Source organism: Diorhabda sublineata, chromosome 10, assembly GCF_026230105.1.
Source record: "Diorhabda sublineata isolate icDioSubl1.1 chromosome 10, icDioSubl1.1, whole genome shotgun sequence".
Taxonomy (NCBI): Eukaryota; Metazoa; Arthropoda; class Insecta; order Coleoptera; family Chrysomelidae; genus Diorhabda; species Diorhabda sublineata.
The window spans coordinates 20,269,765-20,484,029 of NC_079483.1; the positions used below are offsets into that span (position 1 = coordinate 20,269,765).

General features: G+C 30.0%; 20 protein-coding genes, 1 long non-coding RNA gene and 1 other non-coding gene across 36 annotated transcripts; 10 read left to right on the forward strand and 12 right to left on the reverse strand.

Moving 5' to 3' along the window:
* Positions 1 to 12,437: 12,437 nt before the first annotated feature.
* LOC130449953 (uncharacterized) lies at positions 12,438 to 14,203 on the forward strand. The gene is made up of 2 exons (XM_056788073.1): positions 12,438 to 12,855; positions 12,915 to 14,203. The coding sequence occupies exons 1-2, from the start codon at positions 12,829 to 12,831 to the stop codon at positions 13,308 to 13,310; spliced, it is 423 nt and encodes a 140-aa protein (XP_056644051.1). The 5' UTR covers positions 12,438 to 12,828; the 3' UTR covers positions 13,311 to 14,203.
* Positions 14,204 to 15,028: 825 nt separating this feature from the next.
* Positions 15,029 to 32,656, reverse strand: LOC130449246 (endoribonuclease Dicer). Its single transcript, XM_056786936.1, has 16 exons — positions 32,307 to 32,656; positions 31,880 to 32,112; positions 31,584 to 31,824; positions 31,235 to 31,522; positions 30,137 to 30,518; positions 29,814 to 30,068; positions 28,135 to 28,413; positions 27,742 to 27,954; positions 25,849 to 26,406; positions 22,837 to 22,992; positions 22,575 to 22,776; positions 19,507 to 19,803; positions 18,739 to 19,437; positions 15,970 to 16,532; positions 15,491 to 15,675; positions 15,029 to 15,433 (listed from the first exon to the last, which is right to left on the reverse strand). The coding sequence occupies exons 1-16, from the start codon at positions 32,459 to 32,461 to the stop codon at positions 15,274 to 15,276; spliced, it is 4,866 nt and encodes a 1,621-aa protein (XP_056642914.1). The 5' UTR covers positions 32,462 to 32,656; the 3' UTR covers positions 15,029 to 15,273.
* A 473-nt stretch (positions 32,657 to 33,129) lies between these two features.
* LOC130449247 (adenylosuccinate synthetase) lies at positions 33,130 to 45,195 on the forward strand. The gene is made up of 8 exons (XM_056786937.1): positions 33,130 to 33,511; positions 33,785 to 33,887; positions 35,765 to 36,050; positions 36,658 to 36,863; positions 39,241 to 39,395; positions 39,474 to 39,725; positions 41,912 to 42,032; positions 42,247 to 45,195. The coding sequence occupies exons 1-8, from the start codon at positions 33,347 to 33,349 to the stop codon at positions 42,300 to 42,302; spliced, it is 1,344 nt and encodes a 447-aa protein (XP_056642915.1). The 5' UTR covers positions 33,130 to 33,346; the 3' UTR covers positions 42,303 to 45,195.
* A 509-nt stretch (positions 45,196 to 45,704) lies between these two features.
* Positions 45,705 to 46,885, reverse strand: LOC130449248 (cytochrome c oxidase subunit 4 isoform 1, mitochondrial-like). The gene is made up of 4 exons (XM_056786938.1): positions 46,782 to 46,885; positions 46,357 to 46,575; positions 46,106 to 46,298; positions 45,705 to 46,044 (listed from the first exon to the last, which is right to left on the reverse strand). Exons 2-4 carry the CDS (start codon positions 46,567 to 46,569, stop codon positions 45,908 to 45,910), a joined length of 543 nt encoding a protein of 180 aa, XP_056642916.1. The 5' UTR covers positions 46,570 to 46,575; positions 46,782 to 46,885; the 3' UTR covers positions 45,705 to 45,907.
* A 773-nt stretch (positions 46,886 to 47,658) lies between these two features.
* Positions 47,659 to 68,130, reverse strand: LOC130449569 (monocarboxylate transporter 4-like). 9 transcript variants are annotated; one of them, XM_056787478.1, is made up of 9 exons: positions 65,169 to 65,683; positions 56,672 to 57,084; positions 55,616 to 55,765; positions 54,949 to 55,192; positions 54,694 to 54,886; positions 49,426 to 49,812; positions 48,400 to 48,621; positions 48,061 to 48,340; positions 47,659 to 47,916 (listed from the first exon to the last, which is right to left on the reverse strand). In XM_056787478.1, exons 2-9 carry the CDS (start codon positions 56,988 to 56,990, stop codon positions 47,768 to 47,770), a joined length of 1,944 nt encoding a protein of 647 aa, XP_056643456.1. In that variant the 5' UTR covers positions 56,991 to 57,084; positions 65,169 to 65,683; the 3' UTR covers positions 47,659 to 47,767. The 9 variants fall into 9 exon arrangements, with proteins under 9 accessions (XP_056643456.1, XP_056643460.1, XP_056643459.1 ...); XM_056787482.1 differs by lacking the exon at positions 65,169 to 65,683 and adding an exon at positions 67,866 to 68,130 and having other exon boundaries at positions 47,660 to 47,916; XM_056787481.1 differs by lacking the exon at positions 65,169 to 65,683 and adding an exon at positions 67,600 to 67,692 and having other exon boundaries at positions 47,660 to 47,916.
* Positions 68,131 to 69,487: 1,357 nt separating this feature from the next.
* On the reverse strand, positions 69,488 to 78,779 carry LOC130449732 (monocarboxylate transporter 12-like). The gene is made up of 6 exons (XM_056787714.1): positions 78,105 to 78,779; positions 74,486 to 74,882; positions 74,292 to 74,427; positions 71,610 to 71,831; positions 69,978 to 70,257; positions 69,488 to 69,784 (listed from the first exon to the last, which is right to left on the reverse strand). The coding sequence occupies exons 1-6, from the start codon at positions 78,379 to 78,381 to the stop codon at positions 69,654 to 69,656; spliced, it is 1,443 nt and encodes a 480-aa protein (XP_056643692.1). The 5' UTR covers positions 78,382 to 78,779; the 3' UTR covers positions 69,488 to 69,653.
* A 1,697-nt stretch (positions 78,780 to 80,476) lies between these two features.
* Positions 80,477 to 98,912, reverse strand: LOC130449215 (monocarboxylate transporter 9-like). The gene is made up of 8 exons (XM_056786895.1): positions 98,571 to 98,912; positions 94,726 to 95,142; positions 92,397 to 92,793; positions 89,601 to 89,808; positions 89,044 to 89,529; positions 83,845 to 84,066; positions 80,735 to 81,014; positions 80,477 to 80,654 (listed from the first exon to the last, which is right to left on the reverse strand). The coding sequence occupies exons 2-8, from the start codon at positions 95,090 to 95,092 to the stop codon at positions 80,524 to 80,526; spliced, it is 2,091 nt and encodes a 696-aa protein (XP_056642873.1). The 5' UTR covers positions 95,093 to 95,142; positions 98,571 to 98,912; the 3' UTR covers positions 80,477 to 80,523.
* Positions 98,913 to 100,035: 1,123 nt separating this feature from the next.
* LOC130449214 (monocarboxylate transporter 12-like) lies at positions 100,036 to 115,443 on the reverse strand. 2 transcript variants are annotated; one of them, XM_056786893.1, is made up of 7 exons: positions 114,995 to 115,443; positions 108,100 to 109,138; positions 106,863 to 107,112; positions 106,600 to 106,803; positions 104,219 to 104,503; positions 102,798 to 103,019; positions 100,036 to 100,600 (listed from the first exon to the last, which is right to left on the reverse strand). In XM_056786893.1, the coding sequence occupies exons 2-7, from the start codon at positions 108,879 to 108,881 to the stop codon at positions 100,067 to 100,069; spliced, it is 2,277 nt and encodes a 758-aa protein (XP_056642871.1). In that variant the 5' UTR covers positions 108,882 to 109,138; positions 114,995 to 115,443; the 3' UTR covers positions 100,036 to 100,066. The 2 variants fall into 2 exon arrangements, with proteins under 2 accessions (XP_056642871.1, XP_056642872.1); XM_056786894.1 differs by lacking the exon at positions 114,995 to 115,443 and adding an exon at positions 110,146 to 110,256 and having other exon boundaries at positions 100,042 to 100,600.
* An 806-nt stretch (positions 115,444 to 116,249) lies between these two features.
* Positions 116,250 to 120,757, reverse strand: LOC130449216 (uncharacterized). Its single transcript, XM_056786896.1, has 6 exons — positions 120,514 to 120,757; positions 120,275 to 120,456; positions 118,805 to 118,981; positions 118,570 to 118,754; positions 116,619 to 117,823; positions 116,250 to 116,454 (listed from the first exon to the last, which is right to left on the reverse strand). Exons 1-6 carry the CDS (start codon positions 120,590 to 120,592, stop codon positions 116,294 to 116,296), a joined length of 1,989 nt encoding a protein of 662 aa, XP_056642874.1. The 5' UTR covers positions 120,593 to 120,757; the 3' UTR covers positions 116,250 to 116,293.
* A 129-nt stretch (positions 120,758 to 120,886) lies between these two features.
* LOC130449213 (monocarboxylate transporter 12-like) lies at positions 120,887 to 134,087 on the reverse strand. Its single transcript, XM_056786892.1, has 7 exons — positions 133,613 to 134,087; positions 132,661 to 133,102; positions 126,645 to 127,586; positions 124,660 to 124,991; positions 124,216 to 124,519; positions 123,875 to 124,157; positions 120,887 to 122,667 (listed from the first exon to the last, which is right to left on the reverse strand). The coding sequence occupies exons 2-7, from the start codon at positions 132,937 to 132,939 to the stop codon at positions 122,480 to 122,482; spliced, it is 2,328 nt and encodes a 775-aa protein (XP_056642870.1). The 5' UTR covers positions 132,940 to 133,102; positions 133,613 to 134,087; the 3' UTR covers positions 120,887 to 122,479.
* A 797-nt stretch (positions 134,088 to 134,884) lies between these two features.
* LOC130449217 (chromatin accessibility complex protein 1) lies at positions 134,885 to 135,686 on the reverse strand. Its single transcript, XM_056786897.1, has one exon. The coding sequence runs from the start codon at positions 135,363 to 135,365 to the stop codon at positions 134,955 to 134,957; it is 411 nt and encodes a 136-aa protein (XP_056642875.1). The 5' UTR covers positions 135,366 to 135,686; the 3' UTR covers positions 134,885 to 134,954.
* Positions 135,687 to 136,845: 1,159 nt separating this feature from the next.
* Positions 136,846 to 145,524, reverse strand: LOC130449218 (integral membrane protein 2B). Of its 2 annotated transcripts, XM_056786899.1 has the most exons (6): positions 145,221 to 145,524; positions 143,413 to 143,654; positions 142,944 to 143,030; positions 141,029 to 141,295; positions 138,096 to 138,241; positions 136,846 to 137,346 (listed from the first exon to the last, which is right to left on the reverse strand). In XM_056786899.1, exons 1-6 carry the CDS (start codon positions 145,305 to 145,307, stop codon positions 137,216 to 137,218), a joined length of 960 nt encoding a protein of 319 aa, XP_056642877.1. In that variant the 5' UTR covers positions 145,308 to 145,524; the 3' UTR covers positions 136,846 to 137,215. The 2 variants fall into 2 exon arrangements, with proteins under 2 accessions (XP_056642877.1, XP_056642878.1); XM_056786900.1 differs by lacking the exon at positions 142,944 to 143,030 and having other exon boundaries at positions 145,221 to 145,448.
* Positions 145,525 to 145,883: 359 nt separating this feature from the next.
* Positions 145,884 to 147,130, forward strand: LOC130449219 (uncharacterized). The gene is made up of 3 exons (XM_056786901.1): positions 145,884 to 146,228; positions 146,280 to 146,636; positions 146,697 to 147,130. The coding sequence occupies exons 1-3, from the start codon at positions 146,157 to 146,159 to the stop codon at positions 147,069 to 147,071; spliced, it is 804 nt and encodes a 267-aa protein (XP_056642879.1). The 5' UTR covers positions 145,884 to 146,156; the 3' UTR covers positions 147,072 to 147,130.
* A 573-nt stretch (positions 147,131 to 147,703) lies between these two features.
* LOC130449220 (cysteine desulfurase, mitochondrial) lies at positions 147,704 to 150,903 on the forward strand. Of its 2 annotated transcripts, XM_056786903.1 has the most exons (6): positions 147,704 to 147,935; positions 147,987 to 148,060; positions 148,116 to 148,370; positions 148,421 to 148,586; positions 149,240 to 149,401; positions 149,459 to 150,903. In XM_056786903.1, exons 1-6 carry the CDS (start codon positions 147,836 to 147,838, stop codon positions 150,040 to 150,042), a joined length of 1,341 nt encoding a protein of 446 aa, XP_056642881.1. In that variant the 5' UTR covers positions 147,704 to 147,835; the 3' UTR covers positions 150,043 to 150,903. The 2 variants fall into 2 exon arrangements, with proteins under 2 accessions (XP_056642881.1, XP_056642880.1); XM_056786902.1 differs by having other exon boundaries at positions 147,741 to 147,935; positions 149,240 to 150,903.
* Positions 150,904 to 151,036: 133 nt separating this feature from the next.
* Positions 151,037 to 152,632, reverse strand: LOC130449221 (uncharacterized). Its single transcript, XM_056786904.1, has 3 exons — positions 152,354 to 152,632; positions 152,013 to 152,257; positions 151,037 to 151,954 (listed from the first exon to the last, which is right to left on the reverse strand). Exons 1-3 carry the CDS (start codon positions 152,531 to 152,533, stop codon positions 151,753 to 151,755), a joined length of 627 nt encoding a protein of 208 aa, XP_056642882.1. The 5' UTR covers positions 152,534 to 152,632; the 3' UTR covers positions 151,037 to 151,752.
* A 68-nt stretch (positions 152,633 to 152,700) lies between these two features.
* Positions 152,701 to 154,464, forward strand: LOC130449222 (activating signal cointegrator 1 complex subunit 1). Its single transcript, XM_056786905.1, has 5 exons — positions 152,701 to 153,037; positions 153,094 to 153,184; positions 153,335 to 153,754; positions 153,853 to 154,028; positions 154,168 to 154,464. The coding sequence occupies exons 1-5, from the start codon at positions 152,899 to 152,901 to the stop codon at positions 154,401 to 154,403; spliced, it is 1,062 nt and encodes a 353-aa protein (XP_056642883.1). The 5' UTR covers positions 152,701 to 152,898; the 3' UTR covers positions 154,404 to 154,464.
* Positions 154,465 to 155,251: 787 nt separating this feature from the next.
* LOC130449224 (uncharacterized) lies at positions 155,252 to 160,757 on the forward strand. Of its 3 annotated transcripts, none has more exons than XM_056786906.1 (6): positions 155,252 to 155,506; positions 157,370 to 157,640; positions 157,920 to 158,004; positions 158,091 to 158,256; positions 158,442 to 158,696; positions 159,350 to 160,757. In XM_056786906.1, exons 1-6 carry the CDS (start codon positions 155,425 to 155,427, stop codon positions 159,928 to 159,930), a joined length of 1,440 nt encoding a protein of 479 aa, XP_056642884.1. In that variant the 5' UTR covers positions 155,252 to 155,424; the 3' UTR covers positions 159,931 to 160,757. The 3 variants fall into 3 exon arrangements, with proteins under 3 accessions (XP_056642884.1, XP_056642885.1, XP_056642886.1); XM_056786907.1 differs by lacking the exon at positions 155,252 to 155,506 and adding an exon at positions 155,759 to 155,895; XM_056786908.1 differs by lacking the exon at positions 155,252 to 155,506 and adding an exon at positions 156,754 to 156,881.
* Positions 160,758 to 162,331: 1,574 nt separating this feature from the next.
* On the reverse strand, positions 162,332 to 173,604 carry LOC130449225 (elongator complex protein 1). The gene is made up of 6 exons (XM_056786909.1): positions 172,942 to 173,604; positions 172,604 to 172,890; positions 168,385 to 170,569; positions 168,094 to 168,328; positions 162,689 to 163,017; positions 162,332 to 162,462 (listed from the first exon to the last, which is right to left on the reverse strand). The coding sequence occupies exons 1-6, from the start codon at positions 173,468 to 173,470 to the stop codon at positions 162,395 to 162,397; spliced, it is 3,633 nt and encodes a 1,210-aa protein (XP_056642887.1). The 5' UTR covers positions 173,471 to 173,604; the 3' UTR covers positions 162,332 to 162,394.
* Positions 173,605 to 174,159: 555 nt separating this feature from the next.
* LOC130449226 (eukaryotic initiation factor 4A-I) lies at positions 174,160 to 183,067 on the forward strand. Of its 2 annotated transcripts, XR_008910429.1 has the most exons (7): positions 174,160 to 174,453; positions 176,555 to 176,814; positions 177,618 to 178,003; positions 178,064 to 178,291; positions 180,173 to 180,396; positions 181,286 to 181,497; positions 182,882 to 183,067. XR_008910429.1 is itself a non-coding variant. In XM_056786911.1 (6 exons), the coding sequence occupies exons 1-6, from the start codon at positions 174,434 to 174,436 to the stop codon at positions 181,428 to 181,430; spliced, it is 1,263 nt and encodes a 420-aa protein (XP_056642889.1). In that variant the 5' UTR covers positions 174,160 to 174,433; the 3' UTR covers positions 181,431 to 183,067. The 2 variants fall into 2 exon arrangements, 1 of the variants encoding a protein (XP_056642889.1); XM_056786911.1 differs by having other exon boundaries at positions 181,286 to 183,067.
* Positions 174,493 to 176,514, forward strand: LOC130449227 (uncharacterized). Its single transcript, XR_008910430.1, has 2 exons — positions 174,493 to 174,944; positions 176,032 to 176,514. It is a non-coding gene; the product is annotated as an uncharacterized LOC130449227 (long non-coding RNA).
* On the forward strand, positions 179,872 to 179,951 carry LOC130450012 (small nucleolar RNA SNORD53/SNORD92). Its single transcript, XR_008910525.1, has one exon. It is a non-coding gene; the product is annotated as a small nucleolar RNA SNORD53/SNORD92 (small nucleolar RNA).
* A 1,889-nt stretch (positions 183,068 to 184,956) lies between the features above and the next one.
* On the forward strand, positions 184,957 to 205,612 carry LOC130449228 (profilin). Its single transcript, XM_056786912.1, has 4 exons — positions 184,957 to 185,258; positions 199,602 to 199,773; positions 204,802 to 204,901; positions 204,999 to 205,612. The coding sequence occupies exons 1-3, from the start codon at positions 185,148 to 185,150 to the stop codon at positions 204,897 to 204,899; spliced, it is 381 nt and encodes a 126-aa protein (XP_056642890.1). The 5' UTR covers positions 184,957 to 185,147; the 3' UTR covers positions 204,900 to 204,901; positions 204,999 to 205,612.
* Positions 205,613 to 214,265: the final 8,653 nt, after the last annotated feature.

Here is a 214,265-nt window from a genome sequence, read left to right on the forward strand (position 1 = left end):
ATTTGTCAAAAAATTTAGATATTTCGATGAATTATGGATTCCAAAAGTTATTTGTTCAAATTTAACGATCATTAGCTGGGAAAACCATAGAACTACGATTTTTTTTTAATTAATTTAAACAATTTTCAAAATTTGTCACGAATTTTTTTGATTTTTCTCAAAATAATTTGTGTAAAACTACATGGATTTACTTTGAAACAGATTGGATCATATTTACATCGTAAAATTTGTAAAACCATCGAACTATACCATAAAATAGAGGATTAATGAAATTCGGTTTATTTTAAAAAAATTTTGCGGTAAATTTTGAAAAATTTGTCAAAAAATTTAGATATTTCGATGAATTATGGATTCCAAAAGTTATTTGTTCAAATTTAACGATCATTAGCTGGGAAAACCATAGAACTACGATTTTTTTTTAATTACTTTAAACAATTTTCAAAATTTGTCACGAATTTTTTTGTTTTTTCTCAAAATAATTTGTGTAAACCCACATGGACTTACTTTGAAAAAGATTGGATCATATTTACATCGTAAAATTTGTAAAACCATCGAACTATACCATAAAATAGAGGATTATTGAAATTCGGTTCATTTTCGAAAAATTTTGCAGTAAATTTTGAAAAAATTGTCAAAAAATTTAGATATTTCGATGAATTATGGATTCCAAAAGTTATTAGTTCAAATTTAACGATCAAAAGCTGGGAAAACCATAGAACTACGATTTTTTTTTTAATTAATTTAAACAATTTTCAAAATTTGTCACGAATTTTTTTGATTTTTCTCAAAATAATTTGTGTAAACCCACATGGACTTACTTTGAAAAAGATTGGATCATATTTACATCGTAAAATTTGTAAAACCATCGAACTATACCATAAAATAGAGGATTAATGAAATTCGGTTTATTTTCAAAAAATTTTGTAGTAAATTTTGAAAAATTTGTCAAAAAATTTAGATATTTCGATGAATTATGGATTCCAAAAGTTATTTGTTCAAATTTAACGATCATTAGCTGGGAAAACCATAGAACTACGATTTTTTTTTAATTAATTTAAACAATTTTCAAAATTTGTCACGAATTTTTTTGATTTTTCTCAAAATAATTTGTGTAAAACTACATGGATTTACTTTGAAACAGATTGGATCATATTTACATCGTAAAATTTGTAAAACCATCGAACTATACCATAAAATAGAGGATTAATGAAATTCGGTTTATTTTAAAAAAATTTTGCGGTAAATTTTGAAAAATTTGTCAAAAAATTTAGATATTTCGATGAATTATGGATTCCAAAAGTTATTTGTTCAAATTTAACGATCATTAGCTGGGAAAACCATAGAACTACGATTTTTTTTTAATTACTTTAAACAATTTTCAAAATTTGTCACGAATTTTTTTGATTTTTCTCAAAATAATTTGTGTAAAACTACATGGATTTACTTTGAAACAGATTGGATCATATTTACATCGTAAAATTTGTAAAACCATCGAACTATACCATAAAATAGAGGATTAATGAAATTCGGTTTATTTTAAAAAAATTTTGCGGTAAATTTTGAAAAATTTGTCAAAAAATTTAGATATTTCGATGAATTATGGATTCCAAAAGTTATTTGTTCAAATTTAACGATCATTAGCTGGGAAAACCATAGAACTACGATTTTTTTTTAATTAATTTAAACAATTTTCAAAATTTGTCACGAATTTTTTTGATTTTTCTCAAAATAATTTGTGTAAAACTACATGGATTTACTTTGAAACAGATTGGATCATATTTACATCGTAAAATTTGTAAAACCATCGAACTATACCATAAAATAGAGGATTAATGAAATTCGGTTTATTTTAAAAAAATTTTGCGGTAAATTTTGAAAAATTTGTCAAAAAATTTAGATATTTCGATGAATTATGGATTCCAAAAGTTATTTGTTCAAATTTAACGATCATTAGCTGGGAAAACCATAGAACTACGATTTTTTTTTAATTACTTTAAACAATTTTCAAAATTTGTCACGAATTTTTTTGTTTTTTCTCAAAATAATTTGTGTAAACCCACATGGACTTACTTTGAAAAAGATTGGATCATATTTACATCGTAAAATTTGTAAAACCATCGAACTATACCATAAAATAGAGGATTATTGAAATTCGGTTCATTTTCGAAAAATTTTGCAGTAAATTTTGAAAAAATTGTCAAAAAATTTAGATATTTCGATGAATTATGGATTCCAAAAGTTATTAGTTCAAATTTAACGATCATTAGCTGGGAAAACCATAGAACTACGATTTTTTTTTTAATTAATTTAAACAATTTTCAAAATTTGTCACGAATTTTTTTGATTTTTCTCAAAATAATTTGTGTAAACCCACATGGACTTACTTTGAAAAAGATTGGATCATATTTACATCGTAAAATTTGTAAAACCATCGAACTATACCATAAAATAGAGGATTAATGAAATTCGGTTTATTTTCAAAAAATTTTGCGGTAAATTTTGAAAAATTTGTCAAAAAATTTAAATATTTCGATGAACTATAGTTTCCAAAGGTTATTTGTTCTAATTTAACGATCAAAAGCTGGGAAAACCATAGAACTACGATTTTTTGAAAAAATCTAAACAATTTCCAAGATTTTTAGAACAATAATCAATCACCCTGTAGAAAAATTACAATTTCAACGGTGCCATCCGGTTCAAAGCGATTCGCCATCGTTTCATCTCTCTCCCACTCATTAATAATCACATAAGGAACGAAATACTCCATCTCTACATCGTCTTCGATTTTGATACCAGATTTCGTTTTACGAGGGTCGTTGCAATTGTACAAACAGTTCAATATTGAAATAAAAACACAATTAGATTAAATATTTTATTATGATAAGCATTTAGATACAAAATAAATATTTAAAAAAATGTTCATTTGCTCCATATTAAGTACATTTTTCGTATATACAAGGGGCGCACGATTACAAATATCAAATATCGTCGTTTTCATTATACGGGCGAACAAAAAAAAATGGTTTTCGATGTAAAATCAAATAAATTCGTTGTTAAATGAAAATTAATTCTATTTTCAAAAAATTCAAATCGTTAATAATACTGAATATTTATCTTTGGTCATTATTATTTTTTTTTAATACAAGTCGGGCACTAAAACGTTGGTGCCACGTTATTTAGGAGCAAATGAACGAAAATAAAAGAAAAATTTATTAATTCGCAGTTTTTTACGTTTATTTTTCCGGATATGTAAAAATCCTGCTTCGTCGCCAATCAAAACGTCCGTTGACAACATTTTTATCAAAAAATATATTCCTAAAGTGAGTTCCTTGTCGATTATTAAACATGACAACACCGCGAATCATAATTCCGCACACGCGCTGTGGTGCAGTATCGATACGACGCCATTTTGATCTCTGCTACGAACTCGCTCTTAAAAATCGCGCAGGACTCGTAGAAAGGAATTTACTTTATGAATATACCTCGTATATTAATTTTTTTAAACAGAAATTACGTTTTTTAATCGAATGAAAAGTCAAAACCTGCGTAGAAAATTTTATAAAAGTAAGGCACTACTCGGAATTTACTAAAATTTATCAAATTTTTATACAACACCCCGTATAATATCTCTCGTAACATAATTTTTACCTACAACAATTGCACCTACATAAAAAAATGAATATCAGTAGAATTTATTTTATAAAACATTTTTTTATTAGAATAAAATAATTTTTTACTATACAGGATGTCCCTTGATGATATCTATACGTTTTTTTTTTCGTAATTGAGAATGAAAAAATTTAAATAAATATACAATTTGAGGTCGCCTGTCAAAATTAAAATAAAAGTATTTTCGACGACACCCTGTACGTTTGTAACATAAAAATAATACTCCCAATCTTGCCTAATATTAATACGCACCGTAATATATATTACCATACAATAATTTCTAATTTAATTAAAAATAAAAAATAAAATAAATAATTTTTGATGAATCGCGTGTTAAGTTCGAGCTAGTACGGTACTGCACTTTGTTTACATCATCGCGCGAACATTCCAAACGACAGTCGTCATGGTAATGTAAACAAACAGTAGAACCGGACTGGCCACAATGTAAAAATTTAAACAAATATCAGAATTCGGTAAAAAAAAATCCTTTGGTATTGTATATTCATCCTTATGAGGATTTGAATGATTTAACATGACAAATTGAAAATTTGAATGATAAAACCGAGCTTTGAATGAGATTTTTTCAATTTGAAATGAGTGATTTGGTGATTATTTTGCATAGAAGTGACAAAAAGTTGATAAAAACAAGTAAATTCGTAATATTTTTGATATATATAACAGAAGCACATATTTTCATCCTTTATATAAGGCGTTGAGTCTACCCTGGGATACAAAAAATGATAAAAATTAAGTTAGATGATGTTTTTTAGCAACCCTGTATAATATAACGATTCTATGGGAAATATACTGTAATATAATACAGTTATTGTCGAAATTGAGTAATTATGGGAAGGAATTGAGTAGTTATGGTAAAAAATTATCGACTTCTATGCAATATACACTAGCCGACCTTAAAACGGGTCGTTGGCGATTAAAAATCTCGTTTGATCACATCTCGTTAACACCAAATATGAAATAAAATTTAAATGCAATTTTTTTTATGTACAACTTATTTTCCTTGTTGCGGAAAATTAACTTAACAATAACACAAATAAATAATTTATATATATATATATATATAAAAAAACGGTTCCTATAACGCTAATTTTTTTGGCAGCTCATTGGCACCAATCTGGTTCCTGCAATTACAAAAATTTTGGTGTCGATTATCAACAATAAACGATTTTTTTGTAAAAAGAAGAAAAAAAATTAATTTTCCCCAAAAAATATCGAATTCCCATGCCTTAAAATTTCGTAAATACTCGATTTACAACATGTGATGACCAAAAAACGTCTCCGCTCGTCTTTTTGTATATTACTTTAAAAACGCCCCAGGTAGAATTCAAATTTTAAAATACCACTGCTCGTTCGCCATAAAAAAATTTTTTTAGGGCTTAATACGTCTCTGTTTTTTTTTATTTGGAAAGAAATTTTCATATAAAAATCGTAGTTTGAGTCTCAACTTTCATTTTCAGTAGCAAATTTTGGTAATCGAATACGGATCTGCTTTAATTATTCGTTCACAACTTTTGTAACGCCCCTGTAATTTTGTTTTAAATTCCAATATTCAAATATTTTGAAAATAAAAACATGTATTTTGCTTCCCCCTGTATTAAATACAAGAAATATTATCGATTGCTTTTTTTATAAGTTTCAATAATCAAAATTAAAAGTTTGTTGGGCATTTTTTTTACATAACTTTGAAAACACCCCCCGTATAACATTATCGTCGCGAATTTTCCATTGTATATGAGGAATACTAATAAAATCGATTTTTTTTCAAAACATTCCACTAATTAACACAAAAAATGCGAATCAAACAGATCAAATACTTTTTATATCATACAGTGTGCGTTAAAAGTTTGGTCAAATTTTTTTTTTCATATATAACTTTATAAATACCCCGTATAATATAATCGTAACAAGATTTTTTTTCATAAATTTCAATAACGATAGAAATAGCTTCGATTGATCAAATGTTTTTGTTTATACAGTATGTGTTAAAAATTAGGTTACACAGATTTCGAAAAAAAAAATATGAATTTTGACTCTCCTTGTATATTAAGAATATAAATAAAATCGATTGTTTCACAACAAATTCCATTAATTATAAAAAAAATTACGTCTCCTACTGATCAAAAACCAGTTATACATCTTTTGGATCATACAGGGTGCCCTAAAAGTTTTGTCGACTTGTTTTTCATATATAACTTCATAAACACCCCGTATAATATAATCGTAGCGAGATTTTTTTAAATAAATTTCAATTATACTGAAAATAGCTTCGATTGATCAAATATCTTCGATTATACAGTGTGGTTTAAAAAAAAATTCGTTACAAAAGTTTCGAAAACAAAAAAAATTTGTATTTTGACTCTCCCTGTATTATATACGAGGAATATAGACTAAATAGCTTGTTTTTTAATAAATTCCATTAATTATCATGCGTTTCTAACTGATCAACAACCAGTTATACATCTTTTGGATCATACAGGGTGCGTTCAAAGTTTTGTCGACTTGTTTTTCATATATAACTTTATAAACACCCCGTATAATATAATCGTAGCGAGATTTTTTTAAATAAATTTCAATTATACTGAAAATAGATTCGATTGATCAAATATCTTCGATTATACAGTGCGGGTTAAAAAAAAATTCGTTACAAAAGTTTCGAAAACAAAAAAAATTTGTATTTTGACTCTCCCTGTATTATATACGAGGAATATAGACTAAAGAGCTTGTTTTTTAATAAATTCCATTAATTATCATGCGTTTCTAACTGATCAACAATCAGTTATACATTTTTGGATCATACAGGGTGCATTAAAAGTTTAGTCGACTTGTTTTTCATATATAACTTTATAAACACCCCGTATAATATAACCGTAGCGAGATTTTTTTAAATAAATTTCAATTATATTGAAAATAGCCTCGATTCATCAAATATCTTCGATTATACAGTGTGGTTAAAAAAAATTCGTTACAAAAGTTTCGAAAACAAAAAAAATTTGTATTTTGACTCTCCCTGTATTATATACGAGGAATATAGACTAAATAGCTTGTTTTTTAATAAATTCCATTAATTATCATGCGTTTCTAACTGATCAACAATCAGTTATACATCTTTTGGATCATACAGGGTGCTTTAAAAGTTTTATCGACTTATTTTTCATATATAACTTTATAAACACCCCGTATAATATAACCGTAGCGAGAATTTTTTAAATAAATTTCAATTATACTGAAAATAGCCTCGATTGATCAAATATCTTCGATTATACAGTATGGGTTAAAAAAATTCGTTACAAAAGTTTCGAAAACAAAAAAAATTTGTATTTTGACTCTCCCTGTATTATATATGAGGAATGTAGACTCAATCACTTGTTTTTAAATAAATTCCATTAATTATCATGCGTCTCCCACTGATCAAAAACCAGTTATACTTCTTTTGGATCATACAGGGTGCCCTAAAAGTTTTGTCGACTTGTTTTTCATATATAACTTTATAAACACCCCGTATAATATAATCGTAGCGAGAATTTTTTAAATAAATTTCAATTATACTGAAAATAGCTTCAATTCATCAAATATCTTCGATTATACAGTGTGGTTTAAAAAAAAATTCGTTACAAAAGTTTCGAAAACAAAAAAAAAATTGTATTTTGACTCTCCCTGTATTATATACGAGGAATATAGACTAAATAGCTTGTTTTTTAATAAATTCCATTAATTATCATGCGTTTCTAACTGATCAACAATCAGTTATACATTTTTGGATCATACAGGGTGCATTAAAAGTTTAGTCGACTTGTTTTTCATATATAACTTTATAAACACCCCGTATAATATAACCGTAGCGAGATTTTTTTAAATAAATTTCAATTATATTGAAAATAGCCTCGATTCATCAAATATCTTCGATTATACAGTGTGGTTAAAAAAAATTCGTTACAAAAGTTTCGAAAACAAAAAAAATTTGTATTTTGACTCTCCCTGTATTATATACGAGGAATATAGACTAAATAGCTTGTTTTTTAATAAATTCCATTAATTATCATGCGTTTCTAACTGATCAACAATCAGTTATACATCTTTTGGATCATACAGGGTGCTTTAAAAGTTTTATCGACTTATTTTTCATATATAACTTTATAAACACCCCGTATAATATAACCGTAGCGAGAATTTTTTAAATAAATTTCAATTATACTGAAAATAGCCTCGATTGATCAAATATCTTCGATTATACAGTATGGGTTAAAAAAATTCGTTACAAAAGTTTCGAAAACAAAAAAAATTTGTATTTTGACTCTCCCTGTATTATATATGAGGAATGTAGACTCAATCACTTGTTTTTAAATAAATTCCATTAATTATCATGCGTCTCCCACTGATCAAAAACCAGTTATACTTCTTTTGGATCATACAGGGTGCCCTAAAAGTTTAGTCGACTTGTTTTTCATATATAACTTTATAAACACCCCGTATAATATAATCGTAGCGAGATTTTTTTAAATAAATTTCAATTATACTGAAAATAGATTCGATCGATCAAATATCTTCGATTATACAGTGCGGGTTAAAAAAATTCGTTACAAAAGTTTCGAAAACAAAAAAAATTTGTATTTTGACTCTCCCTGTATTATATACGAGGAATATAGACTAAATAGCTTGTTTTTTAATAAATTCCATTAATTATCATGCGTTTCTAACTGATCAACAACCAGTTATACATCTTTTGGATCATACAGGGTGCATTAAAAGTTTAGTCGACTTGTTTTTCATATATAACTTTATAAACACCCCGTATAATATAATCGTAGCGAGATTTTTTTAATTAAATTTCAATTATTCTGAAAATAGATTCGATTGATCAAATATCTTCGATTATACAGTGTGGTTTAAAAAAAAATTCGTTACAAAAGTTTCGAAAACAAAAAAAATTTGTATTTTGACTCTCCCTGTATTATATATGAGGAATATAGACTAAATCGCTTGTTTTTTAATAAATTCCATTAATTATCATGCGTTTCTAACTGATCAACAATCAGTTATACATTTTTGGATCATACAGGGTGCATTAAAAGTTTAGTTGACTTGTTTTTCATATATAACTTTATAAACACCCCGTATAATATAATCGTAGCGAGATTTTTTTAAATAAATTTCAATTATACTGAACATAGCCTCGATTCATCAAATATCTTCGATTATACAGTGTGGTTAAAAAAAAATTCGTTACAAAAGTTTCGAAAACAAAAAAAATTTGTATTTTGACTCTCCCTGTATTATATATGAGGAATATAGACTAAATCGCTTGTTTTTTAATAAATTCCATTAATTATCATGCGTTTCTAACTGATCAACAATCAGTTATACATTTTCGGATCATACAGGGTGCATTAAAAGTTTAGTCGACTTGTTTTTCATATATAACTTTATAAACACCCCGTATAATATAATAGTAGCGAGATTTTTTTTCATAAATTTCAATTATACTGAAAATAGATTCGATCGATCAAATATCTTCGATTATACAGTGCGGGTTAAAAAAATTCGTTACAAAAGTTTCGAAAACAAAAAAAATTTGTATTTTGACTCTCCCTGTATTATATACGAGGAATATAGACTAAAGAGCTTGTTTTTTAATAAATTCCATTAATTATCATGCGTTTCTAACTGATCAACAATCAGTTATACATTTTTGGATCATACAGGGTGCATTAAAAGTTTAGTTGACTTGTTTTTCATATATAACTTTATAAACACCCCGTATAATATAACCGTAGCGAGATTTTTTTAAATAAATTTCAATTATATTGAAAATAGCCTCGATTCATCAAATATCTTCGATTATACAGTGTGGTTAAAAAAAATTCGTTACAAAAGTTTCGAAAACAAAAAAAATTTGTATTTTGACTCTCCCTGTATTATATACGAGGAATATAGACTAAATAGCTTGTTTTTTAATAAATTCCATTAATTATCATGTGTTTCTAACTGATCAACAACCAGTTATACATCTTTTGGATCATACAGGGTGCATTAAAAGTTTAGTCGACTTGTTTTTCATATATAACTTTATAAACACCCCGTATAATATAATCGTAGCGAGATTTTTTAATTAAATTTCAATTATACTGAAAATAGATTCGATTGATCAAATATCTTCGATTATACAGTGTGGTTTAAAAAAAAATTCGTTACAAAAGTTTCGAAAACAAAAAAAATTTGTATTTTGACTCTCCCTGTATTATATACGAGGAATATAGACTAAATCGCTTGTTTTTTAAAAAATTCCATTAATTATCATGCGTTTCTAACTGATCAACAATCAGTTATACATCTTTTGGATCATACAGGGTGCATTAAATTTTTATCGACTTGTTTTTCATATATAACTTTATAAATACCCCGTATAATATAATCGTAGCGAGAATTTTTTAAATAAATTTCAATTATACTGAAAATAGCTTCGATTCATCAAATATCTTCGATTATACAGTGTGGTTTAAAAAAAAATTCGTTACAAAAGTTTCGAAAACAAAAAAAAATTGTATTTTGACTCTCCCTGTATTATATACGAGGAATATAGACTCAATCACTTGTTTTTAAATAAATTCCATTAATTATCATGCGTTTCTAACTGATCAACAATCAGTTATACATCTTTTGGATCATACAGGGTGCATTAAAAGTTTTATCGACTTGTTTTTAAAATTAAATCACAACTTTTGTAACACCCCTCGTATAATAACGTGAGACAACTTTCTATCGCATATTTTAAAATGTTATATAAGGAATACCAGATTAGAATATCTTATCAAAACCGCGGGAAAATATATTACATTGTTGTCAATGGTTGGATGAAAAAAAATTTTTTTTATCCAAATCACGACGTTCATTCACAACGTCCTATTTTAAAAAAAAAATTCCAATAGTTAAATATTTTTGATAAAGTCATGATTTGATATGAAATATATGATTGGTATTTATATAAATAGTTAAACGATACACGTTGAATATTTTAATAAAAAAACATTTTATTTTAGAATGAAATGTTGTATTTACCTTATATGGGGTTTCATACCCGCCCTTGCTTTTCATTTGATTCTGTAAGGCTATTAGTTGTTCACCAGGCATTTCAACATCTCTGCTACCAACGTGACCTGTATGTTGAAAATTAGTTGGATACCCTATCATCGATCTACCAAAATAAACAACCATTACCCAACTAATTATACCAGATAAATCAAATATCAAATAATCATAAAAATCCACGAGTTTCATTACGAAAATTACGAAATTCAGTTACCTATCAATATGATGTTTTCGTTTGGGTTGTTGAGGGATACAACAACTAAATAAAGTTACCCGCAATTCGCTTATCGCAGCCATTTCTAAAACGAAAAAAAAAAAAAAACAAATCTCCAAGTTTGGTTATGTTTATATCCCAATAGTTAACATAAATTTTCCGTTTCAATACCCGAAAAATATTAAAGAAATGACGTATACACAATGTAAATCTTCGAGAAAGATAAGATAACGAAGCTTATCAGTTTACAAGATTAGTTTAAACTGATTGTTCGAAATGAATCATCATAGCGATATTGTGACTTAATATTATAAAATAGATACAGTTAAATATAAAATTTCACTTACTTTTTATTTATAGGTATATATGATTAAATCATGTCTCGTTGAATTTAGTTCAACGCGTAAAATGAAACAATTAAATGAAATGTTTAAAAATACATCTTATTGTTCTCTCTGTGTCTAGGCAGTTTTAAGGTTAAGTATGTGGAGAGGGGATAGGGACGGGCGATGATAACATCAGAGATGTCCGAAATGAACGAATAAACGTCAATGTCCGTAAGATAGATGCGCATAAGCGAACGGTGTGAAGTTGCCGCGCTCGATACTACAACACAGAGAAGTACCAAAATATTTTTTAGAAGGATACATACATTTCATATAAATTAATTTATGAAATATAATTAAGTGATGGATTTACGAGAGGAAGAAGAGCAAAATTTTAAAGGCGAAAAAAAGTAATGAAAATGAATTTAGATCAATTCTTATAAAGACAAGCCCTTCATGGAACCCGACCCCTCCTGTGATATCAGCTACAGAACAATGGAAAAAAACACTGGATATGAACAAAAACGATTTTTAGGATAACCTACAGGAGCCGAGACAGGCAAGACAAAAGCACGTTTTTTAGTTTTCTTAATTGATACCGCTCTCGTATAATGGCTTCGCTGTTTATGTACCTACATCTCGTCGAAACTTATATCGAGCCGTAACGGTGTAGGTGGTGAGGTTGTTGTTATTTTTTACTACTTTTTTGATATATTTTGATCTTAAAAAATTAGGATGATTAGATTTTAACCACCATAAATCTGTATTTAAGAAAAAATATTAGATGAACTTTTGTTATTTTTATTCAATTAAAAATTTTAAAAAATAAGAAAACGATATTGAAAATGTATTAAAATGAGTTCTACTTTCTTTGATAACTTTTTTTTTTGAGTTTCTCAAGTTTTAAATCAATTATACATTATTAATTACATTATAAACTTCGAAATGCAAAATGTTTTTCTGGATTTATTGATCCAAATTTCGATTTAATTATTTACATTCTTTTACGTTTTGAAAATTTCTGCTTATTTTCACAAACATTTATATCAAGATATTTACTGTTTGGAAAATAAAATTAGTACTCCACTGGAGCTCGATAATCGGTTATACTCGGATAATCGAGCAGCCATTTTATGCAGCAACTTCACACCGGTTGCGTTGTCATACGTCCAACGAAACAAATTGAATAATTTTAAATGTTTATAACTATTTGCTAATTTAAACATTATCATTAACATTTTGTTAGTTATGAAATATTTTCGTTGCTCAAAAGTTTTTGAAAACGAAGTAGATGTATCAAATCCGTATTTTTATCCTTCTCGGATAAAACTAGAAAATGGATTCCTGCAACGTAATAAATGATGGATGTAATTTCCATTAGAAGTGGACATTTTTATTTGATGATTAATAGCGTCAATTAGGAATTATTTATAAAATAATACTAATATGTCTTAATGACTAATTAATATGGATATATAAACCTAATATTTGGAATGATGTTGAATATTATTTAAAAAAATGTTTCACGTCATCATTTTGCTATTGGTAAGAATAAATTATTTATATTTAGTTACTATATATATTGGAAAATTGTTTATTTATAGGTTCAAATGATAGTTTTTAGTTCTGCTCAAATTTTGAGCGTTGAAAATGCAGACGGATCTTATTCTATTGGTTTATGGAATTCGGAAGGGCAGGGTAGTACTGCCGATGCCGTATTGGGGTTGTTATCGTTGGCTGCAGGATGGACGCCGACGTCGCTTAAATATCCCGATCCTAACGTCGTGTCTATTGTACCAAGTTTAGAATATGTATTGAAATCTATTAGGCAACCGATAGAAGAAGGATTGAAAAATTTACTTTTAATTAAAAATAATAATAAAAATGTTGTGATTTTCGTTTACAGGGTGGTTTTGTTAATTTTGGATTTCTTAAAATATTATATTGGATCGTCTGACGCGACAGTATATAAATGGTTGGAGAAAAAACATTCGAATTAGTATTTTCATGAAAAATAAATTACGAACGTTTTATTAAATTGTGAAAATTGTCTTATTATAATTATTATTTCTAATCAAAAATTTTAGAATTTACAGGTATGTACTTTGATTATTTGTATCTACTACAATTTTTTAAATTATTTCTTATTTAAATGTGAAAAAAATTAATATATGAGAATATTTTCGTAAATTTTTATAAAAAAAATTAATTTATACTACCGTGTAGTGAGAATTTATATATTGGGATTACTTTCAGTTTGAAATCTCAACAAAAACACGCTAATTTGGCGTGTACGTACGTAGTACAATCCATTTATCAAATATACAAATGTACTTCCGGTTTTACTTATAATTAGATTGCTCAACATCGGGTTAGACATTTTGAATTCGATTCGATTATATAAATATAACGTTTTCCATAGAAAAATTGTTTAATTTTACTCGACCTAACCTAAAAAATAAATGTATATACAATTTTTGATAAATCGTAAATAACAATTATTTTTTTGGTATCGGTTATTTCTTTCTTCAAATAAACCCCTATATACGAAAAAAATACCCCCTATTCGTAAAAGGCGGAACCGGAAGACAACTAAAACATCGAGTAAACGAATCCAATCATAGATAAAATCGGAAGTAACAATTTATGACTTAGACAAATGGATTCTACTACTTCGAAATCGCTAAACTGGCCTTTTATATTATTATTTTATATCGGACAAATAAGGTAGTGTAAATAAAAATTCTATTCTAGACTTTTGGAAGGCGTTCCTAAATTCCGTGTAATTGTTGAGTTTGAAAAAAAAACGAATTTCCTGAATACGACTCTGTATTTCTATTAAAATTTTTACTAAATAAAATATGCTATGAAAATAAAATATATATAATCATAATTTGATTTTTTTTTCGTTAAATTTTCTATTTAACAATAAATTATAAAAACAAAATTCAAATTTTCGAATGAATAGACTTATAATAAACTTAACCTAAAATTACTTACCGATCAAAGTATGATTTCGTATCGAAATGAACTATAATTTTACACACCACGCACGCACTCACCATAATTGTTCAAATTTATCACAAAATTCCATAAAAAAACCATTAAATTAATTAAAAATCAATAAAATTCGATAGTTTTTCAAAATGTCCGTTTCTCCATTGGCAACTCTGCGGTAATTACGTTCTATGCATCAAGATCACGGACCGTGAATAAGATAGTTACAAGTTGGAAATACAACGTTGCCGTATTTAAAAATAATTTCACGTCAATATATTTTTTTACATTAATTTTGGTTTCAAATAGAATTTTCTTAAAAAAAAAATTGATTAGATACAATTATATTTGTCGTATATAAGATTTATCGAATTTATTATATTAAAAAGAATGTTTTCAAATTATATTCATAATAAACTAAAACCGGCAAATGCGCACTAATCCTTATTAATCGGAAGTATCTAATTAAAACGTAATGGGCGCCAAATTCGAATCCACCAATGAAATTTGTGTATTTAAAATCGCAGCGCTGTGATTTGGTTAGAATTATAAATGGCGGGTAACAGTGCAAAACGAATATTTAAAACGTAATGGGCGGGGTTTAATTGACGCTAAGTTCAAATTATCACCAATCAATTTCGCGTATTAAAAACGTCGGGAAATGTCGAGGAACGAATGTTTTAGTACAGGGTTGTATTTGAAAAATGTAAACAAATAAAACTATTCATGATTATTTTAAAAAATATTTTATTATATTAAAAAAGAGTTATACTGAAAAAACCGATATAATTTTTTCAAATATAACACAGCCCTCAAAATTTATTATCTAGATAAAAGGCAAAAGAAAAATTTGAATTTTTCAAAAAAATTCCGTTTAAATTTTTTTTTTTTAATATTTGTATATAAAACATTTATTTTTATCGATATAAATAATTTTCTTATTGCGATTAACGAATTAAAAAAATCTTATTTATCTTTTTGGTACAACAATTTTAAAGCTATTTTGGCGGCGGCTTTTTTAGCCATGGTTTTGTTGGTTCCGAACCCGTGTACGAATGTCGGTACGCCGTCCAGCATGAACCTAAGAGGCACCATGCATTTCCGGTTTGTTGTCGGAATCACTTGCCTAAAATACGATCCGCGATAAAAGGGAGGTGGCAGGGGAGGGGAGGGGGAAACTTACCCGAATTTGGGATGGGCTCCGTTCCATTCGAACAATCTCCGGACTACATTTTTGGGAATATTTTGAGAAAATAAATCGATTTCTTTCCACATTATTTTGTAAAATACCCTCCAAACTGTTTTCAAGTCTTTATTGCTATCTAGATATATAGCGCCGGCTATAGCTTCGAATATATCGCCGAGTATCTGGAAAATTTAATCGGGGAGGTTTTTATCACTTAATCGGGGAAATTAACCATTTAAAATCAATTTTTCGCGAAAAACTTTTTCCCCTTCGTCCCAAAGCCGTCCCTGTCCAATAGAATATTTTTTTATTAAAAATTTCAAAACAAAAAAAATCGTTTCGATTATACAGCGCGTGTAAAAAAAACGATCGTAATTTTGTTAAGATAAATATGAAATAAAATCGAAGTAATTTGGACAATAATACAGTGTGCGTTAAAAGTTTTTTCGATAGAAAAAAATCGCAAAAATATTTACCTTCGGGACATCGACGGATTCGGCGAACTGATATTCGTCCTCCTGCAACAAAATCATGATCTCGTCGTCGATGACGTAATTCTTCTGTTCCATAAACAAAACGAAATCGTCGATAAACTTTTGCAATTTGGAATTGATCATCAAAATGTATTTGTGCAACCCCATTCGTACTATCAAACTGGCGAAGGTGTTGTTATTGACCAATGACGATCTGAGATCGGTCAATTTACCGGGATCCAGGTTCCCGCAGGATTCGTATACGAAACAAGTGATTAGAAAATCGAGGACGGCGTCGCCGACGAATTCCAATCTTTCGTACGACAGGGTGGTGCGATTCGGCGTGTACGACGAATGGGTGAACGCTTGCAATAAATACGATTTATTTTTGAATTCGTAACCGATTATTTTTTCGATTTGTTTACGTGTCGGTAAATGTATGAGGAGTTTGCTTTCGATGTCGTCGGTTTCGTTTAATAAAGGTGTCGGGGGCGGTTTTTCTAATAACTTCTCTAAATTTTCGCTTTTAGGTATTACGCCGAACCATTCTAATAATCTCGTTGCACCTAAATGTTGAATAAATTTCATTTTTTTTCGGCCAAAAATGATCAAAATGACATAAAATAAGATTTTGACTCTTTTGATCTTAGTTTACTACGAAAAATTTGATTGATAACCAATTTGAAAAGAAAAAACGTGAAAAAAACAAAAATTTTAGTTGGAAAATGATCAAATAACGTAAAATTTTGACTCTTTTGATCTTAGAATGGCATTCGACACAGTTTACTATGAAAAATTTGATTCAAAACCAATTTGAAAAGAAAAAAAGTGAAAAAACGAAAATTTTAGTTGGAAAATGATCAAATAACGTAAAATTTGGACTTTTTTGATCTTAGAACAGCATTCGACACGGTTTACTATGAAAAATTTGATTTAAAACCAATTTGAAAAGAAAAAAAGTGAAAAAACGAAAATTTTACTTGGAAAATGATAAAATGACGTAAAATTTGGACTCTTTTGATCTTAGAACAGCATTCGACACGGTTTACTATGAAAAATTTGATTTAAAACCAATTTGAAAAGAAAAAAAAGTGAAAAAACGAAAATTTTAGTTGGAAAATGATCAAATAACGTAAAATTTGGACTTTTTTGATCTTAGAACAGCATTCGACACGGTTTACTATGAAAAATTTGATTTAAAACCAATTTGAAAAGAAAAAAAGTGAAAAAATGGAAATTTTAGTTGGAAAATGATCAAATAACGTGAAATTTGGACTTTTTTGATCTTAGAATAGCATTCGACACAGTTTACTATGAAAAATTTGATTTAAAACCAATTTGAAAAGAAAAAAAGTGAAAAAACGAAAATTTTACTTGGAAAATGATAAAATGACGTAAAATTTGGACTCTTTTGATCTTAGAACAGCATTCGACACGGTTTACTATGAAAAATTTGATTTAAAACCAATTTGAAAAGAAAAAAAGTGAAAAAATGGAAATTTTAGTTGGAAAATGATCAAATAACGTGAAATTTGGACTTTTTTGATCTTAGAACAGCATTCGACACGGTTTACTATGAAAAATTTGCAGTTTACTAAAAAAAAATCAGTTTTTAGAGCATATTACAAGAAAAAAAATTAAAAACGAGCATTTAGGTTCAAAAATGATATAGATACATGAAATGATTACTTTATCGATTCTAGTACAGCATTCGACAAAGTTCACCACAACAAATCTAACCGATAGTGAATATAGAAGCAAAAAAAAAGTGAAAAATCGAAAATTTGAGTTGGAAAATGATAAAATAACGTAAAATTTGGACTTTTTCGATTCTAGTATAGCGTTCGACAAAGTTTACCGTAAAAAATCCAACCCATAGACAATTTTAGAGGAAAAAAATGTTGAAAGTCGAAACTTTTGGATAGAAAACGGTATAGACGGACGAAATTATGATTTTTTCGATTCTAGTACAGCATTCGACAAAGTTCGCCACAACAAATCTAACCGATAGTGAATTTAGAAGCAAAAAAAGCAAGAAAACCAAAATTTGAGTTGAAAAATGATAAAATAACGTAAAATTTGGACTTTTTTGATCTTAGAATAGCATTCGACACAGTTTACTATGAAAAATTTGATTTAAAACCAATTTGAAAAGAAAAAAAGTGAAAAAACGAAAATTTTACTTGGAAAATGATAAAATGACGTAAAATTTGGACTTTTTTGATCTTAGAATAGCATTCGACACAGTTTACTATGAAAAATTTGATTTAAAACCTATTTGAAAAGAAAAAAAGTGAAAAAATCGAAAATTTGGGTTCGAAAGTAATAAAAATAACGTAAAATTTGGACTTTTTTGATCTTAGAACAGCATTCGACACATTTTACTATGAAAAATTTGCAGTTTACTAAAAAAAATCAGTTTTTAGAGCATATTACAAGAAAAAAAATTAAAAACGAGCATTTAGGTTCAAAAATGATATAGATACATGAAATGATTACTTTATCGATTCTAGTACAGCATTCGACAAAGTTCGCCACAACAAATCTAACCGATAGTGAATATAGAAGCAAAAAAAAAGTTTAAAATCGAAAATTTGTGTTGGAAAATGGTAAAAATACAAATAGAGGTGCGATCGATTAGGTAAAGCACCGAAAAACAGTTACGACCACGATTCAGACGCCAAAACCGACAATTTACACCTCGATCATAATACGGGGCGAGTCGAAATCAATCTAACAATGTCAAAAACAAAAAACAAAAAATTGGCTCACCTTTCAAACCGCCCGTTTGCAAATAGACCCCCAACAGACTTTCCACCGTATCCGATACAAATTTATCGGCTATAAACTGACTTTTCAAAAATTGCGCCATCGTACGATAATTGCATTCCTCGTTTTCGTTCACGGGACATTCGTCCTCCAATATCTCCGCGACCGTATCCTTGCTCAAACGACCGGAAATCTGTTCGGCTTCCGGTACACGTAAACCGAACAAGGCGCTAACCGACAATTCGCCGTTTTCGATCCTCCTCGACATTTCTTGGGGTATATCGAAACCGGGCGGCATCCATTCGCTCTCCGACGACAATTCGTTGTATTTAATCACCCCGTTCAAATTTTTCTCCGACGCCAGATAAAAGAGGTTCCTGTTGCTGACCAATTTCCCTTTGAGCTGGGTGGCGCGGCCCTCGTCGTAATGCGGAAAACGCAGGTAGACGTAAACGGAAACGATCATTTTCAGATAGGAATCCCCCAAGGTTTCCGACCGTTCCAGATTCACGATCTCGTTGGCCTTGGCCGTCGTCAAGGCTCTGAACATTTCGCACAATTCGGGACCTTTGTCGTTCGGATCGGCGTCGAGTATTTTTATATCCGCCGGAAGGAAATTTTTGTGGTAGGTCAGAGCCAATTGTTTTTCCTTCGATGGCGAATTGTTGTTTTTGTATTCTCGAGAAACGTTCACGGATTGCCCTTAAACATAAAAATAAACGAATAAATAAATACGATAAATCTTAACCAAACTTTTTTTTTCTCTCCCACCTATGAAAGCTTCGTAATGTTCGATGTCCATTATGGATACTTTGAGGTCCCTTTCGATATCTATCGGTTCGTCGATGTTCTTCCACGGGTATTGGCTTTCCAATAATTTTTCGCTGAAATCTTTGTTTATTTGTAATGTCGTTTGGGGTACGGGTACGGCGGAAACGGAAACGTTCATATCCACGGTTGGTAGATCGTCGCCGTGATGGTTGTCGCATTCTACGTGGGGGACGTAACTTAATAGGTATTCGTCTAATTGAAGCGGCATTCTTTGGATTACGGTTTTTCTACCCAAACCTGAACGATTTCCATTAAAATTAATTGGACGTACGCGACAAAAAGTGTCCCAAAACTCTCAAAAACATTAAAAACAGCCCCAAAAGACTAATATTTAATAGAAAAGTGTCCCAAAAGTCTGATAGTTGGTGGAATAGTGACCCAAAAGTTTGATAGTTGTTGAAATAGTGTCCCAAAAGTCTGATAGTTGTTGAAATAGTGACCCAAAAGTTTGATAGTTGTTGAAATAGTGACCCAAAAGTTTGATAGTTGTTGAAATAGTGACCCAAAAGTCTGATAGTTGTTGAAATAGTGTCCCAAAAGTCTGATAGTTGTTGAAATAGTGACCCAAAAGTTTGATAGTTGTTGAAATAGTGACCCAAAAGTTTGATAGTTGTTGAATAGTGTCCCAAAAGTCTGATAATCATTGAAATAGTGTCCCAAAAGTCTGATAGTTGTTGAAATAGTGTCCCAAAAGTCTGATAGTTGTTGAAATAGTGACCCAAAAGTCTGATAGTTGTTGAAATAGTGTCCCAAAAGTTTGATAGTTGTTGAATAGTGTCCCAAAAGTCTGATAATCATTGAAATAGTGTCCCAAAAGTCTGATAGTTGTTGAAATAGTGACCCAAAAGTTTGATAGTTGTTGAAATAGTGTCCCAAAAGTCTGATAGTTGTTGAAATAGTGACCCAAAAGTTTGATAGTTGTTGAAATAGTGTCCCAAAAGTCTGATCGTTGTTGAAATAGTGTCTCAAAAGTTTGATAGTTGTTGAATAGTGTCCCAAAAGTCTGATAATCATTGAAATAGTGTCCCAAAAGTCTGATAGTTGTTGAAATAGTGTCCCAAAAGTTTGATAGTTGTTGAATAGTGTCCCAAAAGTCTGATAATCATTGAAATAGTGTCCCAAAAGTCTGATAGTTGTTGAAATAGTGACCCAAAAGTCTGATAGTTGTTGAAATAGTGTCCCAAAAGTTTGATAGTTGTTGAATAGTGTCCCAAAAGTCTGATAATCATTGAAATAGTGTCCCAAAAGTTTGATAGTTGTTGAATAGTGTCCCAAAAGTCTGATAATCATTGAAATAGTGTCCCAAAAGTTTGATAGTTGTTGAATAGTGTCCCAAAAGTCTGATAATCATTGAAATAATGTCCCAAAAGTCTGATAGTTGTTGAAATAGTGTCCCAAAAGTTTGATAGTTGTTGAATAGTGTCCCAAAAGTCTGATAATCATTGAAATAGTGTCCCAAAAGTCTGATAGTTGTTGAAATAGTGTCCCAAAAGTCTGATAGTTGTTGAAATAGTGTCCCAAAAGTCTGATAGTTGTTGAAATAGTGTCCCAAAAGTCTGATAGTTGTTGAAATAGTGTCCCAAAAGTTTGATAGTTGTTGAATAGTATCCCAAAAGTCTGATAATCATTGAAATAGTGTCCCAAAAGTCTGATAGTTGTTGAAATAGTGTCCCAAAAGTCTGATAATCATTGAAATAGTGTCCCAAAAGTCTGATAGTTGTTGAAATAGTGTCCCAAAAGTCTGATAGTTGTTGAAATAGTGTCCCAAAAGTTTGATAGTTGTTGAATAGTGTCCCAAAAGTCTGATAATCATTGAAATAGTGTCCCAAAAGTCTGATAGTTGTTGAAATAGTGTCCCAAAAGTCTGATAGTTGTTGAAATAGTGTCCCAAAAGTCTGATAGTTGTTGAAATAGTGTCCCAAAAGTCTGATAGTTGTTGAAATAGTGTCCCAAAAGTTTGATAGTTGTTGAATAGTATCCCAAAAGTCTGATAATCATTGAAATAGTGTCCCAAAAGTCTGATAGTTGTTGAAATAGTGTCCCAAAAGTCTGATAATCATTGAAATAGTGTCCCAAAAGTCTGATAGTTGTTGAAATAGTGTCCCAAAAGTTTGATAGTTGTTGAAATAGTGACCCAAAAGTCTGATAATCATTGAAAAATATCCCAAAAGTCTGATAGTTGTTGAAATAGTGACCCAAAAGTCTGATAATCATTGAAAAGTATCACAAAATCTGATAATCATTGGAAAAGTGTCTAGAAAACATAAATAGTTTTAAAAAGTAGATAAATCGATTATAATAATCAAAAAAATGTCTAAAAAATAAATTTAACCTCAAAAAAATCTCTAAAAAATAATTTTAACCTCAAAAAAATGTCTACAAAGTGATTTTAATGTCATAAAAATGTTTAAAAAGTGTTTTTAATCTCAAAAAAGTGTCTAAAACATAATTCTAACCTCAAAAAAATCTCTAAAAAATAATTTTAACCTCAAAAAAATGTCTAAAAAGTGATTTTAACCTCAAAAAAAAATGTCTAAAAAGTGATTTTAACCTTAAAAAAGTGTCTAAAAAACATCAATAGTTTAAAAAAGTTGATAAATCGATTATAAACATCAAAAAAATGTCTAAAAAATAATTTTACCTCAAAAAAATGTCTAAAAAGTGATTTGAACCTCAAAAAAAAGTCCAAAAAGTGATTTTAACCTTAAAAAAGTGATTTTAACTTCAAAAAAGTGTCTAGAAAATATCAATAGTTCAAAAAAATTGATAACTCGATTATAAACATCAAAAAAATGTCTAAAAAATAATTTTGACCTCAAAAAAATGTTTAAAAAGTAATTTTAACCTCAAAAAAAGTGTTTATAAAATAAATTTTAATGATATCCAAAAAGTATTGAACCTAAAAGAAATTGTAACATTTTATAGTAAAGGAAATTACAGCGTTGCCAAGTTTAAAAACATTCCAATTACCAATTTTCAAAATCTCCGTGTACGTCATAGAAACTCACCTGCTTCGGTTGCTATCCGTTGTCTTAGTTCCTCCAATTGGAGGAAAAACGAAATTCTCGTCAATATCGTCGGTAGGAGATTGGCTTGGATCCACAGCGAAGCTGGAAAATCCTGCTTCACCACCAATTCCGCCGGAAGGTACTCCACCATTTCCTCGTACGTCTGTTCGTGTTTCCTTTTTATGGAAATCCTACTTTTCGGCTGAAAAACGACATAAGAGATAAAAAGAGAATTTTGGGAAATTTTCGAATTCTAACTCACTTTGATGAAATTCAGGCTTTTCGTTAACCTTTTCACCAACAATAAGGGCAATTCGGGATTGCGAATTTCTAAATTGTGCCTTAAGCGAAAGTATTCGCCGAAATTTGCGTATTCGTCATTTGGAAATTCGGTAAAGGCGTTTCTGTTGAAACATACCTAAAAGGAAAGAGGATTTTTCGAAATTCATTACCATTCCGTAATGATAATATCGAAATGCACACTCTGTAGCTGTATGAATTTATTCGAAAACGCTTTTCAAATTAAATTCACAATGGCGAACGAAATATTTGTCGAAAAATGTGTCTAGAAAGTTATGGAGCATGTTAAAATTGTGTAAAATATTAAAGTGATAAAATGTGGAGAAAATTATTTTAATCAATTAATTATCAAAAAAGTGTGTGAAAATGATAAAGATTTAAAAAAAGTCGATAAATCTATTAAAATCATCAAAAAATATATATAAAAATAATTGAAAAATTCTAAAAATTCAAAAAATGATATAATTTAAAAAAAAGTCGTAAATGTGTCTAGAAAGTTATGGAGCATGTTAAAATTGTGTCTAGAAAACTATAATGATCAAAAAAGTATCTAGAAAACGATTATAAAGCAAGAATAAGATCCTGAAAGTCATTAAAAAAGTGTCTAGAAAGCTATAATAAAAGAGAGTGATCTATAAATCTGAAAATCACTGAAAAAGTGTCTAAAAGTTATAAAATATATTAAAAACTGTCTAGAAAACAATAAGAAATAGAATAAAAGTTTTTAGGGCGGCTAGAAAGTATCTTGAAAACTACAATGATTGATAAAGGGTCTAGAAAACGTCAATAAACAAAAAAATGGCCAAAAAATGGCCAAAAAATGTGAATAAATCAATTATAATCATAAAAAAGAGACTAGAAAATGGTGAAAATTTAAAAAAATATCAATAAAATCATTAAAATCACCGAAAAAGTATCTGACAAAAAAAATTATTTAAAAAATATCAAAAAATGGTAAAAACCTAGAAAATTATAAAAATTCGAAAAATGTCAATAAATCGTTAATATTTATTAAAAAAAATTATGGGAAAGTGATTTTGAAAAAAAATAAAATAAAAATAAAATCATCAAAACGTGTCTGAAAAATAAAACTATTTCAAAAATATCAACAAATCGAAAAAATTCAAAAAATATTAAAGTGATAAAATGTGGAGAAAATTATTTTAATCAATTAATTATCAAAAAATTGTGTGAAAAATGATAAAATTTTTTAAAAAAGTAGGCAAATCTATTAAAATCATCAGAAAAAATTTTTTAAAAAATTAAAAAGTTATAAAAATTCAATAAATATTATTAAAGTGATAATATCGAGAAAATGATTTTAATCAATTAATTATCAAAAAATTGTGTGAAAAATGATAAAATTTTTTAAAAAAGTAGGCAAATCTATTAAAATCATCAGAAAAAATTTTTTAAAAAATTATAAAAATTCAATAAATATTATTAAAGTGATAATATCGAGAAAATGATTTTAATCAATTAATTATCAAAAAATTGTGTGAAAAATGATAAAATTTTTTAAAAAAGTAGGCAAATCTATTAAAATCATCAGAAAAAATTTTTTAAAAAATTATAAAAATTCAATAAATATTATTAAAGTGATAATATCGAGAAAATGATTTTAATCAATTAATTATCAAAAAATTGTGTGAAAAATGATAAAATTTTTTAAAAAAGTCAATAAATCTATCAAAATCATCAATAAAAAATTTAAAAAAATTAAAAAGTTATAAAAATTCAATAAATATTATTAAAGTGATAATATCGAGAAAATGATTTTAATCAATTAATTATCAAAAAATTGTGTGAAAAATGATAAAATTTTTTAAAAAAGTAGGCAAATCTATTAAAATCATCAGAAAAAATTGTTTAAAAAATTATAAAAATTCAATAAATATTATTAAAGTGATAATATCGAGAAAATGATTTTAATCAATTAATTATCAAAAAATTGTGTGAAAAATGATAAAATTTTTTAAAAAAGTCAATAAATCTATCAAAATCATCAATAAAAAATTTAAAAAAATTAAAAAGTTATAAAAATTCAATAAATATTATTAAAGTGATAATATCGAGAAAATGATTTTAATCAATTAATTATCAAAAAATTGTGTGAAAAATGATAAAATTTTTTAAAAAAGTAGGCAAATCTATTAAAATCATCAGAAAAAATTTTTTAAAAAATTATAAAAATTCAATAAATATTATTAAAGTGATAATATCGAGAAAATGATTTTAATCAATTAATTATCAAAAAATTGTGTGAAAAATGATAAAATTTTTTAAAAAAGTCAATAAATCTATTAAAATCATCAAAAAAAAATTTAAAAAAATTAAAAAGTTATAAAAATTCAATAAATATTATTAAAGTGATATTATCGAGAAAATGATTTTAATCAATTAATTATCAAAAAAGTGTGTGAAAATGATAAAATTTTAAAAAAAATCGATAAATCTATTAAAATCATCAAAAAAAAATTTAAAAAAATTAAAAAGTTATAAAAATTCAATAAATATTATTAAAGTGATATTATCGAGAAAATGATTTTAATCAATTAATTATCAAAAAAGTGTGTGAAAATGATAAAGATTTAAAAAAAGTCGATAAATCTATTAAAATCATCAATAAAAATATAAAAAAATTGAAAAATTCTAGAAATTCAAAAAATGATAAAATTTAAAAAAGTCGATAAATCTATTAAAATGAAAAAAAAAATATAAAAAAATTGAAAAATTCTAGAAATTCAAAAAAAATGATAAAATTTAAAAAAAAATCGATAAATCTATTAAAATCATCAAAAAAAATATAAAAAAATTGAAAAATTCTAAAAATTCAAAAAATGATAAAATTTAAAAAAAAAGTCGAAAAATCTATTAAAATCATCAAAAAAAAATTAAAACATTATAAATATTATTAAAGTGAAAATATCGAGAAAATCGGGAGAAAAAATTAAAAGAAAAAAAACGTACTTACCTCAGTAACAATATAAACAGCAGGATCCCTCCTGTACCAAGGACTAACGATTTTCCTCAAATGACTTTCCAAGTTAACCTCCAATTTCATCTTTTCTTCTACGCTCATTTCCTCGACCGAATTAACCGGCGTTCGCCGCCCCAACAGATCCCAATCGACGCTCCCATTCGTTCTATCGAAAGGCACTAAGAGCATCATTTCCGGATTATCCCCCCGGTCGAAAATGAGAAAACGTTGAAGCACTTTGATCACATCTTCGAATACACGGTAATGGAACGTTACAATATCCTCGAGGTTTTTATCCGTTACGGTAATGGTCGTTTTATTCACTTCCAATGACACGGTTATCGTTCCGGAAGTGACGTAGATCGGAAAATCGCAAATGGTCGGTAAAGGCGAATTGGTTACGACGCCGTAGCACAACGGCGACGTGTACATGTCGAACATGGTGGAAAAATTGACGTCTTCCGTTTTTTTGGTAAACAAAGGGTTTAGTTTGACGGTGTGTACCCATAGGGTGGTATTGGGCAGTATCGGTTTATTTAGTACGGCCGGAAACTGGAAAATTTCGAAATAAAAATGTGGAAATTTAATTTTTTTTAAGGTTTAGACGTTTCGAAGCCGTCCCTGTCCAAAATGGCAGAAATTTTGTTAAAATAAACGTAAAATCGAAAATAATAATTTGGAAAATGAATTTGATTGAGTCTCGAAGCCGCCCCTGTCTAAAATTATTTAGAGATCGAAGTCTTGAAGCCGTCCCTGTCCAAAATGGCAGAAATTTTGTTAAAATAAACGTAAAATCGAAAATAATAATGTGGGAAATGAATTTGATTGAATCTCGAAGCCGCCCCTGTCTAAAATTATTTAGAGATCGAAGTCTTGAAGCCGTCCCTGTCCAAAATGGCAGAAATTTTGTTAAAAACTGAATAAAAACAGTATAAGAAAAATAAAAACATAAAAAAAGGAATAGATTCAACTCTCCAGGCCGCCCCTGTCTAAAATTCTGAAAAGTCAGTTAAATCAAAAAGAAAATTTGGGAAATAAAGTTGGTTGGGTTCTTAAGCCGCCTCTGTCTAAAATTCATGGAATTGAATCGATAGAAACAAAATAAAATAAAAATAGGGAGAATAAATTTCTTCGACTTTTTACTTTTTTTTTGATAAAAATTTTGATATAGATCGAAATATGTCAAAACGTCAATTTCAACCCGTTTTAAAAAAATAATTTTATATCGAAAAAAACCCAAAATCAAAACGATTTTTATAAGTGAAATTTTGAAAATTAAATTTAGATCCCTAAGTCGCCCCTGTCTAAAATGTATTAACTGCAACTAGAAACTAAAAAAAATTGAAACGAGGAAAACAAATTTGTTCAGGTTTCGAAGCCGCCCCTGTCTATAATTTTAGAAAACGAGTTCATTCAAAAAATAATTAAAATATGGTAAATGAATTGGTTCAACTCTCCAGGCCGCCCCTGTCTAAAATTCTGAATATTCAGTTAAAACAAAAAGAAAATTTGGAAAATAAAGTTGGTTGGGTTCTTAAGCCGCCCCTGTCTAAAATACATGGAATTGAATCGATAGAAACAAAAAAAAATAAAAATAAAAATATGGATAATAAATTTCTTCAACTTATAAATAATATTGTGAAAAATAAATTTAGATCCCAAAGTCGCCCCTGTCTAAAATGCATTAACTGCAACTAGAACTTAAAAAAATTAAAAATGGGGAAAAACAAATGTGTTTAGGTTTCGAGGCCGCCCCTGTCCAATATTTTAGAACGTTGAAATTTCATAATATAAATGAGGAGACGACTGAAAAGTTGCCTACATCTACCGATAAATATAAAAATTTGTGTATTGAAAATATAAATCAGTAGAATCAAAATGACTCACCAATTTTTTATGGAGTCTTTTAGTTTTCAAATTTCCCGCCGTGGGATCCTTCTCTTTGGGATAATGACTAAACAAAAAATCGACGTCTTCTTCTTTAACGATATTCTTTTTCGGTAGCAAATGGTCGTCCAATTCGCCGGCTTTATGGAGTTTAATGCACGCCACCATCGCCGCCGCCCTTTTAGCTAATTTCTTATTAACCATCGGCGGTCCCTTAATAATTAATTACAAACAATTTTCGAAATGCCCTATACAATTATCAAAATCAAATTGATTCTTATTTTAAAATTTTATTCGTTGAAATATAAACGATTTTCGACAGATTAATAGATTTAATTGAAACAAAAAAAATTATATTTGTATACGAGGGTTAAACTAAAAGTGGGTACTCACAACTATTTCGTCTAGAATGGGACAAACGACGGGTAGTAATATGACAACGGATATTTTCTGGTCGACCATCCGGAAAAACCAATCAGGGGCGCGAACGGTGTAAATATCCGACGGGAGGCTCATACAGTATTGGCACAATAGAGATATGGCGGACGTCATATTCACTTGGGCGCTGGTGGGGCCGTTCACGTAATAAGGGGGGATTATGTCTTCGTTGTACATGGCGACAATGTCCTTCTCGGAGGGATCTTCCCGTTCCGAATTGGTGCCTATCAAGTACTAGAAGAAAAATATTGCGATGTTATCGGATGTAATTTTCTTCGGAACTAGGAAATTTTTGGGATTTGATTTATTTATTATAAAATTTATGAACGAAGATTGCGATGTTGCCAGTTGGAATTTCTTTCCTCAAAACTGGGAAGATTTGATATATTGAAACATTCCGAAATTACAACTGTTTTTTTTTAGAAATTTCATGAAAAGATCCATAGAAAGATTGCGATGTTGCCAGTTCTAATTTTTTTTAAGAACTAGGGAAATTTGATGATGCGATTTATGAAACATTTACGAAATTACGGTGTTGCCAAAACTAATTTTCTCCATTTGTTTTTTTTTGGATTAATAACAAAATTTTGTGTCCGGAACGTTGCCAAATTTATTGTTTTCCCTAAAATTGTAAAAATTTCAGGATCGGTTATGAGTATATGGACATTAGCGACGTTGCCGAATTTATTCGTTCCCATATCTAGGTAAAATTGAATTGCTGAGAAAATTTCGAGTGTACGATGTCGCCAAGTTTATAATTTTCCTTAGAATTAGAGAAATTCAATGAAAACCTTTAAACAAATATTTCGATTAATCGATGTTGCCAAATTCAAAAAAATTCAAATAACTAAGAAAATTTAATTGTTCACAAAATATCAAGTTCGAAACAAAAATATTTTGATTCGACAATGTTGCCATATTTATTCGTTTTACCGAGTTCTAAGGAAATTTGTCAATTAGCTTCATAGTAAAAATTTCGATTCGGCGATGTTGCCACATTCATCTATTTTTCCCTAAATCTAGGGAAATTCGGTAAAAAACTTTTTGAAAATATCTCGATTCGGCGATGTTGCCACATTCATATATTTTTCCCTAAATCTAGGGAAATTCGGTAAAAAACTTTTTGAAAATATCTCGATTCGGCGATGTTGCCACATTCATATATTTTTCCCTAAATCTAGGGAAATTCGGTAAAAAACTTTTTGAAAATATCTCGATTCGGCGATGTTGCCACATTCATCTATTTTTCCCTAAATCTAGGGAAATTCGATAACAAACTTTTTGAAAATATCTCGATTCGGCGATGTTGCCACATTCATATATTTTTCCCTAAATCTAGGGAAATTCGATAACAAACTTTCTGAAAATATTTCGATTCGGCGATGTTGCCGCATTTATAAATTTTTCCCTAAATCTAGGGAAATTCGGTAAAAAATTTTTTTGAAAATATTTCGATTCGATGTTGTCATATTTATCTATTTTTTCGCAGATCTAGGGAAATTTAGATGACAGATTGCGACGTTGGCACGGCGTAATTGTTTCGAAAACTGTCGGTAAAAATCTAGAAATAACCGGAAACAATACATTAAGAATTTTTTTCGCTTTTTTTGGAGGAGGGGGAAGGGAAAACTTACGTCGTTCAATATTTCTTCGACCTGCCTGAATTCGTTGTACCTTTGTATGAATTTACCTCTATCTTCTTCGCACACCATCATATAATAGAGGCTCTTCATGTGTCTTGCTCGCCCTTTCGATTGGACGTAGGAGCGATAATCTTCAGGGTGATCATATTTGATCACCAAAGTACATTTCGGTATATCGACCCCCTCTTCCAAAACGTTCGACGCCACCAGGACGTTTATCTCTTTGTTCCTGAACCCGTCGAGTACCTGCAAAGACATCAAATCAGATTTCATTTGCCCATCGCCCGCCCCCTCCCCCCCGTCGAATTAAATACCTGTTTGTTCTGTTTGCTGATGTAAAGGGATTCCCTGGTATCGTTGTAAGGGTTGTTGTTGTACCCCACCATGAAATTGGTTTTGATGTGGGCGTAATCGGGATGGTACTCGCTGAGGTCTTTCAGTACGTGGAATATCACTTTGGCGGTGAATCTCCTTTTCGTGAATATTATGCAGCACAGTTCTTCTTTCGATACTTTTTTGTATTCGTCCAATATTTCGAACAGCGATATCAATTTATGCGAACAGAAATTCAGCATCTTGTCCTTTTCATCCGTGCCGGTCATGTGTTTCTTGAACTGTTCCAGGACGTACATGAACGTCGTCTGGACGCAAGTTAATACCGTCAGGAGTTGTAAGTCGTCGCAATGTTTTTTTATCCTGTAAAATTATTTTTAGATAACAGCTATAATTGAAAAAATCTCTGGAGAAAGTCACTGTAATCATTAAAAAAGTATCTTGGGCAAGATAATTACCCAAAAAAGTGTCTGAGAAAGGACAATAGTCTAGGAAGTCATTTTAATGATTCAAAGAAAATCTAGGACATGATAATGGCTAAAAAAGGATCTCGAAACCTACAATAATCAAGGAAACAGTCCAAAAAGTAATTATAGTCTTGAAAAAAGTGTCTAGAACAAGATAATTAAGGAAAAAAGTGTCCATAAAATGAAAATAACTAAAAAAAGTAACAAAAAAAGTGTCCAAAAATGACCATAACTGAAATATGTTCACTAAAATTGTTGATAAAACGAAAACAATTAAAAAAATTTAAAAAAAAAGTGTCCAAAATTGACTATAATTAAAAATTGCTTATTAAAATGGTTTATGAAATGAAAACAACTGAAAAAATCAACAAGAAAGCGTCCAAAATTGACTATAATTGAAATTAGTTCATTGAAAATAATTCTAAAAATGAAAATAACTATAAAAAGTAACAAAAAAGTGTCCAAAAACGACTAAAATTGAAATTACTACTCAAAAGTGTCTATAAAGAGAAAATAACTTAGAAAATCAAATAAAAAGTCATTGAAGAACCATCTAGGTAAAGCCTGAAGACAAAAAATCAAACTTAGCAAGCAACAATAAAATAATTTTACCTTTCTATCTGAATAATGTGAGAAAGACACGCCTTGAGACCTCCATACGGTCCCATCGTTTCAACATGAAATATCAAATCCTGAATCAAATTCCTCAGTTTCTTTTCTCCTTCTTCCAATTTCAATGGTTTCAAACCTTTCAAACATAAAGAAATCGGTATAGGTTCCGATTTTATGTAAGATATAGTATCAATTAATTTCGACAACTCCTCTATTATTATCTTTTCCGTGAAACTTCCCAAATGTTTCCCATAGATTTTCAATTTTTCCATGGGATTAGTCGAATATCTATAAAGAAAAATAACCAAAAAAAAAATGACGAAATTAAGGGGGAATTTATAGTAATTACCCCACGACTGATTTCAGTTCTTCAACTGTAGCTACTTTGCTTTGGTAAGTGGTTTCCAAAGATTTTACTTCTTCTATGACTCTACCAGGTTTACAATTTCCGTTTAATAACGTCGCTGTTAAACCCAAAACTCTCGGTGGTTGATGTAAAGAGTGAAATTGCTTCATCAACTGCCTCATAGAGTGATCGTTCACTCCTCTATGACACTCATCAAAAATTAGCAAATTCACTCGATTTAGATCTGAAAACAACAACCAAAGTTGTTGCCACACCCGATTGTTTTATAAATCACTCACCTATGTAAGAATTGTGAACTAAATTCACTAGAATCTGAGACGTCATTATTATCACTTGGTGTTTATCGTATATTTCGTACCATTTCGTTTTCGGCCAAAAATCTAAATTCATTTCCCCAGTATATCTCCCAACATTGAACCCAGTATGTTTTATAATGTTATCAGCATGTTGATCTACTAAAGCTATCGTATTGACTAATATAATAGTAATTTTCCCTCCTTGACTATAAGACCTATAATCATTCAATATATTCACCATAAATATCTTAAAATGATTTTAGTTCTCATTTAAAACATAATTTATTATCAACAGATCGAAATATAGTTGTCACTTATTGTTATTCAATTAGATTAATTCAAAATAATATTTAAACAATATACAAATGTTTAGAAATTAAAGACATTAAGAAATTAAAACATTACTCACTTTAATAGATCGGCACCCATTTGTTTCAACACTAACAGTGCTATAAACGTTTTACCACTACCCGTGGGTAAAAAAATGATTGTATTCTGTTCCAGACAGATTTTCATAAGTTCTTCTTGGTAATTTCTTGGAATAAATTCTTCCTGATCACTCATTTTTAACACCGGACGATGTAAGACTTGATTAATAATGGAGAATATTGAATCAAAATGATATTTGTGTGAATCCCAAATAGATGTTACACGACATCATTCTTATCTTACTACAACGACATTCTTACTACAAATAAACTACATCTCACAGAACATACATCTTACGATAATGTTCTGTAAACCACATCACGTCGACGTGACTACTTGATGTTAGTTTTGAGTGAATTAAGAAATCGATTTTTTATCGAGTGATACTAAATCGATTACGTCAATAATAAATCACATAATGATTCAATCTATACAATTAATTTAAAAATATATAATTTTCAATAGATTGCGAGGTGATAACCAAATGTAATATATTATATATAAATACTTTTAATAATAAATATATATTTTACTGTAATCGATTCTGATTGGTTTTCTGTCAATTGTCATTTTTCTCTTACTACTAATGGCCTACAATATAGTATAATCGTGAGCTACATGATATCGAAGTTTCAACGGTGTGAATAAAAAATGTAGATAAAAGAGTGTTTATAAAAATAAATTATATCAATTTCATCATTTTCAAAATAGTTTATCATACTTTTTTTGATACACATACGGAATAACAGTACTTTTAATTATATGTCAATATTTTAATGACGTAACTTCTTCTTTTTTATTTCGTCTTCTGCGTCACTTATCCGTATCGTTCACATGATGTGTACTTGAAATTTTAAATGTGTTTCCTATTTTGAAATAGATATGAATTTAATCTGTAGTGTTCATTAGTGTTGTGTCGTGAGCACTGAAGTACGGTAACCGTTAGTGTGGCATTTAGCATATTTCACATCATTATTATATTTATATATCATTTACTCCTAAAAATACTATCCAGTCAATATGTCTAGCACGAAAAACGGCTTAAACGGCTCGCCTAGAAAGAAACCTAGAACTGATACTGAAACTAAGGTTACTGTAGTTCTCGGGGCCCAATGGGGCGATGAAGGAAAAGGAAAAGTAGTGGATATGCTCGCCGAAGACGTAGATGTGGTTTGTCGGTGCCAGGTACGCGAATTTGTTTTCGTATTAATCAATATTATCTATAATTTTTTAATAAGTATTGGATAATATTTAGTTGAATGATATGATATTAAAATTAACGAGGGTTTTTTGTTTAGATTTCCAATACAATCAGGTGTTTTATATTTCATTGTTGATTGCATTATATAACAGTATATAAATGTCGTAAAGTATTTTGAAATTTTATTAAAATATACTGCGTGTTCTAATTTTTTGAGTAATTATTTACGTTTTTGTTGAAATTATTAAAATTTTTAGGGTGGGAATAATGCGGGGCATACTGTAGTCATTGAGGGAGTTGAATATGATTTTCACTTGCTTCCAAGTGGAATTATTCATCCCAATACCAAGTCTATTATAGGTAAGATCATATATTTAATAATTCACAAGGTTTAGGTACAGTTTAAATTAGGAATTTCCTATATAATATTGAAGTTTATATGCTAATTATATCGTTTTTTATCTACAAATTCTTATCACTCATATGTTTCATCATTGTATATAAAAATTGTGGGTAAAACCTGTTTTTATTGTCTGTATAAAATGTTTTATTGACTATTAAGATAGTGTGACATATTTTAATTATTGCTGTCTGTTATTATTCGCCTTTCAGTGGCTTTTACATGTGTTACAATAAAAAAAAATATTAAATTACGACTTTCTAAACAACTTGACTTGAATTTTTTAACTAGTTTTTGAATCATGTGATTTTAAAACAAAACTCGTGCCAAATAATTCGAAAGTTGAGTTATTTCTTTCTAAATACAAAAACAAGTGTAATATTATCGATTTAATTGTATTTATAAACTGGATGTTGAAACCAGTAATTAATATTTAAAAAAAATAACCTAGAAATGGGGAAAATTAGTGATGTGTAAATCTTTTAAAATGTATTCAAGTATAAAAAGTTAATAGTATTGTAACATAGGTTGAAATGTTTGTTTATTTTCATTATTAGTGAAAATATACAACAAGTAATAATTTATTTCCTAATTAATTAACTATTTAATACAAACTGTTTAGGTAATAATTATCGCCTATAACTATAAACATTAATACAAATATCTGCCACGTTGCCAAAGTTAAAATTTTTCTCTATACTCACGGTCAAGGATTGATGAAGTTAGCACAAAAAAATATAATTAACGATTTAGTTTTTGACATTATTATCTTGATATATTAAGAAATGTTTTTTATACGTGGCAATAAACGAAAAAATAAAATAACATATATTTTGGAAAACATAATTATGAATAGGATTTAATATAATGAAACGTGACAACGCTGTAACTTATTCTTTTAATCTTAAGAATGGACCATTCTACAATGACGTCATTGACAGTACGGCCATCTTTGTTCGGTGACTCACAATTTCATTTGGAATATTTCTAATGTAAACATTGGCGAATGATTCATTTTTAAATCCTTAATCTCAACCAAATTTATTCGAAAATGCTTCATTATTGTTTTGTTTTGAATTTTTCGTCACGTGCTGAGTGATATAGCTCATTATTTATCCGAATTCTTCCCCTTTTGATTAACAGAAGAAACCATTTAAATGCACTGTCAGACATCAAAAAAAATGTTTGTTTAGGAACTTTGAAACGGGGACCTTTAATACGCACTGCATAGGGGTCAAAATTGTTTATATAATTTCCATTATATCGGTGTACATTACGTCACCGCTTAAGATCAAATAATACAGAGGGTGATTTCGAATATTAAGGCTTTCTTTATGTATGATTGTAAAATAAACATACTGAATATTATTTGTGAGATATCCCAGGTCCGATTCGTCGAAATAAAGGCAAATAAAAATACGAAAAACAATTGAAACAAAAGATATATACACGTTAACAAAAGAAAATAAAAATTTTATGTGTCATTCAGGCAAAATGGCCGACTTGTCATAATCACGTGTTCTAGAATTGTTTTTATTGTGTTTCTTGCTGTGTTTTTTTGTATTCTACTATGTGATTTTTTAAATCAAAATTTGATTAATTAGGTTGAAAGGTAAGTTTATGTTTTCTAAACCGTCTTATTTGATGAGTGTATGTTGGTGAATTATTGAAATTTTGATAAACAATTGAAATACCTAAATCTACGTGATAGTTTACAAAAAATAAACGATAGAACAAAACTTCGTGTTCGGATATTTTAATTAACCAATTTTTCCAAGTTTAAAATCATTTCCATTGTTAAATAGTTAACAGTTGTAAAAACTATGCGTATTTTTAGGCAATGGCGTCGTCATACATCTACCGGGGATGTTCGATGAGATCGAAAAAAACGAAAAGAAAGGTTTGAAAACGTGGAAAGATCAACTGATTATATCAGATAGAGCTCATCTCGTTTTCGATTTCCATCAACAAGTAGACGGATTGCAGGAACAAGAAAACAACCAGAAAGGTCAAGGTTTAGGTACTACCAAAAAAGGTATCGGACCGACTTATTCTTCCAAAGCCACCAGAAATGGAATCAGAGTTGGGGATCTACTTGGAAACTTTGGACACTTCACTAAAAGGTTAGTGAACAATTTTAATTGTTTATATAAACTTTTATTGTACAAATTTTCTTTTTTTATTTACTTATTATTAGATTTTATATATAAACAAGTTTTTTTGTTAAAAACTAAGTATTATACGAATTTTTTCTAAATAAATTCATGTTGTTAATAAAATTTTGCAACTGCAGCGTGAAAAAATAAGGTTAGAGTAACACGTAGGAAATTTTTTTCATTTGTTTATTAAATATCAGCATTTATAGCCCGCCTGGATACTGCAGAATTATAAACAAACATTACATGTTTCTAAAAAGTGATAAATACAGTTCAATAATGATAAGAAGTCACCGAACTCGTCGATTTATATACGAGGGGCGGTAAAAACATACATTACAACTGTTTTATAGAGAAATTTTGTGGTTCTTTTTAACAACATGGCGGATGGTTGTGACGTCATTCCAAAATGACAATTTAAAGCGAATTGATGACGTTTTTTGACGTTAAACTTATTTATTTTAAGGTTATGTCGCGATTTTTTTTATATTTCCGTGTTTGTTGGTTGATGTATGTGCGAAATTTCGTAAAAATGATCGTAATTGAAGGGAAATATGTTATTTGGAATGTTTAGATTTCACGATTTGGTGAATATGTATCAAAGAATGTTTCCTTCTTTGAAAGTGGATACCGATTCGGAATTGAAGCGGTACAAGGAATACGCCGAAATAATCAGACCTCTCGTTAAAGATACAGTTTCTTATCTGGATAAGGCGGTTAGAAGCGGAAAGAAAATTTTGGTGGAAGGGGCGAACGCGGCCATGTTGGATATCGATTTTGGTAAATAGATATTTTGAAAAATTTATCGATTACGCAACGATATTGATTGTTTTTAACACGTTCACTGCCGAATATATATTGATAATTCGAGAGATTCTAATTTTTTTTTTAAATTACGTCCTAATTGACTTATTTTATTATTTTTTTTGTTCAATTATGCCAAATTTTTTCTCAAATGTAGAGAATTGATATTTTTAATCTATTTTTTAAACAATATTTATGAAAAAGTTTTTGGCTTTTTGTACTTTTTATTAATTTTTTTTTAATAAATTTTAATTTTTTTTTCATAATTAATGTTGAAATAGAAATTACTTATAGAAATAAATGAAAATTTAACGAAATTATTCACATTTTTTACGTTTTTTATTATTTATATTTTCTCATTTTTTTTCTTGTACAGATTTTCTTTATTTTTAATTTATTTTAATAATTATTTTTAAAAACGAATGATACTTATGGAAATTAATGAAAAATAAAGAAAATAATTTTTATTTTTCCGATTTTTCACCTTTTAGATAATTTTCTTGAATAAATGTTGATTATTTATTATTTATTTTCTGAAAAATCGAAGAATTAACTGTAATACTCTAATTTTTAATTTCAATTTTCATTATATTTCAATAAACAGAAATGAATCATTAAAATATACCAAAAATAAGGAAAATTCGTAATAATTTTGCAATTTTTTACTTTTTTGACCATTTTTAATTTTTTTAATTTTATTGGATAATTTTTTTCAATTTTCAATATATTTCAACAAATCATGTGAAATATAAAAATTAAACAATAAAATGAACTAAAAATCAAGGAAATTAATGAAAATTTTTCCATTTTTTATATTTTACATAATTTTTCCACATTTTTTGAATTATTTTTCTTTAATTTTCAATATATTTCGATAAATCACGTTAAATATAAAATTATTCTCTAAAATTGATCAAAAATTGAGGAAATTATTGAAAATTTCCAAATTTTTATATTTAATATGAATTTTATTTATTTTTTAAGTATGTTTTTTTTATTTTGCAATCCAATTTTCAAATCACGTTAAAATAAAAATTGAATTCTAAAATGGACTAAAAATCAAGGAAATTAATAAAAAAAATTTATATTGTAGATAATTTTTTCAAATTTTTTTGAATTATTTTTCTTTAATTTTCAATATATTTCGATAAATCACGTTAAAAATAAATAAAATTATTCTTTAAATTTGATCAAAAATTGAGAAAAACATTTCCAAATTTTTATATTTTATATTAATTTTATTTATTTTTTAAATATATTTTTTTTATTTCCAGTATATTTCAACAAATCACGTTAAAAATAAAAATTGAATTCTAGAATGGACTAAAAATCAAGAAAATTAATGAAAATTTTTTATATTTTGAAACATTTTTAAAATTTTTTTCTAATAAATTTTGTTAATTTTCAATATGTCTCAACGAATCACGTAAAAACTAAAAATTATTCTTCATAATTAACAAACATTGAGAAAATTGATAAAAATTTTGCAATTTTTCACTTTTTTGACCATTTTTATTTTTTTATTTTTATTGAATAAAGTTTTCAATTTTTTATATTTTATATGATTTTTTCATTTTTTTTTTTTTGAATATTTTTATTTTCAATATTTTTCGAAAAATCACGTTAAAAATAAAAATTATTCTCTAAAACTGGTAAAAATTTAAGGAAATTGTTAAAAATTTGTTTTTTAAAATTTTAATCATTTTTTAAAATTTCTTTCGATAAATTATCTTAATTTTTGAACATTTTTCAACAAATCATGTTAAAAATTAAAATTATTCTTTAAAATGGTGTAAATTAAAAAAATTCATCAATTTTTTCCAATTATTCTCTTTTTAGGGAATTTTTATTCATTTTCTTGACTTTTTTTTTATTTTTATAAACATAAATCATCTATTCGTTAGCTTATTTCAATTTTAATAATTTTTTTAACCATTATTTCAAATTAACGTATTTTGTTTTCTATTTATTTCAAAAAATACTATTTGAAAAAAATTTCTAAATAAAAAAATCCAGAAAAACAAAAATAAAATAAAAAAAATTTAAAAAAATCGTTAATAACTGTTAATTAATTAAAACATGAAATTAACCCTCTTGGACAAGTTAAACAACCCCCCGATTTATCCTGTAACAGGCAGTAAACGCGTTAAATATACGAAAAAAATTTTTACCACATAATTAAATACATCAAAATCACAACAACATAAAAAACATCAAATATTTCAAAGAAAAATTCCATTTAACATTATAAAGAGGTTATGTCATTCTTCTTTTCCCTTACAACAAGTCCTTTCGCCATCCAATTGACTAGTCAGTGAATATTCCGAACCGTAAATTATCAAATTCAATTTAGGTACGTACCCATACGTAACGTCGTCAAACTGCAGCGTCGGTGGCGTCTGCACCGGCTTGGGGATATCCCCCCATAGAATAGGAGACGTTATAGGAGTGGTTAAAGCTTACACGACGAGAGTCGGTGACGGACCGTTCCCGACAGAATTACAAGATGTAAGATTATCTCGAATTATGAGTCAAATAATTAACCCCAATTTTTCCTTTCCCCCCTTTGTTTTTCTGTTCCTTTAGGAGATTGGAGATTTGATGCAATCGCGAGGAGGTGAAATCGGCGTAACTACCAAAAGGAAAAGGCGCTGCGGTTGGTTGGACATCGTACTATTACAATATACCAACATGATTAACGGCTATACCGCTTTGTGCCTCACCAAATTGGACATATTGGACAGTTTACCGGAAATAAAATTAGCCGTAGGATATAATTTGAGAGGAAAGAAAATCGAATATTTTCCTTCGACTGCAGCAGATTTAGCCGAAGTCGAGGTAACATTCCAAATATACAATCGAATAATTATTATTAATACAAATTTTCAACTATTCACTGTATAATTCACATTTTCTTTTTCGAAATATTCATTTTCATCACATTAAATGACGTAATTTGACATTTGGTTACTAACCTCACTTCTGCACGTGTATTTATATGACGGGTAAACAGCCGCACGCCTTTTAACGGTTACTTTTTTGATATATCGTTTCTAAAAGAAGCTTATTATAACCGGACATTATAACCACAAGCCTTGTGGTGGTGAAAAAAAGTGCCAGAGCAATGAAATAAACGTACAGAAGTTTCTACAATGTTCTAGAGTTATTACGAAGAGGCAGGAACTCATAGTAGAAAGTTACAAGCCTTGGGGTGGTGAAAAAAAGTGCCAGAGCAATGAAATAAACGTACAGAAGTTTCTACAATGTTCTAGAGTTATTACGAAGAGGCAGGAACTCATAGTAGAAAGTTACAAGCCTTGTGGTGGTGAAAAAAAGTGCCAGAGCAATGAAATAAACGTACAGAAGTTTCTACAATGTTCTAGAGTTATTACGAAGAGGCAGGAACTCATAGTAGAAAGTTACAAGCCTTGTGGTGGTGAAAAAAAGTGCCAGAGCAATGAAATAAACGTACAGAAGTTTCTACAATGTTCTAGAGTTATTACGAAGAGGCAGGAACTCATAGTAGAAAGTTACAAGCCTTGGGGGGGTGAAAAAAAGTGCCAGAGCAATGAAATAAACGTACAGAAGTTTCTACAATGTTCTAGAGTTATTACGAAGAGGCAGGAACTCATAGTAGAAAGTTACAAGCCTTGGGGTGGTGAAAAAAAGTGCCAGAGCAATGAAATGAACGTACAGAAGTTTCTACAATGTTCTAGAGTTATTACGAAGAGGCAGGAACTCATAGTAGAAAGTTACAAGCCTTGTGGTGGTGAAAAAAAGTGCCAGAGCAATGAAATGAACGTACAGAAGTTTCTACAATGTTCTAGAGTTATCACGAAATGGCAGGAACTCATAGTAGAAAGTTACAAGCCTTGGGGTGGTGAAAAAAAGTGCCAGAGCAATGAAATAAACGTACAGAAGTTTCTACAATGTTCTGAGTTATCACGAAGAGGCAGAAACTCATAGTAGAAAGTTACAAGCCATTTGGGGGGTGAAAAAAAGTGCCAGAGCAATGAAATGAACGTACAGAAGTTTCTACAATGTTCTAGAGTTATCACGAAAAGGCAGGAACTGATAGTAGAAAGTTACAAGCCATTTGGGGGGTGAAAAAAAGTGCCAGAGCAATGAAATGAACATACAGAAGTTTCTACAATGTTCTAGAGTTATTACGAAGAGGCAGGAACTCATAGTAGAAAGTTACAAGCCTTGGGGTGGCGAAAAAAAGTGCCAGAGCAATGAAATGAACGTACAGAAGTTTCTACAATGTTCTAGAGTTATTACGAAGAGGCAGGAACTCATAGTAGAAAGTTACAAGCCTTGGGGTGGTGAAAAAAAGTGCCAGAGCAATGAAATGAACGTACAGAAGTTTCTACAATGTTCTAGAGTTATTACGAAGAGGCGGGAACTCATAATAGAAAGTTACAAGCCTTGGGGTGGTGAAAAAAAGTGCCAGAGCAATGAAATGAACGTACAGAAGTTTCTACAATGTTCTAGAGTTATCACGAAGAGGCAGGAACTCATAGTAGAAAGTTACAAGAAATGTGTTGATGATGTTATTGAGGTTTAGAATCAAATTGGAATGTGAAAATTCAGAATTACAACCAGCGGAGAAGAATTGAATGTGTTTACCGGCTTAAGAAGTTTATGAATCAAATTGTGCAACCCTTAAAATTTTATTATATTTAAAACACTTTGATAATCGATACTCGACATTAGATGTCACTTATTTACACCCGGAATACTTGTATATAGTCTTCTAATAATTCTAGAACATTGTAGAAACTTTATAAGGTCTCTAATAGACGATTTCTGTCTAGAAGCTTCCGTACTTTTGTGGCGTGCGGCTGGGTAACCGTCAGACTATAGTTTCCACTGCATTAAATTATTATTGGCACCTCAAGTTGACGTGGCGTGGCGTGTAACTCGAGTTTTTATGAAAATATAAAAGAATTGAGTGAAGTTTGTTGATTATTTTTGTATCGGTATTGTTGGAATATGTGAAAAAATGTTGTAAATATGTTTAGGTTGAATACATATCGATGCCTGGATGGAAGAAGAGTACGGAAGATGTGAGGGAATTTAGTCAGTTACCGGAACAAGCCAAAAATTATGTTAATAAAATAGAGGATTTATTAAATGTTCCAGGTAAATGGATATTACGATTATTTTAACTAATTAATTCATAATATATCAAAAATTAGATTTTTTTTATTTTTTTTGTTAATAAATCGTTTTTATAAAAAAAAATTGATGAAGATTAAATGGGAACTGAAATTTTTTCATCTAAAATCAAGACTATTTATCAAGAAAAATATAAAAAAAATGTATAAAAAATGATTTTTTTCGTATTATTTTACAGTTAAATGGATAGGAGTGGGGAAAAGCAGAGAATCGATTATAACTATTCAGGACTAGTGAATTTGAATTTTAGTCGAATTGTAATTTCTGTATTTTAAGCTTTAAATGTGAATTTTTCATTTAAACACTTCCGCAGTGATTCGGTACTTATTTTAATACCGTCATTTTTACAATTACATTTCAATACTCCTTCATATTTATAAAAAAGAAGAAGAGTGAAGACGTTTTCTTCTCTATCATATATTTTTCAAATTATTGAAAAATACTAATTGAATTTCCAACTTTGATGCCCTATAATTCGTTAAAGTGATGATTTAAATTACTAAAAATGTAATTGGCGACGGTTTTAATAATTTTTTCTATTTATAGGTATTTAACATTTTGCCACATAATCTAATCAAGTATTAAAAAACCAAATATCTTGATTTGTAGTAGAAAAAAATATTATTTTCCCCCTATACGGTCATTTTTCAAAACAATTTCATTAAAAACGTTCAAATTTTAACCCCTATATATCAAAAATAAAATTATTTCTCAAGAACAGTTACAAATTTTACATCCTGTATATTGTGATTTAGAACAAGCTTGTAAATATCTATTTCGATAGTTTTCAATTCGACGCTCTGTATATTGATACAAAATTCTTTTTAACAAATTCCTAAATTTCGATTTTTTTCTTTTTAGTTTTTAAATTGAACACCCGGTATATTATGGATAAAGTAATTATTCTCGTATATTTAAAAAAAATCGTTTTTTTTAACTTAATTATGTTTTTTCAGATTTTTTTCATTTTTTTTTTTTTGAGTGACCCCCTCGCCTATTATATTATGAATAAACAAATTTCTCAACGTTTTTTTATTTAATTGAAAATTTTCAATATTCTAATTTTATTATTAAAAATTATTTAAATTTTTGTAATTTAAAACAAATATATAGAAAAACCTTGTAAATTGGGCCCCCATGAAAAAAATTACCGCACTGATCAAAAAAATAATGAAAAGAGCACAGTATGAAAAATTTTATCTATTTTCAGGTTTTTTCAATTTTTTTTTTTTTTTTTTCGAATGACCCCCTCAACTATTATATTATGAATAAACAAATTTCTCAACGTTTTTTTATTTAATTGAAAATTTTCAATATTCTAATTTTATTATTAAAAATTATTTAAATTTTTGTAATTTGAAACAAATATATAGAAAAACCTTGTAAATTGGGCCCCCATGAAAAAAATTACCACACTGATTTAAAAAATAATGAAAAGAGCACAGTATGAAAAATTTTATCTATTTTCTGATTTTTTTAATTTTTTCTTGAGGACCCCCCCCCCACCTATTATGAATAAATAAATTTCTCATCTTTTTTGAGTTAATTGAAAATTTTCGATATTCCAATTTTATTATTGGTTATTTAAATTTTTGTAATTAAAAACAAATATATAGAAAAAAACCTTTTAAATTTGGCCCCCATGAAAAATAAAAAGTATCACACTGAATCAACAATTCATGAAAAGAACACAATATAAAAATTTTATCTATTTTCTGATTTTTTTCAATTTTTTTTTGAGTGACCCCCTCACCTATTACGAATAAATAAATTTCTCATCTTATTTAAATTAAAAATTTTCAATATTCTAATTTTATCATTGAAAATTAATTAAAATTTTGTAATTTAAAACAAATATATAGAAAAACCTTGTAAATTGGGCCCCCATGAAAAAAATTACCGCACTGATCAAAAAAATAATGAAAAGAGCACAGTATGAAAAATTTTATCTATTTTCTGATTTTTTAAAATTTTTTTTTGAGTGACCCCCCCACCTATTATGAATAAATAAATTTCTCAACGTTTTTTTATTTAATTGAAAATTTTCAATATTCTAATTTTATTATTAAAAATTATTTAAATTTTTGTAATTTAAAACAAATATATAGAAAAACCTTGTAAATTGGGCCCCCATGAAAAAAATAACCGCAGTGATTTAAAAAATAATGAAAAGAGCACAGTATGAAAAATTTTATCTATTTTCAGGTTTTTTCAATTTTTTTTTTTTTCGAATGACCCCCTCAACTATTATATTATGAATAAACAAATTTCTCAACGTTTTTTTATTTAATTGAAAATTTTCAATATTCTAATTTTATTATTAAAAATTATTTAAATTTTTGTAATTTAAAACAAATATATAGAAAAACCTTGTAAATTGGGCCCCCATGAAAAAAATAACCGCACTGATTTAAAAAATAATGAAAAGAGCACAGTATGAAAAATTTTATCTATTTTCAGGTTTTTTCAATTTTTTTTTTTTTTTTTTTCGAATGACCCCCTCAACTATTATATTATGAATAAACAAATTTCTCAACGTTTTTTTATTTAATTGAAAATTTTCAATATTCTAATTTTATTATTAAAAATTATTTAAATTTTTGTAATTTAAAACAAATATATAGAAAAACCTTGTAAATTGGGCCCCCATGAAAAAAATTACCGCACTGATAAAAAAAATAATGAAAAGAGCACAGTATGTATGAAAAATTTTATCTATTTTCTGATTTTTTAAAATTTTTTTTGAGTAACCCCCCCACCTATTATGAATAAATAAATTTCTCATCTTTTTTGAGTTAATTGAAAATTTTCAATATTCTAATTTTATTATTAAAAATTATTTAAATTTTTGTAATTTAAAACAAATATATAGAAAAACGTTTTAAATTGGGCCCCCAAGAAAAATCCAAAAAAACCGCACTGAATAATCAATTCATGAAAAAAGCACAAATTTGCGTTTATTTTCTTTTTTTTTTCAAAATTTTATATACAATATATACCAAACTTGTTAAAACATTGTTTTGTTGATGTGGGAAAAGCTTTCAACAAGCACAACTTGTTAACGCAATAAATATATTCGTTATTATACTGCTTATACATATTTTGAATAAATACCAGTACACCAAAACCGATTTTTATTTCATATATCGAAACCCTACCACTACATTTTGTCCTCTTAAACTAACATCTGATCACCAAGGATTTTCTTATAACAAATGCGGCAACATCGCACGACTTTTTTAGCGAAACAATTTAGAATCGATTCCGAATCAGTTCGTAACGAATTTACAATCGCTGCAATAGGCCTACCATACAGTCAAAAATAACATAACCTAACTTAATATTAAATTACATCAGAGTTCACCATTGCCAGTCTTAAAAAAATCGTGATCCTAAGATCCAGATACCTTTAGACCTAGTATCTCGAAAATTATATACTTTAACAAAAAAAATTCATGAAAATCAGATCTGGATTAGCTCAAACGTTAAGCGCTCATAGTAAATTAGAATAGGGTTGGACTAGCTCGTATGATATATAAATAAGATCAGGGTCGGACTTGTTTAGATGCTTCTACTTATAAAACTTACCTTTCAACAGTTTTATTATTAATTTTAGTAAAAATACGACAAATAAATAACGAAAAATTTATTAATACTCAAGTATGCATCATTTTTCAAAATCAGAGCTTATATGTGGTATCATCATAACATGGTGAGGTTTAAATAAGTTGTAATACAGTTTATAACTAACATTTATTTAAATAAAAAAAAGAAAAGCTAGTGGCTGTCAAACGCTAGCGATCCTTTCACATGTATAGGAATTTCTCCCCAAAAAAAATCTATTTCTTCCAGTCATCCTTCTCGTAGTCCCATTTGGAAGCCAGACCTTGTACAGGGTTGACTTGCAAATCAATCATACGTCTGAATTGTGCTTCCCTATTTTCTTTGTTAAAACTAGCAGGTAGAGGACTGTAAACTGAAAACCAATAAAGCCGATAGAAAAAACAATACTTTTCAACCATTTGTTATAAATTTACCAAAAACTTTATAGAAGTAAAACAACCAGAAAGCTCCGGATAATATGACCAATCCTAAACCAATAACGGATTTCCATTCCCCGGTGGGAGCTTTAAATTCAGCAAAAGTCTGACAAAACGAAGCTCTGTACAAAGCTTTTTTTTCCTCTATGCTCAAATTCTTCCAATCGCCCTTCTCCTTTTCTCTCAAAGCCTGAAATGGAATTAAAACGGCTCACTAATGAAATTCCTGTCCGTATTAAAACTCTTACTAGTATATCAGAGTTTGGTTCCTTCCATCTAATTGCTGGTAAAGGAAAATCTGCTCTGTCGGCGTAACTTGGCTCGCCGTTGAATCCGTAACCCACAATTTCTCTTTTTCCAATTAGAGTTCTAGCGTAGCTGCTCATGGCAGAGGTTTGTCCAACGTTTTTTGGGACATGTCTAATCGCTCTTGCGGTTAAAGCAAGTAAGGCAGTTGCCATATTAATCTCAAAGAACAAGAAATAATATAAACTATGAATTATTACATAAATTGGGTTATACGTCCACTTCACGTTCGTATTACGTAAACAGTTATAGATAAATGTGGTTACTGATTTAGAGCAAATGTTAAGTTAAGGTAATATAATCCGCAAATTAAGTCATAAATAGTATCAGGAAATAATTTTTTATTTAGTATAAAGTAAATACTTACAATTTTCACTTATACACTAGTTACAAAATGGCTTTTAGTTAAAATTACGATCACTTTAAAGATCGAAATTGACAAATGACAGCTTTCAATTAATACGAAATATGGCCTCTTTTTTTATTGGTCTTCATCGATGTTTTTTAGTTATTTTTATGCGATATTTCATATGAATTTAATTTATTTACAATTTCAAATAAACAATGGAGCTGTTTGTTAGAATATTAATAAAAATCGCCTCTTCTTACTATTCTTTTGATTGTTTTACATAGAACTAGAAAAATTTGGAAACTGTCGGTAACTCTCCTTCTACTGATGACAGATCACATACTATAAAATTGTATTTTGTATATTTATGATTTAATTCGAGTACATTTGCAATTTTATATAAACAATGGTGTTTTTTATGAAAATTTACGTTCTTTCTAATCGTTATACATAGAACTAGTATAATTTGGAAAACGTTGGTAACTCGTCTTCTACTGATGACAGGTGACATAATGTATTTTTAGTGTTTACAAAACTATTAAAGAATTGAATCAATAAAGTCTTTTTTATTTATTTTTAAGACTAAAAAATAAAGTATTGAGTGAATAGTGTACTTTTTTAAATGTTTATCGATAAATTCTACAAATTGTCATAACTCATTCGTTGTTTCTTCCATAATTAACTGGTACAGTATAAGCTACAATTTTTTTAAAATTTTTGCAATATTTTAACTTTAATATTAATATTGTTGGTTTACTGCAAATGAAAACTACTAAAAAAACTCAAATAAAATTTCTTTAGTTACATTTGCACAATGTATAGTCGAAAATTTTAAGAATAAAAAGTTTTGGGATAGGACCCGATTAGTTCAGGAAGGAACAATAAAAACAAAAAAATAATACGTAATATGATGTATTTGTAATAAATATACATTAACAGCTTGTAATGGCAAAATATTTTTTCGAAAATAAACGTTTTAACCTATTAAGTAATTTAAAAAAAAACTATTGGTCATTTAAAACAGGTCCGGATCCTATAATTTTTCTATTTTTGGTGAACGGAATGATACCGATCAGGATACCGCTAAATACAATCCATCCAGCTGCCTGATAAAACGATAAATTCCAACTTTTAGTAAGATCAAATAAGAAACCTTGAAAAAAAAAATTATTATTAACCATCAAAACATTGCAATTTCATACTATAGACGTTCCTCTCGTTATTCGGTTGTAATAATCGAAAAATCGAATGATTTTTAGATTTTTTAGATCCAAAAAATCGAGAAATTCATTTATACCTGCCAAGGGGGGTCCACTGAGGTTTCCAATGCCCATGCATAATAATATAAGACCATAAGCCATGGTGAAATCCTCCAAAGGTACCAATTCTCCAAGCAATGACGGTAATAACGAAAAACAGCTAGCGAAAAATAACCCAAATAAGGCACATACGATCAACAATCCAATAAAACTGCCGGAGAACCATATAATGCACGCTACACTTACGCCGCATATTATTATACACGCCGCGTACGTTTTGGCGATGTTTAATTTTTCGCCGGCCCACCCGAGGAAAACCTTCAACAAACAAAACGCAATAAAGAAATGGACTACGGAAGTCGTTAGGGGGAACTTACCATGCCTATGGTATTTGTAAATCCGATTGCGGATAATACTGATGAAGCTTGAGAATCTGTGTAACCGATATTTGTCATGTGTTCGGCTACGTAAAAATAAGGCACTATAAACCATACGTACAAGACGGTAGTGGACAGAGACAACAACAAAAAATGAAGCTCTAAGAATAACGAGAAATTTAACAGACCTTTCATAGGTTTGAAAAACTGTACGTACCATTTCTGAAAACGAAAATTCATCATAAACTATTCCTTATCTTAATAAAAAATAAAACAAAATAAACTTAACCTAACTTGACGATCTATAACCTAAACAAATCTGTTTACTATATTGTGACGTCACAAATTACCTCAGTTTATAGCGTAAATGTAAACAAACGACATAATAATAAATAATGTGGTTTATTTCAAGTAAACCTCACATTATTAAGCGAATAAACTCATGTTTGAAAAAATTTTAAGGAAAATAATAATTTTTGTAAACTTTTGCACTGATATCAACCGTGAGGCCGGTCCTGTTATAATTTATTAATCGTAATTAACTTTTGGCGGATGCGCCGGATTTTTAATTATATTTATTTTTTTGTAAACTGTTTACGATAAGTCGAAGATCCTAGAAATTATCTTCAATTTTTCGAAATTACTTTTAAATACAATAATTTCGAAATATATTGCGATCTTACAAAAAACTGTTACATTTCAAAATACTCGTACAGATTTTTTTCAACATTTAAATTCTATTTTTTTTTTTTTTTTTTCAGTAAAATATTTGAATAAGTTGAAAAACAATTTCCGTAAACAAAAACGCAATTTATTTCCATAAAAATTATTTTTAATGAGTTTTTTACATAAAAATCGAAATATCATTACGAATGATCCTGATTACAACCCTGTCTATATTGAATAGAATCGTTATTGTTGGCCACGCCCCTTCTCGTCCATTATGGCGCGTATTTAAAGTGTACGTTTTTTTGTCACAAAGTGTAGGTTAGTGTAGTGTAATAACCATAGAATTTTTTACGTTACCTCGTTAACAACTGGCGTATCGACGTTGGTATTCCTGAAAGGTTTGTACAAATCCGGACTAGACATTGTCATAATGTCCAAGTAACTGTGCGGTTCGTGTTTAATGGGATTTTGTGGAACGCCGTAAAGTAATCTAGCTTCGTGATCGGATTCGGTTTGACTTTCGATTTCGTCTTCTTCTTCTTCTTCGTCTTCTTCCGGTATAACAAATTCAGTCTTTTTGATTCTCATCGAGAATTTTACCGGTATTCTCGAATTGATTCCGTTTTCGTGTATATGGATGTCTTGATTCGAAGCGGATCTTTTAGAAAAATTCGGGTAATTTTCGAGAATGATTTTATAAAGTTGTTTGTTCTCGCTTAATCTATTTATCACTTCCAATGGCAACTTGAATTAGAATAAAACGTTCATTTAATAGAAATAATCGATTTATCGGAAAAAAAATCGATATTGGATTACGATCGAATCGAAAAGCAACCGCGATTTGTCAGAAAAACTAGAATCGATATTGTTCTATTATTAAATCGAAAAGAGAAAAATCGATTTTTGGAATTTTGACAGGTAGAACACTCATTTCAAAAAATGATAATCGATTATTAATTAGACGTAAACTGGTATAGATATAATCGATTTAGTAGATAATTCATTCGTTAACCGGAATTGATACTTTTCATTATCGAATCGAAAACACAATCGATTTTTGATGTTTTGACAGATGGAACGTTTTTAAAAAATCTCGCGACAAGATCGATCTTTTCGCAAACTGAAATCGATATTTTATAATTATCGAATCGAAAAGAATCGATTGCAAAATTTTATTTCGAAAAATCAATCGATTATTAATTCCCCGTACATTTGAATCAATATAATCGATTGCTTTCAAAACATTATTATCGATTATTAATTTGACGTATATTTTTATCGATATAATCGATTCACTCAACTTCCCGCACATCAAAATCGATCATTTATTATAACGAATCGAAAAGAAACAATCGATTTTTTAATATTGGACAAATGAAATGTTTTTAAAAATACTCGCGATATATTTGAAAAAAATTGTTAATCGATTATTAATTCTCCGCCAATTTTATATCAATATAATCGATTAATTTGAAAAAACGATAATCGATTATTAGTTTTCCGAACATTTGTATCGATTTATCACAAAAAATGATAATCGATTATTAATTCTCCGCCAATTTTATATCAATATAATCGATTAATTTGAAAAAACGATAATCGATTATTAGTTTCCCGAACATTTGTATCGATTTATCACAAAAAATGATAATCGATTATTAATTCTCCGCCAATTTTATATCAATATAATCGATTAATTTGAAAAAACGATAATCGATTATTAGTTTCCCGAACATTTGTATCGATTTATCACAAAAAATGATAATCGATTATTAATTCTCCGCCAATTTTATATCAATATAATCGATTAATTAGAAAAAACGATAATCGATTATTAGTTTCCCGAACATTTGTATCGATTTATCACAAAAAATTACAATCGATTATTAATTCTCCGCCAATTTTATATCAATATAATCGATTAATTTGAAAAAACGATAATCGATTATTAATTTCCCGAACATTTGTATCGATTTATCACAAAAAATGATAATCGATTATTAATTCTCCGCCAATTTTATATCAATATAATCGATTAATTTGAAAAAACGATAATCGATTATTAGTTTCCCCAACATTTGTATCGATTTATTACAAAAAATTACAATCGATTATTAATTCTCCGCCAATTTTATATCAATATAATCGATTAATTTGAAAAAACGATAATCGATTATTAGTTTCCCGAACATTTGTATCGATTTATCACAAAAAATGATAATCGATTATTAATTCTCCGCCAATTTTATATCAATATAATCGATTAATTTGAAAAAACGATAATCGATTATTAGTTTCCCGAACATTTGTATCGATTTATTACAAAAAATTACAATCGATTATTAATTCTCCGCCAATTTTATATCAATATAATCGATTAATTTGAAAAAACGATAATCGATTATTAGTTTCCCGAACATTTGTATCGATTTATCACAAAAAATGATAATCGATTATTAATTCTCCGCCAATTTTATATCAATATAATCGATTAATTTGAAAAAACGATAATCGATTATTAATTTCCCGAACATTTGTATCGATTTATCACAAAAAATGATAATCGATTATTAATTCTCCGCCAATTTTATATCAATATAATCGATTAATTTGAAAAAACGATAATCGATTATTAGTTTCCCCAACATTTGTATCGATTTATTACAAAAAATTACAATCGATTATTAATTCTCCGCCAATTTTATATCAATATAATCGATTAATTTGAAAAAACGATAATCGATTATTAGTTTCCCGAACATTTGTATCGATTTATCACAAAAAATGATAATCGATTATTAATTCTCCGCCAATTTTATATCAATATAATCGATTAATTTGAAAAAACGATAATCGATTATTAGTTTCCCCAACATTTGTATCGATTTATCACAAAAAATGATAATCGATTATTAATTCTCCGCCAATTTTATATCAATATAATCGATTAATTAGAAAAAACGATAATCGATTATTAGTTTCCCGAACATTTGTATCGATTTATCACAAAAAATTACAATCGATTATTAATTCTCCGCCAATTTTATATCAATATAATCGATTAATTTGAAAAAACGATAATCGATTATTAATTTCCCGAACATTTGTATCGATTTATCACAAAAAATGATAATCGATTATTAATTCTCCGCCAATTTTATATCAATATAATCGATTAATTTGAAAAAACGATAATCGATTATTAGTTTCCCCAACATTTGTATCGATTTATTACAAAAAATTACAATCGATTATTAATTCTCCGCCAATTTTATATCAATATAATCGATTAATTTGAAAAAACGATAATCGATTATTAGTTTCCCGAACATTTGTATCGATTTATCACAAAAAATGATAATCGATTATTAATTCTCCGCCAATTTTATATCAATATAATCGATTAATTTGAAAAAACGATAATCGATTATTAGTTTCCCCAACATTTGTATCGATTTATTACAAAAAATTACAATCGATTATTAATTCTCCGCCAATTTTATATCAATATAATCGATTAATTTGAAAAAACGATAATCGATTATTAATTTCCCGAACATTTGTATCGATTTATCACAAAAAATGATAATCGATTATTAATTCTCCGCCAATTTTATATCAATATAATCGATTAATTAGAAAAAACGATAATCGATTATTAGTTTCCCGAACATTTGTATCGATTTATCACAAAAAATTACAATCGATTATTAATTCTCCGCCAATTTTATATCAATATAATCGATTAATTTGAAAAAACGATAATCGATTATTAATTTCCCGAACATTTGTATCGATTTATTACAAAAAATGATAATCGATTATTAATTCTCCGCCAATTTTATATCACTATAATCGATTAATTTGAAAAAACGATAATCGATTATTAATTTCCCGATCATTTGTATCGATTTATCACAAAAAATGATAATCGATTATTAATTCTCCGCCAATTTTATATCAATATAATCGATTAATTTGAAAAAACGATAATCGATTATTAATTTCCCGAACATTTGTATCGATTTATTACAAAAAATTACAATCGATTATTAATTCTCCGCCAATTTTATATCAATATAATCGATTAATTTGAAAAAACGATAATCGATTATTAGTTTCCCCAACATTTGTATCGATTTATTACAAAAAATTACAATCGATTATTAATTCTCCGCCAATTTTATATCAATATAATCGATTAATTTGAAAAAACGATAATCGATTATTAGTTTCCCGAACATTTGTATCGATTTATCACAAAAAATGATAATCGATTATTAATTCTCCGCCAATTTTATATCAATATAATCGATTAATTTGAAAAAACGATAATCGATTATTAGTTTCCCCAACATTTGTATCGATTTATCACAAAAAATGATAATCGATTATTAATTCTCCGCCAATTTTATATCAATATAATCGATTAATTAGAAAAAACGATAATCGATTATTAGTTTCCCGAACATTTGTATCGATTTATCACAAAAAATTACAATCGATTATTAATTCTCCGCCAATTTTATATCAATATAATCGATTAATTTGAAAAAACGATAATCGATTATTAATTTCCCGAACATTTGTATCGATTTATCACAAAAAATGATAATCGATTATTAATTCTCCGCCAATTTTATATCAATATAATCGATTAATTTGAAAAAACGATAATCGATTATTAGTTTCCCCAACATTTGTATCGATTTATTACAAAAAATTACAATCGATTATTAATTCTCCGCCAATTTTATATCAATATAATCGATTAATTTGAAAAAACGATAATCGATTATTAGTTTCCCGAACATTTGTATCGATTTATCACAAAAAATGATAATCGATTATTAATTCTCCGCCAATTTTATATCAATATAATCGATTAATTTGAAAAAACGATAATCGATTATTAGTTTCCCCAACATTTGTATCGATTTATTACAAAAAATTACAATCGATTATTAATTCTCCGCCAATTTTATATCAATATAATCGATTAATTTGAAAAAACGATAATCGATTATTAATTTCCCGAACATTTGTATCGATTTATCACAAAAAATGATAATCGATTATTAATTCTCCGCCAATTTTATATCAATATAATCGATTAATTAGAAAAAACGATAATCGATTATTAGTTTCCCGAACATTTGTATCGATTTATCACAAAAAATTACAATCGATTATTAATTCTCCGCCAATTTTATATCAATATAATCGATTAATTTGAAAAAACGATAATCGATTATTAATTTCCCGAACATTTGTATCGATTTATTACAAAAAATGATAATCGATTATTAATTCTCCGCCAATTTTATATCACTATAATCGATTAATTTGAAAAAACGATAATCGATTATTAATTTCCCGATCATTTGTATCGATTTATCACAAAAAATGATAATCGATTATTAATTCTCCGCCAATTTTATATCAATATAATCGATTAATTTGAAAAAACGATAATCGATTATTAATTTCCCGAACATTTGTAACGATTTATTACAAAAAATGATAATCGATTATTAATTCGTTGTACATTTTTACCGATATAATCCCTCAAACTAGAATCGATCATTTATATCGATTTAATATCGATATAATCGATTCACTCACCTTCTCGTTTTCCTTTACGAAAGTCGGCAGATCGATCGCCGAACGGAATCGATCTTTTTCCGTTAGATCCAACGAGGTACTAACTCGCTGTAAAACCAGTTGCGGATTATCCCTTTTACCTAACATATTATTATCGATGGGAATCTTCGTTCTTTTTTTTGTGGCCTTTCTCGCCGTCTTCTTCACGCGATGTCTATCGATACATAAATATAAATAAGAAAAAAATCGATTCGAACGAAAATTTCAATTACTCACTGATCTTGGATCCATTTCGGATCTCTCATCAATACCCCGCACACGCTCATATTGAGCAAACAACCGCCCAACAACAAAATGGTTCCCCTCCAACCGTATTCGTAGACGCACAACGTGGTTAACGGCGCGAAAGCTACCGTACCGACGCCGGTACCGCTCGCCGCTATCCCCAACGCCACGGCTCTCTTTTTCTCGAACCAAAACGCTATTGAAACCACCGCCGTGACGTACGTCAAAGCTCTACCTAGGAAATTTAAAAAAAAACAATCAAAACTCGAAAAAAAAAAATTCCAACTCCAAACGGACCACCCTGTATAAAATATAAGTTAATTAAATGGCTACATAAAGAGAAACCGCAACTGATTTGTTATATTTGATTTTTAATAAACTCATTATGGACGAGGTGTTGCCGTTAAATAACGAAACTAACGGTAATACAGGAAAAATACGCGTGCGTCAAAATTTGACGACCATCCGCCTAATTAGCCGGATGTCACAACAATATTTGAGTCTATCGAAGCTGTGAAAGGAAAAGAAGAAGATATTTCGTATCGCCAGTCTCGTTATTCAACAGCCACGTCTCGTCGAGAGAGAGAGAGAGAAAAAAATCAGTTGCTGATATAGAAAATCTCTTTGTTTTTCTATAAAAAATCGCAACTTACATTACCTATTCCACCTATTATTCCAAAAGTGACGTACAACATACTCAACGACGAAACGTACGTGCTTAGTACGAATCCGAACGTAGATATCAAACTACCCAATACTGTCATCGATATACAACCGTATCGATCTACCATAGCGCTACCTATGGGACCTAAAACCAAACACAAAACGTATATTCACGTAGAAACGCAACCGCGAAGAATCGGCATCAAATTAATAAATTTTTTTTATGATAAATAAATGTGCCACATCGTTTTTCTCCATCATATTTCAACCGCCCTCGTAAACAAAAAAAAACAAAATATACGTAATACATTTTAAATATAATACGTCGTGGCATTGTGTGTTGCCTAACTAATAGACGTTAGTTCATGCTACGATGTCACTGGCATGGAACAGAATATTCCGACAACTTAGAGTATGTTCTGTGGCGGAACGTATAGTGTTCAGTCCGTGTATATAATTTTCGTTTCAGTCTTCGTCGATCTGTGGTAGAGGTTACAACGTTACATGTTTTACATTGTCTAAATTCGTCGAAATATTTAATAATGGAAATCCATTAGGATTAACACGAAAAATATATTTATGTGTCCGGTTGTTGAATGTTAAAATTAATTTTGAAAGATAATTTCGATTTTTTAATGAAATATTGTAGAATCTAATAGAAAAAAAATGGTACTTTTAATGATAGTGAGTTATAAAATGACGGTGTTGCCATCTTTTTTTTTACAATTTCCGTTCAAATGAAATGTACAAGAAAATTTTTTTATGAAAACAGAAAAATCAGTGGCGTTACGTATTTTTTTTTTTGTTTCATATAAATAATTTATTATAACAAATATTAAATTTACGAATAAAATTAGTGAAATAATTGTTAAAAATTCAATTTTGTATTATACAAATAATACTTATAGTAATAAAAACGAAAAATTTTTATATTCAAATAAATAATTTAAACGTGGCAACACTGGTATATAGTTATACATTCTTTGTTGCGTAACAACTACGTAAGCGGGAAACTGGACCGGAAGTTGTCAAAAACGTATATGAAACTTACCTGCTAGAAGAGGCATCGCTAAAAACAGACTACCGACCCATGACGTCGCCGATTTCGATCCACCGAATTCGTGTAAAAATTCAATATACAAAAGCCCGAACGAAAAACTGATTCCTTCGGATATCCCGTTAAGAAAAAAACACGCCAACACTATAACCCAGCCCCAGCCCCCATCGGGTATTGTCGGTTTAACGTCTTCGATGTATAATTCGATTTGAGACGTTAGAATCGATTCTTTTCCTTGGAACTTGTGAATATCTTGCTGTTCGTGGGAATGTTTTCGTTTACGGCCGGCGGTCGCCGGTGGTGCGTGTGCCATATTAGGATTTTCCAGATAAACGTTTAAATATTTTTATTTCCGTCTGTGTGGCTTCAACTGAAAATCCGTTGATTTCTTCATCAATGACTAGTCACTGCAACAAATAAACGTGTTATCAAAAAAGATAGCGATACACACGGTTCGATAGCTAAGCTCGAAATGTTAACCGTATTGATTTATAACGTCATAAATATCGTTTTTATTGTCATTAAATATAGTTCTGACTAAGAAATTATAAGATATTGTTAATTTTACAAATCGTACCTCAAACTTTTCTCTATAATTAATATTAAAACTTTATTTTATTATTATTATTAAAAATTTATATTGACAGATGTCATACATTCTTTTCATAATCAATCTAAGACCTACGATATTTGATACAAGTCGTAGAACAGTGTTGCCAGATTTGAATTATTTCCTTTATATAAAGGATAGTTAAATAAAATTTGACGTTTTTCATCCGAATTTAAGAAATTTTGGATTATAATTGTATATTTTATAAATTCTTAAATGATTTTGGAAACTAATTTTATTTTTTTTTTTCAAAAAATAAAACAATAAAAGTCAATTTTTTTACTCTACCTTTGACAATTTTGAATGAATCGACATTCTTTTTTCATTTTTAATAAAAATTAAATTTTTTTCGTTAAAATTCCATTGTCTCAATCAACTAAGATGATTTGAAAAGTTTCGAAGGAGTTTTATCATTCGGTTGAAGGAAGATCGTCGAAAAACTTTGGCAACGTTGCTGTAGACGTTAAGTCGCATGATGGTAGAACGGTGTTGCCAGATTTCAATTATTTCCTTTATATGAAAAATGTTTAAACAAAATTTGAGATTTTTAATCCGAATTTGAGGAATTTTGAATTATAATTGTATATTTTATAAATTCTTAAATGATTTTGAGAAGAAATTTTGTTTTTTTTTTTAAAAATAAAACAATAAAAGTCAATTTTTTTACTCTACCTTTGACAATTAATGAACGAATCGACATTCTTTTTTCATTTTTAATAAAAATTAAATTTTTTTCGTAAAAATTCCATTGTCTCAATCAACTAAGATGATTTGAAAAGTTTCGAAGGAGTTTTATCATTCAGTTGAAGGAAGATCGTCGAAAAACTTTGGCAACGTTGCTGTAGAGGTAAGTCGCATGATGGTAGAACGGTGTTGCCAGATTTGATTTATTTCCTTTATATGAAAAATGTTTAAATAAAATTTGACGTTTTTCATCCGAATTTAAGAAATTTTGGATTATAATTGTATATTTTATAAATTCTTGAATGATTTTGAGAACAAATTTTGTTTTTTTTTTCAAAAAATAAAACAATAAAAGTCAATTTTTTTACTCTACCTTTGACAATTAATGAACGAATCGACATTCTTTTTTCATTTTTAATAAAAATTAAATTTTTTTCGTAAAAATTCCATTGTCTCAATCAACTAAGATGATTTGAAAAGTTTCGAAGGAGTTTTATCATTCGGTTGAAGGAAGATCGTCGAAAAACTTTGGCAACGTTGCTGTAGACGTAAGTCGCATGATCGTAGAACGGTGTTGCCAGATTTGAATTATTTCCTTTATATGAAAAATGTTTAAAAATAAAATTTGAGGTTTTTAATCCGAATTTGAGGAATTTTGAATTATAATTGTATATTTTATAAATTCTTGAATGATTTTGGAAACAAATTTTATTTTTTTTTCAAAAAATAAAACAATAAAAGTCAATTTTTTTACTCTACCTTTGACAATTTTGAATGAATCGACATTCTTTTTTCATTTTTAATAAAAATTAAATTTTTTTCGTTAAAATTCTATTGTCTCAATCAACTAATATGATTTGAAAAGTTTCGAAGGAGTTTTATCATTCAGTTGAAGGAAGATCGTCGAAAAACTTTGGCAACGTTGTTGTAGAGGTAAGTCGCATGATTGTAGAACGGTGTTGCCAGATTTGATTTATTTCCTTTATATGAAAAATGTTTAAATAAAATTTAAGGTTTTTCATCCGAATTTGAGGAGTTTTGAATTATAATTATATATTTTATAAATTCTTAAATGATTTTGGAAACAAATTTTATTTTTTTTTTCAAAAAATATAACAATAAAAGTCAATTTTTTCACTCTACCTTTGACAATTACTGAATGAATCGACATTCTTTTTTCATTTTTAATAAAAATTAATTTTTTTCGTTAAAATTCTATTGTCTGAATCAACTAATATGATTTGAAAAGTTTCGAAGGAGTTTTATCATTCAGTTGAAGGAAGATCGACAAAAAACTTTGGCAACGTTGCTGTAGACGTAAGTCGCATGATCGTAGAACGGTGTTGCCAGATTTGAATTATTTCCTTTATATGAAAAATGTTTAAAATGAAATTTGAGGTTTTTAATCCGAATTTGAGGAATTTTGAATTATAATTGTATATTTTAGGAATTCTAACAAAATTTTGGGGACAAATTTTATTTTTTTTTACAATTGGTTGTAAAAATAAAATACAATAAAAGAAAATTTTTTCTACTTTACCGTCGCCAATTAATGAATGAATCGACATCCTTTTTTCATTTTTATTAAAAATTAAATTTTTTTCGTAAAAAGATGGTTTGGAAAGTTTCGAAGAATGTTTATCATTCAGTTGAAGGAACATCGTCAAAAAACTTTGGCAACGTTGCTGTAGAGGTTAGTCGTGTGATCATAGAACAGTGTTGCCATGCCAAATTTGAATTATTTCCTTACTATGAAATATATTGAAATGGTAGTTGAGGAATTTTTAATTATAATTGTATATTTTAAAAATAATTTTTATAATACAATACAATTTTTGCTAATCTACCGTCGTCAATTACGAAAATGGATCATTTTCTATTTTAATTTAAAATTTCGTTCATATTTCAAATCTCTTTTATAAAATTTTCATTATCCCGCACAAAAATCCCTGTTTAAAAGAATTCGAAAGGTTTTTAATCCAATTTAAAGTACATAAAGTTACCAATGATTAAAAATATTTATTGTACATATAAAACGATTTGGCAACATCGTAAATATTATTGAGGTCTAGAGTTTGCTATTGCGACGGCGCCAATTTTATTTCCGAATATAAAGTTTCCCAGACACTTGTTTCTATCGAAAATATTACAGTTAAAACTTTTAATATTAAGAATGGTTCAAAAATTTATATTCAAATAAATTAATAGTATTTGCATTGACGTAATGTTTAAATTTTGTTTTATTATCGAGAAAAATCGATTTATAGTATTTCGGGAATAAATAGAAGATTTGACAACAATGGAATGGAGTATAAATCGTTTCACAACGGCACAGCTGTTTCGAACTCATACAAGACGTCAGACGATCGTTCAATTTTAGTAAAAATGTTGATGTTATAAATCCTCTAAAGTAGATACGAAAATTATGAGTCACAACCGCTTTATACGTTATATTATCAAAGTGATGTAATAATATATATTTTATTAGTTTGGGTATAATCATTAAGAGATTAGAGCTGTAAATATCCCTATAGATTAGTTATCTACGTTCATGGAACATAAATAATCAATTAAGTAGGACAAATAATATTTGCCAATCTATTAAAAGATCAAATTAGTTTACGTTGGAAAGGAAACTTATAAAAACATTCCGAGAAACGAAATAACGTTATAAATATACGGTTTGTAGCACTAAATCCGAATTTTTCTTATTTAGTTTTAGTCAATCAGAATAGATCAAAAATCAAGACAAATTAACAACATAAACACAAACTTTATACGTTCCGTCTTTTTCTACCCACAGTAGACACATTTACGTATGTTGTTTTTCAAGTAACGACATACGTTCCTTTAGATTTAATTTTTTTACTGAATTACATTATTTAAAATCAGATATTTAATGTACTGTATTTGTATTTGAAGCTCCTATAACTTTTATTTTACATTTATTCAAAACAGATCATTAAATTTTGACGATATAACTTTTGTTTACGTTCATATTTATTATGTCTAATAATACATCCGACGGGAAGTTTTTGTATATCACTAGATCTATTATTTCTTATTTAAATTCGATAATTGTCTAAAAAAGAATAAGAAATGTAAAAATATCAACGATGATATGCGTTTAGTACTCAAAATATATACTATGATAAAATATTTTCGTAGACGCCGAAGTAACAGTAGCCATTTTGTTTTCTACTTGCGTATTTCGTAGAATTGAAAAACGTCAATATAAAACGAAATAAAGAGTTTATTTAGTTTTACTTCTAATAAAATCATAGTTTTTCTGTAATAAATTTATAGTTTATTGAAAAATAATTTCCATAATGTCATAATCTAAATAAAATACCTAACGCCATCTATTGAACGTATCTACGATCGTGGTAATCGAATGACAGCTAACAGCAGGAAACTGTACTAACAGAAATAAAGCTACAATTATAGATACATGAAGAATAGAGGTTTCACAAAAACGTGTTAAGTAATTGATTTATCGTGATAATTGTTACTAGATTTTATAAAATAATAGGAAACAATTATGTTAATACGAATATTAATGGATTCTTGCAAATTTGTTTATTACTTTTGACGCTTCCTTTATTACTGCAACGCCATCTTTGTCGTTCGCGTTTTTATACAGATTGCTACGAGGAGTGTACAAAAAATAAAGATCAATAAATTTAACTCTCAGTATATGATATATGAATAGGAATATAAAACTGAAAATGTCGTGGATTATAGACTAATTATTTAACTATTGATGGTTAGTGAAAATATAATAAATATACGATATAAAATGTTTACTTACTTAACATTTTTCTCAACTATGGAAATCGAACAATGAAACAGTTAATTGATAAGTATTATCGAATAACAGTTTCCTTAATAGATATTGAATAATTGTAAACACTTTTTTTTTCATATAACGTGAAATATTTAACAATAAAATTTTTGACGTATTGTTTATTATATAAAATGACGTATGACACAAAAAGTGACGTTTAATGAAAGAAATATTTTTGTAGACCTACCACATAGAAATTTTCAAGTTTTAAAAAATCACACACGTTCCGATTACGTCTAGACTGCATACTATATTTTGTGGCTTCGATTATGATTCGTCTCATTTTAAAAATATAACTTGGCAACGTCTAGCTGTAAATATTTTATGGGTATTATTTGAAGTCTGTGTTTTTACGTATTATGATGTATATAAAAAGATATATAATTTTGAGTAAAAATAGGAGGAGCAGTAATATTTTGATTTAGATTTGTTTATTTTATATCTGGACGTTACAAATAACGTTAAATTAAAAGCATATAAACATTTACATAACCTCAACTGTTCGGTTCTGGTTAATAACAGGATTGTACTAGTTTCATATTAATAATTTATAAATCAAATCAAAACACGTGAATTTCAACTGTAATAATTATAAATATTTATAAAATACAAATTTGAGCTAACATTTATCGCTGGCTAACTATAATTAGAAGCCTTAGCGCTAATTTTCATATTTCACTGATTAAATATTATTTTTATATACGAGGTGAGTCTACGTTAAAATATATTTTCGTTTTTAAAATTTCGATGTTTATATTTTAACTTGTAGATGTTTGAAAACTGTTTTAAACTTAATAATTAATATGATACGTACATACCAAACTACATTCAAGAACGATCAACGGAACGGAATTGACATAATCAATTACGCCAACCACAGAAACATAAATTTAAATATACTACGTTGCCAAATTCACTTATATTTCACAAGCGATTGGAAATTTCCATCGATAATAACGAAATATAATTAATCATATGCTAGGACGCCACATTCATGCTATATCGGATATGACGTCATCAATTATACCGCCCACCCAAATATAAATTGTACGCTACGTTGCCGAGTTTAATTCTTATCCCGATTCGAAATATGATGTCATCAGATAACCAACTTCTGATTAATAAACATTGCTACGTTGCCAAATTCAATTTATTTCAGAATTGATCGGGAATAAATATTACGAACGATTTTTTTTTTTTGATAAGATGTCTCAAAAGTGCAAACGATGAACATTTTTCGAAAAAAATTGTTAATTATGGTTAGGTAGGTATATTTTGTTAATAATATATATATATTGTTTTGGTTAGATCGATAATTTAACACATAAACCTCGTATACATAACTTTCGAAAATTGTTACAATAATAATTATTATTATGAAATATTTATAATGAACAGTATCGAAATTAATGTAAAATTATATCGCTTACCACAAAATGATTAATCGACCTTGAAGAATTCCGAATTTCAATATGAATTTTTATTTACTTACATTGCGGTCTATTCCTAAAGTTCGTGTGATGTATACACAAATAACATTCCGAATACAATTTGCATAATAATAACGTGTTATTTATTCATCTTCTGTTGTCGTTATATTCTTACCAGGGAAAGTCAATACGTTTTAAAATTGAAGTAATTAAAATTATATTAAGTTTGGCAACGTCGTTCGACTACATCCTCCCTGCATCACTTTTTATAGTTCAACGGCCACACCCCCACCGAGACGCCATTGCGACGTCGTCTACTAGACTAGCCAGCCACCATTTGTCGATCAATTCGTACGTACGTACGTAACAAAAAGTTGAAAAAGAAGCATCATAAGAAATCTAAAAGTTTTTTTTATCAAATAATATGATGATTGAGACACTATATACAATTTTGTATTTTCTGTACCGTTATGCATAGTTTTAACAGTATGCCGCCGATGTTTATGTTTGAATAACATAAATTGCTTCGAATTAAATAACAGTGACTACTTTTTATGTAAAATGTGTTGCCTATACGAAACACTGGTTATTAGTAAGCATAGACGTAAGTCTATTCTTCATTCGTTTATACAATTTACAAATTTTGAATTTTATTTAGAAAATTTTGAATATTTGAGTGCTAGATAATAAATATACGATTAAATAATATTCAAATTTATAAAATGGAGTTTCTATGAGTCATACTTTTTAGTATTATTAGTATTTAGTTCAATTATTATTATAATAGTATAAGTTCAGACATACGTTCTAGTTTTGACGTACAGTCATAGATAAAATAATTAATTATGTAAATATGATTTAATATTATTAATTATTATCATTTCGATGCTTTAAATAACTATAAAAATGTATTTACGTATATAAGACTAGTTAATTGAGTGATATTTGTTAGTAAAAATGTGTATTTGTACAGGGTACATCGCTTTTCATTTTTGTAGAATTGAAATAAATTTATCTATTGCATTTTCTTTAGAAGTATCGATTTCTAATGATAATAAAAATGATTAACGTCAATACAAGTTTTAATTAGAGGATAATTATTGTGTAAATAAAGAATAATTAACAATAATAAGCTTGGTTATTTAGAACACGTTAAAAATTTTTTAATTATTTTAAGTACTTACTGAATAATTAACCGAGTCGGTTAAACACGTCCTTTCACTACAAAAGCCCGATACGTTCTCGACTAAATTGAAATATCAAAATAAAAATTTTTTACAATTGATAAAAAAAATAGGAAAAAAAAAAACAATAACGAATTGGGTTAATAGCAAATTGTCCCTGAACCTCAATTTCGTCTGCTGTTATTTTCATCATCATCAAATGTCACTTTCTTAAATTTTCCAATTAATCGTTAATTAAAACCGAGTAATTTTTCCATAAAATTCTTTACAATTAAAACAAGCAGATGTTAAATAGTCAGTGGTCCCGAAACGATTTTAATCCCAAGAACACCGAATATGAAATAGAAGGAATCTACATTTTAATTGAGTAGCTGTGGGTGGTTTTCAATCGCCTTCCAGTAGGTGGCGTGCTAAATTTTCATTTCGTCACTGGCATTGAACTTGAATCGTCTTTGTTAAAAAAACAAAGCAGACTTGACAAAAGCGATTAATATAAATAAATGCGATTTGATTTTTTCAAAAAAATATTCACTAATCGTTTTATTTTTACTCGAGTACATCGTTGATTATTACGAATTGTTTGACAGATATAGTAAAACTACTGTCAGTTTGGTAAATTTAAAATGAAAATAATTATTAGTTGAAAAAAATGTTAATTTTAGATTATCTCTTATCGCCCCTGTAAGATTGATATTTCAAATTATGCGGTGCTAATTAAAACGATTTGAATAAATACCTGATAGTGAATAATTAAAACTGCTCTGTAAAACGCTTCCGAAATGTCACACTGACTTATATACACAATCAAAAAACTTATTTTTATAATTATTATTGCACTGAAATTTTTCTTTTTTTGGTAACCCGAGCACAAATTTCACTGTTGATATAGTATAAAACACTGTGTTGCCGATTGCTATTTTTGTTCGGAAAACCGGCAGCGGTCACTGACTTCAGGTTTATTTAAAGAGAAAAATGGCGACTGGGATAGCTTAGTACATGAAAGAAAAATAATAAATCATTTTTTGTAAGTATATAGTTCGGTTTTATCACTAATACTGATATTTATGTAAAATAATACTATTCATATTTTGCTGCCATGGCCTTTTTATTTAACAAAGAACATCGACGATAAAAAATCTTTGTTTACGTCGTTGAATGTTTTCAACTAAGATAATTATCACTATCTGATTATCGTATACGTTTGAAACGATTGATAATATATCGTGATCCATCATATATTATACATAACTATATTTAATTAAATATTCGGTAAATAATGTGGGAAATATCTTTATTATAACCTCAAAAATGTATGAATTTAAACACGAATCAAATCCCCCTATTACAGGAAACTGTAAAAACAATATTAACTTCCAGATGACAGTAGAGATGGGAAATTGTACTTGTCGATATAAAAATAACAGTTTGGTAACAATTCCATTTAGTAATTTAGTCCAGTCAAATTATAATTTATATGGAGATGCACGGTTTTTTCTTATTTAGCTACCGTGAAAAATATAGGTTATAACTTTTGGCGGATCGGATAACTGTTTATGGATCAAAATTTTTATTTTTTGATAAAAATAATGCTCAAATGGAATTCGATGTATGGGGGAGGTTATAGGAATTGAAAAAACCTTTAAAACTAGAAGTTATTTATAAAGTATAAAGTAATTATTTATACAAAAAACTTTTTTTGAAATTTTTTGAAAAAATCTATTTTACGATTGAAAACAGCTTTTATTGAAAAAGGATGAAAAATATCTTACTGAACAAGAGAAAATATACGACATCCACATATTAATAAATTTTCTCAAAAATCATTTATTTTAACTCGACTAATTATGTATCAGAAGGTAAACTGTTATTTAGACAAAATAACTATTTTAGTAACGCCATCTCTACTTTCGATTGTATACTCAAACACGAATCACTACTCTGTATTACAGGAAACTGCAAAAATTATATCTACTTCCAGCTGTCATTAATGATTCGTGTATAGAGATGGGAAGCTTTTTTTGCAAATTTGAAAATAACAATTTTGAAATTTATTTTCTTTAAACTATAAGTTTGAATGTTTATTATATATTTACACTATAGTTTAAAATAGATGTTTTCGTTTTTGGAAAACAATCTATATATTGTTTAAATATATGGAAAACTAGCATAGGTGTAAATAATAATTCCCATCTCTAAATTCGTTTTTGCTTAAAATTTCTTTCGTCTTTGGTGTGATGTGAGAATAGAAATTGGAAAAAAAATTGTTTCCCACAGACTATACCATAATAAATGATGGGTATACTAATTGATATTAATTAAATTTTAACTGTTTAGTGGAAGATAGTAAAAACAAAATTAACTCTAATTTAAAAACAACAAAACATTGACGTTTTTAATTTTATTTCTTGTTCATCAAAATTATTAGTCTGTTAATTTCTAAGATACAGCGTCATGTACGTAATGAGTGATTATCAGGACCGGATTCACAATAATACTAAAATCTAGCACATATTTGTGATATACATACCGATAAAATTAATTTATGTCAATTTTTAAAAACGCACGATTCACATTATGATTAGTACACCGAAACTCTTCATGATCACCGCATAAAAACTATTTTTAGTTGCATATATACTCGTATTAATTTACTGATTATTGTACCACCACGTCCAGCCAGCGATAGTGGTAGTCGATATTTAAATAATTTACCAAACTTATCTCTTGCAGCTATGTGTTTAATATAAACATAGCAATTGAAATATCATTCTTATCAATTTAATGACAAACATATAGTATGTCACAATTTATTGAATGCTTACTATGGTACAAGTGTACCGGAGAAGTTCCAACTTTACTTCATTTAAAACATCAATAGTAAATAGGTAATGATATAGGTTAATATTTTTTGTTATAATACTCGATTTAAGAAGATGAACAATGTTTTGTTTCGACGCTGCATCAATTTAAAATGGCGTTCCCCTCAAAATTGTATCACGTGACCTCATTTGTCATGAAATTGCACATTTAAATAGTAATGATTTTCGTTATTAATATGCAGTGTGCCATGGATGTTTGACAGTTCCTACTTATAGGTTAATTGAGACCTGTCAATTAGATACCAGAAAATACGTACTAGTATTTAAATTATCTTTTTACATACTTACATATTATAAAAATAGTATCACTATTTATTTTATTTGACTATTTAATTACTGGACATATTGTTAAATGTGTATAACTAGATACTAACCATTGTTAAATGTTTGGTTTTTATATATATATATATAGAGAGAGAGAGAGAGACATTAATTTAATGCGAGCTAATTGTGGCATGCGTAACCATTTTGTTCATAAAAATCGTGTTTAACTCAGTTTATTTTCGAAATTTATTATTCGGAATGTTAAAAATATATGTTTATAATAAACTAACCTTCAACGAAAATTGAAACGAATCTTGCAGGTGTTCGTTGCGAACAAAACATGACGTTCATCGATAGTTCTTGACTACAAGTATCCCACTAATATTATAAAACTAAACAACTTTTAATTGGTTTGATTTTCTTTAGATTTGATGTTTGTTATTTTCACTACATTTTCCGCACACACAACTAACCGAATACGTAAATTTTATAGGTATTTGATTATAATATGAATACAATGAATTTTCGACAGTTTTCTACTAATCATTTTAAAAACATTGCATTGATTTCGTAGAAGCATGGAACGAAAAACACTTGGCGCGCGTTTTTATGAATTTAAGTTATAGTACAGTGAAATAACACTAAATTTTAGATGAATTTACTAAATTTCAATACTTTCAAAAAAAGTTATTAGGCCGGCTTAGAATACTATAAAAATAAAATTAAATAAAAAATATAAAAAAAAACAATCGTAAAGAAAAAAAGTTTTTTTTTCCTTTTCTTCTGTCAAAAATGAAAGGATTGAAGAAAAAGTTTTTGAAAATAATCCATTTTAACTAGAATAAGGAATAAAATCTATTTTCATCCCTTCATTTCCAATAGAAGGGTAAAAAAAGTGAGTCTTCATAAATTTTTAAGAATATTTAATAAATTTGTCCGAATTGCACAAAATTTCCATTTTTTTAGTACTTTTAACTGTTCTAGGGATGAAAGGGTGCGTCTTAGAAATTTTCTAGATGAAGTAGATTTAAAATTTTATGCTCTATAACTTTTATTTGAAACTTTTTCTGATATCTTCAATATAAAACCCAAACATTGTATCTACCGAATTTTCAGTCTTTTTGACTGGGCTAATATTACCATGAAATCAAGTCAAAGATTTGCCTATCTACACCAGCGTTGCCACATGGCACAATTAAATTTACGCAAAAACGTAATAGGTTAGTTAACGGGTCATAAACACAATCAGAATGTAGCAGATTTATTATACGAATGTCACAAGACGGCAACGCTAAGTGATACAACCAATCGTGTTCAATACATTCAATTTTAAAACCTGCCGTATAATAAATAAACTTTGAAATTCTTACTGTAATAAATATGTGTGTTGAGGTAACTTAATTTTTAAAATAAAAAAGTACGTAATACATCGTAATCGATCGAAGTAAGTAATCGTATGAAAGATTTGATCACGGAACGAAATTTTCATGTGACGTTCTAACGTATGTTGATACCAAGGTTGGTAAAGTATAGGTTGCCCGGTAACGTAGTTGTGACGGACGAAAGAAGCACGTAATTTATTGAAAACAATACGAAAAACAAGCTGTGTTTATGTTTTATTTGTACTATTTATGATTTTTTATAAACATGTCATTTATAAAGTATATTTAGAGTATTAAATCGATAAAAATTTATGTTCGGTTTTCAATAGATGACGTCACGCGTAGATCGGACGGAAGTTATACGGCATCCTATCTTCTATCAACCTTGGAGCTGTCCGCCATTGATATGAAGCCGTCAACCGCCATTATAGTTTTAGTTTTTGCTAGTACGTGATGCTTGTTGAGTTTATGTGTATGTAAATCAAATAAATTTGGGAAAAATTGGGGAGTTTATAAATAAAACACATGAAAATATGTGAGTAGTTCTTTTTTTTAATATTATTCATTATAAATTCGAAATAATGTTCATAAATATTGGCATCTAAAGGCATTTATTCCACTCGATCATTTACTGTTTTTAAAAAAACAGTTTTTTAATACTGCTAATGTAAAAAAATTACTTTTTCCTATAATTATTTAATGATTTTGGAAAAATTTTCTATTTTTCGTGAAAGAAATCGTTCCAACGCTAAAACCGGAGACTATCATCCATAATCCCGCCTGGCAAAATGATTGAGACCACGATTTCGATACATCCGATATGTAACCTGAAATAATGATCACCTATATATACGAGGTCAATCCGAAAATTTCCCATTCTTCCAATGAATATGAAAAATTGAATTTCCGTTTAAATATTTGTATCCACCGTGTATGAGGGTTAGAAATTATCCTTAGATGTTCAAAGGGGTGATTTTTTTGGGGGTTTTCACCTTGAATATTGAAGGATGTTTTACTTACCGGCTAGAGGGGGTCCAGTCAGATGTCCTACGCCTTCGCATAACAAGACGAATCCAAAAGCGGTTGTAAATTTTTCTATGGGAACAAGTTCTGCTAGTAGCGATGGCGATAAGGCGAAGCAACTCGAGAAGAAGAATCCGAACGAGGCGCTGCATCCAATTATGAGTATGTAACTGTTGGTGAAAATGATCATGCCCCAAATGCTCATACCGCATAAAATTAATGAGAGGCCGTATATTCTGGATAGATTACAACGGTCGCCTATCCATCCTAACAGTACCTAAAATGGGACTGGTCAAAATCTTTGATAAACTCACGAATATTTCCATAAATTTTTGAAAAATTTCTTTTCTGTGGATTTGAGGAAACTTTTAGGTGATCAAATTTTGAAAAAACATTTTTTTGGGGCTTTCGTTAGGCGAAAAAGGCGAATTTTTGAGAAATTTTGAAAAATCAGAATTATTTTTTGAGACATTAGTCGGATTTCTATAAAATGCCCAAAAGACGTCAAAATTCAGAGAAATTTTTTGAATTCTTTATAAAAAATCCATTTTTTGAGAAAAAGTCAAAACGTAAGCAAGTTTTCAAAAGATTTTTTGAATTTTAAGAAACCAAATTTTTGAGAGGACGCCTAGATTTTCAGGAAAAAGTATCAGACTTTTGAGAATTTTTTCAAAAGAATCCATAGTATTCGAAATTTTAGGGATTTGACCAGACTTTTCAGAAAAATCAAAAACTTTCAAGAAATTCTTTCTACTTTTACGTATATTTTTCATAGAAACAAACCAGAGAATCATTGAAATGTTAAAAATGACTTAAATTTAAAAAAAACATTATCCAGGTGTTCCAGAAAAATCCAGAACTCTGGAAAACTCGATAAATATTGTAAATTTTTAAAAACAATCCATTTTTTGAAAAATTAGTCATGAAAATTGTCAAGTTGTTAATAAATCGAACAAATTTTCCAGGAAAATCCAGAAAATCGTCGGATTATTGGAAACATTCTCAAATTTCTCCCAAAAAATTAGCGAAATTGACGTAATTTTCCATTAAAAATTCAATATTTTAAAAAATCTTTCTTGGCAAATCATTTTTTCCAATAATATGGCTGAAGTTTCGACAAAAAGACTAAACTACGAAACTTTTTCGAAAAAAATCCGGAAACTTACAAATCTGTTAAGAAATATCGCCAAAACTTTCCAGAAAAATAAAGAAAATCATGGAATTGTCGAAAATTACCTCAAAATTTTTCCAAAAAATCAATTTTTTTGTGAAATTGACGTGATTTTTCAATAAAATTCAGAGCGTTATCGAATTTTCGAGTAAATTTTATTGAAAAATACAAATTTCCTTAAATTTTCGAGCAATCGGCCCAATTTTCCTTAAAAATTCGAAAAGCAACAAAATTTTCCAAAAAAAATGTTATAAAAAACCATTTTTCTGTTAGAATTTGCCAAATTTTCGAAAAAAAAAACTGAAACATTCAAATTTTGAGACATTTTTACACCCTAATTATTTTCACCCCCTCCGTATACCCCACACATTAATGATATTTCTAAATAAAATTAGAAAAACAAAAAAAAAGTAAAACAAAATATAATTTAATAATAAATTTTTGGAAATTGTATTTACCATGCCCACGATATTCGCGAATCCAATAACCGACAGTGCCAAGGAGGATTCCTCTTCACTGTACCCATTTTCCAACATGTGATCGACCAGATAAAAGTATGGTATCAAGAACCATGTGCCAGCTAAAAGGACGGCTACGCTCAACAGCAAAAAATGCAATTCCAAAAATAGTGCGAACCTCTTTAAAGGTCTCGTTATACGTAAAAATCCTCGGTACCACGTCTGGAAATCGAAAATACCCCCATTAAATAATCGATTGTTGCAATAAAAAAAAATTAAATCAATCGAATCGAAAAATATCGAGATATATGTAAAAGTTCACGATTCATCATGATTCAAATCATAGTGGTAGTTCAAATGAACGTCTTATTTCATTCATAACCTAATAAACTCCAAAAGTAGTTCAAATTAACTTTTTGTTCCGTTCATAACCCGATAAATGGCAAAAGTAGTTCAAATGAACTCAATTTTTTTTCAAAATAATGATTGTTTAAATGAAATCGTAGTAGTAGTTCAAATGAACGTCTTATTCCATTCAGAATCCTTTTAAACCCAGAAGTAGTTCAAATGAACATTTTGTTCCGTTCATAACCTGATAAATTGCAAAAGTAGTTCAAATGAACGTCCTATTCCATTCAGAATCCTTTTAAACCCAGAAGTAGTTCAAACGAACGCATTTTTTTTCTCATAATAATGATTGTTTAAATAAAATCGTGGTAGTAGTTCAAATGAACGTCTTATTCCATTCAGAATCCTTTTAAACCCAGAAGTAGTTCAAATGAACTTTTTGTTCCGTTCCATAACCCGATAAATGGCAAAAATAGTTCAAATGAACTCATTTTTTTTCAAAATAATGATTGTTTAAATAAAATCGTAGTAGTAGTTCAAATGAACGCCTTATTCCATTCAGAATCCTTTTAAATCCAGAAGTAGTTCAAATGAACATTTTGTTCCGTTCATAACCTGATAAATTGCAAAAGTAGTTCAAATGAACGTCCTATTCCATTCAGAAATCCTTTTAAGTCCAGAAGTAGTTCAAATGAACTTTTTGTTCCGTTCATAATCCAATAACTCCCGGAAGTAGTTCAAACGAACGCATTTTTTTCTCATAATAATGATTGTTTAAATAAAATCGTGGTAGTAGTTCAAATGAACGTCTTATTCCATTCAAAATCCTATTAAGTCCAGAAGTAGTTTAAATGAACTTTTTGTTCCGTTCATAATCCGATAAGTAGCAAAAGTAGTTCAAATGAACTCATATTTTTTTCAAAACAATGATTGTTTGAATAAAATCGTGGTAGTAGTTCAAATGAACGTCTTATTTCATTCAGAATCCTATTAAACCCAGATGTAGTTCAAATGAACATTTTTCACGTTCATAACGCAATAGATTTCAAAAGTAGTTCAAATAAACGTTTTACTCTCTTCATAATCCCAAAAGTAGTTCAAATGCACGTTGATTCTTATCCTGATAATGTTTACGTAATAAAAATCATAGTAGTAGTTCAAATGAACGTTTTCTTCCATTCATAATCCAATAACTCCCAGGAGAGTAGTTCAAACGAAGTCATTTTTTTTCATAATAATGATTGTTTAAATAAAATCGTGGTAGTAGTTCAAATGAACGTCTTATTCCATTCAGAATCCTTTTAAACCCAGAAGTAGTTCAAATGAACTTTTTGTTCCGTTCCATAACCCGATAAATGGCAAAAGTAGTTCAAATGAACGTCCTATTCCATTCAGAATCATTTTAAGTCCAGAAGTAGTACAAATGAACTTTTTGTTCCGTTCATAACCCGATAAATGGAAAAGTAGTTCAAATGCACGTTAATTGTTTTCTGATAATATTTACCTTATAAAAATCACAGTAGTAGTTCAAATGAACATTTTATTCCATTCATAATCCAATAAATTGCACAAGTAGTTCAAATGAACTCATTTTTTTTTCAAAATAATGATTGTTTAAATAAAATCATAGTAGTAGTTCAAATGAACTTTTTGTTCCGTTCATAACCCGATAAATGGCAAAAGTAGTTCAAATGAACTCAATTTTTTTCAAAATAATGATTGTTGAAATGAAATCGTGGTAGTAGTTCAAATGAACATTTTTTACGTCCATAACGCAATAAATTGCAAAAGTAGTTCAAATAAACGTTTTGCTCCCTTCATAACCCCAAAAGTAGTTCAAATGCACGTTGATTCTTATCCTGATAATGTTTACGTAATAAAAATCATAGTAGTAGTTCAAATGAACGTTTTCTTCCATTCATAATCCAATAAAGCCCGGAAGTAGTTCAAACGAACTCAATTTTTTCAATTTTTTTTAAATGAAATCATAGTAGTAGTTCAAATGAACATTTTTTACTTTCATAATCCAATAAAGGTCAAAAGTAGTTCAAATGAACGTTAATCCTTCTTTTTCTTCTTATTATCCAATATAAATCTAGTAGTTCATAAGAATGTTTCGAGTTGAGAAAAGTTTCTCACAAAAAAATTTTTTTCTACCCTTTTTATCACTACAAAATTAAAGTAGTTACGAAATGTTTTAATCCCGCCATTTTTCGAAAATATATTCGAACTAAAATAGATGCAGACGATTTACGCAACGTTGCCGGTTCTAATAATTCCCGAATATTAATTACGACAACACTTATTTTTCAAATAAAACAAATTTCTACTAACTTTCTTCGAATTTTCTACATTATTTTCAATTGGTACATCATTTATCTCTTTGTTCTCTTTATTAGGTAACAATTCTTCTAATTCCTTCGTCTCTAAAACTTTTTCTTTCCGTTTAGAGTCCTTCATTTTCTGTAATCTGAAATAATAATAATGAACCGGACCTGACGCGGTTACAACTAGTATTATCCACTTACTCTTCTTCTACTACCCATTTAGGATCGGTCATTAGGGCACCGCAAACACACATCTGAGCCAAACAACCGCCGAGTATCAAAACCGTCCCTCTCCAACCGTATTCGTATAATAAATAATTGGTGAAAGGGGCGAAAACTATAGTTCCGAAACCTGTACCGCTCGCCGATATACCCAAAGCTACCGATCTCCGTTTTTCAAACCAATAAGTTATTGTAACAACTACGGTTATGTAACAAAGTCCTCTGGCAAGCCCTCCTAATACTCCGAACGTTAAATACAACAAACCTAAATTCTTCGCGTAGGCGCTGAGGGCAAATCCCAAAGCGCATATCGCAGAACCTAAGATAGTCATCTTTTGGCAGCCATATTTATCGACGAGAGTACTACAAACTGGACCTGAAAAAAATGAGATTATTTCAGTATATTTCCCACTATAAAATCAGTCTATTACAATTATTAACACAGCAGCGACATCTTGTAGTATTGCGTCCAACACAAGAATATAAAATACAGATTTCTAGTTTGCAAATTATTATCGGTAATACAGGTACCCATCTGGAAAAATGTAGTTTTCTATATTAAATTTTTTCAATTACCCTGTAGTTCAATATGAGGATATAAATTACAGATTTCTAGTTTGCAAATTATTGTCGGTAATACAGATTTTGTCTAGAAAGATGTAGTTTTCTAGATTTAATTTTATCATCAAACCTGTAGTGACATCTTTTAGTGAAAAGCTTAATATGAGAATATAAATTACAGATTTCTAGTTTGCAAATTTTTGTCGATAATACAGTTTTCGTTCGACGAATAAAGATTTAGTTCTATAGATACCGGTGTTGCCAGCTCGAATTTTTTAAAAGGTGTAGACTCGAAAAGAGAAAATTACTTGAGTACAGACGATCGGCATTTACACTGAAGCGTTAATAATGTAATCAGTCCGATGATTACTGTTATTTTACAATTTTGTACACATTGAAAGAAAATACGTAAATTTTAAAACTAACATTAGTATGTTTGCAGAAAAGTACGTAGATTTACGTATAAACAGTAGTATTGGCAACGCTGTTATATACTGTAAATGGGTACATAAATATATATCGAAAATTCAAAATCAAATTAAATATTTTATTATCTGGTTATATAATAATTGCGAAATTATTTTTATAGTTTATAAATACGTTTAGATCAGATATTTATTAGGGGCTTAATAGTTTTATGGTTATCGCATATGATTAATGAAAACGTGTTGAATTACGTCAAATAAAAATTAAATGCAAATATAAAATTACTACAATAGAAGGTTTTTTATCATACTATGTTGCAAAATTTCGATTAATTTCCCAGCATTATATTTTTTTAATTCTAAACGTTATGATATACAGTGTGTTTTAGTAAAAATATTGGTTATATCTCCCTGTATATATTAGTATGGGAAATAAAACATTCAATCTTTATTACTTTTATTATATCTGCGTAATTTTATTATAACAAACGTCATATTTTACGATTTTTCTTATCGAAATCTTTATTATATTTTCCACTTTTCGATTTTATATAATTTTTTTCAAATATATTAAATCAATTTATTAACTCCACGTGATAAAATGAAAATTACAAACAAGAAATTAATTTTTCATAATATATAAACCCTTTTACAAAATAAAACCTGCACGCCTATGATAAATTTCTCGTTTCGTTTCGGTTTGTTTGAGAATGATTTTTCCAAGTAGAAATGTTGATAACGAAATTCAAACATCTCGACTGGTTATTGTCGAATCATCTAATCTTTACCGCAGATCTTTAAATTAATAAGTAAAAACACTCAAAACTTAATGATAATTGCAATTATCGTAAATATTAACGTACAAAATTTTTTTTATTCAATAAAAATAATAAATATAACCTAAACAGGCCTAAATTTATTTCTTGACCTTGACCTATGTATCTACTAGCATATTTTAATTTTAACCGGATGTATTCGAACGAAAACTACCGAAGAATACCGATCGAATACGTTCATTATCATAAAGTCTAGGAAAGTTTTAGAACAAAAACGATTCTTATCAAATTTAATATGTGTCGTTTGATTCCAGTTAAATCCAGATAAATCCTCTTAGAATAACTAACTTATGTAGTGAAAACTGGCAACATTGGTGTTACCACCCGCCATTTGTTATCTTAAAAATGAAGATTTTTTAATAATTTTCTTTGTTTACATTGTTTGTATCATTAACAAAATAAATGATTAAATATATTTAGGAACAAATCTTTCTTTAGGTGTATTGGTAGGTTTTTTATCATTTTATTTTTTGGTTATGTCATCAGTATTTTATAAATTAATATTCGATAAATTATAGTACTTCACTTTATACTGACGATTTTCTTACTTAAAAAGGAATTAGGTACTTAGTATTGTAATTAAATTAGTTATGATTATTATTCAATTAGTTTTTACGTTTTATGCGAACTACGGCAACATCTAAATTCTGCGTATTCAACACCGATTCACGACGGCCTTGGATGGCTCCATCTCCGAAATATTTCTCACAGTTTTACGTATACTGCCAGAAACATTACACCTGGTAACTACAGCGTTGCCGGTTTTAAATATTCTGTTTTATACATGGATGTAGGCATATTTAAAATCTGAAAATAATGTTTTCATTTTTGGCATTGACACACAAATTTTGTATGGGGATTGTATCGAAAAGTTAAAAGCAAATTTGTGAGGTTACAAATCCGCCATCTTGAAAAAAGGGTAAAACAGTTTTTGCAGAATAACAACCAAACTATCCATCACTCGAAAAAATTGTTAAATTGTTTTTTATAGGAAATTAAATTCTCTACAAATTTGATATCTTGCGTTTTTATCGTAAAATTGAAAATACCAAAGTTATTAATGAATTCTTGATTAAAATAATTTTTTATTTAATAACTTTGTTATTTGTAATATTACGAAAAAAACGCAAGATATCGAATTTGTAGAGAATTTAATTTCACACAAAAAACAACTTGATTCATCTCTGTACGAAAACAACTTTCGAAATCGTCGATAAAAATATGGCAACCGTTCGAAATACGACAATAAAATTCTAATATGTACATAAATATCAATCAGACGGTTGATTGTGCAGACACATGTTTATGCATAACAATGTGTTGCCACATTTTTGTTATTCCCTATATCTTCTTAAGTTTCTGTTATCTTGTTTTGTTTACTGATACAATTGTTAATAAATAGATATCACGCTTATATATAATTTTAATTTCTACCTTTATTTTTTTTTTATATAAAAATATAATAAAGTCAATTCGTCCCGTTCTGGAAACAATTCCGAAATCATCGATATAAACTAAAACCTTGGCAACATTGTAAATATATAAACGAGGTTTTTCTTTTACGATAATCTCGACGATTGTTAGACTTTAGTTAGACTTATTTGATTATTGAACCGTAAGGAACTTTCGATATCGTTTGTCTTTTGAAAATTATCTCATTTCCTTACATATTTTTTAAAAATAACGTAATTACAGATATTTCTAATACAAAATTATGTACTATATTTGTAACGTTGCCGGATTTATTATTGAAATTATTTGAAATAAAAAACTCACCCGATATAAGTGGAAGTGCAACAAACAGACTCCCTACCCACGAAGTGGCAGATTTGGATCCGTTAAATTCATACAAAAATTCAACGAATAAAAGTCCGAAAGCGAAGCTAATTCCTTCAGCAATGGCGTATATTAGAAACGTAGCTAACAGTACAATCCACCCATAACCTCCATCTGGTATAACGGATTTATTTTCATCAGTCTGTTCGTTATTCACATTACTTTCTACGTCATTCAATTTAATTCCGGCACTTTTGTCGATTATCACAGTTTCCATATTTCACTTGACCGAGTTATTAGGGACTAAAATATTTTTATTATCTCACCTCGTATTTATTGCATTTGTCGTTTAGATAAATGATCGCGGATTATTTATTGAAAGAACGATTAAAATCACATGCGGAATTATTACCGAACACAAACCAGCGTTTTACTGGATATTTTAATTTATTCATCACGGTTGTGTATAAATACGACTCGTTCTATACTCGAAGTTTGGTTAAAAAAGAAAGGAAGCACACTTTTTGTGTTTTGTGTTATTTATACAGTAGATCTAAAAAGCGCGCGTTCAAGGTCACAGATAACTTTATAATAATATAATAATAACAATAGTTATTTATTAATATAAATTAAACGTGTAAAAATTTGAATAAAACGTTCAAGTATTATTTGACATTGTATACAGTTACGTCAATACCGTTTGTGATTGGTCTTTAAAATCACGTGGTATCACTGTCTGCATAGCCTAGCGTCTGTACCAGTGTTGCCAATTTGTTTTTAGGAACGTACGTAGGATTAATAAAAAAATTTTGTAAATTCAAAAAAATTGCATATAAATAAATCGTAAATCTACATTTTTTTTTCTAAACGAAATAAAAAAAAGTTAGTCTAGGTTTATTTTGTCGTACAATTTATTAAAAAAAAGAACGTAAACCTGCAAAAGAGTTCGGTGTTATTTTTGAACAAATTTTTGTGAAAAATAAGTCATGTCTGTGATAAGTCTATTTCTAATGTTGGAATTCATCAAATTTTGCAAATTTGTACAAATTGAACTGAAATTAGTGGATTTACAGTAAATAATCGAAAATACGTTTATCTAAGTAGACATGGCAACACAGTCAATTATTTTACGCAGTATACGAAATTAGAATTTAAAACTCTAGATGGCTTTGTTGTAGTAAGTTGGTAAAAATGACGCGGGAATAATTTTATATTGGTAGTTGTTAGTGGTTCCAGTTCTTGTTTTGTATTCATATCCATTGGGTATATAAAGTTATTAATGTGTAATGCTGTGTTTGTTATTATTTGTGCTTGTAATAATAAATTATTTGGTGAAGTTTTGAGTGTAAATATTGTGCGAGTTCATTAATGTGGTGTTTTTATTCCCACGACTTCGTAAATATATAAATCGACTTACAAAATGGCTGCCGGATGTAAACAATACTTACAAGTATTACTCTTTAAAGGTAATTAACCATTATTATTTAATAGTAATATTTGTCGTGATTATATTGATATAAACAGTTTAGTTTAATTTTCACGTGAAGTAAACAAAATTCATACTTTTCAAAAACAAATTATTTTTCGTAATTATATTATGTACTACAATTTGAAATTACTTATTTCATGTAAACTATATTATTATTTTCAAAATTTAATTTGTTTTGTGATTATATACCTTTAATCTCAACTTTAAAATTGATTTTAAGAACTAAATTTTATACTTGATATATAGTGACATCAATTTGTTTCGTATCATAAAAAATAAATTTCACTAGAACTTATAACCAATTAAAAATCAATAATAAATGCTTATTTTTCAATATGATATCAAATTAATCAGATTTAGTGATATTAAATACGTTTATCTATATTAAAACATATCGTACTGAATGTTTGTTAGTTGCGCCATCTTCATTTTTAATTACAAACCGACAATATAATTAAAATCTTATATTACAGGAAACTGTAAATATATTTCTTGAGTAACGCGTGAGACATAGAGATGGGACTTTATACTTGTATTTATGGTTGTTATAAAGTAACAGTTTTTTTCATAAAATTTTGATCGTATTTTAAAGAAGAACAATTTTTTCGACTATATGGTATTATTAAAAAACGTAGCATTGATAGATTACTTGATTTAATAACGTTAAAGTGATTGAATACTCAGTTAGAAACAGTTATTTTTTAACTAGAATTTATATAAACCGAAATTCCCACCTTTATTTATCGAAGTAAATATTTTTTTGTAATCTGGGAAATTGTTTATAAAAATTAAATTTTTATTGGAAATATATAATAATTTTTTCAGTTTCCACTTTTTAAATTATTTTTTTTTTAATTTTTGTGGGTAAATAAAAAGCTATATGTAATTTTCAAACGTATTTATTATATGAAATTTTACTAGTACAAATAGTTATTTTTTTGTGAATAATTTTCTGTTTCGAGTGAAGGGAATCACTCCTACGAGTAGACCAGATATAATTATCCATATACAAGCTTGATAAAACGATTGGTCCCAGGAACCAGTCAAATCGAACACCCATCCTAAAAAAATCAACCGAGTTACGAGGTTAAATCTAAAGTTAAACCCATCGAAAAACAAATGATTGAATTTTTTATTTTACCCGCTAAAGGAGGTCCTAGTAGAGTCCCGATTCCTTGAGATAATAACAGAAGACCATAAGCCATCGTGAAATCATCTAAAGATACTAGTTCCGCTAGCAAAGATGGCGTTAGTGACATTGTACTAGCGAAAAACAAACCGAAAAATCCGCCGCTTACCAGTATCAAAATATAATTTGACGTAACGACAATCATTATCCCTACGCTAGCACCGCATAAAATTAAACATATGGCGTACGTTTTGGCGGTATTTATTCGATTACCAACTATACCAAGTAACACCTAAAAGAAATTTTCGGGATTGGTTAAAACGAAACTATTAGTTTCATAAGTCACCCCGTAACATCGCGTTTATTGTCGACGTCAAATATGTTGACGAAACATAAAAAACGAACGACATTTCTTCTTCTTTTTTTGTGAGAATCTATATATGATAATAAATTCTACAATCAAGTAAATTATGACTGTAAAACTATAAAGGAAGAGACTACGAAGTTATACTCAAAATGACATTTGATTGATGTAATGTATGAATAAGAAGAAGAGCATGAAGTAGAAGTATTGAAATACAAGGGTCGATCTGTAGGTAGTTTGGTTGGTGTAGCGTTGAATGTAGAGTTTGAGGTGGAATTATTCAAATACGAGGGTCAATTTTTAAGATACTTATGAATAAAAAGAGTTTCAAGTGGAATTATTGAAATACGAGGGTCGATCTGTAGGTAAAAGAGTTTGAAGAGGAATTAATCGAATACGAGGGTCGATTTGTAGTTAACGTATGAATAAAAAGAGTCTGAAGTGGAATTATTGAAATACGAGGGTCGATCTGTAGGTAAAAGAGTTTGAAGTAGAATTAATCGAATACGAGGGTCGATTTGTAGTTAACGTATGAATAAAAAGAGTCTGAAGTGGAATTATTGAAATACGAGGGTCGATCTGTAGGTAAAAGAGTTTGAAGTAGAATTAATCGAATACGAGGGTCGATTTGTAGTTAACGTATGAATAAAAAGAGTCTGAAGTGGAATTATTGAAATACGAGGGTCGATCTGTAGGTAAGAGTTTGAAGTGGAATTAATCGAATACGAGGGTCGATTTGTAATTAACGAATGAGTAAGTTGAAGTGGAATTATTGAAATACGAGGGTCGTTGTGTAAGTAGAAGAGTCTGAATCGAAAATATTAGAATACGAGGGTCGATTTGTAGGTAAAAGAGTTTGAAGTGGAATTAATCGAATACGAGGGTCGATTTGTAATTAACGAATGAGTAAGTTGAAGTGGAATTATTGAAATACGAGGGTCATTGCGTAAGTAGAAGAGTCTGAATCGAAAATATTAGAATACGAGGGTCGATTTGTAATTAACGAATGAGTAAGTTGAAGTGGAATTATTGAAATACGAGGGTCGTTGTGTAAGTAGAAGAGTCTGAATCGAAAATATTAGAATACGAGGGTCGATTTGTAGGTAAAAGAGTTTGAAGTGGAATTAATCGAATACGAGGGTCGATTTGTAATTAACGAATGAGTAAGTTGAAGTGGAATTATTGAAATACGAGGGTCGTTGTGTAAGTAGAAGAGTCTGAATCGAAAATATTAGAATACGAATGTCGATTTGTAGGTAAAAGAGTTTGAAGTGGAATTAATCGAATACGAGGGTCGATTTGTAATTAACGAATGAGTAAGTTGAAGTGGAATTATTGAAATACGAGGGTCATTGCGTAAGTAGAAGAGTCTGAATCGAAAATATTAGAATACGAGGGTCGATTTGTAGTTAACGAATGAGTAAGTTGAAGTGGAATTATTGAAATACGAGGGTCGTTGTGTAAGTAGAAGAGTCTGAATCGAAAATATTAGAATACGAGGGTCGATTTGTAGGTAAAAGAGTTTGAAGTGGAATTAATCGAATACGAGGGTCGATTTGTAATTAACGAATGAGTAAGTTGAAGTGAAATTATTGAAATACGAGGGTCGTTGTGTAAGTAGAAGAGTCTGAATCGAAAATATTAGAATACGAATGTCGATTTGTAGGTAAAAGAGTTTGAAGTGGAATTAATCGAATACGAGGGTCGATTTGTAATTAACGAATGAGTAAGTTGAAGTGGAATTATTGAAATACGAGGGTCATTGCGTAAGTAGAAGAGTCTGAATCGAAAATATTAGAATACGAGGGTCGATTTGTAATTAACGAATGAGTAAGTTGAAGTGGAATTATTGAAATACGAGGGTCGTTGTGTAAGTAGAAGAGTCTGAATCGAAAATATTAGAATACGAGGGTCGATTTGTAGGTAAAAGAGTTTGAAGTGGAATTAATCGAATACGAGGGTCGATTTGTAATTAACGAATGAGTAAGTTGAAGTGGAATTATTGAAATACGAGGGTCGTTGTGTAAGTAGAAGAGTCTGAATCGAAAATATTAGAATACGAGGGTCGATTTGTAGGTAAAAGAGTTTGAAGTGGAATTAATCGAATACGAGGGTCGATTTGTAATTAACGAATGAGTAAGTTGAAGTGGAATTATTGAAATACGAGGGTCGTTGTGTAAGTAGAAGAGTCTGAATCGAAAATATTAGAATACGAATGTCGATTTGTAGGTAAAAGAGTTTGAAGTGGAATTAATCGAATACGAGGGTCGATTTGTAATTAACGAATGAGTAAGTTGAAGTGGAATTATTGAAATACGAGGGTCATTGCGTAAGTAGAAGAGTCTGAATCGAAAATATTAGAATACGAGGGTCGATTTGTAGGTAAAAGAGTTTGAAGTGGAATTAATCGAATACGAGGGTCGATTTGTATTTAACGAATGAGTAAGTTGAAGTGAAATTATTGAAATACGAGGGTCGTTGTGTAAGTAGAAGAGTCTTAATCGAAAATATTAGAATACGAGGGTCGATTTGTAGGTAAAAGAGTTTGAAGTGGAATTAATCGAATACGAGGGTCGATTTGTATTTAACGAATGAGTAAGTTGAAGTGAAATTATTGAAATACGAGGGTCGTTGTGTAAGTAGAAGAGTCTTAATCGAAAATATTAGAATACGAGGGTCGATTTGTCGGTAAAAGAGTTCGAAGTGGTATTATTGAAATACGAGGGTAGATTTGAAGGTAATCCGTTGTTATACTTACCATTCCTATGGTGTTGGTGATACCGATGACGGAAATGGCGAAAGCAGCTTCGTTATCTGTATAGTGATGTATCGCCATGTGATCTGCTAAATAATAGTAGGGTACGACGAACCACATGTCGACCATTACCGTCGACAGCGACAGTAGAAGGAAATGTAGGTCCAAGAATAAGGAAAAATTAGTCAAATCTTTTAAAATGTCAATAAATTCGTCATACCAACTCTGAAATACTGTTGAAATAGTCACGGATCAGATATTTAATCTAGCAATTAATGGAAACAGTTCTGTCCGATCAAAAATTTGTTTTCTTTTTAATTTTTTCGAAAATTTAGTCGCTCCTTTGAATATATATATAAAAAAAGAGTGTATACGAGGAGTAATCAAAAAATTTTACGTAAACGACTAATTGTTAAAAAACTTGGGACGGTAATTTGACAGTTACGGTTAAACAAAGAAATCGACAATGAAAATTATGTATATACCAGGTAAAGTCAAGAAGATAACGTACTCTCAGTTCAGCCGAAAATTATTCAATTTATATGTACGAGGGAGATTCTAAAACACATAGAAATGAATTGCGATTTTTTAACGAATTTTGAGAATTAATTTGAAAATTAAAATTATTAAATTATTTCCAAACATTTTGAAATGTCCCTGTAACATTAGTCGATAGAATAAGCTAAATAAGACACGAGAGTCGTATATAGGATGTCCTTTATTTCGCCAATAAACTATTGAATTATGAGGAATGATTGTGTTACGAGGGGTGTTCCACATTTAATCGAATACGATCGCAATTATAAAATTTGATTTTTAAATGAAAATATCCACGATATTTTTTGAAAAATAATCAGAAAATTAGTGAGTTTTTCGTAAATTACGAAAAAAAAATCGTTATTTTGAAGAATTTCGTCACAGCCATATACAGGATGTCTCAAAATTTAGCAGCAAACTAATAAATTATTTATAAAGACTGTATTACGAGGGGAGTTCTAAATTTAATCCAATATAATTACAATACTGGAAATTGAAGTTTTATTAGAAATAAAGCGAATTTATGATATTTTTTTGGAAAATAATCATAAATTTTTTGTAAATTGCAAACAAAATTAAAAATCCTTTAATGAAGTTGTTTTTTTTAAACATTTCGATATGATTACAACAGAATACGCAAAATGAAACCCATTTGTATACAGCATGTCCCAAAATTCAGGAAAAAACTATTGAATTATTTGTAATAACTTTGTTACGAGGGGCGTTCCATATTTAATCGTATTCGATTGCAATTATGAAAATTGATCTTCAAATCAAAATAGAACGAAAAATTATCGAGTTTTTCAAGTTATTTTCAAAAATTTCGAAATGTCCCTGTAACATTCATCTAGAGCACCACCCAAACAAGACACCGATATATATATACAGGATGTCTCATAATTCAGCAGTAAACTATTCAATTACGTGTCACGATTATGCTACGAGGGGCGTTCTCAATTTAATCCCATACGATCGTAATCAAAGAAAAAAAAACTCTGATTATAAATAATTCGAAATTTGGATAATTTTTCGAAAAATAATCACGAAATTATCGATTTTTTTTTTGAAAATCGTCAAAAAAAATCGAAATTTCTATCGAATTATCTAGAGAAATATCCAAATGTCCCCGTAATTGACAAAGAAGACTCCGATATATATACAGGATGTCCCATAATTCAGCAGTAAACTATTCAATTACGTGTCACGATTATGCTACGAGGGGCGTTCTCCATTTAATCCCATACGATCGTAATAAAAGAAAAAAAATAAACTCTGATTATAAATAATTCGAAATTTGGATAATTTTTCGAAAAATAATCACGAAATTATCGATTTTTTAATTGAAAATCGTCAAAAAAAATCGAAATTTCTATCGAATTATTTAGAGAAATATCCAAATGTCCCCGTAATTGACAAAGAAGACTCCGATATATATACAGGATGTCCCATAATTCAGCAGTAAACTATTCAATTACGTGTCACGATTATGCTACGAGGGGCGTTCTCAATTTAATCCCATACGATCGTAATCAAAGAAAAAAAAATTCTGATTATAAATAATTCGAAATATGGATAATTTTTCGAAAAATAATCACGAAATTATCGATTTTTTAATTGAAAATCGTCAAAAAAAATCGAAATTTCTATCGAATTATTTAGAGAAATATCCAAATGTCCCCGTAATTGACAAAGAAGACTCCGATATATATACAGGATGTCCTATAATTCAGCAGTAAACTATTCAATTACGTGTCACGATTATGCTACGAGGGGCGTTCTCCATTTAATCCCATACGATCGTAATCAAAGAAAAAAAATAAACTCTGATTATAAATAATTCGAAATTTGGATAATTTTTCGAAAATAATCACGAAATTATCGATTTTTTAATTGAAAATCGTCAAAAAAAATCGAAATTTCTATCGAATTATTTAGAGAAATATCCAAATGTCCCCGTAATTGACAAAGAAGACTCCGATATATATACAGGATGTCCCATAATTCAGCAGTAAACTATTCAATTACGTGTCACGATTATGCTACGAGGGGCGTTCTCCATTTAATCCCATACGATCGTAATCAAAGAAAAAAAAATTCTGATTATAAATAATTCGAAATTTGGATAATTTTTCGAAAATAATCACGAAATTATCGATTTTTTAATTGAAAATCGTCAAAAAAAATCGAAATTTCTATCGAATTATTTAGAGAAATATCCAAATGTCCCCGTAATTGACAAAGAAGACTCCGATATATATACAGGATGTCCCATAATTCAGCAGTAAACTATTCAATTACGTGTCACGATTATGCTACGAGGGGCGTTCTCAATTTAATCCCATACGATCGTAATCAAAGAAAAAAAATAAACTCTGATTATAAATAATTCGAAATATGGATAATTTTTCGAAAAATAATCACGAAATTATCGATTTTTTAATTGAAAATCGTCAAAAAAAATCGAAATTTCTATCGAATTATTTAGAGAAATATCCAAATGTCCCCGTAATTGACAAAGAAGACTCCGATATATATACAGGATGTCCCATAATTCAGCAGTAAACTATTCAATTACGTGTCACGATTATGCTACGAGGGGCGTTCTCCATTTAATCCTATACGATCGTAATCAAAGAAAAAAAAATTCTGATTATAAATAATTCGAAATTTGGATAATTTTTCGAAAAATAATCACGAAATTATCGATTTTTTTTTTTGAAAATCGTCAAAAAAAATCGAAATTTCTATCGAATTATTTAGAGAAATATCCAAATGTCCCCGTAATTGACAAAGAAGACTCCGATATATATACAGGATGTCCCATAATTCAGCAGTAAACTATTCAATTACGTGTCACGATTATGCTACGAGGGGCGTTCTCAATTTAATCCCATACGATCGTAATCAAAGAAAAAAAAATTCTGATTATAAATAATTCGAAATTTGGATAATTTTTCGAAAAATAATCACGAAATTATCGATTTTTTAATTGAAAATCGTCAAAAAAAATCGAAATTTCTATCGAATTATTTAGAGAAATATCCAAATGTCCCCGTAATTGACAAAGAAGACTCCGATATATATACAGGATGTCCCATAATTCAGCAGTAAACTATTCAATTACGTGTCACGATTATGCTACGAGGGGCGTTCTCCATTTAATCCCATACGATCGTAATCAAAGAAAAAAAATAAACTCTGATTATAAATAATTCGAAATTTGGATAATTTTTCGAAAATAATCACGAAATTATCGATTTTTTAATTGAAAATCGTCAAAAAAAATCGAAATTTCTATCGAATTATTTAGAGAAATATCCAAATGTCCCCGTAATTGACAAAGAAGACTCCGATATATATACAGGATGTCCCATAATTCAGCAGTAAACTATTCAATTACGTGTCACGATTATGCTACGAGGGGCGTTCTCAATTTAATCTCATACGATCGTAATCAAAGAAAAAAAACTCTGATTATAAATAATTCGAAATTTGGATAATTTTTCGAAAAATAATCACGAAATTATCGATTTTTTTTTTTGAAAATCGTCAAAAAAAATCGAAATTTCTATCGAATTATTTAGAGAAATATCCAAATGTCCCCGTAATTGACAAAGAAGACTCCGATATATATACAGGATGTCCCATAATTCAGCAGTAAACTATTCAATTACGTGTCACGATTATGCTACGAGGGGCGTTCTCAATTTAATCTCATACGATCGTAATCAAAGAAAAAAAACTCTGATTATAAATAATTCGAAATTTGGATAATTTTTCGAAAAATAATCACGAAATTATCGATTTTTTTTTTTGAAAATCGTCAAAAAAAATCGAAATTTCTATCGAATTATTTAGAGAAATATCCAAATGTCCCCGTAATTGACAAAGAAGACTCCGATATATATACAGGATGTCCCATAATTCAGCAGTAAACTATTCAATTACGTGTCACGATTATGCTACGAGGGGCGTTCTCAATTTAATCTCATACGATCGTAATCAAAGAAAAAAAACTCTGATTATAAATAATTCGAAATTTGGATAATTTTTCGAAAAATAATCACGAAATTATCGATTTTTTTTTTTGAAAATCGTCAAAAAAAATCGAAATTTCTATCGAATTATTTAGAGAAATATCCAAATGTCCCCGTAATTGACAAAGAAGACTCCGATATATATACAGGATGTCCCATAATTCAGCAGTAAACTATTCAATTACGTGTCACGATTATGCTACGAGGGGCGTTCTCCATTTAATCCCATACGATCGTAATCAAAGAAAAAAAAATTCTGATTATAAATAATTTGAAATTTGGATAATTTTTCGAAAATAATCACGAAATTATCGATTTTTCTGTGGAAATTACCAAAAAATTTTAATAGAAAGTTATATCGAATAATTACGGAATGTCCCTTCAACGTCAAAATATACATGTAGTCCCACAATTCATTAAGCGACTATCGAATTTTGTTTATTATGTTACGAGGGTCGTAACACATTTAGTTCGAGTAGACAGTGATGCGACGAGACGTGAATTAAAAGAAGAAGACAACAACGATAGCTGCGCAAATTGAATAAATTTTCGAAAAAATTTTTATTAAACGCGAACGTGTCGACCATTATTTACTAGTTTTGATTGAAGGTAAAACGATTATCCGTACCTCTTCTTCTCGGAATAAAGTCGCCATTGAATTTTTATAAATGTCCGGACAACTGGAGGCTTTCACTTTGTATTTGTGTATATTCAACATGGCGCCTCTGTACCCAATGGAATTTTTCCGAAATCTCACGTTTTTCAGATACGATTGCGGTTGAATTTGAGTTTTCGCCTTGACGGACAGACTCTTGAGCAAGTTTATCCCTTTATTTTGCGTTTCCTTCGCTTCCGCCATCCCCATCGTCTCCAAATTCGCGTTATTTTCCATTTTTTCTCGGAATTCTCGACGTTTCGTCCAACATTCTTCTTGTTTTTTGATATTCATAGAAAATTTCACCGGCACCCTCGACGTATGCCGATCGGGGGCGTTCAAAATATTCATCCCTTGATCGGAAGAACTCCGACCGGCCAATAAATTCGGATAATTCTGCACTATTATATCGTAAATTTGTTTATTCTCGCTGAGATGTTTCAGTACTTCGAGCGGCACCTTCAACACGACAAAAAAAAAAAAAAAGTCAAAAATCGAGATTATTTTTTGGTTTTTTCTTTTTTCAATACCTTTTCGTTATCTCGAACGAAAGTAGGTAAATCGACGACGGAATTGAATCTATCCTTGTCGGTTAGATCTAATGTTGCGTCGACATCTTGAAGCAGATATTGCGTATCGCCCCCTTCTTCTAACGTTTGTTTGATTTCTTCGAGACACTCTGTATCAATCGATGAAACGCTCCATTTTCTAGCCTTTTTCAATCTTTTTTCCTCTTTTCTACAACACGCACAATCAGCAATCGCGCCTAGGGGAGAGCGGGCAACTTTTTATTTAAAAAAAAAAAAAAAAAACGCCTCCAAGTCCGGTTCTGTTCAATCGATTTTTATAAACTTGACGTTGTTTCGAAGATATTTTGTCCAGAGATACGAAATATGCGAATTCTGATCGATTTAATCAGCTACGTGAACGCTAGAGGGCGTTGTTTCATATATTTTAGATATTGTCGTTATTATCGACAAATTTTAATAAAACCGTAAAAATTTACGTAGATCCCTCGTAAGTTGAATAAATTTACTTTAAAATAGCGAAAACCGCTTGTCGATATCTTTTTCCTGTCTCGAGATATGTTGAGATATATTAAAATGGCGTGGCGTGGAGTGGCGGTGACGTGTTGCTAATTGGGTTTCCGCCTCGATATATTCAATTGAAAATATCTTTTTCCTTTTTCGAGATATGTTGAGATATATGAAAATGGCGTGGCGTGGAGTGGGGTGTGTAGAGGTTTGGAAAAACATATAAACACATATTCGCCCATTCGCATGACGTGTTGCTAGTTGGCTTCTCACCTCGATAGTTTCAATTGAAAATATCTTTTTCCTTTTCCGAGATATGTTGAGATATATTAAAATGGCGTGGCGTGGAGTGGCGGTGACGTGTTGCTAATTGGGTTTTCGCCTCGATATTTTCAATTGAAAATATCTTTTTCCTTTTTCTAGATATGTTGAGATATATGAAAATGGCGTGGCGTGGAGTGGGGTGTGTAGAGGTTTGGAAAAACATATGAACACATATTCGCCCATTCGCATGACGTGTTGCTAGTTGGCTTCTCACCTCGATAATTTCAATTGAAAATATCTTTTTCCTTTTCCGAGATATGTTGAGATATATGAAAATGGCGTGGCGTGGAGTGGGGTGTGTAGAGGTTTGGAAAAACATATGAACACATATTCGCCCATTCGCATGACGTGTTGCTAGTTGGCTTCTCACCTCGATAGTTTCAATTGAAAATATCTTTTTCCTTTTCCGAGATATGTTGAGATATATGAAAATGGCGTGGCGTGGAGTGGCGGTGACGTGTTGCTAATTGGGTTTTCGCCTCGATATATTCAATTGAAAATATCTTTTTCCTTTTTCGAGATATGTTGAGATATATGAAAATGGCGTGGCGTGGAGTGGGGTGTGTAGAGGTTTGGATAAACATATAAACACATATTCGTCCCTTTGCATGACGTGTTGCTAGTTGGGTTTTCACCCCGATATTTTCAATTGAAAATATCTTTTTCCTTTTTCGAGATATGTTGAGATATATTAAAATGGCGTGGCGTGGAGTGGCGGTGACGTGTTGCTAATTGGGTTTCCGCCTCGATATATTCAATTGAAAATATCTTTTTCCTTTTTCGAGATATGTTGAGATATATGAAAATGGCGTGGCGTGGAGTGGGGTGTGTAGAGGTTTGGAAAAACATATGAACACATATTCGCCCATTCCCATGACGTGTTGCTAGTTGGCTTCTCACCTCGATAGTTTCAATTGAAAATATCTTTTTCCTTTTCCGAGATATGTTGAGATATATGAAAATGGCGTGGCGTGGAGTGGCGGTGACGTGTTGCTAATTGGGTTTTCGCCTCGATATTTTCAATTGAAAATATCTTTTTCCTTTTTCGAGATATGTTGAGATATATGAAAATGGCGTGGCGTGGAGTGGGGTGTGTAGAGGTTTGGATAAACATATAAACACATATTCGTCCCTTTGCATGACGTGTTGCTAGTTGGGTTTTCACCCCGATATTTTCAATTGAAATTATCTTTTTCCTTTTTCGAGATATGAAAATGGCGGGATTTTTTTTAAGATATCTCAAAAAAAAAAGATTTTGACGTACAGTTTCCGTTATTTTATTCTGTAATTTTGAACAGAAAATGTTTCGGTGGTTTTTTCGTAGGTTATGGTGAAAACTAGTAGTTCGTCTAGCGACCTAGAATTGCTGCCGCGACTGTCGTTTTGCACGGCAAAAAAAAAATATTAATTATGGTCCATGAAATCAAATAAAAAAAAATCGTTAAAAATACGGCGCTTTTCGAGTCATTCTTCAATACGATAAAACTGACAGTTTTGAATCGTTCCGCGTGGCGTGGCGTGGCGTATGATGGTCTGATTGTGTACAAGGACAATTTAATCAAATGAAAAAAATAAATGAACACATTTTCGACACGTGACGTTAAAAAAAATCACAGTATGTAAAATATTTCAAACAACGCCCTCTAGTATTAAAGTCGCTAATTAAATCGTTCAGAATTTATATATTTTGTATTGATAAAAAAAAGTTCTTTCAATTAACATCAAATTTATAAAAATCGACCAATCAGATCCCGAATTGGAGGTATTTTTACATAATAAAGTTCCCGCTCTACCCTACCTGTTATTTAAAGAGATAGACTAAAACTTGTTGGATAAAAAATGCGTGGACGTTATCGAACAATTCGATTATCGTATAAAAAATTCCATTAAATTTGATGTATTCCAAAAAATTCAATAATCCGTTTTTTTTTTATTCGCCCACCCGGTATAATTCGACGATATACTTACTCTTCTTCTATTATCCAATCGGGGTCTCTCATTAGGGCCCCGCAGACGCACATGTTGGCGAAAAATCCCGCCGTTATCAATAAAGTACCGCGCCAACCGTATTCGGAGAGGAGCCACGTGGCTAAAGGGGAATACAGGGCCGTACCGAATCCGGTACCGCTCGCCGCTAAACCCAAAGCCACGGTTCGTTTTTTTTCGAACCAAAACGCTATTGAAACGACGGCCGTTACGAAACAAAGCGTAAGGCCTAATCCACCTACGACTCCGAACGTTAAATACATCACCCCTATGGTTTGCGCGTAGGAACTTAGAGCCAGACCTGACGTGCAGACGATTCCTCCTGCTATTGTCATCGTCATACATCCGTATTTGTCTACCAGAGCGCTTCCAAGAGGACCTATATGTGGAAAACAAAAATTTTTTTTCGCTATATTGGAAATATGTGTTACGTAAAACCGGCAACAACGCGTTCGGATTATAAAAATATATCTAATATTCCGTAAACTGTTAATTGTAAAACAAATTAAATACAAATAACGATTATATCGAAATTTACTATATCATTCAATAACAATTAAAAAAATATTTATTGCTAATATCTTAAGAATGTTGAACGCCAATCATTCCAGACGGTTTCGGTGTTGCCAGACTTAAAAAGATTCGAAACTAACCTGTGTACATTCAACTTACGATTAAAATGTGAAATATTTCGGTCATATTTTAATTCTGGCAACACTGGATGATTCAGAGTTGATTTAAATGGTTCCGTCAACATATATAAGAATCAAAATTACAAAAAAAAAACATTTATAGTGATAATTTTCGTTATTTGTTTTTTAAAATTTTGAAAATGCACGTAAATAAATATTTTCTATAATGTAAATCTATATATTTATTACTTATGTCAATTTATAGATTTAAGACGCTTTACAAGATGGCTGTCGACTATAAACAATATCGAAATGAATGCAATTAGTATTTTTTTTTTAAATATCAAATCAAACTAATAGATTATTAAATAACGTTTTACAATTTTTATGAAAAATAATTTTTTGAGGTCACGAAACGAAGCGCTGTGAAATAATTAAATTTTCCGTCGTTAATAACATTCAAATTTCCCACCATTTCGTGACTAATCCGAAATTAGTAAGTGATCTGTCATATTTCAACTAATCAACTGATAGCGCGACGTTGCCATATATACTACACGAAAGTTTTCCGTTATAATACGTAATTATCACTAAGTTTGAGTCAGCGAATACAATGTTACGAGGGAAGTGGCAAAAGTACTATAATTGAATTTTCGAAATTTTCGTTAATTAAATAAAGAACAAAATTTATAAAGAAATATTATGGACGAATATAGTAGGGTGAAAAAATCATTTTTAAAAGGAGAAGAGGGTGAAAAAAATAAAGTAGTGAACAAACCACGAAAAAAAAAACTAAATAGAAAAAAGCAGTAGATCGAACGAATCCCATATTCTATGAACAATTTCAGTGTTGCCAGCTTTTTTCTATTTTAAAAAATTCATTATTTAAGGTCGAAAACAGGTCTCGTATTTTGTTTTTTTTTTTAAACTATTTCATTTTAGTTAAAATAAAGTTGTAACCTTGTTTAAATTCGAATAAAAACATTAAATATTTCTTCTGCATTTATTTGTAGGAAATATTCTAAGTCTGGCAACACCGGACGGTTTACAGTTTACTTAAGGTCAACTTTATTATCTATTCATACTAGTAGATGGCTCCGTCTGTATAAATACGAATTAAGGCGATAAAAAACTCGAAGTAAATGATATTTTGAAATTTTTTTTTGCTGAAATTTTGAAAATAAACTTTAAGAAACATTGTACTAAGGTGTAAATTTATTATTTTCGTTAAAATATGGATTTAACACGTTTTGCAAGATAACTGCTGGCTATTTTAATGTTTTTTTTTTTTTAATTTCAACAATATTTTCATTTTCATTTGGGTCATTGGGGGAAAGTGGGAAATAATTTTTTCATATCACTGCTTAAATGGAGATGAAATAATCAAATTTGGAACAATAAAAAATATGATTTAATTTTCCCGCCGTTTCGTAGCGGGACGTGACGATATTAAAACTTTGAATCAACATCTGAGAGCGCGTTGTTGCCACATATATTACAAACGGTTGTTATATAACGTAATTATCGTTCGGAACTAAATAATATGTTACGAGGGAACGTACAAAAGTAATGGAATGATATTATGGAAATTTTTCATTTTAAATCACCAAACGATAAATAAAATGTTATTAACAATTATATATACGGAAAATTAGTGAAAAAAAAATTGAAATATATACCTGCTATTAGTGGTAAAGCCATAAAAAGACTTCCTATCCACGACGTAGCCGATTTAGAAGCGCCGAACTCGATCAAAAACTCCTTATAAAGCAACCCGAATGTAAAACCAACCCCATCCGATAACATATTGATAACGAAACACGCCAAAACTACCAACCAACCCCATCCCCCGTCCGGTATTTTCTGTCCGGTTTTTTCTATAAAAAGACTTATTTCCGAAGACAGAATCGATCCTCTACCTTGAAATTTGTGGTCGATTCTCAGCGTGGAATTGTTGAAGGTTTCGGTGTCCGGTGGAGTTTCTTGTAAACTTTCGACGCTGGGGGCCACTTCGGATATTTTTACTATGGGGGCGGTTACGCTCATTTCGAATGTAATTACTTGGGTAAATGATTAGATTTCATCGAGGTGTGTTACTAAAATTAATTATTATTGGTTTAAATGTTTTATTAGGTCCAATATTAATAATCTTATCTATGTTTATGAATAGATAAATTTGTGTACATTGTATGCGTACTTTATATAACCTAAAAATATTGTTTTGTTCATTTTGAGACGTTTTCTTGGGGTGATTTCCATTTGGTTTCATATAAGGGGTTGTAAATATGATTTTTGAAAACAATTGGCAACGTGGGGTGAATAAATTAGTTCTAAATACCCTGTATTTTGATTTCTTTGAGTGTTGACTCACCCTGTAAGGTTTGGGAGGATTTTTTTTGGGAAATTCAGTATTTATTCAATTTTTTTAATAATAAATTTGGAAAATTTCGTGAAATAATATTATTTATTAATATAATTCTTAATATATATGAAAAAATGGATTTATTGAAAAAAATTTATATTTGAGAAGGGTAGTTATACGTCGTAGTTACCAGTAGGAATAATTTTTTTTGAAAATTTTTGGAATGGAATTTTTCAAAATTTCAAGTGGTCTAATAGTTTTTTTGTAAATATCTCTGTTTTTATTGAATATAAATAAAAAATTATAATGGGGTTTTTTGTAGAGAATTTCATCCTCTACAATTTTTGTTTGAAACATTTTTTTGTAACTTTTTGTCTTTTTGAGATATATCCAAAAAAATGATGTCCTGTATAGTTTTTTCTTCATTTACGACCCCCTAAATAAAAATATGATTTATTAAGAAAATTTATATACGTGAGATTACTTTTTAAATCTCGTAATTTTATGTAGCAACAAAATTTTTTTTGAAAATTTCACTTTTTCTCAAAATTTTCAATAATTTTTCCAAAATTTCAAGTATTTAATTACTATTTTGTAAATATCGCTGTTTCTATTGAAAATAGATAAAAAGTGAATATAAGCAATTTGATAGGAAATTTCATCCTCTACAATTTTTGTTTGAAACATTTTTTCGTATCTTTTTGTCTTTTTGAGATATAATCAAAAAAATGATGTCCGGTATAGTTTGTACTTCATTTTCGACCCCCCCTATAAAAATCAAATTAATAGAAAAATTTTATATCTTAAATCACTTGTTAAATCTTGTAGTTTCAAATATCAATAAAAAATTTCAAGAAAATTTCATTTTTTCATCAAATTTGAATGAATTTTTCAAAATTCCAGTTTTTTGCAAATATCTCTCTTTCTATTCAAAATAAATAAAAAGTGAATATTAGCAATTTGATAGGAAATTTCATCCTCTACAATTTTTGTTTGAAACATTTTTTCGTATCTTTTTGTCTTTTCGAGATATAATCAAAAAAATGATGTCCGGTATAGTTTGTACTTAATTTTCGACCCCCCATATAAAAATTCAAATTAATAAAAAAATTATATATCTTAAATCACTTGTTAAACATTGTAGTTTCAAATATCAATAAAAAATTTCAAGAAAATTTCATTTTTTCATCAAATTTGAATGAATTTTTCAAAATTCCAGTTTTTTGCAAATATCTATCTTACCACTTAAAATAAATAAAAAGTGAATATTAGCAATTTGATAGGAAATTTCATCCTCTACAATTTTTGTTTGAAACATTTTTTCGTATCTTTTTGTCTTTTCGAGATATAATCAAAAAAATGATGTCCGGTATAGTTTGTACTTAATTTTCGACCCCCCATATAAAAATTCAAATTAATAAAAAAATTATATATCTTAAATCACTTGTTAAACATTGTAGTTTCAAATATCAATAAAAAATTTCAAGAAAATTTCATTTTTTCATCAAATTTGAATGAATTTTTCAAAATTCCAGTTTTTTGCAAATATCTATCTTACCACTTAAAATAAATAAAAAGTGAATATTAGCAATTTGATAGGAAATTTCATCCTCTACAATTTTTGTTTGAAAGATTTTTTCGTATCTTTTTGTCTTTTCGAGATATAATCAAAAAAATGATGTCCGGTATAGTTTGTACTTAATTTTCGACCCCCCATATAAAAATTCAAATTAATAAAAAAATTATATATCTTAAATCACTTGTTAAACCTTGTAGTTTCAAATATCAATAAAAAATTTCATGAAAATTCCACTTTTTTATCAATTTTGAATGAATTTTTCAAAATTCCAGTTTTTTGCAAATATCTCTCTTTCTATTCAAAATAAATAAAAAGTGAATATTAGCAATTTGATAGGAAATTTCATCCTCCACAATTTTCGTTCGAAACATTTTTCCATATCTTTTCCTAATTTCGAGATAATTAAAAAAAATCATTTCCTGCGCAATTTTTTCATATTTTCGATTCCGAAATCGAAATACTTTTCGTTAAATCAAATAAAAACAACATTTTAATTACTAAATTTTCCTCAAACAAACTTATCGCGTCTAATTTTAGCCAACCCGACGAAAATGTGTCTCTGGTAAAAAAAACAAACAGCTGTTGTCTCATCACATCTTGAAAATATATTTTTATCTATCTATATATAAAAATTTCATAGTCGTTATCTTCATACTGTATTCGATTACATAAATATCTACTCAGTTGAATTCGTGGAAATAATCTACATTACACTACGAGGGTTATCAAAAAAGAAACATTTCAAAAAACAAACTTCAACTTTGAAGCTCTGTATCTCAGATAATTATACGAATAAAAAAATTAAATTTACACTATATATAGATTGATGCTTTATCTATCGATAAAAAATAAATACTAATACATTCCATGAACGATTTCGTTAGATATAGAAGAAAAAGTTAGACTATGTAATTTTTTTTTTAAATACTTTAATACAACTTTTTTGTTGTGTATTTACGTGTTGTATATTATCCTGCGAGTTTTTTTTATCAAATAAAAGATAATAAAACGATTTGTATCGTACTTTAGTGGGTGAAACAGCACATACAATTGCATCAATTTATCCCAATTACAATTCATCACTAAACCGCATACATTTTAATCAAGTTGCGTTATTTTCTTAATGGAAATGTATTTGTTCAATTACATCACTTAAGAAGTCGATTTAGACTCATTCTACACAATAAATTAGAACCACGTAAATGATCCAGTAATAAAATTAGGTTATGTTAAATTAAATTAGATTATTTCTTTTTTAAAACGTATCGTTTTACATTTATTTGCTACCCTAGGTTAAAACAGGGTATTTGTTTCTTTTATATTTACTAATATTTTGTTTTAAATACTTAATTTCATTTTTTTATGCCGTTTCTAATGAGAATAAACACGATTCAGTCTTTAAAGTGAACCTAACCTAACTTTGTTCATTGAATGGAAACTCGTTAAATTATTTAGTACATTATAAATAATTTTACTATTCTAATAATATTAGTTATATAAATAAATATAATAAAAGGTTTTTTAATCCATTTCCTAATGATATACGTCAATAAAACATAATGTTTAAAGTGAAATATAAATACCTGTATATCAAACACGTTACTATGAACTTCACTAAAAAAACACGTGTCTCAAACTCTACTTTTTAATGACTCTTACAAAGTAATTAAAATGTATTTAATAACTTTTGACTTGAATACTTTAAAACGACTGGAATTACACGTGCTAAATCGACCAACATGTTCGGTATACATTCGATACACAGTTGAAACGGTTTCACGAAATGGAGACAGCTGTTCGATCCGACGTTGCCAGATTTCGACGTATCCCTAAATTTATTTTACAAATTATATGGGGAAACGTCGATAAATTAAGACTTAAGTCACTATTCAAATTGATCATAATTATCTATTTATTAGACTTTAAATTCGATGTTTATAGACGCATACGCAAGTAGGCGTGTCCTATTTTCAAGAAAAAAGAAGAATAATACATAATATGAATTCAGCTACTTCTCATTAATGCAATCTAACGAATTGTCAAATTCAGCTGATAACCATTTTAAAATGGTCGCTGTGGGGGTGATTAGATGATTTTGTTTTGAGTTATTTGTTGGATTTTATACAGGGGCTTCTCATAGTTTATTGATATCCTTAAGTTTTCGTCTTTTATTGTTTACATTCTGGAGTAAAGATGGATTTTTCGTTTCACCTTTACTAGGAGGCTTATTTCAACTTTACCGGATGCAAAAACAACAAACAAAAAAATTTCAAACCGAAAAGTCTACATACGAGAAAGTCTATTATTTACCACACGGCCGTCATTTTGATGTAGACCAGCTGTTTCTTTTTATATTGCCCAGTATGACTTATAACAAGTATCAAGTGAAAAAATTTTCGATTTTGAAATGCGCGTACTTAATATGCAAAATTTCAATCGAAAAGTAATTTTACAAAGAAAAAATAAAAGAAAATTCTATATAATTGATGTTAGAATGAATACAGTGAAAAAAAAATGTATAAAAAAACGAAAAAATTGAAAAAAAAATAACTCAGGCGAGAATCGAACCCGGTGCGCACGATCAACAATCCTAGACGCTACCGCCTCATCCATTTTAGAAACCTTTTGTAGAGAAGTTGAAACGTCAAATTTTCATCTGTCTAAAAAATTATAAAAGAAACAAATTTTAAATCACAAGAGACGTAAAATCATGAATATTTAGAAGCATGAAAAAATACTTCGAAAAAGAATGAAAAAAAAAAGAGATAAAGATACATAACTAATGATTTTTTAATTCGCTAGACATGGTTCAATGTGTCAGTTGTCAATAATTTTCGTCTCACAGTTAAAACCACAGAACTACTTGATCGTAATGGTGGTTGCATACATTCCATTAATAATATAGATATTTGCATATCTAATAGTAACAATATCCGTGGTGATGTATTGTAAACTGCCTATATATAAGGCGAATTATTTTGTTTCGTTCGATATATTTTATATCGTAGATTTTTTTGATGATACGGGGGGGTAACAAATAATACTCGATTTGATTATTTTCATTTATTTATAAAAAAAATTATATAATAGTAACGATTGTGAAATACATAAGAGGTACGAGTAAAATTAAAAATATACCGATTAACAAAATAGTGATCCAAATAACGTCTTTAGAATCCTCGATAACTTTTTCCACCGGTCCTTTTCCCAATATTTTCCTATTTTTCGTGTACGGAATTAGAGCTACCATCAGACCGGATATTATGATCCAAATGGACGATTGGTAAAAAGCTTGTTCCCAACTGTTGGTCACGTCGTACAAATGCCCCGCGTACGGGGGGCCTACCAAAAGTCCGATACCCATACAGAGAAGTTGGAGGCCGTACGCGGTGGTGAACCGATCTAGCGGTACCAATTCAACTATTATTCCTGGAGTGAACGAGTAGGTACTGGCGACGAAAACGCCGAAAAGCGCAGCGCACATTTCGAGCACGATGAAATTGTGCGTGAAAAACATCAAACCGGCGCAAGATACGCCGGTTAAAACCAAGCATATAGCGTAAGTTTTCGTTATGTTCATCCACGGTTGATCTCCTGCCCATCCCAAAGCGATCTGGAATTGGAAAAATAAATCGGAACCGAAAAGGGATTTTGATTCGTTATATATACGGAAAAAATGAAATTCCGGCAACGCTGTTTTATTCGTTTCAATCGAGCATCAACTAGTAGTTGACGGCGGTGTTGCCAGATGTTATTTTCCTTAATCCGATTATGTGACTTCCATAAAATTTTGATTCGTATAATAATTGATTTAGAATAGACAAAATGGCGGAAATTTATGATTTGAATATATAAAAATATGTGTGTATGTGTATATTTTATAGAAATTAATTTATAAAAATTTATAAAACGGAAGAAATGAAGATGAAAATGAAAATTCCGGCAACATTGTTTTATGTATTACATTTGTATTGGGCAGCCATTTATATTTTATAACAGTGTTGCCAGAAGTTTTAATTCTTAACCAGAATATTTAACGTCGAAAATAAAAGATTTATTGAAATTGATTTATAAAATAGGGAAATTATTGATAAAAATCGATATATAAGTCGAAATTTAATATGTTATTATTATTATATTAATATGTTATTTGAAATAAATCCGATCCGAAATTCTATTACTTTATATTTAGGGAAAAAAGTGAAATTCCGGCAACGCTGTTTTATTCGTTTCAATCGAGCATCAACTAGTAGTTGACGGCGGTGTTGCCAGATGTTATTTTCCTTAATCCGATTATGTGACTTCCATAAAATTATGATTCGTATAATAATTGATTAAGAATAGACAAAATGGCGGAAATTTTTGATTTGAATATATAAAAATATGTGTGTATATGTATATTTTATAGAAATTAATTTATAAAACTGATAAAATGTAGATGAAAATCGATATATTAGGCGAAATCAGTAGTACTACAGATGAATCTGTAGCCCTGGCATCAATGGTTGATCATAAAGTTGGTTCTGGCAATCCTAACAAGATCTTTTATTAAAAAAAAAATCGTATCCAGAATAAATTCTGATCCTATGTATTTAGTGAAAAATTAAAATTCCGGCAACATTGTTTTATGTATTACATTTGTATTGGGCAGCCATTTATATTTTATAACAGTGTTGCCAGAAGTTTTAAATCTTAATCAGAATATTTAACGTCGAAAATAAAGGATTTATTGAAATTGATTTATAAAATAGGGAAATTGTTGATAAAAATCGATATAGAAGTCGAAATTTAATATGTTATTATATGATTATATTAATATGTTATTTAAAAAAAAATCCGATCCGAAATAAATTCCGTTCCTTTATATTTAGGGAAAAAGTGAAATTCCGGCAACACTGTTTTATATATTGATACGTTTCAAGGTCGTGAAAATGGATAATTGATAGCAGTGTTGCCAGATGTTTTTCTCTTTATGTGAAGTTTTAAAAATATTTCTACAAGATTGATATAATATGTGAATTAGATAAGACGAAATCGCTTAGGAAATTTTTCATTCAACTACAGAGTTGTATGAAAACATTTATTTATGTAGAAATTAATTTATAATATCTTAAAAATCATACTAACCATCGGTAGAGCTTTTCCTAAAACATACACGAAAATTCCCTTATCTCCCCCAAAAACGAACTACAACAAATTCGGAATCTTTCGTTACACTGAGAAATCGATCGCTACATTTTGAATTTTTTCTTCAATAATTGTAAAAACAAATATGGTTAATAAATATTTCTTAGAAGTGAAAAATTTTTCGTGCTCCTTATATTTCCGTTTATTTACAGAATTTTACATTGAAAATTAGTTTTCGGTTGGATACTTCGATGTAGTGCATTACTTTTCTCAGTGTATATTGGTCTGCGATCGCCAGTTAAACATTAGACGCGCCTGCGGAGTGTCACTTCCCTTTAGTAAGTAGCAGTGTTGTCAGATTTTAAGAATTACCTTTAATATCAATATTTCTAACTAAAAATTTATTTGGAAAAATAAAAATTCGAAACATTTCCGCTATACAAAAAAAATCTTTTGATTTTATATCAATTTTTTTCTTTTCAATAATTTTTTTGTCAAACCATTTTAACTATTTTAAATCATTTTTGTAACTCAACTACAGATAGTCGAATAAGTCTGGCAACACTGGTTAGCAGTTCGTGCTAATTCGATCTATTATGATGTCATTCATTCTTTTATCTTTGTTTATTATATTTTTAAGGAATATTTGTTGTTTTTGAATTATTTTTCGTACGTCTACTTACCATTCCGATGGTATTGGTGATACCTATGTTGGATATAGTAAGAGACGCGTCTTCGTTAGTATATCCGTGCTTTGTCATATGTTCCACCAAATAAAAATACGGCACTATAAACCAAACAAAAAGTGTTATGGTCGACAGGGACAGCAAGAAAAAATGTAGTTCTAAGAACAACGAAAAATCGCATATTCCCTTCACCAAGTCTAGTAGTTCATCGTACCATTTCTATAAAACGTTTCCTGTCAAACTAACAACGAATTTTCTTTATAGTCCGGGAAAATTAGGTCGAGACCTCACAATAATTTTTTTCGAAGAATATAAAACAGTTCGAAATTCAAGGTTTTTACGCTGATATCTTTTTTTATTTTTGATCCTAAAAAAAATTTTGTATCATAACTTTTAAAAAAAAATTTAACCTTCAATTTTTCAAAAATTTGTAATTTGCTTATTATGACAAGTATAATAAATACTAAATTGATTTAATATAAAAATATGGAGGAATTTTTTTTGAAGCAGTTGGTATTTTCAAATTTCAAAAATTCAAAATGGCCGACGCGTAAACTGATTCAATATTCATCCTTGTTTATTTCACGATTAATATCAATTCTGAGATGGAATTTGCTGCAATCGAGTTGTACTTCATCAGGCAATATGAACAATTTTTATAAAAACTGAAAAAAACTCAAAAAAACTGAAAAAATTAATTTTTTTTGATGCCTTGTATCAAACTTGTAGCCTTTCCCTGTAACAGATTTCCTCTCAAAATTGACATTTTCCATGAATTGAACAGCAATTAAAAAAATATTTACACGACCGCCATATTGAATTTTTAAAATTTGAAAATCTGCTTTAACAACATTTTGTGCCAAATAAATAAATTTTGGAAATTCTTAGTTATAAAATTTAATTAAAATTTGATATCTACGAGCAAAAATAAAAAATAGCGTAAAAAACTCAAATTTCTAGTACTTCTGTTAATATCGATCAAACTCATCGAAAATTTCATGAAATTAAAAAATTCGATTAATTAATGTGATTTTCCTAATTTTCCCAGACTATCATAACATCAAAAGTGCTCATCTATTTCCGCTACGGTAACGAAACTATCACTTCAATCATTACTATCATTTCGAATAGAACGTTCCGCTATTGGTTCGTTATTATAAGAGGTTCCTTGAATTTTTAATATTATGCAACCAAACATACAAATCCATACATATCGAGAATTATGCAACCAAGTATACAATTATACAGGGGGGATCCGTTTTATATATTTGAATCAACTAAAATATTCGAGATATGAAACCTCTTATAATAAATAATGTAAAAATATATTTTTTTCTGTTTTTCAATTTCTTTATTAATATATAATAAGCACTTTTGTAAAACCCCAAATTTTTTACTATAATTAATAAAATACTCACTTCGTCGTCACTCTTTTTCAAAGTTAACGTGGACACTCTGTATATATTCGGGCAGCTGGAAGCTTTAAATCGATATTTGTGATTGTTGAATATCGCTCCTCGATGTATTAACGATTGTCTGTGCAATTTTAAATTTTTAAAATAATTTTGTCTTTGCGCTTGATTTAATTGCGCTTTCAATTTCGGTACTGTTGGTACTTTGGACAACCCGCCAAATTTTTTCGATGATTTTTCGATCAATAACGGTTCCTGTGCTTCTACATCCTTCCCGTTTTTCACACTATCCTGTAACAGACGATTTAAGGGTTGCCGCGAAGTAGAACAAGATGGCGGCGGTGTATATGTGTGTATACGAGGTGCATTCAAATAATTGACGTTTGTATTTTTGAAAAAACGTCGTGCAAAGAAGGAAAATAGACGAGGAAGTGTCAAAAATGGCCGATACTACAGGAATATGAAACAAAATGGCGACGTTTGTTGAAATAAACCACAATTTTGAAATTTTTTTTCCAAATTTTATCTACTACGAAGTAGAACAAGATGGCGGCGGTATATATGTGTGTATACGAGGTGCATTCAAATAATTGACGTTTGTATTTTTGAAGAAACGTCGTGCAAAGAAGGAAAATAGACGAGGAAGTGTCAAAAATGGCCGATACTACAGGAATATGAAACAAAATGGCGACGTTTGTTGAAGTAAACCACAACTTTGAAATTTTTTTCCCAAATTTTATCTACTACGAAGTAGAACAAGATGGCGGCGGTGTATATGTGTGTATACGAGGTGCATTCAAATAATTGACGTTTGTATTTTTGAAGAAACGTCGTGCAAAGAAGGAAAATAGACGAGGAAGTGTCAAAAATGGCCGATACTACAGGAATATGAAACAAAATGGCGACGTTTGTTGAAGTAAACCACAACTTTGAAATTTTTTTCCCAAATTTTATCTACTACGAAGTAGAACAAGATGGCGGCGGTGTATATGTGTGTATACGAGGTGCATTCAAATAATTGACGTTTGTATTTTTGAAAAAACGTCGTGCAAAGAAGGAAAATAGACGAGGAAGTGTCAAAAATGGCCGATACTACAGGAATATGAAACAAAATGGCGACGTTTGTTGAAGTAAACCACAACTTTGAAATTTTTTTCCCAAATTTTATCTACTACGAAGTAGAACAAGATGGCGGCGGTGTATATGTGTGTATACGAGGTGCATTCAAATAATTGACGTTTGTATTTTTGAAGAAACGTCGTGCAAAGAAGGAAAATAGACGAGGAAGTGTCAAAAATGGCCGATACTACAGGAATATGAAACAAAATGGCGACGTTTGTTGAAATAAACCACAATTTTGAAATTTTTTTTCCAAATTTTATCTACTACGAAGTAGAACAAGATGGCGGCGGTATATATGTGTGTATACGAGGTGCATTCAAATAATTGACGTTTGTATTTTTGAAGAAACGTCGTGCAAAGAAGGAAAATAGACGAGGAAGTGTCAAAAATGGCCGATACTACAGGAATATGAAACAAAATGGCGACGTTTGTTGAAATAAACCACAATTTTGAAATTTTTTTTCCAAATTTTATCTACTACGAAGTAGAACAAGATGGCGGCGGTATATATGTGTGTATACGAGGTGCATTCAAATAATTGACGTTTGTATTTTTGAAGAAACGTCGTGCAAAGAAGGAAAATAGACGAGGAAGTGTCAAAAATGGCCGATACTACAGGAATATGAAACAAAATGGCGACGTTTGTTGAAATAAACCACAATTTTGAAATTTTTTTTCCAAATTTTATCTACTACGAAGTAGAACAAGATGGCGGCGGTAAATATGTGTGTATACGAGGTGCATTCAAATAATTGACGTTTGTATTTTTGAAAAAACGTCGTGCAAAGAAGGAAAATAGACGAGGAAGTGTCAAAAATGGCCGATACTACAGGAATATGAAACAAAATGGCGACGTTTGTTGAAATAAACCACAATTTTGAAATTTTTTTTCCAAATTTTATCTACTACGAAGTAGAACAAGATGGCGGCGGTAAATATGTGTGTATACGAGGTGCATTCAAATAATTGACGTTGTTCAAATAGAGAAACTGTCAAAAATAACCAATACTACAGAAATATGAAACAAAATGGCGACTTTTGTTGAACTAAACTACAGTTTTATAGTTTTTTTCAAAATTTGAACAATCTCCACGTAAAAATATATCTTTATACAGGTTGTAATAAAAAATAATTCGATATATTAAATTTTTTCATTGTAACGAATATTTTTTCACGTATTTGTATATATACAGGGTTTTTCAAAATGTTTGTACATATATAATGATGGGATTCGATGATGGTTGATTTTTTTTTTAATTACTCACCAGTTTTTTTGCAGTTTTTTCTTCTTTTTTTAACGTCATACACATCGTGATCGGTACTCTCTCAATAAGTGAAGCGTCTTCTGCTAATTTATTTAATCCTTTATCGGACGTACTCCTTGTTAATAATAAACTTGGAAAATTTTCCAATATAACATTATATAACTTTTTATTCGAACTGAGTTGTTCTAATACTTCTATAGGCACCTTAAATTCATTTATTTATCTGATACACACTGTATAATATATAGCGGTCGTCGACTTACTTTCTCATTTTGACGTATATACGTGGGTAGATTCAAAACTGAATTATGATTATTTTTTAGAACTGATTTATCCACGTTATTCGATTCTATGGAAGTTTCTAAGCCTTGTAAAAGATATTCGACGTTTTTTCCACTCTTTAATACGTCTTTCAGTTCGTCTATATCGAGGTTATTCAAAAAATTCGTCGATGACAACGATATCAAACTTGTTTTACTCGATTTACTAGATTTGGATAGTTTCGAGTTTACCCTGTAAGAATTTTGACGTAAGCTTACGAATAAGATTTACTGGAAATAGAATTCCGTTACAAACAGATCATTAAAAATTTTATTTATACGTAGAAATTTTTCAAGTTCCCCCGTAAACTCGTATTTACTGTCAAGGTTAAATATATCGAGTTCTATGGAAATCATAACCCAGACATTTATCATTTCTTTAAAAAGTTTTAATCGATTTGTTAGATATAGATAATTTTGAATTAACCCTGTAAAAAAATTAGGTTTTTATCACAAATTTATGATTATTTTTTTAATACAACCAAAACTTGATAAGTTCCCTATAGTAAAATCGCATTTATTATCAAGGTCAAATATATCGAATTCTATGGAAATTATAAAGAAACGACGCGACTAAAGGAACGTTTTTTCTTCTTCTTTTTTATATTGTTGACAAAGATCAGATAAATTTTAAGTTTATTAAATATTTGTGAATATAAATACACCAACTGAACATAAATTTTGATATTATATTATTTTATCTAATTGCAAATCAAATAATAAATACCAGGAAATTATCTGGAATAGATAATACAAGTCTAGTATTTTGTTTACTATTGAAAATGCTCATAAGTACGAATTTAGCGTATTATATTAAATTTATAGTATCTATCCTGACCACCAGAGTGCTTGTTGATTATAGTATTTTGTTCATTAATGACGAGGTTCATAAGGACGATTTTAGCGTATCTACTTTGACCACTTGAGTGTAATGGCAGATATTTAATGTAGTTATTAATATATTTGAGTAGCAGTCGCTGACAGCAGTCAGCCGGATTATACCGAAGGAGGAGTTTATGCCGAAATTAACATAGGACACGTATTATAAATTTTAGTACATTCTCTGTTACTACGTAATTTTTTTAATAAATTCTAATCTCAATAAACAATCAATTCGAGTTATCTTTATCTTATACTTATGAATTAATCTTCTCGGGATTAAATAAATAGATAAACTTACTTGTTTTGTTCTGTTATCCAATCGGGATCTCTCATCAAAGCTCCACAGACGCACATATTCAAAAATAACCCTCCCAGAATCAAGGTGGTACCTCTCCAACCGAATTCGAAAATAAGCAAATTAGTCAAGGGGGAAAATATGAAAGTTCCCACTCCGGTTCCCGATGCGCTTATACCAACAGCCAAAGTCCTCTTCTTATCGAACCAAAACGCTATCGAAACAACAGCCGTCACGTAGCAAAGCCCCAATCCCAAACCGGCCAGTATGCCAAACGTCAGATACATAATAGAAATAGAATCGGCCCTGCAACTCATAATGAATCCCAGCGCCGCCACTGAACCTCCCACGCACGTCATGATCCGACATCCGTATTTGTCGACCAGAGCGCTCATAATCGGACCGGAAATTAAAGGTACCGCCAAAAACAAACTGCCTATCCAAGACGTGTCCGAACTGGACGCTTTAAATTCAATCAAAAATTCCGGAAATAATAAACCGAATGATAAACTAACCCCGTCGGCTATCATCGATACCAATAAAGAAGAAAATACTACAATCCAACCCCAACCGCCATCGGGTATCTTCGGTTTAACTTCGTCTTCCTCGGAATCGGATTCCGACGAGGAGGATGTCGATGATAGACTGTTAGTTATGAACGTAACTTCCGGTTTTTCGAACGGTTCCGTGAGAACGATTTCTTCGCGTTTTATCGGGCTGGATTCTAGAGATGGAGCCACCGTCGATAAAGTAGCTAAAGGCGCTTCCTTTTTACCACTCTCCATGTTTTCTATTACAATTATTTATAAATCAATTAATCGGTATCGTATATAATATTTTTATTTGATTTATATTTCGCGTCCGGAGGTAAGGATCTTTTCCGATTTGATGGTTTTGGTAGTGACTAAAACAAATTAAATTCCCGTGACCGGTCATCAATAACAGACCGAGTGGTACGATTTTAAGAAAAATGCGGGTTTCTTGTAATTTTTAATTTCAGAAGTTGAGAGGGCTTCGTAGCATTGTCAGTTACGAGGAGAATCTGTAAAGTAAAATTTCAAATAGATAAAATATCATTTTGTACGGGAAACAAAATTATAATTAATTTATTTTCTTGTACAATACTTGGCAACATCGCGCTGTCTAGTAGTCATCGTCTACTTCGATTTAAATAATCGATGTCATGAGATTAGCGCGTGGTTGCCAGTGTTTTCATCATTTCTTGATACTTATTCCATTCAAGTTGGTTATATAGCATTAGTCAGAGGCGTGCGTAATATTTTTAAATATGGTAGCGAATATTTTCTTGAAAAAAATTTTGTTGAATGAATTTGATTAATTAGATATGTATATACAGGGTGATGTTGAGGTTTTAATATGAAGATTTACATTAAAAAATTGGGGTAAATTACAGCTCTATTTTGAGATACAGGGTGTGCAAAACTATTTGGTGATTTATTTGGATGTGATGTAATAAAAACAATGATTTGGTAAATAAAATAAAGTTATAAAATTTCATTTTAAACTTTGTTATTCCAACCCGAAGATTTTCTGTTCAAAATAATTACAATTATTAATGAATAACCCTGTATAGATCCTTAAAAATGTATTAAATTTTTTGGATATTAATTTCGATCCAATTTTAGCGACGTCGATATCCGCCAAATGTTGTATAACGTTTTGCTTTTACTATTTTTAAAAATAAATACGTCAAACGATCAATTTTTTCACGAAAAAATCAATTTATAGAATGAATTTTAACAAACCAAATATTTTACGATGTGTAATTCTAATTGGAACGTAAGTTAACTATTCATCGATACAGAAACCGCCTTTGACACTATGAATAATTGTCATGAATTCTTAAAGGTGTTACAGCTAATAATATATACGTGAAATAACCTCAAATTTGAGAAAGTACTTAGTAGAAGATTAAATTTTAACAAAACAAAAATAATTATTATTATTTTCACGACATCCCCTGTATAGAAATTTTTTATTGGAACAACTAACAACAAATGAATATAGAATAAGATATATGAAACTTACTTAATTTTTTATTACAATAAAAACTACTCGACACTAAACAGGTTTATTCAACGATCACCTTCACTAATTTTGTTTTAAATAAATCTACACACCATCACACATATTTATAAACAACTAGAAAGAATTATGTAATGTCATAATTTCCCGCGTTGTTTATCGATAAAGAAGAAATCTTTATGACCATTATTCGAATATATCCAAGGTTAGTAATGAATAGGTTGACCGATAACTTGTCCGATATATACAGGTGACGTCATCTGTTGTACTATACGATTTTGTCAATTTATTCGAATGTTTTTGAGGATAAATGAAATTTAAATTCAAGGTGTTTCCTTCGAAATTAAATTGTGTGATTTTATTATTATAATGTTTAATTCAAACGTAAACACTGCTTATTCTTCGGAATTGTTGTGACGTAACGGCTTTCATACATGACATCCACGTTATCGGGCAACCTAGTCTTTACCAACCTTGGATGCTATCTAACTGACATTTGATTTCACCAATGAGTCATGTATTATTTTTCGACAATTCACAGCAAAATGGGTCGATATTAAGCACGTAAAATATTTTTATGCAAATATAGCACGCATATAAACGATTCGTCGTCGTGAATTAAATTGGAATAGACTAAAATTAAAATTACCTACCGTTCATTTGACTTGCGACGAAAATAAATCATAAAATATTTTGCGTCACGTATACCGGTCAACAAAATTAGACGCAGTCAAAATAAAGATGCGATCCAAATTTTTTTTTTATATAAATAAACAAAAATTACAATCTTTTTTTCAGCTTAAAATTTTAATGCATAATTGTGTTATATACAACGCGGTTAAATTCTAATGAAGTTGTTTTTACAATCAACCAGGCGCTGTTGTCGGCTTGTGTTAAAAGTAACGAAATCAAAACATTTGGTGATAAATGCATTTTATGTGGGTTCGAATTGGTTTAAAAACAAAATGGAGATACCGGGTGTTTCGTAATAAAATTTATGATGTCAATTTAGATATAACTACGATGTCATTTGTTTGAATTGGTTTTAATAAAATTTATGACTCCTAAATTTTATCTGCAAATTTAATTAAAATGAATGGCGTGGTGTTTTTTCATTCGATCAGAGCAGAGATCTACTAAATCGTACAAAATCGATTATGCAGAGGTAAAAGATCCACGAAAACGCTAAAAATCGATTGAACAGACGTAAAAAATCGATGAATTGGAAAAAATCGATTATGCAGAGGTGTAAAATCGACGAAAAGCTAAAAATCGATTGGGCGGAAATGAAAAATCGATGAAGTCGTACAAAATCGATTATACAGTGGTTAAAGATCGGCAAAAACCGAAAAAATCGATTATGCAGATGTAAAAGATCGACGAAAACGCTAAAAATCGATTGAACAGACGTAAAAAATCGATGAAATCGTAAAAAATCGATTATGCAGAGGTGTAAAATCGACGAAAAGCTAAAAATCGATTGGGCGGAGATGAAAAATCGATGAAGTCGTACAAAATCGATTATACAGAGGTTGAAGATCGGCAAAAAACGAAAAAATCGATTACGCAGATGTAAAAGATCGACGAAAACGCTAAAAATCGATTGTACAAACGTAAAAAATCGATGAAATCGTAAAAAATCGATTATGCGGAGGTGTAAAATCGACGAAAAGCTAAAAATCGATTGGGCGGGGATGAAAAATCGATGAAGTCGTACAAAATCGATTATATAGAGGTTGAAGATCGGCAAAAAACGAAAAAATCGATTATGCAGATGTAAAAGATCGACGAAAACGCTAAAAATCGATTGAACAGACGTAAAAAATCGATGAAATCGTAAAAAATCGATTATGCGGAGGTGTAAAATCGACGAAAAGCTAAAAATCGATTGGGCGGAGATGAAAAATCGATGAAGTCGTACAAAATCGATTATATAGAGGTTGAAGATCGGCAAAAAAACGAAAAAATCGATTACGCAGACGTAAAAGATCGACGAAAACGCTAAAAATCGATTGAACAGACGTAAAAAATCGATGAAATCGTAAAAAATCGATTATGCGGAGGTGTAAAATCGACGAAAAGCTAAAAATCGATTGGGCGGAGATGAAAAATCGATGAAGTCGTACAAAATCGATTATACAGAGGTTGAAGATCGGCAAAAAACGAAAAAATCGATTACGCAGATGTAAAAGATCGACGAAAACGCTAAAAATCGATTGAACAGACGTAAAAAATCGATGAAATCGTAAAAAATCGATTATGCGGAGGTGTAAAATCGACGAAAAGCTAAAAATCGATTGGGCGGGGATGAAAAATCGATGAAGTCGTACAAAATCGATTATATAGAGGTTGAAGATCGGCAAAAAACGAAAAAATCGATTATGCAGATGTAAAAGATCGACGAAAACGCTAAAAATCGATTGAACAGACGTAAAAAATCGATGAAATCGTAAAAAATCGATTATGCGGAGGTGTAAAATCGACGAAAAGCTAAAAATCGATTGGGCGGAGATGAAAAATCGATGAAGTCGTACAAAATCGATTATACAGTGGTTAAAGATCGGCAAAAAACGAAAAAATCGATTACGCAGATGTAAAAGATCGACGAAAACGCTAAAAATCGATTGAATAAACGTAAAAAATCGATGAAATCGTAAAAAATCGATTATGCAGAGGTGTAAAATCGACGAAAAGCTAAAAATCGATTGGGCGGAAATGAAAAATCGATGAAGTCGTACAAAATCGATTATACAGTGGTTAAAGATCGGCAAAAACCGAAAAAATCGATTACGCAGATGTAAAAGATCGACGAAAACGCTAAAAATCGATTGAACAAACGTAAAAAATCGATGAAATCGTAAAAAATCGATTATGCGGAGGTGTAAAATCGACGAAAAGCTAAAAATCGATTGGGCGGAGATGAAAAATCGATGAAGTCGTACAAAATCGATTATACAGAGGTTGAAGATCGGCAAAAAACGAAAAAATCGATTACGCAGATGTAAAAGATCGACGAAAACGCTAAAAATCGATTGAATAAACGTAAAAAATCGATGAAATCGTAAAAAATCGATTATGCAGAGGTGTAAAATCGACGAAAAGCTAAAAATCGATTGGGCGGAAATGAAAAATCGATGAAGTCGTACAAAATCGATTATACAGTGGTTAAAGATCGGCAAAAACCGAAAAAATCGATTACGCAGATGTAAAAGATCGACGAAAACGCTAAAAATCGATTGAACAAACGTAAAAAATCGATGAAATCGTAAAAAATCGATTATGCGGAGGTGTAAAATCGACGAAAAGCTAAAAATCGATTGGGCGGAGATGAAAAATCGATGAAGTCGTACAAAATCGATTATACAGAGGTTGAAGATCGGCAAAAAACGAAAAAATCGATTACGCAGATGTAAAAGATCGACGAAAACGCTAAAAATCGATTGAATAAACGTAAAAAATCGATGAAATCGTAAAAAATCGATTATGCGGAGGTGTAAAATCGACGAAAAGCTAAAAATCGATTGGGCAGAGATGAAAAATCGATGAAGTCGTACAAAATCGATTATATAGAGGTTGAAGATCGGCAAAAAACGAAAAAATCGATTATGCAGATGTAAAAGATCGACGAAAACGCTAAAAATCGATTGAATAAACGTAAAAAATCGATGAAATCGTAAAAAATCGATTATGCGGAGGTGTAAAATCGACGAAAAGCTAAAAATCGATTGGGCGGAGATGAAAAATCGATGAAGTCGTACAAAATCGATTATACAGAGGTTGAAGATCGGCAAAAAACGAAAAAATCGATTACGCAGATGTAAAAGATCGACGAAAACGCTAAAAATCGATTGAACAAACGTAAAAAATCGATGAAATCGTAAAAAATCGATTATGCGGAGGTGTAAAATCGACGAAAAGCTAAAAATCAATTGGGCGGAGATGAAAAATCGATGAAGTCGTACAAAATCGATTATACACAGGCTGAAATTCGGCAAAAAACGCCAAAAATCGATTAAATCGAACAAAAACCATTGAGCAGAGGTTGAAATCGAACTATTCCACTAAATATTTCTGAAAGAATCGCTTTTAGGGAAAAAAGTTTCAGACAAAAAATTAAGATCATAGAAAGCTCTACAAAAAAGATAATATACATTTTTTACCTAAACCTATTATTTTGTCTGCCATAACCAAAAATATATCGGCTGGAGTCAAATTGAGGTTAGATTAGTCAACAGCCAAAAAACTAGATTTGCGTAAAAAATGTATTTAACCTCTCTTGTAGAACTTTTTCTGATCTTCATTTTTTGTCTGAAACTTTTTTCTCTAAAATTTATACTTTCGGAGATATTTATCAAAATAATTACACTTATTTTAATCACAACAAAAATAGACTTTTTAGCAAGATGAACAAATAATTATTTATAGATCACCCTGTAGGATGAAAAGTACCTCAGAGTAGGGAGGATTCCAACCGATATTGTTTCCGAAATTGCAGATAATAAAAATGTTCAAAGAATTCATTTAAAACACTCGTATACCCGATGAATAAATAATTTTTCTTAGTGTATATTGTTCGATTCTGTTATATATGAGAATTTACTTTAAAAATCGAGAAACTATCTAAGGAAAATTGTGTTAAAACTAGTTTTATACATTAGAACAACGGTATACAGGTAGATATAACAACAAATTATTTATTTAGATAATGTATTACATACAAAAGATAAAACCAAAACAAAGCCTAGCAGTAAGTTGTGTTTATAAGCACTGTATTGATTTTTTTATCAAAATAAATTAAAGGTACCTATCACTTTCTCGAATCCATTACGCAATACAGAAAATAAATACTTACGTTTCTTTTTCTTTCTTGTAACAGAAGATACTGTCTGTGAATGTCGTCTAAATACTCAATCACCGATTTTAATCAACGCGAACTGAATTGATTATTTTTAGTTAGTTCATAAACATACGTGTAGCTAGCGTCGCCGTCGATAATTTTATAAACCACCTCTTTCCAAGCTTGTATTTAACTGAACGTCGAAAATTGCACGTCAACCGTTATAACTAACCGGCCAATGGAATCTTCCATTACGTCGTCTTCGTGCATAATACACAAAACAACTAAAAGCACCTGTCTTCTTCGGGCGTGTGTTCGTTTCGCCCACACACGTTTTTTATTACACAAAAATAGATTTAAATATATTTATAGGCAATAATAGTACGTTTAATTGTACTATTCATTTTATTAACGTTAAACCATCAAGCTTTTTACTAAATTCGGTAAACGTTTTCAATGTCATAGAATGTTTTACCAGTGATGTACGTCAAGAGTAAGAATTTTGTTGTAACTGTTATATATTCATTAAATCAATGGAAAAAACAAAAAAATGTGTGATAAGGTGTTATAATTGTAATAAAAAGTGGTATTTTTTAATTTTCTTTATAATATTTTTCAGTTTCTCTTTATATTTTTAATTTTTCCTAAAAAACTTTCAACTAAATACCTGTGAAATGGAACTATGTGATTATCGCACATCATTGCATATTTTGTTAGTGATGTACGACAGGTTACTTTATAACTGTTATCTTTATTACAACAAACGAAAATGTTGGGATGAGGTTGTTTTATTCACAATAAAAAGTGTTGATTTGTAATTTTTTCGATGTTTTCTAACTCCTCTCTATTTAAATTTTTAATACTCTCAGGAATACTTTAGTAAATACCAGTGGTAAGGAACTAGGCGACTATCGCACATCACTACATATACGTCACCTTTTGACAGTGATGTACGTCAGGGGTACCAACTGTGTTGTAACTGTTATCTTTAGTAAAACAATAGGAATGAAGTACAAACAAAAATGAAGCGATAATGTGTTTTATTTGTAAGAAAAGTGATAATTTGTCATTTTGTAGATGTTTTCCAACTTCTCTCTATTTAAATTTTTAATACTCCCAGAAATACTTTTAGTAAATACCAATGGTAAGAAATGAGGTGACTATCGCACATCACTAGATATTCTTTGTGTTTTGTCAGTGATGTGCGTTACAACTTTATTGTAACTGTTATTAAAATAATAGGAATAAATAACGAAAAAAATTGTCGTGATTAAGTATTTTATTTGTAATAAAAATATATGATTTTTAATTTTCTTAATGATGTATTCCGATTCCTTCTTTGAAAGCTCTATTTAAATTTTTAATATTCGCAGCAAAACTTTTAACTAAATACGTGTGGTACGGAACTAATTGACTATCGCACATCACTGCTAATTTTACTTGATCAGAATATTCATTTAAACAAAGAGAAATACCTAAAAACGTCAAAATATAACAATTTTTCAAATTTTTTATTATCAATTTTCATCTTTACACTATACAGGGTGAACTAAAAGTCATCACGAACAAAACGTATTGCGTTAAATGTTCATATTATATACGGGGTGTTAATATTTTACGGTATATTATTAATACTTACACATATTTGCTTGCGTAGGCCTCCAATAAATAACGCTCGACACTTCCTGGCCCCAAATCGTTTTCTGGGTAACATTTGGGTAATTACTAGTAATCTCGGCGACGCTGACTGCGTATTTCCTCGATAAATATTTCAGATAAACGCTTAATACCGTCGGCGGTAAAAGTTGGGTTAAAAATCTAAATTTAGTTTGCAATATCGTCAATAGATGCGACAATCCTTGCGTTTCCAACGAGGCCTTGAACTTTTTCTTGACATCCAACAGGGTTTCGATCTCGTTAGCACCGTCATCGGGATCGGGAATGGCGAGATTCATACATAAAATCCCGCTGACGGCGTTCTCCGATCTAACGTTAGGCCCCGTAGCGAATATGTAATTCGAAGATATATTTCTTATAGTCACCGGTATATCGTTTGGTATGTAATGATCGCTTTTCGAAAAATAATCCGATAAACACGAAGACACCGCCGATAGCATCACTTCCGTTTCGGACGTCCCGGCCCGTCCAGCCACGCCTTTAATTAAGTCCCGTTTCACGGGCTCCGACCACGCGACGGATTTTCTGCCGCACAACGTGAAAGTTTGAAAAGATTCGTCTTGCAAAAGTATATCTTGTATTATAGTTTTGGGGGCCTTGAATAATATCGATCCCATATAAGTGAACTCGCTTAAAGAGGTGAATAATAGGGGTACAAATGCGTACAGAAACCCCACGATACTATCGGGATAAGGGCGACGACCCATAGTTAAACAACAGAGGAAAACTTGACTTTCCCTGTATATAAAAATCGTTATATTGACGGGTATATAACAAATAAAAAATATTATATTCGATATTATATTATTAGGGTTAGAACATTTTAATAGGGACGAAAAAAACGTTTTTAAATTAATTTCCCTTTTTTCGGTTTCTTTTAAAATTGATTTAACTATATATCCGAACCTCGTATAAATATCGTTATTTATCACTCTAAAACCCTTTTTACAATCCCTTATTACCGATACGGAACTGAGTAAACAAAACGAAACGAATTGGGAAAAGGAAGGGGTGTGTTTTAGTAATTCCGGTCGTTCTAAGGGGTCGTTATTAGCTACGAATTCGTTCCAACGATTAGATATTTCTTCAGTTAATCGATCTCTTAATATTAGTATAGCTTCCGGTTTTTTTAAAACCGTTACTAAAGGACTTTTCGATACGTCGGACCTGAAAACGTTATTTAAACGATAATTCGATTTCGAATTTTACCGCGCTAATTGTCGATAAAGTAGATATCATCATTTAACCATAGATATAATAATACTGTCAATTCAACAGAATTCGTTATAATCAAATTGGTGTAGTTATCTTCGTCACATGTTAGAGGTGTGATTTTTAATTTATTAAATCGTAGTACACTAAAAATTTCTTTCTCAAAATGAACACAATTTTTTAATATAAAACAAATATAAGAATCTCATTACTATATTTATATTTATAATACTTTAATTCGATTTCTCGAGACTATTTTCACTTTATGTCAATGATAATCGTTAATCATAAAAATACGTTTTTTTTAAACGCGATATCCCACCTCTAAATAACTGTCTAAAGAAATAGTGTAGTTCTGTTATATAAGAACCGCGATCGGTTATACCGATAGAGTTCGATGTTGTTCGGAGTGATCGAGTCACAGATATATAACTATATTATAGTAAACACGATCAGCTGATGATGGATTATTTTGTTTTATATTGATTTCAAATAATTAATTGAAAATACCAATAAATTTACACATTGAGGAACGAAGTTAAAATAATTCGAAGGTTTAGTTTTCATTTTTTTTACAGAACTGTGATTATTTCGATCTGTAATCAACTGATGGATGATCTACCTGATTAGAACTGATAAGAGTTGTATAATTAACAGTGGTATGTCAAATAGTGTAGTGATTTGAACAAAATCGTACTTACCCTATAGATGGTTTAGTCGGTGGTATTAATGGTAAAAGATCACCGATATTTAACCCCTCCGAAAGCAGAAGATGATGAAGTTTGAATAGAATATAATGTTGATCTTCTGCGGAAGGGATGATCGTAATTTGCCATGGAGGAATGTTTCCGGGTAGGTATTTGGATACAATTTCACTAACGTATTCCTGTAAATAAAGAAAGTTTTAAATTGGGTTTAGTGTAATTTTTAAATTACCTGAATGTTGTAACCTGTAACAGCTCTTCCTTTGTACGTGAATGGCGCAACTGTCAAATGTTGATCTAAATCGAATTTTCTACTTTGCCAGGCGTATGCACCGCATTTGGTAATTAAGCAGTGGCGTAACCGCAAAAATGCCAAATTACCAAATTTGTCCTTTCGACGAATTACTTCCTACAAAAATACTTTTCTAGTATAATTTTAATTATATAAGTTGGTTAACTTGAATATATTACGGCGTTGCCGTACGTAGGGGAAATCTGAGAAACTGGGTAATCATAATAAGTCATACGTAAATTGCGATGTTGCCAAATGTAAGTTTTTCTTACCTTGAACGTAAATTACGATATTGCCAAATACATTTTATTACACGCCTATAGCGGTGTTGCCAAATTAAGATTTCAATTGGGAAATAAAAAATATCATTAAGCCATTGTGAATTGCGGTGTTGTAAGATAGTTATTTTTTCACAAATCTAGGGAAATCGATAATATAATACGAAATCACGTGCAAATTACGCTGTTGCCGAACTAAACTTAAATTTTGATGTCATATCCAATATAAATTGCGGTGTTGTCGAAAATATTTACCTCAGATCTAATGAAATTTCATTACTAATTAAATAGAGCTAGCGGTGTTGTCAGACTTACGTTTTCGTCATAGAAAAATACATACATGTTGCCTAAGATAACTTTTCAACATATCTAAAATATACTGCGGTGTTGCCAAATGTGATTTCCTCCTCAATACCTAACACATTATGCGATGTTGCCAAACTTAATTTTCTCCAAATTTAAAAAAAAATAGGATAATTTTACGAGATTGCCCGTAGAGATTGCGGCGTTGTCATATCTAGTTTTTAAATATGGCACAAAATTGCGGTGGTGCCAATTTAACTTAATAGAGAGATAGTACAAGCGAATAGCGGTGTTGCCAAACGTATTTTTTTCCAATAAACGTGAAAAATTGGGAATTTTACATAGATTCGTATAGAGATTACAGTGTTGCCGAACGTGTTTTTTTTTCTTCTAAAATATATTGCGGTGTTGCCAAATGTGATTTCCTCCGCAATATGTAACACATAATGCGATGTTGACAAATGAGATTTCCTCCGCAATACCTAACACATTATGCGATGTTGCCAAACTTAATTTTCTCCAAATTTAAAAAAAAATAGGATAATTTTACGAGGTTGCCCGTAGAGATTGCGGCGTTGTCATATCTAGTTTTCAAATATGACAAAAAATTGCGGTGTTGCCAATTTAACTTAATAGTGAAATAGTACAAGCGAATAGCGGTGTTGCCAAACGTATTTTTTTCCAATCAACGTGAAAAATTGGGAATTTTAAATAGATTCATATAGAGATAACAGTGTTGCCAAACTTATTTGTCCCCAGAAGCATATATGTGGGTTGAGGTGTTGCCAGACATTTAATTTAATTATAGAAAAAGTAATTTTTTTACTACCTGCATGTGCCTTCGAACTTTTTCGGTTTGGACTGGGCCTTTAACAGTGAGTAATACGCTTATTATTCCCTGGTTTCTGTGCGTGTCCAAAAGGGATCTGACAGTGTCGTACTTGACGAATTCGACATCGGGATGTAACCTTGTTAACAAATTCCACCAAAGCGCCCTATAGATTTTTAAAACTATAAAAAATTTTTTTGTAAAATCGCGTTTTGATTTAAATGTAAATGGACACGTACCCAAAAACGTGAAGCAAACTAAAGGTAACGAAAAAACGATTACCGAAAATAACGAAAGATTTATCAAAAAATCCAACATTTTCACTTCGGTTTCACACAACGACTAATCAATATTTAATGCTTCATTTCGACTAGACTTTGTCTAATTACACCACATTCACCACTATAAATAAATATTACCATTAAATCTTATCGCAATGTTTGACCTATTATCTTCAAGGATGACTGCCTTCGCAGGCTAAACAGCTTTTATATTTTCCCTGTAATATTACGTATCGAAAATGGATAATTTTAAGAAAAAACTTTCGGCTATGATACATGAAAATTACTTATACTTACCTGAAAAGGTAATTTCGGATAAAAAAAAAACAAATAAACTTATTTATCATATTTACTGATAGAACCGAGAAATTTTTACAAGACGAATTTTTATAAATACTTATATTTCTCGGACTATACACCTACACACGCACGGGATTATTTAATTTTTTCAGATTAAAATTAGCGTACCGATTTGGACGTCGTTGCGCCTCATCAGTGTAGGTACATATTTTCCTTAAAGCAATTCACATCCACAGGAAAAATATTTATACGTTTATAAAATAGTATAGTCCGAGAAGTTATTTAATTACAAATTTAATTCAGCACTGTATAAAACACGATCAAAACATCTCTATTTCAAAATAATATTACAATAAATTGAAAATTTAATTGTTGAAAAATTATTAACTTATCCTGAATACGGACCTGTCTATAATAACCTTGAGACTTGAACGTCACTAGTTTTTGTCTCCGTGATTACTAAATCTATTATTGCTGTTTTTATTTAATTTAGTTCTATGGTTCTAAGCTACGTGTCTGTTTATATTACAAAATATATTTTCAACAAAAAAAAGTGTTTCCTGTTTATTGTGTACATATAGTTTGTACCAAGTTTATGTGGCACCTCGTATATTACTGATCGTTATTTACCTATTGAGAATTTTACTATTCTATTGAATCAATATTGAAAAAGATGCTAAAATGTGAGGTTAATAAACCAAATTAAATGTAACATCAAAACTTACATACTTCGAACATATCCTAAGAGAAATATCACACAACTATCGTTAAATTTATATCACTTTTTTTACAAAAAAAAAAAATAACGATAATACTTCCAAAATACGATCTATATTATTGGGATTCTAAAATAAGCGTTGGCACGTAAGGTTTGTTATCGAGAAATCTAGTAACGTTTTTTTTTAATTGATTAAGTCTAGTATTTAAACTTTTTTTATTTATATATAGTATATTTACACCACAAAACTAATAACCTTTCACTTATTATAACGCAAACCGTGAAAAATAATTATTATTTACTCGTCAACCACCATTTTTGTACTAAAACTGTCAATAATAACGCCATAGAAAACAATGAAGTCGAAATTACACGATACAATAATAAACGTTTCCATAATCTGTAACTTATGCGTAGAAAGTCTAAACTTCAATAAAAAAGAAGACGAATGGATTTAATGCAAATAACGAAGTCCGATTTACACTATAAAATATATTTATCTCTAATATATACGTATAAAATCTGATCCTAAATAAAAAATAAGAAAAATACTTGATAATGTGAGACGTAAATATATACGAGGGTAGCAAAATGAATAATGAATATATAAGAAGTGTAAACGAAAGATTAGAATTGGTTTAATAAATACAATAATATACGTATTCCTATTCTATAACTTATGCTTTTAAAGTCTGGTTGATAATAAAAAAGAAGAAAACTCCGACTATATACGAGGTTCGTATGTAAATATACGTTAAGAAAATAGTTTGCTACGAGGGTCACGCAATAAGTTAGAGGTGAATTAAACTGATTATATTTTTGTGGCGTAAAAATACGTCATATTTAAGTTCACTTGAGGTCCTTAATTAAATTCTAACTATATTTGTAACTTTAATTAATAAAATCCTATTTTTTGGGTTTATTTGGATCATCACAATTTACAGGGGGGTTTAACGATTCCTCGTCTTTACATATATACGATTTGTATTTATTCGTTACGGGTATAACAACCAAAAGTAGACCTGAAACGGCAATGAAGAATCCTGCTAAATAGAATGACATGTCGTACGTTCCCGTTATATCGTAGATTCTTCCTATAAAAATCGAATTTTTCGTAAATAATACAAAAATTGACATTTCTTAAGCAAAAATTTTCAACAATATCGAAATATATTGAATTTTCCTTGTATTAATTTCAATTTAAATTACCCCACGTTCCCCTATGCTCCGCCACTGTAATACTGATTGTATTCGTGAATAGTTGACTCACGCGATTAGTCCGGTAAAAATGATATTACAACTTGTATTAATTGATGTTAAAGCGGTATGTAAGTTAAGTGGAATTGTACTATTGGAATAGAAAAAAAAAGAAGAAGAATATAGTTATGCCACTCTCATCTCTATTTATTCATTATCAAAAGCGAAATTCGTCAAATTTTTTCCGAAAAATTAATCTTCGACATAATTTGGCCTCCGCGCAGTCCCGATTCAACACCTATGGACTTTTTCCCATGGAGATATGTCAAGTATAAAATTTACGTTAACAAAACGGTACAATATGTCACGAAATGGCAGCCATTACTCAGTCGAGGCGTCATAAACAATTTTAGTACTTGATTAAATGCTATGAGCGCAACTGTTCACATTTGGGCGATATTTATTTTTAAGAAATAAATTCCAAAGCAATATATTTCAATTTTTTATTCATTTATTTTACGTATTTAAAAAATATCATTTGATAATAAATTTCAACCAATATAGTCGAATTTGACTAGACTATTACACTTGTGTTAACCCAGCGTAAGTTTAATCATGCGCAGATGTTTTCAAGGTTATAGACGTTAAGACAATCGAATATTTCCAAGTATTGTAAATGGTTGGAAGATCATAGAAAAGTGAGGTTAGGCAGTGAATATATATAAATTCTAATTATTATTTATTACACTAATTATTTATAGAAATTAATTGTGTAAAAATCAATTATAATACGTTAGTTTTCGATTGTGTTCTGTTATAGTGTAGTGATAAAAAGAATAATCGTTTCTTCGGATTTTATAAAATGTAAGTAAGACATTTGACAGTTATGTAGTAATAATAGAATTTACGAAACTTTTTCAGTATATTTTTTCGTATTATTTGAATTGTTTTTAATTTGAAATTGATACAAAAAAAAATCGTTATATTATAACCTATAATAATAAAACAATTCAATTTGTTGGGATTAAATGAAAAGCACAGTGGCGGCGTATAACTTTGAGGGGGTACAAAAAATTGTATTTTTTTGAAATTTGTGATACTCACCAGCTATAGGAGGTCCGACCAAATTTGCGACGCCTTGTACCAATAACAGCAAACCATAAGCGTTAGTAAATCTATCTAAAGTAATTAATTCCACTAATATGATGCAAGTTAAGGAATAATTGGCCGCGATGAAAAACCCAAACGCTCCGGAAACGATTAAAAGACATGGATAATTAACGATGATTGGTACAAGAGCTATGACTCCACCGCAAAGGACCATACACGCGGCGTAGATGATGCTCGCGTTCGCCCAACGTCTATCGCCTGCCCAACCGAGAATTATCTACAAAATAAAATTTTTTTTTCGTATACGGGATCGATCGAAAATAACAACGACTTACTTCCCCGAACATATTTATAATACCGATGATAGATATCAATAACGAGGCGTCTTTTTCCGAATATCCGTGTTTTCTGGCATTATCGGTGAGGTATACGTACGGCACGTCGTACCAGGTGTAAAGCAAAAAATTCGATACGGCGAAAATGCAAAATTTCGCATCGGCGAAATAGGAAAAATCGAACATGTCGACGAGAAGATCCCACAGATCCCAAATTCCCGCGTACCACTCCGCTTTTTCTTCGGCAATAGTCGTCATGGAATTCCGGTAAATATCCGGACAAGAACTAGCTCGAAGGCGATATCTGTCGAACAAAAATATTCCGTATACGATATCGTCACGCCATCTCGTATTATAAATACAAATTAACGCGCTGGAACCGCTTTTGGTACGCTAATGCTTATACGAGATGGCGTGGTGAATACAAGATGGCGGAAAAATTACCTTTTTATGTTGAGCATGGCGCCCCTATACGTGACGGACAACCTGTGTATCCTGAGATCTCTCAAATAAGCCGTCGGTATTTTTTTTTGAGGATTATGCGGAACGGGATAAACTTCGTCTTTTTTCGGTAACCACGAGTTTGGTTCTTCGTTAAAACAATCGATGTTAGTGATAGGAGATAATTGGGAATGAGTAGCTGCGTGTTTTGATGATAAAACACCTTCGTGCACCTTTCCGGAATCGCTAAAACTTCGCGACGATACCAAAATATTCGGATAGTTAGTAATTAATACGTTATTTATAGCTTTATTGCGCGCTAGTAGTTCTAATACCTGAAAAATTAGTTTTTTTTTTTATACGCTTATACTATTTTTAAAACCGATTCGTGAATTATATCACCTTAAAGTTGTTTTTATTATGTTAGTATTGATTTTAAGGAATACTAAAGCAGTACGGCAACGTTGCAACTGACAGAATATCGATGGACGACGTCTGCGCGCGGTGTAGTCAATTTTATGTAGATATATTAAATAATTATAATTTTTAATTATAATTACACAATTAAGAAAGACATTTCGTATTATTATTACGATCTTTTATAATTTAAATAAATTCCAATTTGATTGAAATTAATTACGTTTTGCCGTACCAAACGACGAAAATTTCAATAACACTCAAATATTTTATGTTAAGAATATACATCAGATAATAAATCTGGCAACGTCGAAAATATTCCGTTGGATTATGAGATATTTGAATACCAATAGAATTTTAACGAATGAAATAATTCAACAGAATTGTTTTGGATTCGTAGTTTTTGTTTATAGTATGTTTCTAATAAAAAAAACTGAAATGTACGTCTTGTAGTAAAGGATGTCGACTTTTCTAAACGTTTTTTGAAATTATAATTAGACTAACGATAACGTTGCTAGAAGAAAAAAACTTTGTATACTTTGAATCGAGATTTCGGGAGAACTAATGTTTCAACATAACTTACTTTCTACATAAATAAAGAGGATGATAATCGTCACTTTTTAATGAAATTTTATATTTCTAGCTCAAATATTGTAAGAAATATTATTTGTTTTTGAAGAATGACCGAAGTTTTCCGTTTTTTATTATTTTCTCAGGAATCAATCACCTGATTAATACGTTTGATATATCGTTTTGTACCACTTTTTATCTTCTACAAATTATCTAAATGCATTTTTTCGATATCTGGGATAGTTTCAAAAATATGAGCATAAAAATATGAAAAAAACAATTAAATCTCATCTCGACACATTAAAAGCCTATTTTATAAGATTTATTAGGTACTAGTAGAAGTAAAAGTTGTTTATTTCCATCCATTTTCCATTTCCTTTTCATTATTTTCAAATTAATTGACAAAATTGCTTGAAATAAACTTTTAATAATGTCTTAACCTCACATTTACGTAAATAAACCTAACACAAAATTCAGTTACCGCCCATTTAATTATGGCGTTTACAATGTTGCCACGTTGCCATCTTTTTATTTCTCATTTATTTCAATTATGTTTTTACTTCACTTTTATTCAGAATTTACGTTCTTTATCTCAAAAAACGAAGGAATTGAGAATTTTTTCTTGAAAAACCGAGATTTTTTCGTTATTTCCTTTATTCCCTCATGACTTAATTACTTGATTGTAACGATATATCATTTTGTGCATCTTCTGAATAACTACAAATTATATCATCGCGATTTTTTGATAGCTCAATTCGTTTCAAAATTATAAGCATAAAAAATAAAAAATTTTCCATTTTCTGTATTGTTATTTTTGACTTAATTAACTAAAATGCGTAAAATGATCTTTCAGTAATGTTTTAACTTCACATGTACACAAAATTCAGTTACCGCCCATTTAATTATGGCGATTACAACGTTGCCACGTTGCGATCCTAGTATTTCTCAAGTATTTTAAAAAATTTTCAACTTTAAACAATAATAATAAATATAATACTTACTTCCAAAGGTACTTTTTCGCCATTTTTGATATAAGTAGGAAGATGCACTAAAGAACTACTCAATCTTTTATCAGATAAATCGTGATTTTGTTCTTTTTCTTCTGTTATCGTCTGCAACATACTAGCAGTGTTTGAACTGTTACTAATTGGAAAAGAATCTTCTTCTTTCTGTTTACGTTTCAAGTATCGATTTTTTTTCCTTTCGTGAGCCAATCGCTTCTGTTTTTTCGACGTCCAAGGCAAATCTCTCATCAAAGCGCCGCATACAATCAAATTCAAAAACAACCCGGCGAGTATTAGAGTAGTTCCCCTCCAACCGTATTCGTCGAGTAAAAACTGTATTAGAGGAGCGAAAATGAAAGTTCCGATACCGCTACCGCATACGGCTAAACCGGTGGCGAAAGAACGTTTTTTATCGAAATAATAAGCGACAATTACAACCGAAGCGACGTAACACAAACTTAAACCGAAACCGGATATTACACCGAAAGTAATACAGAGCACAACCATCGAATTCGCCATGGAACTTATGACGAAACCTATCGATGCCATCAGGGCGCCGAAGACGGTGACTTTTCGACAACCGTATCGGTCGGTGAGAAAAGAAGCGACCGGTCCTGATAACAGCGGCATGGCCATGAACAAACCTCCGACCCAGGCCGTCGTACCACGATCTTCGCCGAAGTAATTTAGAAATTCAACAAATATGACACCGAAACTGAAAGTTATACCGTCCGCTATTAAATTTACGACGAAGGATGCTAATACTATAACCCAACCCCAACCCCCATCGGGGGGTCTGGTTTCCGATAGATCTTCCGAAGAATCGCTGGAAGACGAAGAAATATCCGAATTTACGCTCGATGATTTTTTTACGGGGGGATTTTGGTGGCGGTTATCGCCGTTGAATTGCACGTGCAGTACCGGCTTTTCATCTTCTTCCTAAAAACGAAATTTTCACGTATAACTGAAATAAAGAATGTACGGGGCTAAACAAAAAGGAAGGTAATAAATTTTGACAAAAATCATGAAATAAATTGTATACGAGGCGAAACAAAAAGGTAGGTGATAAATTAAAAAAAAATCAAGAAATAAATTGAGTACGAGGGGAAACAAAATGAAAGGTAATAAATTTTGAAAAAAATCATGGAATAAATTGTATACGAGGCGAAACAAAATGAAAGTTAATAAATTTTGAAAAAAATCATGGAATAAATTGTATACAAGGCGAAGCAAAATGAAAGGTAATACATTTTGAAAAAAATCATGGAATAAATTGTATACGAGGCGAAACAAAAAGGTAGGTGATAAATTTTGGAAAAAATCATGGAATAAATTGTATACGAGGCGAAACAAAATGAAAGGTAATACATTTTGAAAAAAATCATGGAATAAATTGTATACGAGGCGAAACAAAATGAAAGTTAATAAATTTTGAAAAAAATCATGGAATAAATTGTATACGAGGCGAAACAAAATGAAAGTTAATAAATTTTGAGAAAAATCATGGAATAAATTGTATACGAGGCGAAACAAAAAGGTGGGTGATAAATTTTGGAAAATATCATGGAATAAATTGTATACGAGGCGAAGCAAAATGAAAGGTAATAAATTTTGAAAAAAATCATGGAATAAATTGTATACGAGGCGAAACAAAATGAAAGTTAATAAATTTTGAAAAAAATCATGGAATAAATTGTATACGAGGCGAAACAAAATGAAAGGTAATAAATTTTGAAAAAAATCATGGAATAAATTGTATACGAGGCGAAACAAAATGAAAGGTAATAAATTTTGGAAAAAATGATGGAATAAATTGTATACGAGGCGAAACAAAATGAAAGTTAATAAATTTTGACAAAAATCATGGAATAAATTGTATACGAGGCGAAACAAAATGAAAGGTAATAAATTTTGGAAAAAATCATGGAATAAATTGTATACGAGGCGAAACAAAAAGGTAGGTGATGAATTTTGGAAAAAATCATGGAATAAATTGTATACGAGGCGAAACAAAATGAAAGGTAATACATTTTGAAAAAAATCATGGAATAAATTGTATACGAGGCGAAACAAAATGAAAGTTAATAAATTTTGAAAAAAATCATGGAATAAATTGTATACGAGGCGAAACAAAATGAAAGGTAATAAATTTTGAAAAAAATCATGGAATAAATTGTATACGAGGCGAAACAAAATGAAAGGTAATAAATTTTGGAAAAAATCATGGAATAAATTGTATACGAGGCGAAACAAAATGAAAGTTAATAAATTTTGAAAAAAATCATGGAATAAATTGTATACGAGGCGAAACAAAAAGGTAGGTGATAAATTTTGGAAAAAATCATGGAATAAATTGTATACGAGGCGAAACAAAATGAAAGTTAATAAATTTTGAAAAAAATCATGGAATAAATTGTATACGAGGCGAAACAAAATGAAAGTTAATAAATTTTGAAAAAAATCATGGAATAAATTGTATACGAGGCGAAACAAAATGAAAGGTAATAAATTTTGAAAAAAATCATGGAATAAATTGTATACGAGGCGAAACAAAATGAAAGGTAATAAATTTTGGAAAAAATGATGGAATAAATTGTATACGAGGCGAAACAAAATGAAAGTTAATAAATTTTGACAAAAATCATGGAATAAATTGTATACGAGGCGAAACAAAATGAAAGGTAATAAATTTTGGAAAAAATCATGGAATAAATTGTATACGAGGCGAAACAAAAAGGTAGGTGATGAATTTTGGAAAAAATCATGGAATAAATTGTATACGAGGCGAAACAAAATGAAAGGTAATACATTTTGAAAAAAATCATGGAATAAATTGTATACGAGGCGAAACAAAATGAAAGGTAATAAATTTTGAAAAAAATCATGGAATAAATTGTATACGAGGCGAAACAAAATGAAAGGTAATAAATTTTGGAAAAAATCATGGAATAAATTGTATACGAGGCGAAACAAAATGAAAGTTAATAAATTTTGAAAAAAATCATGGAATAAATTGTATACGAGGCGAAACAAAAAGGTAGGTGATAAGTTTTGGAAAAAATCATGGAATAAATTGTATACGAGGCGAAGCAAAATGAAAGGTAATAAATTTTGAAAAAAATCATGGAATAAATTGTATACGAGGCGAAACAAAATGAAAGTTAATAAATTTTGAAAAAAATCATGGAATAAATTGTATACGAGGCGAAACAAAATGAAAGGTAATAAATTTTGGAAAAAATCATGAAATAAATTGTATACGAGGCGAAACAAAAAGGTAGGTGATAAATTTTGGAAAATATCATGGAATAAATTGTATACGAGGCGAAGCAAAATGAAAGGTAATAAATTTTGAAAAAAATCATGGAATAAATTGTATACGAGGCGAAACAAAATGAAAGTTAATAAATTTTGAAAAAAATCATGGAATAAATTGTATACGAGGCGAAACAAAATGAAAGGTAATAAATTTTGAAAAAAATCATGGAATAAATTGTATACGAGGCGAAACAAAATGAAAGGTAATAAATTTTGGAAAAAATGATGGAATAAATTGTATACGAGGCGAAACAAAATGAAAGTTAATAAATTTTGACAAAAATCATGGAATAAATTGTATACGAGGCGAAACAAAATGAAAGGTAATAAATTTTGGAAAAAATCATGGAATAAATTGTATACGAGGCGAAACAAAAAGGTAGGTGATGAATTTTGGAAAAAATCATGGAATAAATTGTATACGAGGCGAAACAAAATAAAAGGTAATACATTTTGAAAAAAATCATGGAATAAATTGTATACGAGGCGAAACAAAATGAAAGTTAATAAATTTTGAAAAAAATCATGGAATAAATTGTATACGAGGCGAAACAAAATGAAAGGTAATAAATTTTGAAAAAAATCATGGAATAAATTGTATACGAGGCGAAACAAAATGAAAGGTAATAAATTTTGGAAAAAATCATGGAATAAATTGTATACGAGGCGAAACAAAATGAAAGTTAATAAATTTTGAAAAAAATCATGGAATAAATTGTATACGAGGCGAAACAAAAAGGTAGGTGATAAATTTTGGAAAAAATCATGGAATAAATTGTATACGAGGCGAAACAAAATGAAAGTTAATAAATTTTGAAAAAAATCATGGAATAAATTGTATACGAGGCGAAACAAAATGAAAGTTAATAAATTTTGAAAAAAATCATGGAATAAATTGTATACGAGGCGAAACAAAATGAAAGGTAATAAATTTTGAAAAAAATCATGGAATAAATTGTATACGAGGCGAAACAAAATGAAAGGTAATAAATTTTGGAAAAAATGATGGAATAAATTGTATACGAGGCGAAACAAAATGAAAGTTAATAAATTTTGACAAAAATCATGGAATAAATTGTATACGAGGCGAAACAAAATGAAAGGTAATAAATTTTGGAAAAAATCATGGAATAAATTGTATACGAGGCGAAACAAAAAGGTAGGTGATGAATTTTGGAAAAAATCATGGAATAAATTGTATACGAGGCGAAACAAAATGAAAGGTAATACATTTTGAAAAAAATCATGGAATAAATTGTATACGAGGCGAAACAAAATGAAAGGTAATAAATTTTGAAAAAAATCATGGAATAAATTGTATACGAGGCGAAACAAAATGAAAGGTAATAAATTTTGGAAAAAATCATGGAATAAATTGTATACGAGGCGAAACAAAATGAAAGTTAATAAATTTTGAAAAAAATCATGGAATAAATTGTATACGAGGCGAAACAAAAAGGTAGGTGATAAGTTTTGGAAAAAATCATGGAATAAATTGTATACGAGGCGAAGCAAAATGAAAGGTAATAAATTTTGAAAAAAATCATGGAATAAATTGTATACGAGGCGAAACAAAATGAAAGTTAATAAATTTTGAAAAAAATCATGGAATAAATTGTATACGAGGCGAAACAAAATGAAAGGTAATAAATTTTGGAAAAAATCATGAAATAAATTGTATACGAGGCGAAACAAAAAGGTAGGTGATGAATTTTGAAAAAAATCATGAAATAAATTGAGTACGAGGAGAAACAAAAATGTACATATTAAATTTTGAAAAACATAATGAAATAAATTGAGTACGAGGGGAAATAAGAAGTTAGATAATAAATTTTGAAATGAGTTGTGTACGAGGCGAAGCAAAAAAGTACATATCGTAATTTTTTCCACTCTTATAATTTTTCGTTTTCAAGTAAAAGTCTAATGAACAAAAATATGATTTCGACAATGTTATGAATGTGAAATTTTGAGGTTAGGTCACTTCTAATTATGCTCCAAGAACGGTTCAATCGCCTTCTACTTCTCATAATTTGAGATGCCTTCAACAAAATCATAGTGTACTAAATTTTGTATCATTAAGTAAAAAAAAATTAATTTTTAACTAAATTTTTGGCCCTATAATTCATCGGGAATGCAACAGTTCTTATGCAGGACACCCTGTATAGCTGTGTTTACAAAATTGTAAGTGTCAACAACAAAAATATTACTTTTCATATTTGACTAAAAAATCAACCATTTAAACCAAACGATCGATGAAAAACTGTCATTTTTATACAATTTCGATCAAATTTCCAACACATTTATTATAATAAAGTTGAAACAAACTTTAAATCGAAATTCGTTATACCCTATCGCCATCTTTTGTCGAATAGAAAAAGTTCGTAAGTAGTAATCTGTTTTACCCACTAATGTCATTGGCAATAAAGGAGTCAAAACCGTTAATCTACTGTTTCGTTATACCCTAACGCCATCTTTCGTCGTATAGAAAAAGTTCGTATTAATTGTAAAGTAGTTTTCTGTTTCAACCACTAATGTCACTGTCAATATTATAAATCAAAGCCGCCTATTATCTAATATGCTATTATATCCAGTGCCGTACAATAAATATTCGATTAAATATATCTACAAATTGATTGAGGTAGAATTAATATTTTAGTTAACAAAATGGATATTCGAAATTATTCTAAAAACATACCTTTTTACAGTTCAATAATTTTTCTGTAACCATATTATCAGCGCTTATTGGATTAGCATACACATTGTTATTTTTGACTTTCTGTTTTTTGATAACATTCTTTTCGTTGAGCACCAGATCCGGCTTAGTTTTCGTCGGCGAAAATATCGGTACTGCATTATTTAATTTTTCACCGTCGTCATCATCTATACTGACGCCATCTATTGACGGCCGATGTATTTTTTCCAATTTTTTGCGATTCGACACTTTTTTGGTATCGTACGAATTCTGGTCGGCCATTCTTCTAAATCTCTACAAAACTGTCTGCGTAACGACGCAAGGTGTATCATGGATATACGACGTTTCATATGTGAAGTGACTATTGGTCCTTGCCAATTTTTCAAAATTCGAGGCTTAGTTGCCATACGGGGCTGTTACTAACACCTCAAGAAGAAATACTTTACTGAAACAGAAACGTAAATTCGATGCATTCATAAGTAATAAATACTGGCATAAGACAGAACGCGGCGCGTCGGTAACAGAGCCCGTTTTTCATTATTTCGTTCTGAAAAAGCGTCCACGCGACGAACACGTGTTATAACTGTCCGAAACAAGAACATGCCTGGTTTTAATATTTTTCGACAGCGTTGCCAAACTTATAAACGTTACCGGATTTTTGGAGAACGTCGCCTGGCTTATGCCAACTCTGTATTATCGAATATTTAATTGTATATCATCACTAATCGTTATTTTCGGTAGCTAAGTTTTCAATCGCCCCCCGTATAACGTAAATAATAAATCAAATCGCTTATCGATAGTTTTTGATTAGAATTCAAACTTAAATACGTTATCAAATGTACAAAAACAAATGAGTTTGTTAATAAAAACAATATTTTAATTTATAACGAGATTTTTTCGTCGAAAATTTTCCATCGACATGGTTTATAATATAATTCATATCATAAGTACTTACCGAGAACGGAAGTAGAAGTTATCGAATGCTAAAAAACCATCATAATTAACCTAATACCATAAGCGGGAATGGTGTATGTAGCTAAACACTATTTTAATATATCACTTTATAAAAACTTCAACACATCAAAATTTTACGATAAAAATAACCACGAAAAAATATATAAACATTTACTATTAAACAATTGATAAACGAAATACCGAACGCCGCAAGCGAGAAATAAATAATAGAATAAACTTCAAGGGCAGTGTAACCAACAAATCATAACCCAGTTTTCTGCAGTGGATGTAGTAGTAGACGACTGCGCATCTTCTGGATTTTGCGCAGGGTAGGCGTATTGAAATTTCATACAACCCTCTCACTTTCCGTCACATTATTTTTCACACTTAAAGGGATTCTGAACAGTATCGGTTTTTTTTTAACATAATTTCAACCCTCCCTTGTTTATAATTAGTCGTAATTATATTTCTGCTTCTTTTATATATTGCCCTGTCAACCTACCAAACTACTTTCATGACGTCCAAGTATTATTATACAAGGACGGCCTAATTTCATTAACCCCTCACAATTCTTGTGACGTCACAAATAAAATCTTCCATTTTAGTACTTATAATCACATGTTATTCGTTTTATAAAGTGAGATTCACATGAAATGAACCGTATTATTTATTATTAAGTTGATTGTTTATATTTTATTAGTGAGGTAATATTGTGTGACGTCATAAGAAAGTCTGACAGTTTTGTTTATGTAGAACGTAGTATTCTTTGTAGAAATAACTTTGGTGTCTGTATAAAAAAGAAGAAGAGTAAAGAAAAAAATTATCTGCGTGTCGAGAATGTCACTCTAAGCGTACGTTTTGTTATAATAATTATTTTAGGTTATATTTTATAACTCGTTATACTTAAATTCATTCATAGACAAACATTAGTAGACAAATGAAAGTTACTATTAATGATTCAATGTTATTCTTGCTTATGTTGTTATTAAAAAATTCATTTATTTTAGTACCTTGTAAATCCGGTCCTGGTTACAGCAATGTCAATTTTTTTCTTAGTTAATCAAAATTGTTTTCGTTTGGAAGAAATATACGAAACTCACCGTTTGATTTTTATATTGTTCTGACATATTTTGAAGAATTTAAATGAATTACCACAAGAATAAACTAATCTAATAAAAGTTTCGTATTGTGAGGTTATGTTTTTAATTTTACGTGCTTGTATATCTCAAAATAATATCTATTTGTGTTACAAATAAAAAACTGCGAGTAAATTGTTGTTTTTTTATTAAATTAAACTGCACTTATTAATGAAAAATTATTTTATTTACAATAATTAAAAAAATTCAAGCACTAGCACTACTATCGTCGCTTCCCGAGCTGGAGTCTTCCTCGTCATCTGACGAATCACTAGAAGTCGCTTCCTCTTTTTTCACATCATTTTCTATTGCTTCTTTTCTAGCCATTATATTCTTGTACTCTAAAACTGTTATTTTTTTCGGCATGATATCTCTTAGAAAATTATATTTTTCATCGACGTGGACAACTTCTGCGAGGTGTTTGTAATCAAGTTTTTTAGCACGATTCGCATTATTATAACCTTCTAATGCTAGAGTTCTTATAAATAATTCTGTCGCTTTACACATTAATAACGAAGATTCTTTATCTACTGTATCGACATCAGATGAGCTTTTCATGATGGTGTTTATACGAGATACTGGCAAATGTGCCTTTTTCTTTGTACTACCATTTTCCATTACAAAATAGAGTATGGTCTAAGTGTAAGGTTATATTTGAGCTCTCTATTAGATTCAATATGTAATTTCCAAGTAGATGCCGTATAATTTTCAACATCAAATAAATATATTGCGTATTCTTAAATACTTTCAAAACACTAAACAATGTTTATGTTTTTACTTACTTTTGGATGTTTCAAGGAGATTACAAAATTCAATTCACCTCTTTTGTTACAAACAAAACGATTTCGCTTTATAGTAAATTCACTGATTAGCTCTTGTATATATAATTTGATATAATAACAACAAACTAAAACAACCGGGAATTAAACTATATTGAGTTTCTTCTTCTTTTTTAATGTTGTAGTCGTAGAAACATATCTTCTTTTTTAACGACGTAATGTGATACTGGTGCGAATGTAATTCCATTTATATAATATGGAATGTTAGTTTTTATAATGAATTTATTACAGTCCACAACTATTGCTTTACATAAAACAACCTTTAAAAAGTTTTTATTAATATTGAAGATGGAATGTGAAAGTAAATAGAAGTAGTTTGTTTATAATTGTGGTGGAATAGCCACTTTGACGAGACCAGGATTACAGATATTGTTTAATGGGGAAAGAAGAAGATAATAAAATATCTTACACTAAGAAAAAGCAAACTTTTAATATTCGAGCCAGATTGTGTGTAACTAAATATTTTTTTTCAATAATTTTGATAGTAAATTGATACGCAAAGAACTCAACCGCTTCATACCAAGAAACGTTTCATTACATTAATATGGATACAACGTTCTTTAGAAGATACTTTTACTCTCTACATCTAGAAAGAAGTAATCTAGATTTTTAGTCAAATTTTTTTTCGATTTTCAGTCCAAAATGAGATTATCTGAGCAATTCTTGCTTCTTTTTTGTATTAAATGGATACTTCAACAGTTGAACGACTCCGATTATACCAAAAATAGTTTTTGGGAGATTTTATCCTACACTAAGAAAACGCAATCTTCCAGTGTTTTGGACCATTTTTTTGTTTTCAATACGGAATTGAAGAAGAAAAAAACCAAATTAGGAATTGAGAAATTTTCTAAGCAGTTCTTTTCTTTTGTTTTCATAAGTTTCGTATAAAATGGATTCAATAAACAGCTTTCTATAAATTTATGTGAGTAAAAGACAGTTTCAGAAATTAATTTAGTATTCTACACTCAGAAAAAGCAACTTTCTAGTGTTTTAACCAAATTTCATTAGTTTCCAGTATAAAATTGGTATAAAAGAGACCAAACAAAAAAATTGAGGACCACAGATAAATATGAAAAGTAGAAAATTGCCTGCAATATAGTTTTCTGGAAACTTTTTGTATATAGGGAGAGCTTTTGACTAAGTATCACCTTTAGAGATCAAACTTTATTTATTTTTTCATATCTGAAAATCGAAAATTTTCCCAAAAAAAAACAGTTCTTCATATTTTTCTATTCTAATTTGTGGAAATAAATAAAACATACGGTTTTTCAAATTTATTTAAAAAATACACAACAAAAATTATCGATTTATCCAACTGGTATTTTATTTATGATTAACAAATACGGTGCGATTATTTTACACTGAGAAAAAGTGTTTCAATTTACCGCCCTACTTTACAACAATTATAAGAAAAAAATTTCCAAAATAAGCACCAAAACTATGACACGAGTACTTTTTTCAACACATACAAGGACGTCTACGCTATAAAAGAATATATTTTAAAATGATGAAAAGCGAAAAGCAAAAGTGAAATTTTCAACTAGATATTCCAATTTTTTTTATATATATATATATAATATTCAATATAAGATATTCAAATAATCTATATATTTATATATGTAAATGTGTCTAATGCTTATTCAAATTCTCTTCATAAGCACGCACTTCGTTCCAATTTGCAATATCAATTTGGAAAAGACCTTGACCTGCGAATTGAGAGAAAACGGCTTCTTTCTCTTCATCCGCCGATCTCTTAACAACTAAAACAAAAAAATGCGATTTCACACAACAGAATTCTTCTCGGGAAGCTATTTCATAAATAAAAAACAATCCACTTCGTTTCACAACAGTACACAGTACAAGTAAATCGTCATTTAAGTCTTTCTCAATTATTATTAGACATTAATAATTAAAAAAGACTTAAAAACAACACTTATCAAAAAACAAGCATAAAATAACGTCTAGTAGTTAAGTTATTGAAGAAATAACATATTTATATAATGACTACTTGCATCGGGGCGTAAATTTAAGATAAACTTGTATTTACATGTGAAAAATTCAACACTTATGATATATTCTAAACGAGGTACTTACCACAAATAAGTATAGTTACCAGTGAAACTCGAAAAATTTCAAAAAATAACAACAGAATGACGAAAAGTACAAAAACTAGAAAATAAATAACTTAACTTGACGTCTACAATAATGACAGTATTGACATGACAAGCTTAGCACTAAAAGCGCGTTCAACAATATGTTATAAGAATTGTACCAGATCACGGAGAATTAGAAAGTACGTTTAACAACATATGAGAATTAGACTTGAAGAGATAAAGCATCAAAAGCGCGTTCAACAACATAAGAATTGAACATATGAGAATTAGACGCGTTCAAGAACTTAAGAATTGCACTTGACGAGACAAAACATACATTAAACATCATACAGGGTGGTCGGTTATAACAATATCATTGAAAACAAGTCGTTTGTCATTCCAATTGAAATACTTACCGCCTCCGACGTAATTTTCCAATCTATAGATTGGTAAACCATCGCATTCACTCGATATGTACCCTCCGATGCTTTTCGTATCTTTAATGGGGGGAAGTACGACTTTCATGTTTCTTCTGACGATGTCTGTGTTGACTTTGTAATATCTGGTGAATAATAATTCACACATTTCAATATTCATATTTATAATTTTCATTGATAAAGTACCACAAAATCGATAGGGGAATTTGATCGTTTTGATCAATGGATACGTTCTGTATAAGATCTATGGTCTTTGCGAGCGATCATTTTGTCTATGAAAGATTCGTGGAACAAAGCGAGCTGTCAACTTTCAAATCACAAGATGTCTATTTTGCATGGAACTTTTGATTTTAATGCAATTATGCATGTATGTGTTTACCTTCAAATTATTATTATTTTTTGTTAATTTAGACTCGTCTAATATTTTATTTTTATTTCTAATGACATAAAAGTCACGTATCTGTTTGAATATGTAAACATTATTTTTTGTTTGCAAGGTAAAGGTCATATATTAATATTTTTTGTAATTGTATCGAACAAGGGAAATTAGAAAAAGTGAAAAACAAAACAAAAACTTTCATTTTTAGTAAAAAATAAACAAACAAATATCAAATTTCAAACTGAACAATGAAAAATGTACGAGGACGATACCGAAAGTTAATAAGAACTAATCAATTATATGTATATACGAGGGTGATATCGATTTAACTACCTAATATTAACTAAAAATGGTGTATTTATGAGGGTTACACGATAAAAAGTTGTAAAAACTGATCGAATTGTGTATACGAGGGCAATAACGAACATTTTAATATTTATTCAACTACTTAGAGCAAAGAAAAGTGCATTTACGAAGTTTAGACGAGAAAAAGTTGAACTAGGTAGAAAATAATGTGTATACGAGGGTGATATCGATGATTCTACGATTCAAAAAAGTAATTTGAGGTCTATTTACGAGGGTAACACGATAAAAAGTTAATCCAGACCGAAAAAATATGTATACAGGGGTGAAATCAAATATTTTACGATTCAACCAAGTAGTATGCACCAAAAAAGTGAATTTACGAGGGTCATACGATAAAAAAGTTAAAATATACCGCAAAAAATGTATACGAGGGAGAAACCGAATATTTCACGATTCAATCAATTTATCCGAATTAAAGAAGGTGTCTTTACGAGGGTTATACAAAAAAAGTCTGAAATAGATCGAAAAATATTGTAGACGAGAGTGATGACGAAAATTTCATGATTTTAACAACTAATTTGAACGAAATGAGTGTATATACGAGGGTTATACGATAAAAAGTTAAACTAGACCGAGAAAAAAATGTATACGAGGGAGATCTCGGATAAATTCACGATTCAACCAACTAATATGTATTGGAAAAGTGTATTTACGAGGGTTATACGATAAAATGTCAAACTATACCGAGAAAAAAGTGTATACGAGGGAGATATCGGATAAATTCACGATACAACCGACTAATATGTACTGGAAAAGTGTATTTACGAGGGTTATACGATAAAAAAGTTAAAATAGACCGAAAAATATTGTAGGCGAGAGTGATGACGAAAATTTCATGATATTAACAACTAAATTGAACGAAATGGGTGTATATACGAGGGTTATGCGATAAAAAGTTAAACTAGACCGAGAAAGAAATGTATACGAGGGAGATCTCGGATAAATTCACGATTCAACCAACTAATATGTACTGGAAAAGTGTATTTACGGGGGTTATACGATAAAAAGTCAAACTAGACCGAGAAAAAAGTGTATACGAGGAAGATATCGGATAAATTCACGATACAACCGACTAATATGTACTGGAAAAGTGTATTTACGAGGGTTATACGATAAAAAAGTTAAAATAGACCGAAAAATATTGTAGGCGAGAGAGATGACGAAAATTTCATGATATTAACAACTAAATTGAACGAAATGGGTGTATATACGAGGGTTATGCGATAAAAAGTTAAACTAGACCGAGAAAGAAATGTATACGAGGGAGATCTCGGATAAATTCACGATTCAACCAACTAATATGTACTGGAAAAAATTATTTACGAGGGTTATACGATAAAAAGTCAAACTAGACCGAGAAAAAAGTGTATACGAGGGAGATATCGGATAAATTCACGATACAACCGACTAATATGTACTGGAAAAGTGTATTTACGAGGGTTATACGATAAAAAAGTTAAAATAGACCGAAAAATATTGTAGACGAGAGTGATGACGAAAATTTCATGATATTAACAACTAATTTGAACGAAATGGGTGTATATACGAGGGTTATGCGATAAAAAGTTAAACTAGACCGAGAAAGAAATGTATACGAGGGAGATCTCGGATAAATTCACGATTCAACCAACTAATATGTACTGGAAAAGTGTATTTACGGGGGTTATACGATAAAAAGTCAAACTAGACCGAGAAAAAAGTGTATACGAGGAAGATATCGGATAAATTCACGATACAACCGACTAATATGTACTGGAAAAGTGTATTTACGAGGGTTATACGATAAAAAAGTTAAAATAGACCGAAAAATATTGTAGACGAGAGAGATGACGAAAATTTCATGATATTAACAACTAATTTGAACGAAATGGGTGTATATACGAGGGTTATGCGATAAAAAGTTAAACTAGACCGAGAAAGAAATGTATACGAGGGAGATCTCGGATAAATTCACGATTCAACCAACTAATATGTACCGGAAAAAATTATTTACGAGGGTTATACGATAAAAAAGTTAAAATGGACCGCAAAAAATATATACGAGGGAGAAACCGAATATTTTACGACTAAAATGAACAAAAATTGGAATTTTTTCAATTTTAAATAAAAAATAAGGCGAATTTCAATCTATTTTTTCATCAATTTTACGACGTCCAAACATACTCACCCCTCCCACATTTTGTGTATCAAATCGAAGAGCGATTTCGGCGGTAAAACGTTGTCTCTATTCAAAGGCATAACGAAACACCTGTGACCCGTTATATCGATAATACCGGTGGTATTAGTATTGAAATCGTGGATGAAACGACCGCTGCGACCGTCTCTGAAATCGGGCACGTCGATTTTTTCGTATTTTTCGTCGTCGTTTATTTCGAAATTCTCTTGGAAATAATCCTTGACGATTTTCTTTTGGAACTCTTCGTCTTCGTCGCTCCTATACGACACCAACGAAACAGAAAAAGAAAACATGGAGAACGACTCTAACAACAACGAAATTAATTCATGAAAATCCCGCAGGAGACAAGCGACAGATTCGGGATTTGTATTAAAATTATTTCTAATAATATCCGAAATAGTATTAAACTCGGCAACGCAGCTTTATATCGACAGATGTTTTAATAATTTAACCGAACTACGTAATTCCCGCCAAATATTGACCTTCAACTTATTAGTGAGAGAATAAGTTACAACGTTGCCAAGTTTTTTTAAAAAAAATGTATCTACTGATTATACGTCACAATTATTTTTTTTTTTTTTTCATTTTCGAATGTTATTATCAACATCCTGAATCTATCACGGCATTTTTTATTAAATAATTCGTGTTTTCGGAATGTATTAATGCGAAATCGTGTCAATAACGTGTATAGTGTTTAATGTATTACTAAAAATAAAAAAAAAAATCCAATTCCGCGAGCAAAAAAATCGACTCAAAACAAGAATTTACCTAAAAATGTACGCAACAAAAAACTTTAGTCCGAAATAAACTCGGATAAACGCGAGAAACAATCAGAAAGAAGACTAACTATGAGTCAAAACGGCCCCCCAGTTCACCTAGCAACCCGTTTACGACTTGTCAGAGTTAGAAATTCTCAACCAGCCGCGAAATTCGATCCCAAAACGGCACTAACTGAAAATTCCAAGATTTCTTTTCGTTTCGCCAGATATATCTCACTAATTAAGCGCTTGAGTCGATTATTTTTGCTCACCATTGTATAATTCGGCATACAGTTTATATTTAACAACATTCAATTATACGAGATAAGACCGGCAACACCGCCAGACCTCGTGAATCGTTTGGATAGGCGTGGCACGTTTAGATATTTTAAATCGTGATTTTTTAATTCGAAAATTATAATTTAGACCCAAAAAATTATTAAATAGAGTACCGATTGAATTTAATAGGACAAAAAAACACTTTTACATTGACACAAATCCATTTGCTAGAAGCTATTTCGTAATTTCAGAGCGCAAAACTAAAAGTTTTTTATCAGCGACAATGCAGACAGTAAATTCCGAGAACGGACATAAAAACGTTTACCGAAAACATAGAAGCATCGAACCCGAATAGAAAACAGCGTTGCCAAATTTTCTACAAACTTAAATACTTCGATAAAAATTTATATGCTATAATTATTTTTCAACATTTTGTTCTTTAATTGCATATATTTTTGTTTATTAATAACATACACGTCCGATCAAAATCTCGCTCCTCAAATCAGAACTTCAAAGTTGGGAAACAAGAAAAAGTCGCTAAGAGCTAAATCTGCTGAAAACGGTGCGTGGAAAATATATTTCATATTGATCGAAAACTTTTCATTTAACCCCGGTATCTTTTCGACAAATGTATGGAATAAAAATCGATTTTACTTCGATTAAATTCGAGCCACATATACAAGACTCGTTGTTCGTCAGATTCGTTCGGGATTTCGACGTGGCAACGGCGCTGTCGTTAAACGTTTTCATACAATTCCAAGAATTTACCAAGTTCGGTTAGTTTTACACCGCAAAAACAACAAATTATGCGATAACGATAACGACAAATGATAATATAAAAAAAAAAAACGTTGTTCCCGTTTACCTACCACATATCAGGGTAATTTTCTGTCGGGAATATTTTATTTAGAAAATCGTCAGTTTCATCTACTTCTGTATCATCGTACGCGTTTTTCCTGTAATACCGAAAAAAATATGCCAAAAAAAAAAATTTGTGTATCAACAAAGTTATTTATAAAATATTATGTCCAAAATGTATATAATTAGAGCAAATCGGAACATTTATTCATCCATATTTTATTAAAAATCGAAATAAAACAATACGAATCAAGTAACACAATGAGCCAAGTCCGGTTCTGCCTCTACTATGAATTATAATCAAAAAGAATCGATTTCTGTCATATTTTGAAGTACATTATATTTTACATTTCGATTTGTTCTAATCGATTATTTTCCAATTACAAAAAATAATATATTTAGTATAAAGTGTCGAATTTTATATCGATTCAATAATCGATTTCAAAACAAAAAAAAATAATCGACTCTGTAACAACTTACAAAGGTATCTGAGCCCATCCTTCGAATCGGGAACCATCGAATTCGTATTGTTTCGGTGCCGCTCGGAGATACTGATCGTATAAAATCTTTCCGCCAACTATACCAACGCCGACAACTGATATGGCCGTTAAAAGAAGACATAACGTAGTGGCTGTAGTGACGCGATGCGGACTTGTACCCGTAGGAAAAATGAGGATGCGCGGCATCCTGCGTTGTTGGGATTCGACATCTTCGGGAGCCGACTATAATAGAAATATACATAACCGAATTTTTCTTCTTCTTTTTTAATCAAATTCGATCACTATATTCAACTTTTTCTTTGGTTAAAAAATAATTGTTGCTTAGTTTTACTGCTAATTTGACGTTTCGTATGATGACCTTGAATCTTGACTTTATTGGAATAAAAGTAATTTAAATAGAAATTTGATAACAAATTACAAAGAAATTATTTTTAGAATTTAAGAATTTGAAAATATGAAATTAAAAATACATTTTTCATTTCATATGTTTTAGTCTATCTCTTTAAATAAGAGGTGGGGGTGAGTGGGAACCTTGTTATGAAAAAAATGCTTATAAATCCGGTCCTGTTTGGCCGATTTTTATAAATTTGATGTTATTCGAGAGATATGTTATCCAGCAGTACAAAATACATAAATTCTGAACATAAAGTTTACAGAAATCGAATAAACCGTACCGGAAATGTTTCATAACAAGGTTCCCACTCTCCCCTATCCCTTATTCGAAAACTAGCGAAATGAAAACATATACAGAATAAAGTGGCAAGTGATTGAGTAAATTTCACTATTCTATATTTTCAATACGCCCTCTAGTGGTGGATCTAAAGTACTGATGATAATTTCCACGTGTTTTCCAATTATTTTCCCCCCGAAGCTGTAATATAATCCGTTCCCGAGATATACGATACCGAAGAATAAAATTTTGAATGGTCTCAAGGTTGTTTTTCGTACAATGAAAACATTATCATCGATCAGTGATGTTAGAAAACTTGGCAAAATGCCCGAAATACAGAAAGAGGTGGCATCCTAGAAATTGCCAAATTGGAAACAACACAGGGCAATCAGGAGTAGTAGAACTTTATATTTTTCGATTAAAGTAATTTGAAATAAAAATCACGTACTTTTTTTTGACGTATCCTGTATATAATCACATTTTTTATCAATTTTCTTTACAAGATATCATTAAATTTACGAAAAAATTAATTATTTTTGTATATTTAATAAGAAAGTCCAACGTTTTATGTAAAAGAATTAAAAATATATACTAGATAATTTGTTTTATCTTATATATGCAATTATATAGCTTCATTTTAAAATAAGATAAAATTTAGCTATTGACCTAATAAATACAATGGATTCTATATAATTTCAATGTAATAAACTGTAATTTAAATATAATTGTATCCAAAATTATTGAAGATCAAAATCAAACTAGTGTATATTCAACACAACACCAAAATTATCATACACAATCTCAATGTCATGTTTATCTCTAATCTAAATGTCAATAAAAAGGCGTAACTAATATAACCAACAAAACCAGAATTTTGTAAAAAAAACACGATTCTGATAATTTCTTTTCAGAATTGTATGTCAGCTGAGAATCAAATCAAGTTTTAACAAAAAAATATGAGATAAAACGATAAACGATATTTACTACGTTCTATTTATAATTTAGTAAATAATGTATAACGTTTATAGACGTAAATTGAATTAAAAACTTTGTTGATAATGACAAAACGTAAATTGTGAGCGGCCATTCTAGATAAGGTACTGAAATAAATTACTCACCGGGGGCGTAGCTTGTTCATTTAATACCAACGGAGTTACGGCTTTGTCGCCTTTCTTTTCTGAAAACGGTTTCGTCAAAATTGTCATTTTGACGATATAATTTTTTTTTTTAGTACGAATTTAGAACAAATCAATACACAACTCTTCTTGACTTATACGAGTCTACTATTTGACCAAAACAAAACGTCAAAGCAAAAATACGTGTGGTGAAATGCGCATGATTGCTTATTGACACATATGGGAGTGGAAAAATTAATAAGAGATAAGACAAAAGGGTGATTCATGAGATTGAAACATAAATATAATTATTTAGAAAACAAATTATCCCAATAAAAATCTATGAGGATGTGGATTATCTATATTTAACGTTTGCTATGTTGTCAGATTTTAATTTTTATCAAGTTGTTTTTTTAATAATACGGTAATAAGTATATTATGTCATTAAAAGAGTTTGTTAATGTTAATGCAAAATACATTGCAATATGTTTATGCGTCAGTACATTTAATATTTCGTTAAAAATGTATGATGAAATTATGTATGAAATGACAACGTCGGAAATTATTATTTGCATAGACAGATGATTTCTAATAGATAGAAATGAACGCAGCTTGTACTATTGATACCATAGAATAATTACTATATCTATGATCGATACAGATTTTTGACAACCTAATTTTTTTTTATTTATTTAAATCAATCGTTACTCTCAAGGAAATCTGAAATAAAACGTAATAAAGAATTCATATTTAATAGGAGATTCTAATAATAACTGATTACGTATTTATGACGAAAACGGTTATTATTAAATTGTATTATTCTATGATTCTATTGCTGTCATAAAGTATAGTTTTATGATTGGTAACCGATCAATTTTACCTAGACAACCAGCATTACGCAAAAACAAATATTATGTTTAAAAACGTATATAAAATATAATGATTTCTAAGAAGGATAATTTATTGGTTAGACCGTGGCAACAACGTAAATTTGCGTATCATCGTCAAAAGGTAATTAAATAAATGTGTTTTATGTATAGTTTATAAGAGGTAATATTTAAGGTACAATCAGCGCTTCCTGCAATTGATACGGGGCCGCCACCATTTCGCGCTCACGTTTGTATCAAATTAAAAAAACAGCAAAAAGAAATAGAGAGATCCCGTAGGATTGAACAGGATAATTACTTTTTAATGCAACGTTTAAATTATGTTACTAGAACAAGTCGAGTGGATAATATATGGAAAAGGCCACAGCCAAATTTTTTAAGTAGAGTAGCGATGTATAAGACTGTTTTACCTGACTTTGACGATCTACTAGCTTTGGATTTAGTAGATGTCGATGAAGAATGTAAGGAAAAAACGAGAAAAGCTAATTGTTACGCTTGTTCTCCGCAAAAAAATAAAATTCAAACACCTAAGGTTTGTCAATTGGTGGTACATTATATTTTCCTTCTTATTAATATTAATTTTTGTTTCTAGATACCCGAAGAGAGAGTACCGTGGGAACCAGATAGAAAACCAGTGGATAAGATTCGTAGTAAATCTGTACCTTTGAGAAAATCTCAATCGCTTTTACCATCGATTAAGGAACATATATCGGTTAGTAAACCTTCATCAAGTACATCGTCGACGAGAATAAAATTGGATAAATCTACAAAGGGTACAAAAAGAAGCTCGGAAAAAATATTTGGTGCTCAAGCACCGAATAATATTGTATTTAGCAGGGGGTGTCTTAAATTATCAGTTAATTTTCCGTCTGATACAACTGTCAAGTTTCAAGCAGGAAATATTGAAAAATTTTTAATTCGGGGTGTTTGTCATTGTAAAAATTCACCTTCTGCACGTGTGTTATAATAAATTTGTTTGTATTGAATCATTTTTTCACTTAATAAATAAATACGGATAAATGACCAGTAGTTGTTTTAATAAAATCCAAACAACTTCATTTTTAATACTTTATTAAGATATACATAAATGTTGTACTAACACAAAACTTACTTTGAATTATACAGTTCCATAATTTATTTGTCCACATTATATTGTGAAGATTTTAATTTTTAAAATATTTTTTATAACAACATACTTTTTAAAGCAATGATTTGACGTGTAATTTTATAACGAATATTGTTCTATTTCATAGTAATCGTAATAAAAATTCAATTTTTTACACTATTTTCTCGCATGCTAATAAATATTTTTATCAACTAATATTATTTTAGTTATATTTATTTATTAAAACTGTCAAATTTTCTTCTTTTTCTTCAACCCTTTACTTCTTAGACTTTTTAATAAGATTTTAGGTCTCTTTTAATTGAAAATTTACTTATATATTAACAGATAAACATAAACGTTATGATCTATTTTAGACTTTTATTGTATTATTCGTAATTTTATCTTTTATTTTAAACCGATTTTCTATCAAGACAAACCTAAAATGAAAATGAATCATCACGAAAAAACGTTTCTTCTTTTTTATATAACTATTAGAACTACTGAAAATATTTGAAGAATTGTTTAAATATCACAAACTTGGATTTTTTTAGGTTACTTATAGCCGTATTAAAAATAATCCCTGATACGGTTTTTATTGCATAATATTGTACAATAAAAAATTCAAAATGTATCGACAGTTGAATAAATTACGAACGCCGATTTCTTTATTTTCAAAAAAAACTAATCGTATTCAATTCGTCCGTAATATAAATGATAATGTAGAAGGTAAGTTTTACAAGAATTGAGGTTGTATTATTATATGTATTCTAATTTCAGGAAATAAATTTAATATTAAAACAGAATTGGAAGGTAGACCATTATATTTGGACGTACAAGCTACTACACCATTGGTATTAATTTGTTATCAACATTACTAATGTATTACTGAAAAAATGATAATTTTAGGATCCTCGGGTCTTAGACGCGATGTTACCGTATTTAACGAATTTTTACGGGAATCCTCATTCTAGAACACACGCTTACGGTTGGGAAACTGAAGCTGCCGTGGAAAATGCTAGAGAACACGTCGCTAATATCATCGGAGCAGATCCTAAAGAAATAATATTCACATCGGGCGCTACAGAGAGTAATAATATCGCAATTAAAGGCGTAGCGAGGTTTTACAAAGAAAAAAAGAAGCATATAATAACGACACAAACAGTTAAGTTGTCTATTTTTTATATAAAATTATTTTAATTGTTTTATTTCAGGAGCACAAGTGCGTTTTGGATTCCTGTCGAGCTTTAGAAGGTGAAGGATTCAAAGTGACGTATCTACCAGTTAAAACCAATGGTATCATTTCATTAGAGCAATTGGAAGAAGCTATTACACAGGAAACTGGTCTGGTATCAATTATGACTGTCAATAATGAAATAGGTAAGAGATTTAATATGATTAAGTAACCCTAATAGGGGCTTTTTTGAAACAAGGAGAAACAAGAACATGAGATCTTACATCAACAACAAATTGAATGAATGGCTAAAGGATTTTATAAAAGAAACCTACCAGGTTTAACACCTTTAACGGTATCAGTTAAAAAACTTTTCAAGATGTCCTGAAATGATGTTAAATTGATGATTGGTCTTCTGACAAGTCATTGCCCCATCAAATACCATTTTCAGACAGTGATATGACAGAGGAGGACACTTGCAGATCCTGAAAGCAAGTCATAGAGACATCGGATCTGCGTATGTCTTCAATAAAAGGCTTAGGGATCTTGACAAAGTAGTTCTAACACCTAGGGACAAGTAGAACAAAAAATAACTGTGATGTGATTTAATAAACAGACTTTTTTAATTCTGTTTTATCTCTGTGGACTCACCAAATATTCAATTACAAATCTAATCTAGGTAGCAAATAATTTTTTGCTTCTTTTGTTCAACCTTCTCCTAGAGGCAACATTTCAATGTTAATTTCCTTATATATCAATTATTTTTGTAGATTTCTCAATTTTGTTACAATAAAAATCTAATGATCTCCAATTTGAATCGTTTTTGATTGATTATTGCAAATTTTTTCACTTTCCGTAGGAGTAAAACAGCCCGTAAAAGAAATAGGTGACCTTTGCAGAAAAAATAAAGTTTTTTTCCACACGGACGCCGCCCAAGCAGTCGGTAAAATCCCACTGGACGTTAATAACATGAACATAGATCTCATGTCCATAAGTGGACATAAAATTTACGGACCGAAAGGTAAATTATTTCAATTAAAACGGTTGTTCACTTTTTTTTTTGATAAAATTTTTCAAGGTATCGGTGCGTTGTATATAAGACGTCGACCTCGCGTACGAGTAGAAGCCATCCAAAGCGGAGGTGGTCAAGAAAGGGGTATCAGAAGCGGTACGGTACCGGCACCTCTAGTCGTAGGTTTCGGAGAAGCTTGTCGTTTAGCCAAAGAAGAAATGGCCTACGATCACGCCCACATCGAGAAATTAAGTAAAAGATTAATCCACCATTTCTCCAAGTCTCTAACGCACGTTATCAGAAACGGAGACAAAGAGAACACTTACCCCGGATGCGTAAATTTATCTTTCGCGTACGTCGAAGGGGAATCGTTGTTGATGGCGCTTAAAGACGTGGCTCTGTCTAGCGGTTCGGCTTGTACTTCGGCTTCTTTGGAACCTTCGTACGTTTTGAGAGCCATCGGGGCCGATGAAGACCTGGCGCACAGTTCCATTAGATTCGGCATAGGACGTTTTACTACAGAAGATGAAGTTGATTATACCGCTCAAAAATGTATACAGCACGTCACTAGGTTGAGGGAAATGAGTCCCCTGTGGGAAATGGTGCAGGAAGGAATTGATTTGAAGGCGATTAAGTGGTCACAACATTAAGTTAAAGGGTAACGTTGATTTTTTTTATGTATAGGATATTTTTTATTTTAATGTTGTTAGAACTGATAAAAATTGAAGATTATGTATGAGTTGTATGAAAATATTTTGATGTAACTATTTTTTTAACAGTTTAAATTTACGTTTTTAGTCTGTTTTGGTTAAAATTTGTTTTTTAAGACAAATTTTAAGATCAAGAAACGAAAGAAAAATACGATGCGTGGTTAACAAATTTAAAGAATTATTTGTAGCCAGATATAATAATAAATTTTTTTTCTTCTTTAAATGCACTCGTATTTATTGAATTTTCATTTTCATGAAATTTTTGTTATTTATTTGTGTGATTCGTTTCCCATAAAAAAAATATTTTTCTACGTTTGCCAGAAGTAGTCCTAATGTTAGGTAAAATGATTTTTTTAAAAAGAAGAAAAATATATTATTTACATAGATAAACAATATTATATAGAGGTATTTTCTACACAGTTAAAAATAGTTTTGTGGCAATACCTGCTGTATCTTAGATGTTGGTAGCCCTGATTTGATTATTTGTAGTTGATATACCAATTTGTTTACAACAATCAGTTTCATATTAAATAAATTTACGAATTTCAAATCCGTTGACTACGTGAATCACTTGGTAATATATTTGGAGGATTAGTGGCAAGAATTTTACATTATATGCAGTCAACATTTGATATTTTCATATTTGTTTCAATTATTTTGAGAATTTTATTAAAACATCTATTTTTATATAAATTATAGTCCTGCGAATATAAATAGGAGTAAAGGTGAGAAAAGACGATAATGTGATAGTATATTATGTAATCGAATCATTTGAATATTAATAAAATACGTTTTGAAATATTCCTCTTGTATTATTATATAATTACCAAAAAACATTATTTTTTAATCTATTCCTTCCTCTCCTTCACGTGCACATTGTCAATATATCTTGGAAACAGTGTTAATAATAGGTATGTTAAAAAATTCCAACAAAAAGTCAAGAAATTTTTTTATTAAAAAAATTCAGTTCTTGTTACATACTTTTTTGAACAATAAAATTTTAAATGTTAATATCGCCATCACAAATCTCGAATCTTCTAATTCAATCCTTGAATCATACAATAAACTGATTCATTAAAAAAATTGTCAGTATTTTATACAGGTATTATTTAAAAGTTAATTTTCAAAATAATTAATTAAAACGTTAATAAATCAGTATTACATTTGAAAATATACGAACTATAATTACCTGTAAAAATTTGGTAAGTAAAACTACGATTTAATCACAGATTCTCGACAATAGATTACAAAAAAGTATTTATACTTGGTAATGGTAATTTTTACACCAGAAATCAACTTTCTATTAGAAATTTTGACGCTTTTATGAATTAGAAATATCAATTTCTTTTTATTCTAGACGTTTTCTGTTTTTGTAACCATTCCAAGACTCTAGAATTTTTTTATGTTCTTCAAAATAGTTTCAAAACATTTTAAAATACTCCAGGACATTCAATAACTGTATAATCACAACCTAATTAAAGGAAAAATGGAAAATAACCAATATAACCTCCTCACAAGACAAATCACTCAACTTGGACTAGTTTCACTATAGAATTCAAGCTTTTTTGGCTTCTAGATGAAATAAATCAAATTTTTTTAGATAATTTATATAAAAAGTAATTATCTAAGAGAGTATTATTTTTATAAAATTTAACATATGCAATTGTTGTCTTGTGGTTCATCTTCATACGGAATTATCTTAAAACCATGCTGTTCCATACTTTGTAACTCCAATCTAGATCTGTTCATATTCACTAACTGAGCTGCTACATCTTTGAACATTGCTTCTAGACCCTCACCTGTTTTACAGGAAGTTTTGTAAATTCCCGAAACGAGGTTATGACATTGTTCACTAATAAAAAAATTGTATATTTATTGGGTTTATCTAATTATATTGAAATTATATTTACCAAAAAGCTTCGATTTCTCCGTCAGTTATTTGTGGCGTATCTCCGATTAAATCGCATTTGTTTCCACATAAAAATATCTTTGCATTTTCTGCATATGTAACTATATCTAATAAATGTTGGGATAAGACGTGAAATGAAGCGGGATTATCAAAAGAGAAAACTAAGATTGCTGCTTCGGCGAATTTATAGTAACTGGACGTAATAGAAGCTACTCTTTCCATTCCTCCTGTATCCCATAATTGCAACTGTAGTAAAATTATTTATTCAATATTCATTATGTATTTTAATAAGGATTATTATTTTTGAAAATTAATGTATATAGATTATATGATAATATATACCTTCAAATCTCTATCAGATAACTGAAATATTTTAGAACAATGATCCAATCCCAAAGTTGATTTTCGATCTGTGGCTGTTACAAAAGTATTGTTTGCAAATCTTCTAAAAATTGAACTTTTTCCTACACCGTACTCTCCACATAGAATTACTTTTTGTTCGGGAACGCGAATCGATGCCATTTAATATTTAAATATCTATTGTTTATATAAAAAAATGATTAAAATTTGTTTTTTGACATTTGGAGTTGACAATTTTACAAAAACAAAGAAGTTAGAAGTAGTTCTGATGTTTGACAAGGTAATGTTAAAAAAGAAGAAGCATAGATAAACAATATTATATAGAGGTTATTCTACACTGACAAAAATAGTTTATAAAGTAGTTGTATCTTATATGTTGGTAGCACTGTCCTACTGTCACATACTTTATTATTCATTTTATTGTTTTTTGTTAATCGGGATGTGTTTAAAATTTGTTTTTTCAATAATTTCAATGATTTAGTGAAAAGTTTCGGTAGTCTTGAAAAAATTACTTAATCTATTCATAAATGGAAAAAATGAACGGAATAAGAATGAAAACAATCGGAATCAAAAAACCTATTCGTATGTGGATAGATGGTAAATGCTTCAACATTAAACATTTTAATGGAAAACAAAGGCAAACTGTGAATCCTCATCCATTAACAGGTGATAAAATAACTAAAAAATAACAACCTATAATTATAAACGTTGTTTATATATAGGTACATCGGATTTTGCAAATTATGATATGCATAACATTGATTTTGATACTTTAGAAGACGGAACTTTATACATAAGCTTTGAGTTACCACAGTAAGTTTTATTTTATATTATTATGAGTCAAAGTTTAGTTTAGAGTGTAACAAGAAAAGATTTTGTTTTTCCTAATTTAATATTTTCACAGTTTAAAAAGGGGCCTTACAGTACCTAGTATGTTTTATATTTTTTTGTTCATTATTTTAGGTTATATTACACAAAACTCAAATGTAATGATTTCTTTGATTTGAATTTGTTAAAAAACAAAACCAAAACTACTATATCAGTACCAAGTTATGGTAACAACAGAAAATTGACAATATCAGGAGTTGAGGATAATATAAGAGATGCTTTGATTGAATTACACTCAGTTATAGGTTATATAAGAGATAGATCATTGCCGTTACAATTCACTTCAATTCCTTTAGTAAATGAGGAGATAAGAAGTAATTTTGAAAATTTTAAAAGTGAAATATTGAATGATACGAGTTTACGTGGTGTTGAAGAATCAATTTTTCAGAGTCCTCTTAAACTACATCTTACAATAAACATATTAGTCTTATTGAATGATAGAGAAAAAAATGAGGCCGTTCTGGCTTTGGAGGAATTCAATGAGAATGTCTTGAAGTATGTAACAATTTATCCATATTTGTGGTTATTTCTTTTAACTGGAATATAAGATGAATTTGAATTGTTAAATTAGTGATTTGTCAAACGTTTTTTAGGCCTTTAAAACAAAAAAATGGCGAACTTAAAATTCACGTCGCTGGTATTGATTGTATGAATGGAAACTATAAAAAAGTCGATGTGTTATATGCAAAAGCAAAAATTTATAATGAAACTGAAGAAATTAGTTTACAAGATATTGCAAATCAATTATCAGACCATTTTTACCAAAAAGGTAACTTTAATATTTTCTTCACAGGCTATTGGTTTTCAAATATATTGTTACTACCTGTATTTTTTTTTATTTGCCCCATTTGCAAATTCAACCTGGCGTTTTGTTTAACGAGAAGAATTGTGGATTTTCGTTGTCTTAGGTTTATTGAAACAACACCAGGAACAGATTAAATTACATATGACTTTGATGAATACGAAATACAGGAATTCGAAAAAAAAGTGGGCGAAAAGAATGAATTTTGACGCCACGAAAATAATGGAAAAGTACAAAGATTATGAATTCGGTAAATGCGATTTTAATACTGTACATATTTCTAATATAAGTTCTCTGGGGGAGGATGGATTTTACGAATCTTTGACTAGCGTTGTGATTTAATTTATTTATATTTTTGAATATGTAACATGTTGATGACATGCAATAAACGAGTACAAATTTATTTTTTGTTTTTATTTGTCATAAATTCTGCATAAACAATGAATAAGAATGATTGATATTTATTTTTTGACATTTAGATTTGATCATTTTACCAATACAGAGAAGTAGTTCCAATGTTTGATTAGGTAATTCTTTGAAAAAGAAGAAACATAGATAAAAATATTATACAGAGGCACTTTCTACAAATAGATAAACAATATTGCACAGATAAAAATAATTTATGTGGCTATATGCTAATTGTATCTTATATATCGATAGCCTTGTTCTAATTTCATAAACTTTATTTACGGTTAAATAGTTTCATTATTGAATCTTATATATTATATATTTGTCTGATTCGTTTTCCCTAAAAAATTTATTTTTCTACGTTTGTTGGTAGTAGTTCTAATATTTGAGAGTGTAATTTTTAAAAAAGAAGAAGAATAGATATTTGCTCGCATAGATAAACAATATTGTACAGAGGTACTTTCTACACTGTCAAAAATTTGTTTGTAACTATATACTTGTGGTAATTGTTTTTTTTTTGTGATAATTATTGCTTATAATAATTTAGTGGAAACTTTCAGTAGTATACAAAAGAAACACATTTAAATGACTTTTCAATTCTTTTCATGATTTTAATCGCCATAACTCCAAGAAATATCCGTTGCCATTTTTTTGTCAGAACTGTACGACTTTATTATTTTTTATATGAGTATGTAAATAATGTATTTATTGCCTGTAACTAACTATCTTTGGTTCTTTTTATATTCAATATAAACAATTTTGTTAACGCACGATATATCGTCGACGATTATTTTATTACAAGTTTAATTAAAAAGTAAATATTTTATAGTAATTTGATAAGGAGATGAAAACAAGATTTATCTAATTTTCTCATATTCCTTTAAACCGTATGGATTCGTAGAGTAACTGCGGAAAGTATATAAAATTAAAAATATAAATTGTAGTTAATTTAAAAATGGTTAATGTACTAATGACAAATTCAAATACTATTTCATACTATAATGGACAGAAATACAACTCAATACTTGAGCTCGCTGGTAAGTTTTTGTTGTTATAAAGTCATTTACACTACAGCTAAATCTGAACACGAAAAAAATTCTGATAGTTACTTTTGTAATTGATAAATTAATAAAATAAGCATAATAGTACAATAATACTTAGTAACCTAAATCAAAATAACTTTTTATGTTAAAAAATTTATCATAATCTTGTATAATATAGTGGTAGGCGAATAATAGCTAAATAAGAAGAAGTGTTGACTACGTAATCGATATAAACAAGGCCAATATATTAAATATAAACACAACACAATGACCTATATTTTATTTTAAAAATAAAGAAATAATGTGAAAAAGTGAATCAATAAAGTGTTTTTTTTTGAAATGATTCCAACTAATAGTCGTCACACCAAACTGCGATATTTAAGGTATCCATTTTTCTGTTTAAAACGCTTACTAATTAGACCTGCGATTTTATTAATCTGAGGTTCAGTTAATTTATCTAAATAATATGCATTGCTGTAATTTATCATTTCAAATCTCGTTTTATATAAAAATAAATAAAAAAAACACATTCATATTCAGAAGATTAATGATTTAATCCAAACATTGTATGTAGGTAAATAATATATGTTAATCATTATGGTAAATAATACCAAATTACACTGTTTTTGAAAATTTTGTTTAGAAGCTGCCACTGATTGTATTTTCTTCCACTGTTACGAATATTACAAAAGAAATAATTTATAATCAATTATGGATAACTAGAATTGCATGTATCGAACATTTATAGCAGAGTTAATTGATTGCAACTGATTTAATTATTGTTTTATAGTCGTCAAAACAAATTATTTGCGGAAGTAAGTGATGAAACTATCAATAATCAATAATAAACTATAAAAATTCAGATTATATATCGATAATTGATAATTATGTTTTATAAATAGTTTTATTGGAATTATTTTATTTGTTGAATAAAAAGTGTTTATCAAAACGTTATCAAATGTTGAATATTTACGATGGGTTAACAATTTAAGACAATTGATTAAAAACGTAGATAATTATTTTTTTAATTTTACTGGTACTAATATTACAGTGTAAGTTAGTGCAACTATTAATTATGAGTTGTTATCCCGAAAAAAAAATATATCGAAAGTGCAATAACGCTGTTTTTTTTAGTAATACTCTCGGCTATATGCAATAAATATCTATCAGTTGTAAATTGATAAAAATAATACATATTTGTTCAAATTATTATGACATAATATAAATTTGTTTCGTTAGTTTACCTAATCGTTTTGAAGTTAAGTTTTAATTTCTATTTCAAACAATAGAAATCATTTTTGAATTCTCGTGATTGGATCCAATTTAGGCTTTGTAGGAAGATATAGTGTGTAGTTTTTCAGTGTTGCTTGTAAGTAATATTTTTATTGCAAGAATTATATACTTTGATTGAATGATAAATATATTTATATAACTCGATATAAATGAATAAAAGTGATAATCAAATTATATTTACGATTCAGATTAAGAAACACACTTTTCTCGAATGCTCATTGGAATTGATGTAATTTCCGTTTGTTTATACATGATGCCAAGTCTTGCAGTACATCCAATTATTCATTATAGCATTCATTTCAAAAATTATGTACAATACTATGTTTTTTAATATTCATAATTAACAAAATAAGTGATATTTTATTTCTTAAAATTTATTTAAATCGAACGAGACTCATAAGGCATTTTTTCTCAATATGCGAGAAAATCTGGCAACAACACAAAGTAAATGTAAAATGCACCACAGATCTAAAGCGGTTTGTCGTGACAAACAATGACACGTTCACTTAAAACCTTTTTATTCTTATTAAAACTAAATTTAGATTTTTACGTTTTCTTTTTTAGAAAAAGGAAAAATGCACGGCGCCAAACGTGTATTATTTTTTTGTGTAATGACTGCGATTCTCCCAACAATACTTATAATTATTCCTTTATACCTCAGACATCAAGTTTTCGCTGATGTTATTTACCCTGTAGCAGAATCTGACGTTTTAGTAATTACCGAAGGAGTTTCTTCTATATTTTGCGAATCATTAGGATTAAAAATGAATTCGACTTTTAATGCGTTTCAGTTACCGAACAAACCAAATAAAAGTGAGAAGGTCAAACATATTAGGTAAATATTATAAACATAGATACTTACGTGATTAGCCATAAACAAAGCTGTCAAAAAATGTAGTTTTATCTATGTAAAATTGGTACATTTGAACTACGCGTTTTTGGATCAACTGGACATGATGTTCTTAAAATAATCCGTTTCATATTTATAAAACGGGAGATTAGAAGAAGTTTTTGTATTGGTTAAAGAAATCGAAAAACTATTAGTTATTTTTTTATTCGTATATTCTTATGTCACACAATTTTATGCTATTTTATTAGCAAGTACTTGTTTTAGACTAAAAAAATCGATGTCATTACCTGATGATACATTGGAATATTGGGGATTTTACCTATTGAAAGGATCTAAAGTCAAATTAAAGGTAAAGTTTTTTCCCCTATATACTCCGAATTACTTTTCTTTTTTCATACGAATACTTAAAATCATCAACATTTGTATTTATTTCAGATATGTTCTCGGTATGTCGGCGCTCGAATTTTAGTTGTAAGAGGAGACAAAAATTTGAACACGTGCAATATTATGAAGCAAAACGGAAAATACGGTGCCAAAATGGATGCAGATTCCAATAAAGTGATAGTATCTTATCAAAACGAAAAACCAGCAGATTTTGTAGGTACGTTTTAAAATATAAATTACAAATATACATTTATATATCGAAAAGTGTATATAGAAAACACAGGGACCGGCTTCAAATACTGTAATGTAAAAAATGTATTGTTTAGATAAATATTTATCATCTATTAAGTATTGGAAGTTTGTTTCATAATGTTTTAACCCTCTAGAGAAAGTTTTTTTTAGGTATTATACCAAATAACGATTTAGAAGAAGAATATAATAAAGCGGAAGAAGATATGTCTGACGATAATAACGGATACGGGGATCTGTCGTTAACGAGAGTGAGAAGAAAGAAAAGCAGTCACATGAATCAATATTATGAGGCTCAAGAAAACGACACTTATCAACAAATCGGACGTGTACCAAAATTGAGACATTCCAGAAAGCATTTGAAGGAATGGCAAAAGAAAATTGACAAACTCAGAAGGAATCTAGAAGGTTAGTATGTTCTTAGGTCTCATAAATTCAAGATAATTGTTTTTTTATCTTAATGATTAATTTTTTTAAATGCAATTTTCATAAAAACATAAAATTTGAGCAGTAATTTGATTTTGTCGGTGCTAAGAATTCCAGTTACGTTGGCTGTTTAGTAAGATAAACAAGTGACATGATTTAAAACTATCTAAATATTAAAAACCATTCGTGGTATTAATATATACATTCATTTTAAAAAGAAACTCAAAACTAGGTCCTTAAATTGAAGTTGCAGGACTAAAAAAGCCTTTAAATTTGTTCTGTTTGGAGTAAATACGTGTTCTATTGAATTGACAAGATTCAAAACTATCTTAATATTGAAAAACATTATTTGATACATCTAATTTGAAAAATATGCTAATAAAATTGAAACTACATCTTCAATTTGGTTTTAACGAGTATAAAACAATCTAAATATATTTGTTTTTTGTTGTTTTTTCTAATTTATTTTGACAGAATTGGTATAAAACATTCATAAATCGATTTACATTACCTAAAAAACAATTTTATAACTCTGAATAGTACAGTAAAGTTCTTGACGGTTCCTGATTGTTGTAGGGGTTTTGTAAATTCGCCGTTGGATATAAATAAAGAACAGTAACTAATTTTTTTTGCAGAAAATTCAATCGATCGACAAAAGAGGAGTATATCGGCTTTGGACGCTCACATAAAACACGGAGGTAACGCAATGAACGCGTCCGGTTTGGACGTGGAAGAAAGCGAAATGAGCGTATCGAGTTTCGAAACCGAACTTCTAACTTGTTACGACGGTAAAATTTTATTGTCGCGCAGTTTTCAACCGAGCCGAAATTGTAAAAACATCGAATATTTGGACGAAAGCAATCGGATGATAACCGAACACACGATCGCCTCGGACGGATATTATTATTACATATTTTATTCCGATAACGATATAACTATAAATATGATGCACGCCGTTTTCGATATATATAAAACCACTTACGGTTTCAAAAACGCCACCAGCAGCAAAGAATGCGTGAATAAAACCGTGTGCGAATTTCCAATACATCTGCTTTCGACGGAAATATTCGTAGTGGAAGTGCCTACTAGAGACGGGATCGAACACGAAGAAGACGACATCACCTTATTAACTAGTACCTGTAAACCTAGGATGCAGGTTTACGTTATTTTTCCTATTCTCGTATTGATTTTAATCGTGGTATGCGCGTTTTTGTGAAATTCCATTTCGAAATTAAGAATCGGAATGTTTTCAATTATGAGAATTTATTGGATTACCCTGTATATATAATTTTTATCGGAAGACATCGCATCGCATCATCACCTAACCACCCTCCTCGTTTCATAGGGACAAGAAGAAAAGAAATTTGTATATATACGTCGACTCCTCCCTTATGGTGGTTTTCACTCTTCCTGGATTTATCTGGTACCAACTTATAGCTGAGAAATATAAGTTGCTGGTAAAAACCTGGTAAGAACTGTAAAAATCAATTTTGTGCATTTTCCCAACAATTTTTCTGATTGAAAAAAATGAAAATTGATGGAGTGACTTATGAATTATATTCACTAGGTTATTTGAAATTCCTGAAGGGTAAATTTGAGATAATTTTCAAACACATTGCTGTCAAAAATTAGTAGGAATGTGTTAAAATGTATCTAATTTATTTTGTTTTATTATTAAATATGAAAATATTGAATATTTTTGAACAACTGTTAAAATAATTCAGTTGAATCCATTAATGAAAGTTAATAAACTCTAAGTGATAAAAATATGAGTCTGTGGAGGCTCTTTGCATAAAAAATCATTTTAATTTCAATTTTAAGTATTAATACCAAATATGTGATATTAAATAATTAAATAAAATTGTTAATAATTATTTTTGAAAGAAAAATTTGGCAGAAATCATAGATTTTAAACGGAATCATACTTTTTTATATACTTATTTTATTAAAATAATTAAATATATTTTTATAGTTTCTGTGTTTATCTGTGATTTTAACTGTTGTATATATTTGTTTAGAAATAAAATCGTATTCAAATGAAAATTTGTATTTTTCCATAACTTTCCTTCCTTTTAGTTATAATATAAAATTAAAATCAATAAAAGCCAAAAAAAAAACGTTCAATTTCAAATCATACAAGGTTATAACGCGATTGATAATTTTGATTCAAAATTAGATTAAAGGTACATTAAGGGTTCAAATAAATCGACTACACGCTATTGGCGAAAAATTATTTTATTCCTAAGAACAAAAGTAAATTAGATTGTTAAAAATTACAATTTATATGAATATAATTAACAATTATTAGAGTGATAAACAAATTAATAAACTTGATAATACAATACTTACACGTTACACCACAACAATTAACACTTACTACCACTTACACAATATGTTTCCACGAGTGAAAAACTTATCACTAGCCCCCGAACTACAGAAGGAACATGTTTCAATAATTCATTTAGATTTCCAATCAATTCTCGAAAGTTCACAATGTTTTTAGTAAACAAACCTCAAATTGTTATCAGTAGTTGTTTTGATCCCCCATAACGGAAATATGACGTAAACACAGTATCTGTCAGCCTTTTCCCACGACATTAGACAGCCACCTCGATATTAGTATCTTACAGCAATCGATTATTTTCATCGCCCGTTTCAAATGATATCCAATCAATTGATAAAATATTTAATCGATTTATACCTCTGTATCTTACAGGGTGATTGAACAACCATCTCGTTTTCAGCATCGATTTTTTTTTCACCATTCGATTCAAGTCAACAGTTTTGGTTTATAAAATGCCTATGTATCATACAGGGTGATCACTTTTGTTGGATTTCATATCAACATTTTTTTTCATATTTGATCGACAATTTAGATATATAAAACGCCTCCGTATTATACAGGGTGATAAAACAACGATGTTTTCGAAGTTGAATTTAGTAGCCACTCGATTTTTTCGTTTTGAATATTTCTTCACGCAGTTTTCATCAATAGAATACATTTGTATTATACAGGGTGATAATGTAATAAGTTTTTTTAAATTGCACTTCGCTGGATCTTACACCAGTCGACTTTTAACATACGGGGTGCGAATAAAACGTTGTTTTATTCGCGGTCCCTTCATAAAATGGCCCTGTATTATACAGGGTGATAATACAATGAAGTTTTTTAAAATGCAGTTCCTTTTGGTTCCCTGGATCTTACACCAATCGACTTTTAACATACAGGGTGTGAATAAAACATTGTTTTATTCGCGGTCCCTTCATAAAATGGCTCTGTATTATACAGGGTGATAATACAAAGAAGTTTTTTTTAAATGCAGTTCCTTTTGGTTCCCTGGATCTTACACCAGTCGACTTTTAACATACAGGGTGTGAATAAAACATTGTTTTATTCGCGGTCCCTTCATAAAATGGCTCTGAAGTATACAGGGTGATAATATAAAACGGAAATTTCAGTCGAAATTGAATCTAGTAGTCACCTCGTTCCGTGGATCTTACACCAATCGATTTTTAGCATACAGGGTGATAATATCGAATCGCTTTTGAAGAAAAATGTTCTAAGTTTTTCTAGCGCCCCCTCCGTCGAGATTAAATCCAAATATCAATACAAAAACTTGTTAAATATAAATAGAAATTTATTTTCTCTTGATTTACGTACGTATAAATAAAATAAAAAATTATAAAAATAATTCCAGCCTCCAAGATTTAAGTTGTGACGTTTGGGGGGGAGAACGGAATTCTGGATCTGTAAAAGGGGACGAAAAAAAAAAAAAGAAAATTTTTTAGTATAATCAAAAACAGACACCGATAATTAATTCAAAATGATATAAATTTCGATTTGGAATAATCGTAATTCGTTTAATACAATAAAATCAACACAATTCGGTTATTTTCCGTAATAAAAAAAAAGTTTCGCTTCAATTTTGACGCGTAAAGAAAAAAATTAAATGACGCGAGTGTTCGGTACTTACCCAAATCTTGTTTGTTTTGTATAATTGCGGAAACTACGACGTCGGTCGATTCGTCTTCTTTAACAAACACCTCGGGCCAAATTTTGGGGATCTTCTCGACAATCTTATCTTGCAATTCGCATAAATTCTTGTGTAACCGAGTAGTTAATTCGACGTCGTATCCGTATCCCGCCAAACACAATTCTTTAACTTCCTCGCCGAGATTCATAATTTCCCCGTACAATATGTGCAAAGTTCTAATTAGAGCTATATCTTCGTAAAAACCTCCCTCTTTGAGATCGATTTTTTTCCTTTCTTCTTTTCGACGATTTCTCGACGATAACGAGGTTCTATTGGTGTTTTAAAGCGTCAAATCGATATTTAGTTTTGATTTACACTGTATTATAAATTGAACAAAACGCTGATCACTCTGTATACTATTTCGTGTCGTTTCGATAAAATTCGATTTTCTTAAAACGAAATGCGACAAGTGACAAGTGACAGCGTTTTGACAAGCAATGTATTACGAATTAAAATAAACTTCATTTAAATGGACATGAAATTTTTTTTTTTGAAAATACAATTTGGGACGATAGTATGAAATATTAGTGTCGGTTAACCCTGTAAAATGTAGAAATCTACTACCCGTTTTGTAATGCAAACATCCCCTATCAGAAAATAAAAAAGATAACATATATATCTCGTTATTTTCATAACGTATATATATATATATATATATATATATATATATATATATATATACGTTAGTTTTGAACAACACTGTATTAAGAATGAAATTAATACAGTGTGAGACGACACTAGGGACAGATATTAGTTTAGGTTAGCACTGTATAAATCGATTAGGACGAATATTGGTACTAAAATTAATCCATTTTCAAATATTTCGAAAAAATTTGCATATTTTATTATTATTTTTTTTTGAAAATAATAATTGTGTGAAACGAAAAAGTTGTGGTAAACACTGTGTTATCTAAAATGGAAAATAAATTTAATTTGAACGTGCATAAAGACGAAAGATAGTTGCATATTTACGAAATTTTGAAAAATTCATATATTTGGCAATTTTCATTTGTACGTACAGTGTGAGACGATATTAGGAATCATAATAGTTTTGCAGTAATTTTTATAAACACTGTATTACGAATTAAAATTGATTTAAATGAAGGTAAAAGGTTGTTTCATATTTACAAAACTTGAAAAAAATGATACTATAGGTTATTTTTTTTTTAAATATAGTGTGAGACGATACTAGGGATGGATATTAGTTTTGGTTTACATTGTGTAAATTGATTAAAACGAATATATGCACTATAATTGATTAAATTTCGAAAACTTTGATAAAACATATTTTGTTATTTTTTTTTTGAATAAAAAACACGATAAAAAACAGTAGTTGTGGTAAACACTGTATTATGAATTAAAAACAAAAAATAAACTAAATTTATGCGAACATGGTGCTAAAATATTGTCAAATGTACAATAAATTTGGAAAAATTTATATATTTTTCTATTTTTCATTGATAATACAGTGTGAAACTATATTAGGGATCGATATTAGTTTTCGTTAACACGATGTAAATTGATTAAAACGAATATAGGTGCTAGAATTGATGAATTTTTGACAAATATTGAAGGAAATTGACATATTTTGAAGGTTTTTTGGAAAAATACAGGGTGAAACGAAAGTAGTTTTGGTTAATACCGCATTAAGATTTGATATAAGCGATAAATTTAATTTAAAATCGTCAAATTGTTCCATATTCGAAAGTTTTCGAAAAAAACGATATAATAGGTTATGTTTCTTTGATAATACAGTGCGAAACGACATTAGGGATCGATATTAGTTTTCGTTAACACGATGTAAATTGATTAAAACGAATATAGGTGCTAAAATTGATGAATTTTTGACAAATATTGAAGGAAATTGACATATTTTGAAGGTTTTTTGGAAAAATACAGGGTGAAACGAAAGTAGTTTTGGTTAATACCGTATTAAGATTTGATATAAGCGATAAATTTAATTTAAAATCGTCAAATTGTTCCATATTCGAAAGTTTTCGAAAAAAACGATATAATAGGTTATGTTTCTTTGATAATACAGTGTGAAACTATATTAGGGATCGAATTAGTTTTCGTTAACACGATGTAAATTGATTAAAACGAATATAGGTGCTAAAATTGATGAATTTTTGACAAATATTGAAGGAAATTGACATATTTTGAAGGTTTTTTGGAAAAATACAGGGTGAAACGAAAGTAGTTTTGGTTAATACCGTATTAAGATTTGATATAAGCGATAAATTTAATTTAAAATCGTCAAATTGTTCCATATTCGAAAGTTTTCGAAAAAAACGATATAATAGGTTATGTTTCTTTGATAATACAGTGTGAAACTATATTAGGGATCGAATTAGTTTTCGTTAACACGATGTAAATTGATTAAAACGAATATAGGTGCTAAAATTGATGAATTTTTGACAAATATTGAAGGAAATTGACATATTTTGAAGGTTTTTTGGAAAAATACAGGGTGAAACGAAAGTAGTTTTGGTTAATACCGTATTAAGATTTGATATAAGCGATAAATTTAATTTAAAATCGTCAAATTGTTCCATATTCGAAAGTTTTCGAAAAAAACGATATAATAGGTTATGTTTCTTTGATAATACAGTGCGAAACGACATTAGGGATCGATATTAGTTTTCGTTAACACGATGTAAATTGATTAAAACGAATATAGGTGCCAAAATTGATGAATTTCTGACAAATATTGAAGGAAATCGACATTTTTTAAAGTTTTTTTGGAAAAATACAGGGTGAAACGACAGTAGTTTTGGTTAATACCGTATTAAGATTTGATATAAGCGATAAATTTAATTTAAAATCGTCAAATTGTTCCATATTCGAAAGTTTTCGAAAAAAACGATATAATAGGTTATGTTTCTTTGATAATACAGTGCGAAACGACATTAGGGATCGATATTAGTTTTCGTTAACACGATGTAAATTGATTAAAACGAATATAGGTGCTAAAATTGATGAATTTTTGACAAATATTGAAGGAAATTGACATATTTTGAAGGTTTTTTGGAAAAATACAGGGTGAAACGAAAGTAGTTTTGGTTAATACCGTATTAAGATTTGATATAAGCGATAAATTTAATTTAAAATCGTCAAATTGTTCCATATTCGAAAGTTTTCGAAAAAAACGATATAATAGGTTATGTTTCTTTGATAATACAGTGTGAAACTATATTAGGGATCGAATTAGTTTTCGTTAACACGATGTAAATTGATTAAAACGAATATAGGTGCTAAAATTGATGAATTTTTGACAAATATTGAAGGAAATTGACATATTTTGAAGGTTTTTTGGAAAAATACAGGGTGAAACGAAAGTAGTTTTGGTTAATACCGTATTAAGATTTGATATAAGCGATAAATTTAATTTAAAATCGTCAAATTGTTCCATATTCGAAAGTTTTCGAAAAAAACGATATAATAGGTTATGTTTCTTTGATAATACAGTGCGAAACGACATTAGGGATCGATATTAGTTTTCGTTAACACGATGTAAATTGATTAAAACGAATATAGGTGCTAAAATTGATGAATTTTTGACAAATATTGAAGGAAATTGACATATTTTGAAGGTTTTTTGGAAAAATACAGGGTGAAACGAAAGTAGTTTTGGTTAATACCGTATTAAGATTTGATATAAGCGATAAATTTAATTTAAAATCGTCAAATTGTTCCATATTCGAAAGTTTTCGAAAAAAACGATATAATAGGTTATGTTTCTTTGATAATACAGTGTGAAACTATATTAGGGATCGAATTAGTTTTCGTTAACACGATGTAAATTGATTAAAACGAATATAGGTGCTAAAATTGATGAATTTTTGACAAATATTGAAGGAAATTGACATATTTTGAAGGTTTTTTGGAAAAATACAGGGTGAAACGAAAGTAGTTTTGGTTAATACCGTATTAAGATTTGATATAAGCGATAAATTTAATTTAAAATCGTCAAATTGTTCCATATTCGAAAGTTTTCGAAAAAAACGATATAATAGGTTATGTTTCTTTGATAATACAGTGTGAAACTATATTAGGGATCGAATTAGTTTTCGTTAACACGATGTAAATTGATTAAAACGAATATAGGTGCTAAAATTGATGAATTTTTGACAAATATTGAAGGAAATTGACATATTTTGAAGGTTTTTTGGAAAAATACAGGGTGAAACGAAAGTAGTTTTGGTTAATACCGTATTAAGATTTGATATAAGCGATAAATTTAATTTAAAATCGTCAAATTGTTCCATATTCGAAAGTTTTCGAAAAAAACGATATAATAGGTTATGTTTCTTTGATAATACAGTGTGAAACTATATTAGGGATCGAATTAGTTTTCGTTAACACGATGTAAATTGATTAAAACGAATATAGGTGCTAAAATTGATGAATTTTTGACAAATATTGAAGGAAATTGACATATTTTGAAGGTTTTTTGGAAAAATACAGGGTGAAACGAAAGTAGTTTTGGTTAATACCGTATTAAGATTTGATATAACCGATAAATTTAATTTAAAATCGTCAAATTGTTCCATATTCGAAAGTTTTCGAAAAAAACGATATAATAGGTTATGTTTCTTTGATAATACAGTGCGAAACGACATTAGGGATCGATATTAGTTTTCGTTAACACGATGTAAATTGATTAAAACGAATATAGGTGCTAAAATTGATGAATTTTTGACAAATATTGAAGGAAATTGACATATTTTGAAGGTTTTTTGGAAAAATACAGGGTGAAACGAAAGTAGTTTTGGTTAATACCGTATTAAGATTTGATATAACCGATAAATTTAATTTAAAATCGTCAAATTGTTCCATATTCGAAAGTTTTCGTAAAAAACGATATAATAGGTTATGTTTCTTTGATAATACAGTGCGAAACGACATTAGGGATCGATATTAGTTTCCGTTAACACGATGTAAATTTGATTAAAACTACTATAGGTACTGAAATTAATCCAATATCACTATTTTTGTAAAAAAATCAACATATTTCGGTATTTTTTTTTTAGAAAAAAGTCTGTATAAAACGACATTAATCGTAATTAACTCAATTTAAACGTACCAAGATTATTACGTATCCAAAAAATTTTCATAAAAAAAAAACCGATATATTTAATCATATTAATTTGAAAATACAGCGCGAGACGAAAAAATTCGTATTTTTTTTGCTAAAACGACAGTAAGTTCCGTTAAAACCGTACCATAATTCGAAACCAAAAACATACAAGTTTGCACCGAAACTACGAAATACCAAAAAAAAAAAATTTTTTTTTTTCAAAATACAGCGCGAGACGACACTAACGATAAAATATTTTACGTACCCTCTAGATCTGGAAGTGGATCTTGAATTCGAAGACGATATCAAACTCGACGTATCCGAATAGAGATCGTCCTGATCGTCGTATATACCCAAAGAGGCTTTTTGAAATTTCGAAATTCTCTCTTCCCTCACAATTTCCAATCGCGCCGTAAATTTATCGACCAGATCGGAATAATTATCGATTTTTTCCAACATCGTCGACATATATTCAAGTAGTTTCGGTATTATTTGCGTTCCTAAAAACGAATAATCGCGTAACGAAAAAAAATCGATATAAAAACAATTTTTTTACCTATAAAATGATATTCTCGATAAGTTTCAGCCAAACAAATCGATTTTCTGAAATGGTTCTGTTCGAATAACACGTTCACGGCCGTCTTATAATCCTTTATATAAGTTTCTAACAATATAACGGCGTCGTCAGTTCTGCGTACTTTAACCAAATCCTCGGCCAATTCCTTCAACAATTTAACCTCATCCTCGGTATTGTAATTCAATTTTTTAATAAGACTAACAACTTCCCGCCATTCCAATCCTCTTTTATATTCCATCAAAGCCTCCCCGTACAATTTGGCCCGTTTCAAAATCATCCCCGCTTCGTTGTACCTCCTCGCCACCGATAAAGTTTTGGCGTACAAAACTGTCACCAATTTGAAATGTTTATGGTAATTTTCGATACTCAAATAAGCAACGTCTTCCAAATGATTTCTAACTATGAAATTCGTTATCGATTCCTCGTCGGCTATCGGGTATCTCAACAGATATTTAACGGCCCCGCTGAGGTTTCTACCGCGCACGCTCATCTTAAACTTCCTCTCCATAACGTCCATATCTCTCAGATAATTTATTTCCGGTTCGTATACTTTCGGATCTTCCATACTGTTCCGGTAAACCAACGACAAAAAATCGATGTCGAATAAATTGTAGGCGGCGTTTTCGACGTCTTTAAAATATTCTTGCAACAACAGCTGTTTCAATATTTTGCTACAAATCGATTCGTTTTCGATCCTATCGATATTGTATATATCTTTAATCGATTTCAAAGCGGATTTTAACGAAACGTGTTTCTGTTGTATGGCCACTATACTCGATAAATTTTTAACGCAATCGGTAGATACGAGATAATTCAATAAGTCTTCTATAATCGATCGTTTGTCGTAATTCAATTTGGGCGTTAAAAACGGCGAATAATTTTGATAAAACGTCTTAAAACAATTTTCGTTCACGTTAAATTCCGTCACTATATTCATTAATATTATATTGTTTTTCGCAGCTCTGACGAAATCTTCGATACGATCGCGGAATCGATCGGGGTTTAAATCGATTAGTACGTTCGAATTGACTTTCTCGATTCTGAGTACGTGCAATACGTCGGACCATTTGTTTTCCTTCAACATATTTTCGATAACGTCGATCGTTATCATTTTGCAACTTATAGTTTCTAGGTTACCCCGGGGCATTTGTAATATTATTTGAGGGGACGTCAGGTCGGTGCAAGTTAAGATCGCGCCCCCCCGTTCGATTTCCCTGTTGAATAGGGTATTTAAGTTGATGTCGTTGGTGTATATGGCGTAATCTTGTAAACGTATGCAGTATAATTTCGAATTCGAATGCGTCAGGATCAAGTAATTGTTGAACACGTACACCGACGTTATACCGGAACACACCAAGTTATCGTTGACGTACAAATCTCGATTCGACGACAAGGCGAATTCGAACGTCAAATCTTGTATTAAATGTTTGGTTATGTATATGTAGCGACTGTTGTAATCCAATTTTTTATACGGTAAAATTAGGTTGGTATCGCTGTACGGTAAATAGAGATGGGCGCTGGGATTTTCCGTTTTTATCGTAACCGTTATTTCTTTATCGACGTTATTAATCGTTTTGTTAACATCGTTGCTATGTAATATTATTTCTAATCGATTTTCGTGCCAATTTAACGATTGGAAATTGATTAAATCGAATTCGTAATCTTTTACGCGAAATATCTCGTCGATTTTTTCGTCTTGTATGTATAAAATTTTGATATAAAAATAGGAATCGACGGCGACGCAAATATTTCTTATCGGGTGAAACGTTATCCTGTTTACGGGGGTATCGTTTTCGAAATTGAGATAATAATACGGCGGCGGTAGGATTTTTTTATTAAACAAACTGAAATTGATGTTTTTTCCGTCGACGACGGCCACAATTGCGGTATTCGGACTTCTGTTGATTACGAATCGAAAATAACGATTTTCGATGTAACGCGACGTGTATACTATTAAAGTGCACGTCGTAAATAAAATTTCTTGTTGATTCGACCATTGGAAATTGTGTAAACGTGTTTTTGGCGGGTAATAAAGTTGTTGTTTCAAAAACCATCTACCGTTCGAGTACAAATAGATGTTTATAAAACTGTTTTCTACTTTATCTATGAACGAAACAGTCAATATATTCATTTGAGGATGATAAAGTAACTTTTTTACCGCGCCCTGTAATAAATAATACGAAATTATTAATTTATTTATTACCAAATGTTAAATACATACGAGGACGGACCAAATGCGATCGAGACAAACGCAATGCTTCGAGAAAATGTCGAATTTAGACGATTTCCGAACCGAATCGTTCGACGCGCGCCAGTAATTCTTGAAATCGGGCTCTGTTGACGACGCGCCGCGTTCTCGACGACCGGTAACCGTGAAATGCGGAGCCGGTGGCGCGAGTAAACGCGTTTTCAACTTCGCGCTTCGAGAAAATGTCGAATTTCGACGATTTTCGAACCGAATCGTTCGACGCGCGCCAGTAATTCTTGAAATCGGGCTCTGTTGACGACGCGCCGCGTTCTCGACGACCGGTAACCGTGAAATGCGGAGCCGGTGGCGCGAGTAAACGCGTTTTCAACTTCGCGCTTCGAGAAAATGTCGAATTTCGACGATTTCCGAACCGAATCGTTCGACGCGCGCCAGTAATTCTTGAAATCGGGCTCTGTTGACGACGCGCCGCGTTCTCGACGACCGGTAACCGTGAAATGCGGAGCCGGTGACGCGAGTGAACGCGTTTTCAACTTCGCGCTTCGAGAAAATGTCGAATTTCGACGATTTCCGAATCGAATCGTTCGACGCGCGCCAGTAATTCTTGAAATCGGGCTCTGTTGACGACGCGCCGCGTTCTCGACGACCGGTAACCGTGAAATGCGGAGCCGGTGACGCGAGTGAACGCGTTTTCAACTTCGCGCTTCGAGAAAATGTCGAATTTCGACGATTTCCGAATCGAATCGTTCGACGCGCGCCAGTAATTCTTGAAATCGGGCTCTGTTGACGACGCGCCGCGTTCTCGACGACCGGTATCCGTGAAATGCGGAGCCGGTGGCGCGAAAACGCGTTTTCAACTTCGCGCTTCGAGAAAATGTCGAATTTAGACGATTTCCGAACCGAATCGTTCGACGCGCGCCAGAAATTCTTGAAATCGGGCTCTGTTGACGACGCGCCGCGTTCTCGACGACCGGTATCCGTGAAATGCGGAACCGGCGGCGCTGGCGTCGATCAACTTCGAATTTCCGATCGTGTTTCGCGACGAATACCGAAAAGCTTGTACTATCCGGCGTTGATGATGATTTTTCGATCGCTCGAAACGATTTTCCAGCCGAACCGAACCAGAATCCTCAAGAAGAAGAATTAAACTTTCCCGGAGGGTTTGTACGGGCGTTACGCGCGAGTCGATAGTTTTTTTAGGGTCAAATGTATCTGGAAATACTCGAATCAAATCGCGACGATCCAATATTCAGTTTGGAGAATGGATAGGCAGACGAAGATTCCTTAAGTGGCCGGCTCGGTGAAATGAACTGACACCCTGTGATTTTTTTTCCTTTTCCTTACGGTATTTCTTCTTCTTGTTGTTGGTACATTACTCCCAGAATAATTTTATCTATGGATCTGGTTGTTTTCGCTTCGAACGACGTTTGTAGTATAGTTTCGCGTTAAAAAACTTCCAATCGGATGGATTTTTGAAGTTTGGGAACCAATTGCGTGTTTTTGCCGGTTCGCGCCGTTAGTTCGTATCATTTTCGACTATTTCGCGGTCATTTTCGGCCTATTCGATTACAGTGAACGTACTCGGGTATTCAATACCGGTTTAATTTTGTAAATTAATGCCTTTTTACATCGGAAAACTAATGAAAACACGTCGCGCTACGGTGATCGGTACTTAACGTTCACTCACGGTGTTTTTCTCGATTATATTCGAACCCCCCTCGTAAATATAATGAACACACTGTTTATTATTACCACTACCAGGAGTCACAATCACACTGAAACACGTTTCGATAACCAAGTTGGCATCTTCAGAGAGTTCGTCTTCTCTGAAGATGATAACTTGGTTATAGAAACGCGCTTCAGTGTGATTGTGTATGTTGGTACAGTAGTAATACTGAACAGTGTGTTTAGAACAGTTCAAATTCTGACCCAAATTACTATATTGTTCCAATTCTAGCTGTTTGTTTTTGTAAGCGTATTAATTTTAGTTACCTTAATGTCTGGCATGTCATATTCGGCTTTAACTTTACAATTTTTTTCAAATATCACTAATTTGATGTTTTCTTCATTTTTTGCGATACAAGCAATGCATTGTCCTTTTCCCATAAAAGCCACGACGTCTTGTAGGTTCGTATATGGTTCAGATTGATTCAATGCGTTCAAATCGGCGTCAAATACTTTAATATTACGTTGATTGTTTGAAAAATAATTTACAACAAATAATTCCCCGTTACCTCTCCATGAAATTTTAGGCGGACCCGTAGGAGCCTTTTGAACGTCTACAATAATTAAAATCTTAATGGTATATATAAAAAAATCGTTATAGTTACCTTTTTGTGTTACAACGTTTTTTTTCATTTTTTTCGGTCCTTGGAATTGTGTGTAAATTGAACCCCATCCCGAGAGAATAGGAACGGGAACGTTCGCACCTAGATACGATTTATTTTGAAATTCGATAGAGTATTTGGAGCAAACATAAGAAGTTATTTCATAATTTTTATGTATGACAATGAGGAGCGTTTCTAAAGGATTCCAACATATTTCAACGATTGGATTTTCTACAGATAAAGTAAACAATTTAGTTTTGTTTTCGATATCATATAGAATGAGGTCATTTTCGGTTGCCAAAAAAACGATATTAAATATCGATAGATATTTAACGTATATCACTTTATCGGTTACGTCTATATTGTAATTTTGTATTATATTATCGTCGATATTTCCTTCTTGGTATATAGTTAAATTGTTGTTGTGTACTTGACAAACAACATCGTCTGAATAATCAAAATATATTTCTGTAGTTGGCTTATGTAATTCAATTTCTGTCAAATGACAATAAAGTTCTTCGATGTTTTCCATAATTAATGATTCATTTCGATATTACAACTATCCAATCAGTACGTTAGACCATATGAATTTAATTTATTTGTATACTCTTTTCAGATCTTTATAAATAACGTGCAAGATGATGTAAAGACATAACCTCAAATGTCAATTCCACCAACGTGTTCTTCGGCTTAATCGCAATTGGTACTTCATTACAGTAGGATATAAAACCACATCATATTTATTTTCAAAAATTATATTAATAATAAAAATAATTGATTAAAATATGATTCCAAATATAACTTTCATTTATATTGTATTTAAACTAAAATAATTATACAATTTTATACTGTAGTATTCTTTATCAATGAGTAGATAGATATAAGATGTATGAATACAAAACAACCTATTTTTATTTTGTAATGTTATTTTAAATATAGTGTTATTTAACATATATACAGTTCTCTAATATAATTTAAAAGTCATATCAAATATTGACATTTAGTTTTGAAGACGTTTAAAAAAATACCTGTCAATAAGAAGTAAGTATATTTAGTTGAAAATTCATTTTTTTATATTATTTAGTAAACGTCGAAATCTAGTAATAACAGATCACATTCAGTCAAATTTATAAATATAAATAATTATTTTTGTCAAAATTAACAAGTGGCATATTTCATTACGAATATGAACTTTGAATTTTGGCGGCTGTCTTGACAGCCAAGTAGATCGGAAATACAGCAGTAGAACGGCCATGTTCTGCCGCCTAAGAAAATAATTCCATCTTATATTTGCAAATAATCACCGAAACTGTAAAACGAGTACACATTTTTAGGTAAAACAATCCTCACTTATTTAAACCTACTTAATAAAAAATACCTAACAGACTTTGGAACGCGCTGAAGTGTTCGAATTACCTGGGCGTAGGAACATTACATCCCACTTCAAACTTCAATTTAGAAGTCTTTTCCGTTTAGCAAAACGCGGAGTGTAGACATGTCTTTGCAAGATAGACGGTAAGTTTTGTTTTTCACTTGAAAATACGTATTGTTCATTATTAAATCGTAAGTAAAAATGTTTAGTTATTATATTTATATGTGACAGAATTTATTTTCCTCAATTTTCATGGCATACTTCATATCATTTTTGATAATTTTTTTCGGCCTGAATGTTCAGAATTCCTTGCCAACATGGCGCTCAGGAATTCCAGTAGTATTTTTGTGTTGAATATTACAATATTACGTTTATATTAGCTATAATATTTTTAACCCTAACTTTAAAGTTAACTATATATAAAGTTTGAACCGGAAATTAATCTGTTTTAGTTATCTCTAACGTGTTTGAAAGTCCACGTGAAGTTTTTAATGTATATTATATAACTGTAAAGACTTTTCAAGTTTTCAGTTAATTTTTGATTTATTTGAATGCATTTCTAATAGCGTTAAATTTATTCCGTTGTCTTATGAATGTGGCATATGTTTTAAAACATGACTCATATTTTTTGAAGGTTAGTGTAACTGTTATATATAACAGCAATGGTGCTTTACGAAAATGATGATGTTTAGGGCTTTGAATAATTTTCCGAATGTAGTTGTGAAAAAAATTTAGTGCTTAGTTCAATTATCTATCTCGAATAGGTATTGGAGAATGTCGGAACATCAATTAGTAATTAGGTGATTGGAAATTTTGATAACGAATTGATTTGTAATGACAATAGATTATTAATATGCCTTATAAACAACTCATAAATTCCATTATTTATTTATCATCATCAAATTTTGTCATTGATATAATTTCAATCAAATTCTTTGTTGGTTGTGTGCGTAAAAGTTTAATAAACAACAAGGAGAAGGACCCTTATCGTTTTAAATTGATTGTTTTCTAATTCAAATCATTACATTGTCATAATATCAATATGATTTCTATGAAATGTCAACAGTTAATATAAGGAGACTTAGTCAGAACGAAATCTTTTATCTTGGACGTATTTTTCTTATCACACGTGGTAATTTAATGAATTGTATTTAAATAAAAATGTACAACATTTCTGGGACAGAGAAGTTTATTTTTGCAAAAAAATTTTGTTCATAATCAGGTAAAGAACATTCCAAGAAAAAAGGTTCTTATTTAAGTATCCAAATATCTTCAAATAACAGTACTGGAAGTCAAGGACATATTAAAGTGATTGTTAAATTGAAATAGGGGTTGAGGCAGGTAAAAGTGAGCAAAAATATGAATAAACATCTTTTATTAGAGTCCTCAATCATAATCCTTATAACCTCGAATGTTATTATAGTTTTTACAGCACATTTAAAATATTTTTATAAATGTATTTATTAATTCGAATGACGAATTTATACATTTTTTTGAATTTCCTATTTTTTTTTTAATTTTTTGGATTAGTAATTTTGATTTGGTACTAATTCAAAATAACCTATAAATTTTTAAACAGCAAAAAAGTTTCATATCAAATTTGCTAGGGGTATTGTTTATTACGAGGGTTGTTCATAAAATAAGGTTTCACGAAACACGTTTTTCATTGTGAACCTTAACTTTATGGATAAGCCTCGTATATTAGAGATAGTAAATATTAGGGAGCTCTTACTCTAAGTACCTAAGGATTGAGATGCACATAACGCATGCGTGAATCTTAGTATATATACAAAAGTGAATATTAGAAATTTAGTTTTTAAATTGTTGGAGATAGAGTGAAGTGCACAGAGAACTGATAATGACGTAAGTTTTTCATTTATCTTGAATCTACGATTAAACAATTTCATTGTTACCAAGTTATTTTAGATATATTTGAATCTTTGATCTGTTTATCATTATGTAAAGAAGATATCTACTAGTAGGCCTAATATTTTTTAAATTAGGAAGATTTATCTCAAATCAATTTTTTTTACAAAGAAATAAACCAAATAAAAAACATTTTTTCATTCCTTTTGGCGCTTTTTAAGTCATAAATCCATTTAAGAAATTTCAAGGTCATCATCAAACAATATTTGCAGTATAAAATGAATAAAAAAAGATTTATGTTCTTGAGGAACCTGTGATCCGATACCGTGCGATTAAAAGTACTTTCACTTGACAAATATCATTTTTTTGATCTTACAGTAATGAAGAGTGGGACAAAAATGGCCCATCCAATGAAGATAATCAACCTCAGGGTTACGACGGTCCACCAGGAATGGACCCCGACGGTATTATTGAATCCAATTGGGAAGAGGTCGTCGACAATTTCGACGATATGAACCTTAAAGAAGAACTACTGAGAGGTATATACGCCTATGGTTTCGAAAAACCCTCCGCCATTCAACAAAGAGCGATCATTCCTTGCGTTAAAGGGCACGACGTTATCGCTCAAGCCCAATCAGGTAAGGATCGAAAATTTCTGGTACAAATTTTTGTTGATAATTGAAATCCTGTGATATTTGAGAGGTTTTGATTTTCGATTTGAAATTTCTTGATGCACACAGGTAGATTGAACATCGGAGGACCCGTGCTGACATTGTATTACCATTTACTACAATGACAAATTGATTAGTCGTTGTCTAAGTGGTAACATCTATCCTCAGCTCCGTTTACCTCGTGAGACATTTTTAAAGTGAAATATTCGATTATTGTCAATTTTTTTTTGTGATTTTTGCTATAAATTCATGCAGATCTTGATGTCATTGTTGTTTTAATCGACTGTCAGGGCATAGGGTCTTGGAGGTTTTCTGTCTGGTTAGAGGCTGGTTTGGGATAGTTTGGTAGACAGAAAAAAATGTTTTATACAACTAGAACCTCGAAGGTCCTGTGGAATGGTCTTTTCGATAATCCCAATCTTGTAAAAGGTTGTTGTAAGAAAACTGTCACTATCTGGGGCGTTCCGAAAGTTAACTTGATCGCTAGTTGAAAAGTTTCCAAGAGTTCACAAACCAAATTAAACGGATTAGATTGTTGTCCTGAATTCCAAGGAAAATACTTTCACAAGGATACTGAAACTATGTTGGAAATATGCTGTGTTCAAAAGGATTCAAAAGCCCTAGTTGGGACTGATATACTGTCCGGGTGCAATCTTTTATTTTTGTTTACTGTATGTATTGGTTTTTTAACTATTAGTTGTCGTCTAATTTGTTTGTATAAAATGAGGTAGTTTGAAGAACCATTAAATTATCAAATAATTTTTGTTTAGGAACCGGTAAGACTGCAACATTTTCCATTTCTATCTTACAACAAATAGACACAACCGTAAGGGAATGTCAAGCTCTTATATTGGCACCGACTCGTGAATTGGCACAACAGATTCAAAAAGTAGTAATCGCATTAGGAGATTTCATGTCTGCGCAATGTCACGCGTGTATTGGAGGTACCAACGTCAGAGAAGATATGCGTAAATTAGAAACCGGTGTACACGTAGTAGTCGGAACACCGGGTAGAGTCTTTGATATGATTACTCGTAGAGCCCTTAGAACAACTCACATTAAGATGTTCGTTTTGGACGAGGCAGACGAAATGTTGTCGAGAGGTTTCAAAGACCAGATTCACGATGTTTTTAAAATGTTAAACTCTGACGTTCAGGTAAGCGAAATTATTATTTTGGAAAAATAATAGAATATCGTAAATTATTTTTTTATTTAGGTTATTTTACTTTCCGCTACGATGCCAAACGATGTGCTGGACGTGACGAAATCCTTTATGAGGAGCCCCATCAGGATATTGGTTAAAAAAGAAGAACTCACTTTAGAAGGTATCAAACAGTTCTTCGTGTATGTAGAAAAAGAAGATTGGAAATTGGAGACGCTGTGCGATCTTTATGATACTCTTTCGATTACGCAGGCCGTAATTTTCTGTAATACACGTCGTAAGGTCAGTAGATCCTCGTATATAAATCATTATTTTTCGGTAATATGTGAAAAAGGAGTAGTTCATTTGCGAATATCTTCAACTTTGGAAAAATTCATTTTTCGATGAAAATTCTTTTCGGGATTAAAAATATTGTTTTGTTGAAAACATACTTTCCAAAATTCATTTATCGTAGAATACTTTTCCAATTTGGAAAGAAATTTGCACTTTTTTTTTAGATTTTTTAGAAAAATTAATTTCTGCTTGGAAGAAATTGTTCTTGAATTTATTAGAAGTAGTTCAAATGATCATCTGAATCAGATACATTGACTGGTTCGTTGACAACAGTTCAGTTTTGAATAAAGAAAGTCAAATTACTACTAATTCAAGTGTCCACTATTTGCGAATAAGTTTGTTTTGGGAATTGATAGTTTTTTAAAAATTCTTATTCGAATATCCAAGAAAAAAAATAGTTTCGATTTAAAAGAAATCAAATTCAATCAAAGTAGTTCAAGTGATCATTTTGAAACAGGTTAATTTCGAAAAGTTGATCAGCTTTATTGAAAGTAGTTAATTTGCATCTCTGAAGTTTCTAGGAAACAAATTTATATTTATTCAACAATGAATAATTCGAATTATTATAAGTAGTTCAAATGATCAATACCTTGAGACAAGTTTGTGTTGAGAATTGATAGATTTTAGGAAAGTAGTTCGTTTGCACGTTTTTTCAAATTCTGAAAAATAATTCTTGTTTAAGACAAGAATTCAAATTTATTAAAAGTAGCTCTAGTGATTATTAATTTGGAACAAGTTAATTTTGAAAAGTTGATAAGGTTCATTGTTGTTAGTTCATTTGAATCTCATATTTCATGAGAAGATTTGATTATTAGAAGTAGTTCATTTGAATCAAATTTGTTTTGAAAAGTTGATGAATTTATTGTAAGTAGTTCATTTGCACGCCTACGAAATATTTCAGAAAAAAATAGTTTCAATACCAAATAAAAATAACATTTAGTTAGAAGTAGTTTAAGTGATCATTAGTTTCAAAAAATTTATCTTTAGAAGTTGATGGATTTATTCTAAGTAGTTCATTTGCATCTCTAAATTTAGGAAAAGAACTTGATTCCTATTTACAAACTTGTTAGCGCATTTAATGAAATAAGTTTGTTTCGAGAAGTTAGATCTATTGAAGATCAATAGTTTGGATTTAAAATAAAAATTTGATTTATCAGAAATTTTTTCAAATTAATGAGGAACATTGAGAGTAGTTCATTTACATCTCGAAATTATTGGGAAAATATTGCTCTTCACTTGTGGATTGCTCGTTTATCTTGAGATGTTGATGGATTTATTGAAGTAGTTCATTTGCAAGTGTGTTCAAATATTTTTTAAAAAAAATTAGTTTTGTTTCTAAATTTATCAAAACTGGTTCAATTGAACTATTATTAGAATGAAATTTGACATGTTTGTTGAAAGTAGTTCTTTTGCACATTACTTCAAATTGAAAGGAAAAATATAAATGAGGAAAATGTATTCAAAACCGTAAAATTTTAATATTTTCAATAAACTTTTGAACTACTCTTTTTTATCTTTGAAAATAACAATCTATATGATGATTTAAACCAAAGGTTTCGCAATTTTGACTGATTACAGTTGAGGAATTTACTCTTGGCAGTCTGATAGATTTAATCGAAGAAATTTATGATTGTGTTAATATTTTACTTTTCATTAAGGGTGGTTTACACAAAAAGAAAATCAAACTACCCTTTATAATATTGTTGAAAGAATTTATATGGGGTTTCCATGCGTTTATTGACAGAATCATAATTTCTCCTATTTTTTTTTACTAAAACAATTTTTTGCTTTCGACATTTTGTTACATATATGAAATTATTGAAATAATAGGTCGACTGGTTGACGGAAAATATGCACAAGAGAGATTTCACCGTATCGGCAATGCACGGTGATATGGAACAACGAGAACGAGACGTCATCATGCGTCAATTTAGGACGGGATCCTCGAGGGTTCTTATCACTACAGATTTATTAGCCAGGGGTATTGACGTACAACAAGTTTCACTAGTTATTAATTATGATTTACCTTCGAACAGAGAAAATTATATACACAGGTCAGTATATCATTAAAATTGATTAACGGATAACCGTATACCCTTACCCGTATCACATAACCTCTAATTTATCCTAACCAGTTCTTCTTCGGATTACCGAAGACCTAGACAAATACGTGGAGGACTTCCAATCTCTCATTATCGATGTCGCCATTCCTCACACATCAATCACATATCACAAAACATTCTAAGTATTATTCATCAGAAGAAGCAGTTATACAGGTTGTATTTACATTTGAATTAGAGACCGGATTAGGACTATAGATGGGATCTTGGGTTTTCGTGACCCATACCCAAGATATAACAGAATTACCCACCTACCACTTCAGGGTGAGAAACTCCACTCCTTGACGGTACGGAATCTCTAAGCAAGCATTGAAAAACTCCATGAGAAGGCTTGCTCAAAACCTGCCAGTGACCTGGGTAAAATCTTTGAAAAGCTGATCAGTAACAGAATCTGGTACCAAGGAAAATCTAATTCTCAAATTCCTGTTTGGATTCAGATCCGAATATTTCAGCCACAACGCCATCGCCAATCTTCTATCATAAACGAAGCCATCAACTGTCGCATTTGTCATATATATGGATGTGCAGAAGGCTTTCGATTGGGTTTGGTATGCTGGATTTGTTAGGAAGCTAGATAGATAATGATAAGAATCAGTACACATTATCCCCACTACAATTGCAACCCTGTGTTTATATATTAGGGTTAAAACAAAAAAAAAACCCTCTCTTGTCCTGATATTTTATGATGACACTTTTTCCACCAAGATCGCTGATAGTGCTGATGTTAATAAGTACAGAGTCTGATGAATTTTGAATAAAATTTTTCAATTTTTTGCAAATCGATTTTTGTTTTCTAACGTTTTTTGTTTGTTTTTTTTTGTAGGATTGGTCGAGGTGGACGATTCGGTCGTAAAGGGGTAGCAATAAATTTTGTAACCGAAGACGATAAACGCACGCTTAAGGATATCGAACAATTCTATAATACGAAAATAGACGAAATGCCGATGAACGTTGCGGATCTTATATAAAACAGGCGAGGTTATACAGAGTGTTGGTGTGTTTCTATTACGACGTATCTCCTGAAGGTTCTCTGGTGTGAGTATTAGCTTTCTATGCTAAATCTGCGACATTATATATGCGAATATTGTGCGCCTGCGCCATCGCGTCTCTTTAGGACAACGCCGTTCAAAATAAAAAAAGGCACGCTACCCCTCTTTAATAAACCCCCCTCACGAACTCTCTGAGTGTCCAATTTTTTTTTTTTTAATATATATATTGTTGTTTCGGTTTAATCTCGTAGTGCATTTTTTAATTGATTGATTGTTTGAATTTTCTTTTTGTCTTTATTTTTTTTTTTGGGGAATATACTTTAGATTTAGTGTTTTTTATAATAATTCGGGAGGCGTGTGGCTGTATGGAGGCCGGAGGTCCCCCCGATTTATCGAGGGGTACCGAAGGTGGGAGCGTTTTAGTGATTTTCTCCACACAGTTTGTTCGTCTCCATAAGGGTTTAGTTGGTATCTGGAAAGGTTATTATATTCATAAACGTTGTAGAAGGAAATTCTGGTTTATCACATAGACTTTTTTGTATATTAAGATTTAATAAAAGTGGTGATAAAAAAAAAACGTTTTTTTCGATTTTTTTTTGTTATAAAAAACGATACTGTGTCTAAAGAATTTCACAAATATCTTGTGTATGTGAAAAATTAATAAAACGATTTCAAAAAAATGATTGTTGTTCATAACAATTCGTTCAGAGTAGTTCGTTTGCACTATTTGTTTAAATATGTATTGACATGTTAATCAGTAGTAGTTCATTTGCACATATTTTCAAATAAGGAGTTGTTTTAATAATTTCTTAAATCTTGACGTTTGTCTCAAAAATAGTTCATTTGCACATTACTGTGAATTCCAAAAATTAACCTTGGTAATGAATATGGCTCTTTATTTTTCAAAAGTAGTTTATTTGATTATTCATATTATTAATTTAGAAACAAAGAATATTTTAATTTCATAGATTTATTCAAAGTAGTTCATTTGTACTAACTTCCCGAAGGTTTTTATGTTGTTTAAAAGAAAAGTTTTTTGGCATTTACCAGAAGTAGCTCACTTGCACTTCACTCAAAATTTCAAATAAATTAAGTAGAAAGTGTAAAATTTTTCGACTATATCTTCGAATTGAAATTAACGTTTCTTCAGATACAGTTTCAGTTTTATATTAAAATCATAGTAGGGTCTCTTAGGAATAGTTTTTACCTAATGTAATTTTTAAAAAATTATTTTGTTTTAGAGACTCCACTATGATACCTCTCCAAGAACCAAAACCCTGTTAAGTAAATTGATATATTAAAAAAAAAAGAACAAATCCGGAAGGAAAGTCCAACTAACTTCTATCGATCGAACACACTTTGCGTGACTTTTCTTCTTTTTGTTAATATAAAAAAAAAACATTGAAAGATATTTTTTTTCATTTTTACAGGCGTCGTCAATACCTGTGGACACCACAATTTGGAAATAAAGATCTAATTTCCATTTTAAATTACAATTCAGTGGTTTTGCTTCTTATTTAAAACCCGTTTTCCACTCATCCACTTCCTATTTCTTTATTTTTTTTTAATTTATTGCCAACCTAACTCGTAAAGTAAATAAATTTATTTTTATTTAATTATCGGCTTTAATTTCTCGAAAATACCCAAGGAATTGTAAATAATCGTTAATTTTTTCGTGGAAACATTATTTAAATAGTAGGCACGTAATTATTTAGAAAAAAAACTATTTTTATAGGTTAGTTGATAATTTTTCAAATCTAGTTTATAAACATTTCCCTTGTAAACATTGTATTAAGGTGTGTAAGCCAAATCGTTACTCGTATATCAATAGATTTATATTCTGAACGTTGGCAACAGTGTGACGACATAAGGTTTACGGTGTTGTAAGATTTATTGTTAGTTCTGACTGCATAAGATTATAATCAGTTATTTTCATAACTATTAAAGGAGAGAAACGAGTACAGCTGTTCAAACCAACCGACTATAAACCTTGTTAATGACCATCGCGCTAAACTCTCATTTGTTCCCACCAAAGGCATTCAAAGAAAGTCCTTTGCGTCGTCGAACCCTCGGTGGCAATCAGATTCCAAAGTTTCTTGTTGAATTCGTTTAGTACCAATCTCGACTCCATCCAATTCTCATGTCTTACGGTTTGATTCAGTTTCCATTGTAACAATCTCCTACTGAATCCTCCGAATATCCAGCATCTTCATGGTCCTTCCTGTGATAACTAGGTCGTCTCGATATCCTACCAAGGAAACACCATCTCTCAGGAAGTTTATGTTCCACGTATCAGTTTCCTGGACCGAACCTTGCGCTACTCCCGAAGTGATTTTTCTTTTGGTACCCTCCTGTTTGAGAGGTAATGAGTGTAACCATAATAAAAATCTCAATTTTACACCAACAATCGAAAAAAATATGGCAACGATGTATTTCAATAGATCGTTTTTGAGAATACAAGGTAAGTGCAGAGTTTTGATTATTTTATTCAAATTATATATAAATCACGAGTCCTAAAGTAAAAAAAAACAAAAACGTCTTAGAAGAAAGAGATTAAGGAATTTTCCAAGATTTCCTCGCAAATAATTTATTCACTTCCTATCTTACGAATCCTAACCTAAAATTCATACCTCACAAATGATTTATTTCACTTTATAAGATGAATAAATTGTGAATTTGAACAAAATTAGGAGAAACGGATCCAACAAGTTTAATTGGAGAAATATATCAACTCAAAATATCATAAAAAGAAATGCCTATTCGTTTTCTGTAATTTGTGACGTCATAAAATTGGATGGTTTGGGGTTGATGAAAGTAGACTATCATATTCCTTATGAAAAAATCCTTGGATTTAACCGATCACGATCTGAATGTTCGGAAACTAATCTGGATCATGTTCATTGCTGTTCGGAAACTAATCAGGATCACGTTCATTGTTGTTTTACCCTCGAAGATTAGTAGGTAAATGCGATCAGCTGACGGTTTATTTCGTTTGATAATTGTTTTTAGGACTAATTATTAATTCCTCTTATATAATTGTCTATGATTAGTTCTCATGAGCAGTGTAAAAATCGTGTGAATAGGTAGATAATTGATAACAGCTAAAAACTAATTATTAAACATCTAGAATCCATTATCAAACTGATTAAATATTGAAAAATAACCCTGAAAAAAAGGAATATAATCATAGATTTCCATAGATAAAGTTTTGTAATTTCAACTGAAAATTGGACTTGACGTTCGGAAACCGATAAAAATGTCATTCTGGGATGGGATTCTCGATCAGCTGATTAAAGTTCACTTAGAATCGAATACGACTAGATTCGTAATTACTTTCGAAATCATTTGTGTCCAATAAATTCAAGTTAATGTCATTTTCATTCATTTAATATTCGTTTATTAAATATTTCACAACTATTCAAATTCATACAATACTTTATTATCTTTAAATTAAATTGATGAGTGTATTCGATTATTATTAGTTCTAGTTCTGTGTCGGAAAATTAGTTGGTAGAAGTGATATTGTGAAAGCGCAGACGTACTTGTCATTTTAAGCTTCCGCTGCTACTACAATCTTCCTTGGCAGACAAAAGTATTCGGCTTCAGTTCCTCGTAGGACAAGTGCTGTATTGGTAGCAAATTTTTTTTAGTGAGTAGATTTGTGTGTGAAGTGATTTTTTTTATTAGATAACTAACATGAGCTGGCAGGATTACGTAGACAAACAGCTCTTGGCTTCAAAATGCGTTACGAAAGCCGCAATCGCTGGACACGACGGTAATGTTTGGGCCAAATCGGATAATTTCGAAGTAAGTGACTTACCTTTTTACCTATCAATATCGATTTATCATTACATGTACTTATTTTTTTTATTATAATCACATTTTTGTATTCTTTGCAAACAAAAGAAAGTAAGGGCTTGGCCGGGTTCCATTCTGTTACTTTTACAATTAAATTTGTATTAAATCACCATAATTACTTAATATAATGAATTGTACACAAAATTAAAACTGTAAATATATAGTTTTTGTCGTATTCAACAAAATTCTGTTGTAATTCGAGTTAGTCGCCGGTTCAAAAACAAGATGGCCGTCTCGCGAATGCGACGTGTGTGGAATATGAAATGTTCCTATACCTACAACAAATAAAAGATTTGCCGTTTGTATCTCGAGATATTTATGCGACTACACGTTTTACTAATTTGAAATTTATATTCTAATTTTATTAGATTCAATTATAATTCATTATTACCTACCTTTCATTATAGTCTACTAGGTAAAGGTATATAATACTTGGATGACATTTTTTGTTGCCAAATATAGTTACAAACGATGTATATGAAAAATTTGCGATCGTTTTTACATTATGTAGGTACTCTACCAGGATACTCTGGTATTTTCACGTAGGTAGTTTGTCTAACTAACGGAATGTTTGGAACCAGTTTTATAACTTGAATAAATGGCATCTAATAAAATCCGATGTCGATACATTTTTTTTTTATTCAATTTATAAGTCGTTTTTACCGCCTGTACGACATTCTCAGTATTTTTTATTTCTATTAAATCTCGTTGTAAAATTAGTTGGTGTAGGATAATTTTTTTGTGAGATCCGCCCTTTCACTTGACGTATGGAAACGTCAAAATCATGAGGGGTACAAAAAAGTCCTTCAACTTGGAGTGTGCTGCCGTGTTATTGATCGGTTGTTGCTGGTCAATGAGCTCTGGTAGCAGCCTTAACCTTCGTTATCAGTCTAGTTTTTTTTTTTTATTAATTTTATGCCGATTTTAATCATAAACATATTTATGCATTGGTAGAAAAGACACGAATTGTTTATGAAAAAATTAATGGAATTTTTACTGTTACAAATATGAAAAATTTGTATTCATTGTTTGATTAAGTTAATTATAGACAAAGTTGTTTATAGTTACCGATTTATGGAGATACAGGGCGGTCAATGTAAATTAATTTGTTATAAAAATATGACGAATTTTAATTTTATTTTAATTGAGCCGCAAAGAAAATTTCAGATCTCGTACGAAATATAATTATTTTTGCGCAATGATCTAATCATAAAGTATGACTCATACTTTAAGTGGTTGATTAGTAATGTTTACAAGAAAAATGATATAAATTTATTGGTTTATTTTCTTTTGGAAATCGAGTGGCTTAATACAGAGAGAACGTCTTTTTATAATGCTGTCACCGTTTATCAGAAACAATTTTAGATAACATACATAGTATATTCCATATTTGCTTCATTTTATCGTTTTCTATTGAACAATAAAAGTTTATGTAGTGAGAAATTCCATTCGGATATAATTCTATTTGTGGTATTTAATTGCAAATTTTAAAAATGCTTTCGATTGTACTCCATACACAGTATTACGATCGTTTAGGTACATAAATTTCACCAACAATCGAAAAATCGACGGTTACACAACGTTGCCAAGTTTAATATTATTTCACAGCATATTTATCAATAATTTCAAATGAATTGAATAGAATTATTTTTATACAGTCGAAGATTTATTACGGGAACGAATTTTCAAAAAATAGTTCCGTTTTCTGAGACTGTTAGATCATAATAGAAGTTGTAGTATCACAGAAATTTGTCGAGGTCGAAAAATTTTTTGTATTAACAACTTCTACAACATTTTTTTTTTAAATTTTTATAGTCCGTTCATTCTAAAACGGTAACCCTTTAGTAATATAGAGTCTAGTCACTACGAAAGATCGTTATCGTTGCAAATGGTTTCCTAACCTCAACAAATCTAGCGGAAATGAATTTAATGTTGATGAAAACAATTTTCAATATCAAACAACAAATAATTTTATGAATCGTTTTAGTTATATCGCGCTTAAGTGGTTTCTGACGATGCAAAATATTTTTGATTGTTCAAATAAGATTCCTAACGAATTAAATGAAAACTTAGACTTTTTTTTTTCAACACCCTGTAGTATTTTGCGCATATAATAAATCATTTTACTCTAGACGTGTTTATTTTTAACCAGTTTCGTACTAAACTGGTTTTGATTGAAGGGAAGTTTTTTTTTTAATGGAATTATGGAAATTACGTACTCGAAATCGTTCTACATAAAAATGTCAGTGGGAAAATTAGTTTCGGTGTCTTGTAACTTTTTTGTATCATAAAATAATGTGTTATGTATGGGTTTGGAAAGACGTACGTTTATGATACTATAAAAATGCCATTTCAACCGTCTCCTATTAACAAAATCTACTGTATACGTTATGGACCATAAAAATAATGCAACAACAACAATATTTACGCCGTAAGAAATTGCTCATAAATTTTGTAATAATACTAGTAACATAATGATGTAGGTATACGAATTACTGAGAAAATATTTCTTTTTATTTCGATATAACGCCGTCTAGCGATGGTTGCGAAACAAGCACTACTTTAGCGCACTTCACTAATTTATTGTAAATGCGATTTTTCAATTTTAAAAACTCTCGTTTCACTCATATCGTATCTCAAATGAAACGGTTCGAGTTACTGAGCGTTCTTAGGCTAAAACGAACAACATAACCTCAATTAGAACTTGAAAAAACATTGGAAATGAACTTGTGACTTTGAATGTTTGATAACGAATCTAGGCAATCAAAATCTGTCAATATTTCAGTTGAATAATATACAAGGTGAGCTATTAAAATGAGAATGTAGAAATTGTTTGGTTGTTCCACACTGTATATAACATTAGATATCTTATATATAGAATGTAGTGCGATTTTTTTTATTTTTTTTTTTTTTTAGTTTTATGGTTACAAAATCCTTTTTTTTGTAAATAAATTTCGCAGGATATAATATTAACAACATGATATATTGGCCATCTTGAAAATTGGCAGACCGAACTGATTTACGACCGATCTCACAACTCGAACCCGTAGCTCGGTAATTTTATGTTTGACTTCGAAATCAATCATAAAAATCCTACGCGCGGCCGACCTGAATTAGCTACACTTTGAAAATCGTTAAATGATTATTGTAATACCGATGAGGATGCGATAATTTCATAAATTCGTACCATTATCCTTTCAGGATCGACGGGCCGAACGTTTTGGAAAATTAGGGCTCAGATTCTAGCCAAAAATTTGATAAACTTGCCGTTGATGAGCCAGTAGGTTTCGCAAAAACTGCTCTAGACGGAATGATGAGTCAATTCCGGATCGCCTATAAGTCGAACTGCTCTATTATAGAGCCGAGCGTCTTGAGGAAGATCGACAAAATGAATAAAAAACGGTAGAAAATAGAATAAAAAACACGGAATAGGAAATAATAGAAAATGTTGTGGAAAGGGGAGACCCAAATACAAAATGCCTTACACCTGGAAAAGTAGAAAGGCTTCGGGATTGAGTATAGAGCATAATAGGAGATTTTTCGTATTGGAAACATTTTTTATCAAAATTCTAATTCTAAAATAATTTTCTCTCTATAAATATTTAATTTAGATGAATAGCCGTTTAAGATATTTTGTTTTTTTTATAATATGACCGTGCACAGCTGTCGCGGAGTTTCATTTGTTAACCAGATGTGATTTGACATAGTACACCATGTTTGAAATAAAAAGTTAACGACAAATATGGAAAAATACGGGCAAGAGCTGTTCCGACGATTATTTTATACGCCGTGTGTCACGAGTGGAAAGAAAATGACATCAGGATTTTATTTTCGTATATATATAAATGTTTGTCGAACAAACGTTATACAGTTTGTCCACGTAATTTGTCGACATATGGGACGTAACTTTTTTATTATTAATTTTACGAAAAAAAGTTATTCTTTATAAAAAGTTGTGCGTGGTCCGAAACTTAAAATTCCATCATCGGATGTTGAATTTTTTCAGTCGTATACGAGGTTTATCGAAAAATGTGATTTTTCATCTAGAGTAAAGTACTTAAGATGTAAATACGAATTTATAAGTGACTAGCAACTTCAACTTAGTCTTCTTTTGTACTGAAACGTGAATCATTCAACGGTTTTTGCTATCAAAACTGACGGGTGATTTCGGTCGAGTAGCGATGTATTCATAAATACAGATCCACCCTCGTATATTAGGTTGAGTATTCGACTGCAATTTAGTGAATTTAATCAGCACTTCAAATTGTATATTATCACATTTTATATATGAAAATTTACTAATCTAATCGACTGGTATATACAGTTTGTCCACGTAATTTGTCTGCATATGGGACATAACTTTTTTATTATTAATTTTACGAAAAAAAGTTATTCTTTATAAAAAGTTGTGCGTGGTCCGAAACCTAAAATTCGATCATCGGATGTTGATTTTTTTCAGTCGTATACGAGGTTTGTCGAAAAATGTAATTTTTGCTCTAAAGTGCCTTTCTTTTTGACAATATCGAAAATTGTTGTAAAGAAAAGATGTTTAGAATTGAAAATAGCTTTCAAATTGTTTATTTACATTAAAAAAATATTTTTTTCTACATTTTCTTTGCGATTACTGTGGAAATTTAAGTTTGCACATTAATGCATCGCATTTTTTAATTATAAATTTGATTAAACAATTCTAAATAAACTTTTAAAAACAATTATCATCCAGTGAATCCTAGATTTATTATGCATTAATGTGCAAACTTAAATTTCCAACGTAATCGCAAATAAAATGCATAAAAAAATTATTTTTTGATGTAAATAAACAATTTGAAAGCTATTTTTAATTCTAAACTTTTCTTTACAACAATTTATACGTATACGACTGAAAAAATTCAACTGATGATCGAATTTTAGTTTTTAGACCATGCAGAACTTTTAACGTCGCGTATTTATTGACCCGACCTCGTAATATATAATTAATAAACGCGCGCGTTTTAAGTGAAATTTTGAGTTTTGATTTTTTTTTGTTACTTGTAGTAAATCGTTCTCGAAACGTTTTTTTTTCTTTTTGGACATTTTAGATTTTGGACCATGCAGAACTTTTAACGTCGCGTATTTATTGACCCGACCTCGTAATATATAATTAATAAACGCGCGCATTTTAAGTGAAATTTTGAGTTTTGATTTTTTTTTTGTTACTTGTAGTAAATCGTTCTCGAAACGTTTTTTTTTCTTTTTGGACATTTTAGATTTTGGACCATGCAGAACTTTTAACGTCGCGTATTTATTGACCCGACCTCGTAATATATAATTAATAAACGCGCGCGTTTTAAGTGAAATTTTGAGTTTTGATTTTTTTTTGTTACTTGTAGTAAATCGTTCTCGAAACGTTTTTTTTCTTTTTGGACATTTTAGATTTTGGACCATGCAGAACTTTTAACGTCGCGTATTTATTGACCCGACCTCGTAATATATAATTAATAAACGCGCGCGTTTTAAGTGAAATTTTGAGTTTTGATTTTTTTTTGTTACTTGTAGTAAATCGTTCTCGAAACGTTTTTTTTTTCTTTTTGGACATTTTAGATTTTGGACCATGCAGAACTTTTTACGTCGCGTATTTATTGACCCGACCTCGTAATATATAATTAATAAACGCGCGCGTTTTAAGTGAAATTTTGAGTTTTGATTTTTTTTTTGTTACTTGTAGTAAATCGTTCTCGAAACGTTTTTTTTTTCTTTTTGGACATTTTAGATTTTGGACCATGCAGAACTTTTAACGTCGCGTATTTATTGACCCGCCCTCGTAATATATAATTAATAAACGCGCGCGTTTTAAGTGAAATTTTGAGTTTTGATTTTTTTTTTGTTACTTGTAGTAAATCGTTCTCGAAACGTTTTTTTTTTTCTTTTTGGACATTTTAGATTTTGGACCATGCAGAACTTTTAACGTCGCGTATTTATTGACCCGACCTCGTAATATATAATTAATAAACGCGCGCGTTTTAAGTGAAATTTTGAGTTTTGATTTTTTTTTTGTTACTTGTAGTAAATCGTTCTCGAAACGTTTTTTTTTTTCTTTTTGGACATTTTAGATTTTGGACCATGCAGAACTTTTAACGTCGCGTATTTATTGACCCGCCCTCGTAATATATAATTAATAAACGCGCGCGTTTTAAGTGAAATTTTGAGTTTTGATTTTTTTTTTGTTACTTGTAGTAAATCGTTCTCGAAACGTTTTTTTTTTTCTTTTTGGACATTTTAGATTTTGGACCATGCAGAACTTTTAACGTCGCGTATTTATTGACCCGACCTCGTAATATATAATTAATAAACGCGCGCGTTTTAAGTGAAATTTTGAGTTTTGATTTTTTTTTGTTACTTGTAGTAAATCGTTCTCGAAACGTTTTTTTTCTTTTTGGACATTTTAGATTTTGGACCATGCAGAACTTTTAACGTCGCGTATTTATTGACCCGACCTCGTAATATATAATTAATAAACGCGCGCGTTTTAAGTGAAATTTTGAGTTTTGATTTTTTTTTGTTACTTGTAGTAAATCGTTCTCGAAACGTTTTTTTTTTCTTTTTGGACATTTTAGATTTTGGACCATGCAGAACTTTTTACGTCGCGTATTTATTGACCCGACCTCGTAATATATAATTAATAAACGCGCGCGTTTTAAGTGAAATTTTGAGTTTTGATTTTTTTTTGTTACTTGTAGTAAATCGTTCTCGAAACGTTTTTTTTTTCTTTTTGGACATTTTAGATTTTGGACCATGCAGAACTTTTTACGTCGCGTATTTATTGACCCGACCTCGTAATATATAATTAATAAACGCGCGCGTTTTAAGTGAAATTTTGAGTTTTGATTTTTTTTTTGTTACTTGTAGTAAATCGTTCTCGAAACGTTTTTTTCTTTTTGGACATTTTAGATTTTGGACCATGCAGAACTTTTAACGTCGCGTATTTATTGACCCGACCTCGTAATATATAATTAATAAACGCGCGCGTTTTAAGTGAAATTTTGTGTTTTGATTTTTTTTTGTTACTTGTAGTAAATCGTTCTCGAAACGTTTTTTTTTTTCTTTTTGGACATTTTAGATTTTGGACCATGCAGAACTTTTAACGTCGCGTATTTATTGACCCGACCTCGTAATATATAATTAATAAACGCGCGCGTTTTAAGTGAAATTTTGAGTTTTGATTTTTTTTTGTTACTTGTAGTAAATCGTTCTCGAAACGTTTTTTTTTTCTTTTTGGACATTTTAGATTTTGGACCATGCAGAACTTTTAACGTCGCGTATTTATTGACCCGACCTCGTAATATATAATTAATAAACGCGCGCGTTTTAAGTGAAATTTTGAGTTTTGATTTTTTTTTTTGTTACTTGTAGTAAATCGTTCTCGAAACGTTTTTTTTTTCTTTTTGGACATTTTAGATTTTGGACCATGCAGAACTTTTAACGTCGCGTATTTATTGACCCGCCCTCGTAATATATAATTAATAAACGCGCGCGTTTTAAGTGAAATTTTGAGTTTTGATTTTTTTTTGTTACTTGTAGTAAATCGTTCTCGAAACGTTTTTTTTTCTTTTTGGACATTTTAGATTTTGGACCATGCAGAACTTTTAACGTCGCGTATTTATTGACCCGACCTCGTAATATATAATTAATAAACGCGCGCGTTTTAAGTGAAATTTTGAGTTTTGATTTTTTTTTGTTACTTGTAGTAAATCGTTCTCGAAACGTTTTTTTTTCTTTTTGGACATTTTAGATTTTGGACCATGCAGAACTTTTAACGTCGCGTATTTATTGACCCGCCCTCGTAATATATAATTAATAAACGCGCGCGTTTTAAGTGAAATTTTGAGTTTTGATTTTTTTTTGTTACTTGTAGTAAATCGTTCTCGAAACGTTTTTTTTTCTTTTTGGACATTTTAGATTTTGGACCATGCAGAACTTTTAACGTCGCGTATTTATTGACCCGCCCTCGTAATATATAATTAATAAACGCGCGCGTTTTAAGTGAAATTTTGAGTTTTGATTTTTTTTTGTTACTTGTAGTAAATCGTTCTCGAAACGTTTTTTTTTCTTTTTGGACATTTTAGATTTTGGACCATGCAGAACTTTTAACGTCGCGTATTTATTGACCCGCCCTCGTAATATATAATTAATAAACGCGCGCGTTTTAAGTGAAATTTTGAGTTTTGATTTTTTTTTGTTACTTGTAGTAAATCGTTCTCGAAACGTTTTTTTTTCTTTTTGGACATTTTAGATTTTGGACCATGCAGAACTTTTAACGTCGCGTATTTATTGACCCGCCCTCGTAATATATAATTAATAAACGCGCGCGTTTTAAGTGAAATTTTGAGTTTTGATTTTTTTTTGTTACTTGTAGTAAATCGTTCTCGAAACGTTTTTTTTTCTTTTTGGACATTTTAGATTTTGGACCATGCAGAACTTTTAACGTCGCGTATTTATTGACCCGCCCTCGTAATATATAATTAATAAACGCGCGCGTTTTAAGTGAAATTTTGAGTTTTGATTTTTTTTTGTTACTTGTAGTAAATCGTTCTCGAAACGTTTTTTTTTCTTTTTGGACATTTTAGATTTTGGACCATGCAGAACTTTTAACGTCGCGTATTTATTGACCCGACCTCGTAATATATAATTAATAAACGCGCGCGTTTTAAGTGAAATTTTGAGTTTTGATTTTTTTTTTGTTACTTGTAGTAAATCGTTCTCGAAACGTTTTTTTCTTTTTGGACATTTTAGATTTTGGACCATGCAGAACTTTTAACGTCGCGTATTTATTGACCCGACCTCGTAATATATAATTAATAAACGCGCGCGTTTTAAGTGAAATTTTGAGTTTTGATTTTTTTTTTGTTACTTGTAGTAAATCGTTCTCGAAACGTTTTTTTTTTTCTTTTTGGACATTTTAGATTTTGGACCATGCAGAACTTTTAACGTCGCGTATTTATTGACCCGACCTCGTAATATATAATTAATAAACGCGCGCGTTTTAAGTGAAATTTTGAGTTTTGATTTTTTTTTGTTACTTGTAGTAAATCGTTCTCGAAACGTTTTTTTTTCTTTTTGGACATTTTAGATTTTGGACCATGCAGAACTTTTAACGTCGCGTATTTATTGACCCGCCCTCGTAATATATAATTAATAAACGCGCGCGTTTTAAGTGAAATTTTGAGTTTTTTTTTGTTTTGTTACTTGTAGTAAATCGTTCTCGAAACGTTTTTTTTTCTTTTTGGACATTTTAGATTTTGGACCATGCAGAACTTTTAACGTCGCGTATTTATTGACCCGCCCTCGTAATATATAATTAATAAACGCGCGCGTTTTAAGTGAAATTTTGAGTTTTTTTTTGTTTTGTTACTTGTAGTAAATCGTTCTCGAAACGTTTTTTTTTCTTTTTGGACATTTTAGATTTTGGACCATGCAGAACTTTTAACGTCGCGTATTTATTGACCCGCCCTCGTAATATATAATTAATAAACGCGCGCGTTTTAAGTGAAATTTTGAGTTTTTTTTTGTTTTGTTACTTGTAGTAAATCGTTCTCGAAACGTTTTTTTTTCTTTTTGGACATTTTAGATTTTGGACCATGCAGAACTTTTAACGTCGCGTATTTATTGACCCGACCTCGTAATATATAATTAATAAACGCGCGCGTTTTAAGTGAAATTTTGAGTTTTTTTTTGTTTTGTTACTTGTAGTAAATCGTTCTCGAAACGTTTTTTTTTCTTTTTGGACATTTTAGATTTTGGACCATGCAGAACTTTTAACGTCGCGTATTTATTGACCCGCCCTCGTAATATATAATTAATAAACGCGCGCGTTTTAAGTGAAATTTTGAGTTTTTTTTTGTTTTGTTACTTGTAGTAAATCGTTCTCGAAACGTTTTTTTTTCTTTTTGGACATTTTAGATTTTGGACCATGCAGAACTTTTAACGTCGCGTATTTATTGACCCGCCCTCGTAATATATAATTAATAAACGCGCGCGTTTTAAGTGAAATTTTGAGTTTTTTTTTGTTTTGTTACTTGTAGTAAATCGTTCTCGAAACGTTTTTTTTTCTTTTTGGACATTTTAGATTTTGGACCATGCAGAACTTTTAACGTCGCGTATTTATTGACCCGACCTCGTAATATATAATTAATAAACGCGCGCGTTTTAAGTGAAATTTTGAGTTTTTTTTTGTTTTGTTACTTGTAGTAAATCGTTCTCGAAACGTTTTTTTTTCTTTTTGGACATTTTAGATTTTGGACCATGCAGAACTTTTAACGTCGCGTATTTATTGACCCGCCCTCGTAATATATAATTAATAAACGCGCGCGTTTTAAGTGAAATTTTGAGTTTTTTTTTGTTTTGTTACTTGTAGTAAATCGTTCTCGAAACGTTTTTTTTTCTTTTTGGACATTTTAGATTTTGGACCATGCAGAACTTTTAACGTCGCGTATTTATTGACCCGACCTCGTAATATATAATTAATAAACGCGCGCGTTTTAAGTGAAATTTTGAGTTTTGATTTTTTTTTTTGTTACTTGTAGTAAATCGTTCTCGAAACGTTTTTTTTTTCTTTTTGGACATTTTAGATTTTGGACCATGCAGAACTTTTAACGTCGCGTATTTATTGACCCGCCCTCGTAATATATAATTAATAAACGCGCGCGTTTTAAGTGAAATTTTGAGTTTTGATTTTTTTTTGTTACTTGTAGTAAATCGTTCTCGAAACGTTTTTTTTTCTTTTTGGACATTTTAGATTTTGGACCATGCAGAACTTTTAACGTCGCGTATTTATTGACCCGACCTCGTAATATATAATTAATAAACGCGCGCGTTTTAAGTGAAATTTTGAGTTTTGATTTTTTTTTGTTACTTGTAGTAAATCGTTCTCGAAACGTTTTTTTTTCTTTTTGGACATTTTAGATTTTGGACCATGCAGAACTTTTAACGTCGCGTATTTATTGACCCGCCCTCGTAATATATAATTAATAAACGCGCGCGTTTTAAGTGAAATTTTGAGTTTTTTTTTGTTTTGTTACTTGTAGTAAATCGTTCTCGAAACGTTTTTTTTTCTTTTTGGACATTTTAGATTTTGGACCATGCAGAACTTTTAACGTCGCGTATTTATTGACCCGCCCTCGTAATATATAATTAATAAACGCGCGCGTTTTAAGTGAAATTTTGAGTTTTTTTTTGTTTTGTTACTTGTAGTAAATCGTTCTCGAAACGTTTTTTTTTCTTTTTGGACATTTTAGATTTTGGACCATGCAGAACTTTTAACGTCGCGTATTTATTGACCCGCCCTCGTAATATATAATTAATAAACGCGCGCGTTTTAAGTGAAATTTTGAGTTTTGATTTTTTTTTGTTACTTGTAGTAAATCGTTCTCGAAACGTTTTTTTTTCTTTTTGGACATTTTAGATTTTGGACCATGCAGAACTTTTAACGTCGCGTATTTATTGACCCGCCCTCGTAATATATAATTAATAAACGCGCGCGTTTTAAGTGAAATTTTGAGTTTTGATTTTTTTTTGTTACTTGTAGTAAATCGTTCTCGAAACGTTTTTTTTTCTTTTTGGACATTTTAGATTTTGGACCATGCAGAACTTTTAACGTCGCGTATTTATTGACCCGCCCTCGTAATATATAATTAATAAACGCGCGCGTTTTAAGTGAAATTTTGAGTTTTGATTTTTTTTTGTTACTTGTAGTAAATCGTTCTCGAAACGTTTTTTTTTCTTTTTGGACATTTTAGATTTTGGACCATGCAGAACTTTTAACGTCGCGTATTTATTGACCCGACCTCGTAATATATAATTAATAAACGCGCGCGTTTTAAGTGAAATTTTGAGTTTTGATTTTTTTTTTGTTACTTGTAGTAAATCGTTCTCGAAACGTTTTTTTCTTTTTGGACATTTTAGATTTTGGACCATGCAGAACTTTTAACGTCGCGTATTTATTGACCCGACCTCGTAATATATAATTAATAAACGCGCGCGTTTTAAGTGAAATTTTGAGTTTTGATTTTTTTTTTGTTACTTGTAGTAAATCGTTCTCGAAACGTTTTTTTTTTTCTTTTTGGACATTTTAGATTTTGGACCATGCAGAACTTTTAACGTCGCGTATTTATTGACCCGACCTCGTAATATATAATTAATAAACGCGCGCGTTTTAAGTGAAATTTTGAGTTTTGATTTTTTTTTGTTACTTGTAGTAAATCGTTCTCGAAACGTTTTTTTTTCTTTTTGGACATTTTAGATTTTGGACCATGCAGAACTTTTAACGTCGCGTATTTATTGACCCGCCCTCGTAATATATAATTAATAAACGCGCGCGTTTTAAGTGAAATTTTGAGTTTTTTTTTGTTTTGTTACTTGTAGTAAATCGTTCTCGAAACGTTTTTTTTTCTTTTTGGACATTTTAGATTTTGGACCATGCAGAACTTTTAACGTCGCGTATTTATTGACCCGCCCTCGTAATATATAATTAATAAACGCGCGCGTTTTAAGTGAAATTTTGAGTTTTTTTTTGTTTTGTTACTTGTAGTAAATCGTTCTCGAAACGTTTTTTTTTCTTTTTGGACATTTTAGATTTTGGACCATGCAGAACTTTTAACGTCGCGTATTTATTGACCCGCCCTCGTAATATATAATTAATAAACGCGCGCGTTTTAAGTGAAATTTTGAGTTTTTTTTTGTTTTGTTACTTGTAGTAAATCGTTCTCGAAACGTTTTTTTTTCTTTTTGGACATTTTAGATTTTGGACCATGCAGAACTTTTAACGTCGCGTATTTATTGACCCGACCTCGTAATATATAATTAATAAACGCGCGCGTTTTAAGTGAAATTTTGAGTTTTGATTTTTTTTTTGTTACTTGTAGTAAATCGTTCTCGAAACGTTTTTTTTTTCTATTTTATTTTAAAAATTCTTTTCGGACGACAAGTTATCCGTTTGTTTCATTTTTTTTTATTCGTCATACAACTCTGTGCGTGATACATTTCGCAAGAATGCATTATTGACAATATCAATGTCGTTTAATAATCTTGACCCATTATTATTGTAAGTAAAAAATAATCTATTTTGAAGTCTCTCTTTTTTTTCTTTTTCTTTTTATGCGGGTACGTCTAAACGAAACAAAGAACGTTCTGAACTTTCAAAGGTCACGCGATTCAGTTGACCTTTCGAATGATTGAATCAACGACTGGTAAAAGCGTTTATGGAGTATGTATTGAAAAAAATTTTATTTACAGTCAGGTTTAATTTAATTCGTTGAAATCGTGATTTTTTTTTTCACTATACAATGGAATATTTTGTAAATATTTTTTAGTGATATTTCAATCACAATCCGAATAATTCACATTAGGGCTGGGCAATTATCAAAAAATATAATCGATTAATCGAAATCGATCGCCCGATTAATCGATTATTTTGACCGCCCCTAGTTGACATATTTTAAGGTCTTAAAGTATGAGAATCGATTTAAATTTCTTAATTATAGACCAAAATCGATAATTTTTGAATTGGGGGGAGAATTGAAAAAAGTCGAATGGCGAAGTTGTTGCATAACCTCAAAAGTTTTTTTTCTCGAAATTTGTCGAATTTGGTTATTTTAACAAAACAATTATTTCTGAAATGAATAAATTCGATCAAACGGAAAAATTTTAATAATTATTTTTTTCTACAGTTAAAACTAAAATTGAAATTATTCGAAAAAATACTTTTTGACTAATCAAATTTACGAAACTCAAATTTGGATATCGTTAAATTGGAAAAAGAATCTTTCGATATCCAATTATTAGAATATACCTTAATTGTAAAGAAACACGAAAATTATTTAATTTTTATATACGAGGATAGTCGCAAAAGTACCTGGTTTGATCTAGAAATCAAAGATACCGCTCTATTAGAAAATACTAAGTATTTGAAAACGGTTCTTTTTGATAAAGTTGTTAATAAATTTGTAAACATCGCAAAAATATTGGTCATACTTTTATTTGAAAGACCCCGATCCGCTAAATATGAAAGCTGAACTAGATTTCACTCTGCTCCATCGTTGCGCTTTCCCAGTATTGACGGAAACGCTAACATTGATATAAAAAAAAGCCTCAGGGAGGTTCACGTTGAGAGTTACATTACGAGGTGGAGTCCAGAACGAAGAGAAGTGTCTGGAATCACACATAATGGAACGTGGTGCAAGACAAATTCCGATCCGAATGGATCCAAGACCGAGCGAGATGACAATTAGATTAAACGAATGATTTTCTCGTTGTTTCCAGGTTACTAAAGAAGAACTAGCGAAATTAGTTCAAGGTTTCGAAAAACAAGACATTCTCACATCCTCAGGTGTAACTTTAGCCGGTAACAGATACATATACCTTTCCGGTACAGACCGTGTCATTAGGGCGAAATTGGGAAAAGTCGGTGTACATTGCATGAAAACGACACAAGGTACGTAGATTTTATTTTTCACCTTTTTACCATATTTTTTGCTATTGGAAGTACCCAAGATTACGAGGGTTGTTCAAATATGTCGGGTGTCGAAAATTCCTCAATTTTGAGCAGAAAGAAGAAAATTAAAGCTAAGTTTCCACTATTTTCGGTGAATTGGTTTGGGAAACGTCGGAATACCCTTCTCATAGTCCGGATTTGTCGCCGCGCGACTATTTATTCGGTACGCTGAAACTACGATTTGCGTTTGAATATTTCGTGCGATATATTCGTACCGCCCTCGTAGTATTGGCGAGTGCAGGAAAAAAGAGATACTTAAAAGTGAGTTTAGAAATTGAAATATGCCGGTGAGTATGTCGACACATGTGTGTATTAAAAATACACGCGACGCATACCGAGAGACATTCCAATAGCCTGACATTCTATACCTGCCGACGAAATTTCTCGAAAAAAAAAAAAAAAAAAAAAAAAAAAAAAAAAACTCGCGAGGTGTTGTTGGTGAAACGTGACGCGCCCTATTTTTGGTCAACGACCAAACTAGTTTTTGTTGAATTTCCGATCTTTAAATAATTCAAAGTATGCAATTTCGGTTTTTTAATAAATAATATTTAATTTAATCGCGTGAAAATTTTAATCACGTTTTACCGTTATAATTATTACAGACGGTGTCTCAAAAAAGCGTTTTAACCCAAATTCTTGGAAACCTCGATAGTCCGAAGCACACTAGGCCGATCAGGCGCTTTGTCTTGAACCTTTTGGTGTCGTTAGGTAGATTTTGGGTGTTTAACGACACTCGCAGATAACGTGGTCTACAGTTTCGTTTTCTACCATGCACCAGCGGCACTCCGGATCTTCCGCGGTGCCCATGGAGTGAAGGTGTCGTCTTGGATGGCAGTATCCGGTTAGAAGTTGGGTCGCTGGTCAGATTTCGCGCCTGTGGACCTTCGTTTGTCTTATCCCGTGTTCGTTTTTGAAGATGATGCCATTAGCGATTGGTTCGGGATGCATTGGTAGCTTTTGCAATGGTTCTGGATGGTGTTCATCCATTCAACCGGAAATTACCTTGTCGCCTATTCTCCAAATGTTGTGGAGACGTTGTGGGAGATCGTGTGGCTTCAATTTTTGCGCCGGCCGTGTCTTATAAGGTTTTAAACCCAAATTTTCCACGTAGTGGAGTAAAATATGCTCAATTGATGCGAATCGACATTTCACGGTCATGACAGATGCGGCCGTAATATTTTCTTGGGTCCTCACTGTATGTTTTCGTGTTAGTGGGTGGTTTAATGTCCAATAGTGTAAACTGGGTTCAAAATTTAGTCACAAGCTTTCGATTAGTTCCTTAAGCGGGCTGACCAAACTGTTCAATTCAATTTTCATCGATATCCATTGATTTTCATCGATTTTCGTTACTTTCCACTTGATTATCTTTGGTTTTTATCGGAATCTTTGAGTTTTACACTTAATTCAATTGATTTTTCTTTAGGTTTTCAACAATTTTCATCATTGTTCTTTGATTTTTGATGGATTTCTTGAGTTTTCCGCGATTCAAATTGACTTTTCTTCATGTTTTGATTAATTTTCATCGATATCCATTGATTTTTGATGCATTTCTTGAGTTTTCCGCGATTCAAATGGACTTTTCTTCGGGTTTTCATCCATTTTCACTATTGTTCTTCCATTTTTGACGGATTTCTTGAGTTTTCCGCGATTCAAATTGACTTTTCTTCATATTTTGATTAATTTTCACAATTTCCATTGATTTTTGATGGATTTTTTGAGTTTTCCGCGATTCAAATTTATTTTTCTTCATATTCTGATTAATTTTCATCAATTTCCATTGATTTTTGACGGATTTTTTGAGTTTTCCGCGATTCAAATTTATTTTTCTTCATATTCTGATTAATTTTCATCAATTTCCATTGATTTTTGACGGATTTCTTGAGTTTTCCGCGATTCAAATTGACTTTTCTTCTGGTTTTCATCCATTTTCACTATTGTTCTTCCATTTTTGACGGATTTCTTGAATTTTCCGCGATTCAAATTGACTTTTCTTCATATTTTGATTAATTTTCATCAATTTCCATTGATTTTTGATGGATTTCTTGAGTTTTCCGCGATTTGGATTGCCTTTTCTTCATGTTTTTATTAATTTTCATCGATATCCATTGATTTTTGATGCATTTCTTGAGTTGTCCGCGATTCAAATGGACTTTTCTTCGGGTTTTCATCCATTTTCACTATTGTTCTTCCATTTTTGACGGATTTGTTGAGTTTTCCGCGATTCAAATTGACTTTTCTTCATGTTTTGATTAATTTTCATCGATATCCATTGATTTTTGATGCATTTCTTGAGTTTTCCGCGATTCAAATGGACTTTTCTTCGGGTTTTCATCCATTTTCACTATTGTTCTTCCATTTTTGACGGATTTCTTGAGTTTTCCGCGATTCAAATTGACTTTTCTTCATGTTTTGATTAATTTTCATCGATATCCATTGATTTTTGATGCATTTCTTGAGTTTTCCGCGATTCAAATTGACTTTTCTTCGGGTTTTCATCCATTTTCACTATTGTTCTTCCATTTTTGACGGATTTCTTGAGTTTTTCCGCGATTCAAATTGACTTTTCTTCATGTTTTGATTAATTTTCATCAATTTCCATTGATTTTTGATGGATTTTCTTGAGTTTTCCGCGATTTTGGATTGCCTTTCTTCTTCATGTTTTATTAATTTTCATCGATATCCATTGATTTTGATGCATTTCTTGAGTTGTCCGCGATTCAAATGGACTTTTTCTTCGGGTTTTTCATCCATTTTCACTATTGTTCTTCCATTTTTTGACGGATTTGATTTTCCGCGATTCAAATTGACTTTTCTTCATGTTTTGATTAATTTTCATCGATATCCATTGATTTTTGATGCATTTCTTGAGTTTTCCGCGATTCAAATGGACTTTTCTTCGGGTTTTCATCCATTTTCACTATTGTTCTTCCATTTTTGACGGATTTCTTGAGTTTTCCGCGATTCAAATTGACTTTTCTTCATGTTTTGATTAATTTTCATCGATATCCATTGATTTTTGATGCATTTCTTGAGTTTTCCCGCGATTCAAATGACTTTTCTTCGGGTTTTCATCCATTTTCACTATTGTTCTTCCATTTTTGACGGATTTGTTGAGTTTCCGCGATTCAAATTGACTTTTCTTCATGTTTTGATTAATTTTCATCGATATCCATTGATTTTTGATGCATTTCTTGAGTTTTCCGCGATTCAAATGGACTTTTCTTCGGGTTTTCATCCATTTTCACTATTGTTCTTCCATTTTTGACGGATTTCTTGAGTTTTCCGCGATTCAAATTGACTTTTCTTCATGTTTTGATTAATTTTCATCGATATCCATTGATTTTTGATGCATTTCTTGAGTTTTCCGCGATTCAAATTGACTTTTCTTCGGGTTTTCATCCATTTTCACTATTGTTCTTCCATTTTTGACGGATTTCTTGAGTTTTCCGCGATTCAAATTGACTTTTCTTCATGTTTTGATTAATTTTCATCAATTTCCATTGATTTTTGATGGATTTCTTGAGTTTTCCCGCGATTTGGATTGCCTTTTCTTCATGTTTTTATTAATTTTCATCGATATCCATTGATTTTTGATGCATTTCTTGAGTTGTCCGCGATTCAAATGGACTTTTCTTCGGGTTTTCATCCATTTTCACTATTGTTCTTCCATTTTTGACGGATTTGTTGAGTTTTCCGCGATTCAAATTGACTTTTCTTCATGTTTTGATTAATTTTCATCGATATCCATTGATTTTTGATGCATTTCTTGAGTTTTCCGCGATTCAAATGGACTTTTCTTCGGGTTTTCATCCATTTTCACTATTGTTCTTCCATTTTTGACGGATTTCTTGAGTTTTCCGCGATTCAAATTGACTTTTCTTCATATTCTGATTAATTTTCATCAATTTCCATTGATTTTTGACGGATTTCTTGAGTTTCCGCGATTCGAATTGACTTTTCTTCTGGTTTTCATCCATTTTCACTATTGTTCTTCCATTTTTGACGGATTTCTTGAATTTTCCGCGATTCAAATTGACTTTTCTTCATATTTTGATTAATTTTCATCAATTTCCATTGATTTTTGATGGATTTCTTGAGTTTTCCGCGATTTGGATTGCCTTTTCTTCATGTTTTGATTAATTTTCATCGATATCCATTGATTTTTGATGCATTTCTTGAGTTTTCCGCGATTCAAATTGACTTTTCTTCGGGTTTTCATCCATTTTCACTATTGTTCTTCCATTTTTGACGTATTTCTTGAGTTTTCCCGCGATTCAAATTGACTTTTCTTCATGTTTTGATTAATTTTCATCGATATCCATTGATTTTTGACGAATTTCTTGAGTTTTCCGCGATTTTTTATGGTAAAATTCAATAATTTGCAAGCGTTGTTCGTCCGTACGTCGATTCATGATTAAATTATAGACTAAACTGAACAGTTTATATGTATTATTATAAACAAGAGTTTGAACCGAACCCGAACCGGAACGAAACGGATTGCGCGAACCGGTTTTTGAACCCACGATCGGCCCTGTCTATATAATTATATATACGCGTTCAGGTAAAAAAAAAATTAGCACAACACCACTGGCAACACCCCCTCGTATAATATTTATTAAAAAAAATTTTTTTGACGTAAAAGATCCCTCGGAAATTTTAATATTTCGTAGTTTCTCGTACAATTTACTAAATATACTTTTCTTAGTGTATCTTATTGTCCTCTTTATACTTAGTAAGTATTTTTAGAAAATTGTAAATTTGAAACACCCTATATATTTCAATTGATCGATGATTGTTCGTATTAAAACGGCGTAAAGATTTTCTTTTACTTAACATCAAAATTTAAGTATTCGAAGAAAAGTTTTATTAGACAGGGTCGGCTCCAGTACGTAATTCATTTTTTTTTTTTTTTATATATTTTATATATTGTTCGAAATCGGATCAATTTTTTGTATCGATTTGTTCCAGCCGTTGTAGTATCCCTTTACGAAGATCCAATTCAACCCCAACAAGCAGCGTCGGTGGTAGAAAAGCTAGGTGAATACTTAATTACCTGCGGTTTCTAGATGTAAGTAAAATACGTCACTCGGCGATCGTAATAATTTGAAAAAAATTATCGACATTTGCGAATGAACTGACGGTTGAATTTTTGTTTTGTTTTGCAGATAGTGCGTGCCGCTGTAAGCAGCCATGCCGCGCGGCGAAAATTTATTAATTATTAAATTTGTATTTTTTTCAAAACAACAGCGAACCGGCAATGCGTATACCGAGCGCATCATCATAAATACACGAAAAAAAAAAAAAAAAATAAATAAAAATAAAAAATCATCAAAATCGGGAAATTTTTCCTATTTTATATAAACATAAATAGTATAAATATTATATATTATTATCGGTTTTTCGTTTATAGTCGCGTCTATCGGAATTATAGGTTACGCTACGAGGGGCGTAAAAAATAAATTTAAAACTGGTAAAAAGTTTTATGTATTGTACGTACCTCGTAGCATAACTTTTTAACGATTGCCGATCGTAATTTTCGACTGTGGTCTCAATTTTCATTGTTTTTTTTTTTAAGTTTTTTCTTTCTCTTTGAAAGAGTTTCGAAAAATTTGGAAAACGTTTTCGAAACACTTTTTTTATTTTTTTTTTTTTTAAATATGAAGCATTTCTTTTTGTTAGCTTTTTCTCGTACCATTGCTATAAATATCTAGAAACATTTGATACTGAAGAACTTACAGTTTAGGATTTTTTAATAAAAAAAATCTCTAGTCCTGCCGTTTCTATTTTTTTATTTTCGATCCCCTCAACTCCCCCCCCCCCCTCTTTTTTCCCCAACGCTTTTATAATAGTGCCGAACGATTTGAAGAAAAAGAAGAAGAAAAAAAACGGTTAACGGATTTATCAGAAAAGAAGATTTTTAGTAAATAATAATCGAAGCACAAATTATTTATATGAACGACGAATTTTATTATCCGCTTTTTCAGTTTGTGAAAAATTTGTTTGTTTCATGGTATAAAACTTGACAAAACCGTTTTTTTTTTTATCGTGCAATCGAACAGGACTTCCAATTTAAAATTTATAAATTAAAAAAAAATTGTACCGGAATTGTTTAGCGTATTATATCCCCCTCGTAATCGCGATTCTTATTTCATATATCGTCGTCGTTCTGGTAGACAAAAAAAACGACCTTAACCGGTACAACTACGGTTTCGGTGCGGTTCCGTTTAGTGTGCGCTAGCCTTAACGCAATGCTTTCGTCCATTTTCACTATTGTTCTTTGATTTTTGACGGATTTCTTGAGTTTTCCGCGATTTGAATTGACTTTTCTTTTGGTTTTCATCAATTTTCACTATTGTTCTTTGATTTTTGATGGATTTCTTGAGTTTTCCGCGATTTGAATGGACTTTTCTTCATATTTTGATCAATTTTCATCAATTTCCATTGATTTTTGACGGATTTCTTGAGTTTTCCGCGATTTGAATTGATTTTTCTTCTGGTTCCATCCATTTTCAACAGTAACCATTGATTTTTGACGGATTTCTTGAGTTTCCGCGATTCGAATTGACATTTCTTTTGGTTTTCATCCATTTTCACTATTCTTTGATTTTTGTCGAATGTCGTGAGTTTTCCGCGATTCAAATTGACTTTTTTTCGGGTTTTATCCATTTTCACTATTGTTCTTTGATTTTTGACGAATTTCTTGTGTTTCCGCGATTTAAATTGACTTTTCTTCTGGTTTCATCCATTTTCATCAGTAACCATTGATTTTTTACGAATTTCTTGAGTTTTCCGCGATTCAAATTGACTTTTCTTCAGGTTTTCATCCATTTTCACTATTGTTCTTTGATTTTTGATGGATTTCTTGAGTTTTCCGCGATTTGAATGGACTTTTCTTCATATTTTGATCAATTTTCATCAATTTCCATTGATTTTTGACGGATTTCTTGAGTTTTCCGCGATTTGAATTGATTTTTCTTCTGGTTCCATCCATTTTCAACAGTAACCATTGATTTTTGACGGATTTCTTGAGTTTCCGCGATTCGAATTGACATTTCTTTTGGTTTTCATCCATTTTCACTATTCTTTGATTTTTGTCGAATGTCGTGAGTTTTCCGCGATTCAAATTGACTTTTTTTCGGGTTTTATCCATTTTCACTATTGTTCTTTGATTTTTGATGGATTTCTTGAGTTTTCCGCGATTTGAATGGACTTTTCTTCATATTTTGATCAATTTTCATCAATTTCCATTGATTTTTGACGGATTTCTTGAGTTTTCCCGCGATTTGAATTGATTTTTCTTCTGGTTCCATCCATTTTCAACAGTAACCATTGATTTTTGACGGATTTCTTGAGTTTCCGCGATTCGAATTGACATTTCTTTTGGTTTTCATCCATTTTCACTATTCTTTGATTTTTGTCGAATGTCGTGAGTTTTCCGCGATTCAAATTGACTTTTTTTCGGGTTTTATCCATTTTCACTATTGTTCTTTGATTTTTGACGAATTTCTTGTGTTTCCGCGATTTAAATTGACTTTTCTTCTGGTTTCATCCATTTTCATCAGTAACCATTGATTTTTTACGAATTTCTTGAGTTTTCCCGCGATTCAAATTGACTTTTCTTCAGGTTTTCATCCATTTTCACTATTGTTCTTTGATTTTTGACGAATGTCGTGAGTTTCCGCGATTCAAATTGACTTTTTTTCGGGTTTTCATCCATTTTCACTATTGTTCTTTGATTTTTGACGAATTTCTTGAGTTTTCCGCGATTTGATTTGACTTTTATTAATATTTTGATTAATTTTCATCAATTTCCATTGTTTTCTGACGAATTTCTTGAGTTTTCCGCGATTTGAATTGATTTTTGACGGATTTCTTGAGTTTTTTCGCGACTCAAATTGACTTTTCTTCAGGTTTTCATCCATTTTCACTATTGTTCTTTGATTTTTGACGAATTTCCGTCATTCAAATTGACTTTTCTTCGGGTTTTCATCCATTTTCACTATGTTCTTTGATTTTTGACGAATTTCTTGTGTTTCCGCGATTTAAATTGACTTTTCTTCTGGTTTCATCCATTTTCATCAGTAAACCATTGATTTTTTACGAATTTCTTGAGTTTTCCGCGATTCAAATTGACTTTTCTTCAGGTTTTCATCCATTTTCACTATTGTTCTTTGATTTTTGACGAATTTCTTGAGTTTTCCGCGATTCAAATCGACTTTTCTTTTGGTTTTCATTAATTTTCGTCAATATCCATTGATTTTTGACAGATTTCTTGAGTTTTTCGCGATTCGAATTGACTTTTCTTTTGGTTTTCATCCATTTTCACTATTGTTCTTTGATTTTTGACGGATTTCTTGAGTTTTTCATTATTCAAATGGACTTTTCCGGAACAACGACGATTTACGGTTTCGGTGCGGTTCCGTTTAGTGTGCGCTAGCCTTTACGCGCAACGCTTTCGTGTAGTGAAACAAACGAATTAGTATTACAATCTGCTTCTTTTTTATTTTTAGCTACGATTGGTGTGAGTTTAGTCTCATTTCTTCGTATCCGAAATTCTGAGCACTAGTTTACAGGACACTTTTTTTTTGTTTTTTTTTTTTTTTTATTTGAAAAAAATAAATTTTGTGATATTTTTTTTGCGTTAGTTTCTAGAATCGCCGGTAGATGTTTCTTGCACACCAATCGAATAAAAAGAGATTAAAAGGTTTTTTTGAAAAATATTACGATACGCTCGTTTTGCGTGGTCGTTATATTTTTCGAAATCGCTATTGAATATTTGTAACGCGTATAATGCTCAGATGTTGTCTTTCGATATACGAGGGACGATCTATTTTTACCTCTTTGATTTGAAATAAAATCGAAAAGTAGCTTTGTAAAATTTCTGATATAATTCGCAAGGGATATTGTGTATCTAAATGATTGAAACATAATAAATTTGTATTATAAAATGCTTTTTCCGATTGTTTTATTTCACCCGATTTTCACCGATCTGGAACGTAAGTACACGTAACCTCAAAAAGAAACCGACAAACTTCGTGCGGCAACTTTTTACACCCCCTTGTATGATTTTTTTTATAAAAAGTTTTCATTTTGACTGTTTTCATGGGAAATTTTTTCGAAAAAAATTGACGTTTCGACTTATTTATGTCTTTTTCATCGATTTCCATTGATTTTTCTCGATTTTCATTAGTTTCCACTCAATTTTCCTCGATTTACACTGAATTCAATTGATTTTTATTCGGGTTTTCATCATTGTTTTTAAAATTTTTCATGAGTTTTCCGCGATTTGATTTGACTTTTCTTCAGGTTTTCATCAATTTTCACCATTGTTCTTTGTTTCTTGATAATTCATCGTTTTTAAATAGTTTCCATTCAATTATCATTAATTTTTATAGGCATCCTTGAATTTTTCGCGATTTACATTGTTTTCCTTTGATTTTTCTTCATGTTGCCATTAATTTTCATTGATCTTATCGATTTCCATTAGTTTCCGCTCGATTTTCATTGGTTTCTGTTGGCATCCGTGAATTTTTCTCCATTTGCGTTGCTTTTCTTTGATTTTTCCATAAGCTTCATTTATTTTTTCTATATTTCCATCGATATCCATTGATTTTTATCGCTTTTCATTAGTTTCCACTTGATTTTCTTTGGTTTCTATTGGCACCCTTGAGTTTTCCGCGATTTACACCGCTTTCCTTTGATTTTTCTCCATGTTTCATTCCTTTTTTCTACATTTCCATCAATTTTCATTGATATCCAACGATTTTCACTACTTTCCACTCGATTTTCATTCGTTTCTATTGGCATCCTTGAGTTTTCCCCAGATTTCATTTCTTTTTTCTATATTTCCATTGATTTTTCTCGATTTTCAATAGTTTCCACTTGATTTTCTTTAGTTTCTATTTGCACCCTTGAGTTTTCCGCGATTTAAACCGCTTTCCTTTGATTTTCCCCAGATTTCATTTGTTTTTTCTATATTTCCATCAATTTTCATCGATATCCAATGATTTTCGACGATTTTCCTACTTTTCACTTGATTATCTTTGATTTTTATTGGCATCCTCTAGTTTTCCGCGATTTACACTGCATTCGATTGATTTTCATTCATTCTCATCAAAATCCATTGATTTTTAAAGGATTCCTTGAGTTTTTCCGCGATTTAAATTGACTTTTCTTCAGGTTTCCATCCATTTTCATCACTGTTCTTTGACTTTTATCATGTTTTCATCGATTTTCGATAGTTTCTATTCAATTATCATCGGTTTTTATTGCATTCAATTCACTTTTCTTCGGGTTTTATTTTTTTTCTTCTATATATCCATTGATTTTTATCGCTTTTCATTAGTTTCAACTTAATTTTCATCGGTTAATTTTAGTTTTCATCAATACCCACTAATTTTCACTTAAATCTCTTTTTTTTTTCGTTGGATTTCCCTTCGTTTCTCTTTTCCTGCTGTTTTCATCAATAGGTATAAATGAAAATTGATGAAAACGTGAAGAAAAATCGATGGAAAGCAAGGAAACTCCCAAGAAAACCAAAAAAAATAGTCAGAAGTAAGTGGAAAACAATGCGAAAGTGCAAAGCACTAAAAACCGAAGGAAAAGCGATAAAAAAACTAAGAACACTTAAGGAAGCTAATGGATATGGATGAAAATCTATGAAAACTGGAAGAAAAGTCGATAGATATAGTGATGAAAATTATGGAGGAACCTCAAGGGAGCCAACAGAAATTAATTGGAAATCAATGGATTTTTCTTCACGTTGTCATTAATTTTCTTCAATATCCATTGATTTTCATTAATTTCCATTTAATTCCCGTTAATTTCTGTTGAGTTTTGTGCGATTTTCATTGCCAGAAGACGTTGGCCTAAGGAGATATTTATAAATTTATATGACTCTAAAAAATATACAAAAGTGTTTAATCACCCATTAAAAACGAGATTAAAATGAAAAATATTATTCAATGTTGATGTATATTGTCATAAAAAAATATTATTTCTTTCTGATAAACTCATCGACTGATACGTGAACACTGATGATGGCCAGTTCTAAGTAGTAAGTATAAAACATCATAAATTATAAATAAAAAGGTTATTTCATATCAAAATATCATGGTGTTATGAGTCATATGTTGAAATAATACCTTGAAATACAGTGTTAATCTCGAGTGGAGATATTTATATGAATAATTACTCTCTGTAAGTGATTCACTGCTTTGATAATTGTTTAAATTGTCATTCGAGTGCATAAAAACACTTTCAACATATTTTATTCACGAAATAAAATAAATTTTATACAAGTACTTTACTTATTTCAGAGTAGATAAATCTTTGTTTTGGAAAAAAAAATTATCAAAGATATTCGAAGTGTGAACTTTACTACGAGGTGCAATCGAATAGAACAAAGATTAATATGTCTTACCAAACCAGTCTTGTCATTTAAACAAGCTTCACAAGTTAATTTGACATTATGTCATTAATATTTATTAAAAAAATAGATATAAAAGTTCCACATCAAAGCCACGTAATAAATAAAAGGGTAAAGTTTCACAATCAGCTGATTTTTCTGACGGTTAGTGGGTTGTTAAACCTAAAAGTAACTAGATTTCGCTCGTAGAAGTTAATTTCACAATCAGCTGATCTTACTGACGTTTAGTGGGCTGTTAAATATAAAAGTAACTAGATTTCTCCCTAAAATTACATTCGTAGAAATTAATTTCACAATCAGCTGACTTTATTGACGTTTAGTGGATTGTTAAATCTAAAAGTAACTAGATTTCTCTCTAAAATTACATTCGTATAAGGTAGTTTCACAATCAGCTGATCTTATTGACGTTTAGTGGGTTGTTGAACCTAAAAGTAACTAGATTTCTACCTAAAATTATACTCGTAGCAGTTTTCTTCACAATCAGCTGATTTTACTGACGTTTAGTGGATTGTTAAATCTGAAACTAATTGGAATTCTTCCTAAAATTACACTAGTAAATAATACGCTTATTTACTGCGAGTTATAAATTGTAAAAATCGAAGAATGAAAGTAAAACATTCTATTGAAACATATATATGTACAAGGTGTCTCGAACTTGCGGTTAATAATTGAAATATCTCAAAAGTAATCTGTTATATTGCTTAAAACTTATAATAATTAAACACGATTAGCTATCATTTATCTAAATATAAATTTAAAATGAAAACTTCGAGGAATTATAGAGATTCGACCAAACGGTTTACTCGAGTTCAATGGCAAACAAAATGGCGTCCGTGACGTTTTCAGTAAATGGGCGTGGAACAATTGCACTAATTAATTTTTTCAATTATTGGAATGAATTTTTTAGTTTTTCAAACTGAACAAAACGAAATGTACAATTAAAAAATTCAATAGTATTGTCGTACACTAATTCATACATATTTATACTTACTAAATAAATGATAATATACAGGGTAGGGCTACTATTTAAAATTTTGTTGATCTGATATATTTAGAGCATCCTACTGTATATACCTCTCAATGCAGGTTTTTTTTTTCTAAATAAAACTCAATGGAATAATTTTTATTATACAGATTGGACTTTAACGACGGTTCGGTGTGGCTTAACCTCAATGACGCACGTAAATTTATAAAGTTTATTTGCGATAACGAAAATGTAACAATAAAAAGACCATCGATTAGAGTTTTATCTGTGTGGCATACTAAACAATCGTTAGTGATCATCAGTAGAAAAACAATCGACGATTACAGAAATGGCTCCCGGAAACGCAAATGCGGTTAGTCACTCCACATCCCGTCTACAGTCTAAACGAAGGAAACGTGTTTACCATCCAATATCAGATTAAAACAAAATAATACATCATCGAGACGACGGTCACTATTAGATAGGTATTTCCGAAGATAATTTTTTTTTGTTTAAAATACATACGTCGATATAAAATTCGTTATAATATACAATGTGTTATTTGTAAAATTAAATAGGTTTTATACGATAAGTTTAAATATTTTTTATTTTCAAATTGACTCACTTAATGTCATTGAAACATTTTAAGAACGTTTATCTGTTTATTTTTAATGATATTTTCCAATACGAGGTTGGTTCTAAAAGTACCTGGCGTGACCTAGACACGGCGGTAGGTTAGGTTCTAACTACGCCATCTCTATTTCTATTTAGGAACCAAAAACATTCTGTACAACAATTGAATTATTATAATTTTAATAAAAATGAAATTTGTTGGTAAAATTATTGAAAAAATGGCTGAATGTACAATTTTGAATCGAAATTTTTTAAACTAGGATGAAAACCTTCGAATTTTATTTCGATATCCTTGGTATTTAAAGAAATTTTATAATTGTGGCAACGTAGGTTAACGTCCATGATATTAATCATTACAGCAACGTTGCCAGAGTTTATTTCCATCTTATTTTAACGGATTTATAAAAAATACTTCGTATCTCTCCAAACAGGAGCGGAGTAAGAGAAATTTTACGAAAAATTTTGGAATGCGAACGAAATTTTTCAAATTAATATGAAAATCCTCGAATTTTATTTCGAAATCCTTGATATTTAAAGAAATTTTATAATTGTGGCAACGTAGGTTAACTTCCACGATATTAATCATTACAGCAACGTTGCCAGAGTTTATTTCCATCTTATTTTAACGGATTTATAAAAAATACTTCGTATCTCTCCAAACAGGAGCGGAGTAAGAGAAATTTTACGAAAAATTTTGGAATGCGAACGAAATTTTTCAAATTAATATGAAAATCCTCGAATTTTATTTCGAAATCCTTGATATTTAAAGAAATTTTATAATTGTGGCAACGTGGGTTAACGTCCACGATATTAATATCTACAGCAACGTTGCCAGAGTTTATTTCCATCTTATTTTAACGGATTTATAAAAAAAACTTCGTATCTCTCCAAACAGGAGCGGAGTAAGAGAAATTTTACGAAAAACTTTGAAATACGAACGAAATTTTTCAAATTAATATGAAAATCCTCGAATTTTATTTCGAAATCCTTGATATTTAAAGAAATTTTATAACTGTGGCAACGTGGGTTAACGTCCACGATATTAATATCTACAGCAACGTTGCCAGAGTTTATTTCCATCTTATTTTAACGGATTTATAAAAAATACTTCGTATCTCTCCAAACAGGAGCGGAGTAAGAGAAATTTTACGAAAAACTTTGAAATACGAACGAAATTTTTCAAATTAATATGAAAATCCTCGAATTTTATTTCGAAATCCTTGATATTTAAAGAAATTTTATAATTGTGGCAACGTGGGTTAACGTCCACGATATTAATCATTACAGCAACGTTGCCAGAGTTTATTTCCATCTTATTTTAACGGATTTATAAAAAAAACTTTGTTTCTCTCCAAACAGAAGTGGAGTAAGAGAAATTTTACGAAAAACTTTGAAATACGAACGAAA

What these genes read in the sequence shown, in the direction of transcription:
- LOC130449732 (XM_056787714.1), bottom strand. Translation starts at nt 78,381, where the DNA reads ATGGAAACTGTGATAATCGACAAAAGTGCCGGAATTAAATTGAATGAC. An exon ending in AAATGGGTAGTAGAAGAAGA is followed by an intron (nt 74,428 to 74,485) that starts GTAAGTGGATAA and finishes TTATTATTTCAG; the next exon opens with ATTACAGAAAATGAAGGACT. An exon ending in TCGCGAATATCGTGGGCATG is followed by an intron (nt 70,258 to 71,609) that starts GTAAATACAATT and finishes GTCCCATTTTAG; the next exon opens with GTACTGTTAGGATGGATAGG.
- LOC130449214 (XM_056786893.1), bottom strand. Translation starts at nt 108,881, where the DNA reads ATGGAGAGTGGTAAAAAGGAAGCGCCTTTAGCTACTTTATCGACGGTG. An exon ending in TGGATAACAGAACAAAACAA is followed by an intron (nt 107,113 to 108,099) that starts GTAAGTTTATCT and finishes AAATTCTTACAG; the next exon opens with GGTAAACTCGAAACTATCCA. An exon ending in TCACCAATACCATCGGAATG is followed by an intron (nt 100,601 to 102,797) that starts GTAAGTAGACGT and finishes TTCCAATTCCAG; the next exon opens with ATCGCTTTGGGATGGGCAGG.
- LOC130449569 (XM_056787478.1), bottom strand. Translation starts at nt 56,990, where the DNA reads ATGGCACACGCACCACCGGCGACCGCCGGCCGTAAACGAAAACATTCC. An exon ending in TTACAAATACCATAGGCATG is followed by an intron (nt 48,341 to 48,399) that starts GTAAGTTCCCCC and finishes TGTTTGTTGAAG; the next exon opens with GTTTTCCTCGGGTGGGCCGG. An exon ending in CAGTGGACCCCCCTTGGCAG is followed by an intron (nt 47,917 to 48,060) that starts GTATAAATGAAT and finishes TTTTTTTTCAAG; the next exon opens with GTTTCTTATTTGATCTTACT.
- LOC130449225 (XM_056786909.1), bottom strand. Translation starts at nt 173,470, where the DNA reads ATGGAAAACATCGAAGAACTTTATTGTCATTTGACAGAAATTGAATTA. An exon ending in AAACGTTGTAACACAAAAAG is followed by an intron (nt 172,891 to 172,941) that starts GTAACTATAACG and finishes TAATTATTGTAG; the next exon opens with ACGTTCAAAAGGCTCCTACG. An exon ending in TCGAGAATATCATTTTATAG is followed by an intron (nt 168,329 to 168,384) that starts GTAAAAAAATTG and finishes ATTCGTTTTTAG; the next exon opens with GAACGCAAATAATACCGAAA.
- LOC130449226 (XM_056786911.1), top strand. Translation starts at nt 174,434, where the DNA reads ATGTCTTTGCAAGATAGACG. An exon ending in TGTTAAACTCTGACGTTCAG is followed by an intron (nt 178,004 to 178,063) that starts GTAAGCGAAATT and finishes TTTTTTATTTAG; the next exon opens with GTTATTTTACTTTCCGCTAC. An exon ending in AGAGAAAATTATATACACAG is followed by an intron (nt 180,397 to 181,285) that starts GTCAGTATATCA and finishes TTTTTTTTGTAG; the next exon opens with GATTGGTCGAGGTGGACGAT.
- LOC130449248 (XM_056786938.1), bottom strand. Translation starts at nt 46,569, where the DNA reads ATGGCAACTGCCTTACTTGCTTTAACCGCAAGAGCGATTAGACATGTC. An exon ending in AACCAAACTCTGATATACTA is followed by an intron (nt 46,299 to 46,356) that starts GTAAGAGTTTTA and finishes ATTCCATTTCAG; the next exon opens with GCTTTGAGAGAAAAGGAGAA. An exon ending in TTACTTCTATAAAGTTTTTG is followed by an intron (nt 46,045 to 46,105) that starts GTAAATTTATAA and finishes ATTGGTTTTCAG; the next exon opens with TTTACAGTCCTCTACCTGCT.
- LOC130449218 (XM_056786899.1), bottom strand. Translation starts at nt 145,307, where the DNA reads ATGACAATTTTGACGAAACCGTTTTCAGAAAAGAAAGGCGACAAAGCC. An exon ending in ATACACAAAATGTGGGAGGG is followed by an intron (nt 138,242 to 141,028) that starts GTGAGTATGTTT and finishes ATTATTCACCAG; the next exon opens with ATATTACAAAGTCAACACAG. An exon ending in GGAAAATTACGTCGGAGGCG is followed by an intron (nt 137,347 to 138,095) that starts GTAAGTATTTCA and finishes TTTTTGTTTTAG; the next exon opens with TTGTTAAGAGATCGGCGGAT.
- LOC130449215 (XM_056786895.1), bottom strand. Translation starts at nt 95,092, where the DNA reads ATGAGCGTAACCGCCCCCATAGTAAAAATATCCGAAGTGGCCCCCAGC. An exon ending in GATTGGATAATAGAAGAAGA is followed by an intron (nt 89,809 to 92,396) that starts GTAAGTATATCG and finishes TGCGTGTTGTAG; the next exon opens with AAAAGAGGAAAAAAGATTGA. An exon ending in ACTAGGACCTCCTTTAGCGG is followed by an intron (nt 80,655 to 80,734) that starts GTAAAATAAAAA and finishes TGATTTTTTTAG; the next exon opens with GATGGGTGTTCGATTTGACT.
- LOC130449953 (XM_056788073.1), top strand. Translation starts at nt 12,829, where the DNA reads ATGTTTCACGTCATCATTTTGCTATTG. An exon ending in ACGTCATCATTTTGCTATTG is followed by an intron (nt 12,856 to 12,914) that starts GTAAGAATAAAT and finishes GTTTATTTATAG; the next exon opens with GTTCAAATGATAGTTTTTAG.
- LOC130449213 (XM_056786892.1), bottom strand. Translation starts at nt 132,939, where the DNA reads ATGGCCGACCAGAATTCGTACGATACCAAAAAAGTGTCGAATCGCAAA. An exon ending in GCCATGCTCAACATAAAAAG is followed by an intron (nt 124,520 to 124,659) that starts GTAATTTTTCCG and finishes TTTGTTCGACAG; the next exon opens with ATATCGCCTTCGAGCTAGTT. An exon ending in TTATAAATATGTTCGGGGAA is followed by an intron (nt 124,158 to 124,215) that starts GTAAGTCGTTGT and finishes TTTATTTTGTAG; the next exon opens with ATAATTCTCGGTTGGGCAGG.
- LOC130449228 (XM_056786912.1), top strand. Translation starts at nt 185,148, where the DNA reads ATGAGCTGGCAGGATTACGTAGACAAACAGCTCTTGGCTTCAAAATGC. An exon ending in CCAAATCGGATAATTTCGAA is followed by an intron (nt 185,259 to 199,601) that starts GTAAGTGACTTA and finishes CGTTGTTTCCAG; the next exon opens with GTTACTAAAGAAGAACTAGC. An exon ending in TTGCATGAAAACGACACAAG is followed by an intron (nt 199,774 to 204,801) that starts GTACGTAGATTT and finishes GATTTGTTCCAG; the next exon opens with CCGTTGTAGTATCCCTTTAC.
- LOC130449246 (XM_056786936.1), bottom strand. Translation starts at nt 32,461, where the DNA reads ATGAGTGATCAGGAAGAATTTATTCCAAGAAATTACCAAGAAGAACTT. An exon ending in CACATTATTCAGATAGAAAG is followed by an intron (nt 30,519 to 31,234) that starts GTAAAATTATTT and finishes ATAATTTTACAG; the next exon opens with GATAAAAAAACATTGCGACG. An exon ending in ACATTACGAAGCTTTCATAG is followed by an intron (nt 19,438 to 19,506) that starts GTGGGAGAGAAA and finishes TTTATGTTTAAG; the next exon opens with GGCAATCCGTGAACGTTTCT.
- LOC130449221 (XM_056786904.1), bottom strand. Translation starts at nt 152,533, where the DNA reads ATGGCATCGATTCGCGTTCCCGAACAAAAAGTAATTCTATGTGGAGAG. An exon ending in TATCTGATAGAGATTTGAAG is followed by an intron (nt 152,258 to 152,353) that starts GTATATATTATC and finishes ATTTTACTACAG; the next exon opens with TTGCAATTATGGGATACAGG. An exon ending in GGAGAAATCGAAGCTTTTTG is followed by an intron (nt 151,955 to 152,012) that starts GTAAATATAATT and finishes TTTTTTTATTAG; the next exon opens with TGAACAATGTCATAACCTCG.
- LOC130449219 (XM_056786901.1), top strand. Translation starts at nt 146,157, where the DNA reads ATGATTTCTAAGAAGGATAATTTATTGGTTAGACCGTGGCAACAACGT. An exon ending in TTGCGTATCATCGTCAAAAG is followed by an intron (nt 146,229 to 146,279) that starts GTAATTAAATAA and finishes GTAATATTTAAG; the next exon opens with GTACAATCAGCGCTTCCTGC. An exon ending in ATAAAATTCAAACACCTAAG is followed by an intron (nt 146,637 to 146,696) that starts GTTTGTCAATTG and finishes TTTTGTTTCTAG; the next exon opens with ATACCCGAAGAGAGAGTACC.
- LOC130449222 (XM_056786905.1), top strand. Translation starts at nt 152,899, where the DNA reads ATGGAAAAAATGAACGGAATAAGAATGAAAACAATCGGAATCAAAAAA. An exon ending in GAATCCTCATCCATTAACAG is followed by an intron (nt 153,038 to 153,093) that starts GTGATAAAATAA and finishes GTTTATATATAG; the next exon opens with GTACATCGGATTTTGCAAAT. An exon ending in AGACCATTTTTACCAAAAAG is followed by an intron (nt 154,029 to 154,167) that starts GTAACTTTAATA and finishes TCGTTGTCTTAG; the next exon opens with GTTTATTGAAACAACACCAG.
- LOC130449216 (XM_056786896.1), bottom strand. Translation starts at nt 120,592, where the DNA reads ATGTTGGATTTTTTGATAAATCTTTCGTTATTTTCGGTAATCGTTTTT. An exon ending in AGTTTGCTTCACGTTTTTGG is followed by an intron (nt 120,457 to 120,513) that starts GTACGTGTCCAT and finishes AATTTTTTATAG; the next exon opens with TTTTAAAAATCTATAGGGCG. An exon ending in AAGTTCGAAGGCACATGCAG is followed by an intron (nt 118,982 to 120,274) that starts GTAGTAAAAAAA and finishes GTATTTTTGTAG; the next exon opens with GAAGTAATTCGTCGAAAGGA.
- LOC130449247 (XM_056786937.1), top strand. Translation starts at nt 33,347, where the DNA reads ATGTCTAGCACGAAAAACGGCTTAAACGGCTCGCCTAGAAAGAAACCT. An exon ending in ATGTGGTTTGTCGGTGCCAG is followed by an intron (nt 33,512 to 33,784) that starts GTACGCGAATTT and finishes TAAAATTTTTAG; the next exon opens with GGTGGGAATAATGCGGGGCA. An exon ending in TTTGGACACTTCACTAAAAG is followed by an intron (nt 36,051 to 36,657) that starts GTTAGTGAACAA and finishes TGGAATGTTTAG; the next exon opens with ATTTCACGATTTGGTGAATA.
- LOC130449224 (XM_056786906.1), top strand. Translation starts at nt 155,425, where the DNA reads ATGGTTAATGTACTAATGACAAATTCAAATACTATTTCATACTATAAT. An exon ending in GAGAAGGTCAAACATATTAG is followed by an intron (nt 157,641 to 157,919) that starts GTAAATATTATA and finishes TACTTGTTTTAG; the next exon opens with ACTAAAAAAATCGATGTCAT. An exon ending in ACTCAGAAGGAATCTAGAAG is followed by an intron (nt 158,697 to 159,349) that starts GTTAGTATGTTC and finishes TTTTTTTTGCAG; the next exon opens with AAAATTCAATCGATCGACAA.
- LOC130449220 (XM_056786902.1), top strand. Translation starts at nt 147,836, where the DNA reads ATGTATCGACAGTTGAATAAATTACGAACGCCGATTTCTTTATTTTCA. An exon ending in TATAAATGATAATGTAGAAG is followed by an intron (nt 147,936 to 147,986) that starts GTAAGTTTTACA and finishes TTCTAATTTCAG; the next exon opens with GAAATAAATTTAATATTAAA. An exon ending in TACAAGCTACTACACCATTG is followed by an intron (nt 148,061 to 148,115) that starts GTATTAATTTGT and finishes TGATAATTTTAG; the next exon opens with GATCCTCGGGTCTTAGACGC.
- LOC130449217 (XM_056786897.1), bottom strand. Translation starts at nt 135,365, where the DNA reads ATGGAAAATGGTAGTACAAAGAAAAAGGCACATTTGCCAGTATCTCGT.